The sequence below is a fragment of the Lepidochelys kempii genome, chromosome 4 (genome assembly GCF_965140265.1).
Source record: "Lepidochelys kempii isolate rLepKem1 chromosome 4, rLepKem1.hap2, whole genome shotgun sequence".
Taxonomy (NCBI): domain Eukaryota; kingdom Metazoa; phylum Chordata; order Testudines; family Cheloniidae; genus Lepidochelys; species Lepidochelys kempii.
In genome coordinates this window covers 72207860-72496217 of record NC_133259.1, presented here as the reverse complement: position 1 = coordinate 72496217, position 288358 = coordinate 72207860, and the positions used below count along the sequence as shown (strand labels likewise).

The 288358-nt window shown below is 39.7% G+C and overlaps 3 protein-coding genes across 16 annotated transcripts; 2 read left to right on the top strand and 1 right to left on the bottom strand.

The window, feature by feature from the left end:
• Nucleotides 1-64222: 64222 nt before the first annotated feature.
• HPGD (15-hydroxyprostaglandin dehydrogenase) lies at nt 64223-102140 on the top strand. 4 transcript variants are annotated; one of them, XM_073341662.1, is made up of 7 exons: nt 64223-64821; nt 65209-65332; nt 69542-69648; nt 89165-89252; nt 96423-96499; nt 98648-98811; nt 100126-102139. In XM_073341662.1, the coding sequence occupies exons 1-7, from the start codon at nt 64729-64731 to the stop codon at nt 100262-100264; spliced, it is 792 nt and encodes a 263-aa protein (XP_073197763.1). In that variant the 5' UTR covers nt 64223-64728; the 3' UTR covers nt 100265-102139. The 4 variants fall into 4 exon arrangements, with proteins under 4 accessions (XP_073197763.1, XP_073197764.1, XP_073197765.1 ...); XM_073341665.1 differs by lacking the exons at nt 64223-64821; nt 65209-65332 and adding an exon at nt 85766-85984 and having other exon boundaries at nt 69572-69648; nt 100126-102140; XM_073341663.1 differs by lacking the exons at nt 69542-69648; nt 89165-89252 and having other exon boundaries at nt 100126-102140.
• CEP44 (centrosomal protein 44) lies at nt 78781-234477 on the bottom strand. 8 transcript variants are annotated; one of them, XR_012158635.1, is made up of 13 exons: nt 234358-234477; nt 224473-224623; nt 216683-216833; nt 212753-212899; nt 210880-210987; nt 208074-208205; nt 207372-207581; nt 201010-201085; nt 198624-198751; nt 198324-198361; nt 187458-191535; nt 168426-168569; nt 147241-147577 (listed from the first exon to the last, which is right to left on the bottom strand). XR_012158635.1 is itself a non-coding variant. In XM_073341654.1 (12 exons), the coding sequence occupies exons 2-11, from the start codon at nt 224559-224561 to the stop codon at nt 197399-197401; spliced, it is 1152 nt and encodes a 383-aa protein (XP_073197755.1). In that variant the 5' UTR covers nt 224562-224623; nt 234358-234477; the 3' UTR covers nt 193906-194726; nt 197359-197398. The 8 variants fall into 8 exon arrangements, 5 of the variants coding, with proteins under 5 accessions (XP_073197754.1, XP_073197755.1, XP_073197756.1 ...); XR_012158636.1 differs by lacking the exons at nt 168426-168569; nt 187458-191535 and adding an exon at nt 78781-78886 and having other exon boundaries at nt 147430-147577; nt 212729-212899; XR_012158637.1 differs by lacking the exon at nt 187458-191535 and having other exon boundaries at nt 147268-147577; nt 212729-212899.
• A 124-nt stretch (nt 234478-234601) lies between these two features.
• Nucleotides 234602-267595, top strand: FBXO8 (F-box protein 8). 4 transcript variants are annotated; one of them, XM_073341658.1, is made up of 8 exons: nt 234602-234885; nt 236192-236232; nt 238889-238926; nt 245080-245416; nt 247254-247380; nt 257698-257816; nt 258982-259178; nt 260077-267595. In XM_073341658.1, the coding sequence occupies exons 3-8, from the start codon at nt 238911-238913 to the stop codon at nt 260262-260264; spliced, it is 984 nt and encodes a 327-aa protein (XP_073197759.1). In that variant the 5' UTR covers nt 234602-234885; nt 236192-236232; nt 238889-238910; the 3' UTR covers nt 260265-267595. The 4 variants fall into 4 exon arrangements, with proteins under 4 accessions (XP_073197759.1, XP_073197760.1, XP_073197761.1 ...); XM_073341659.1 differs by lacking the exon at nt 236192-236232; XM_073341660.1 differs by lacking the exon at nt 238889-238926.
• The last annotated feature ends 20763 nt before the right edge of the window (nt 267596-288358 follow it).

The following is a 288358-nucleotide window of genomic DNA, read 5'->3' as shown; positions in this document are numbered from 1 at the left end:
TTTGACCTTTCCCTGGTCCAGTAGCCAAAATTTTTGTTCTTTCACTTTAAGTTACTAAGGCTGCAACTACAAAAAAAACCTGAGGAATATCAAAGCTCACATAGAATACTATATGTCTGCCTGCTTCTTACTCATGCTTTGAAAAGCACTGCAAAAAAAAAAAAATCTGTTCTGCTTCAATGAAGCTGGAAGAAAAAAAAATTAAGCAGACATTAAAAAGATTAATTATTATTCATTCCCTTCATATTTTATTGTAATAATTTGAATCCTGTTAACCTCACTAATACAAATTTAGTTCAAAAAAACTTTCACTGTAAATTCAAGATTATTAATGCCTTCATTGCTGAGGGTAGTTGCAGCTAAAGGCAGATAGCAATCAAATACCTATGTTCAGCTTGGTGTGCCCTTGCCAACCAATATAGCAAGATTTGCCTCTGAAAATATGTAATTTTTAATAATATTTTATTGATCTCTGACTATATAGCTAGACTATTCCATGTAAAATGTACTCACGGGTGCTAAATGATTGGCACTCAAGGCAAGATGACAGGTACCTTATGAATACCTAATATAGAGAAATAATTTACTGCTTTCATAACTTTCATAAGTGACAGCAAAGACTCAAATAGACTTAAGATATAGAACTAACATTGAAAAGAGATAATAGAGGTCTGTAAGTTATAAGAAATACTCAAATGGACAAAATTAGTGGTAGGCTTTCAAAAGGGCAGCATCCATTTCATCATATGATGGGGTGACTTAGCAAGCTCACATCCCATAATAGCAGGAACATGGAATACCCTTCCACCACAGTCATTGGAACTCTTTACCCCATTTTCACTTGTATGTCCATAAACAGAAATGAGAGCAATCTACCTCCTGGTAAGTGTCATTGGACAGAGCTTCTCCCCAGCTTCCAAGCACACACACTGCCATTCCCACTCTCCTTAAAGTTGGCTTATTTTCTTAAGACAGACAAGTAAACAAACAGAGAACAATCTTTACCTTACTCCTTTGTCTCAGACTTCAGGGCCACCTCTCCTAGGGATCTCTAGTACTCCTGGCTCTGGCAGCTTCCCAGTTCTAGCCAGGTCAGCTCCCTTCCTGGAGCTGTTCCCCCACAGGGCTGCTTCTCTGAGCACCTAGCCTCTTGCTTAAGGTACCACCCCCTGGAATGAGCACCATTCCATTGTGGCTTTGTTTCTTTTCCCCAGGCTCAGCCTACATCAACCATCCTCCCACCACCTCTCATTTCCAGTCTTTTGTAGGCTCAGGTATAGACCAGCCTGCTTTAATTGACTTGAATGGGCCCACCTGCTCTGACTCAGCTCTACTCACAGGGACCAGGGACCCTATGACACACCTCCCCTCTTTTTAGGGAGGAAGAGAGAACAAAACCCCGCAAACTTGTTTCTTCTCTATTCTGTTTACAAAGACATTCTTTATAACACACTTCATGATCCCAAAGTTTCCCCAGCCTAACCAAAACATTCCCCTTAATCTTTCACCATATCATGAACACCTCACACAGCATTTCACCTAAATTCCTCTAGGTCACAAAGTGTTCTCCCAGTCCTAGGTGACAGTCACTCCAGCACAAACCCCTACTCTCAGTCACCCAGAGTCTTATACAGTGGGGTCAGAGTCACGTCTCCAGATTCACTGGACACAAGCAACATGAAGTCCAAGTAGTGAAAACTGTAAGGTCTCTGCATGCAGAGGCCTTTCTCTGTCCGAGTGTAGAATTTCTATTTTAGTCTCAAGTTCATGAGCTATGAGAAGTAAATATCCTTTTTCCTGCATAGTGAACAAGAGATCTGTGGCAATTTGTTCTTTCTTGAGTTGGAGGTTCTGTAATTTGCATTCGCTTCCAGTCAAGCTATAAGCTCACCAGTCCTCAGGATAGGAGCCATAACATAGATATCCACTACTTCCTTCCCCCTACCAGAATCCTATTTCTATTCCTGACCCTTCATCTGGGCCTCTGTTTGTTGGGGTGGTTCTGTTTGAGTCCTCATACTAGTTTGCTTAATGCAGAATCCAATCTAGCTCTTGTTAGGACTCTAGGCTTTTACAGTACCCTTTAGAAATCCATTTGGCTCTCCATAGTACCTTGCTGAGTCTGGGACTCTCTCTGGGTCCCCACAGTTCCCTGCTGGGTCTAACACTCTGTTTAGGTCCCTGTAGCAATGGTGACTACCCTGCTCCTAAAATAGAATGGGTTAAAAGCAGCCCTGGAGAAGGCTGTGGCTGTGGCTGTGGCTGGCTGATTGGGGAAGCAGCCACAGCTGGGCCACACCCATCAGGCCCCAGCTGGCCTGTATAAAAAGGCTGTGAGCCAGCAGTATAAGGAGTTTTTCTTCCAGGTTGGGAGAGAGTAGGGCCTGGCTGGGTACTGAGGGTGGTGCAGTGCTGTAGAAGGAGTAGGCTGAGCAGGGGTGCTTGAGGCTGGCATCTCCTTAGGCTGTAGGGCCTGATCTAAGGCCCATAGAGGTACTGGGAGGTAGAGGAAGGCAGCAGGTCTGAACCCCCTTGCCTATGATGGGTAGCCTTTATGCTGCAGTCTGCCCCAGGGAGCAGGGGCTTAGAGATAACTGATAGTAGCCCAGACTGAGGCAAGATGGGGATAGTGGGTTGGGGGTTTCCCTGGAAGGGGAGACCCAGAGGCAGAGTGTGGGGGTACTGGGGTCTGTGAGAGACATGGGGGGCCAGAGCTATGGTGGATCACTGGCCTGCAGAGGGTGCTCTATGCTGGAAAAGAGCTAATTCCCAATGACCAGCAGGAGGTGCTGCAGGGGTGAGTCTGCTCCTTTACAGTCCCCATGGTACACTACTGAGTTTGGGTTCCAATTAGCCTCTATTCATTGATTCTTGTCTGTCTGAGGCCAGCCTAATTTTTTCTGCAGGATAAAGCATTGTTACTACTCTTCTTTAGCCTCTACCTGAACCTGGTCTCATTCCTCTTCTACCACCACTTGCTGGTTAATGTTCTATCCTCACCACCTCATGAGGTGCTTACGTCATCCAACTCTTGTTTACACTTACTAAGCTGCTGATTCAGTCCTTGGGAATGGTCATGCTATCCATCTCAGCCTCGATTTGCCATCTTTACTCTGGTTCCTAATACTCTTATTTCCTTTTCTGGTTGACCTCAGACTCCTTCAGTCCTGGGCTGTTCTAGTCCCAGCTGTATGAGGGCTGAGAAATCTAACCAGTCTCTCCCCAGAAATATTGGCCAAGGGGAAACTCTTCATCACCCTGATACACAGTTGAGCTCTCTGACTGTGAACCTTTGACTTCTGCTGTTGGGTAGACATGAATCTTGCCATGGATATATGAGATGTGTACTGGGAGATGTGGGTCTAGATTATTTACCCCAACTGACTTTTCTGGGCAAAAGTGTACCTACAACCCAAGTCTGCAAGTCCCTTAACAACTGTTCCTCCCAACCTAACTGGTACCATCCATGGCTAGGCCTCCCTGACTTTCTGAATGGAATCCTGCTATCTGGTCTTGCTGTAGAAACAGCCTAGATAATAATATTCCATCACCAGACAGTGCCATTTAGTGTGCCCAGGCTGCCCCTATCTGAAGTATACCACAGGCCCCTACCCCCACAAGTGTTTCTGCTAGATTGTGGGGCTACCCAGCACCCTTATAGGTCCTGTATTTTTCCCCCAGGTTCTGGCCACTCAAAGTCTTTCCCCTGGATCATTCCCTGTTGATCCTGCTCAGTCTGCCATACTGTCCCGACTGCTTGTCGTCTTTGTCATCAAAGAAGCCCTCAGCTCATTCCACAGTCCACTGAGGTCAGCTGGAAGCTACAATGTATTAACATTAGGACAAAAGTTCAGTGTCCACATGTGTGGGTTTTCAAAATTTATTGTACGCTCCTACTGTTAAGGGGAAAACAGTGTAAAAATCACTACTTGTTTGTTTAAATGACTTTCTTCTGGGGGCCTGCCAAATGGATCTGCATGTCAGGGGTTACTGATGATATTTAAGAGGACTATTTCAGAGAGCACATGGAAAAAACCAAGAAGCATTCCAAATTTTTATTGAGGCAAAATAAAACCATGCTTCTTTTGGCACAAACTCAAACATCTTAAAAAGGTTTTTGGCCCGGTATGAGGGGCTCCTCATGTAGCACTGGAGCTAGAAAAAAGACATCCAGCCTGATTCTCCACTGCCTTGCACCCAGTATAGTCACTACACTTGTGCCAGCTGGGTGGTAAAATGCTCCCAAATCAGAATAATGAGGTGTTTAGGCAGTAAAGAATCAGGGCCATTGCCTACAATTTCTTTTAGGCTATGTATATGCCTGACCTAGCGGTTTAATCCTGGTCTGAATGTATCTCAGCCCTCTATTATAATTGATCTGAGCTTCTCCTTTTTTCCTCTTCTTTTTCCATCTTCCAGGGCAATTACAGATTAAGGAAAAACTTGAAGGAAAGCATTAGAGATCATCTTCAGAAGAAATCACAAGAATTAATTGAAGAGGGAGTTAAAACTGTCCCTGTCTGTCCCCTTGTAACCAAACACGCCTGCCCTAACACCTAAGCTATTCTGCAGTTTGAGAGTAGGAAAATCAGGAACAAACTTTGTGCCTCTGGAAAGTAGAATGACTGCGGGAGGAACAGTTTATTAGGAATTCTAAAGGGGGGGGGAAACATTTTTGTTCTTTTCATCTGGATTTCTTTCTTATGAGGCTCAAGACCTGGATTTAAAAGGGGTAAAGGTTTATTGATTGTATAAGGAATTGTATTATTATTTACGTTAATACCTGAATGGTTTATTGGATCCATTGGAATTAGAGCTTAGCATTATTGGATTGGTGTTTTGTGTCTGTAACTGAGAAATAAAATCTTGCTAGCCCTTTGATAACAAAAAGATTAGATGGAATATATTGTAAATCAGGGTACAAAGAGGTGAGCAGAGCTCTCTGAGCCTTATTTCCCCCAGGCCTTGATCCCTTTGTAGTCAGTCACATTTTTCAAAGTGCTTGTAAAATGCTACCATTTTTACACCCCTTTTGCACTGGTGCAAATATCTACACAGGGTGCAAGGCAGCAAAGGAGTAGTCTCTCCAGTGCAGGGCTGGCTGTCCTGGCAACAAGTTTAGAGTGCCACTAGCCAAACAACTGGAAGGGGGAAGAAACTTACCTAGAGACTGGAGAGCAAAAAGCTGCTTGTAAATGTTCTTTAACTTCACCGAGGGTCTGCTTCATGTAATTTGTTTTCCTCTCCTTTGTAAATAAAAGGAGATGAAGTGCGAGGAGACAAAAAAAATCTGCTTGAACCTTTCACAAGACTCTGCAAACCCAATAAAAACCTCTTGTTCTGAACATGGAAACTCACTGGGCAATTCTTTGAGTACTCCATGCCAAAGGGATTAACAAGAACACATAGGCATATGCTGTTAGTAACAAAGATTGTTTCTTATGGCTTGGGCAAAGGGGCTGTTTAATTGCAGTGTAGACATTTGGTCTTAGGCCAGAGCCCAGCCTCTGGGACCCTGCGAAATGGAAGGGTCCAGAGCTCAGACTGCATCCCAAGCCCAGACATCTACATGACAATTAAACAGCCCCTTAGCCTGAGCTGTAAGAACCAATCCTGCAAGCCCAAGTCAGCTGGCACAGGCCAACCATGGGAATCTAATTGAAGTGCAGATATACCCTTAGAAACGGATGCAGCTGATAAATTAGATCTTGCAGTAATAGTGCAGTTGATTTCTTTGACTATTTTAAATTCACACTGCCTGATGTAAACTGGGCATTATCCAATACACAGTCATTTCTATAACTCTCTCTAGCAGTGTTAGGTGTAGTGGCACTTTCTTTTTGTAGTTTGTTGGGGAGAATTACTGTGTGAGTATGTTTGTACTTCAGCAACCAGTTGAACTTTCTCCTAAACAGGCTGAGCCCTTTATCTTGCAATCTGTAAATAGAAGCCACACATCCCTGTTTAGTACTGCACCTTAATGACAAACCGCCACTGTGCTGGTGATAGGGAAGTAAATTTAAATAGATTAGCTGCTCTCTATTTAAAGCTACAGAGGGGAGTAATTCTAGTTAAAAAAAGAAACAGGTTACTTACCTTACAGTAACTGTGGGTATTGTTGATATGCTGTCCATATATGTGCCACTAATGGCATATATGTGCCTTGTGCACTTGAGTTCAGATTCTTTTGGCCAACAGTGTCTGTTGGAGGCCATGCTTGGACCCTGAGTGTCCTCATGGCTCCCACCAGAGGACATCAAGGGCAGGGCAACCCCAGCTGTCCAGCCATTCCTTCTCCAATACAGAATCCAGATGTTACAAGACTCTGTAGCTGTGGAGAAGGCAGATGGATTGTGAAATACGTATGGACAGACATCTCAAAGAACCACAGTAATACCATAAAGTAAGTGTCTGTTTCTTCTTCAAGTGGTTCTCCATGTATATTCCACTGATGGTGTTTCACAAGCAGTGGCCAAATTTGATGGTGGTAGTTGCTAGGAGTTTGTTTAATGGCAGAGTCTCCATAACTGGCTACTTTTGAATCAAGACTTTCTAAAAGATATGCTCCAGTCCAAACAGGAATTATTTGGGGGAAGCTCTATGGCCTGGAATACAGCAGGTCAGATTAGAAAGTTAGTGTTCCCTTCTGGCCTTGGAATCTATGGATCTATTATCCTTATCTCCACTGGAGCACGTGTCTAAATATTTTTTGCTGTTTGGCATTGCAAAAAGATCTACAGTGAGTTGACCATAATTAGTAAATATTTCTTGGCTAAGGAAGGAAAGGGTGAGAAACTGGGTGGAGTATCCCAGTTCTATTATCTCCATAACACAAAGCTTTGTTTTGGTACTCCAACTCTCACTGAATGTGACTTATAGTTGGTACTCAGGTCTGTGAAGCATTGAGCACTGGAGGGGTTACCTAAGTGATAGCTAAGGGTCTGGTACCACGAAGACAGGTCTCCTGGTGCCATTTAAGTTCCTTTACTGAAAATGCTGGTACTGAAGTCTGGTGAATTGACAGCACTGGTAATGGAGTAGTAGTGAAAGTGGCAGTAGCATGTACTTTGGTGCCATGTGGCTGATACTAGGCTACGTTTTTCACTCAGAGGAGATCTGTACTGAGGCTCAGTGATTGGAGTGCGAGTAAGTTGCAGAGGGATCCTTTTTAGGCCTTGCACTATCCTTTTCTGAGGTTAAACAGGAAGATTTGGTGGTGAGGAGCAATTGAGTTAGAGTCCCATGAAGGAGAGCTAGATCTCTTCCCCTGAGGATCTGAAAGCTTTTTCCCCCTGATGTAAGAGCTATTAGCAGCAGAGAAGGATGTCCATCTGAAAACACTTTTAAATAATTGCTCCAGCTATTCAGCCCCAGAGATCGTGGGGTCTGAGGAGCAATGCATGGATTTGTCCATCAGCTGTCTCCCTAGCTTTTTGGATTTTCTTTGAGAACAATTTACAAAGTGAGCACCTGTCATAGAATCATAGAATATCAGGGTTAGGAGGGACCTCAGGAGATCATCTAGTCCAACCACCTGCTCAAGGCAGGACCAATCCCCAACTAAATCATCCTAGCCAGAGGGTTGTCAAGCCTGACCTTAAAAACCTCCTAAGGAAGGAGATTCCACCACCTCCCTAGGTAACCCATTCCAGTGCTTCACCACCCTCCTAGTGAAACTGTTTTTTCCTAATATCCAACCTAAACCTCCCCCACTGCAACTTGAGACCATTACTCCTTGTTCTGTCATCTGCTACCACTGAGAACAGTCTAGATCCATCCTCTCTGGAACCCACTTTCAGGTAGTTGAAAGCAGCTATCAAATCCCCCTTCATTCGTCTCTTCTGCAGACTAAATTATCCCAGTTCCCTCAGCCTCTCCTCGTAGTCATGTGCTCCAGCCCCCTAATCATTTTTGTTGCCCTCTGCTGGACTCTTTCCAACTTTTCCACATCCTTCTTGTAGTGTGGGGCCCAAAACTGGACACAGTACTCCAGATGAGGCCTCACCAGCGCCGAATAGAGGGGAATGATCATGTCCCTCGATCTGCTGGCAATGCTGCCACTTATACAGCCAAAATGCTGTTAGCCTTCTTGGCAACAAGGGCATGCTGACTCATCTCCAGCTTCTTGTCCACTGTAACCCCTAGGTCCTTTTCTGCAGAACTGCTGCCTAGCCACTCGGTCCCTAGTCTGCAGCAGTGCATGGGATTCTTCCATCCTAAGTGCAGGACTCTGCACTTGTCCTTGTTGAACCTCATCAGATTTCTTTTGGCCCAATCCTCTAATTTGTCTAGGTCCCTTTGTATCCTATCCCTATCCTCCTGAGAATCTGACACTACTCTGGGAGGAGTGGTAATCTGCAAACTTGCTGAGGGTACAATCCATGCCATCCTCCAGATCATTAATGAAGATATTGAACAAAACCGGCCCCAGGACCGACCCTTGGGGTACTGAGCTTGATATGGGCTGCCAACTAGACACGGAGATCACTACCTGTTGAGCCCAATGATCTAGCCAGCTTTTTATCTACCTTATAGTCCATTCATCCAGCCCATGCTTCTTTAACTTGCTGGCAAGAATACTGTGGGAAACTGTATCAAAAGCTTTGCTAAAATCGAGGAATAACACATCCACTGCTTTCCCCTCATCCACAGAGCCAGTTATTTCATCATGGAAGGCAAATAGGTTAGTCAGGCATGACTTGCCTTTGTTGAATCTATGCTAACTATTCCTAATCTTTCCTCTCAGTGCTTCAAAATTGATTCCTTGAGGACCTGCTCCATGACTTTTCCAGGGACTGAGGTGAGGCTGACTGACCTGTAGTTCCCCAGATCCTCCTCCTTCCCTTTCTTCCTGTCAATGTCTTTCCCCCTACACAAGGCACCTGGTGGGACCATCATTAAGAGGCATTACTGCCTTGCAACAGGGGCAATTTTCAAACTCTAGAGACTTCTGTTCTGCTAGGGAAGGTAGAACCTGATACCAGGCAGTCTTTGCAGGAAGCGAGTTTCCAAAGTGAGAGACTAAATCAAAATAGGGAGAAGGAAAATGGAAACACTACACTAATCTTATTACTAAACTACCAATTTGCAGAGCAAAGTTAAGCATGCAGATAAGTTGTTTGCAGGATTGCGGCCTTAACTAACTAACTATTTGCAAAGGGTATTATGGCTGCACAGTGAGTGAGTGTCTCTCAGATACTGCAGACAAATCGCAGCCCCAGGTGGTGAGGAGAAACTGAGTGATAGTTAGGGGTCACCTTACCCTTTCTGCTGTCAAGTGGGAGGCACAAGGACTCTCAAGGTGCAGGCATGGTCTCCAGTGGACACTGTAAATCACAGGCCTCAGAAGTCTAATGCCCAGAATACAGATGCACAGTCAGTGAAAAATAGATGGGAAAACACTCAAAGAATCTGGGGCTTCTGAATTAAAATATCTGGAAATGTGTAAGTCAGTTTCTAGGGAATTTGAAACTCTCTGGATAAAAGGTGTAGTACTATTACTACATAAAGTAGCACATAGTTTACACCCCCATGTATGTACATTTATACAACTTCCCTACAACCATATTCTCTGAAAGAAGGGATGTATTTTCTATGGTGACAACAGCTACAATGGAAATGGAAGAGAGGAAACTTGAGGATGTCTGCAACATCTTACCTTGCTAACAGAATTTGGCACAGTGACTATGTGCAACACACAGGAGCAACAATTAATCTCAAAGTAGACGTGTGAAATATTTACAAGAATACTTTAAATAAATATTGTCACATTTCATTGGTGTTTTATTTCCTGTTACTGACAAACAAAAGTAGTATTTTGGGTGTAGAAGGGGTGACCAAAGTCCAATGAAGTAAAAAGGAGTCTTTCAGGCTCTTGTCCTGCAGTAAAAAAATATAACAATTCCCAGAGAGAGTAAGCTGAATGTTTGTCACATCATGGGATCTCAAGTCCATCACAAGTCTGAAACCTACTGTGCAGGCACAAGGACTTTTTATATTTAAGAATAAAAATAAATAAAAATGTACTGAAAACAGCTATTGGTCTTGCAAATGCTTACATGTAACTTCATTGGGTCTAGTCATGAGAGTGAAGTTAAATATGCAAGTAAGAGTTTGCAGTAGGGTTGCTAACTTTCTAACTGAACAAAACCAAACACCCTTGCCCCACCCCTTCCCTGAGGTGCTGCCCCTGTTCTGCCTTTCTCTGAGGTCCTGTCCCTGCTCACTCTCCCTCATCCTCACTCACTTTCATAGGACTAGGGCCAGGGGTTGGGCTCTGGCTGGGGGTGTGGGCTTTGAGGTGGGGGCAGGGATGAGAGGTTTGAGGTGCAGGAGGAGGCTCCAGGCTAGACCAAAGGGCTCTAGGCTGGGGCAGAGGGGTATGGGATGTGGGAGGGGGTTCAGGCTCTAGCTAGGAGTGGGGGTTCTGGGGTGGGGCCAGAGATGAGTTTGGGGTGCTAGAAGGGGCTCAGGGATGGGGCAGAGGGTTGGGGGTGAGCTCTGGGAGGGAGTTAGGGTGCAGGATGGGGTTCCTACATGGGTCAGGGGGTTGAGATGCAGGAGGAGGTTCAGGATGTGGGCTCTGCCCAGACAGCACTTATTTAAGGCGGCTCCCAGAAGTGGTCAGCCTATCTGGCCCCTGAGCAGAGAGGCCACAGGGCTCTGTGGCACTGCCTGCCCTTGCAGGCACCACCCCTGCAGCTCCCATTGGCCACAGTTCCTGGCCAATGGAAGTTGTGGAACTGGCACTCATGGCTGGGGCAGCACACACAGCCACTGTAGCCACCCCTGTACCTAGGAGCCAGACATGCTGACAGCTTATGGAGCCACGCAGAGTCAGGGCATGCAGGGAGCCTGCCTTAGTCCTGCTGTGCTGCCGACCAGACTTTTAACCACCCAGTCAGCAGTGCCTTTAACCAGATGCTTAGCAACTCTAGTTTGCAAGATTAGGGCCTTAAATATAAGATTCACGTAGCTGAAAATTTCCACTTTTCCTAAAGTTTTCCACTCCTAAAACAGAGCTGTTGGGTCAATTAACTTATTTCCAAGTAAAAAAATCTGCCAATTTGAAGAAAGAGATGGAGTAAAAATTCAATACTTTGCATGCTTTTTTGCAAACCGAGTGTTTTGCTTCTGAAGGGCTCATTCTCCTAAAATGGTGAAAAACTCCATGTGACATTTTGCAGAAGAAGTGTTGCCAGTTTTTCAGGCAAGTATTGTTTATGTTTTTAAACAGCTAACAAAATCATCCAAAGCACAGGACTTGGTGGTGATTGGGGACTTCAACTACCCAGATATCTGTTGGGAAAACAACACAGCAGGGCACAGATAATCCAATAAATTCTTGGAATGTATTAGAGACAATTTTTTTATTTCAGAAGGTGGATACAGCTACCACAGGAGAGGCTGTTCTAGATTTGATTTTGACAAATAGGGAGAAACTGGTTGAGAATTTGAAAGTGGAAGACAGTTTGGGTGAAAGTGATCATGAAGTGACGGAGTTCGTGATTCTAAGGAATGGTAGGAGGGAGAACAGCAAAATAAAGACAATAGATTTCAAGAAGGCAGACTTTAGCAAACTCAGGAAGTTGGTTGGTAAAATCCTCTGGGAAGTAAGTCTAAGGTGAAAAACAATAAAAGACAGTTGGCAGTTTTTTCAAAAAGACATTAAGGGCACAAGAGGAAACTATGGTACTGCGTAGGAAAGATAGGAAGTATGGCAAGAGACCACCCTGGCTTAACCAGGAGATCTTCAATTATTTAAAAATCAAAAAAGAGTCCTTCAAAAAGTGGAAACTAGGTCAAATTACAAAGGATGAATATAAACAAATAACACAAGTATGTAGGGAAAAAATTATAAAGACCAAGGCACAAAATGAGATCAAACTAGCCAGAGACATAAAGGGTAAAAAGAAAACATTCTACAAATACATTAGAAGCAAGAAGAAGAACAAGGACAGGGTAGATCTGTTACTCAATGAGAAGCGGGGGAAATAACAGAAAATGTGGAAATGGCAGAGGTGCTTAATGACTTCTTTGTTTCAGTTTTCACCAAGAATGCTGGTGGTGGTTAGACTTCTAACGTACTGAATGCCAGCAAAAATGAGGTAGGAACAGAACAGGCTAAAATAGGGAAAGAACAAGTTAAAAATTACTTGGACAAATTAGATGTCTTCAAGTCACTAGGGCCTCATGAAATGCATCCTAGCATACTTAAGGAGCTGACTGAGGAGATATCTGAGCCATTAGCGATTATCTTTGAGAAGTCATGGAAGACGGGAGACATTCCAGAAGACTGGAAAGGGTAAATATAGTGCCCAGCTATAAAAAGGGAAATAAGGACAACCCAGGGAATTACGGTCCAGTCAGCTTAACTTCTGTACCCAGAAGATAATGGAGCAAATAACTAGGCAATCAATTTGCAAACATCTAGAACATAATAAGGTGATAAGTAACAGTCAGCATGGATTTGTCAAGAACAAATCATGTCAAACCAACCTGATAGCTTTCTTTGACAGGGTAACAAGAATTTGGACTTTACTGAAACTATAGACAAAAGGTGTTTTAGCCTGGACAAACAGATCAGAGGAAAGCTGAGCCCACTCCAATATGGCAGATGGGAATTTGCTGAACAGAACCTGAACATGACCAGATTCAGATCTGCAGGCTTCCTATTTTGTCATGATGTTGAACACTCATCTTGTTAGGATGCAAATGTCATATTGTTGAACACTATGCTGTATGACTTGATGCCTAGAATTCATAGGTGGTAGCTGCTTCCGTGTGAAACCCAGAAAGCCTGAACCCCTACAAAACACCGGTTCATGTGGGATTGTTGAGTAGTGTTTAAATCATATGCATAAACACAATCATGTCAATTTTAGGCATGCTAGTAACCAAACTTCTGGGGGTTTCAATCCCTTTTTCCTCACAACCATTAGAAAAGAGGTGTACAACCTGCGCCTGTCAAGGAGGAGCAGTGTATGCTCAGTGCCAGCCCCTATGGAGCAAACAACAAATAAAACAGAATTAAAGCCAACGGCAGTAAACATTCAACTTTTCAAGGGCACGTTTTAGGGCCACAGCAGCCTGTTAGCATGCATTTGAATAGCTCTGACTTTAATTTAATAGAGTGCCTTCTTTTTGTAATTATTATATTTTAAACCAGTAAGCTTCTCCAGTCCTTATGCCCAATGGATCAACTTTTGTTTTAACTATGATAGAGATAAAGTCTGTACCTCTATACCAGCTGGATACTATTCTGAATTAATTGACTCTGCAAAGTCCAGCTATAGGCACATCATATGTATCATTCTTAAAAAATAACTTTTGAAAACACATCATCTCCCCCCTGCAACCATTAGATCCCAGAGGTCTCCAGAATTTTGCTGTATTTGTGTGTTTAAATGGCTAATTGCAGTCAGAACTCTACTTGAGTATCTTCTGCTGCACTTCCATTCTCCACTAAGCTCTCCGGATCCATATTTCATATTCCTTTTTGCTGAGAGGCCTCTCAAAGTGGATGGAATTAGCCACAAACATTCATTCTACAGCTGATTAGAGGAAGCAGCGTTTTTATCCTACATGAGTTATATTTAGGCTATGGTTCAGATTTGATGGAGTCAAAATTTCACAATTTTTTCTTAAGAGATTTTGGCCCCAAATAGTGAAATATCATTAGTGCATCTGTTTTTTATAGGTGTTGGTTGAAATTTCCCCAACGGTTTAACAACCTTTTAATTGGAATTGGAAAATATTCCTTTGACTCCCCCTCTATGTTTGGGCCTGACCTGTAATCTCAGATCTAGGATTACAAATACTAGAAATATATACATGAAATCTGGAGTAAAATTTCTTAGCATTATCTAAAGTAGCCTGTTGTACTGATTTTGATGGAGGAAATGGGCCCAGGGAGTCAAAAGTGTTAACATAATCCTAAAATTGTCCAATATTAAACAGTTCTAAGCAAGGTTCAGAATACAGAGACCCCATCCTGCTTAATACCATGGCAAACACACTACTAAAAGTCCTTTTTAACATTGTATCATCATCATGTTACCATTATGTCTCTGGTGTTTAGGGCAGTGATGAAGCTCCTCCACTCCTGTCTGCTTCTGGCATTTTATTATAGTTACAGAAAAAGGGGAAAAAAACTAAAACATTTTAAATGTAAAGTATTAAGTAAGGCTTTCATTATAACAATATTCAATATTCTCCCTTCAGCTGGAGAGAGCTTTAAGAAAGAACCCCCCTCATCTGACCGTCTCTTGGATTAGAAATGATAATACCTGTCCTTTTGGATAAAAGAGAAGTTAATTGAGATGTGCTGGAGATTCTGCTGCTGTTAAAGTCTGATCCTAGAAGACAAAACAAGACACACACACAAAAAAGGGGACAGAAAAGGAACAGAAAAATAGAAAATGCCTTTTCTGTTGCTGGTGTTGATGTTCACTTGTAACCTCACTGCTTGAGACACACAGGCATGGTACACGGTCTTGTCAGCCATTCCAACACCTGGAAAACTTGTACCACCATCAGGCTGTATAGACTATTGGTTTTAGTTGCGTCTTTCTGGTCACAAACTTTCTGGTCAATTTTGTAAAATACAGTCTTGGCCAGCTAAGCCGAACTCTTATTAGACAGAAGGCAAAAGGAGAGAGAAAAAGTAATTTGGGGAAGGAAAAGGACACAGTAGATGTGCGGGTAGGGGAGGTAACTGACAAAGTCTCACATCCCAGATGATGGTTGGGATTTAGCAAGCCACTGGATGTGGCAATATCTTCTAGGTCCTACCCTCTGGTCCTATCTGGTCTGGACATCTCTTAGGATCAAAACAAAGAAGGCCCAATAGCATCACAATAGATTCCAGGAGATGGGGGCCGGGGTTGCAGTCATGGTGGTAAAGCTTGCTGCTTCCCTCTCTTAAACAGTTGCAATCACTTCTTGTTGGTTTTGAAGACCAAAATGGGAGTGATGGGTGGAATAGCCCATCCTCCTTTATTTTGTTCACCAATTAGGCCTAATTTCCAACATACCGATTTTGGTTCATTGATTTCTGGTCCCACACTTTTCTTGTTTACCAAGCGTGATCTTAACACAGTCCTTGAATTATATCAGTAGACCTTTTAGTTTGTACTAATTCAGCCTGTCTCCCTTTTCTATCTCCTCCTCCCCCATCAAAATGTATCATTCTATGTCATTGTGACATTTAATTAACTTTCACTTCCCACAGTAAACTCACAGTTAGGGTAAAGTGTAGGCCCAAATTATTGCAACATGCCCTTAGTCAGAATAGCATGCTCTTTTGGTTCCTCTATCACATGTAGTTAGCCAAGAACCTTCTGGCTACATGTGATTTTTAAATATATATATTTACAGATAGAGGAATCAAAAGAACATGCTATTCTGACTATTCTGATTGTAATTAGACATAAGATCCAAATTCTAAATATAGTACATCAACTTCCCTACTTATATAATAAAAGAGAAGCCAGTGACCTTTACTCTCCTTCCATTCTTGCCATGTTCAGTCCTGTTCAGGTCTACTGCTGCCTTCATACACCCGGAACACCCTGATTGCATTAGAGGAGTCATAAAAGGTCATCTCTCTGAAGAGTCTGTTCTGGGTAGAGGTGGACTGTAAACCAACAGGTCAACATAGTGCATTAAAAATAGTTCAACAGCTTACAGGATTTCAGTCTCTTTCTTCAAGGATGGGTTTATTTCTCAAAACTAAAACAGTCCAACATAAATCAAACAGATAAACCAGCTCTTGCTGCTTGGACAATTTCCAGGTCCTTTTCCCCTGAGCCAGGACCTCCCTTGAGGTCTCTCTCCTCCAACTGGGCTGCTTATTTGCCTCTTTACTACGGACTAAATGACCAGCAGGTGATCACCTACTAGGCAGCATATAAGTCATAGGTGGGGGATAAGTCCATCTCTCCCTTAAAGGCTATCCCACCTGTGACAATCACTATGGCAGTGGTGGTCAACCTGAGGCTCATCAGTGTAATCTGCTGGCAGGCTGCGAGACAGTGTTTTCATTGACCGTCCACAGGCATGGCAACCCGCTGCTCCCAGTGGCCACAGTTCACCATTCCCAGCCACTGGGAGCTGCGGGTGGCCATGTCTGCGGACGGTCAATGTAAACACTGTCTTGCGGCCCGGATGAGCCACAGCGGATTACCCTGATGGGCCACAGGTTGCCCATCACTTCACTATGGCCATGCCTCACATATGTGGAGAAGGAGAATTGGGTGAAGAATTCCACCTACATCCTGAAAAACCCATCAGAATGCATCAGTGCGTGACGAAGGATATCAGTGCATACATTTTCAAAAATAGACGTTATTCATATGGACTTCTTTTCAGCTAAAAAATGTAAGCACATCTATCATTTAAAGTTAGAGTTAGTCCCGTTTGATTCAATGCTATATAAATCAATGTCTCTAGTATAAAAGAAAGGATCAGTTTAAGTTCATTTGTTATGATTTTAATATAAATTTGTACTCAATGTTGCCAAAAAAGTGTTTCCAATGGACTTAGAAATATGCTAAATTGTAGCCATAAAAAACAGGATATTAAGACAGTTGCTGATAATTTTGTTTCCTCTGAAACAAAGAAAAATGGAAATTTATCTTGGCCTCTCATATGGTGCTGACCATATGTTTCAAATCACACTTTGTTATCACTGCTAGAAGCACATATGAAATCACTAATATTTTCTACAGATTTTGTCAGCTATGTTCCAGAACTAAAGGTTATACTGCTTGAGCTAATAGCTTCCTCTCCAAGATCTTTTATTTAATGTAAACTGTTTGTTTTCTGAGCTAATCATTGTCAGAAATCCATTACAATAAACAAATATCTTCATATTAATAGGATCCTTAAAAAATATATGATTTCTGGGTGAAGACAAACTCATTTTCAGTTAGGCTCATATGGAAAGCAAAGCAAGGACAGATGTGAAATGAACATATGCAATCTTAATATTATGATGTATACATATTACAGAGGCATCTTCAAGTCCCTATCAGTATTAGGAGCCATTATGTTCAGCACTGTTTATTTTACAGTCCCAGCAGCACTCCCAGTTGAAGTACACAATCGCAATAATGTCTAGTTCCAAAATACTGATATTTATCTATGTGTTTATATACACATGCACATCATACACATTACAAAACAAAACCATACACATTAATTAGAAATTTGTATATAAGGCCCTGAGAGAGGGCTATGTTTTGCCTTTTGGAAATCAGAGCTAAGAAGTCCATTTTGATTGCACAAGATGTGTGCATCTTCATCCACTTGCAGGGCCTAGACTAAACTTCTAGTGTAACTCCAAAGTCAATAAAGTTACATGGAGATTGTTTGGTATAAATGATCATATAAGTTATACATCATTCAGATGCTGAGTGGAGCAGTAAAGTACTGTATCATGAATGCACCATTTTGGTATTCAGTGGGTATGCAAAATGAATGTAACTTTTCCATGTCCTGTGCTCCACCTCATACCTTTCAGTTTGTTGTTTTTTCCCATCCAACTTTCCACTGTGTAAGTAACTCACTCTGAATACCTGTTCAATGCCATTTCACTCAAGCTTCACTCCTTTCAAAGTAGTTGGTGTCCCAATTTTGGAAAAAAATTGTCAAGTTGTATTTTGAGCATTATTAATACAGTTTACAACTACTATGATGCCTATAACCATTTCATCTCTACCTGAAGAGTTGTCCATTTTACATAAATGGAGCGGGTTCCCTTTTCTTGTAAAATTGTATCATTTTATAAAGTAGGGACCCAATTCTCCAACCTGCTCTGAGCAGTTGGACCTCTGCAGCTGGGCCAAGTCCCACTGATATGAACACACACAAAACAAGTCATGAGATCAGGGTGTAAAGCAGCGTGATATTTTTCCATTCAATGTGTCAATAAAACTTATGGAATAAAATTAAAAGTTGGGATGGGAAGGCTAATTAATAGAGCAGTACTGGATCTAAGATTTTAGAAAGGCTGGGAAGGATGATTCAGGGGTTGTGACTAGATATGTGGCATGGGATGTCTCAGACAAGAAATGGCTCCATGTTATTTATTAGCTTTCACATTTGCAGAGTAATAAAACAAAATAAAAGTAAAAACTATATCCTGCAGAAACACATGGGAGTAGTATGGTGTGTTCTGATACGCAACATTTAATTTGATTTCTCTGTACTGCTTCTTTACATTTCTAAAAACTCTAACTGCCAGGGCAGCTGCCATTTTGGGGGCAGAAATGGCACAGAATGGTGTAAGGGAGAAACACTTTTCTCATTGACACTTTATTCTTTCTTATTGTGTTGTTTCCCTTAATTTAAAATGAATCTCTTAGGGAAAGCCATATGGTTGCTCTCTGTATATTGAGAAACATGACCGGTGTAGTGAGGCAGCAATCAGTGAAATGATGTCTTTTCACAAAGATACTTGGATCACCTTCATCTGAACTTTAATAAGCATATGCCAAACTCTAACTTAAGTGTATGTATTCCAAAATATGTATAACTTCATCTCTGGGCTTGATTCAGTAAATATTATCTGTATCATACAAAAATGTAAAAGCCAAGTAAGGTCACAGATACTGGCTTTGCAGCATAACAGAATATGCTAGCATCACAGGCATTTGGGTTTGGGGAGTTTTTTTGTTTTGTTTTTTTTCCATCTATATATTTAGCAAACATCCAAAAAGGGTCTCATGAATCCTTTCTGCAATTCCAAAGATATCATTACGGGAGGAATTTTCTCAAAGTCTTTTATTAAAAACAAATTGAAGCAAATGCAAGCTGTCCAATGACCAAGCAAACCCGCAGAGCCACAAGGGTCTGAAACCTCATACTAATCCTCAGTGCCTCAAAAGTGCTGGGCAGAGCACCAGCACAAGGATCCACTCTGTGTTGGAACTTTACCCAACTCTTTTTATATTTGGTTCCATCTCTTTCCAGTGATCCTATGGCGACTGATTTTAGTGATAACACTTAGCCAATACACAAACTAACCAAAATTACTAGTACGATATCACCTTTTTTTAGGAAATCATTCAGTTCTAGGAAACTTTGAGTTTTAATCCTGGCTATGTCGCTGACTTGATGTGTGACCTTGAACAAGCCACTTAGTCTGCCTTTTTCAACCATGGGTCACTAAAGAAAGCTAAACATAGTAATCCACACAAAAGTGGCTTGAGGCAGAGGTGTTGACCATTGGGAGTTGTGAGTGCTCAGCACTTCTCAGGATCAGGCCCTTACTATAATTTTAGCAAAAATATTTTAAAAACCTCACACTTTTTCATCTTTGCTCTAAAGACTATTCGTCTGCATACTTTTTGTAGGGAATTTGAGCATGGGTCAGAATAAAATTATTTTAAACCTTTGTTTTGTATACATAAACCCCAAAATAAAAGTGAATGCTGGAATCTTTGCTTTGTGAAAGACTAATCTATACCTTTTAGGTATTATAATATCAGAGGGTTTAAACTGAAGTTAGAATGAAGTATTTCCAGCATTAAATGGGAGAAGATGCAGAGCCGGAAACGGTCATCACCTTAATGCCTTTAGCACTGCTTAACTTTTCCTCCATCATTTCTTTTGGGTACACAGATAGACACTGCTTTTGTATAAGCTACAAATTCACAAAACTGGCCTTGCACTTCTTGACCTCAGTAAAAATGCAGTCACATCTGACACTGCATTCAGATATATGAAACTTGCATGCAGCAATCAGGCAATGTTGCTTAATGCAAGGACCCTAGCGAGCATTTGAAAAATGCTTGGACTGGATAAACTCAGAGGACAGTCTTCTAGAATTGCAGTCTTGGCTGCAGCAACTGTCAGTGTTTTGGTTTTTTTTAAGAAAAAAATCACTTTACTCAGTTACATAGATCTACCATTATAGTGTGACCATTGATATATTACATCATTTTTTGCAGCTTTCTGTCACAAGAAGAAATGTGACTAAGGGCCAGATTTTTTTAAAAGAAGTATTTGGGAACCTAACTTCCCTTGACATCAATGGGAATGAGGCACTTACATAGTTTTTAACATCTAGCCCTAAATTCCTGGCTTGTTTTTTTCCCCCCAAGCCTGGTAGAGAAGATCATTTATAGAATTATAATGACAAAGCCAGAGCATGACTCCAGTTCCACAATGACGTTATATGATTCAGCATGTGTTACAATGGGAACATTACATAACATTTCAAATCAAATTTAGACTATATCATGTGCTTTATGGGCCTGATTCTGCTTTGCATCAAAGTGAGTTACACCAGTGTAAAACCAATGTAAGAGAAGATCAGTCCTTATGTGTCTGAACTCTTGTACAAACATTAATTAATCCCTATAAGACAAGAGGCTGGTAAATAAAATAAGATTCAGGGAGCTAAATTTAGATCTCATTTGCAATAGGTGGAACCCCCAGTTAAGTACACATCCAACATCAGAGCAAAGTTTGCCCCAGATTGCCCAAAGCAGTGTGTTTGTGTCACTATCACCAGAACTCAAAAATTCCTGGCTACATACTCATGTCTTGGTATAGTTGTCTACATTAATTTATCAGGAAAAAAGGGATTTAGAACTTGGGTGTCAGGGGTAACAACAGTTGAGTTTCTATAGATTCCTCATAAGTATCAAATACTCTGTGCGGTATTAAACCACTGAACCATGTACTCCAGATGAGCAGAGGAAAAATGATTGCTTCTTTTGAAGTGGGCTATATGTTCTACATTTCTTCTTTTCTTGGACTACTGTTTAAGGCCATCGATGAAGGCACAGACAAACTCCTCAGCCTTCAGAAACTGCAGGCACTCAACAAAGAATTTGATATTGCTCCAATTGAAGTAAATGACAAAACTGTCAAGGACTTTAACAGACACAGAATCTGGCCATAAACAAATAATATGAACCTTATCCGTGATGGATACTGAAATAGTTAAGTAACAGAACTTTCAGAGTATCTACTCCAACACTGTGTATTATTTCTTCATTTAGTAAGTATTGATAGTATATAAATCATTATGACAGACAAACTGCATATTTAAGGTAATTAAACCTCTGATAATTGAGTGGGCCTCTAATGTGAAAGAGAGGCTCCAAAAATATGTTTTTGCCAGAAATTAGATGGCATAGTTAGCTGATAGGATTACATGTAGCATTTCTATAGTCTTTAATTTAACCTGTCTATTCTTGGGCTATCCATTTGTAAACAATAAATCTCTTTTTCAATTTATTGCATTAATGTACATTGGAATATTTTGATTTTTTTAATTAGATGAAGAAAAATTACATGACTTTGTTCCTTGAAATGTTTTTATGATTATTATTATTATTTTGTCCCTTGGAAGTATTTTCTCTCTTATAGGCCTATGAGGCTAATATTTTATTGTTAATTACAGGTTATCACTACATGATAAAAAACAGAAAAGGTGCAACCTGATTGATAGTGCCTACCAAGGCTACCTCCCTTAGCTTCCTGTCTAAAGTACAAAATAAGTATCCTTCCCCATCTATAGTCTATTGCTGTATCCCATACTTGTAAACAAGGAGGATAGTGAGATAAGGTCTCTCCCTATTGCTTGTTTTCTTTCTTTCATAACAAAAAAAAAAAAGAGAACTGTCACCTCATTAGACAGCTATTGTAAAATTAGGCTTGAACTGTTACCTACTGCAAAAATGTTGTTAATTGCTCCTGGCATATGTTCTAGGAACAGCAATTGGAATCTTGCCTGTAGCAGGGGTCAGTCACCTCCTATGTGCTCCTCAACGGCCATAGATGCCTCTACAGTGCTTTGCTAACAATTTCTTCCCTCTTCAGGGCCTTCTCATTACATTCCCACCAAGCAAACAGTTTCACAGGCCCTTCTGGCCAGGCTTTCATTCCTTTTTCATTTTCCCAATACAACAAACCAAAACTGAAAACAAAAACATAACAATTACCCTGCTGGTCTTGAGCAATCAGGGACATCCCTTCCCCCAGCTTACTGACAGACCTCTGACAATTTTTACAACCCAACCCCACCCCTGCAGCTTCCTGATGTTCTTATAGTGGAATCACCTGATCTAATCCAGGTGTGGTTCCTTCGTAATCAGGAGTACATAGCCCTAGGCCCTCCAGCTCTTAAGTGCAAGACATCCTGTAATATTAGCCTTTTTCTGAGCTTTGTTGGCATCTTGAAAATAAAGGATTGATAACACTGGTGAGAGCTGAGGGACCGACTCATGCCACTTTCCTATACTGCTCTAGCAATGCCCCTTTGTCTGACCTGTGACAACATTATGACTTTCTTCATTAGTTTCTAAAAATGTCCACATCAGAACTGTCTCCAGACACATGCATATTTCATAGAATCATAGAATCATAGAATATCAGGGTTGGAAGGGACCCCAGAAGGTCATCTAGTCCAACCCCCTGCTCAAAGCAGGACCAATTCCCAGTTAAATCATCCCAGCCAGGGCTTTGTCAAGCCTGACCTTAAAAACCTCTAAGGAAGGAGATTCTACCACCTCCCTAGGTAACGCATTCCAGTGTTTCACCACCCTCTTAGTGAAAAAGTTTTTCCTAATATCCAATCTAAACCTCCCCCACTGCAACTTGAGACCATTACTCCTCGTTCTGTCATCTGCTACCATTGAGAACAGTCTAGAGCCATCCTCTTTGGAACCCCCTTTCAGGTAGTTGAAAGCAGCTATCAAATCCCCCCTCATTCTTCTCTTCTGCAGGCTAAACAATCCCAGCTCCCTCAGCCTCTCCTCATAACTCATGTGTTCCAGTCCCCTAATCATTTTTGTTGCCCTTCGCTGGACTCTCTCCAATTTATCCACATTCTTCTTGAAGTGTGGGGCCCAAAACTGGACACAGTACTCCAGATGAGGCCTCACCAATGTCGAATAGAGGGGAACGATCACGTCCCTCGATCTGCTCGCTATGCCCCTACTTATACATCCCAAAATGCCATTGGCCTTCTTGGCAACAAGGGCACACTGCTGACTCATATCCAGCTTCTCGTCCACTGTCACCCCTAGGTCCTTTTCCGCAGAACTGCTGCCTAGCCATTCGGTCCCTAGTCTGTAGCTGTGCATTGGGTTCTTCCGTCCTAAGTGCAGGACCCTGCACTTATCCTTATTGAACCTCATCAGATTTCTTTTGGCCCAATCCTCCAATTTGTCTAGGTCCTTCTGTATCCTATCCCTCCCCTCCAGCGTATCTACCACTCCTCCCAGTTTAGTATCATCCGCAAATTTGCTGAGAGTGCAATCCACACCATCCTCCAGATCATTTATGAAGATATTGAACAAAACTGGCCCCAGGACCGACCCTTGGGGCACTCCACTTGATACCGGCTGCCAACTAGATATGGAGCCATTGATCACTACCCGTTGAGCCCGACAATCTAGCCAGCTTTCTACCCACCTTGTAGTGCATTCAACCAGCCCATACTTCCTTAACTTGCTGACAAGAATACTGTGGGAGACCATGTCAAAAGCTTTGCTAAAGTCAAGAAACAATACATCCACTGCTTTCCCTTCATCCACAGAACCAGTAATCTCATCATAAAAGGCGATTAGATTATTCAGGCATGACCTTCCCTTGGTGAATCCATGCTGGCTGTTCCTGATCACTTTCCTCTCATGCAAGTGCTTCAGGATTGATTCTTTGAGGACCTGCTCCATGATTTTTCCAGGGACTGAAGTGAGGCTGACTGGCCTGTAGTTCCCAGGATCCTCCTTCTTCCCTTTTTTAAAGATTGGCACTACATTAGCCTTTTTCCAGTCATCCGGGACTTCCCCGGTTCGCCACGAGTTTTCAAAGATAATGGCCAATGGCTCTGCAATCACAGCCGCCAATTCCTTCAGCATTCTCGGATGCAACTCGTCCGGCCCCATGGACTTGTGCACGTCCAGCTTTTCTAAATAGTCCCTAACCACCTCTATCTCCACAGAGGGCTGGCCATCTCTTCCCCATTTTGTGATGCCCAGCGCAGCAGTCTGGGAGCTGACCTTGTTAGTGAAAACAGAGGCAAAAAAAGCATTGAGTACATTAGCTTTTTCCACATCCTCTGTCACTAGGTTGCCTCCCTCATTCAGTAAGGGGCCCACACATTCCTTGGCTTTCTTCTTGTTGCCAACATACCTGAAGAAACCCTTCTTGTTACTCTTGACATCTCTGGCTAGCTGCAGCTCCAGGTGCGATTTGGCCCTCCTGATAACATTCCTACATGCCCGAGCAATATTTTTATACTCTTCCCTGGTCATATGTCCAACCTTCCACTTCTTGTAAGCTTCTTTTTTATGTTTAAGATCCGCTAGGATTTCACCATTAAGCCAAGCTGGTCGCCTGCCATATTTACTATTCTTTCGACTCATCGGGATGGTTTGTCCCTGTAACCTCAACAGGGATTCCTTGAAATACAGCCAGCTCTCCTGGACTCCTTTCCCCTTCAAGTTAGTCCCCCAGGGGATCCTGGCCATCCGTTCCCTGAGGGAGTCGAAGTCTGCTTTCCTGAAGTCCAGGGTCCGTATCCTGCTGCCTACCTTTCTTCCCTGCGTCAGGATCCTGAACTCAACCAACTCATGGTCACTGCCTCCCAGATTCCCATCCACTTTTGCTTCCCCCACTAATTCTACCCGGTTTGTGAGCAGCAGGTCAAGAAAAGCGCCCCCCCTAGTTGGCTCCTCTAGCACTTGCGCCAGGAAATTGTCCCCTACGCTTTCCAAAAACTTCCTGGATTGTCTATGCACCGCTGTATTGCTCTCCCAGCAGATATCAGGAAAATTAAAGTCACCCATGAGAATCAGGGCATGCGATCTAGTAGCTTCCGTGAGCTGCCGGAAGAAAGCCTCAACAAGAACACCAGAAAACTAACTGGTGTTAAAGGTAAAGAGACAACACACACACACAACAAATCTAAAATTAAACAAAAACATATGTTTTACATCCCTTCGGGCAAAAATCTGAGAAAATGAGCATATTTTACATTGTGTCATCAGATTTGGGCTTTATTAGACCAATGGAGGACACAAATGCCACAATTTAGGCCCTGGTCCTGCAAAGCATTTAGCACTTGCTTAATTTCAAGTGAGTCCAAATGGTGCTGTGCTTGATCTGCACTACTGAAATGAATTTGAGTTTTGCCAGACCTAGGCTATGTCTACACTATAGACTTCTGTCTGTGTAGCTATATTAGTCAAGGATATGAAGAGGTGTGATCTCTGATGGGCAGAATTCCCTCGTGTAGATGCAGCAATATCAGCAAAACTGAGCTTTTACCGGTATAGCTTGTTTCACTCGCGTGGGGTTGTTTTACTATATTGATATCGAGCACAGCTTTGTCTGAGTAGCTGAATCTATACCAGGATCACTTTGCCAGTATACTATACCAGCATTCCTATACTGGTAAAGTGCTCCTATTGTAGACATAGCCACAGAATCAAACTCTTTATAGGATACATCTTCACTGGGAAATAAGGTGTGTTCTCAACTCACGTTAGGTAGCATGTGATAACTAACAAAAGGTAAAATCTTAGTGAAGACAAGGCAGTTTCTAGTTTTTCATATGTTAGCAGCTCAAGGTAAAGAGAATAGAGGAGCCTAGGATTTACCTCAACCTGCTAATTCATTTTAAACCAACAAATTGCCTTGTATTCACAAGGATTTTTACCTTGTGTTAGTTACTATATTACCTATCATGAGTTAAGAACACACCTTTCTTCCCACGTGAAGACGAGGTTTACAAGACTATTCACATGTTTAAAATTAAGTACATGCTTAAATTCTTTTCTGGATTGTGGCCTACACTAGGTCTCTCCACTGAAAACATTCAAATCTAGTGACTGTTATGCTGACCATATCAGTTGATCACTGTAGTCTCAGCCTTACACAGAAAAAGACAATTTCTCATATTAAGACTCGAGCTAGGTGGGAAAAGTTTTTCCCATTACGTTAATATTTTTGAGAGCTTGAGATTTTCTTCCCGTCTCGAGTCAGCACAAAAACTCAAAATCTTGAAAAAGATTCATGAGCCAAAAGGTTTTCATTTGGGGTCAGCTGAAATATTTCATTTTGATAATTTTGAAGGATTTTATTTCAGTGTTGACCTTTGTTGTATGAACGTAACCTTTTTTTTTTTCAGTCCAATTAGCTTAAATTTTCAAATGAAATGTCATGTTTAAATGAACAATCAGAACTTTTCATTTCATTTCAGAAGTGTCAATTCACAATTTCAAAGCATTCTTCCTCTACCTTTTTTTTTTTTTGAAAGAGAGAGAGAGAGAGAGAGATGGGAAATTTGTTGAACCTGAACTTATTTCACAAACAGCTTTGGTTTTGACAAATCAACATTTTTTTAATGAAAAACGTTTTGATGAAAAAACTAGCTCTTCTTACTTTCATTTAAAAATCTAAATCAGATTTCAACTAATTTACCCAAGTGTCCAGAAGAAAAGGACCTGCCCTTTCAGTATATGTTTTTGATGTTCCGGGAGTCCTGCCTTTTCTCTGCAAGGGTAAAGGCCTTACCTTTTCCAAAAAAGAGGTGAGTTGTCTCCTTGGGAAAAATAGTGGACACAAAGTCATAGGTAAAGTAGGTGAGGTCAGTACTGTGTTTTTACCTTGGGATAGTTCATGCATGCTGGTTACCCTGAAGGGGAAAAAAAATACACTTTTCTGAGCAATGAAGGCAAGACCAAGTTTAAGTGATTTCATTTTGTGGGTAAATGGTTGCTTTGAGTCATGGTCATAGGTGTAACAAGTCTGTCCTCTGTTCAGGTTCACATAAGCCATCTGCAGCCAGCATTAGAAATCATATTATTTAGCAGATGCTAGCAAACCAGTTCTCTTTTCCCTAACAATATAAGCCAGAGATTGAACCAAGCTCAATTATCTGTTGCCTACAGACAGTAAGTTCTTTCCCGGTCAGTTCACTCTGATTAGGCGAGATGAAAGCAGCACTTTGCCTTGTCCTGACTGTACCACACACGTTCTGTGGCTCCTGGAGGGAGGAAGCAATGTCTGCACAAACACAAAAGAACTAATTTTACAGAAAATGTCACATGCTAACTAGTCAATATTTATTAAATGGGCTTGTTTGTTTTGTTTTGTTTGTAAGTTTAAGCAGCACTGTTCTGTGGCTTGGTGTGTCCACCCTGTTTCCACATAACGTGTCTCCTAAATTCATGTTCATATCTAGACAAATATTTTTGCTTTGACATTTTTCTTCTTTGCATTCAATTGATTAGACAGTTGTATTGCCTGCTTGGGCCAAACTTGATTCTCAATTGCATTGGTGTTAATTTCAATATAATTGGTCCAGATTTACAAAAGTGTAACTGAATTTGTTTATATACACTAAGATGCTGATCCTGCAAAGAAACGTGTGTAACTTTACTTATCTGAGTAACCCCATTGAACGCTATGAGGCTATTTATCTGGGTGAAGTGACACACGCATAAATGTTTGTAAGACTGGGGTCTAAGCTCTCACCTATACACAGGGACAGATTCTGCTCTCATCTAGACCAATGTAAATCAGTCATAATTTAGTTGAACTGTAGTGGCCAGATGCTCTGGGCTTCTAAGGCCACCCTGTGCTGTGTAAGGGGAGGCAATAGGCATGCTGGGGGAATTCCAGGGGCAGGGCAACAAGGAGCGGAAGGAGGGAGCAGAGGGGAGCTATGTCCTGGTGGAGGACTGGAGCTTACAATGGTGATGTAATATAGAGCTGTTTCAGTGCAGCTCTAACTTTTGACTTTGGCTGGATGGCGCCGAACTGTTGGAACTGCAACTGGCTCCTGGCACCTCCTATCTCTAGTCTACCTAACCAGAGTTTCACTGTTATATAAATGAGCTCAAACCTGCATGGTTTTTCTCTTTTGATACGCTTGACACTTCCAATATTATTTGTACTTTGCATTGGTTTTATTTCTTTTCTGGTTATATAGTTTATTAATTTAATAAAATATTAATTTCACCTAAGTTGGATATTAATTGATCCTGCAAATACTATGAACTGCCCCCAGCTGATAAGTTTTATTTCACTTCCTTTTTCTGGAGATAACCTCTATTTTACATCCACTCAGGAAACAAGCTGTTTCCTTGGCCTTATTGAGATTTGGAAGCTTTCCATGCCAACATAATGCTTTATTTTCTAAAATGAAAATAGTGTTTGGCATTTCAGCATTCAAATCTTAGAAAGTAGCTTTATTCTTCAGTTATGGAGAAACATACACAACTAGCTGGATTTTGAAATGCAATATATTTCATAAAGAACTACCATGTCATAGGAGTGAACACACCTATAATTTTCTTCTTTTTCTTTAATTGAAATAATTCAGACAACTTTCCTGAAATGAGCTCATGAGACAAATGAGCTCATGAGGATTAATATTTGTGCTGTTCTATCATTTTTTTAATACTGCCACCATATCGTTAGACTAAGCAAAACCCATGACAACTTCCCTGCCCCATGTCAAAGTAATTTATGGGATATATTTATTGAAGGAGATTAAGAGGGCTTTTAGCTTATTTGCTGTGAAGTCAGGAGGCTGATAACAGAGGCAAATAATAAAAGATCTGATCCAAACTCTTTCACATATACCATTAAAGAAGAAAAAACACAAGTCGAAAGAATCGTTCAACTACATGGACATGTGACATTTATTAAAACATCCATGTTAGAAAGAGCTTAGCCATTTCAAACGATAGATCCCCTCCTAATTGTTCTGAAATGTGAATCTTACAGTTTGTTTAGTTACAGTTTTCATGACTTGTTCATAAGGAATAGGGTTGTTTTATTTATTCACTCAGATTTACTCTTCATAATTTAATAAAGTAGAACAGACATCTTAACTGCTGGTGAGAACTAAGGCCCCTGTCCTACAATTTATTTCATGCAGAACCCTGTTGGCTTCAACAGGCTCCAAATGGGTTCAGGAGTCTGCCCACATGGAACAACATACCGCATTAGAGCACAATTGATTAACAGAACTGTTTTTTATGGCACCTTGTTTAATACCTAGGTTTGCCAACTTTGGTTGGATGAATTCCTGGAGATTTCATCACAAGACACAATCTTTAATTAATGATTCTTTAATTCCTGGAGATTCCAGAACAAGCCTGGAGGGTTGGCAACTCTAACATCCTTATATTGTAGATTTCGTTGGGGCTTTTTTTCGTGTCAATGTTCATTTGTTTATTTGGCTGGGGGAGGTTGGAGCGGGGGGGAGGGTGTTTCTTTTTTGTAACTTGGCCAATTTACACATAAACACTTTGGATTTACACAGCACGTTTTGTGCGAGTGCTTTGGAAGAGTTACATTTATTTAATGTGTAATCATACTAGTAAATAGCAATGTTCCTGAAACCACTATCAAAAGATGGGAAGTTATAAGGCTCACCACAAATGGAACATTTCACCTCTGAAATACAGTGTACTCCACTTTCCAAGACTTCTCCTCACTGTGACACTTAAAAGAAATCAATCGACCAGTGATGATGAGGCAGATGGCAATAGAAGATAAATATTTATCTAATTGCAAAACTTGTATATCAGATGCATGTGTATGAATAAAATCTGTATATGTGCCTCACTGTTCTCTCACTTTTTATCCCACCCTTCCTCTGTTGCTCATTTTTTAGATTTCAAGCTCTTCAGAGAGACTCCAGGTCTACCTATTTGTTTATACAGCACCTAGCAAACTGGGTCCCTATTCTGATCAGGATCTCTGGGCATTACCACAATATAAATATTTAATAATAATAATAAGAAGAACAAGGACACGTATAAACAAGGCTTTGTACATGCCATAAGAACTGGGTCTCATTCTTTACACAGCTGTTGATTTGCTACCTGACTTTGGTCAAAGTACAGCATCTCTCTATGCCTCCGTTTCTCTAATAAGTATAATGGTATTTAGTCACATTTGTAGAGTGCTTTGTAGATCTATGGAAAGCATTATATAAGTTTAACTATTATAATACTGTTATTCAAGAAGTATTTGTCATAGCTCAGGGCAACTGTACCTGTATTCACCCTCTGTGGTGCAGCAAAGGCACCCACTCTAGGCTTCCAGTTCCCCAGCTGCTGCTTCTCTTGGGAGGAGATATGCATCTCTCTTCTTTCTGACTGGGGTATTTCCAGACTGCTGATTCCCCTGGCTAGACTGTGATGCCTAAGCAGGATTTTTTTTTTTGCCTTCTCTTCTGTCATAAATATAAAGGGAAGGTTAAACACCTTTAAATCCCTCCTGGCCAGAGGAAAACCCCTTTCACCTGTAAAGGGTTAAGAAGCTAAGACAACCTCGCTGGCACCTAACCAAAATGACCAATGAGGAGACAAGATACTTTCAAAGCTGGAGGAGGGGGGGAAAAAAAGGGTTCTCTGTGTCTGTGTTGCTTTTGCCGGGACCAGAGCAGGAATGCAGGTCAGAACTCCTGTAAAGAGTTAATAAGCAATCTAGTTAGATATGCATTACATTCTATTTTGTTTAAATGGCTGACAAAATAAGTTGTGCTGAATGGAATGTATATTCCTGTTTTTATGTCTTTTTGTAACTTAAGGTTTAGCGTAGAGGGATTCTCTATGTTTTGAATCTGATTACCCTGTAACGTATTTACCATCCTGATTTTACAGAGGTGATTCTTTTACTTTTTCTTCTATTAAAATTCTTCTTTTAAGAACCTGATTGCTTTTTCATTGTTCTTAAGATCCAAGGGTTTGGGTCTATGTTCACTTATGCAAATTGGTGAGGATTTTTATCAAGCCTTCCCCAGGAAAGGGGGTGTAGGACTTGGGGGATTTTGGGAGGAAAGACGTTTCCAAGTGGGCTCTTTCCCTGTTATATTTGTTAGATGCTTGGTGGTGGCAGCAATAAGGTCCAGGGGCAAAAGGTAAAATAGTTTGTACCTTGGGGAAGTTTTAACCTAAGCTGGTAAAAATAAGCTTAGGGGGGTTTTCATGCAGATCCCCACATCTGTACCCTAGAGTTCAGAGTGGGGAAGGAAACTTGACATCTTCAGAGACCGTTAAGAGTGTAATTACACAGTTAAGTTACCACACAGTTCTTTCTAGGCAAGGACATTTTATTCTTAAGGTAAAAGCAATACAGAGAAAACATACTAAAACCATAACTGAAGCTACATGCATGCCAGTATGCCTATTAGAAATCACTCCAACACTTTTTAATGGACTCTGGCAGGTGAACAGTTCTTCAAACCCCTGCCAGGGGGTTTCCTAGAGAATCATGTACATCACACCCTTTGCTCACAATAGAACACAGCCTTATGAGGCCTCAGTAGGTCAAAGTCCTTCCAATCTTTCCCTAAGGATTGGGGTCCTCCATTTGCTGGATCAGAAAGAAGACCCTGAATCAGTTTATAACCAGGCTATTTAACCAAAAACCTTTTCATTGTCTGTTGGTCCCTGGAGAATCCAGCTTAAAGCAGTATATGCGAACCTCTCCAGGGGGTGGTGGTTCTTGGGAGATGTTACAACTTGAATGACTTTGACTAATCACCCCCAACTGCTCTCAGTTCTTGGGAGAACTGTATTTACCTTTCCTATGGAAATACATACAATCCCTGGTGCACAAGGATCTATAAATCATTAATTGAATATAATGGACTCCAAACATATCAAGTTTAATTGGATAAAGTTCAGCCAGGATATTACGGAAGATTGCCCTATTTGTCACAATATTATTGTAATAGTGTTAATCAAGAAACTCTTTATTTGGGATGTCTCCCAAGGGATAGATGTAAGATTAATAATACTTAATTGCAATGACTAGTATTTAATGGGATTGCCTACAGGTGATCTATTGCTTCATAAGTATTTCAGTCTTGTGCTCATTTTGTTTGTTTGCTCTACTCGCAGCTTTCAGTCCCTTCTCAGACATACTGTATGCTGAAAGAGCATGGATAGCTTCTCCACTGCCAATTCAATTTAGTAATACTTTGTTGACATGACAAGCTATCCAAGGGAAGTTACTCTAGACACATGGAGTCAATGGAGCTATATTGGACTTAAATTGGTGTGCTGTGATGATGAGCAAAATTGGGTCCAAGGCTATAAAGTGCAAATGAAGTGAGTGTCTTAGTTCTGATATGTACATGCAAGAGGTTTAAAGGGGGGAAATGTTAATTGGGTACACAAGTTAACATACAAATACACAGAGCAGAAGGTATTCTAAATCATATACTTCTCTGGGGTATGGCATCATTATCTAATAACGCAGTACTTGTACAGTAGTTTTCATCCTTAAATTTCAAAGTGCATTACAAGGTGGATAAGCCTCCTTTGTCCTATTTCACTGATAGGGAAACTGAAGTTCAGAGAGGCTAAATGATTTGCCCAAAGTCGCACAGCAAGTCATTCTCAGAGACTTGAACAGAACGCAGATTTCCCAGCTCCCAGCCTATCCTCTTCTTTCTGAACCATTCTGTCTTCCTATACATACTTTGATACGTAGGTGATTAGTGCAAAATTGTTATATCCCAGTAGAAAAATGTATGCTTGTTTCTACATAGATATTCAAGGTGGCATTATCTATGGATTGGATTACAAGCACATTTTCCAGGAATTGTATATGTGGTGGTTGGGTGGGGAGGTATTCTGTAGAGGTGTATATATATGGTGCCTTGATTGTTACATTACCCTTATGGGTCTCATGAGGCCCCAGTCCAACCTGCAGTTCCCTCATCACCTATCCATGGCTGTGGACACAGAAAAGGAAATGTTATGGAGTGAGAAGACATGGTAGCTATGTTTGATAACCAATTAGGTTAGGATGCTAGATATAAAGGATGACAGCCTGGTAGGGGAGACACCAAAGTCTAGTAAGGAGGAAATAGTCACTCATGCTTTGTTTGTCTGTAGTTTGGTTACACTCCAAAAAGAGCAGGGCCTAAGGTTTGGTTTGAGGTGTAGAGCTCACATCACTGAGGAGGAATGTAACAGGTGTGTTTTGCTTCTTCCATACAAAAGTGAGAACACCATTCAATCACTTCGGCTATACATTTCTCCAGAGTAAGGGCACTATTAAGGTAATTATTCCATGTGTCAGAATGAGTACATCTCTTCAAAAATACAAAAGAATAAAGTTCCTGTGCTACATATTAATGGTTGGATATCTCAGATTCTCCACAGTTTTGGGGGCCAGTAGAGACAGTACAGTAGTTCTTCTAATTTGGTTTGCAGTAATTTCCATAAGCCTCCATTTACAAAATGGAAACTAAGGTTTCTGTACTTCATTATCAGTGGTGACTGTGTGTGACCTTTCTAAGAAGGGCCAGAGTTATTAAAACCCTCAGTTAAATGCCTCCTCTTTCACATTTTATAGTTAACCTGAGGCATCTGTACAATCAATTAAAACCGAGTGCTGTGATTTCTTTAGCCAATTTAAGTCAATTAAATCAGGCCCTGCCTGTTCTTTGTGTAGTTTAACACAATGACACATATATCAGCAGCCATGCACTACAACCATATCTTGCCACCAGTGACTGAAAGCATAAAGGAAAAAAATATTATTACTGTATATTAACCCAGAACACCAAAGATAAGTCTAGTCCTTTTTTTACCTGTCTTTTCTTTCTCACCCCACTTCCGTCTTCACTTCTGATACTGCTACAACTAACAATAGAATCGGACTCCTGCTGTCTCCCAGCCAAACACCGGAACACTGACTGCTGGCCTTGTCTCCCTGTATAAAGCCACTTTACTCTCCGCACGAGCACTCGTTTATCTATATATCTGTCTAGAGAGTTAAACTGTACTCAAACTTTTGATGACTTTTCATAAGGCAAGATCAGTTACAGATCCAAACTAGAACGTACTGGTCATGTTTTAAATGCTGTGATCACAAAAATAAGCATAATAGGATGGGAAGAGAAGTAAGATGGAGTCAAAAGATTTCAGTTTACATGAGCACCTGTAGCCATATGACTAGTCCCAATCTGATCAATGGAAACGACTCAAATTCTTCAAGTTAACTATTTAAAGAACTGCAACCTCATGAGGGTTTTTATGCACTTTCCTGTCTTAATTGAGAGTTAGGAGGATTCATTCATTCTTTTCCTGATTGAGGCAGAAAGAGGTTTTTCAAGGTCACAAAACAAGTCAGAGGCAGTTTCCCAATCTGTAAAATGAGAATCTGATAGCAGTGTTGCAAGCTTTAGTTAATGAATAGTGATGAAGTACTTTGAAATCTAAAGATAAAAGACGCCATCATGTCCCTTACTTACTTTACAAAATAGTAAAATGTGAGCATAAAGCTTTAACTTTCAAATTTATTCCACTTATACTGCAACTCTTCACAATTCTACTCTACACAATTATGCTGGAATAGTTTTGTAACTGTAACAGATTAAGTCAAATTCTACTTAGGTAAAGTAGTGTAAATCTGGAGTAACACTATTGAAGTCACTAGATTTATCTCATGTTTAAACTAATGCAAACAACAGCAGAATTTGGCTCCATGTCTTCATCTACTCACATGCATGTAGGGATGAAACCTAAATATAAAGCATCTGATAATTCTGCAGATAATTTTCATCTTTTTTTTCTCTTTAGAAGAAAATATTTAAGGTTGGTTTCATTAAGTTATCAGTTTGAGAAGTGGAGTTGGGGAAAGGATCATTTATTTTTAGTCCTCACAGTATTAGACTGACAGCATTGGACACACAGGAAGAGCATAAGTCTGAGTCATCGTTATTCCTGAGCAGTATGTTGGGCATGTCTGTGACAGGAAATAGATTATCTTTAATCCCATAATTGCTATGACTTTTCTGAATACTTTTTTGGATGACAAATATGAGAGTTTGCGTCAGTAAATGGTGCATGGCATGGGGAAGCAGTTGGATGAACAGTATGGGTGAAACTAGTAGAACTAGCTACTGGAATGAATGTTCAGTACCACAGTAATAGTGGCAAAGGCAAGCTGGCAAATTAAATAAGCATTCTGTCAGAAAAGTACAAGAAAACCTAGATAGGAAAAAGACACCCCCACAACTTCGAAATTATTTTGTGGCATACATGTATTTTACCAAACCTAGATTTATAAGGACTATGTTAAGAGAAAGAAGGCAATGGCCACCCAGCCAAAGAGGTATGAAATGTGCCCCTGGCCTTGTAAAAAAAAAACAACATTTTTAAAATATTTTATTAAAGGAGGTCTGAGTTTAATTTCCCACCTCTTGGTATTTCACTGTTGGAGAACCATAATAATAATAATTTTACCCACTTTTTTCTGGTTTATATGCCAGTTTGTGCAAATTATGAGCCAATTCAGCCAATACTCAATACCAAATTTAGAGTTTATTACTGTACATTCTACTAAAGGCAGTTACAAACACTGTACTTCAGTGAGTAGTACCATGCAAGTGATGTGCAACCACTTGGGCTCCAATCCTGCAAAGATTTATTCATATTCTTCACTTTATGTACTGTGAATAGTCTGATTGAAGTCAGTGGAGCTACTCTCAGTTCATAAAGCTAAATACGCACAATCTTTGCAGTAACGGGAGCTTACTACCTACTGAGTGTAGTGCTAGCTACTGTGACTAGTCCCACTGAAGTCATGGCAATAAGTACTGCATCCAGTAGTAAATGCTTGAAGGATGGAGCTTAAGTCAGACACTTAGATAGCAAATTTTTGTTTGTTTTAGTTTTAATATAGCTCCTGAACTGTCTAATCCATTTTAAATTGAAGAACTAGTTCAATTTTGCAGTTTACAACATTCTGGGGCATTAAATTATTATAATAGTACAGTATTTTGCATGTAATCTCATGGTCTGACCAAGACTGGTCTTTCCTCAAACATTGAGAAGTGCTTGACAAAGCTTGATACACGTCTGAACAATACATTCTTCACTTATTTTTCATCTTACTAAGTGATATATATCACAAGCAGCCCTGTAATATGCAGTAACTGTGAAAATGATATACAGTTTCCTCCAAACTCCTAATTAACACACCAAGTCTTACTTAACAGATGTTTAGTTTGCAATGATGATACACAGCAAACAAAACAGATGGAAGAGTTACAACTTGTTCCTCCAGGTCTCATACAAGAACAAGAAGTTCTTGAAGTTCCTCTTTCTCCCTTATTAGCACAACAGTGTAACTGTACTGTATTCAGTTGTAACAATCAATACACTTTAGCACACACATCCAATAAACAAGATGAATTGCATTATTGATCAAGACTTGCAGGAGAATAATACAGACACAGGGACTGATTTTAAATTAGAGGGCTAACACCCTCCCAACTCCAAATACCAGGCATTTATTTGGGTATAGTGTGGTATTAAATGGCCTCTATGCTAAATACGTAGGCTTGGCAGAATTCAGTTTTGATATTTTTATAATCTGAATGGATGATATCAATGTTTATTTTTAAGAATCTTTTTCTATTTTTATCAATTTAAAATGTTCGCAGTTGTGCAGAATTCTGGGTTTCAAGCTTTTTTTTTCAATTTTTATCAATTCAAATTTTCACAGTTACAGGAATTCATGGGGGGGTTCAGATAATTATTTGATGGAAGTAGACATTTAGACTCAAAATGTTAAATCTTTATAACCATTAAAACACAAGTTTTCAATGCTACATATCAAAATATACAACATGAATATCCTTAAATCAAACTCTAATAAGTTCTCAAGCAGCATTTTTCTTACTTTGCCATCTGCAAATTTCTATTCTTATTGGTGGAAACAGTTTTTCATCAGTTTGAGTGTGTGTGATTGCAATTGGCTTTTACTGACATTTCCCAATAAAAACATAATCCTTCCAAGCTATAAATAAGCAATATTCAGGGTGGCCCCCTCTAGTTTACCCCCTAAGATTTAGCCCACCTCTCCTACAAGAGGGAATCAGGGTACGTGCACATGAAGGGGAATCTCAGTCTGTGAAGACTTAAAAAGTCTTCAATTCTTCCTCCAGGCTAGTAGGGTTCCACAGTTATCTACAAGTCTCATGCAACCTTTAGGAGCTGGCCCTTTGAGTTTCACCCACACTGGGCATTATGGCACAATTTCAAACTCTACTTTTAAAACATTTAGATCCTGTCCTAATTCCTTGTTAACCCTAAACTAGGCCTCTATGATGCTGTGAGGAAGGTGAAAAAAACTACCAAACACCTTTCAGAGTAGCAGCCATGTTAGTCTGTATCTGCAAAAAGAAAAAGAGTACTTGTGGCACCTTAGAGACTAACAAATTTATTTGAGCATATGCTTTCCTGAGTTGCATCCGATGAAGTGAGCTGTAGATCACAAAAGCTTATGCTTAAATAAATTTGTTAGTCTCTAAGGTGCCACAAGTCCTCCTTTTCTTTTCACCAAACACCTTGTCAGTCTTGCCTGGAGGGAAAAATTCCTTCCTGATCCAAAAACCTGGCAATCAGTCACACCCACAGCATCCTGGAAATACAGTTCAAATTATACCTCCATTCTATACGAGGGGCGGTGGCGCATAAACTTCTGCTGCATATCCTTGTGGACTTCACATAGAGGAAGGGGAGCGGGGTAGGGTATGAGCAACAATCAATTCTCCCCTCCCTCACCATAACCCAGCCAATGGAGCAGAGAGGCAGATAATTCTCTCCTCCTCCCCTAGTCTACTCCTGTCAGGATCCTCTGGGTTCTCTTTCCCCGGCTGATCTGATTAAACATCCACCTCAGGCCCCTGAGATCAGGGTGGTCATTTTCAATTAAAATTGCAAATATCCTATGTGGGGATCACTATTAAAGTTATTTAGAAAAATGCATTAACCTTTTTACAGCTTTTTTGTATTAAAAACATTATTGGCCTGATTCTCCCAGGTGTTGGGCAACAAACTGGAAATCAGTAGCAGCTATGGGTGAGCACGTCTGAAAATCAGGTGAGAGGATTTCATAGAAACATAGAATATCAGGGTTGGAAGGGACCTCAGCAGGTCATCTAGTCCAACCACCTGATCAAAGCAGGACCAATCCCCAACTAAATCATCCCAGCCAGGGCTTTGTCAAGCCTGACCTTAAAAACTTCTAAGGAAGGAGATTCCACCACCTCCCCAGGTAACCCATTCCAGTGTTTCACCACCCTTCTAGTGAAAAAGTTTTTCCTAATATCCAACCTAAACCTCCCGCACTGCAACTTGAGACCATTACTCCTCATTCTGTCATCTGCTACCACTGAACAGTCTAGATCCATCCTCTTTGGAACCCCCTTTCAGGTAGTTGAAAGCAGCTATCAAATCCCCCCCTCATTCTTCTCTTCCGCAGACTAAACAATCCCAGTTCCCTCAGCCTCTCCTCATAAGTCATGGGTTCCAGTCCCCTAATCATTTTTGTTGCCCTTCGCTGGACGTTTTCCAATTTTTCCACATCCTTCTTGTAGTGTGGGGCCCAAAACTGGACACAGTACTCCAGATGAGGCCTCACCAATGTTGCATAGAGGGGAACGATCACGTCCCTCAATCTGCTGGCAATGCCCCTACATATACATCCCAAAATGCCATTGGCCTTCTTGGCAACAAGGGCACACTGCTGACTCATATCCAGCTTCTCGTCCACTGTCACCCCTAGGTCCTTTTCCACAGAACTGCTGCCTAGCCATTCGGTCCCTAGTCTGTAGCGGTGCATGGGATTCTTCCGTCCTAAGTGCAGGACTCTGCACTTGTCCTTGTTGAACCTCATCAGATTTCTTTTGGCCCAAGCATCTAATTTGTCTAGGTCGCTCTGTATCCTATCCCTCCCCTCCAGCGTATCTACCACTCCTCCCAGAGTAGTGTCATCCGCAAACTTGCTGAGGGTACAATCCACACCATCCTCCAGATCATTTCATGTGTTTAAAGCAGCTGCTGCTTAAGTGCACTAATAGTTCAAGTGCTAAAAGTCCACAAGATATGCTTCAGAGTAGCAGCCGTGTTAGTCTGTATTCGTAAAAAGGAAAGGAGGACCTGTGGCACCTTAGAGACTAACACATTTATTTGAGCATGAGCTTTTGTGAGCTACAGCTCACTTCATCGGATGCATTCAGTGGAAAATACAGTGGGGAGATTTTATATACACAGAGAACATGAAACAATGGGTGTTACCATACACATTGTAACAAGAGTGATCAGGTAAGGTGAGCTATTACCAGCAGGAGAGAAAAAAAAACCTTTTGTAGTGATAATCAAGATGGGCCATTTCCAGCAGTTGACAAGAATATGTGAGGAACATTGGGGGTGGGGGTGGGGGAAGGAATAAACATGGGGAAATAGTTTTACTTTATTATTCTTGCAATGACTGTTCACTCCTTGGGTAAATCCTGGCCCAATTAAAGTCAGTGGGAGTTTTGCCATTGATGTCAAAGGGGCGATATCACCGACTGTCTGCCTCTGTCATCCCTTTCCTTTCCTCTCCCGCAAATGTCTTCAAGTGACATCACAGCTGATCAAACAATGAGAAGCTGTTGCAAATAAATTGTTCTTGTTTTCATTACAAAATGTTCAAAAATCTTTTTTTGCTTTTCCAGAAAAAATATCTAAAACATTCTCAAAAAGTTATCAACATTCTTCATTTAACAAAAAAAAAAGGTATTTTGAGATAAATATTTTTTTAAAAAATTTAAAATAAAAAGCACACTATTTACAGAATATGAAAAATATTTTTTGCGAACAAGTTTGGTTTTGAAAATAGGCCATTTTCTGATGAAAAAACCTCTTGTTCTGAAAATTTCTATCAGTTCTAATCAGAGTCTAGTTCTATTGTGCTTCTCTTACATTAGGGTTATGCCCAGTTGTAAGTATTTTGCAAGATCAAACACTAGATTGTAAACAGGGTCAGGGACTCCATTTTACTTTTGTAAGGTGCCATGCACATCTGTGGTTTTACAAAGGTAATAAATAAGATCCCAAGAATCATCACTGGCATGTTAGTCCAGGCAAAGCGGGTAAATCACAAGGCTTTTACCTTCCTGTTTGTTAACAGAAAGCATTTTCATGTTCCTTTATTTCACTGTACTCCCCTCAATACAGCTTGTATCTTGGCACTTTTGTTACTTTATTTTTTCATTCAGCAGATAATTCTCCTTGTCAGCAGAACAAAGAGTTTACATATAAGGGCAAGATAATGTCAGCACATGTCACTTGCTATCATATTTAAACTCACATTATCATATTACATAGAAATCTGGTAGTTAACTTCATAACAATAACAATCTTCACATATATCATTTAGCAAGAGGCATAAATCTGTCATCAGTGAGCAGCCAAAAGTAAACCTGCATAATCTATTGTAAAGGATCTAACCTTAAAGAGCTCCCATACCTTCTCTCTGTAAACATCATAGCCATATTCAATGGTAGTTTTCATAACTTAGTGAATTTTGGCAACAGAAATTCTGTGTGTTTATTTTTTTAAAATGTGCCTGCTACATATCAATAGAGGGTTCAGGCCTGATCCAAAGCTCATTGAAGTCAATGGAAAGGTTCCCATTGACTTTGACAGGGACTTTGATTAATAGATTTTTAAGGCCAGAAGGGATCATCTAGTCTGACTTGTTGAACAACACAGGCCATAGAACTTCACCAAGTACTTTTTTCATCAAACCCATAACTCCCGGTTGAGCCAGAGCATATCCATTAGAAAGACATCCAGTCTTGATTTAAACTCTTCACATGGCAGAATTCAGCTTCTATCAGCTACAGCTAATGCTTAAAAATATTCAAAAAATAATCAGAATTTAAGCTATGAAAAAAGATTTCACCACAAACAAGGTAATGGACTCTTACCATTTTGAGGGAAGATTAATTGTACTACTCTCAGAGAAAGGCCCTGATCCTGCAGTCTGATCTATGCAGGTGGACTCGTGCACCCATGAGTCCCAGTGGGGGGCAGACTCCTACCCAGACAGATCCCACAGCAAGATTGGGTGTTCATGTGGAGGGATGATAAAGGTGAGAGAGTAATGCAAGTTTGCTGAATCCTCTGGCCTTAACCACAGTAGCATTATCAGCAATGCTTGATCATACAATAATAAACACTTGGAAGGAAACAAAGACTTGGAGCATCCAAGAACAAGAACATAGTCGTCAAAGTACCCTCTCTTTTTTTAGTGCCATTTAGAAAGATTATGTGCCAATTTTTAAATTTGATTTATTTATTATTATTATTATTACATAAATGCTGAAATATGAAAGAATGTGAGAAGTATAAAGGGGCTACCTCCATACACTGGAAATGGGCAAAGGAGGAGCAGACATAAATTAATCAGGTTCCCAAACACTGTCCAATACATATGCATATATTGCAGTTTTAGATTATTATTGTTTATTGTTAAAAGCAGTCAGCTCAAAGAAAGATGCCTTGACAAGAAAACAGACTAAGCCTATTTCTTCACTTCATGCTAGCTGCAGGGCAAACAACTGAGGGGTTACTAACTCATGGTAGCATAACCCATAAGAGCACAACCACATGTACTATGCCATCACTCCCTACGTCCGCACTGGCACCATATCAGGGTGTGACAAACAATACAACTATCTGGGAGCGTATTCCAAGATGAATAGTGCCACACCTCACTGCGTCACTCCATGCTCACATTTGCAGGGTGTTGTCAGGCAACTTGTCTGCCTGCTCTGAGGATTGTGGGAGGCTGTTTAATGGAGAGAACGCTTGAGTAGGTTCCTTGTGTGGGTATATAGCATATACCATCAAAAGAAGAATTGAAGTGAACTAAAATAACACAAAATAGAAGGATATGATTCAAAGGAAAACAAAAATTAATTATAAAGTATTCTCTTAATGCTCTGTATGGTAAGAAAAGTATGAGGAGAAGAAAATTCTTTTAAAATCTTGCACTTTGCTACATTTACCTACCTTTAAATTTTTGAATGAGTCAGCCTTGAGAACAGGCTAACAAAGGGTCACTGGTTCTCACTAAAAATTCATTTGCACGCACTAATGTAGTGTCGGAGAGGAGGGGAAACGTTTTGGATTGGAAAGTTTTAAAGAAGTAAGAGTTTCACTGTTCCAAGGGCATTGTTCTGCTGTATCAAACAGCAGAGATGGCTGAAGCTGGAGAAAAGCAAGCAGGCAAACTGCAAGCGGGACACTGAACAGAGGTAGATAGATAATCCACTTCTGGTGAAAGCACAAATAGATGGCCAGATAGTACACAGGAATGGTGCCTAGAGGGCTTATGGAAAGGGATTGGAGAACAATCACATCTCAGTCATTGTGATTGCCCATTGCTGCACATTTTTAACAGTTACTTTGGGGTAGCAATACATATTAACAGCCACCATGGGCTGCCGATGGCTCAGGGCATGGTGGCTACCTTGCTGTGTCATACAGACACAAGCAAGTGCATGTGCTAATGCAGCGCCTGTTGAGGGAAAAAAAATGCAGTTGAGGCTGAGGTAAGTCTGCAGCGAAGGTAAAGCCTAAGGACTTCTTTTCACTGCACTGTTAGCTCAAGGTATAACTTGGCGTTTGAGCATATTGCTAGGGTCCCAGGAGGACAAGATTGCCAGTGCCACTGACTGTGCTGCCCCATCAGCGGCTTCACTGCTATTCTTACCTGCACTATTTTTAATATAGCTACATCTAGCTAGCTCAGGTGTGTCTACATGTGCTGCAACCACATTACCCAACTGCAGTGTGGACAAACCCTATTGCCAAAATGTAGTTATGCGCTAAACTCTAAGCACGCGACTAGTGTTTTTCACTAGAGCGGGTTGGAATTGTTGACTAAATGTATTTGTGTCTAAATGTGCTGTTTTTGTCAAAGCGGAAATGTTTCACAGAGACTTACTGGTTTTTATTAAATTTTCAGTGAAAGGTTTCAGGTCATTTCCACTGTGTAAGAACAAGACCTAATCCAAAATCTGCCATTTTTGCTCCAAAACAGATGCTTTCACACAATTCTGTTTCACAAAAAACATTCTAAATATTTTAGTTTTGTTCCAGTGTGGAATGAAAACAAATTTTGAAACCTCAAATGTTGCTGTGAAATGGAACTGTTGTCTTCCAGCTGGCCTCTATGTTTAACATCAGTGCGACTAATCATGTACTTCACTTTAAGCACATACATAAGTGTTTTCAGGATCCTATTCCTGTGTGGTTATGAGTGCCTTTAACAAAACCTGAAGGCAACGGTTAGCTCGGTGTATAGCAGGGGCTACCCAGTAGAGTTTAAGGTATTTCAGTTTTATTATATGAAATCCTAAAGGGACTGGGACCATGCTGAGCGAGAGAGTGGCTCTTTCCTCAAGCAATACTGGAGCAGTTGCGGTGACTGAGATGCAACTCCCTTGGTATAAGCAAGAAGTATCTGCTGGCAAGCATTTTCTGGGAAAGCCTCTGAGCTTAGTATTCACCTTCCCCTGGCTCAACAAAGCCTGGATTTGTTAGCTTTCTAGATACACTGGCAAAGAAAATGCACCTGACATATATATGGGGAGATGACAGATTGAGGCTGGTTGGGCATGAGTGAGGCATTTATATTGTATTAATATTTCTCAGTGTGTGACTAGTTAGGAGATAAGTACGGTTTATTGTATTTTGTTTTATTTGTAAATGTGCCCTAAGTTTTCATTATTGTTAAAGCACTCAGAACAACTGGAATAGCTGTTATTGACTAGCTATTATTAACTGGAATTAAAAATGAAACAAAGCAGTTAGTCATATACAGTTAATCAAAACTATGTAAATTGGAGGTGATTATAAAATGAATGAAGCATATTTTTCTCCATTGCAAACATGTGGGGCAGAGTGGAAGGACTGAAATTAGTTGGTAAATTTAATCCAGTTCCTAGTAGGTAGGTTATAAAGACCAGAAACACCAAATATACACTGTCATTACAAAAATGAAACTGTCAGGCAGTCAGCCAGTCTCATAAGACAAATAGTTCCTTAAAAGGATTTTTGTTAAACTTATCATCACCTTTTGTTCCTTACATGCAATTTCCAAGTGTAGTGATTTGGCATTTACCCTGAATCCTGACCATTGTCCTACAAGTGATACAGTATATTGGAGACAACTTCTTACTACCAAGAATTCTGAACAGCCTGGTATCCTTTAAGTATTCCTATTTTGTTACTTCTTGTTTCAGTATGTCTACACATACAGCAGTGTGCCGAGCACAGACTCTGCATGCCCAGCTATCATAGATATAAATCAGACATGCCAAACCCACAAAAAAAGTGCAGAAATTGGGCTTGTTTTTGGCTTAATTGGCTTGTGAATTGCTTGTTGGCTATTTTTGCTTGTAGCTTTTTGCTTGTTGCTTTTTTTTTTTTTTTTGATTGGCTCCTGGCAAGCAGAGGCAAGGGGAAAGCAAGGGCAAGTAGGGGAGAGAGTCAGGGGTGCACAGTAGGTCCACCACAGTCCCAGACTGCACGCCGGGGGGACATAGTCACATAGAGTGTTGGGGTTCTTAGGAATTGGCTTGTTTTGAAATGGGATTAGCTTGATTTTTGGCTTATTGTGAAAGTCGGTGTGCTTATTTACTGCACGAAAGTTGACAACTGTGATATAAATAGCGGTGTAGATGGTGAGGCACTGCTTAGGCAAGTAGAGTAGAGCTGGAGTGCCCTACATAGCTGAACCCTAGGGTATGCACGCTTTATGGGCTCCCTACACACCCAAACAGTGCATCCCACATCTACACTGTTATTTTCAACAGCAAAGTGTCCCACTGCCATCCCCCTGCTGGTGCCTTTCCCTGCTGTGTCCCTCCTGCCAGAACCTTTCAGTGTCCCAGGTAGCTACACACCACAGTGAGTGCGGATGCAGCCTGACTTTCACTGTGGCGTGTAGCTACATGTTCCCTGCACACCGCCACAAATGTAGACAAGTTCTTAGAGGTTGAAGGTAGCTTGACCTCTCCCAGTTGGTCTGCATGAAATTCACAAACAAGTGTAATTAGAAATAATAGTCTAGCTTCTCTGTTGCCTTATGTCATTTATACCAGTGCAAAGTGAATACAATGTGGGTATAAAATTTTATCTGATCAGAATGACAGCATTTGTCAATTTAAACCAGCTGAGGATCTGCCCTATGGTTTGCCTAACAGCTCTAATCTTCTGCTCGCAAAATCTATACTAAATAGGCACAACTCGTGTCATTACACTTTCAAAACGAAATGTTATGACTTTCCATTTTGAAACTATATTTTGTTTTGAATGAAACATTTTGTTTTCAGTCAAACACAACATTTCATTCAACCCAAATCTTTTTTTTTTTTGGTTCAGCCACCAAATCAAAAAACCAATATTCACCCAGCTCCAATTTACATGTATAAAGAATGCATCCTCTGGGCTGCACATCTCTTTCTCCCTGACGTTTTTTGGCAAGCAGCTTGTCAGTCACTGTCTTTGATTTCTTGGATAGATAGTATAGCCCCCTTTTTCCCATATCCACCAGTTATAGTCTGTGCTCCATATGGTCTTAAAAATGTGAGACTGGATATTCTAACATTAGGCATCCTACAGATAACCCCCTCAGAGCTGACATGGCCATCTTATGAAGTGTCCCTTGCATACGTCTTCCCCCAATTCAGAGCCGTGTTCCTTATTTTTGACAGCTTCCTTCCTGTTTTTTCTCAACAGCTTTACAAATTCAAAAGGTCATCTGCTCTTTGTGCTATCTTAATGAATGTGCTTTTGCAAGCTAATGGTCTTGACTGGAGCTGTCACCCTGAAGTCAGTTCAGTCTGTTTTTTAAGGATACAGAGTGTATATAATTCTTTTTCATTCTCAGCATTAAATCTACTCTATATCAAGCATGAATTCTGGACAGATTAATGCCAACCAGTAACAATTGTGATTGACCTTGCTTTACACAGGCAAGTTTGAATACTCAAATCTAATTTGTTCCACATGATTGACCTTTTCCAACCCCAATCTTTTTTGTATCTGTTTTGTGTGATGGATTAGTGCAGAGTTATTTTTAATCATAGACATCATTTTAAAGTTGTTTTTGAAGGACGTTTTGGTTTATTTGGATTTTTTTCTTTTAAAATAGTTTTTTTTAAAGGTCTCTTCTTCTTGTTCTCTCAAGCTGAGGTGGTGTGAGGATATGAATTCTGACTTGGCAGGATGGAATTTTATGTGATGCCAAGGAGACAATACAAATATGTCAGTACTAAAATAAGAAGCACAAGATATATATAAACCGAGAGAGGGGGATATCTTTGCAAATTATTCTCCCAATACCCAACCTCATTAGCCTAGAAAAAGGGCAGATTTATTGTAGCATTGTTTTCCTTACATCCAATATCTATCATTTTCCAGCCTGGGGTCACAAGCAGAAATAACAACTAATTCTGAGAATAACTGAACATTTCTTTCAAGGTTCTGAATGTATTTAATACACATGGAAACTCAACACCTTGCTGGATTGGGCCTTTAGAATATTCTGTGCAGAACTGTTCAGTTACTGAGAACACATTGATAAAGGCTGGAACACACTGATAAAGGCTCTCCTCACAGGAATATAAAATTTAGGAGTTGTATTTGATAAACAAAAATAAGTGAGTAATCAGATCATTTTAAATGTAGTGCAATAAAAGGATCTGAATAGCAACTGTTGGCATACAGAGTGAGCACAGCTAAGCGAGCTGCTAGTAATGAACCAATTCAATAAACTGAGATGAATAATAAACTAAAATGTGTCAGAAGCAACAAAGACTTTTTTTTGTAAACCTTCCAAGTCCAAATGGAATATCTTGTTGGATTCATCCTGAGCTAATCATTTATCTCGGCCTGTGTAGCTGTAAACAACCTGGTATATTAGGGAACATATTTAAATTCTACTATTTTAGATTAATCATATTGTATTACAATGTCAGGATGACTATTAGGTTTAATCTCAAACTATTTTGCAACAGATTCACCATGACCTTAACATGGTCTCATGCATTTTATACCATCATGCCCTAAATGATTCTTAAGTATCAACCTATGTTAGGTATATGTATTTTAAAAAGCTGGTTTACTCAGTTGTCCTAATCCAAATGATGCGCCTGATTAACAAGGGTGCCTGAAGGAGGGGAGAATAAGTGGTTCCCCCCCACTTGGTGTTTGTGGGCAATTTGGCCCCCAACACAAATTAGAATAGCTTCAAAGCTGCTATAACTTTCATCAGCTAAACCATCCCTTCACGCATGTTCAACTAGCCCAGAATAGCCACAGTGTTATACAATCTGATCCATGCCCCCTGTTGACACTGGCATGCTTATAATGCCTAGAAACCAGACACAGATGGAGTAGAGTAGGTACAAACATCTGTCACAGGGTGGCTGGCCTCTGTAAATCAAGTGGATCCAGTGCCCCGTGCCAGGATCTTCTGAGGTCCCTTCCAACCCTGATATTCTATGAAAAGTTTGAAGGACAGGTGAGCCCATTTGGCCAATTAAGAGGGCAGAGCAGCTGCTAGGGGCTATAAAAGATCAGGGAGTCAGCTAATTGAATGATAGAGACCTGGTGAATCAGTCAGAAAGAGCCATCTGGGAAAAGCTGTGGAAAGTAGAAAGTTCTCTATAGGCCATGGCTGGGAAGAAGAAGAAAGGGGTTAAGGGCATGTTTGGAATGTGGGAGAAGGTGGAAGGCAGGAGAACAGCAAGAGGGGTTTGCTGGCTGGCATCCCCAAGCCCAAGAGTCAGGTCTGGAGAGGGCTGAAGGGCCAGGGCAGCAGCAGACTGCGGTGTCTGCTGGCTATAAGCCTGAGAATTGGAACCAAGGACCAGAGAGGGCTGAAGACCGGGAAGCATCAAAGGAGCTTTGCCACTGACGTCTCAGGGGAAAACCAGGGGCACTGTGAGAGGGGCAAAAGGAGTGAGGGATTTTCCCCTTGTGAGTTTAGCCTCTAGCAGAGGCTGTGGGGGGTCCTTCAGGGAAGAGTGGGGTTACACCTAGATGAAAGGGCTAGAGTAACTGTCCTGGCAGAGGGACAGAAGAGGACTGGCAGAGTGTCTGGGACACTGGAATGTAGTATGTGTTGCATCAATGGCTGAGAGAATATGTAACTTTTTTAAGGATAGTTGCAGCAGTGTAATAAATGGTCTGTTTTGGGATTTATGTTTGGCACTATCTATGCTATGGTTTTGATAACAAACTGGCCGAAGGAAGGGTATTATTCCATCAAGAGAGCCTGAAGTAGAGTCCTTATGTTGCCTGAGGGGGAACTGAGGCAGGCACGCCTGTCATGTTGTGTCTTGTTGCAAGAGGGTGCACCAGTCAAGGTGGCTTTATGGACACCATCTTTATGCCATGAAATATTCACTTGCTCATGGGGAATTCCCAGTTGCTCCACTAGAGCACCTGTCTGCCCCATTTTGCCATTGGACTGGAATGCAAAGTGGATGGACTGAGGGCCAATAACTGGTCCAGTAGCTTGTACTCTGAACAGTGATTGTTTTAGAGGGGAATTTTTGAGGCATACAGCTCCCCTAGAAACTTTCACCATTTAAAAACAAAATTAGTGTTCAGAATTCAAGGTATTCGGCCATTCTAATGGGTCAGCAGACACGGGCCACATTAACAAAATGAGAGTGTCATATTTTCTATTGTCTGACAACTAAAGAAAAAATAAAAATAGAACTTGGAGTGAACACTTTTACTGACTAGTGCTCATTTGTTGGTGAAGACATACAGAATGCTAAATGAATAAAGGCAAATAACTCATCCTGCCCTAAATGTGAGGTTGTTTTATTTTCTGAGTTAACTTAGATAGTCCTGTTTTTAGCTATATTGTTTCCCAAACATCTGGGAATGGGATGAAAGTTCTTTTATTTTCCTTTGGAAATGTAGAAAAAAACAATGAGCCACCTGTACCTTTCCCATCATCCAGTGGTCCTTCTGGATTTTGCCTTTATAACTTTCTAAACTATGGTTATCACACACTGTGTTTCCTCTGCCCATCTTTAATGCCTGTCTCTTTGAGCTCTAGAACATGTATTGGCTCTTTTTATTCTACATTGTTCTTGGCTATGTCCACCTTTCATAATTATAGGACTGAAAGTTCAACTGAGTTCAGTAACAAGCAAGTTATCCCATGCCAGATAAATGGAATACAGACAGAAGTTGTCTCAAAGTAGGCTGCTGATAATCTTGCTTTATTTAATTCAATATTTTTAAAGGGGTTCATAAACAAATTATGACCATATTGTATCTTCCCTGTCTTGTTGACATAGTTCCTAGGTGAAGTGAACAACAAGCCAAAACAGTTTTCTGCTATTTTCACAGTCACGGAGCTCTTTCGTCTACCCATGGTCTACTTCAAAGGACAACTTCTGCAATTTTTCCCATTACTTCCTTTTATGTGGTTTAGAATGTATGATTACCAACCTCTTCCTGAAAATACTTAACCCTCAGTTATCACAAATTGTGTTTCCTAACTAGTCCCATTTGAAAATTCCAGGAATTTCTATGTTGTTTACTTAATGTGCCATACAGTGGGGAAGCAATACCTAAAGTAGGATTTAAAGCTGTGATGTTAGCCTGTTATCTAACATGCTAACTGGCATGTTTGGAAAAAACTAGTGTAAACTTGAAGTCAGTGGACTTTGCATCAGTCCTCTAATCCTGTTTCCACTGAAGTCAATAGTCAAAGAGAAGAAGGATGGCTGCTGATGCTTAGCCCACCAAATTGCTTAGATCCGCTCTGAGACAGAGCGGTTAAAATGCCAGCTGTTGATCTACATGAGTGCTCCTCTTGTGGATACTACTAAGCAAAATTTAGGGAAAAAAGGCTAGATAGAAATATGATTATCAGGTTTGTTACATAACTGTAAGTAAGAACAATGTAATAAACCGATATATTACAAGATTAAATTACCAGTTCTTTCCCAATCATCACTTTCCTCCCATTTTGCTGAGTTCTCTATAATTTGTTAAAGCTTTAGTTTTGCTTAATTAGCCAAATGCTAAAATAACAACAGAATCAGCATGAATTAATTCATATCCACCTGAATTTCACATAACTATGATTCATCATGAAATGGTTGATTTGTCTTAATTCCTAGGATACTATTTTAAATTTACACATTGTTGTTTTTTCCCTCTGAATTTTTGGAAATCTTAGTTGGCTGTTGAGATATTCTGTCTTGAACTTTCTGTTCTCCGGATGTTGTTAGTATCGCTGAGCCAGAGGCCAGGAGACATAAGACAGCCAGAAGAAACCTAGAAAAGGAACTCTGTGTTTTAGCCTGGGGGTGGTACTCAAAATGTGTAATGGGGATCCTGAAAACAACATCTGTGGGACAAAAGTTCCAAAGAAAATGACCCTAGAATAATTGTCAAAAAGGAAACTGAAAGCTCCATCTTAGCTGCACTTTTTGTACGCATTAGCTGTCTTTGCTAAAGGCTGTGATTCAACTCTTTTGGAAACCCCCACAATTTACTTAATGAGAATGGACTTCTGCTATGTGGAAACTGGGATTTAAATTTAATTTAATCTGAAAAACAGAGAAGTAACTGAAGTCCACGTGGCTAGGCCAGAACTCTAGTATGGAATGAATAAACATGATCAGGACAGGATTATTCCATTTGAACAAGTAGAATCATAGAATATCAGGTTTGGGAGGGACCTCAGGAGATCATCTAGTCCAACCCCCTGATCAAAGCAGGACCTAATCCACAACTAAATCATCCCAGCCAGGGCTTTGTCAAGCCTGACCTTACAAACCTCTAAGGAAGGAGATTCCACCACCTCCCTAGGTAACCCATTCCCGTGCTTCACCACCCTCCTAGCGAAAAAGCTTTTCCTAATATCCAATCTAAACCTCCCCCACTGTAACTTGAGACCATTACTCCTCGTTCTGTCATCTGCTACCACTGAGAACAGCCTAGATCCATCCTCTTTGGAACCCCCTTTCAGGTAGTTGAAAGCAGCTATCAAATCCCCCCTCATTCTTCTCTTCTGCAGACTAAATAATCCCAGTACCCTCAGCCTCTCTTCATAAATCATGTGCTCCAGCCCCCTAATCATTTTTGTTGCACTCTGCTGGACGTTTTCCAATTTTTCCACATCCTCCTTGTAGTGTGGGACCCAAAACTGGACATAGTACTCCAGATGAGGCCTCACCAATATAGAATAGAGGGGAATGATCACATCCCTCAATCTGCTGGCAATGCTTCTACTTATTTATACAGCTCAAAATGCTGTTAGCCTTCTTGTGACGCAGTGCTCTTTTCCCCTATTTTCAAATAATTCACTTTGGGTTTTTTTGTTTTGTTTTTTTGACTGATGATACTAGACCAGGCAGGAATATTGAGGAGCCTAATGTATATTGCTTATTATTATATTTTAAAGGATTTATAACCAGTTCATTGTATATATAGTTAGTGTATGAAACCATGTCTTCGTGTCACTGATATTTTTATCCTCACTTCCAATTGTATGTTGAATCATAGAATATCAGGGTTGGAAGGGACCCCAGAAGGTCATCTAGTCCAACCCCCTGCTCAAAGCAGGACCAATTCCCAGTTAAATCATCCCAGCAAGGGCTTTGTCAAGCCTGACCTTAAAAACCTCTAAGGAAGGAGATTCTACCACCTCCCTAGGTAACGCATTCCAGTGTTTCACCACCCTCTTAGTGAAAAAGTTTTTCCTAATATCCAATCTAAACCTCCCCCACTGCAACTTGAGACCATTACTCCTCGTTCTGTCATCTGCTACCATTGAGAACAGTCTAGAGCCATCCTCTTTGGAACCCCCTTTCAGGTAGTTGAAAGCAGCTATCAAATCCCCCCTCATTCTTCTCTTCTGCAGGCTAAACAATCCCAGCTCCCTCAGCCTCTCCTCATAACTCATGTGTTCCAGTCCCCTAATCATTTTTGTTGCCCTTCGCTGGACTCTCTCCAATTTATCCACATCCTTCTTGAAGTGTGGGGCCCAAAACTGGACACAGTACTCCAGATGAGGCCTCACCAATGTCGAATAGGGACATTACTTAAACTAGACTGTAAGTCCTTCAGGGCAGGGACTGTCTCTTTCTGTGTGGTTGTACTGTCACCGAATCCTTAGTGAAGTTTCTGAGTGCTACTGTAATACGAATGATAACAATAATCTTTAGCTGCATTGAATACCTGCAGCTGGTATTAAAATAACTGAAAGTTGCAGTTATTCAGCCTTTGTTGACCTGATGCTGCCCTCATTGAAATTAATTCCCATTTATTTAAATAAGAGTAGGACTGAGTTCTTTGTTAGCAAATACTCACTACCTGTTGACAATCACAGACAGGAATGTCTTCCTTGTTTAAATGGATTTGAGTGATTTTTCAGTTATATAATCAGATCAGATAACTAAAAACACAAGTGAGAAATGCATATTCTTCTCCGGCACTAAACTCCACCCCACCCACAGTTACTTAAAGTAAAGAAACACATAATCTCATTCTGTAAATATTGTTGCCCTTGTGGGAGTCTGTAATGGGTCAACTTGTCTCTGAAATATAAGTTAGTGACAGAGGGTTATGTTCACAAACAGACTTGGGGACCTAACTGCCACTTCTGCGCCTAACTGTTGGAGTTAGGGACCTATTAAGATCCTCAGCTACCACTTAACCCTGGTAAGTGGTGTCAGCCAATAGGTTTGCACAAATAAACCTAAGTCCTGCCTTCACTGAGGTGATTGGCATCTAGTCAGTGGTGCAAGTAGATTTTAACTCTTACATGTATGGTACCGATCCCCAGATTCTGCCCCCCGCCCACCACCCATAAAAAATGTTCCATGACTAGAGCCCTGCACGGATACAAATTTATACCCACGGGTGCAAATATTCACAAAAAGAAACTGGTATCTGCTGAACCGCAGGGCTCTCCCAGGAACCAGAGCAGTGAAAGGACCAGAACGTTGGGCTGCCACTCCCAGGAGCCAGCACACCAAACCGGCAGCTTCTCTGGCATAGCTGTACCAGCCTCACCCCCCAGCCCTTTCATGCAGCTGCATCTCCTCCAGGGATCTCTACAGCCCTGCCAGAGGACAGGGTTGGGGGCGTGGCTGGGGGTAGTACATTCATGCCAGAGGAGCTGCCAGTAAGGAGCGCTGGCTCCTGGGAACGGCGGCCCCACATTCTGCTCCTTTCGCCGCTGCGGTTCCCTGGAGAGCCCTGCAGCTCAGCAGATACCGATTTCTATCCACGGATATCCATGGTATAAATTTTTATCCGCGCATGACTCTACAATTTATTCGTGAAAATGTGTCTTTCCGTTAATGGCACACCAGCAAAAATGCCTTAATGGTACGGCGTACCTGACTGTACCAGCTTACTTGCACCACTGCATCTAGTCAAGCCCAGCCCCCAGACAGCATTCACAAACTAGACATTCTCCCACCTATTGCCCCAGCAGGGCTCGATCCTGTAGGCATACTTACAGCATGTCTAGCCCACACAAAAGACAGCAAATTAGTGATGGTTCATGGCTCTGAATTGTAACTAAAGGAAGATACATCCCTCCAAACCGGAGTTAGGCACAAGCTCCCTGAGAGACATCACAAAGACTCAGGATATTTCCTCATTTTATTTGTTTTCCTTTCTATACACACATACTAGAAGGGAAAAAAAAAGAACTAATAGTTTAGTTGCTGAAAATGCACTTTTGGTTGATCTAAATGTATTTGTAAATTTGTGTCAAGTTCAGAGTGTAGTTTTGATTGAACTGAAAAATCAGAATGTTTCAGTAATGTCATGCCAATTTACAGTCATTCACATGGATGGGGGATGCCAAGGTGCTGATCCGCAATTTGCCATTAGCGGATAAACTGCTACCCAGGGCTTGTAATAACCTCTGCATTGGTTTATAAAACTGAAATCCCTCCATAGCTACATTAATAAACACAGAAATGGATCCAGAAACTTACTCAACTCCAAGGTGACTTCTGCTTCTTCAGTTTCTGATGCCAATTTTGCAGAAGGCCACTCTTCCATGGGTGGGGGAGGGCAACCATAAAGCTCCTCTAAGTATGGCCCCAGGATGTGCTACAGCTGCTCCTGCAGCAAAACCTTTTGGGGGACTGGTTTCATCACCAGAATCATTGGCTCCCATCTATTTCCAGGATAGACTCTGGGGTCACCATCCTGGCTGACCAAGTCATTGTGCACAGCTGTTGGCTCCATGGTAGGTGCAGTACCCAGTACCAGTCAAAGTCCTCGTAAAATAGGCATGTTGATGGCAAATTCCCAGTGATGCAGTTCTAGTCCCTGGTCTTTGCCACTTAATCTACTCACTGCATTGGTTACCAGCCCAGTAAATTTCCAGTGCTACCAGCTTCTTTGCTATTTGCTATCTGGTGTAGTCATTCCCAGTACTCTTACTAAAATCCAATGTTTTACTTGCCTCTCACCAGAGATTCACCAAAAATTGGCTGTGTTCCTGCAACCAGAAAGCAGCACACTTAGGAAAGGACTTCTTTAGGTGAGTGGCCACTGCAAACACAGGAGAAGATTCACTGTGTCTTCGCTGAGTCCAGCATGACTGCGTCCACAATGCGAAATACTAGGGCTTGAACACTAGGTCCCTGCTAGATTCAAACTTCAGACCCTCAGCCTCCATGGGATCCTAGGACACTGAGTCTGAGTTTGAGAGATATGTATATAGACAAAAGGAGGGAAGTTAGGGTTTGAATCTGAGTCTGGGTTTACACTGCAGTGTAGAGATACTCAGAGATTAAGTGATTTGTCTAAGGTCACGCAGGAAGTCTGTGGATGAGCTAAGGATAGAACAGGGAATAGATGATTTTTAAAAATCCATGGATTAAGTTAATAATAAAAGTAATAATTTTAAAAATTACCTTTGCCTAGAGAAATACTTTAAAAAGCTAAAACATCAAAGAAATTGTCTTAATTTACCAAACCTGGCTCCCAGCACAAGGATAACTTTAACACACCCAACTGTGTGTAGCAATGTGTGTGCCTGTTTGAGTGTGTTTATCTTCCTCAGTGCAATCACTGCCTCAGTCAGGATGTTGGCTGATTCCTTACTCCAACTCACCAGTGAGCCAGATGCTGTTGAGCCATACATTGAGTCTCACTATCTTAAACGGTACTTCTACAATTCCTTCCACCTCACTGAGTTTATGAAAACTTAGTGTCCTCATCTCCCTATCTATGTGTTAATCTTTGGTATTTGTATATTTTCTTGACCAATGTTCCAAAGCAAGCCTACATCAGCATTTTTCTGAATGTAATTGCTCAACGCACTAATTTGATATAATGGAGCACAAAACATCACTTTTTAAAATTCTGCTTACATCACACAATTTTCTTCCAAAAGCAGTGTTTGCTGATAGAGATGGTATTTTTAAATGAGAAAGACAGTCTTCAAAATACAAGTTGAAAATTTGAATTTAGCAATATTGGTGAAATAAAATGGAAACATTCAGACAGGTTCTTATTGGTTCTGGGGACTGAATCCAGATTTCAGAGTTCTGATTAAAGTAGAATCAGTTATAACTTATTCAGATTTCTCCATCTTATAATGAAATAATAGAACAATGTAAAAAATAAAAATGGAAAGAGAATATGCAATACCCCACATTAGAGAATAAAATGCTTTTATGATAAGACTAAATAGAAATTGCAAACTTTTAAGATTAACTGTCATGAAGAGTACCATGGTATTATAAAACAATAGTCTGAGGCATTATAAAATGTTGCCTTAGGGCTCTTCTCCTTACATCTTACCTGGATAAGCAGAATTGCAAGTGAAGCTTTTGAGAAAGGCAACTATTTCAAGGGCCTCCCTCCAAGAATATTATTTCTCTATTAGCTTTTATCCTATTATATACACAAATCTAAATTAAAATAATATTAAAGTTGCAAAGTAAGCCTGTGCAACTTTAATTTGGTCCCCTTGTGCATATTATGATAGTCTTTAATTATGTGGTCACATGCTACTTTTTCCAACAATCCCTGCACTGACTATAGAATGTGTTGTATTTTCTCAATGGATAGTGTATGGTATTCATTACTGCAGCAGCTGAATGCTTCATAAACATGATAAATATATATTTGCAACACCTGTGAGGTAAGGTGGTGTTACTATCCTCATTTTACACATGGGAAATGGAGACCAGTTTGACTGCATTAGCTGCTCCTTGACTTGCCTCAGAATGGACTCATACAATAATAAGCCTGTGTTCATATTTTTAATTTGAATTCAAGACAATAATATTGATGGAAAAAACTTATACATATTAAAAAAATTATAGGTCAGGTCCTTAGGGTATAAATTGGCAAAGCTTAGCTGACTTCCATGGAGTTATGCTGACAAACAAGCTGAATATCTGACCTAATATCTTTATAGTGAGATAAGGCAACATTTTAATGGTTACATGGAAAATTCATATAATCCAGCGAACGTTGTTGGTTTTCTTACTAATATGTTTTTTTTAATAGAAGTTTTATTACTTTTCTAGTTTTTATAACGGGTTGCCTCACTGGACATTTTATAATTCTAAATTGCCTGGATACATAATTCAGAATTTTCATTGCTAACCTGTACTTACACCAACAAAAATAATTTCCCAAAAGAACCAGAAAACTGCTCTGCCTTTTTTGTTTGTTTCCGCAATGTGGTCTAAGGCTGCCCTGCAAAGGTAAGTGCATAACATAACATAATATAATCTCAGTCAATTAGTTTTCTCCAGAGAGAAGTTATTCCTTTCATGTATGAACATATTCATTACTTCAGCTTCAGGTTCGTGTGAAGGCAATAAAGAAAAATTATGTTCCTCATTGTGGATGGTTTCTGTGTCCTGCTTTGCAGAGGGAGGCTGAAAGGCTTAATCTGATAAGAATATCTAAAAACGTTCTTTGAGTATTGCTAATTATAAATATATTTGAAAGAAAGGTGCAAATTAACTAGAAAGAATTATGTGCCTCTCAAAACATCCTGCCAAAATGTTTAATTATCAAAACAGTATAGGAATATCTTAATACCTTTCCATACTTGTGATTTTTGAAAATAGTTCTTTGTGGTAGTTGCATGTTTAACTGACACATAATATTGGCATGTACAAATGGTGGTGTACATGCCAATAGAGATAAAGGTATGTGTGTGTCTGTATACATCCTTTGTTCATGCCAACTTTACCATTAAACTAAGGAACGTGACTAACTTACACTAACACATTTCTTTTTGAAAAGTAAATGTTTGAGCTCCTTTCCCACAACAAATAAAATGAGGAATATAAAAGCTCATGCTTTAGGGCATAACTGGTGGGGTTTAGGAAAAAGAGTCTGTTACAATTCATAATTGTCCCTAATGGAGTTTTTTCCACGTTTACGGTCTATTGTCAGGATACAGATGGACCACTACCTGATTGGATATGACAACTCCTAAGTTCTTTTATTAAAACTGAATGCTGTATTCATAAAAGTTGCCATTTTAAGAGTCCTGGGAAAAAGGAAGTTTTGTGTCTATCTGCTAGAGCTCCAGTAAAAACATTAAATGCTGCAAAAACCCAAGCAGATGATAGCCTGAGTAACCTTTAATGATAAATTGTTTATAAATAGTGTTTCCAACATAAAATGCAGCTTTAGGGCAATATTTTGTCTTTTGTATCATTGGCCACATTGTGGTGAAGGAAGACCAAGCTGTAACAAGGGCCCCAGGAATAATTCTAGCTAGCAAGTTCTGCTGCAGCAATTCCACCACCTTTTGCATGAGTGCAGCAAGTACATTCCTCGGTACTCAGTCAGCTCTGCCAGCCAGTGCAATGAGTCACAGTTTTACCACTACATGCACCTTTTGGAGACTAACACCTCCTGTTGTTCTGACCAGACACAGTGTCTCCAGACTCAAATGTATTGTGCCCATACCCTGTGCAACAATGCGTGGGGGGAGGGGGGGAAGCTTCCTTACATCATCTCTTCCCTCCCTATACACCCCACAGAGGGGGAAAAGTATAGCTCACTGGACTCTGCATTATCATCCATACCACAGTTTAGCATCTTTGGGTTAGTTTACTAAATTACTTTTCAACAGCCTCCACCCACCGTGTCCACAGCATTGTGCAGTGAGATGATACTTTGGGACACTCTTATGTAAGAAGTGTGTGTAGTGGAATCTTAAACCACTTCAACTGTCCCAGAAACAGAGGGACTTCAGCCACGGTTCTTACAGAACCCAAAGGCCAGCTTTGGCTGGTTTCTTGGAGTACTGTGAATCATGACCTTTGGGAAAATTAATGAAAACTTTCCAACCTAGAAGATTAATTATTCTAGTTCACATTTTCAAGAACAAGGGTTACAATAACATGACCATTTGGCTATTCAAGCAATGTAGCAGCCTGGATTAGTCTTTCAGGGTATTTTGTTTGTTTGTATTTTATGGTAATCAAAAACTTTTTTTCCAGGTAACATGAAAGAAGTGGGGTTAAAGAGGGTACTACGTGCATAGCAGAAGGGACATAGCTGTGAATGCAAGGACGAAACCAAGAAGGCATGGAGGCTTGTGTCACTGGAGTAGTGGCGGACCAAGGAAAAACTGTGACAAGAGTTGTTAGAGATGGAAGCTGGGCTAGTGCCATGAAAGCAAGAGCAAAAAGATTAAACTTAATACACAGGGCAATAGGGAGCAAAAAGAGGGATTCAAAAAGGGGGCGATGGTGGTTATGGCCCCAGATGACTGACAAAGAAGATTATTTTAGCAACAGCATATTGGATTGGGTTTGACACACACCTCTTATGTCCTACTTCAGAGTGGTGGACCACCTGGTTCTCGATGTGACAGTGGACTGTAGTAAGTGTATAATGACCAACGCAAATTAGTTCTGTCTTTTTGGTCACAGAGACTGATTTTATTTATATTATGGAGATCCAGGACATATTGGTTGTTCCATCAAGTGTATGCAGTGGCATGCAACAGCAATGTTGAAGTGTCTTCTTTGCTTTATCTTTGTCATTGAGCTTGTATGTTACCTGAAAACTCCAAAATAAAGTAAAAGAAAACAAGTGTGTAACTGTAGGCAGCAAAGGCCAAAGTTTAAGCGGTATGTTTCAGATCAAGTGCCAGTTGTGGTATTACTGTACCTTCTTTAATAGGGGCGTTTATTGATTTACAAATGCAATAAAGAATGGGCTGAGTCTTGAAATTCCAAAGTTCAGTGACAGTATGGACTCTGAATGGTATCTCTATTACACAGTGACTTAGAAAGTCACCAGTTATCACACCACAGTATTTAAATATTTCATCTAAGTTTTATTTCAGATATCATAATTAACTGATGTTTGCAACCCTAGTAATAATCTCTGAAAGAATCTTATTTGTTGTGGGGCTGTCAGAGATGTCAGAACCACTACAGTCTAATTCACTAGACCAGCAACTGAAATTAAAACCAGGAACAGGGATCTGCCAAAAGACATGTTACCATACACCATTGCCTCAGCCATAAGAATCAGAGGTAAACAGCTCTACCAGTAATCTGAACAATGTCACTGGGGACAAAGAACTGAGAACTCAAGGGGAGGCCAGGAATATTAGGGTCATTTAGTTATGGCTGGCAGTGTGTCCATGTGGTCTAAAGTGCTAGACTCAGTTTAAAGAGGAAAGATTGTCCAGTGCTTAGGGCCTTAGTCTGGGATTTGGGTAGACCTGAGTTCCATTGCCTGCTCTGCCAGACTTCCTGTGTGATGTTGGTCAAGTCACTTAGTCTCTGTGCCTCAGTTCCCCAGCAATAAAATGGAAATAATTGTACTTTCCTATCTCACAGGGTTGTTGAGGAGATAAATGTTAACATTGTGGGGTGCTCAAATATTACAGTAATGGGGGTCACCTAAGTACAGTACCTAAAATAGATACAAAACCAAATTCTTATTAAGAAACCATCAAACTATCTTGGTATTTGTGGTACTGCATAGAAGCTGCACTTGCTTCCTTGGGCATGTAATTTTAGAAGTACCTCTCCAAACTTCTCCTTAGTAAGTAAACACTTTACTATGTGTGAGTATGTAATATGGTCCATTTTTCAGAGTTTCCAATCTACGTATAGAATGAGAGACAAGAATTGGATACAACACAGAGACAGGGGAGCATAAAGTAACAATGTAACAGTTCTGAACAGCATGATTAGAAATCATCACAGCACATCAGATTCAATTTGTTGTCAAGATTTTTGTAGACATCATGGCAGAGGAAAGTTTAAGGAGGGATCTGAAGAAAGATAATGAAGTGGTGCTGAGGCTATTTACAGTAAGCTCCTTTTATGCATAAGAGATAGCATGGAAGAACATGCAAAGTCTCTTGAAAAATTTGATAAATGAGCAATCAAAATTATTGGCAGAGCGGAGACAGAAGTCAACATCTAGATAGTGGATACAAGACGAAAGGCTGAGGATAAACAATGCCTTAAAATAAAGACAGTCATTTCTGTTCTACATGGTGGGAAAAGCAAAGCCAGTGGAAGGATGCCAAGAGAGGGATGACATGGTTAAAATGATGAGCCAGGAAAATGATCTTTGCAGCAAAGTGGGGCAATATGGCATTTTTCAAGGTCAGAGAGGGGGAACTGCAGGAACTGAGACATAAGGTGAAGGTCTGGATGAGTTTTAACTATGTTGATGAAGAAGAAAGGCTGGACCTTGGAGATACAGTGCAGCAAGAAATGACAAGCTATAACCTGGAGCTATGGGTCTAAAGAGAGATGTCTACATTATGTCACTGAGGCAGGGGGAAGACAGTGGTAATGTCCATCATAACTGAGAAAGGAGGTCTTGGAGGCAGGAGGGGAAATTAGGAGGAAGTTAGGAACTCTGTTTTGGCATATTGAAGTTAAACTGACAGCTGGATACCTACAAGTCAGAAAGAAAGGCAAAGATTTTAGCTTGACAGTAGACAGACCTAGAGTAGAGGGGTAGATCTGTGAGCTGTCATCTTAAAGAAGATATTTCAACTCATCTTTGTGAATGAGGTCAACTATAAAGAGAGTGTAGAGGGAGAAGAGGAGGGGATCCAGCATGTAGCCTTATAACCTTCTTGATCATTCATTATTTTTTGCATATTTATTTCCTCCTCATAGCCAAACAATAAGTTTTCTTTATGCTCTTCTTTTTTAAACCAGAGAAGGTTGAGACATCATTTAAAAACACAGAAATCACCCAAAACTTTCCTTCCAATGGATCACAGGACTTTAATAAGGGGCTTCTGAGAGCCCTCTCTACCATAACAAATACGGATAACCCAGATCTTGCATTCATGTTGTCAAGGTTCCTCCCCCACTCTGAACTCTAGGGTACAGATGTGGGGACCTGCATGAAAAACCTCCTAAGCTTATCTTTACCAGCTTAGGTCAAAACTTCCCCAAGGTACAAAATATTCCTCCCGTTGTCCTTGGACTGGCCGCTACCACCACCAAACTAATACTGGTTACTGGGGAAGAGCTGTTTGGACGCATCCTTCCCCCCAAAATACTTCCCAAAACCTTGCACCCCACCTTTCCTGGGAAATGTTAGATAAAAAGTCACCAATTTGCCTAGGTGACTACAGACTCAGACTCTTGGATCTTAAGAACAATGAACAATCCTCCCAACACTTGCAACCCCCCTTTCCTGGGAAATGTTGGATAAAAAGCCTCACCAATTCGCATAGGTGACCACGGACCCAAACCCTTGGATCTGAGAACAATGAAAAAGCATTCAGTTTTCTTACAAGAAGACTTTTAATAAAAATAGAAGTAAATAGAAATTAAGAAATCCCCCCTGTAAAATCAGGATGGTAGATACCTTACAGGGTAATTAGATTCAAAAACAGAGAACCCCTCTAGGCAAAACCTTAAGTTACAAAAAAGATACACAGACAGAAATAGTTATTCTATTCAGCACAATTCTTTTCTCAGCCATTTAAAGAAATCATAATCCAACACATACCTAGCTAGATTACTTACTAAAAGTTCTAAGACTCCATTCCTGGTCTATCCCCGGCAGAAACCAGCATATAGACAGACACAGACCCTTTGTTTCTCTCCCTCCTCCCAGCTTTTGAAAGTATCTTGTCTCCTCATTGGTCATTTTGGTCAGGTGCCAGCGAGGTTACCTTTAGCTTCTTAACCCTTTACAGGTGAGAGGAGCTTTCCCCTGGCCAGGAGGGATTTCAAAGGGGTTTACCCTTCCCTTTATATTCATGACACATGTAAATACCAAAAAGTGTGGGTCTGAACCATTTGTGAGTTTCCCTTTAATGAGACTGACAGAATATTATAAATTACAATTACACTAAAATCCTTATAACCCTAACAGAAATGAGTTATTCTTGTAGGCTGATCTCCTAATTTTAATCAAACATCCCAGCTTGTTAAATAGCTTTCTCACAGTCCTGATATACTCCGTGCCTTAGAACACAACATACATACATTAAAAACACAGTCTAAATTCATTGCTGTACGATCTGATAGTCAAGTGAATAGAACAGAGAGCTCCTTATAGTGTGTGTTGCCAAAATTGAAAGAGGTGAGGCATGGGAGGGGTTCACATGTGTTTGTTTTGCTTTTATTCCCAGCTGCCATACTACTATACTGTTTAAAGATTATGCCAACTGTTGGGGGTTTAATGGTTTTTCTGTAATTACATCAGGCAAAGAGAGGGCAGGGATGATTCAAAACCGATACTCAACTGTTATCGAAAATTCTTCTTTACTCATTCAGGGCCTGAGCCCAGGATTGAGGGCGTTCAGTACCTTGCGGGATTAGCCCTTGCCAGAACCAATGTGCAGTGGTACTCACATACAATGATTTTTTTTTAAATATGCAATGAGGTTTTTAAAATATACTATTGAATTTACTGCATGGAACCAGAATAGTGACTTTTAAAATTAATTTAGGTAAAGACACCCATCATTCTCATTTACGAGACTGGTACTAAGATAATTTAATAGTTTGGCTTTTAAAAAAATTACATTTACATTCTAATAGAATATATCTTCTCAAATATTTGGCCAACCAAAATGAGGCCCTACCTTCAACTCCATGGCATTTCCCTGTCTGTAGTGCTATAGCTTCTGTTTATCACCAAAACCACCACTTGGTCACTCCAGATATGGTGGTGAGACAGAGACCTCAGGGTTTAGTGTGAGGCTTATGTTAGAAAGTAGGGCACCAGAGATCTTCCTCTGCCTGCAGCACCAAGCGGGCACTCTGTGGGCCAGATTTTAATGGAAAACTCTGGGGGCCCTCACTTCACCACTCTGGCCAACTACTACCATGCAGACTCCTCACCCCCACACCAGCAGCATGCTCCCCCAGATGGGTCCCTTGTCCCCAATCCAGCCAATCCTAACTAGAGTCCTCACTCCACCCCACACCCACATTGATGTTGGATTGAAAATGGGAAAACTGGAGCCTGCTTTTTTGACTTTCACCAAAATCATAGAGTTCTGACCATGGGCAGGAGTGGGGGAGAGGGCCAAGGGGCTCAGCTAGGTGTACAACTCAGCCTACATAAACAACAAAGTACAAGACCCTCTCTCTATATAAGAAATGTATGTGGCATCTACAAAATTATTCTGGTTTTGCATATATCTATATATTTTAAAAGCATAAAATATATTGGATTTAATCCTTAATGCCTGTATACCCAAACCTCCCATTGGCATCAATGGGACTACAGGAATGCAAGAAATTCTCTCCTGGTGTAAATTCTTTGATTTACATGGAGTTACACCAAGCACAAATTTGCCTCAATGCTTCCCTCTTCTTACTGAAATTACTTTGGCTGGCTTTGGAGCAATTTATTTATTTAGAGGTAATTTATTTCAGGTTTGTTGTTAATTTTATATTTTTAACTCTTCGGACATCTGTGTCTCCTGTGGAGAGGCAGACAGTACTTTATTTATAAAGTCCTTTAATAAAACCTAGCTCCATATTTTGTGATGGATAGATTATGGCAGATTTAATTACATTTTTAAAAAAGTATCTTATTATTTACCTTAGTAACCTGATAGCTGGAACATTTTTAGAAAGCAATGGCAGAGACATGATGACCCTGGGGGAAGTATGAACACACAGGAGATTCCCCCAGCTGTTATAAAAGGGGGTGGGGGGAACTGATGGGGCCCAGCAATGCATTTAGGAGTCTGAGGAGGGACTCCACGCTTGTTATTGTTTCGGGCTCTGAAACTTGTTCCAATTATTTAGCCTGCTGCTGATACGAATTGGGCCAAGCAAAACGGATAAAACCTGAGCAGTTGCCAACAGCCCTTATCAAAAGTCCCCTAACTTGTTCTCACGCCATTTGTCCGGACGCAAAGGGGAAGAAAAGAGGCAGGACCTGTCCCCAGAGTCTGCAGCTCGGGCTTTTGTTCGTTTGGAAAAAAAAAAGAAAAACATACCAGCGAGAGGGGGAAGCTGAGCGTGCAAAGCGCCCCTGCTGGCCCCCGTCAAACCTGGGGCTCCCGGGGACGCTCTGCCCGGGAATGCCCGGCGCCACTCCGCAGACACGCACTGGGCGGGTGTCAGCGCTGTCCCAGGAGAAGGGAAAGAAAGGAGAGAAGGAGCCGCAGCAGCGACGGCAGGAGGAGGAAGAGGAGGGGGAGGGAGGAAGTGAACTTACAGGGCAGGTGACACCGAGATAGGATCCCCATCCCCAGTGTGCTTGGCAACTTCCCTCTCGCCTGCTGCCCGCGGAGGCACGGCTGTGAGGGAAGATAAAGGAGACAGGGACTCTATAAATACCAAGTGCGAGCGCGCGCGCCCCAGAGCCCTGGCGAGGGACAGAGACCGGCGCGGCGCTCAGCCTTCAGCAAGCAGCGAGCATGCACGTGAATGGCAAGGTGGCTCTGGTGACTGGCGCGGCGCAGGGCATAGGCAGAGCCTTTGTCCAAGCGCTGCTGGAGGAGGGCGCGAAGGTAAGCGCGCGTGTCCCTGGCGCACCACCCAGGGGCTGCCGCCATCCCGGAGCCACTCTCGCCTTCTTAGGAGGTCGCTTCCCCAGGGGCTGCTGCTGCTTTCTAGGAAGCCAAGAGCCTCTCCCCCAGTTTTCGTGCACGCTGTAGGTACCTGCTGCTGTTCTTCTCCCGGCTTCGTGCCCCTCCCCAGGGCCAGTTTTCCTTCCCGCTGGGGTGTGCAGGTTGGAGCAAGAGGGGCCTTAGACACGTCACCTCCCCGGCTGGGAAAAGGCTGTGTGGTATTTGGCGGGGGGAGGGGGTCCGCTCGTCCCTCTTGAATTTCCCTTGCCTTATAAATGCTGTGATCATTCCTCTCACGTGCATCGCCCCGACCTCCTCCTGGCACAGGTGGCTCTCGTGGATCGGAACCTCGAAGCCGGTGAGGAGAGCAAAGCTGCCCTGGATGAGCAGTTTGAAGCTCAGAGGACTCTTTTCATTCAGTGCGATGTTACAGATCAGGAGCAACTGCAAGGTAAGGAGGGAAATCTGTCAGCATTATACACTATCATAACATGCAACAACCTGAACAAAGCTGGGCTACTGAACCTATAACTGTGCAATTAAGGTTTCTGGAGGGCAGCCTATTTCTGATCCCTTACAAGCGTGACTCAAGTAGGATCTGTTTCTCACTCTGCAAATGTGAAATATTACTACCAGTGTGTGCCTTTGGCTTTAGGACTTGGCACATAGTAAAGAAAGGATAAAGACGTCACTGAATGTTTTGTGATACTTTTGTATGAAAGCCTCTGCATAAGATAAGGATTATTTAATGAGTAATGTATTAAAAACTTTAAAATCCAGTGTTTAATAAAGTAGAGTATTTACTTAATAAAATATTTAAAGTGTTTAATAAAGCTTCCTGGCAGACTAAAAAATGCATCTTCTCACCATGAAAGTGACAAGTTTCTGCTGGGAGTGATCTGCAATACAGATACTTAGCAGTACAATGGAACTAGTCTGAATTTAGGTTGCTATTGTTCAGATCAGAATCTGGCCATAAATGCCAAGAATGAAATGTTGCTCTTTAAGCTAAGAAATAACTTATAATACAGCTTTTTAAATTTTAACTTAAACCATTGCAGATAAAAAGCAATCAACTCCTGTGATTTTTGATTTTGTGCATGTCCTCATTCAGGAATAAACTGCTCTACTGAGCTCTGGATAATAATATTTACTTTTTTATGCAGCATTTCACAACAGACATCTCACAAACATTTCATGATAACCACAACATCCCATGACTGCAGATTCATTAAGAGATCCTTAGTTAGGTTAAAAAAAACCTTGGGTCACTTATGTGAATGCTCTTTCCATGGAAAAAGATGTTAGACTTGATATAAACACATAGTTTCTTTCTTCTGCCTCATAAATTCTATGATTGCACCTTTGTCACATGATAATCTTCACAGAAGCAATGTGTGATTATTTTAATTCTTTCTTCACAAAACTTCAGCAATTTGCAGCTTGTCCAGAATGCAGCAATCTGATTGTTCACTTGTATAAACAAGCATAACTACACTACACCTATCCCCAACTCTTTTATACTGGTTGTCTATAAAGTAGATCAATTAATTTAAATTGGCTCTGTTAGTTTTAAATTCCTTAGTGGCTACCTACTCTGTAAGCTTTTTTACGGACAGTGGTCCTCATACTACAATTTGTTCAGTGTGGGCAAATCCCTCTGTTGCTTCACTGGAGTTCCATATGGACATGTGACTGCCCCTGTGAAACAAGTTGCAGGATCAGGAACACAGTCTGCAGCCACACGGTGCACACTGTTCAGGGTCCCACTATCACATCTGCAGTCAGGTCATGGTCATGCTTTTTGCTGTGCATGGCCCAACAGTGTGGAGCTCTCTCTGCACAGACATTGGTTTTATTTTCTCCCAACCTACTTTTGAAAAATCACCTTAAAACCATTTTTCTCTGCAAAGCAGTTTTGGACTGATCAGCCTTGATCCATATTTATACCTCCCTTCCATTCCTTTTCATATCCCCTTTAAGTTGGAGCCTCTCATTTATTTTAAGGTGCTTATATTTTCAGAGGGTGGTATTTTATATTTTGTACAGTGCCAAGAACACTGGTGAGATGGATGTATATGCAAAATAAATACAATAATTATAAATTACTAATTATCATAATACTAACAAGATTCTTTTGTTTCATATGGATATGTAACAAGGCAGGCCTTCTCCCCACCTCTCAAAGACAGTCTCTCTTCAGCAGTTTTATTGTCCAAACAAACAAAAACAGTTCTTCAACTCACCCTGGCTTTTACTCACAGGAGACTTTAACCCCTTTACCTCTCAGGCTCTCACTGCCTCCTCTCACAGGTGTATCTGTCAGTTTTGCTGTTCCTGGTCCTGTTCCCTGAGCATAGCCACCCAGGGCTTTTCTCTCTGGAGGACCTTTTTCTAAACAGTTCCTTTCAGGTTCTCCCTGTCTTCCCTTAGGGGAGTCTACCAGCCCTAATTCACCAGGTCTCTTCCTTTCCCAAGCCCAGGTACCCTCTTTTAAAGCCTAATCTTGGTCATCTGACCAGACACAAGGTACACTGACCCTGCTCCCTCTTAAAGAGGTAGTGCCACCCTGTGAACAGACCCTAAACAGATGTGATCACTGTGGACTGACAAACCTGTTGCCAGCAGTAGACTACATAAACTAATCAACATTTTTTTCAACACATCAATATGACCAGTTGAAAAGTATTTGCTTTTTTTTTCCTAGTGTGGTCAAGATTATTTGTATAGGCCTAGGAATGATACACACATCATTAAGAATAAGCCAAAAGTTTTTTGTTTTTGTTATTTTAAGACAGAAGACTTTGAATGCTATGTGTCAAGGACAGTGTTATTGAAGAGCTTCTGTAGAGAGCAGGATGAAAAACAAGTGAAGCATAAAGCCAAATTCTGAAATTGAGATCAAATTAAGGGCCTGATCCTGCATCCCCAAAACTGCATTGATTCCCTGAATGACCAGTTCTGCTCCCACTGAAGTCAAAGAATTTCAATTAACTTTGATAGTGCAGGATTGGGCCACTAAGGAAGTAAGGAAAACATGGTTAGAGAATGTTAGGTTCAGAGACTGAAGAACAAAATAGGCAATAAACTTAACACAAAACAGAAAAGACAGGAAACTAAAAATAGAGCCCTTTAAATATCAAAGCATTATAGTGGAGGATAATATCATCATTAACTCTGAAAGGCAAGGGAGGTTAGATGAATGCATTCTTTGCTTTTAGCTGTTTTTAACATGATACAATGCTCTTGTGTTTAAAAACGACTATTGTACCATATTCTGACCCCTTCTAAAATTGCTCTGGCAGCCTTAGCCAAATACCTGGTGATTCCCCTAACTAGGGTAATCCTGAATGACACAAACACCTGATGCTGTTGGTGCTATACCCATTCTAGTGTAAGGGTGTGGCCAGAGAAAAGGAGATATGGCAACAGTGCTGTTGTAATTTTGTAATTTGTTGTAACTTTTCTGTTGGCCACAATGGCCTGGTGTCTCAAGAATACCTTTCAGGGAATCTGACGTGGTCTGGATTTTCATTTCATCAAGTTATTTATTTTCATTCAACATATATTTGTTATGTAGTATTTGTTTGATGTTTGCCACAGACAAACAGTTCAATGGAACAAGTGTTCCGTGTGATGAACAATGCTTGGAGGAAAGAAAAAGTAAAATGCGCAGAGACACGACTCAAAACTGTTCTTTTGTTCACAGAAAATGTTAATGACACTTGTTCAGTGTTTTATGATAAAGCTCTTAAGAACTCTAAATTGCTGGGAAATATGCACACATTGCTGTTGAGTCAGATTCTGGCAGTACAGACATCTCTGCACTTTCTTTTTTAAATGTATTTTTGTCTTTGAGTATTTTTGCAACCCTGAAAAAAACAGGCACCACAAAAGTGTTGTAAGCTTTTTATTCTGAAAACATTGCCATCTTTAGGGTCCCACAAAAGGTGTCTATAAGCCACTTTGGGAATTCCCTACCTGCACAGGTTGTGCTGAGCATAGAGGTCCTGAGGATCTGGCCCATTAATTTTAATTCTGTCTGATGTATAGAAACTCTGTGGAGGTAATTTGTCAACAATAGAAGGAATGAGATTGAATCTGAGAGGCTATAAATCAGTAACTGTATATATAGGGTGTACATCAATTACTCATAAATAGGTACAATTCATCAAGGAATATGGTGAAGAATTGATAGTTTAAAGATTTAAAATATTTATTAATTACATCATTGAGTAAGGATAGACTCATTCTTAAAATAATTTGAATTCAAACCCAAACATGAGTTTTTCAGACTGTGTAAAGTTTTTCTTTAAAAGATACATGGGATCAGATCCTGAATTTCTTGAATACCCAAACTAATGCAAGATCAAGCAATAAAGACTTGATTTCAGAAGATGCTGAGTGAAAAGGTTGTACTATTCTACTTCCATTAACAGTCTTAAATAGAGTTACTGTTAATACTTGTTGAATAGTTAGACAAGTGTTGTATTTGTTAAACATTAACAAAGTATGTGTTTAACATTAACTGTTTTAAAAAAATGATGAATTAACATACTTTGGTAGGGTAACAAATATCGTGCCTTGCATTCCATGTGTAACATTTAAAAATATGGAAAACAAGACAGCTAAGGAATTTTTCCCTTGGATTTTACTGTAGGTGCTTTTAAAAAAACAATTGAACATTTTGGAAGGCTGGATGTTGTGGTTAATAATGCTGGAGTGAATAATGAAAAGGACTGGGAAAACACTATACAAATTAATTTGGTAAGCATTATCTGTTTTAAAATGTTCATACTGTATTACCTAAAGGTGAGATTTTCAAAGAGGCCTAAGGGAGTTAGGCACTCAACTCTAATTTAATTTTCCTCTTTGAAAATCCCAGCCTATAGTGCTTGATTATGCCTGAAGTAAAGTTTAGGAGGAAATTATGTGCTGTGGATTTGTGAGAGAGTGTTTTTGGTTCATTGGTTTTTGTTTACACTCAACGTGTATGTCCTCCTGGAGAACATCTAAAGAAACAAATTTACCATTTGAAAAGAGTGTTTCAAACAATTTTTATTTAAATCATGTTTAGATGCACTAATGCTCTACAGTGAAGTCTCTTTCATGGATCATCATGTTCCTTCACATTAAAAATCCTATATTGCCCGCAACCCACTCATGCACATATATATACACACTCAAGCCCCCCTACCTTCCAGTGACATGAGAGCCATTAATGGTCAGTGTATGGCGCGGCCCTACCTATATATACATGAGTCACTACAGATAATTATACTAGCACCTAAGCAAGTACTATAATTGTAACACTAATCTCAAATACTGATATATCTTAACAGTTAAGAATAAAATGAATCATTAATGCTATGATAACTCATTCATTGTCCTGTATCTGTACATTATTAATGTTAATGATGGCGAAATATTTACTGGTTATGGTCTTTAGTTCCTTTTCTTTTCTCTACTTTTTACACGTTGTACATGCAGAGAAATAGTCTTCCCTTAGACCCACATACCAGATCTTAAATCTAGTCTTTTGCTATTTGTACATAAACATTTCCCCCTGATTGTTCCACATATAGATGGAAAGCAGACTGCTGGAACTGGTAATCAGACAGACAACTCTGAAAAGAGAATAAATTCAAATATTATTGGTAATAACCATGTTTTATAATAACAGTATTGTTAAATTATTTTTATCAGCGTATACTACATTACACTACTAGATTCTAGTGACTAACATAATGGCATGCAAGGCCTGATCCCGCAGACTATATGGTACCTGCAGCATACTGAGCTGTGAAAAGTGTGAAAAGCCATGGCTGCTGCCTCTGGTAGACAAGCCTATCCAAGGTAGCAGTTGTCTTGTAGCAGAGAGAAATAAATATTTACAAATAAACTCTGTAGAAGTAAGTTTCTCAAGGAATGGAAAGTTCATGAGCTCTCCGCCTCTCATACTTCACAACTTATTTCTCACATTCTTCACTCCAGTTGAATCTTTGCAGCTTGTAAACATGGCTTCAAATATAGATATGGGAATATAGAGAATAAAAACACTCCTGGTGGTTGAGGATCTTTGATACCTGAAAAGCCATTATTTCAGGCTGAAAGCAACCACAATAAAAGTTATGTTGGTCTACATTACCGACAGTCCACGAATGTCATTAATTGTTTATTCTTTGGCTCTCTGTATTAGATGTATGGGGAAAATGTGTTATGTGTTTAAACCCTCCGAATGCTAATCAGTCAGAAGGTAACCTGGAATAAAAAGATAGTTAGAAATAGTAGTGAGCCTCTAAAAATTCCAAGTGAACGAACATGTATGAAAATAGGAATATTGTGCATAAAAATTAGAGAATGAATCACTTATAAAAAGTGATGAATCACTTATAAACAACATAAAATAACTTCTTATTGGCCCATATTTAAAACTGGAATATACACAATAACATTAAGATACACCTACTTTAGTCTCAGTCTTCACTGGAGTCCATTTCTATGTAAATGATTAAGACACATCAACTGTTATTGAGGCTCAGCTGGCATACACATGAGAAATAAGTTGCCCACTATTAAAAGATTTGTTTAATCTAGGGCTACATATTTCATTTTCTTAAGGCATACAAATATGTTCCAAGTTCTTCACATATGAAATATTTTCACCATTCCCCATTTGTTGGAGCACATTCTTTCAGCTTAAGAGCAGCTGTCCAGCTGAACCCATGTAAATTCAGTGAATTTTTGCAAAAGAGATCTTTCAAACATGCATTCCTGGTTTCTCACATGACATGATGTCACAACTTGTTTGCTAATACATGGAATATCAGGGTTAGAAGGGACCTCAGGAGGTCATCTAGTCCAAACCCCCTACTCAAAGCAGGACCAATACCCAATTGCCCCAGATCCCTAAATGGCCCCTTCAAGGATTGAACTCACAACCAACATGACTACCATTCCAATGCCATCCCAACTTCCCATTGCCAAAGAATGTTGTACGTGGGGGTTCACTTCTCAGTCACCATTTCTGGGTGGTTCCATCTTCAAGCCACATAGCTTGGAGATCTGAACTCCAAAAAAGCTGTCAGTCAGGAAGGACTTACTTTATGCCCTGACCTTTCAAATTCTGACTGTCATTCCAATATTTAGGAAAGACCTGCTTCCATGTTAGGATTCAGTGTATCTCTATACATCACTCCCATGAATCCGAATGCCAAACATAGTAATTTGCACCTGCAAACAGGGCAGCAAGGGATTAATATAGAGTTTGCATGGGATTACAACCATGAAAGATATTTTTATGTCAGTCTTCCAATGAAGGATATATATGCAAAAAATAATTTCAATTATCATTTCGTAGCATAATGACTTTTTATACATGAAGATGTTTTAAATTTGATCAAAACACATACAGTACGAAAAAAATCACATGGGCACTCTGTTGGAATTTGACAACTAACTAATAGAGCAAGATAAGAGATCTAAAAGTACAGGGCTAGGTTATGGATTTTATAGCCAGAGGTGCACTGTAAAGGGTGAAGAGTGGCCATGCTAAAGCAGAAGTCGCAGAAGGATGGCTAGCTGGAAATATCTTCTGGGAGCCTGAAGGAGCGCATGCTGCTGGGCAGCTCTAGTGGCTAGTATAGGTGGAGAGCAAGCTCATTGCCCAACCTCACCACCTCCTTTCTTTTCTCATTTCATATAGTCAGTGTTGGCACTGGGACTGTTCAATGGATTGTATCTAACTTCTATATTGGGGAACTAGACGTTGATGGAGGAGACTCCTTGAGCCCTTTTTACTGATATGTTAATATCAAAAACAGATTCATCCACAGACATTTTGGTAGAAGTGTCAGCAGAAGTTATTTTGCATAATTTGAGTATGCTGATTCTGAAACAAATTTGCTGAAGTGATCTTTTAAATCGTTGTGTCTTTCAAAAGAGAAAACGAAAAAGTGTCCTAAATGAAGTATTTCCTCAGTTAGTCTTCTAGGCTCAGATTCACAAAGGGACTTAGACATTGCAAAACCTGCCTTTTAGGCACCTAGTCCCCACCCCCCACACCACTGGAATCTACAAAGCCTGAGTTAGGTGCCTAGGCTCCCTGTACAATGCATGGGGAGAGAAAGGTGCCTAAGAATGGGATCCACAAAAGCTAGCCTGCTAAGTGGGGAGCTGCTTAAGCTAGCCAATGGCAGATGCCAATGAGAGGGATGTGTCCTAAGCCCCGCCCCACTCAGGGAGTTAGGTGCACATGCCCGGGTTGGAGAAAGGTGTGTATTCTCTGGCCAGAATCTACAGCTGGGAACCCTCTGCTGGAGTCAGGCACCTAGGACATTTTTTGCAAAAGTGGTAATGATACACAGGCTGAACTCCACACAAAGCAGTTGTGCAGGGAGGGAGCAAGGAGGAGATGCGTGCTCCTTATAACTTTTGACCCAAAATGCAGGAGACCCTGGTTCAATTCCCTCTTTGCCTAAGGGGAAGGGATTTGAACAGGTGAGTGCCCTAACTATCAGACTAAAGTGTCATTCTCACGCTCTCTGGCTTAATGCATAAATAATTAAAAATGCAAAGTGGAACAGTTTAAACAGGAGAGATAGGGAGACTCACATCAGAAAATCCCATAGTCCAGTGGCCCTCAGCTGAGATGTGGGGAAACTCTGGTTCAGTTCTTATCCCCTAATCTGGCAAGGGGAAGAACTGAACCTGTGAGTGCCCTAATCCATGTAACTTCAGATCTAAAGGAGGCTGCCTCCTTTCCCCACTCCCTCCCATTTTGTGTGGAGTTAGGCATACTCTAAGCCTAACTACTGGATCAGGACCCACATACAATATAGGTGAGGCAACACCTATCTTCACCTGGTTTGAGGATCACACTTGGTCTTAAGCATAAGAAGTGTCTGGCCACCTAGCTGAGTCAGCAGTGCACATGCCCAGAGGCAGAAATTTAGGCCCCTAAGGGGACTTCTAGAGTGGAAATTAGGTGCCTACCAAGCAGGCGTTGTACGGATTTCAGTGGTACTTAAATCTAGGGGCCTTAATGACCTTTTTACTTTATGTAGTAAAGTATAGTCAGTATCAATTAAGACTGTGCCCTGCAGAAGCTTTCAAGCTCTTCAGGGTGGATGCCACTGAATTCCAATGTGTTCCTGACAAAAACATCAGGGAAAGTAGACTTAAGTGACATGGACTGTACTATGGCAAGTTATAGAAAGCTCATACTATAGGTGCAGAATCAATTATGTTTTTTTAAAAAGACAGAAAAAATAGATCAGCATGAAAAACAGACTGACAGCACCTCTACAGTTTAAATTACATTCTTGTTCTCCTTGATTCCTACAAGTCTATCCACACTTGTGTTTGCACCAGACTGGTCTGTCTCAGTACAGGCTCAGCTGAGATCCCACGATAGGGCCCCCAGCTTAAATCTTATTTAAGAAACTTTCTTTCTTTTCCATGGCACTGTAATCAAATACCATTTTTAACATACTGAACTATATATATTACTTCATCCACCCCTGTTTCAAGCTCTTATGAATCATGCTAGGAGATTAACCTCCAGGATATTTTGCATTGAGAACTGATGACGGTGTCTCACAAGAAGAAATGAGTGACACCAACAGATTGGTGCAGAGTCAGTATAGATAGACACAAATGGTCCAAGTTTAAAAAATAGGCTGTAATTATGCCATCACACAATTGACTGTGCCTTTATTTGTATGCTAGCAGTTAACTCAGGGTATATATGGTTGTAACTGGCCATCTAACTACTGGTCACTTTTAGGTCTGTAATCGAGTGACCAAAGAGATTGAAGTGTTCTCCGACTGTTTTTTGAATGTTATAATTCTTGACGTCTGATTTGTGTCCATTTATTCTTTTACGTAGAGACTGTCCAGTTTGGCCAATGTACATGGCAGAGGGGCATTGCTGGCACATGATGGCATATATCACATTGGTAGATGTGCAGGTGAACGAGCCTCTGATAGTGTGGCTGATGTGATTAGGCCTTATGATGGTGTCCTCTGAATAGATATGTGGACACAGTTGGCAACGGGCTTTGTTGCAAGGTTAGGTTCCTTGGTTAGTGGTTCTGTTGTGTGGTGTGTGACCCAGTATGGCCATTTTTACGTTCTTATTATGCCTAGATCTAACTAACGTATCACTCTCAAAAGCATTAGACTCATCCACAAAACCATATTTTAAAATGGAAAAGAACTATTTAAAATAAGCAGGATACACTAACTATGATTATTTGTTAAAACTGGAATCGTGTACTTTATTTTCTTTCTTCGACATCATTAACAGTTTAAGCAGCCAGCATTTTATTTAACAAAAATCATATTTTTTTAATAAAAGCACAAAACAATACTGAGCAAATAGAAACACTGGAACTGCCACCCTGCATCAAACCATTGGCTGTCATAGCAAGTACTCAAATGGTAGCCAGCATCCAGTACTTAACAGGAAGTGGAATGAAACTCTATAATACACTCAGGCAATTGTGGCATGCTGTACATAAGATGAACAGGGATGAGTAAGAGTGTTGACTTATGGTTTGATCAAGAATTTGGAGCTGGGAATCCCTGCTTATCTTTTCAATTTCGATATTCATTTGCTATAAAGAAAAGGAGTACTTGTGGCACCTTAGAGACTAACCCATTTATTTGAGCATAAGCTTTTGTGAGCTACAGCTCACTTCATCAGATGCATCCGATGAAGTGAGCTGTAGCTCACGAAAGCTTATGCTCAAATAAATGGGTTAGTCTCTAAGGTGCCAAAAGTACTCCTTTTCTTTTTGCGAATACAGACTAACACGACTGTTACTCTGAAACCATTCATTTGGTATGTGACTTTGGGCATGACACTTATCTAATTTCTTTCTGTAAGGTGTTTCTAGAGTAAGAAGCCTGATCTAGATGTAGAAAGAGTGGCAGCCAATGAAAAGATTCCCGTGGCAGTGAATTCCATAGATTAACTCTACTCAGTGCAACTGTTTCCCTTTTAATAGTTCTACAAAGACTTTGTACTTTCACTGAAAAAAAAAAACACACTTAGGGTTAAATTATTTTCCTCTGAAGTCAACAAAAATAGCTATGCTGATTTCAATTACAGTTGTATTGAGCTTCATTCATCTTGACAGAAAAAATGCTTTGTTTTGGAGTATTGAGTTAGGGAATCTAATAATGATTCAACTCTCAACATACATGATATGTGAGTAGGGAATGCCAAATTAAGCTTGCCACTGTACAGTTTTTGGATTTTTATTCACCTCTAGACACAATGTCAGCTTCCCTTTGAAGACATACACAGTCATAGCCACAAATACATTATGCATGTAAAGCTGTACATTGTCTTGGGCTAGAAAAGACCCATAAAATATCATAAAAAGTGATTACCTGGGTTAACCTCAAATTTATGAATCATTCTGGTAGGAAAATGTTTGTTCATTACGTTAAATTATGGATAGTAGACTCTTAATATTTTTATTTACCACGCATATTAAACCTTAATTTGCTTTTCTGACTTGTGAGAACAAGAATTATGAGCAGTATTATATAATGCTACTTTATAATAATTAGACAAGAGCATAAACAAATAAGATAAAGAGGCCAGGGCTGTAATAAAATGTTCAGCTGAAATATTTGTCATTAAAAATAAAAATTTAAAATTAATTTATCACCACTTTTAATTTTTAATGTTTTAGAATATATAGTTATCCTTTTCTAAACATTTCTAAACTTGATTAATTAAGAAAAAGTGTGTGTATGTTTGAGAGCAGAAGGGGTCTAAGAGGGGAAGGAAGAAACCTGATGCCTTACTCCACTAAAGTTTTGGAAACTAATTTAGTCAGATTTCTTGAATAAAATATATTTAGGAATTCTTGTTCTCATATTTCTCTGAGTGTTTTACATATATTTCACTGGCAGCATTAGAAAGCTCAAATATTGCAGTTGTGTAACAACAGTTATTAGAGGCAAAATTCAAATACATGCATAGAATTTGTTCAGGCATGCAAGGGTCTCATTATTACTGGGCAGAACTTGAGGAAGTCTAGCAGACATCATTAAATCAGTCATTTTTCGTTTTTGTTGGTCTCATTTATATAAACTAATTTATACAAACAAAGGTAAAAATTGTCTGATAATTGAGATTGGTGAAGTTTTCTCCATTTCTAAATTGAAGCCTGCCTCGTGTCACAGTCACTCAGGGCTTGATCCTACGAAGAACTTAAATAGCTTGGTCCTGCAGATAGAAGAACGGAAGAGTGCTTATCTAACTCCTGATCATCTGAGCTACAAAAAAAAAACAATCCACTTTGCTCAGCAACTTTGTGGATCTGAAGTTTAAAGAGGTGTAATTGATAGCATTGACAGGACATTTGATTCAGTCTCTAGTTCTGGGGTTTCCCTTAACCTGTTTACACCCTGGTGCAGAATGTATTTAATAATAAATACAGTCCCTTGAAGGCAACTGGGTTAATATTTTCAAGGAAAATCAAAATTTACTGGTCATTTAAATGCCTTTAACTCCTCAAGTTACAGGCTACACTGCATCGAATGACATTTATGGGGCAGGAGAGGGAGCTCCCCTCACTTTGGCATTCATATGTTTACTGTCTTATCGGTCAGGGTTTTGCTGTGTGTATTTCAATGAGGCATGTCACAGCTTTGTCCATTCATCAGTCCTGTCAGATTCTATCTACTTAAGATACTTATTTGGCCCCATTACTGTCGTAGCTAAACACCTCACACTCTAACATATTTATCCTAACAACACCCTTGTGAGCTAGGAAAGTGCTATTATTCCCCAGATGGAGAACTGAGGCACAGAGAGACTAAGTGACTTTCTCAATGCCACCATCTAGCGTGGAGCAGGGAACTGAACTCCTGTTTCCCAAGACCCAGGCTACCACCCTAACCACTGGCTCTCTCTTTGTGGGGGTATTTTAGACCCACTGCCCAGCTCTGTAGGAGCTGGAATCATGGAGGCCATTTCGAGGCTCAGCTCTGCCATTGTTGCTGGCCCTGCTGTTGCTTCTCTTCCCAAAGCCTCAGCTCTACTCAAAAATCCCAGCTTCACACCGATAGCATGAGGTACTCTATCACCTCCTCAGCTACCCACACATTCATCCTATAAACTCTATGCTCTGAGGTCTTCTGACTGGAAATGAGGATGAGATGTTCTACTGGCACACACCCCTTGCTGCTATGATCTCTCCCACTTCCTGTTAAGTCTTCCAGTTCCCCAGGAGATTCAAGCATGCAGGAAAAACAGGAGACTACGCAGGTCAGCCATTCCCTACTTACTGCTAAAGATTATGAGTTTAGAATGCCACCCATGGCCCAGCATTCAAACCAATGCATAAATAAAAACTCCAGTGGGATCACTTCAGCGATCTCTCCCCTCTCTGAAAGCTAGAATAGCGTCAAGTGTTTGGAACCTTTATTTATAAAAAATATTTTTAAGAACTACATATCATACTGGGGATTGTGTAAGGAATCTTGAATTAATACTCTCATCAATTCAATATCCTAGCCAAATGCAAGACAAAGATTATCTTACAGACTTAGTTGAGCTCCTTAGTGTACAGTCACCAGTCTGTTGTAACAGGACCCAACCACACTTTCAGGTGCTTACCTCCTGTCTAGCACCTCTCCTTGTGATGTGGGACTCCACAGCACAAACTGCCTTAGGTCCTGAAACCAGTGCTGAACCCACCCGAGCTTCCCCAGTCACTTATGTGTACTCCCACAGATTCCATTGCACTGGATTATAGTTTAACTCTTTGATAAAGTAAGGAATGGTCTTTGCACAGGGGTTTCTAAGAGACAATAAGTTTTACTTTCAAAGCATACAAGAATTTCAGATCTTTAGGAAAAAAAAGCCTATATAATCTTTCCATGCTCACCCTTTCTTATAAGCCCTTTGGCCCACTTCATCTGTCAGACAAGTAGGCCGCTTCTGCTTCCAGCAGTCCTTCAGTTTTTGGTCTATGATCAGCTAGTAAAAGTAAGAGTAAGAGAAAGAGATTGGAGAGATCCTGTCCTTAAATATGGTTTCCAATCCTTTGTCATGCAACTCCCAGACCAGCTTCAAAGCTGCAGTCAGGTGGTTAAAGTCCCACCTTCCCCTGGATACAAAGTGGGAAACCAAATCTTTTATCCAATCAATTGTTCTGACAAACACAATTGATAACTCATGTTGGTTGCTTCAAGAAGGTGCAAGGCATGCAATAAGTTGCCTTATTCTGTCCTGGACATCTCCAGCTAGTCACATCTATACATTCAAAATGCAAGTTACAATCTTCAATCTTGTTAGTCTCTAAGGTGCCATAAGTACTCCACAATGTTCAAAATGGTGATTACATCAAAGGAAAGTCACAATTTCATATCCTTGTACTTGACTGATTAAATGAACCCTTTTTTTTTTTTTTTTTTAGAATGGTGTTCTCTGAAAAAAATTAAATTGCACAGGCAAAGATTTAAGTCCTTTCTGGAATCAAACCAACAGCCTACTAGTTAATAAGAGAGAAATCACCCTTGCAATTCAGTAGCTCACTAGTACTCTCCCATACTAAGTCAGTGCTCCAGATATGATCATGCCCATGAAGAGAAAACTATTTCTATTAAAGTGATTAGAATTGCCCCCACTGAAATCAATTGCAGCAGATCAGACCATATGTATAAAAAGAAATCTGCAAGCTCTGAAAATAATCATATCTGTGACTCACATGCCATTGTGGATCATGGAAGAACACATTAGAAAAAGGCATGCAGATTTACCTCAGTAATTGTACATTAAGCATGTGATCTTACTGGTTTATGGACTCTCAGTTTATGCTAACAGTGACTAATGTTGAGGCAAATGCTGCACTGAGAGGCAAATTGTTTATAGTGTAATGAGAAACTGTTTAAACCCAGCTTCCTAGAATGTAGTATTAAAGCCCAAACCCTGACAGGATCAACCCTTCCCCCAAACACACCCCACCCTGGAGAACAGCAACATGCTGTTTTACCCCCTGCAGTGCAAATCTTACCAGCAGCATTTAGTTTCAAGCCTCATAGGTACCTCATATATTATTCATTTATTTTATGTATAGCTCATGAAGTATGATGTTAATCAAGCAACAAAGAAAATATGAAAGTCAAACAATCAAGGTTCAAATTCCACCTGTTCAGTAACTTGCTTTATGAACTTGCCCAAATCAATTGTTTTCTATTAACATAGAGTAAATTGTTTTTAACACCTATATAAAAAGTGTCAGCAGAGGTAAGGAGATAAAGGGGTCTACAAGTTTTCCCAAACACACCAGTTGCCTTTTCATCTTTGTACCAATGCAATAGTCATCTCCAATCTTACAGGAATGCAGGAAATCATTTCTCTGCAGGAAATACTAGCTTTTCTAGGTAAGAAGGTGTGGTGTTTTACTGCTACAAGAAGCTAGCGCAATAAGATGGAATCCCTGGATTATTAGAAATACCTCATATATTGAGTTAACAGTAAACATTTGTCAAATGTAATGGCTGATAATGAGGTTTGAAGTAGTCAGTGAAGATGGACACATTTTTGCACTGGTGCTTATAGATCATGCTAGGAAGTTCATAACGATGTAGAAATAGCATGTGAATTTGAATTAAAGGTGATAAGTATGTCAACATATCTAAGTGTTACATAACGTAGAATAGGCATGTTGCTAAAGCCAGGAGAAATGTGTTAGGCTTTGCTTAGATACAGCATGTCACCATATTTTCTGTTTAGAGTAATATAGCTGAAACTATAAAGCCATTGTGGGGGAAGAAGATTACAAGAGGAGGCTAAAAGTTTGTAACTTTTGTTTTTGAGCTTGTCATTTACACATAAAAGACCAGTCAGCCTGTTAACTAGGGTCATTAGTCATAATATATGGTAGGGATTTGAGTTCTCCAACAGCTACACTGAGGTGTTTTGCCTCAGTGTCCAATTATTTACTTTGCAAAATAATGGCATGCTGTCAGGGATTTTACTTTTGTCTTTATTAGCATTTGGTGCATTGGCATGCATGAACTACTCTCATCCAATTCTGTAATTGGGATTGCAGAAGTAAACTAATATTACATTAAGACAAGTTTCTACACTCATGATTATTACTTTGCTGGACAGTAGCATGGTAAATACACTTTTTATTGGCAGCTGTCAGAGTGCAACTGCTTTTATTGGTAGTATACTCAGACCTGTAACAGTGTAATGATGAGTGTCCTCATTATTTATTATAAATCAATGTGTATATTTAAGTAAGAAAACTATCATCAACAGTATGGAGATGGTGGGTTTTGTTGGCAAGCAGTGAGGTTACTTTCACAGCTGCTACCAATAGTGGGTTTTGGTAGCTAGGGGACAAGTGCTGGTGTTTCAGCTTTGTTAATTTTCACTTTACCTGCATTTAGTAACTGTTCAGTTTCTAATTTGAACAGTTTGCTGTTCTTTGTTCTTGAAATTTTTATGGAGAACATCCAAGCTGCTGAATACAATGGTAAATGGATTATTTATCACAAGTCACTTCTTCAAAGGCAACATGCTTTATGTTTTGACATGATTTCTGCTGGATGTAGTGGATTAGCAGATATACATTAAAACAATGCAGGGGGGAAACAGATTTTTAGTGACTTTTTATTTTCAAATACAAAAAAAGAAAATACAGATGAATGCACTGATTTAAGAATGATCAGTGATTAAGAGTAAGGGTCAACATTTCTTTCTCAAAGAATGTAATAAGAATTACCAAACCAGAAGGCACTTCTCTCCTCACATGTTCCTGTTAGTCCTACATCAGTGCACTGAAGGCCATATTACAGAAAAATATTTATACTTGGCTGGCTTGGAGGTAATTTCAGAGATTTCCTTTTGCCTTATTATCCAAAACTGGAAGCAAGGGTGTACAGAAACATGAAGGTTGTTCTTTGGCTGTTTGGCTTTCCATCAGCCATATTTTATAGTAGCTTGAAGTAATATCTGGGAGACTTTCCTCCAAAACACTCCAGCTGAAGTGTTTCTGGCTGATTCCAAAAGTGGGAGTTCAAAGTTGCATTTCATAAGGGATAAAGTATGAGGGGAGCATTAAACTGTAGAGTGACATACCAGCAGTAGTAGAGAGTACAACACAAAGGAGAAACAAATACTATCTCTATTTAAAGCATATGCTTTTCTGCAAGGAGCTTCTTTTTCTGGCCTGCTTATAGGGTATGTCTTCATTGCAGCGTTAACTTGAGTAATAAGCACCTGGGTGTGAGCCCCTGGGTTGGCTTATCCCAGGTGTGAGCAGCCACAATGCAAAGCCATACTCCAGTGTTTTCACTCAGCTGCATCCACTCTGGTGCTGCACTCACTTGTGTGCATCACTAGGACTTGTGAGGGCAGTATCCCATGGTTCTTTGTGTTACAGTCAGCTGAGACACTCTATGATTCTTTCCCAGTGAATTGTGGTCATTCTAGTCACATGCAGGGAATTGTGGGAAGGCATTGGAGGACCATCAGCACTCGAGCAGCTTAGCCTTTGTCCATATTTCAAAATGAGTGGGCTACCAACCCAAATGTGGACAGCATTCTGGCTTTAGCTTCTACCACCAAACGGGGCATCTAGCTCAGGTGTAAAGCTCTGTTACACATGGGGGAGGAGTTGTTTGTGGATGTGAATCAGGTTAGTGACAACACTCAAGACAGAGCCCAAGTTATCTCTGCAGTGAAGACAAACCCCCACATTTAGGATCAGGATTCTCCTCAGTTTGGTATAAAGGCAAGAGTCACTTCCAAACACTTGCTGGTTTGCTTCAGCCAAGAGAAATATTAATAGCATTAATTTAGTCTAGGAAAATTTGCAATCCTGTGATGTTGATAAAGCAGTCAACTATCTAGGTTCTCCCTGCCATGTGGTTGGGACTTGGTCTGGGAATCATCTGGCTCTATTACTTCCTTGAAGTAGGGAAGGAAGCGATGTGGGGGGGGAAGAGCACTTCCTCAAAAAGTTCCAAGCTATTTCCCTTTCCTATTCATTTATTTCATTTAATTATCCCAGGTGGGATTCTTCCTTTCCACCCTGCAGGCTGAGCAGCTTCTCTAGGACAGGATAGGTCCTCTATCTGATTCCCTATGGGTAGGACCCTACCAAATTCATGGCTGTGAAAAAAGCGTCACAGACTGTGAAATCTGGTCTCTGCCCTGAAATTTGTATAGTATAAGGTAAAAGCGCACAAAAGACCAGATTTCACAGGGGAGTGAAAGAACCCCCAGTTTGAGAAACGCTAGGCTCCCCCGTGAAATCTGGTCTTTTGTGTACTTTTACCCTATACTATACAGATTTCATGGGGGAGACTTCTGCAGTGCAGAAGTAAAGGTGGCAGTAACGCAACCCCCCTACAATAATCTTGCAACCCCCCCACAGCCCCATTTTGGGTCAGGACCTCTACAGGACTACTAAGCTGGATGCATTTCATCACAAATGTCTGAGAAGAATACTGGGAATAACATATAGAGATATATGAAGACAAATGAAGTCAGAAAAATTACTGGACAAGGCACCCTCTCACAAATAACCTACAAAAGAAGACAGCAGTGGCTGGGATATGTGCTGAAAATGTAAAAAGAACACTTACCAAATACCGCCCTTGAATGGAAGCCAGAAAACGCAAGAAGAAAGAGGAAGACCACAAATAACATGGAATGAACAGTTCTGAACTACAGCAAGCACCTCAACATGAAATGGGAAGATTTGGAGAGAAGAGCAGTTGACAGGCAAGGATGTAAATGTGGGTAGCCCAATGTGCAGCAAAGCATGGGGCAGACTAAGGTCTAAGAACTCCTACAGTTACAACACCATAAAATTTCAGATTTAAATAATTGAAAACTTAGGATTTTAAAAACCATAAATTTCATGACCATAAAATGGACCATGAATTTAGTAGGGACCTACCTATGGGGCTTAGTGTGGACTCTGTGCAACCTATAACATATATAGAACATTCTTCATCACCAGTCTCAACTAATGGATCTATTAACAGTTCAGCTGCTTTCACCTTATATATTATAGCTACTGTTTATCACCAGAATAATTATACCTTAGGGCAGCACCATCAGGCATAAATGCACATAGCTTTAATAATTCCTTTGATGGTTATATAGTACAATTAACATTAAACAGCCCTACACAATACATTTATTAACAGACATATCTCTGAAGACATGTATCAAATACTGTTCCTTTAAGGAGTACAAGAGAGAGTACATAAGCCTGGCTCCTATAAGGCACCCTCAATTCCCATTGACAGCAGTAGGAGTTGAAGTTGCTAAACACATCATAAGATTGGGCCCAGATAGAAAAGTGCATGAGCATAATGATCCTGTGAACAGAAAGTAGAATGAGGAGGTCAGCAATTTTCACAAATATTAGGGAAGATATTTATAAAATGTATTAGCATTTGCAAACCTAAAGATTGACAAGTGTGCAGTTTACAACTCGTCTAGGGTCAAAATCAAAGGTTACCGACCTTTATGGGTAGTGGGTGCTGTGGCCTGAAAAGGCTTTCAGTTTACTTCCAACATCTCAGCTGACACTTTGGCAATGCCCAGTCTCTTACGTATTGCGCGGGGAAATCAGTTTCCCATATTGCTATCTGTTGCTATCAGGTTGCTATCAAGTTTTGACCTATTGTATAACTGGGCATTGTATATTGTCTTTAGGACACACTGACGATAGTAGGGGCTAGTCTCCACTACAGGGAGATCGATGCTGCTACAATCGAAGCAGTCGGGATCGATTTAGCGGGTCTAGTGAAGACCCACTGAATCAATGGCAGAGCACTCTCTGGTTGACCCCAGTGTTCCAGCTCTCCAAGAGTAGTTAGGGAAGTCAATTGGAGAGCATCTCCCGTCAACTCAGCACCATGAAGACACCGGGGTAAGTGGACCGAAGCTACAGTCGACTCCAGCTATGTTATTCACGTAGCTGGAGTAGTGTAACTTAGGTCGACTTACCCCCATAGTGAAGACAAGCCCTAGATCTGTTAGTTTCCACATACATATTCATTTAAAATAAAAATAAGTCCAAACCAAAGCCTTGGATCAGAACTTTTACGTTGAAAATCCAAATCCAAACTTTCCCTACATTTGGGAGCACTTAGATTTGGTATCTATATTCATCCCATTATTAAGATATAGTTGAGCTATGGAACTTTCATCTAAATCTGGTTTAGATCATTTTTAATTTTAAAAAAGAAAAGGAGTACTTGTGGCACCTTAGAGACTAACAAATTTATTTGAGCATAAGCTTTTGTGAGCTACAGCTCACTTCATTGGATGCATGCAGTGGAAAATACAGTGGGGAGATTTTATATACGCTGATAACATGAAACAATGGGTGTTACCATACACCTGTAACGAGAGTGATCAGGTAAAGTGAGCTATTACCAGCAGGAGAGGGAAAAAAAACAAAAAATCTTTTGCAGTGATAATGAAGATGGGCCATTTCCAGCAGTTGACAAGAATGTGTGAGGAAAAGTAGGGGGGGGGGAAATAAACATGGGGAAATAGTTTTACTTTGTGTAATGACACATCCACTCCCAGTCTTTATTCAAGCCTAATTTAGTGGTGTCCAGTTTGCAAATTAATTCCAATTCAGCAGTCTCTTGGAGCAAAATTGGAATTAATTTGCAAACTGGACACCATTAAATTAGGCTTGAATAAAGACTAGGAGTGGATGTGTCATTACACAAAGTAAAACTATTTTCTCATGTTTATTTTTCCCCCTGTACTGTTCCTCACACGTTCTTGTACTCCTTTTCTTTTTGCAGATATAGACTAACACGGCTGCTACTCTGAAACCTTTTAATTTTAAGTATACTGTAACACCAGGTGCAGTGGCGTGTGCCTGTAATCCCAGCTACTTGGGACGCTGAGGTTGGTGGATTGCTTGAGCTCAGGGGTTCTGGGCCGTGGTGCACTTTGCTGATCGGGTGTCCAGTGCCATTGACAGCCTGGCCAGCGGGTGGCTGAAGAACTGGCTAGACCAACACAAACAACATGTTGTGATCGGCTCTCTCTCTGTGAGGGCTGATGGACCAATCAACCAAGGTGACACATGCAGTAGATTTAATCAAAGCCCTTTCCTTGAAACTTGTGGCAATATTCATCTGCAGACTTTTTGTGTATTTTGAGATTAAAATCAACAATATGCCAATATTTCCTACAGATTCCAATTTTTCCATCAGTAAAAGAAATTAGAAACACAAGGATGTATTTTACCATTGTGCATGGGCTAAACCTTGCTGTAGTAATTGTCGCTTTTCATTCTGGACGAATGTAAAGACGACAGAAAGAGACAGCCTGGACAAATATGGAGTGTGGCCCTGAGAAAAAGCCTAGAACTTTTGGGTGTGGTGCTGACTAAAGAGGCTTGGGCCTGTAAGCAAAGAAAATATTTCCTCTTTGGTTCCTCCTGTGTTTAGGGAAAACGGGCTTGGTACATATTTTGTAAATAAACAAGATTGCATCTGTCAAGATTCCTTTCCCACTCTGAACTCTAGGGTACAGATGTGGGGACCTGCATGAAAACCCCCTAAGCTTACTTTTACCAGCTTAGGTTAAAACTTCCCCAAGGTACAAACTATTTTACCTTTTGCCCTTGGACTTTCGCTGCCACCACCAAACGTCTAACAGGGATATAATTTGGAAAGAGCCCGTTTAGAAACTTCTTTCCCCCAAAAATCCTCCCAAATCTTACACCTCCCTTCCTCGGGAAGGTTTGATAAAAATCCTCACCAATTTGCATAGGTGAACACAGACCCAAACCCTTGGATCTTAAGAACAATGAAAAAAGCATTCAGATTCTTAAAAGAAGAATTTTAATAGAAGTAAAAATAATCACCTCTGTAAAATCAGGATGGTAAATACCTTACAGGGTAAACAGATTCAAAACATAGAGAATCCCTCTAGGCAAAACCTTAAGTTACAAAAAGACACAAAAACAGGAATCTACATTCCATTCAGCACAGATTATTTTCTCAGCCATTTAAAGGAATCAGAATCTAACGCATATCTAGCTAGATTACTTACTAAGTTCTAAGACTCCATTCCTGTTCTGTCCCCGGCAGAAGCATCACACAGACAGAGAGAGCCTTTGTTTCTCCCCCCGTCCAGCTTTTGAAAGTATCTTGTCTCCTCATTGGTCATTTTGGTCAGGTGCCAGCGAGATTATCCTAGCGTCTTAACCCTTTACAGGTGAAAGGGTTTTTTCTCTGGCCAGGAGGGATTTTAAAGGTGTTTACCCTTCCCTTTATATTTATGACAGCATCAAAGAAAACATCAGACTATCATCAATTTCTCCTCCTAACTGGAACAACCCTCAACCCCAAATTTAGCTAACTGCTCATTTTGAAAGGGATGATAATAATTTAACATCAGTCACATACAATGTAGACATATGATCCCATCAATATTGAAGAAAAATGAAATATCTGTGTTCTGTTTAAAAAAAAATAAAGCAAACTTTCCCATAGTTTTCCATTGTCCCTACTTACTTACCAGTAATATACTCCTTGGAATTTCTTGTTATGAGCGACGGGGAAAAATATCTATTATTTTATACTTGAGTGCCTCACATGCTCCTGAGCACTGTAAAAAGTACGTATGATAGAATACAAGACTTGATTGTGCAATCTTCTCACATGGCAAAACTCCTATTAAAGCGAACCAGAGTTTTTCCTGTATAAGTACAGCAAGATCTGGATCATGGTTTCTACATGAAATTTTATGGTGTGCTGCTAACTATATCTACTGCATTTACTATTAAAATAGTTTATAGATGAAAAATAAAAACATATAAAAAGACCTCACCTTTAAAATCCTTCCAGTTTGGTATTTGCTATTTAGATAACATTACTGAACTAGTACAAAGTAGTTAATGTTCTCATATTTTAAGAGGTTGGGTTTTTTCCAATTTAACTGGCCACTCCTTACAACTGGGCTTTAGTCATAGGCTGACTGGTTTTGACTTTATATTGCTATTATTTTGGGAGCTTTCCATCCTCCCCATTTACAGATAATCTTGCAAACCTTCCCTGCTCAGAACTCTCAATGAATTCACTAGGAGTACATGTGTAGAGGGCTTGCAGGACTAGCTGCTTCATCATTTGAACTTCTTAATTTAAAGTCGGGTCCTGTAAAGAGTGCTAGACACAAATAATACTTATAAAACATCTCATTTAAAAAGTGAAATAATCTTCCTGGCTATAAGGCATCCTTTTTGTTTGACTAACTAAATAGAATTGGAAATATGAAAAATCACCTAAGTTAGGGTTCAATTTTAGGAAAAATTGAAGGTCAAAGGGAGATCTAGGCAAAAAGCAGCATTTTTATTATATTTAATTAAAAGGAAATAGTTTTAAAACTTATCACTAAAGCAGTAATGGTGAAATTCTGCACAGGCATGGGCAGTTCTTCAACTGGGACCTTATTCTGGAACTCTTGTATAAGATTAAGTAAGTTCTGACTGCAAGAGGAGTGCAGTAGTGGATCTCAGTAAGACAAAATTAGGCAAGGCCTGAGTATCAGTTTTCCTTCCCTCCAATCCCTCTGGAAAAAGCAAACACTCTCCCATGTAGCCTGTAACTAGCCCATATAAAACATTATACCATCACCATCCTTTTGTTTATATATTTGTATGTTTTACCTTATAGATCTTCTTTGGGTCTCCCAGTATGCCTTGTTATTTGATCCTTGTATAGTCTTTTGGGACTGATCTTGCTCCTGTCGAAGCCAATGGTAAAACTTCCATTGACTTTAATGGAAGAGAATGAGGACTTTAAACTCTAAATTCTTCGGGACAGGGACTATGTCACTGAGCCAAATCCTGGAAGGTGCTAAATATATGAAACTCCTATTGGAACCCTGAGAGTTACAGGGTTCAGCACCTCTCGAGGATTCAGTCAGCTACTTGTATATTCTTCAGTGCAAAATACACCATCTGGGCATAATAAATAATAATAATGAATCCCAAGTCCAAAGAAAAGTTTAATTGATTGGTCACTTTCATTTGCAAGGGAAACACTTGTATAGCGTGTCAATAAGTAAGCAAACAGTATTTGTTTCAGGCTGTTATTGTTACGTCAACTGCAGCAGCACTTCTTTAATGCTACCTGCCGTGGGTTATCTATGTCATATCTCGACATTATAAAGAAAAGCCTCACTTTTCAAGAAGAAGAAGAAAAAAGGACAAATTTAGAATTTATTTCCCCTTTATATTTCATAAATCAGACTTCTGTGATCAGAGGAACATACATTGGACTGGAATACATGAGAAAAGGAAATGGAGGGGTAATTATTAATATCTCATCTCTGGCAGGTAAGAAAATCTTATTTCTAAATCCTTGCCAGTACTTTTTAAAATAAGTTAATTCATATTTATTCCTTATTCTTTTCTTTCTTTTTTTATGATCTTTTTGTTGTTTCTTCAGACCTGTACAACATCTACTTGTCTTGCAGTGACCTCCAAAATGTATAGAGAAGGGCTACTATTTTTCCCAACCCAGCTGGGCTATGTAATTATACACTCAGTAATTTCCTGCACGATTAGTCTCAGGTCCCACAAATATGAGTATGGTATAAATATCTATTTTTTTAATCTTCCCTCCAAGGTTACCAATATTGTAGATTAAGTGAACATCAGCTAGGCTTAATTCATTATACTTCACTAATATTTTATCTTGGAAAGCCAAAAACAGCATTTGAAGCATACTGTATGTACGAAAGGATAGTCTTCAATATTTATAGACCCAAAGAGGAAACATTTACATTCTGAGTTTATTTTTTAAACTGTTTAATTTTTGTAGCATAAATAGATCAACAGGAATTAAATTTAGAGGGCAGGAAAGTACCAGAAAATCCTCTATAATGGGCCAAAAATCCATGAGAAAGAGGGAAGCTGAGCAAAAGCAGCTGTCTCTCTCCTTCCTCTAACCCTTTGGAAGCCCCCTTGTGTGAACATTATGTTGTACTAACTCTGTTGATACTAGAGAGAGTAGCTGGACAAGAAGTGGTCCTCCTGGCATCATCCCTTAGCAGACATGTAGGGAATACTTGCAGGAATTAATAGCGACCCTGTCAGCATTGATTCCAGCCCAGTCCCTCTTCATATTTTCAAACCATGTGGGGAGAACCTGAGGGTAAGAAAATAATCTTGTCTTTTATATATATAGATTGTAAACTCTTTTGGACAGGGACTGTCTTTTTGTTGTGAATGTACAGCATCTAGTACAATGGGGTCCTGGTCCGTAACAAGGGGTCCTAGGACCTACTGATAATTAAATGAGGAGGGACTGAATATAGAGTAGAGGAGGAGGAGGAGGCGGCACTGAGTATAGGGATTATTGTGGATTGGATGCCCAGAGTTCCCTTGCATATCAGGACATCTGCAAGCTGAGAAAACCAAGTCACCCCAATTATATTATGCATTGGAGCTATGTGAGTTTAAACTCAGTTTTATACACACGCACACGAGTTTTTCCATTAAATGTCTTCATTTAGCCCTAACTCAGCATTGATAATATAGCCTGATCCAATGCCTATTGAAGTCAATGAGATTTTTTCCATCAACTGCAATAAGTGTTGGATCAGGCCCAAACTATCAGCCCTAGTGAAAGATTAAACAGTTTCACACAGCATATAAACATATAAAAAGAGGGAAACTGTAGAGTACTGCACTATGGGGCCTGAGTCAGTAGTACTGATATGAGTCTTGCTTCCAGGCTTGCAGGACCTGAACTTTTCCTAGTGCATTACAGCATGATTTGACTTTTAAGATCTAGTAACCCAGCCCTCTCTGGTTTTGATAAGCTTTTACAAATGTCTTTTTAATTAATCAATTAAAGTTTTATTTATTTACTTGAACATTTTTTTTAAATGTGATCATCATGCTCTAAAGGTTACGACTATCTCTTTAAAAAACAAAGTATACTTTGCTTTCTTTACTTTTACATAGCGTGAGTTTAGCAATTGTTTCCAAGGTCATCAGAAAAAGCAGATTATAAAAAGTTGACACAGGCTTTATTTTATTCCTGTTTGTGTATTGTGATTATACTCTCTTTTGCTATCTAAGTCTCTAGTCCTGCAGTGATTGCACACATAAAACTCCCCATTGAGTAGCTGTTTAACACTCACTAGAGTGAGTTACCTTTTTTCAGCAGACTTAGCTTCTGTTGACCATTAACAAACACGTTTCTCTATCACTTCTGGTTTTCAATTTTCTGTAAGTATGTTTTCATGAGACAGGCTCTATGCATAGCAAACATCTTTATCTTGCATTGCGTGCAAGAAGAATAGTTGTTTAATGCTTATATAACGCTCTATGTTCAAAGTCCAGTACATACACTAACTGATTAGGCTTCAGTTCTATCGGAATTTTGCCACTGATTTTAATTAGAGAAGGTTCAAGCCCTAGAGCTCAGTCCTGCAAGGTGAAGTCAATGGTACTACTCACCTTCTTTACGAGTAAGTGCTTTGCTGGATTGGGGCTAGAGTACCCAGATTCTTACACGATCAAGGCCTTGTTCCTTACCACACCTCTGCGAGGTAGGTATAAGTCAGGAAATAGAGGCAGCAAAAGACTGATTTGCCTAAGGCCACACAGCAAGTTTTTGGCACAAGAGGGATTAGAACTGAAAAGTACCTGACTACTAACCAAAAAAAATCCAACCCTCTGCTTATCCCTGTAGAGCATGCTGCCTCTCAAGGCTATAAAACTTCTGATAACTTTCAAAGGAGTTATGCATTCATATAAAAAGAGGAAGTTATACCACTAAGTCTCTCAGACAATGGGAGTTTTGTGTGTGTAGCTGCGGAACTGGTCCCATAGAAGAGAGCTTGCCACAGGTTTCTAAATGAATGCATTATCATAAATATCACTTGACATTTAAGGAGAGTAAGACATGTTAACCCCTCTTGTAAAATACTGTTAGAATATAGTTTTGAGGGTTGTGATTTCTGTATAAATTGGTTTTACACCTACTCAGAGAAAATGCATACAATGTTAAATGTAACTGCTAAGGTTGAAAACAAAAATTGAAGAGGATGGTTGGGTTAGCTGGGTTTCTGTTGTTGGCTGGGTTTTTGTTGTTTGGTAATTTTGGCAGATTTTATGCTTTCAGGAAGCTATGGTATAAACTAGGGCCTTTGAGCCAACTGGATTCTGAAAAGAAAAAGCAAAATATATGTACAGAGGACTTAAAAGTAGGTACAATAGTTAGTGTAAAAACATACTGACTTGTTAGAGTCATAGAATATAATGTTAGAAGGGACCACCAGATCATCCAATCTAACCTCCTGTATATCACAAGACACCAACACCACCCAGCAGCACCTACATGCTAAACCCAACAACCAAAATGAGACCAATGTATTGAAGCAAACAGGAGACTAGACTATTATGTGCCACAGGCAGTGAATAGGAGAAATCAAGGTGCACCCGGGCCCGAGGCTCTTGCAATAGCAGGGAAATGATTAAGTGAGGTATATGCAGATGATCCCTGCAAGTGACCCACACTCCAGGGTGCAGGGTCCACAAGTTGCCAATATAGTGCTTTTTCCATAGGATGTTTCTCCAGAAGACAATGCGTTGGGTATTTCAGAAAGCACACTAATTTAGGCCCCGATCCTGCAAACATTTACATATGCTGAACTTTGCTATTATAAAGTGATTTCAATGGAAGATTCGTGGAAGTAAAGTTAAACACGTATGTGCGTGGTTGCAGGATTTAGATTTTGGGCTCAATACCTTAAAAAGAATTGTGATACTCTCAGACAAGAAAAGAAAAATAGGGTTGTGCTGACCATAAATCAGGGTAGTAGCTCTGGGAAACAGAAGGGACTTTGATTTTGCTACTTGTAAAATGTCCTAAAAGGAATGCAGCAAGTGACTTCTGCAAAGCAGAACCCCTACAATAAAGTCTACATAGGGAGAGTGAACTGTATTCAAACCAGAGCCTCTGGTAAACCCTCTCTCTCATCATTCAGCCCATAGCACAGCTACAGGTTCATCAACTCTTTAATTTGTTTCCTTTGTTAGACCTTTGTTGGTCCAAAAGAGATTTTGACCTTCAGATCATACTGCAAGGTCATTCTGTTTTTCAGCTTTTTGTCTGAGGAGGAGGAGGGCCATTCAGTTTTGTTTTGAGGCTTGGAAATTCTACTTTTTAAGTTGGCATTATAACAATTATTCACTTTTTAAAAATAATGGTTATACATGTTCCTATAGGCTTTGATAAGCATCTTTTATAAAATAGACACAAACCAACATGGCAAAAAGTCTGTTATACTGGAAAAATAATTTTATCTCAGGATAGCTAGCAATGCAGCCCTGGGGAAAAAGGGGGATGAAAGACCAACTACATGCTAATAAATAGTATTTAAAAAGAGATGCTTGTTCAAATCCTAGTGGGTAATCCCTGTCCATTGGGGAAATATACCTAGGAGGAAATGCTTAATTGTGTGTTCACCAAACCTGTTCAATAGTCTGAAAGAAAGTGTAATATCAACAAATGCAACTCTGACATACAGCCTTCATCACCAATGCTAATTTCCCAGTTTGTGGATCATGAAATTTAATTAAAACTATTGACCATCACAAATGAACAAACAGATTTAGTTAGAAGTCTCACTTCACGTCTAAAATGGTAACGAGTGATCTGGACACCTTAACAACAAAGTGACTAGAGTATAAACCAAGGAGAGGAGCTGTCTTTTTGTCAGCTTGCCAAGAAATCAGGAAGAGAGAAAATGAAAGGAAGAATTGCTCTGACTTGTAGGGTTAGTGAAACTGTCTTTTGATATCTAAGTGAGGTGTTGTACTATCTTCCACTTCATTCTCAGCTAGGTATGCTTTTTAAATTTATTTTCTGATTTTTATCTATTCTCTCTCTCTCTCTCAAATAAACAGTAGCTTGCTTAAATAACCTCTAAGCCCTTCTTCTGGATGCATCCTGTCTTCTACCTGCCTTTTCAATTGTAAATTCATTAGGATTGTCTTTATATTTATGTTATTTACAGCACGTTGTGGTATTAAACAAACAACAGCTTAGGTGTGATGGATAATATTGATAACTAGTGCTAACTCTACATTGCAGGAAGTAAGAAATGCTCTACTCTTGGAGGACAAACCCAAATAGGAGTAAACTCATTGATAGCTCTCCAGAGTCATAAAAAAGCATGGTTTAGAAAGGCCTATGGCTCCTGCCTACAGAGATGTCACAGATGGAGGTTCAGAAACAGAGCAATCGCTCTTTCTTTAGAGGTGCCAGGGTACAGTGATCCATTGTAATAACTTTCAAAAGCATCCAAAGGCTGGATCTTTGAATCTGAGATGGGAATTTGCACCACCATTAAAAGTCACCACCATTCGTTGTAACACACTATTCATCCCCCCAAGGTGAACAGCGCTAATAAAGTTGCTGTTTTAACTGGATCAGTGTAACATTTAAATAAAGAAATAAAGATATCTTAAACACTGAAATATTGTTTTTCATGTCAGTGTTATAATTATAATGCTGTGCCTTAACAGAAAATTATTTCATTTGGCTGAAATTGACTCCAGAGCAGAGAGCCCACACCACCCCCTATGCACCACTTAATCTCTATTCAAATCCCACATTAAGGACTTGAGTAGTACATAGATCCTTGCATGTGTCCTCTCCACTGTGATGAATCACACCCTTTGTTGGTGATATTACTTATAAAAAACAAAAGGGAATAAACAGATTTTTTTTTAAATTGGGGTGATTTCCATTAGTCAGAGCTAAACAACAAACATTAGTATCCAAGTTTTATGACATCTCCTTTCAGGAATGTATTTGAGTTTTATATCTCTAATTTAGGACAGGCTGTGCTTTGCTGCTTAAAGTTATATAATTTCCAGCTGGAGTTTGCAGTCCCTTTGCATTATAAATTTAGTCATTATGCCTGCTAGCACCCTTGTGACTGAAATCCCTATAATATAGTGGAAGTTACTAGTATAAGTACATAGATTCATGGTCTGTCTGTCATCTCTTGATTATCCTACTGCCAGTGTAAACTCAATTGGGCAAAAACTGAACTCCTAATCTTTCTTCCCAAGCCCTCTTCCACTTCCTTCCTTCTCTATTGCAACTGATAATACCATACCCACCCTACTCCCATCACACAGAGAGACAACCTAGGCATCATCTTCATTTTGCTTCTCTTCTTTTCCAAATATAGATAAATCATGTTGGTTCTTTTCCCCCTCAATATCTGAAAAATCCAACTCTTCCTCTCCTTACAACTAAACCGTTTGTCCATGCCTTGGCTATTACATCCCATCACTCTTTGGCTTCCCTAAAACACCTCTTGCTCCATTTCCACATACACAGAATGTCACAATGAAAATCATCTATCTAGTCTGCTGCCCAGAACATCATTCCCTTTCTGAATCTGTCCACTGATGTATTATTTTACCAGAGAGGCCAACTGAGAATGGGGCCCATTAATACTAAGCATAATACAAATGGATGCCTTCTACATCTTATTTAATCTTGTCTTCCTTCCAAGGTGCTTCAGAACTCTGCCCTGTCTGCTTCTCTGCTCTCATTTCCTCCTACTCCCCATCTTGAGCCCTTTACTCCACTGTTCCTTGTCTTTTCTCACTCTCATCTTCATGCCTTCTTCACTTAGATATCTTATGTGTTTCTCAGTGCCACTCCTTCGATCATTAACTCAGAGGTGTGGTGCCTAGAATAGGACACAGTACTCCAGTTGAGCCGTATCAATGTGGAGTAGAGCGGAGGAATTACTTCTCGTGTCTTGTTTGCAATACTGCTGCTAATACATCCCAAAATGATGTTCACTTTTTTTGCAGTGGTATTACATCGTTGACTCAGATTTAGTTTGTGATCCACTATAACCCCCATATCCTGTGCTGCAGTACTCCTTCCTAGGCAGTCAGTTCCCATTTTGTATTTGTGCAAGTGATCGTTCCTGCCTAGGTGGAGTACTTTGTGTTTGTCCTCATTGAATTTCATCCTATTTATTTCAGACCATTTTTCCAGTTTGTCAAGATCATTTTAAATTCTAATCCTGTCCTCCAAAGCATTTGCAAACCCCCTCTCCCCAGCTTGATATCATCCAAAAACTTTATAAGTGCCCTCTCAAAACCATTATTCAAATAATTTATGAAGCTATTGAATAGAACCAGACCCAGGCCAGATCCCTGCAGTACCCCACTCGACATGCCCTTCCAGCTAGACTGTGAACAATACTCTTCTCTTCCTATGCTTCCATTCCTGTCTCCTTACTCTCTCTTGCCTTTTTGTTCTTTTCTGGAGGGTTTTATTTATTTTTTTTTTGGCTGGTCTTTTACTCCCTGTCCTTTTCCCAGTTTGACCTCATAATTACAGCTAGAACTAAGACATTTTACTAGTAATGACTGCTACATTTGATTGTGCATTTGTTATAATCTCAACATGTGTTGATTATTAATGTGTATATTCAACTCTTTTCATTTTTCAAGGACTCATGCCCGCTGCACACCAACCAGTATACTGTGCTACAAAGCATGGAATAATTGGATTCACACGGTCTATAGCTGTGAGTATATGTAGCCAAAAATACTATCAGCAGTTCCTTGAGAACATGCTTACTTTCTCAGGTTCCCTCTCTATAGCGATGCAAGTCAAACCAGTGCCTACAGAAGTACTGTGTGGGGTTTGGTTTTGTTTTAACAAAAGCTTTTAAGGTGGTAGCTGGAGACTCCTTCATTTCACAGGGGTGTCCGAGGAGGTAACAGTGGAGTTGTATGTGGGGTTTGTGATCAATACAAGGTTTGGGCAATCTTCTTCTTAGTGTATGGGCAATGAGGGTGATATAGAGAGAGGATAAAGACAATCAATCAAATAGACAACCTCGGATAAATCATTTCAGTTTCTCCATCTGTAAATTAGGGATGATATTTATGTAATAAGTGGGTGCTGCAATACAAATTAGTAAATGTGGGGGAATGATTTGAATATGAAAAGTGCTCCCCATTATTAAGGCTGATTCAGGTATTCTGATTACTTAACATTGGTGTGGTAGTAACAATGAAAGGCTCCAATTCAGGATGGGGCCTATGCTGGGTGTTGTACAAACATATAGGAAGAAGCAGTCCCTGTCACAAGAAACTTCTTGTCTAATTTATGGAAAGATACCAGTAGAGGGAAAGAGCTTGAAGGAAGTATGAGGATAACAAGATCATGTATTTTCATGGACCAGTTATGTGCACAATTTGAGGATAGCCTCTTCACATGAGATTTCTAGTCAAATTTCCAGCCCAAAGAAGCTGAGATATATTTGGATAAGCATCCAGACTTTTAAAATGTTTTCCCAAACCTCCGAATCTTCTAAGGTTAACTAATCCAGATCAGTTTGGGAATAGGAATCATATATCACACCTTGGCCATAGTCTGCACATGACTGTATATAATTTACATTTTTTGCATGATTTAAAAAATATATTATAATATCATTCCAACAACAAAGAAACTGGGTAAAATGAGAGCATGCGCCACCTCCTAATGAACACAAGAAACTAAAACACTGGAGAAACACAATAGGACTTAAAATACTTACCAGATAATGGAGAAGAAGGTGCAGCCTGACACAGGCGGGTGAAAATTAGAACTTTTAGGACTCTAGTTGATTCTGCCAGATTTAGGAGGCCAGCTCCTAAAGAGGATTCTGGATAAGGCTCCAATAAAAATGGTAAACCTCAGATTAAACAATTTAGTGGTGAACAGGCAGCCAAAAAGAAAGTCATTCCAGGGCAAGGGACAGAATCCCGATTTTCTGTGGTGAGGGAGGTGAGTGGAAAATATTCAAAAGTTTAGGGCTGGAATTTGGTGTGATTTGAGATAGTCATGTTATTTTGTTTTCTTATGAAAAAGTTTTTTATATATTAGAAAAAAACAAGGTTTGCTGGGGTTATTTTTAGGATGTCAGTTGCTTCTTCTGTGTAAGGTAATATCATTATACCAACCATAATGCTGATGGTTGTAGCTGACATTGCTGATGAGAAAAACTAAAAAAAACCAAACCTGTTTTAAGGAAATAAAATGTTAAGATTTCTGTCACAATAATCCTCAGCAAAATATGGGGTGTATGCAAGGTCTTGACTTGCTAAAGAATATATTGTTCAAACTTTTCCTGAAACATTCAAACATCAATACCACCACCATTTATTTAGCTAGTAATGATACCAAGGCTACAGAAAGCTTGGAGTACATGGTGAATTTTTGCTTGTAGCCTGAGGTAGTCTTGTCCAGAAGCTGTCAGCATAATTGTTCACCTGACTTTATAGATTAAGGAATAAAATCTAGAATGTAATCAAGACTTGTATGCATTGATGTGAGTGACACTCCTTTTTATGGCCTTCATCCTCTTCATGTCGACCTCTCCCAACCACGTACCAAATTAATTTCTGCTTTGAGCACCAATTTTGTGTAAAACAGAAATTATATAAAATAATCAGACACACACACACACACCTATCATAAAAGGCCATAAATAAGACCAGGATCAATACCCAGTCTGCCACCCTCACAGCCCTCTTATGCTATTTGCCAACATCAACCACTGATAAATAAAGGGCTAATATGCTACTGTTAGTTTTGCTGATTGTGTCAAGCAACATGTTTACTAGTCTTTGTAAAGGTTCACAAAATGCAGAAAATGAACACAATGTGTCTGACACTTTTGTAGATGGCGGCTCAAATGGGAAATTATGGCGTGCGACTAAATACAATTTGTCCAGGTTTTGTTAACACACCAATTCTTCAGTCTATTGATAAAGAAGAGAATATGGGACAATATTATGAATACAAGGATGAGATCAAAGACATGATGAAGTTCTATGGTGTTATGGAGTAAGTGAAGCTACCCATAATATTCTTTTGTCTTCTCTAGCTGAAGGGAAAGTAAGTAGTAGCACCACAGGCAACTGATCCACAGAAGGCAGTGTAACCAATGTCTGTACTGTATTTCTGCACAAACTACACGAGAGACAAAAGAGAAGGCAACTGAACCATTTTATTTCTGTTGTCTCTTTTCAACCCAAGCAGCTAATCAAATGTCAGGGCCCTGGGGATGTTCCAGTTGGAAGTAGAAATTGATTGAGTCTTTCTTTGAGTCTTTATTTTCTTTGATGAAATCTTATTTATTTACAAAGAATGTACAAAGTCCTGTGTCTTTGAACACAAAAGGAATCAAATAGCAGGAAACAGCTTCTTTTCCTCACAGCAGCAGGAGCACTCTTCTCAGCCTGCACCTCTAACTCAAAAATCTCTTCCCAGGTCTCTTCCAGGGTCAAACACCATGCTTTCATCTGCTCCTTCAGGCTGTCTGTCACTCTGAGTATGCCAGTCTTCTGCCTTCTCAATTGCTATGTGCACTTCCTTCCCACCTAATCACAGCCAGACCCCTCAAGCCCACTCAGTCCAAACTCCTGGGAGGATTCACCATCCTCTTTTGCCTTAGGTGGGGCAAAGGTTGTGGTTAACTCATCCTGACACTTTAACTGAATGATAAGTTCACACCCAGTCTCAGAGATGATTGTGATTCATGCAGTCACTAGTACCTCAAAGCATAACACCATGTTGGTTTGCCTCTGCTTTTTCAGATGTCACTTGCTCTCACTGAGTAGCACTGAAGTTTTACAGTCACTATTGCAAATTACAGAGGGCAAATTCTCCCCTAATTTGCACTGCTCTCCAGTTAATGTCAGTGGAAACAAATACAGAATACATAACAGAGGAGATCTGCAGTGTAGTGAAGAGAAGCATTTTCCTATAGCATTTATCACACTCAGGGAACTTTGATAGTAAACTAAGTGGCAACCAAACACCAAACATCTGAAGTATTTACCAATGACTAGACCTAGAAGGGCTCATTTGCAAAGTTGCAGTTGTATATTTTTTGCATGTCCAAATTATGATGACCCCATATCCTTCCAGAAATGCTCTTGCTACTTCTGTAATAGTTCCAAAAGACTTGGAAGTAGATCTATGCAAATTGTAGATGGTTCATTTTGCAAGTGTTTATGCAAACCTTTATTTATACTTAGTTTAGTACATACTTTTTCCACAATCTCCAGTGCATTATGCTATCAGACTAAGATAACCAAGAAGGTATTATGTGCCATGTCTGATTTTCAAAATGGAAAAACATTTATTTTTCTGTAGCCCGTCGCTAATTGCCAAAGGACTGTTAATGATCCTTGAAGATGATGCTTTAAATGGAGAGGTTATGAAGATTACAGCATCCAAGGGGATTCATTTTCAAGAATATAGTCCACTTCCTTTTCAATCAGGAAGGATATAAATATTATTCTGTTATCTTGTCTCTAAATTAATGTAAAAATGTCTTTTAAACAATTTTTTGAAAAAAGACAAATGTTGTTTGTGTCCAAAGAGTTACATGATTTGAACTCTTTAATGAAATAATGTACAGTTGTGTAGTAATATGATTTCTTACTCTGATTTTAAAAGCTGCTGTTAATATTCTTTATTTGATAGAATAAGCATATTGCTCAAAAGATATTCAATGATGCAGTAATAAGGGTCAGATTCTGCCCATTGGTAATTATATGCTTGTGGCAGGCTGTTCCACTCCTGACCTAGTCTAGCACTGCAGGCACTCCTTGCTTCACTTGCCCTTCTGTCAGGACTCTTAGGAACATCACACAGCTCAAAAGGGGATAAGACAAAATTCCCTTACTGGGATTCTACTTTATTAAATACAAATAAACTTGAAATAGAAAATCTCCCTTTGGCTTCAGAAGTCACACAGCCCTCCTCCTTGGGGCTTTTTCCTCTCAGTCCTGGCCTCTCTGGCCTGTAGTCTCTCCCGCTGAGTTCAGGGTTGCACAGCCCTCCTCCTTGGGGCCTGTGTTTCTCTGGGAGCTTCTCCCCTCTCCACAAGACACCTTCTCTCTTTGTGGGCACCACTCTGCAATTGAGCCATGGTGACCTTTATAGGGCCCAAGCGCTGGTTATTCAATTAACTGCCTAGACAGGCAGTTACATATTGATGTAAAAACAGTTACCAAAAATATATGCTCACTTTGACTTCCAATTCTTTTAAAACTTAAAAGAATCAATGAATGAACAGTAAATGGCTAAATATTTGGCAGCAAGAGGTGACTACAGGACATCTGATGAGAATAATGGTGCACTGCTGGCTCACATGGTTACCCCAGAATGCCAAAAGAACAGTACTTGCACATCTTCCAGACATTTTGCACCTTCACAGCTTTTGATGTTGCACCTTTACTTGGGCAAAATGGCCCTTAACTTCACTGTAAGTTTGGACAAATTGAGAGCATGATCGGACCTTTTTTATATATTTATCTAATTTGTGTAATAAATTGTGGACGAAGATAATACCGTTAACTCTGATGAGAACAATTCATTAAGATACTGTGTGACAATGGAACAGATGGTTTTAGGCATGCTGGACAAATTTACGAATAGTGTTAACTAGCAACCACTCCATTCTCTTTAATGAGTTGCGCCTGTTTACAAATTGGGCTCACAATCCTCAAATTTGATTGTACTTTGCTATTAGCTGGTAGCCAGAGATGTCTTGTAGGTCTATTTACAATAGTTTTTGGTTCTTTTATGGGATCAAGTAGACAGAATAATCTATGTCTATTTTCCATGTGTAAAAATGTGTTGCATCTTTTTTCTGTGCTGCCTGTAGAAATATTACAATAGTACTAGCACCTTCCCATCTCCTTTTGGTTATACAGTAACACAAGTCATGCCAGACATAAAAAACAGTTATAGGATAGTGCAAAGTTAAAGTGGGAGTATCAGTGAAAAAATATAAACTATTTTAAAATGAAAAGTGACCTATTGCAAATAATCACCAAAGTCTGTACTTTCTATGGAATAATTGGGGGAAGGAAGAGGAAATCACTCAGTAATTAGGGAGGAAAAGATCTTTGTTTTTGGAGGGGTTTCTGAGCACATCTGCTTCTTTATTGCACTCAAAGACTAAAAACGAAGTATAACCAATAAAAATTCCAGTCACTTATTTACAAATTAGAAAAATGGATTTTAAAGACTAGGAGCAACTACAGGGATCTGTTAAATGAACTTGTCTTTTTGATATAGCATTGTCCTATATTTGTTTTGCCCGTAATTATATTTTGTGAGTTTGGAACTTTCTAAAAAAAATGTACTTTTAAATGAAATAAAAATAATTTAAAGTTCTATTCGAGTATTTTTTCTGTTGAAAGGCAACAAATTTAAAGCTAATTAAAACTGATGGGTTACAGTGCATAAGCCTGGGGAACTCACTGCCACAAGATAGTTTTGAGGCCACGATTTTAGTAAGATTGTCTAATATTTTGTTCATTTATACAGATAATATCCTCAATTAGACTCATAGATATTATAAAAAGAGATTTGAAAGAAGAGCTAAGAATGAAGGAATGAAGAGCTGAGAAAAGGGGGGAGAAAAAGATCAAGCATGTCCCCACTTCCTCTCCTCTCTTTTCTTCCTTTTCCCTTCTGGCTATGTCAAAACTGGCAATTCAGCATTTTTGAAGCCTATTTCAAATCCTTAATTGGGCCCCCACCAGTAACATCAGCATCTTCCAGACACCTTTACAGGAGCCCTAAAATAGCCTCTGACCTCTATATGTGTAGCATAAAAATCCAAGAACTAATATCTCAATGCAGTTATTTAAATTCCTGGATAAATTTCACTGCTACCAGAGGGTATTTTAAACATTGCCTATAAGATATTAGGAGACTTGGTTTTTACCAGCACTTGCCTGGGTAAAGCAAAAACCTGCTGTAAAACTTAAAACAGTCAACATGCGTCATTAGGTAGGTAGGCAACTCTAATATCCTTTGCTCCTTTTCTTGTCTAGAAATATTTCATTTTAAGTAGTTTATAAACAAAGCAAATTATATTAATAGCCATATGTTCAACCTATCTAACTAGTAGCAACCACAGGAATTTAGACAAATGGCCAGATTTTGAAAAGAATGCAGCTATTAGCAGCTACCATTGAAAACATATTTAGTTCAAAAAATACTTGGAACACTAATTAGTTTCATATTATATATTTCTGACATAATCACCTTGATTACTATGCTCACATCTGGTAACTACATTTCAAAAAAGAAATATTGAAAAGATTGGGGTGGTTTAGTCTGGAGAAGTGACCAGTAAAGGGGGATATGATTGAGGACTGTAAATAATAAATGAGATTGACCTATTCTATCAGGCACTCTTGTTTACCTTTTATATAAAACAAAACCAAGGTGAAACTGAAAGGCAACAAATTTAAAGCTAATTAAAACTGATGTGTTGCAGTGCATAAGCCTGTGGAACTCACTGCCACAAGATAGTTTTGAGGCCACAATTTTAGTAAGATTGTCTAATATTTTGTTCATTTATACAGATAATATCCTCAATTGGACTCATAGATATTAAGATCAGAAGGGACCATTATGATCATCTAGTCTGACCTCCTGCACAATGCAGGCCACAGAATCTCACCCACCCACTCCTTCAATAAACCTCTCACCTATGTCTGAGCTATTGAAGTCCTCAAATCATGGTTTAAAGACTTCAAGGTGCAGAGAATCCTCCAGCAAGTGACCCGTGCCCCATGCTACAGAGGAAGGCGAAAAACCGCCGAGGACACTTCCAATCTGCCCTGGAGGAAAATTCCTTCCCAACCCCAAATATGGCGATCAGCTAAACCCTGAGCATGTGGGCAAGATTCACCAGCCAGATACCCAGGAAAGAATTCTCTGTAATAACTCAGATCCCACCCCATCAAACATCCCATCACAGGCCATTGGGCCTATTTACCATGAATAGTTAAAGATCAATTAATTGCCAAAATCATGTTATCCCATCATACCGTCTCCTCCATAAATTTATCGAGTTTAATCTTGAAGCCAGATAGGTCTTTTGCCCCCACTGTTTCCCTTGGAAGGCTTCACTCCTCTGATGGTTAGAAACCTTCATCTAATTTCAAGTCTGAACTTCCCGATGACCAGTTTATATCCATTTGTTCTTGTGTCCACATTGGTACTGAGCTTAAATAATTCCTCTCCCTCTCCAGTATTTATCCCTCTGATATATTTAGAGAGAGCAATCATATCTCCCCTCAGCCTTCTTTTAGTTAAGCTAAACAAGCCAAGCTCCTTGAGTTTCCTTTCCTAAGACATTCCTCGGATCATCCTAGTAGCCCTTCTCTGTACCTGTTTCAGTTTGAATTCATCCTCCTTAAACATGGGAGACCAGAACTGCACACAGTATTCCAGGTGAGGTCTCACCAGTGCCTTGTATAGTGGTACTAACACCTCCTTATCTCTACTGGAAATACCTCGCCTGCATCCCAAGACTGCATTAGCTTTTTTCACGGCCGTATCACATTGGCGGCTCATAGTCATCCTGTGGTCAACCAATACTCCAAGGTCCTTCTCCTCCTCCCTTACTTCTAATTGATGCGTCCCCAGCTTATAACTAAAATTCTTGTTATTAATCCCTAAATGCATGACCTTACACTTCTCACTATTAAATTTCATCCTATTACTATTACTACAGTTTACAAGGTCATCCAGATCCTCCTGTATGATATCCCGGTCCTTCTCTACATTGGCAGTACCTCCCAGCTTTGTATCATCCGCAAACTTTATTAGCACACTCCCACTTCTTGTGCCGAGGTCAGTAATAAAAAGCTTAACTGAGATTGGTCCCAAAACCAATCCCTGAGGAACTCCACTGGTAACCTCCCTCCAGCCTGACAGTTCACCTTTCAGTATGACCCACCTGTAGTCTCCCCTTTAACGAATTTAAAGGTGCCACCTTTCAATTTTCATATTGATCCCCATCTTTTCCAATTTAACTAATAATTCCCCAAGTGGTACCGTATCAAACGCCTTACTGAAATCTAGGTAAATTAGATCCACTGCATTTCCTTTGTCTAAAAAATCTGTTACTTTCTCAAAGAAGGAGATCAGGTTGGTTTAGCACGATCTACCTTTTGTAAAACCGTGTTGTATTTTGTCCCATTTACCATTGACCTCAATGTCCTTAACTACTTTCTCCTTCAAATTTTTTTCCAAGACCTTGCGTACTACAGATGTCAAACTAACAGGCCTGTAGTTACCAAGATCACATTTTTTCCCTTTCTTAAAAATAGGAACTATGTTAGCAATTCTCCAGTCATAGGGTACAACCCCTGAGTTTACAGATTCATTAAACATTCTTGCTAATGGGCTTGCAATTTCATGTGCCAATTCCTTTAATATTCTTGAATGAAGATTATCTGGGCCCCCTGATTTAGTCCCATTAAGCAGTTCGAGTTTCGCTTCTATCTCAGATATGGTAATATCTACCTCCATATCCTCATTCCCATTTGTCATACTACCATTATCCCTAAGATCCTCATTAGCCTCATTAAAGACTGAGGCAAAGTATTTGTTTAGATATTGGGCCATGCCTAGATTATCCTTAATCTCCACTCCGTCCTCAGTGTTTAGCGGTCCCACTTCTTCTTTCGGAGGCAGAGCTAAAATGTATAACTCCTCATGTTTCAGGATTTAAGCCAACCTAATCTTAATTGGCCTGTGGTTATGCATTATAACTATAAGCAATTTATTCTAGAATTGTTTATAATGAGGTTTATTGCACTTCTCTCTGAAGCAGCCAGAACTGGTCACCACCAAAGACAAAATGTTGAGTTAGGTGACCACTAGACTGATCTGCTAGGATGTTTCTAACGTGCCTATCTTTAACTAATTAATTTATTAAACAGTTACTGTTTTCCAACTCAGCTCGGGAGTAACTCATTTGTTTCAGCTGATCAGTATAATACACCAAACTTTTGATATGTGTCTGTTAACAGACAATATACATTGATACCAATTCAACAGATGTCAAAATCTCAATTTCCCACACAGCATATGATGACGCTGTTAGAACATGCCCCTTAAAGAAAAAAGAAGTTAGATGGGTTGTATAAATATCGGTGTTTCACTTTCTGCTAGAGATCAAGAGACCAAACCTGAAGCACACAGTGATTTAGGAGGCAAGTTTTCAGAAACTGAGAACTGAGATCCATTATCAGTTGCATGCCTAAATGTGTGTGCAACTATTGCAATTGTGAACACATCAAATATATTTGTATATAAAAACAAGCATTTAGATTCCTAACCAACTAGTGTACAAATATGTATGCACAATTGTTTATGCAAGTGGACTCAGGGCACTCCGAAAAAATCTGGTCCTAAAGGTAGGGAAGGATTAAAAATGTATGTTACTTATATGTACATGTCTTTCTAAGCCGGGAATCAGCGAATTCAACAAGTTTTTCTGGACTATGTTTTTTAACTTAAAAGAGACAGCTTTTGGAATATAAGGTATATAAAGTAAATTTTTTATTACACACACACACACACACTGTATAACTGGGCGTTCCAATAAATGGAAGTGCTATTAAGTAACATAGGGCTACATGGAACAGACTTTGGATTCAAATAACTAGAGTTTTCAGAATATAGGAATTAGAGTAATTGGAATTATACTGTATATACATATATATATATATATACTATATATACATATATATACTGTATATATATATATACACACACAGTATATACAACTGACGTCTGACAATCAGATATGAAGGTTGACAAGGCAATATCTAATCATTTGGTAAAAATCACATTTACAATAAGAAAACTATTAAAGCATTATCACAAGTTGGAACTTATTGAAGGCACTCAGAAGATGAGAATGAGGTAGCAAATTTGAGCAAACTCAAAGCAAATTTTCATGAGAAAAATAACCAGCTAGCCTCCAAGACATAACTAAAAAGACATGCTTAAAATCAAATATTACATCTATAGCAGTTTAGTTCCTTGTGAAAATAGTAAAATATATATGAGAGTTTTATCTCTCAGGAAGAGAAAGTCCTAAATATCTTTAGGAAAGATTTCCTGTAAAGCTTCCCCACGTTTGGAAGTCTCCCAAAGAGCAAGAAAACTGTTTGATCTACAGAGGTACAGTAGGCACAAAGATGAATGGAAAAAAGAAATGGTGAACTTAATTTCCATGCAATGATCTTAAACCATTTTAAAAGATCTTAAACGTCTTAAATTAAAAGTCTTGACATCATTCCAAATCTTAATGTGTTTTGCAAAAGAGCTCATTATTTTTAAGAAAACTATTCAGTCAAAAGAAAAAAGAAATCTTCGAACAAAAGATATTAATCGCCAAGAACCTAAAATGAAGGGTTAAGAGTGAACTTGAATCAGATATTGAAAATTATTTGCAATGACTTCTCAGTATTACGGTGCAATAATCAGACCTAATATATATTTCTTTCTGAGCGAGTTCCTAGAGCTTTTGGATGGGAGCATTTTTAATGAATAAAACGATAACTGATACCACCCATTCTTTCCTCATGGTGGCATTCAGGCTATTTTAGGCTTTCATACAGTGCCTATTGCTATGGTAAAGAAACACAATGTCCAAAACAAAAGGTGTTTTTCTCTTTCGATATGAGAAAGTAATGTTACTATATGGTGTCAAGATTCCTTTCCCACTCTGAACTCTAGGGTACAGATGTGGGGACCTGCATGAAAACCCCCTAAGCTTACTTTTACCAGCTTAGGTTAAAACTTCCCCAAGGTACAAACTATTTTACCTTTTGCCCTTGGACTTTCGCTGCCACCACCAAACGTCTAACAGGGATATAATTTGGAAAGAGCCCGTTTAGAAACTTCTTTCCCCCAAAAATCCTCCCAAATCTTACACCTCCCTTCCTCGGGAAGGTTTGATAAAAATCCTCACCAATTTGCATAGGTGAACACAGACCCAAACCCTTGGATCTTAAGAACAATGAAAAAAGCATTCAGATTCTTAAAAGAAGAATTTTAATAGAAGTAAAAATAATCACCTCTGTAAAATCAGGATGGTAGATACCTTACAGGGTAATTAGATTCAAAACATAGAGAATCCCTCTAGGCAAAACCTTAAGTTACAAAAAAGACACACAGACAGGAATATACATTCTATTCAGCACAGCTATTTTCTCAGCCATTTAAAGAAATCATAATCTAACACATAGCTAGCTAGATTACTTACTAAATTCTAAGACTCCATTCCTGTTCTGTCCCCGGCCAAAGCATTATACAGACAGACAGAGAACCTTTGTTTTTCTCCCTCCTCCCAGCTTTTGAAATTATCTTGTCTCCTCATTGGTCATTTTGATCAGGTGCCACCGAGGTTACCTTTAGCTTCTTAACCCTTTACATGTAAGAGGATTTTTCCTCTGGCCAGGAGGGATTTTAAAGGGGTTTACCCTTCCCTTTATATTTATGACATATGGACATAATTTTTCTTACAACATTGATTAAGATTAAATCTTTTTGGAAAACATATGTTATTATTAGGGCTCTATGTCTGTCACGGAGGTCACAGAAGTCACAGACTTTCCATGACCTCCGTGACTTCTGCAGGGGCCAGTGTGGCCGACCCCAGTGCTGCCCAAGCAGCTGGCTCTGGGGCCAGCTGCTCAGGTGACCCCAGAACAGCCAGCTGCTGCTCCGGGTGGCCCCAGGAAGCAGTCCCTGGCTGGCTGGCTGGCTGGAGCAGCCACTGCTCCTGCAGCTCCAGGCATCTGGTGCTGCTGCCACCCCCTGCCTCCCGATTTAATCACCAGTATTTTTAGAATAAGTCATGGACAGGTCATGAGCTGTGAATTTTTGTTTATTGCCCGTGACCTGTTCATGACTTTTACCAAAAATACCCATGAGTAAATTGTAGCCTTAGTTATTATTTATTTTTTTAATATTACCATACCACCTAGGAGCCCCTGTCACACACCAGGGCTCCATCATTCTAGACGGAACAGAAAGGCAGTCCCTCTTCCAAAGAGCTTACAATAAGTGTAAAATAAAACCAATGAATAGAGAGACAGACAGGGGAGTTCAAGGAAACCATGAGAAAATGTTGGACACCATAATATGCCATGGTCTCAGCACACCAGCAGCCTAACTATTTTTGTAGGTATCACAGAAAAGGAGAGTTTTAAGGAGTCTGAAGAAAGATGAAGTAGCTTTGTGGATCGTTTACAGGGAACTCTTCCCAAGCGTGAAAGGCAGCATGGAAGAAAGCACAAAAGGACTTGTTTATAAATGTAATAAGTAGGTGGCAATGAAGGTCACGTTTATAAACAAGCCTTTTTGTGCTTTCTTCCACACTGCCTTTCACACTTGGGAAGAGTTCAGTTGTCCGATTGGAGATGGGAGATGACATCTTGATTGTGAATGAGAGATGGATGGGGGGAAGCCAGGAAGGGCCTTAAAAGTGAAGACAAGTTGCTTAGATTTGATGCAGTAGAAAAGGGGGAGCCAGTGGAAGGAGTTAGAGAGGTGACATGGTCAAAGCAACAAGTTAGAAAAATGATCTTTGCAGCAGCATTCTGAATCCATGTGAGTGGGGAAGTCTGTATTTGTCAAGGCCAGAAAAACAGATGTTTTGGTAATCAGAACACAAGATGATGAAAGCTTGCGGCCTGCTCTATACCTTGATCTGAATATAGTCAATATGAGGGCTCAGCCTGATCTCTTGCAGTGTGTCCCACAGCCTGTGTCCTGCTGCCAAGAATGCTGTCTTCCAAGTGCTGCTTAGAACCTGGTTCTAGCCATCTGCATCTTCGCCTTTAGGGATCATGAAGGCTAAGATCGTTTTGTGGTTGCTAGCAAGCACTCCCGAGCAAAGTACTGTCAGCTAGCTCCAAACCATATAGAAAAAGGAAATAAAGCCACTGCCTCATAATAAGTCGTCATTCAGAAAAGAAGAGACTGAATCGGGACATTTGTCACTTGGGAAGTGCATGCATGTTGTTGGCAGGTGTGGGGATTAGATTGGTAACACTTGTCAAGATGCGTACAAGGGAAGAGTTCTTTGACTGTATTTTCTGATGTTATTCTCAAAAGCTACTTTATTATATATAATAAATGGGCTGGGCAAAGCCTTTAACTCAAATTCCAGGGAAGGGAAGATTAGGTAGATGCATGTGGCCAAAAATCAACTTCATATGGACCTATTTGGGAAGTAATCAACCTCTTGGCATATGGAGCTATGTAACCTACATAGCAAATCATGGAAGCAGTTTTAGCTTGGTATACTCCATGGACCCAAAATTCTGTAGCAAGATTCCTACATTCAATTCAGGTAAACTGTAATAAGGAGGTTTAGATTAATATATTAAATATTAAAATGAACACCACGATCAGTATGGCAGCCCCTATGTTATTTATTTTTATATTAAATGTATTTTATGCGGTTCCACATTTTCAGTATGCCATCTTTAGGTCATCTTTATATTTCAGATTCAACAATGCAGTTGACACGTCTAAGAGGTGTTGGCTTAGAATACCTACTCACATCACATGCACTCAGATCACATTTTCAAGTTTTTCTTACCAATCATGACATCTAGAAACAAATCTGTTTCAAAATGAAAGCTGAAGGAGCACAATTCTGTGGCAAAAAGTGAATTAGGTTGCCATAGAATATATAGAACCCTAGTAATAACCTTAATAACAGCAGCCATGTGGACTGCAGTGCTGAATTTATCACAGGGTTCGTCCTGAACGAAAGAACTTTGATAAGTAAGTTTTAAGATGACACAGGCTATTTAAAAGTTGGGCAACTTTTTTTTAAAAAGTTGGATTTTATGGTTTTTGTCATTAAGAAAGATTATTTTGTTCTTTTTTTAAAAAAATGCTGAAGACCATCACACCGTAATATGTTTCTGAATATACGATATGTGGGAGTATCTTGAAACACAAGATCAGTCAGTTGGATAATATTCAGGTTTTGGTTTGGTTTGCAACTCAGAATAATAAATACCTCACATGTTCCTTTAAACAATGGAGTGAAATGTTTGTTTTAATAAATCTGTTTGGTATTAGCTTATTTGGACCTTATGCTTTGTTGTCGTTTTTTTTACCTGCCTGTTTTGTACTTTGTAATCATACCTTTTTATTTATTTATTGTCCCCTTCAGCTTCTGAGTTACAAAGTTGATCTGACATTAAGCTGTTCCTTTTTTGTATCAGAGAAGTAACAAAAAAGGTAAATCATATTATATTATCCTTCACTTTCTTTGAACCATCTGGCCTGCTGGATCAGAGCCCAATACTGTCAAGATTTCATGATGAAAAACAAATACACTTAGCTAAGAGGGGAAGTTAAAGTAGGAGTGTCGCCCCATGAAAAGTTTGCAGCAATTCAGAGGTGTCCCTGTGAGTTATGTTGAGCAGTGGAGGAAGGAAGTCATTGTCCTCAAAAACAGAGCGCTATCCTGGCAGTAGGGCCTTTAGTGCTTCCTCACATATCTAGGACCATTCTCTTCAGCATGAGGCTTGTGTTCAGGGCTGCAGAATATAACAAAAAACATAGCTGCTGAGTTTTTCTAGCTTGTCCTGGCTTCACTGCATTTGATACAGAAGAAGGAAAGACAAGCCTCTGTATCAGTGCTTTCTGTAATATAAGGAATTTGAAAGGAGGAACAATGGTGTATTGTATACTCAGCAATTTGTTGACGTTTGCTGTATTGAACAACCATATAAATAATATAGGGCCGATTCTGGATCTCACAGAAGTTAATGGGAGTTTGGCAATTGCCTTTATATAGAGACAAGATTTAACCCAGTGTTTAAGATCCAAACTGGATAAATGGTTAGTAGGACTGAGCCAGCCGTAAGGGGAAAAAAGGCAGATCAATCAGGTATTTCTAGGACAACCTTCAGCTGAGTACTTAATACAATAATTAAGGTTTGCCTATAACTGTCCATGATGTATTCTGCTCTTCACCGCCACTAGGTTTTACAGCTTTGTTTATTGTTTTCCTCCTTACTCTCACTTTCTTCTTGTTGTTTTATTTTCTTTTATGTCACTTTTCCTGGTGAGGGTCACAGTGGCAGCATGGAGAGTAGGGAGGACCAGACCTCTCTTTCCTCCACAATAGGTTCCAGCACTTCCTGGGGTTCCCCAGCATTCCCAGGCCAGCCAGGAGATACAATCTCTCCAGCATGTCCTTGGTTGGCCTCAAGGCCTCCTCCCAGTGGGACATGCCCAATAAACTTCCAAAGGAAGCCTCCAGGGGAATCCTTATCAGGAGCCCAAACCACCTCAGCTGGCTCCTTTTGATCCGGAAGAGTAGCAGCTATACTACTAGGCTCTTCCAAATAGCCAAGCCCCTCACCCTATCTCGAAGAGTAAGCCCAGCAACCCTGCAAAGAAACTTCATTTCCACTGCTTGTACCCGTGATCTCGTCCTTTCTGACATTACCCAAAAAGTGCATGACCATAAGTGAGGATGGGGATGTAAAGTGACCTCTAAATCAAGAGCTTCATCCAAGAACTCAGCTCTCACTTCACCATCACAGATCGGTACAGCACCCACATCACTGTTGCCACTGCACCAATCTTCCGATCTCTCACTTTCTTTGGTGTTTTAATTGCTTATCATTGATCACTGTGGAAAGGCTTTTGCAAAAAACAAAAAAAAAGCTGAGTCTTGTAATATGCTGTGGTAACCATTAGGCTGGGACAAAACTCTCTCTTTAGTCAATAGTTCCATAAGAGCTTGATTGAAAGCACCTTAAATTCAGTCTTTCAAGATTCATCATATGTTCCTTAGCTGCATTGTCCAAGAGAAATGCAGCTCACTCAGAGGCGTCCTGAATGGAGAAGCAGTCTCAAACACTTGTCACAGAGGCTGGGATCCAATAGAGGATGCAGGCCACTAATCTGATGCATTTCTGGTAGCGTTTCCTGCTAAGCAGTTGGGGTGACTCATTCTTCACAATTTGGCATTTCTACATTCAGTCCATCTTTATCAATAGATACAGAAAGTTATAATGATCCAAATCAGAGATGACAAGCGCATGGATCGCTGTGGCCTGATCTTCATCAGAGAGACAGAGAGAGAGGGGTGCAGTTTCTTTGCAAGCTGGAGATAAAAACCATGCATTTCTTGCCATTGTTGCTACTTGGGCATCCAGGGATAGTGATAAATCCAGGGACAGTGATAGCTGCAAGGCTTCGTACTACCGTGAACAAATGGAAAAAAGATAACGTGATGGAAGGAGAGGTGAGTGTCTGCACTATCTCTTCTAAGTGTTTCCTCCTTCCTACCAGCATCATCACTTCATTTTTGCCTGGGTTCACCCAGGTGCTGCTTTTCATCCAGGTGCTGATCCCCACAGGCATTGTGAATCTGTGTGACATCATTGGAACCTCTGCCAAAAAGACAGTCTCTCTTCTCTTGTCATAGTTCAGTTTCAAAATGTTTAAATACAGCACAAACAGAAACTGCTTTGATCTAGAAAAGATAAGATCTTTCAATCATTAGCACCTGCCTTTTATGATCTAAAAAATAACATTAAAAATTAAAAAATAAGATATTACAACTGTTGTCATATTGTGCACTGACACTGCTGTCATGTCATGAAACAATGTAAAACTAATATTAAAATAACAAATCTTATAAAACAAAATTCAAAACTTCAAAATATTTTCCCCAAATTGCCAGTTGTTCTGATTTAAATTATATATTTGTTTTTGTTCCAAATCAGAACAAAAATACATTTTTAAACATCACACACTGGAAAGGGAGAACTACTAAGGTATTTTTCACCATCTCTTAAATCAATTTCTCACTGTCTGAGCCTGTCCTGAAACTCTTACTCAAGCAGTAACCTAACTGATTCCAATATGACTATTCATGTTAGTGAAGTTTGCTTAGGCCCTTTATAATGTGGTGTACAAACTAAACAATAAAATCTGAATTCTTCCCAATTTTTCCAGCACACAGTTATGGCTTTTTGCTGTAAGGTAAGTTACGGAGGAGTTCTGAGCTTCTGACATTACATTTTTTTAATTTTATTTATGTGAAAAAACCTTGAAGCATTTGTACTTTTAAAAACTAGACATTTAGCCAATGACAATGAGATTCCAAACAGAAGAGGGCATATCATGTCTTAGAAAAAATCCCAGAACTGTCCACTGATATCAGTGGGAAGTTCTGCTTAAAAACTGGCACAATATGATCAACACAAAGTAAAACGTAGGTCAAAATTGGAACCTTTGGCACCAGCACTGAGAGAGTGTGTTCTTAAAAAGGAATCAAATACACCAAGTCACTATTATTTGGCCTCTTGATGTCTTCTGAAATGTCAAGAGTTTAAAAAGAGCAGATAAGAACAAACATACTATAAAAATTTTTGCAAATTCTTTGGTAAACAGTAAAATAAGTATTATTTAGGCAGGGGATTTTGGGAGAAGAAAAAACATCTCTCTTCCATTATACATCTATTCCATGGCACAGTTTTGTGGTTGGAAGCATAATGCATGTCTTTAACAACAAAATAACACTGCCTGCATACATACATGGATAACTACTGAAGTTGTTTTTGCTACTGCTAATTTTTCTTCAGCTTGGTGTCATGTATCTTAGCTTAGAAACATATCTTAGAGACAGATAGTTCAGAAAATGCTCAGTGTTCTCTGACAAAACAGACAGAGATTCTAACTTAATTTCCAAGGATGAATCTCAGAGGGCCAAATTTAATAATATATTTTATGGGTAAGTTAAAATGCTTCAGGATGAAATACAAGATCTATCTGTTCAGTGAGGTCTTTGATTTTTAATTCATTATAACAGAATGGGGTCTGTACTCAACTCTTATTTTGAAGAATTTAACTTTGATGGCTGTTTTAATTGCTGCAAGTCAGTGTGGGCACCATTATTAGTATCCAAATAAACAAATCATATTTTACTTTATTTACATTTAAAACTTTAATTAATTAATTCACAATAAAACACTTATATTTACAAATTAACTCATGCTTGGCCATTAAGACCTAACATCCCTATTCAGGGAAGCAATCTGATTCAGGACAGCACTTCAATGCATGCTTAATTTTAGGCATGTTTTTAAATCCAACTGGTTTTAATGGGGCTTAATCCTGTGTTTAAGTGGTTGCCTGAGTCAGGGCCTAATTTAGCATTAACCCACATACCAAAGTAATGAGACAATGTACACAACTCTAGGGTTTTGATTTTGCCTATCCTCACAGTAGTATGCAAATAGAGAAAAGGGCAAGGAGCTTTCCTCATTCCTCAAACCCCTGTGCAAGAGCCAAGCACCCTCACATTCAGGGAAGACGAGGACTATACAAGTTCGGACATCCTGAAGGGAATGAGTTAAGACTTTCTCTCCTCTGAAGAAGGGGGGGAGACACTATACTTCAACCTTGACTCCTGCAGGCACTGGGTGTTAGTTACTCTTCAATTCCACTTTTCAGCTCAAACTCCTCTTATTTCTGACTCATCATAGCAACATTAATGTATATATTAGTTCTTAAAGTGTCCTGGGCAAGTAAAATCCATTTCTCAACTTCAATAAGTTCAGTCTAGTGGCTGTAGAATTTACATATTACATTGCACATTTTCTCCTGAATGCAAAGTTCAGCCATGCTATGAAACTGTGGTATAGTTACCACCGTTTCACAGTATGACTGTACTCTAGTGTATGACTGTACACTGCATGAGATAATGCAGTTAGAAGAAACTGCTGAGCTTTGTGGACTTCAACTCCAGCTAAAACTGTTCACTGCTCAGGAATGTTCACGATAGGTTCAAGACCTCCGATAAACCAGATCCTCAATCAAGTAAAAACTTCCACAGAAATTCCAGTGTCAGAGTTAGCCAGCCATAAAGACCTCTGGTTTGTAGGCACCTCACTGCCAAGAAGAGAGAACCTGTTACCCCAAAACAAGGAGCCAAGATCATTGCAGTAGGTGATCAGTGAAAGACAAAAGTTGTGACATTGCAAAAGCCTGTAGCTACAAAGTGGTCACTGCTGCAGATCAACTAAAAAGCCTACAACAGAACTGCAAGTAAACTCACTAGCATTATGGCAAAAGTCATCTGAACTTTAAATAATGTTTAGGGCATTAGCTGAGGAGGTGTGTTATCAATTAAATAGGCAGTTGCTTAAGGTCATCAATGTATATTAAAGCAAAGGTAGCTTTAGAATTCCCTTTCTAGCTAACCAGGAAAAATTCTCCTATGAATTTATAAAAGCATTCAATAATGCCATAGTGAATCCTTCTCTCAAGGTTGAGTTACCTTACAGTATTACAGCTTCCATCAAAGCAAAGAGGGGTGATTTGAATACTGGGTTATTACTTAATAGTTACTAATTGCTAGGTTCTTTTTATTTATTTTTGTTTTTTTCTCTTTTCTTGTTTAATTTCAAATCAGTCAAGATGTCTGAAAAGATATTCTCAGCATCAAATATGTAACATACCATATTGGTCCTACAATATTGGATACTGATCATTAAAATTGGTCTACATATAACAAGTGTGCAACCAATTGATATATTTGATCAGTGGCTCTGACAGTGTTTTATAACACAGGAAATGGATATATCCATCTTAAAACAGAAACACAAATTATAATATAGATAAATAGTTTTTGATTTTCAAATCTTGATTTTGGATTTAGGATACATCAGTGACTGGTTTGTGATGCGCAACTTTGAACTGCAATCATTACAACTGCATTTCTAAAGCCTAACTGAATTTGATAAGTCATAACTAATTTATAAATCTTGATACATTTTTCACTCTCTCGTAATTCTCTAAATCCATCCTTAGAAATGAGCTACATAAAAAGTTCTGATTTGCCTGCTGTAATCAGATTCAGTAGCTTTGTTTATACGACAGCTGCCAAGACTTTTGAATCACTAAGTCAGACTGTGACATGCCCGCTTGTATAACTTGTATTTGTTGGCAGGGTGTGAAGGTTTTGTAAACCTGTTGTTGGATGTATAAATCTAGTCACATGTCCAAAATTGAAACAAAATAATAGATTTGTACAAAATTAGTTTTAAAACCGTGGAGGCAGATTCACTCAATCTGATGCAGGTAAGTGTAATTTACACCTTCCTGCCCCCCTAATTCTCAGAGGCAAAGAGAAGATTCACCACAGGGGTAGCAGACAGTGACCAAACACCTCAGAGTTTCTGCCTAGAGGGAGGAACTTTAAAATCCACCAGGACTCCACACATTCCCTGCGAGTAGGGAATGAGCTGAATCAGTGCATCTCAGGCTGCAAGGGCCATTTCAGATATGTCTACACAGCATTTTGGAGCAGGCCTCCCTGCCTGGGTTGACAGACTCAAGCTAGCAGAGCTCACACTAGAGCTCAATAAATAGCTGTGCAGACAGTGCTTTGAAGTTGCAGCTCTGAAGCCTGCCTGCCCCTCTCCCTTCCCACCACCACTTAGTTTGGAGGATGGGCTGGCTCTCTACAAGCCCCATTCCCAAAAGGAAGAAAGCTGTGGCTGCTTACCTCAGCTGTTGGTCTTTCCATCACTTGAGGATCCCTATAGTCCCTAATTTCATGATCTATCCTTTAGTTATGAAGTTAATAGAACAGACGCTAGGACAAAAGAGAAAGAAATAACTTCTCTAGGTATCATTCACCATTGCTTCCAACTATTGCTTAAAAAGCCCCCCACCCCAATTCACTGAACACTCTCTCCCCACCAATTAGTTATGTGTTATCAAATTATGGTAGAGTTGAGGTATCCTAATATAGTCTAAATCCAAAATCAAGATATCTAAATTAAAGAACATTTATCTATATTACAATTGTAAGATCAAGTTCTTAATTAGCAAAATCTAGTGGAACCTCCAATTTCCTTTAATCCTTATTTCTCTTAAGATAGGGGTCCTGTTTCCTGTATTACTATCATTGTCAAAACACTTTTTCCAAAGACTTAACAAAATAAATGTAAGAGACATAGTATTTCCATTTCAGAAAGGGAAAAGAAAACAAAGAAATAATGAAAAAACTTCAAACTGAAGATTTAGCAAAACGTCACTTCATTAATGTAGTCCTGATTTTTGTAGACCCAGTCTATTTGAGGCTAAGAACATTTGATGCACTTTGTGCTTTTTCTTAGCAGGTAGGATACCAAGTGTGACAGTACTCCCCATAAGGCTTTATGGAGATATTCTTATGAATGTATATATAACATAACTAGAATGTGTTTTATGCTACATATGCCATGTAAGATATCTCTGTAAAAGGTTATGATCTACTGAATCTATTAATCCTATTTGTATGCATGTATCATTTTTGTATTCAAAGTTATGAATATTGGCTGCATAGTTGTTTGATTCTGTGTACGTTTTAGTGGAGCAGTTGGTCAGCTTCCTGAGAAAAGACTATTCTCAGTAAGTGCCCAATCAAGAAGCTCTTAAGCCAACAATGAACTTGGAGATGCCAGTCCACATCTGGGCTTTCCCAGGAATGTGGCTTGGCTGGTGAGGAACTCAGTCATGCGTGGTCATGTGACTTGCCCAGGTGACTCCAAAACTCCATTTTGCCGCTGGACTTTGCTAGGAGAGGAGAGGGGGTTTCCACCCACAAGAGAAAGTCTACTGAAACCCTGGGGAGACTCCTCCATTTTTGTCTTCAGCTGGCTAAAGAGAGAGCCTCTCCACCCCCAAAGATACCTGAAAGAAACTGGAACAAAGGACAGTAACTACAAGGGGTGTGATTGATTGCTGGACCCAGACTAGAAGAAAACTATCCTGTAAAAGAAAGCTTACTGGAACTGGTGAGATTTTATCTGTATTCAGTTTTATTATTATACTAGACTTAGACTTGCGTGTTTTATTTCATTTTGCTTGGTAATTCACTTTGTTCTATCTGTTACTACTTGGAACCACTTAAATCCTACTTTCTGTATTTAATAAAATCACTTTTTACTTATTAATTAACCCAGAGTATGTATTAATACCTGGGGAAGGGGGGAACAGCTGTGCATCTCTCTCTCTCTATCAGTGTTATAGAAGGCGAACAATTTATGAGTTTACCCTGTATAAAGCTTATACAGATTTATATAATGGATTTATTTAGGGTTTGGACCCCATTGGGAGTTGGGCATCTGAGTGTCAAGGACAGGAACACTTCCTAAGTTGCTTTCAATTAACCTACAGCGGTTAGAGGACGTGGTTCAGACCTGGGTCTGACTCAAACCAGGCAGGGCACTGAAGTCTTAAGCTGACAGGGCAGGAAAGCAGGAGCAGAAGTGCCAAGATTACATCAGGTGGCAAGCCCCAGGTGGTTTCTGTGATCCAAACCGTCACACCGAGTGCCAAATAAAATGTTCTGTAGTACATGCACTTTCTGTCTTACAAGTAGTAGCTTCATGTCCCTTGCAGAAAGTATTTTCAGCATTACCTCTGACCTGGACTTACGTAGCTTAGTCTCCACAACCCACGAACTATTAAGCACTGCAACTGACTTTGGTACTGTTTCAAGATGATGTGAATGGCATATTCTGCCATCATGAACAGATTGTATTTTGCTGTCACTGAACCTTGGAGGGAGCAAATATTTTTTTTAAATTACTTCCCCCAATAATTCAGACATTTATGCTAATGCATCATTACCAATCATGTTTCAATATGGAACATATTTAGGAACAAAGGAAATCATTGAGAGAGAACTAGGTTCACTTATTATTGCTATTCAAGAATCCATAAATACATAAGTATACTGATATTTTTCTACCTTTCATTTGTCTCAAGAGAGAAGTATTTCAAGTGTTCAGTAAATAAGGTTCTCAGTTTTTTCCACCACTGTGAAATACCGTTGTGTTTAAGCCTCTCTTTTAAAACCACTGCAATGTTCTTTGTTTGAATACTCAAATGATGATTAGTTACATCTGCTTTCACACGACTAAAGTGTTTGGAAGACAAACAGTAGCTAAAAAAAGATAAACAAAAATATTAAATATTAACTTAAGGAAAACTACAAGGGCCTGTTCTTCCACAAGGCTCTTAATTTAGCCTACAGTTTTCTGCCCCCATACTGCATGATAGCCATAATTTAGAAATCTGATATATACACATCTAAACTCTATTGTTTGTGTCCTCTTTTGCTTTGTGGGGGGCAGGGTATGCAAATTCACAGGTGCAAAATTAGAAGTCATTTTTGTACCTTAATCTACAAAATACATTATTAACAAGTTATGTTAATGACTATTTGGGAGCTTCAGTCTGTACCTAAAATTTCCATGCTTGTGGGTTTACTAGCAGTTAAATGCGCTGCACCATTAATGTTATATTGAAGTGCAATTCCACTTTGAAAAGTGATAGTAAAAATAGTAATGGCCTGTGTTATATGGAAGGTCAGATTAGATGATGTAATAGTCCCTTTTGGTTTTAAACTCTGAACCAAGTTTAACTGCTAGTCCTGCAAATGCAGGTATTATCTGAAAGCCAAGCTTCATCCTGAGTTTGACCTCACCAATAACAAAGATTAAGTACCTCTTATATATCACTTTTCATCAGTATATCAGTTAGCAAAGAAGGTCAGCATTATTATCTTCATTTTACAGATGGGGAAACTGAGGCACAGAGCAGTCAAGCGTCACCCAACAAGCCAGTGGCAGGGCTGGGAATAGAACCCTGGTGCACTAATCCTAGTTTAGTGCCCTAGACACTGGGCTCCACTTATCTGCCCTGCATAAGGACTCTGCAATCTAGTGGTGATGTGCAAACTGGAATCCAGCTAACTTTCCTATCATTCCAAAGCATTTCTGCTGATGCTCCTACCACTGCTGCTCTACACCCTTCCAAAAATACGCAGTCCGCTGGACTCAGCTTTGCTTCTCCTTTCCCTCCTGAAAAAGAATAGGTTGTTCAGCAATCATTCAACCTGTTCCTTCTCTTTCCATTCCTTGCCAGAACCCATTCTCCTTCCCCTACACTCCCAAATTCTCCCACCAGGACCTCCTGTGCCTAGTCATCTTATCTCAGTCTTCCTATCCCACCAAACCATAATCTCTTGCCCTCCTTCTCCTCCGGCAGATTGTACTGCAGGACCCTGTGAATGTAAATAGCATCCAGTGGTCTCCGCCAGTTCAGAAAAACATGGGGATTGAAACACGTGATGCACCAGCTAAACATTTACATAAGTAATAGTAGTTCTGGAAAAAAGCAGAGAATTTTTTTAAGTCTATTTACTGAGAACTCATATCTCAGAATTTCTCACAAGTTTCACTAAGCAGCCGTCTGGTGGTCACTACTCTGCTGTAAAAACAGTCTGTAGGAAAAAAAGATATCCTTTCATGACAACAGTGATAGACCCTGCAGTGACTACTTTGCAGTCCTCTGCTAACTCTTCTACAAGCTAGTCACACCATTAGAAAGACGGTCACTGTATTTAAAGTATGTAGTGTATTTCCACTGCCACCAAATTTTAATTACTATGATCCTGCATGGGACATGAAGATCACAAATTACACTGTAGTGTTGGTATTTTCTTTCCCAGGGTGTCTACTACATCCTCCACAGAACTCTGAGGAGTCTATAAGTTTTTCTGCTTTTCCCTCATCATCCTTGGTGTCCCAGACTGAGAGATGACAAGACAGGCCCTAAAACAATTCCTAAGAGCCCAGTCTTGAAGCCACTCTTCATCCAGCCCTCTGTTGTCTATCTAAGGTACTTATATGACTCCCATTACCATATCTGAGCACTTCAAAATTTTTAATGCGTTTCTCCTCACATTTGCCCTTTTGAAGTAGGGAAGCACTATCATCCCCCATTTTATAGGTTGGGAATGGCAGCACAGAGACACCAAGGAGGAAATCCTGGCTCCACTGAAGTCAATGGGAGTTTTGCCACTGATTTCAATGGGATCAAGATTTCATCTTAAGTGACTTGCCCAAGATCACATAGGAAATCTGTGCCGAACGGGGAATTGAACCGGGTCTCAGGCTAGTTCCGTCACCACTTGACAATCCTTCCTCTCCCCACAAATGTCCCTGGTTATTCTGTGTATGCAATAGCTGCAGCAGCAGGCCTTGATCAGATGGCATCACAATGCAACAAGCAATACTCCTGTGAAAGCTCTCCAAAACTTGAGTATCAACATCCTGTAGATACCATGATGAGAGATGGGACATATATAGTTAGTAAATAAGTGCCTTTTTTTCCTATTGAGTACTGAAATATTATACTTCTAAAAACTCTAGTTATCAGTTTACTTTCTAGAGAGCGTTGCGGAAGCATGTAACAAAGACAAACACCCCATGCTCACCTAATGTGACTTTACATTCATTCTTTCTTGCAGTTGTTCCTCTTCATCTAAAATAATAGTGATTTCAGAACAAAAGTACGTTTTGGCCTTTGTGTTTGGAAACAACAATTGGAAAGATCTAGCAGACGATTGATGCACACTGATGAACAGCATAAAATTATAGAGACAATAAGTGATGAAACAAGAATATTAATAATGTACAGCTTAATTCTTCACAATGGTTAGGAGAAATGTGTAAGGCACCAGGAACTGCACAAAAATTAAAATGAAAACTGGCGGTGATTCAATAAGCTCAGCTAAAAATAAGATCATATGATACCCGCTCAAGTCAGCAACAACAAGCTGTGAAATGCAAGTTTGCACATGAAAAATTAGTGAATTTAAGTTAATAGTAAAATACAGCAGGAAGCTGGGCACTTCATAACAACAAGAAATCACTTTTAAATACAGACAATGTAGATATAAACAGGCTAATGGCCACGTGTAAAACAGCGTGTCACTACTGGAACCACAATTCAAAAGCATGTAGGAGGGAAGTTACCTGAGACAGCAACATTAGGAAAACCACAAATAAAAGTGAAATTTCACGTATTATTCAAGGATGATACAATTTGTGGAGAAAGGCAGAGAGATTATACCAGAGGGTTTTGTGGGAATGTTGAAAGTAAATTTCTGGTGATGAAAATGGCTTTTGTGTTGGCTTGGTTTAGTCGTTTGGCTGAGTTAATTTGTTTCATATGTATGATTTTTGTAATGAGTCTGGACAGTCAACCAATACATTGTTAGGGTGCCTAAAGCTTTCATGGGGGCTTTTTGTTGCTGCTGAAATATAAAGGGATTAGAAATAAATTAAAAATGAACAATTCAAGTGAATAAACAGAGAGTTGAGTGTACAGAAAGATATTAACCTTCAACTGCTGTAGTTATGGGTAAGAAAAATGCACTAGTATTATTATTCAGAAAACATAAAATGGATTTCCTATGGCATAAAGGATGCTGTCTCTGAGCTGATTATGCCACGGAGATGACATTTTATTTTATAGGCTTGTGTTGAAAAAAGTGCTTAACAATGAAAAATTATTCATTTTTATGAATTCAATCAAAAGCCTTTCATCATCTCATCGCAATTGGTTGATCCTAAAGCTGTGGATATCTGAATTCCTATCACATTTAGCTTGGTAAATGTCATTCTGCTCCTTTTAGGTATCTCCTACGTGTAGTATATACACAATACCTGCAAACAGGATGAGAAAATACTGAATAGTAGACTCTTTCACCCTGTTCCCCCACTGAAATGTTCTGGAACATAAACGACTTTGAGTGTTCTGTGGTCAGAAGAAAAAAAATCAGATTATAATCACTTGACTCCACATGTAATGAGAGCCCCGAGCTATGTTTATAATGAAATTTCTTCTCTCTCTCTTTATTTGCCAGCACATTTTTGGGGGAACATTTTGTATAATAATTATTCTAATCTGTTTTTTCCTAAAATGCTTTCATGCAAAAACAGGTTGTGATTTGGACATACAGTTGAACTAACTAGAAATAAATTCAGTAAAACCAGGAATAACTATTAAAGTCAATGCATTACTCGTACACCAGATTTATAAAGGTGTAACAGAGTAGACCTTGGCCCCTAGAATTGTCTATATTTAGACATAAAAAAAATGTGAATATTAACTACTTGCATTGGAGTATTAAAAAAAGGATCCATATGCCATAGGCAGTTCCTGGGCTTGGAGACACTAGCATCTTCATTCCTTCCTCTTGAGGGGGAGAAAGAAAAGGATGTGCTGGTGGTATATGTACAATATACTTGATTGTATTTTATATGTGGCACACACTTTTAAATCTAAGACACCTGCTTGCCAGATGAGGAGATTCAAGATAGAAAATCTTACAGGGGGGAGACCTTCTCTCACCTTTCTTGCACAGAAACTTTGCATTAGGCTTTTTTGTTTTGTTTTCCTTAGTTAAATTTTTTTTTTAGCTAGACTGTAAGTAAGTTTATCTCTTCTATATGTATGGAAAACATAACAGGGGGAATATAGGAATTACCATGGTGGACCAGACCAGTAGTCCATTTAGTCCAGTATCCTGTCTCTGATAGAGGCCAATGTCAGATGCTCAGAGGAAGATGGAAGAAATCTTGCAGTAGGCATCTAGAGGATATCTTATCACTATGCCCTGCAGAAGGCATATATCTCATGCTGGGGGACAAGGAAGGGATTCAGATAATGCGGAGGTTCAGATAATAGAGCAAAGGCCCCTAGCTAGGACAGCAAGGAAGAAGACAAGCCCCTTGCTGTGGAGGGAGGCCACCCTACTGCTGAATGGTTCCCGGCACAGAAAGCCCTTTGCAGCCCACTGTCACAGGAGTGAGCGAGCAGGGCCACCTCAGAACAGCTGCAGGGGGCTCCCCGTGCTGTCGCAGGGCCAGTGACACATGATCCATGCAGGTGCAAGGCAAAGGGATGGCTGCAGTCCTGACAGGGCAGAGCAGAAACCCTCCATCCAGGACTGCAAAGAGGAGGAGCCCTCAACCATAGCCCACTCCATTGCTAAATGACTCTTGCCCTCTCAATTATCCAGAATCCCAATTATCTGAATAAAATCCATGTCCCCCATGCTATTCAGATAATCAGAAGTACACTGAATATACTAGAACAATGGTGAACATTCTTATTATCCACACTGATGGCCAATCTTTCTTTAAATTCTAATAAGCTTTTGGCCTCAATGGTAGATGAAGAGCTCTGCCTACATAAAGGGTACTTCTTATTTCCCCTTCATTATACAGCAGGAGTCCTCCTCTCCCTCAGTTCTCTTACCTAATGGTAGGAGGCTGTGCTCAGCCCATGCTAGGGGCATCTATTCTCCTAGTTCAGGGCTGCTGTCACTAGCAGACAGAAACTAACAACCTCAAGAAGTTCATTTTTCCTCTCGTCCCATGCCATCACAGTGAGCTGGAAGTAGAGCAATGTGTGTTTGACAATCATAAAAAAACAATTCCTAAAATAGAAAGATTTTAAAATCTTTATTTTTTCACATCAACTGATATGTACCTTTTTCTACAGACTGCTTAATGAAATAGCAGCACCATTCCAGATACCTTGCACCTTGTCAGTCACAAAGTAAATGACCTTCCTGGACACAGTGCTGCTTCTTAGCAACTGACAATGTAAGAAGCCAAAGTCCTTCTGACCTTCTTAAACATGCACATATTTAGGAACAAATGCATGATATGAAACAAACAGGAAAAACTACTTCCAGGTTTTTCCTGTGCAATCTGTATTCTGTTTACCTACAGGAGATCACTCCTTCTTCAAACTAATATTTCGGGTGAACTACAAAGCAAAACTGAAAATTGAGTTAAACCTAGATTTGTGTGTTGAATGATCCCCCTTGCCCAGCTACAGGGAGCATTCAGCATGAAATAAGTTTTAACTAACCTGTATCCTAAGAGCATACTAATGCCAGAGGGCAAAGGCGTCCCTGATATCTGGCAGAATTTCAGCTGGCCTAACTAGGTCAGTGTATCCCACTTCATTAATGTCATAAACTGTATCTGATGTGTGTCATGTAAGATATAATTGGAAAACTAATGACACATTCTTGCATGGTGTATGCAGGGTAAACATGCTCAAGGGACTATACAAATAGTGAAGGAAATGTGGGACTAAATTGTGTTTAACCAGACAAGTGTGGGGAGTGGATAAGCAGGTTTCTTCCAACAACACACAAGCCAACACCTCCAGCCAGGTGTCAGGCAACTGGCAATCACACGTCAAGTGGCCATTCATTTGCATGGGAGAAGGCAGGAACATATCAATTTGAATAATAGCTAACAGTGGGGGAAGAAACCAGCATGGAACTTCCTTCCCACCATACACTATGTCTTCTTCCTCACAGCTTGAATGACCTTTATTTGGGGGGTGGGGGAACCTTCAGAAGAATCCATTTCTAAGGTTCACTGGACTATAAAAGAGAAAGGCAAAGAACCCCTAGCTATCTTTTCATCTGAGAAGACAAAGAGCACTTTGTCTTTGGGGAGAGATCCTGAGCAGTGTGATGGTCAGCCATTTTGCTGGAATAAGTGTGTGAGAAGAATCCTACCCAATACCTAGAAAAACTCTTAGCATTAAAAAGCATTTTTCATCTTTATTTGTTTGTAATTATTTCAATCTTTACACTTGATCTCACATAAAATTTCTCCCAGCAATTACATAAACTTGTTTTACTTATAATCCAAGACACCCCAGTGCTGTATTTGAACTGAAGTGATTGTTAAATCCAGTTAAAGTGATAAGCTGTGCATTTTGTCTCTTCAGACCAGCAAATGAACCTTATTATTCCTTTGAATGATCCAGGAAATGACCAGACATTGCAGAGCACATGGTTTGGGGAAAATTGGAGACTTGGGCATCATCTTGCCAGGGGTAACCAAAGCTGGTGGAAACTAGGGAGTAATTGTGTTGCTGCAGGAGGCAAAATGCTGATGTCAGAGTACTGTAACAGAGTTTCAATGCAGAGTGCATATTTGTTACTGACTGTGAGCATCCCAGGCAGGGAACTGCAGCATTTAAAAAACTTAGGATTAAAGGGCATGTGGGGACAATCCCTCACTGGGGTGAACTGCATCCCAGAACAAGATATAACCTTTATGATTCTATGATAGAGAGGAATTTTGTTTAGAAGATTAGGGTTGGAAGAGACCTCAGGAGGTCATCTAGTCCAATCCCCCTGGTCAAAGCAGGACAAATCCCAACTAAATCATCCCAGCCAGGGGTTTGTCAAGCCAGGCCTTAAAAACCTCTAAAGGATGGAAATTACACCACCTCCCAAGTAACCCATTCCAGGGCTTCCCCACTCTCCTAGTGAAATAGTTTTTCCTAATATCCAACCTAGACCTCCCGCACTGCAACTTGAGACCATTACTCCTTGTTCTGTCATCTGCCACCACTGAGGACAGCCTAGCTCCATCCTCTTTGGACCTCCCATTCAGGTAGTTGAAGGCTGCTATCAAACCCCCATTACTCTCCTCTTCTGCAGACTAAATAAGCCCAGTTCCACCAGACTCTCCTCATAAGTCATGTGCCCCAGCCCCCCAATCATTTTTGTTGCCTTCCACTGGACTCTCTCCAATTGGTCCACATCCTTTCTGTAGTGGGGGGCCCAAAACTGGACACAATACTCCAGATGTGGCTTCATCAGTGCCAAATAGAGGGGAATAATCACTTCCCTCAATCTGCTGGCAATGCTCCTACTAATGCAGTCCAATATACTGTTAGCCTTCTTGGCAACAAGGGCACACTGTTGACTCATATCCAGCTTCTTGTCCACTGTGATCCCCAGGTCCTTTTCTGCAGGACTCTGCACTTGTCCTTGTTGAACCTCATCAGATTTTTTTGGCCCAATCGTCCAATTTGTCTAGATCACTCAAGACGCTATCCCTACCGGCCAGCATATCTACCTCTCCCCACAGCGTCATCTGCAAACTTGCTGAGAGTGCAATCCACCCATCATCCAGATCATTAATGAAGATGTTTAACAAAACTGGTCCAAGGACATACCCCTGGGGCACTCCGCTTGATACTGGCTGCCAACTAGACATCGAGCCATTGATCATTATCCATTGAGCCCGACGATCTAGCCAGCTTTCTATCCACCTTATAGTCCATTCATCCAATCCATACTTTTTTAACCTGCTGTCAAGAATACTGTGGGAGACTGTATCAAAAGTTTTTCTAAAGTCAAGATATATCACATCCACCATTTCCCCCATACCCACAGAGCCAGTTATCTCATCATAGAAGGCAATCAGGTTGTCCAGGCATGACTTGCCCTTGGTGAATCCATGCTGACTTTCCTGATCACCTTCCTCTCCTCCAAGTGCTTCAAAATGGATTCCTTGAGGACCTGCTCCATGATTTTTCCAGGGACTGAGGTGAGGCTGACTGGTCTGTAGTTCCCTGGATTCTTCCTTCTTCCCTTTTTTAAAGATGGCACTATATTTGCCTTTTCCCAATCATCTGGGACCTCCCCCAGTCGCCATGAGTTTTCAAAGATAATGGCCAATGGCTCTGCAATCACATCAGCCAACGCCCTCAGCACCCTCGGATGCATTAGATTCAGACCCATGGAGTTGTGCATGCCCAGCTTTTCTAAATAGTCCTTAACCTGTTCTTTCACCACTGAAGGCTGCTCACCTACTCCCCGTACTGTGCTTGCCCAGTGCAGCGATCTGGGAGCTGACCTTGTCTGTGAAGACTGAGGCAAAAAAAGCATTGAGTACTTCAGCTTTTTCCACATCATCTGTCACTGGGTTGCCTCCCCCATTCAGTAAGGGACCGACACTTTCCCTGACCACCTTCTTGTTGCTAACATACCTGTAGAAACCCTTCTTGTTACCCATCACATCCCTTGCTAGCTGCAACTCCAATTTTGCTTTGGCCTTCCTGATTACACCCCTGCATGCTCAAACAATATTTTTACACTCCTCCCTAGTCATCTGTCCAAGTTTCCACTACTTGTAAGCTTCCTTTTTGTGTTTAAGCTCATTGAAGATTTCTCTGTTAAGCCAGGCTGGTCACCTGCCATATTTGCTATTCTTTCTGCACATTGGGATGGTTTGCTACTGAGCCCTCAATAAGGCTTCTTTAAAATACACCCAGCTTTCCTGGACTCCTTTCCCACTTCTATTAGCCTCCCAGGGGATCCTGCCCATCAGTTAACGGAGGGAGTCAAAGTCTGCTTTTCTGAAGTCCAGGGTCCACATTCTGCTGCTCTCCTTTCTTCCTGAATTTGACCATCTCCTGATCACTGCTGCCCAGGTTGCCACCCACTTCTACTTCCCCTGCCAATTCTTCCCTGTTTGTGAGCACCAGGTCAAGAGGCGCACAGTCCCTAGTTGGTTCCTCCAGCACTAGTACCAGAAAGTTGTCCCCAACACTCTCCAAAAACTTCCTGGATTGTCTGCACACTGCTCTATTGCTCTCCCAGCAGATGTCAGGGTGATTGAAGTCCCCCATGAGAACCAGGGCCTGTGATCTGAAAACTTCTGTTAGTTGTAAGAAGAAAGCCTCATCTACCTCATCCTTCTGGTCTGGAGGTCTATAGCAGACACCCACCATGACATCACACTTGTTGCTCTTGCCTCTAAACTTAACCCAAAGACTCTCAATGGGGTTTTCTCCAGTTTCATATTAGAGCTCTGAGCAACCATACTGCTCCCTTACATACAGTGAAACTGCTCCACCTTTTCTCCCCTGCCTGTCCTTCATGAACAGTTTAGACCCATCCATGACAGTGCTCCAGTCATGTGAGATACCCCACCAAGACTCTATTGTTCTAATCACATCATAGTTCCTTGCCTGTGTCAGGACTTCCAATTCTTCCTGCTTGTTTCCTAGGCTTCTTGTGTTCATGTGCAGGCACCTAAGATAACTATCATTTCTTCCTATCTGGCCCTTTGTGATTCCCTGAAGACACATCATATTTCTGTGACTAAAGGTCCTGGCTAGGGGTCTTTGCTCTATTATCCAAACCTCTGCATTATTCAAATCCCCTCCTTGTCTCGCAGCGTGAGATACATACCCTCTGAAGGGCATGGTGATAAGGTAGACTTCTGTTACATGTGTTGTCACAGAAATAGGATAATTTCTTCCAAGCCTTGGTCCCAATGCTATCAGAGAAGATTATCCTTTTGAGGCTGGATGATATCACTTCAAGAAAATGCCATCAGAATGTCACTATATGATTTCAAGTGTTTAAACAATCTTGTTTGTAGCCCAGTGCTTGGGTACCAGTCTATCATAGAATCAGAGATCTACAATGCAAGGTTGCTCCCTGTATCTAGTATTTTGTTCAGTCTGTTTAGAACAGTTGAAAGTGATGTGGTTTACACCTCTTCCTACCACATTTTACTCTTAGGTCGTTCCAGTCAAGATTCTGGAACAGAAAAACTCTGCTGAGGTGGTCAGCTAACTGATTCTGAGCACCAGGTAAGTGCACAGCTGAAGGGATAACGTCCTTCTTGATGCAAAAGTGCCAACATTTTATTGCTTACTGGCAAAGCTGGTTGGAGCAAGCTCTTCCCGGCTTGTTCACATAATACATTACAGTGATATTGTCAGTAAGTATGTGAAGTGCTGTGCCCTTAATCTAAAATCGAATGGCCTGGCACACATTGTAAATGGCTTGAAACTCCAGAACATTGAAATGAAAAGAAGTTTCCTGTTCTGTCCACAAACTCTGAACTTTCAATGTTCCTAGATGTGCTCCCCAGCCCAGTGCAGAGGCATCAGTAACTATAGCTGTGGCTAGAGAAGGGCAGGCAAATATGTGCCCCACTGTAGAGAGTCCAGGATTTTTGTTGGTACACGTACCATGCTGTCCTTTGACTGACGATTCTGGAGATAGAATAATTTCAAGCAGCCTTGAAGAGAACAAAGACTCAATTTCATGTGCTAGACTGCATACGTGCATGCGACCACATGCCCTAGCAATATCCAACATACGTGCATTGTAGTTGACAGATGATACTGGAGGGGCAGATATAGGTGACAAATTGCCTGAAGCCTCTTGATCAGCAGGAAAGCCCTCAGACTCATAGCATCCTGTGGGGACCCAATGAACTCTATTTCTGGAGTTGGTATTAAGGTGGACTTCCCTTCATTCAAAATCAGATCCAACTGATCAAAAGGACAAAGAGTAAATAGGATGTGGCAGGGAAGCTGGTCTTTTGACTTGCCCCTTCATAATCAATTCCCATTTTCCTGAGACAGGCCACCGCGACACTCATGCATTTGGTAATCATGTGGGGCTGTGGACAAATCACCAGGGAGCATTGTAAATTGATAATGATGACCTGCCATGACAAATCTCAGAAACTTCCTGATGTTTGGGAAAAATCATCATACGGAAGCAAACATCCTGAAGACCGACAGCAGCAAACCAGTTGTAGTGAGCCAATGAAGAAAGGACTGTAGGTAGGATTACCATGAGGAATCCAATATACTTGATATACTTACTGAGACCTCAAAGGTTGAGAACAGGTCTCAACCTTCCCTTGACCTGGAGATATAGGAAGTAATGTGAGCTGAATCCCTTTTCCCACTGCTGAAGAGGAACCCTCTCTATAGCTCTCAGAGCACATAAGTCTAGAGTTCCTGAAAAAGCAGCGACTCAGAGGGCTTCCCCGAAGAGGACTATTTGTCCACTGTTTTTATTTCCCAAGCTAGCCACTGTACAAAGAGAACAAAAAGGCAGCATTCTTTCTGCTGTGGTAATCAGAGGTGTAACAACAAAAGTATGTTTGTTTGTTAAAAATATATTCTCTTAGCCCAGCAGTGTCTTTAAATACCTTTTTAAACACTGAAGTGCTTTAATAAAACTAGCAAACTCGTGTACCAAAAGTTTAACATCTCAAAGAACTGAATGATATATCCTATTTAGTCCTCGCAGACCATAGTTCCGTTCAGTTATCTGCATCCTCTTCTGCATCACCTGGCTTAATTTTCTCCACTAACGTTTGATTAACTCAGTATATTCCGCCCCCCTCCCCAAAAAAAGAGAATCTTGTTTTGAATTACCTCCATTTTAGCTGACTATAACAAGGCCATAGGTATGTTCCTACTTTGAAATCTGTATTTATTTAGAAGGAATTCCCCAACTGTTCTGCCCTGGGAGGAGGGGGGACCAGAACGGGGGAGGAAGGACCCTTCTGTAAATTATCTGTTCTTTATCCCGTCTCCCTCTTTCAGAATTCTGTAATTCTCAAGATAACCCATTAGTGGGACAAGTGGCTTGCAGTTTTCAGATCATTTCTCCAGATTGGCCCAAACCTGCAATATTTTTCCTGCATGGAGATAATCATATAAATACTGGGATCCCACAAAACTCTGCAGCTCAGCTCCCTCCCCAGACAATGATGTGAAGTTTCTTGTATACATGGATGTTTCAAACTACTAGCTGAGGAATGTTTATCCAGGAAGCCCCAAATGGGCAAGATCTACTCCATTAATTATACACGTTGTCAACCTCCCACAGAAGGAGGCTTTTGCCATTCTGTGAAACGTGCACCTGATCACAACAGATACAATGCATGAAAGGGGTAAGCTTAAATATAATACAATACTACAAAATTATCCAGCAACGGAAGGGAAATATGGCATCGCAACACAGGTATCTGACCATCTGGTACAACAGTCACAATCACATCAATGCTAACTAAACAGCTGACATAATCTTTGAAAGGAGACATGGAGAATTGTCTCATCTTGGGGAGACCTATCGCTTTCTTGCTAAATTCGCTTTTTTTGTGAAAATGTATCAATGTTAAAGGGATTGGCTGTGTCCCCCACAATATTATCACTACTTCTAGCTGAGTATTTTACACGTGAACAATAGACCCTCAAACCTGAAAGGAAAAACAAGTCAGGATCCTCAAAGAGCTGCACAGTCATATTTTGCAAGGGGCAAACAAAATACTTGTATCTGAGAAGCAGCTGATTTCAGCTCACAATACAAAATCCTGATTGCACTGAAGTAAAATGGGAAAACTCTCGTTGGCTTCAGCGGGGACAAGATTCCAGCCACCGTATCAGTATAAGCAGGCAAAGCAGAAAGATCAAACTCCAATTCATTGGTCCAGGAAAGTGGGATAGATGACTGGTAAGACAGCTGTGAGACAGATTTTCCAGCAGGATTACACTAACAGAGGGAATGGTCTTCTTCAGCTATTGAACCAATGGTACGAGTGAATTTGCTTGAGGCAGATGCCACGGTTATGTGAGCTCCTTTTAAGTTTATTTATTTCTCTTGTACTATATGAATGTTTGTCCTTTGGAATAACAAAAAGTTATTTCAAATGTGCTCCCTGGTTGAGAAGTGTGGTTCAATTAAAGCCTGGCTGCTTATCCATCCCTGGGTGGGTAAAACAGTGAGATCACAAAGGATCTTACGCTTACAACACAGCACTCTTGCACTGATAAATAGAGGCTGAATGACATGGACAGCATAAAAGCTGAATACTTAGGAAGAACAGGCTCAGCCAGATTGTGAATCTGAACATGCTGGCTGTTGCTTTGTAATAGAAACCTACTGCATTTAGTTAGCTTTAAGCCAAATGGAATCTTTGTATTAATCATTACTATCCAATAGGTAGGTTTTTCTTTAAGCATTAAAGTTTATTTTAATCTAGAAACTGTAGGACTTTTAAATATTTTGTACATACCACAAGGCTTTTTGCTTAATGCTTATTTAGCTTAATAAAACATGCAGCCTGGACTAAAGCGTAGGTGGGATCTGACAATCAATGCAATCAGTAGTGTTAATATTTAGACATGTAAGAGCAGCTTGGAACAGGACAGAGCTCAGTTAAGGAAGAAAGCTGACAGAATGAAATACTTTAAAATTAACCAGCCCATGGGCCAGATCCTCAGTTGGTATACATGTAAGAAGCCAGTTTACATGAGCGGAGGCTCTGGCTCCTCTCTGTGTAATGTGTCAGCTGCTTTCTTGCATTTCCGCGGCAGAATTGGAAATAAAATGAGCGAAAGTGAGCCAAATGGTGCTGCATTTGTGAAAAATAACACGGAAAGTGAAAAAGTAGGAACAGGAGAAAAAAAACACAATGGGATGAGGGAAAGTGCTTTCTGCCTAGGCAGAGTAAAATGCACACTCAGATGTTAAGATAGATTCAATAGAAACAGGGGCAGCGGTTGTAGTGGAAACAGGGTTTTTTTATGTAGAGTCTGTTGCTGTAATATTAGCAGTCGGTAAGATGATGCTATGACAGCCATAGTTGGTGGCATCTCATTACATACCTACTAAAAATCCACTTGTGTCATTGCTTGGACAGTAATCTACCAACACCGCCTTTGCCTCTTCCTCTCCTCCCACCTCCCCTCCCCCTCATTCTACAGCATGTCTTGTTACGCTGAAAGCAGAACTAAAGAGGTGCATCAACATAATGTTTATTAGACATTTATTTGAGAAAGTGAGTCATCTTTTGGCTCCCAGTCAGTCTTAGCCACTCCTGCACTGACTCATGCTTCACGATTACTTATTACTTATTTTATTATTATTATTATTATTAAGGGGACAATAGTGAAATAACCAACCCATATAACCAATGCTGTAGTACTGCCAGACTTGATTTATCCTAATCAATTTATACACCAATGGACAGTTCATACTTCATACCAGGATCTCATTTGTGCTTTTGAATTTATATCTCAGTGAGTTTCTCTCTCTACTGGAAATAGAAATATCTATAGAAATAGTTTCTCTCTCTACTGGAAATAGAAAATTAGAAAAATCTGAAATACTACTGTTGAAAACTGAAATTAAAAATTGATAGTGCTGTTGATAGCTGTCAAACATGCTTTAAAACTAATTAAATCGGTCAGATACCTAGACATCTGTATAACCAAGCAAAATATACCACCTCTGGCTATATATCTCGAGCATCATACTTGCAGCTAATATATGGGAGGCAAATTAATAAGACATGGATAGAGGCGAGAGTTGTTTTGCAAAACCAACTTGGTTGGGTTTTTAGGGCTAGTCTGGATCCAACAGAGCAGAATTTCCATTTTGCAGGAAAATTTGACATTCTATAATTTGGAATGAAAACAAATGTTCTCAGAATTTCCATTTCAGGGCATTCCAAAATTTCCATTTCACTACAGAATATTAGAGGCGGCCAGAAATAAAGATGAAAGTGTCCCTAAGCATGATGGTTTTAAGCTACAACAAAAAGCTAAAAACAACAATTACCAACCCAGTGGGTTCCTTTCAATGAGACTTCTGACCATATGAATGACCTAGGAAGTGCACTATATTGTGGTAGGAATGCACCATGGCAGCATCCTACTGGGGAGAATGGGAAAACTGTAAAAAATACTACATTGTTGGTCTCTTTGTCCTTTTGTTTGCCATCTGTATCTTTCAAGGGTGGCTGGTATTAGTGGCCCCTTACTTTTTTGTAGGTAGGGGAGCAAAAGTGGCAAAAGAAATTTAAAGCCTCGCCTACATGATTAAGGAAATAATTGGGGAGAAAAGCCATCATGGAAAGGTAGGGATGGCAGAATAACCAAAACCAAAACAAGAGGAGCCATGGAACCATAAAAATGGGCTCCAGGCTGCAGGGAAATCAGTTTGGTTAAGACAGGAGCTCAGGGCCTTTAAAATTGGGCCTTGGAAGGGATAATAATCTGACTGACTATTTCCTGAACTTTGATGAACCAAAGTCTGCATTGCCAACTCTGACAATTTCTTTGTGAGTGATTGATTTCAACCACAGCTGGAGCCAGTCTGCTGAGTCTTTAAGGGCTGGATTAAGAAGATCGGAGGCCAGGAGCTAATGTTTTTTTCGGAGGCCTCCTATTTGTGAACGTGGTATTAATGAAAGCAAAAAAATATCCAGCTTCTGACAATCAGCAAGTCATGTATATTACTGAATAAATACAAAAAGAAAATTGAAGACAATTAACAGGTTATATGCTGCCTGAATAAACATCAAAACATAAGCGTAAAGTGAAATGTTGCATGTTTAAACTGGCATCTTGTGAGCTTTAGGTGCCGCAAATTCACTTATTGTATCCTCAAAGTAGATTGTGAAGTAAATCCTGTTCAACTGACAGGATAGCAAGAGCATTAAGCTTTGCTTCTACCACAGTTGAGCAAAGATGATTTTTTATTAAGGTAGTCTTAGCCCTGGTCTACACTACGAGTTTAGGTCGAATTTAGCAGCGTTAGATCAATTTAACCCGGCACCCGTCCACACAATGAAGCCATTTTTGTCGACTTAATGGGCTCTTAAAATCGATTTCTGTACTCCTCCCCGACGAGGGGATTAGCGCTGAAACCGACATCACCAGGTCAAATTTGGGTTAGTGTGGATGCAATTCGAAGGTATTGGCCTCTGGGAGCTATCCCAGAGTGCTCCATTGTGACCGCTCTGGACAGCACTTTCAACACAGATGCACTAGCCACGTACACAGGAAAAGCACCCCAAACTTTTGAATTTCATTTCCTGTTTGGCCAGTGTGGTGAGCTCATCAGCAGAGGTCACCATGCAGTCCCAGAATTGCAAAAGAGTTCCAGCATGGACCGAACGGGAGGTACGGGATCTGATCGCTGTGTGGAGAGATGAATCCGAGCTACCACAGCTCCGTTCCAAAAGACGAAATGCCAAAATATTTGAAAAAATCTCCAAGGGCATTAAGGACAGAGGCTATCACAGGGACCCACAGCAGTGCCGCGTGAAACTTAAGGAGCTGAAGCAAGCCTACCAAAAAACCAAAGAGTCAAAAGCCCGCTCGGGGTCAGAGCCCCAAACATGCCGCTTCTATGATGAGCTGCATGCAATTTAGGGGGTGCTGCTACAACTACCCCACACCTGTACACCTGGGTCTCCAAGGATAACTATAGGCATTTCAACATCCCCAGTGGTTATTTTCTGGTCTGGAAAGTAAGTCACTTGCAGCAGATGTTCATACAGACCAGAGTTCCTGAAGATGCAAGCGTCATGTACCTTTCCCAGCTATTCCACGCTGATGTCGGTGAAACGTCCCTGGTGATCCACCAATGCTTCCAGCACCATTGAAAAGTACCCCTTTCGGTTTATGTACTGGCTGCCCTGGTGGTCCGGTGCCAAGATAGGGATATGGGTTCCGTCTATAGCCCCACCACAGTTAGGGAATCCCATTGCAGCAAAGCCATCCACTATGACCTGCACATTTCCCAGGGTCACTACGCTTGATAGCAGCAGCTCAATGATTGCATTGGCTACTTGCATCTCAGCAACCCCCACAGTAGATTTGCCCACTCCAAATTGATTCCCGACTGACCGGTAGCTGTCTGGCGTTGCAAGCTTCCACAGGGCTATTGCCACTCGCTTGTGAACTGGGAGGGTTGCTCTCACCTTGGTATTCTTGCGCTTCAGGGCAGGGGAAAGTGTTGGATCACATTAAAGAAGTTCTGTATTAAAGTCACAGAGTTTGATTCCCCATAGTTTAAATTCCAGGATATTACTAATTAAGAGGTCTCTTGGTTTTTGGTACTGTTTCTCTCCCTCTATGTGTGAAACTTGCAAGCTGCTAATTGCGTTGGTACATTCTAAGACAGAGTCTGTTCTCAAAGCAATTCACGCAGAGAGAGACTCAAAGCAATACTCTGTAACAACAGAAACAGCACCCAGAGACTCCCCGCCCTTTTATTTTATTAACAATTGTGATTAAAATAGAGATAGAGGATGTATGTGGATGGAGGCTTGGTGTGGATAATAACTGAATGATCAAGGAGGTGCCAGCCTAAGAGTCCAGTGTCCATTGGCTGAAGAAGGTGTCAAGTGGAAATAACCAGAGGACCCCCGGAGGGCAGACTGGAATCCACCCAACAGCCTCAAGAATGGGAGAACCAAAGACCAAGATAACATCTGGCAGCACGGAGCCGTCAGGAATGTGCTATCTGCTGATTGATTCAGCAACAGCATGATGAAGCAATTCCCATAGACTGTCATAGGAAGAAATTCCTATAAAAATGGACTCTAGAAAGTGAGAACTTTGCGGTCTGATTCTGCAAACCAACTTCCAGGAGCATCAGATGAGCATCTGACAAGGCCCTGCTCCCTCCTCATGTCCAGGCCACCTGGCCAGTGGTTTGGCATGAGCAACTCTAAGGCTGGTAACTATGATAACAACCTTGCAGAACCTGTGTGTGTGTATGCATGAATGAATGTGTGAATAAATATGAGATTGAATGGAATATTATAGCTATAACTAACTGCTTACTATGATTCTTTCTGTATTCACAATAAATGTGGTATTTTGCCTTTTCCCCTTTAATAAGATCCTGCTGGTTTTTATTTTATTGGTATAACATTTTGGTGGAGAATTGTGAAAGGGGGAATATTGGTAAAAAACCTCAGTTATTGTAAATATTGGTGTGCACACCGCCAGCTCTATTGAGCTAGGCATTTCCATTAGGTTAACCAGACCTGCTGGCCTCCGGGAAGGTAGCAGGGGACCTGCTGGCCTCTGAGAAGGTAGCAGGGAAAACAGATTAAACCAGACCTGCTGGCCTCCGGCAAGGAAGCAGGGAAAAACAGGTTAACCGGACCTGCTGGCCTCCAAGAAGGTAGCAGGGAGAAATAGGTTAACTGGACCTGCTGGCCTCTGAGAAGGTAGCAGGGAGAAATAGGTTAACCAGACCTGCTGGCCTCCGAGAAGGTAGCAGGGGAAAAACACATAGATTAAGCTATGAATCTAGGCTGTGTCACTTGCTAAGTAATACCAGGAGTGAGAAAGAGATTGAAATATCCATGTTAAGATGTTTAAAAGAAAACAGGGTAAGCCAGAGGGAGGAATGGAGTCAGAAGGAACTCCAACCTCACCTTTTGTTAAAGAAATTACACCTTTTAAACAAATCCTTCAAAAATTTTGGCAGTCCTTGGACTAAACAAGCCATAGCTGATGTCTGCACTATTTCGGACCTAGAGGATAGATTGGCTCAATACATCCTCATATACAAACCTTCTCGTGCTGCCAAAAGAGATGCAGCAGCAATTTGGTTGTTGTGGGAGGCATGTAAGGGTTCTTCCCTCCACTTGTCTTCATGTAAAGAGAAAAAGGCACAAACGGAAAAGGGAGTAGACAATTGGAAGGTGCTGGCTACAAATACCCAAAGCCAGCTGAAAATAGTGAAAGAGGCACTCCAGGAATACAAAAAGAGTGAAAAAGTTAACTCTGCAGAGGCTGGAGGAACGCAGGTAAAGGGGGAGAAGGTCCTATGTATGGCACCCCCGGGCATAATTACAAAGAGAAAAGAGAGTAAAAAAGTTAACTGCAGAGGCTGGAGGGAATTAAGCAGCTAAACTCTGTGAAAATGTTAAAAAGGAAAAGTGTTAGAGAAAGAGCATTCTTGGTTTCTTTGCAGCCATTCTGAAGGAAAAATGGGCCCTTTTCCAAAGGAATGTCTGTAAATTAGCCAGGCAAAAATAAACTATCTGATTAAAATTATTTGACTGGACAATTTAGTCAAATTTGCTAAAAGAACATAAGAGGGTTCTATTGGAACTTAACTGCCTCAAATGTATAAAGGGAATGTAAGATGTAAAAAAAAAAACCAGAGCAGTGTGGAAGGGATGTTAAGGAAAAGAAAATATGTATGTATCTATCTCTGTGTGTGTAAATATGTAAAATTCTAAGGACCAATTGGTTTTGTTTTTGTTTTAAATAATGCCACTAAAAATCCATTTGACTCTTTAATTCAAAGTTGCAAAACTGGCAAACCTTTTTGCTAGACACAGGTAATTAGTGTTGTTTGGCTTTGGGATTTGGCATTTAACCCTTAAAAGGTAACTCAGTGCTTTACAAAATTTAAAAGGTTATTAAGTTGTGGCTGCAGCAGGGCAGTCAAAATCAGAAAAAAAAAAATTCTGGTTTCCTTTTTGTTTGTTTGTTTGGTTTTCGTTTGCTTTTGTAACAAAATAGCAGATGAGAGCTGTAGAAAAAAAAATTAAAAAAGACAGTGCCCCTCTGAAGCAACAGCAGGGGTGAGGAGCACAAAACAAAAAGAAGCAATGTTAGAAACACTGAGTCAATGTAAACATTGAGGATGCATCAAACAACATCATCTTCCCCTCCTTCAGCTCAGGTATTCACATCTCCCCATAGCATCTGTGTGGGCAGATTTTGTCCATCCAAAATCCCAGTTCCAAAATCTCTGTTTTCAGTAACTTTGCATATCTTCTTCCTCACACCCCTGCCCCAATTTTTCTCCTGAATTCAGGTCCCATTTCCCTTATTATTTGATACGTCCTTTGTCATCCTGATATACAGCAATTTACAAAAGACGGTGGAATAAAAATAAAATTAAATAAACCAAAACAAACAAGTTAAAACAAAAAAATTAAAATTCAATCCAAATCCAGACAATTCCTGAAGTACTATAGTATCAGTGCTCTTCTGAAGGAAAATGGAGAGCCAAATTCACAGTTGGAGTAAATAAGTACAGCTGTAAATCTGGCCCATAATCTCGACTGGGGGTGATGGGGGAAAATTGGATTACATAGACAGATCAGGATTAGTGTGTTTTAACCATTCTAAGATCCATTTTGCTGTTTTAGAAGAAATCTAGTCTGGAATTAAAAGAACATAAATTGTAGCTCTTGGTCTTTTCTGTGGCTCATTAGCAGAGAAGTACCAGTTGAATAAAACTGACAGATTATAAGAATTTGGAGACAAATCTATAGTGGCTATTTTATCTACATATGTACGTTTTACATTAGTAGAGCACTACTGCTCAAAGCTGAATGCACTGGACATATGTGCCCACATCACTGCCAAAGCTCTGCACATTTGATACAGTATATGCAAATTATTTGCCTGGTCACTGCTGTCTGAGATTCCAAGAAGAAGATATTAGGAGTAGCCAAGCAAAGAAACCATGCCTCTAAATCTGATTAAAATACAAGGACTTAATATAGCTTATAAAAATGTGGGACTTACACAGACACTTTATGCAATGACTTAATTAAGAAATAAATGTTTTGGGATATACAGTTTGCCCATAGAATACACTGGCACTGACCTGATTGAGGAACTAATACTTTGGGATTGACACAGGATGCAAATAGAATAGGCTGGCATTGGTCCAATTAAATAACTGGAATAAATTTGAGTTACACTGACTGGCTACAGTTTGGATTGTTTCAACCCCTCTGTTCAATAACTCTCAAAAAAAAAAAAAAAAGCTCACAGTTATAACAGTCTCCCAACACACCCTCTCTCAAAATTCAAATACTGACTATGGGCCTAATCCTACTATTCCCATTGTCTTCAACAGGAGAAACTGAAGCTCAACCCACTTCTCCGGATCAACCCCAATATGAATGGTCTTCTTGCTTAGCACCGTAGTTCTTTCAGTGGCTTACACTGGAGTCTCCTCTCCAAAACCTCACTAATTCTAAAGCCTTCACAGAGCAACACTGACTGCATGACTGACTCCTCCCCATACCTGTGATTCCACTTCCATTAAGACCAAGCCCACTTGTGTGTAAACTAAACATTGTGTGGCTGTTTAATCCTTAACATCCTGAACCTGGAAGGAGCAGAATGCCATGAGTTCCCATTACAAACAATAGGAGTTACAGGTGCTCAGTACCTTGCAAGATCAGGCCTTTACAAAGGATGTTAGTTTGGAAAGGAAGGAATGTTGTTTCCTTCTGACAGGTGCTAACAGCTTTCTCCGTCAGTCTCATCTCCTGCCACTGCTCACACCATTTCAGGCTTTGACTAGCTTGTCAGTACTGAAATCTAAGGCCAGCAGTGCCCCTATGAAGTCTACTAGATCATCTTTCCATTTGGATCAGGAAGCTAATTTCAGTTAGCTACAGATTCACAGGGAGTTATTATCCATGAGTAGTTTAGATGGTAAATTCTTCAGGACAGGAACAGTCTGGGGTCTCCAGTCACTACTGTAATACTAATAAACATAAACATTAGTAGCTAGATTGAGAGGTGAACGTACAGGTGCCAGCAATAGCTGTCCACCATACTATTCCTGGACTAAGCCACAGTTTCAGAAGCCAATACATTGGCACAGCCAGCATAATAAAACAGTTACAACAGTCAGTATAGTGTGACCAGGATCCAAATGACAACTCCAACAGCCAATCAATGTATTTGTGCTAAGCATTCTCACTGGTTGCTGGGATTACAGAATAGACAATGTCTGATGAATTCTTTGTTTGTTTGGGCCAGATTTCAAACCCTAGCTAGGTTGCTTTTCTGTCATAACTGACTACACTTCCCTCCATAAAACAATTGTACTACTCATGGGTATCTTGCCTGTGTAAATGCCTTGGAGGGCTCAATCCACCCCTGAAGTCCAGGTAGCTTCAGCTGTGCAAAGCAGGTAAGAGGCCAGCAGCACGAATGTGATTAAATTTACCAGGACTTCAAAGATGCAATGTAATTTTTTGTGCAACACTACGTTTCCAAGTCTCAGTGCAAACAAGCAGTTTAACATTTGAACAAACACAGTAACACTATGAAATTACTCAGCCTTTTCACTTAAACAGAAACTGGTCAGGCAATGATAGGAGTGTGGGGGGATTCAAGTGAAACTGAAGGAGGTCAATGTCTCCAAATTCTGGTTTTCCATGAGCATTGCACCATGAGTACCTAATCAAAGGAATTAGTTATCTACAGTTAAGAGTGCATGTTTAAAAGGCCTCTCCTGTATATATTTTATTTACGATATTTATTCATACCTCCTCTCTCCAATTTGTCTATCACAGTGTATTTTCTAGCAGTCATCCCATCTCCTCCCTCGCCCACCACAAACGTGTACAATTTTATAATTTCCTAGTTGATTCTAATAACGGAGACAAATAAGAATAATAATAGAAACAATGCACAGCCACAGCGTGTTCAGAGTCCTACTTGGGCAAGGCCTCTGCTACCACTGACCAGGAGTTGACCTTTATTCTTTTCCAACTGTGTGTTTACCTTTTTGGGTGCTTGGAACATTTGAATGGGGAACATTTTTTATCCAAGTCAGGAAAATGAAGTAATATTTTACAAACAGGAAAACCACTTATCTTAATTGAAAGCTCTCGAGTACTTTGGGTGTAAAAGTCAGCAGGTACACAGATTAAATGAACTAATTTTGTTTCCCATTAGAATGAAATAGCTGTGGTCTGTGTGTATGCAGCATTGGATGCCGCAAGAGCTTTTTACTATAATTGCAACAACCACTTAAAAAAAAAAAAAAAAGAATTGCAGCAAACTGAATTTTAGAAACTTTGTTTTCTCATTAATTGTTCTTTGATCTACGCCACAGGATATTTTACAGAACTACTCCTGGAACACTTTCACATTTCCCCTTGCTATTTGTTAAGAGATGTGCATCATTTTCTCAAAAAGTACAGAGAGTACATTACAGGCAGAGACGGGAGGGTAAGAATACAATGTACACTTCCACCAGAACACTGACTAAGAAACCTGTCTCTCATATTATCCTTTTCATGCTGGCTGATTTTAAAAACTGATAAAGGCATGGGAGAGAGAATTAATGAATAAAGGGTAGTTACTATATTCTTATGACAATGAAGAACAGCTATTAAGAACTTCTTAATCAGTCAAATAATATAACTGCATGCACATGTTCGGCTGGAAAATTTTACTTATCTCAGCACTCTGGAAGTGGCACAATATTGTGAATTACTAGATATTTGCTAAGGTTCCAGATGAAATGCACAAAATTAGAATGTGATTGGTAAGGTGCAGCCTTTGCATACATCTGAGAATGATTTAAAAGAAATAGATGCTAAAAGAAAAAGGTCACAGCTTGATATTTCCTCTAGCTGTATTGTAATCATTTAGGTGATTTTATTTTGTGTATCGAAATTATTTCCAGTGAGACTTCCCACTAGAGACTAATTATCACACCAATAGCCTGTCAGAGTAGTTAGTGAAAAAAGGGCTACTCTTATGACTTAATCACGCTGAATAATTTCTAGAAAACTTTTGGGGAGCTAGAAAGGTAAGAAAAATTACACCGTGTAAAATTAAGACCATTATACATAATGTGATGCTGTGGGTGCTATAAAGTTTTTATTGCCACCTGTTTGCCATATTACGCATGGCAGGGCCCAAAGTGAGTCATCTAGGGTTTTCCTAAACCTTGTCCAAAGATTTATAGCACCTCACACCATCATATATACTGTTTGACATGTGTAGTTTTGTTTCACCTTTATTCCTTTCTAGTCTCTCTTTTCCCCCTCTGCCCCACGAAGTACTTTAATTACAACAGAAACATTGATGCCATTACAGAATGGTATGGGCAGAGCGAAACAAAAATCACAAGTGAAATATAAAGTCCATTTATAAAATGATTATTAATCATGGTTTCTGAAGCATAAGGACCTGATCGTGCATTGCTTTTGACCCCACAACTGATAGTTTTCAGTATGTACAGAATGGGATGCATTATTAGGTCCCAAGAATTCACACAATGATTACAAGCAATATATAAACAGAGGGTGAAATTCACACAAGCATGCACAAAGCCCCAGCAAACAGACTTTGTACGCACAGCAAAGCAGAGCCCTGCCCAACTCAAGTCTTTCTGTACCCATTATTCCAACCAATGGCCTATAATAGCAACAGTTTCCTCTCTGCACCCCTGGCTGGTAGTTTAAGCCTACTGGTTCCAAGTAAGCATAGATCATATGGCCCCTTCCTTGGCCAATGTTTCCCTTTGCGCCAGACTAGTTAAGACTGCATGAACCCTAACTCTCAGCTAAATAGGTATAAGTACACCCCTGCAGGGGGCTCTGCTCAGGGACACTGTTGGACTTCTATGGCATAAAATCAAGTGAATTTCACCCAGAAAACCAAGCCTACTGACCGTGCTCAGTCCATAAATGCTTTTATTTATATCGTACTCACCCAGAGATACAGGTAACTAAGCACACAATGATACACACACATAAAGGAGCTCTGATTGCTTCAGGGGAAGCATAGGTCCATTTTCAAGTGGCTGTTAAATCAGACATCACACGTTTATATAACGTTATTCACAGTTCACCTATTTCATGGATCTCAAAATAATGTAACAAAAATATTTCTAAAAATGAAATTCATAAGCAAATTGCCCCATTTCCTACTCAATAGGACATAACAGAACTCCAGAACATCTGTGAGCATAAGAAACTGCCTGCCACTTTGCACAGGACTAAGGTATAATATATACCCCCATTTCTAGGCTAAATTTTAACTCAAATTATTAACTTCTGACTACCTAAAATCGTCCTTTCACCTGGAGAAATCATTTCTCACTTCCTCTCCTAAAAATGTCACGTACTGTTTTAATAAAGAATGGATGGTGCTGTTATTATTTATTATCTGGATGGTACCTCCACCAACTGTGTGCCAGGAGATGTACAGATCATTATGAAGACAAATAGGGTTGCCAACCCTCCAGGATTGGCCTGGAGTCTCCTGGAATTGGCATCAATCTCCCAATGACTAGTGAAAGCAATCCAGGAGATTTTAATAGGATATTTTAAGAAAACAACATTATGTCATGTTGGGGGAAAAAAATCTCCCAGAATAGCTTCAGTCAGAGTTGGCAACCCTAAAGAAAAGGTGTCCTCACTGAAGAGCTTACAGACCAACTCTGCAAGGCTAACCCAAGGGATCCCTTTCACGTCAACGTTATGGATTATTCATCAAAGCAAGTTTGGCAGGTATGGGGCCTAAACGGATAACCACACACAAAGAGGGATAGAGGCTGGGAAACATAGTGTGGCTGAGCACTGAAGCAGAGCATGAATATTGGTAGTTCTACTACTGTTTGTTATCTATCATGTTATGAAGACTGATTTTTGGAATAGCTAACATCTCTTGGCCTGAGGGTGCAAGGAGAGAAGACTGATGTTTATGAAGGCCTTTTGAAAGATTACTTACTTATTTTTTTAAAAAATCTCTTCATGATCAGTTCCTCCCCCTTTGCCTCATGTCTTACAGTTCTTGTCTTTTTGTAAACTACAATGGCGAACAGAATAATGGATATAGATAATACAACTTTACTCTGCTTCCCCTCATTTTCATTTTTAAGGTGGACTGTACATTTTTGTCCAACTGGATTCCTTCTTTCAAATCGTCACTTTTTATTCCTCTCCATCTGTAGACTTCCCTCTTGTTACAAACCAACAAAGAGTATTGGATGGACCTGTAAGCTACGCAAAGGCTGACTTCCAGGTGAGATAAATAACAATGCTGGCAGGACTTGTGCTGCAACCCGATACTATCAGTGTCATTTCCATGATGGCCAGAGGGATTCACCACAGAGAAAAATGAAATGCTGCCTCCTCTACTTCCTCAAATCTCTTTCACATTTTAGAAATCATACCATTAGGGTGGGGGTCTCTCTTTTTCACATTGTGATAGAAGGGATTCCAAAACCCTTCAGCTTCCTTGACAAGTGGAGCTGCTCGGGTGACACACAAACAAAAGTCACGTAAGTTATGAAATACTGAAGATGACCCTACTCTCTAGATGCAACCTAGGCCACAAAGAGAATGAACGATACAAAAACACACAAGACAATGAAAAACATTTGTGCTATATTGATATCAACTCAAAAGTGGCCTCAGTGAAAGGCCCCATAAGAAGGGCCCCCACCCAATAACCTTGATAGAATGATGCGTACTACAGGAGAATAAAACTGTACAGTTGTTAAATGATTTACTGGCTCACCACTGACAAATGATGAATCAATAGAGAAACTGGCTGACTTTTTCACAGCCCAGCCACACCCAAAGGGGAAACGCTCATGGGTTCAAGTTGTAGGACACCAGCACATGAGCAGTTAGGCCCAGTGGTTGGAGGAGGAGACAGTACTAAGCAGTGTTCCCTCTAATTTTTCCCACCCATGTGCAGAATGAATTTTGTTATGTGCACCACTATGGAGGTGATGTGTGACACATCACCTCCATATTAGTGCACATAACAAAATTCATGTGGTGAGGTAGGGCGGAGGGGTTTGGAGTCTGGGAGGGGGCTCAGGGCTGGGAATAGTGTTGGGGTGTGGGGAGGGGTGAGGGCTCCATCTGGGAGTGCAGGCTCTGTGGTAGGGTTGGGGATGAGGGAATTGGGGTGTGGAGGGGGCTCAGGACTAGGACAGAGGGTTGGAGTGTGTGGGGGTGAGGGCTCTGGCTGGGGGTGCAGGCTCTAGGGTCGGGCTAGGGATGAAGGGTTTGGGGTGCAGGCTCTCCCCAGGGCTACAGCGGGGAGAGAGAACTCCCCCCAGCTCTCTCTCCCCACAGCAGCACCTGAGCTGGGGATGGGGAGAATGCACGTGCCTCTCCCCACTGCAGCAGCTCTGGTGGGGCTGGGCCAGTGGAAGGGCTCCTCTCCCCAGCCATGGCAGCTCCAGTGGGGCTGCACCGGACCGGACTGTGGGAGGGACTTCCCACCAGTCATGCGCTATAGCCAGTCAGGCAGCCTACTAGAAGCTATCTGTGCTTATTAGGTTGCCCAGAGACTAGCTCTGCTGCAAGACTGGATTCCTGACACAAGCAGGCCATCATACAATAGATCTGCTATTCCTAAGCACTAGGCTGGAATGAGATTTTGGGTCTGTGAATTCCCCACCAGAAGGAGATTTAATGTAGGACTAGGTTAGATAGCTTGCTGCTCACAAAGACATCTGGGTTGATAAATTATATGTACCAACACATGGCCTGTGCTTTTATTTATAAATTCAGAACAGATACTTACTGTGTAATCCTTTGGAGTCTGAATATGCTTCCTTTATGTTACCATATTGAACTCTTTTGTGCCATTGTTTGGTAGGTTTATGTAATATCACTGTTTTGCATCTCTCTGCATAATTGTGTTTGAAAGCCATGGTTTTCTTCTGTTGTTCCTGTAAGTCAGAAAAGGTTTCTCTTTATTCAAATATGCAAATAGATTAGTCACAAAGGTACCTCTTAATTAGCCAGTGGAAGCCAATTTTTGTTTGTTTTCAGTCTGAAGATTCAGGATGCTGATCAAGGAGGGACATGTTATATTTGTTCAGGTGCTGTATGTGGCTCAGGTTTCTAAGTTAGAAACTGAATCTGACAGCACGGCAGATTCACAAGCCCTTAATATTCACTTTATATAATGTAGACATACACATGCATACTATACTACACCACATGGAAGCTGTGAGCAGAAAGAACCTTTTGGGGACTGATGGTAGGTTAATGAAGCCATCAGACATTCCACCAAGCCCTGAGAACAAAGCAAAAGGTTTGGGCATGCTCATGGGTGCATGGAGAAACCACTTCCTACAGGAAGGGAAAAGGCATCCTCTCCAAATTATTACTACTACTATTTATTTGTATTGTAACAGCACCTAAGAACTTTGGTTCTGAAGCAAGGCCCCATTGTGCTAGGTGCTGTACAAACACAGAACAAAAACATGATCTCTGCCCCAGAGAGCTTACAATGAAAACTAGTGGGAACACGCCATCATTTTTTAAACAGAGAGGGGCATATATCCACATTTTGGAAATCCTTTTGTCCCGGTTTATTTACAATTTGAGCACTCACTAGGGAAGGAATTCAGGAGCAGAACAGTATAGAGTTTCTTCCTCTCCCCATGTCATTTTCCTTATTAACTGGTGCATTACCTGTGTAAAATTCCTCAAGCTGTATGTTATAGTGTTATTTTCTGCCTCAATTGTGACTGTTTCTGAAAAGGCAAAACAGGCTGTACTAACAGCTCTCTTCTAAAAGTCCCCGAAATATGTTTTAGAAATCCTCTGTAGATGTAACAGTTGGTCAGATAAGAAATGTTATGCTCTCAAGGGACATCTGCTGGGTAGCACATAGTACACTAAGCATATGTTACACAGCTGGGGAAAAACAGAGTTTTGTGAAAGCACAACTTTGTGGTTTTAGTATTCTCCAAGTTAGGCTATTATATAAAGTAGGTGATTTTTGAAATTTCCACGAGACTGGGAAATCATCAAGTGCAGATAAAATTTAACTAGCCCGCCAGAGCTGAGACTTGCATAGTTTTCCACCAATTTTTTTTTAAATGATGTGCAGCATTGTGAAAAATTAGGGTGAACAAATCTGTTAAAAACATAAATTTTCATTCCTATTGCCAGCAGCACTGTAATTCCCTTCTTCCCACCCCTCTTTTCCCAACCAAATTGATTCTTCTTATGGAAGCTTCTACTCTGAACATTGATAGTGAGGTACATTAGCACTGATTTTATCTTTGAATGGACCTGCAGTTTTTTTTTTACACTGCTTGTGCTCTCCTCTTACTTTACCATACTTCTCAACAATTCAAATGGCTAAAGCATGACACAGTGCCACTCAGGTTTGGCCTGGCCACCCCTCTATAGATGGGGCTAGCGGGGCTGCCAGGCCAGACCTGAGGGTCACTGCAACCCTGTCCACCAGATCACAACTCCAGTTGGTTGGACGGCCTGTCAAACCAGGGACTCAGGGCACACTGCCTACCTCCCACTGGCAGCCCTGAATGTAGGGAAAGGTCCACTACAACTGGGACTGGGAAAATTGGGGGGTCAAAGTGGGACCATCCCACCCCACCTGGGACTTTTGGAAGGTCTGCCTGACTGTTTCATGAGAGATAATTGCCTGCCCAAAGAACTTACAGCCCAGACTGACAAAAAGGGAAGACAGAGAGAAGCAACAGAAGATTTTCTTTTACATTTAAAAATGAAAGATATAATGAACCAAAGCCAGTTTTAGAGAGAATGGCAGAGACTGGAGTAAAAACCATTCCTGCACTGCCACCTTGTGGTGGATGTGAATTTATGTAGATTTATTATTTACTTTTGCTGTGTAAGAGCATGAGCCAATTTCAAGAGGAATGATTTCCTTTTCTTTTAAGAAGAAGCTTTAGGGATTTTTTTTTCCTGTGTGAAAGAGTATATTGGGAAAAGAGCACCCCTTTAAGTGACAGGCTGGACCCTACAGCCAACATCATCAAGAAGATAATTAAGGGGGTTGGGGAAGGGAAAAAAATGGAAGCCGGGAAGGCTACAGATACTGTGGGTGGCAGTTACTCTCGCAGGTGAAGGAGTACTTGTGGCACCTTGGAAACTAACACATTTATTTGAGCATAAGCTTTCGTGAGCTACAGCTCACTTCATCGGAAAGCTAAATAAATTGGTTAGTCTCTAAAGTGCCACAAGTACTCCTGTTCTTTTTGCGGATACAGACTAACATGGCTGCTACTCTGAAACATCTTGCAGGAGACAAATGTAAACTTACTCAGAGACTTGGGTGTGGACTGTATGTTTGGAAGCCATGAATCAGGGTCCCGATTAACTCTTTGTCACAATGGTTCCTGTCCTGGAAATCTGATTAAAAGGGGCCATGGAATTTTGTTAAAAAATCTTTGGCTTTCCCTTGCACTGGGTAGTTAAAGTGAATCGATTGCAGCTCTACTTGGGGAAGTTAAGGTGGGATACACCTACAGCACCCACACCAGATTGCAAGGAGGCTCCCAGGGATTGCCTGCACTTTTACAGTCCATTTGAGTTACTAAATAAAAATATTAAGTTTTCAAGGTGTAAAATTTAAAATGAGAATTTTAGAAATGTTAGTTTAATAATAAATCATTTTATTAATAATGATAATATTTTTAAGAGCTGACCAGTATAAATCTGCACTAAAGAAAGACATAGGCCCTGGCCTGAAAAACCTGTTGTGACTAGGGGCTGGGGAAGCACAATAGGGTTCCACATTCATTATGTCTCAGTCATTGCAAATTCAGCTTACGGTCTGAGTGCAATTGGATTTTTCTTCATATGAACTGTCACCAGTAATAAAAGTTTTGCAGATTAAATTAGGCCATATGTGGCATCAGTATAACTTAAATTGTCTTCAGTGGGAGCTATACAAGTGTTACTTATCTGAACTTCGAGCCAGATTGTGTTTATCCTCATTTGTGGGCAGAAGAGGGAGTGGGAAACGACTGAGCAAGGAGCTTTCATCCCCTACTTGCATATGTCCTGTATAAAAGCTTGTAACAATACAATCCCTCACTCAGAGGAGCGTAATGACTGCTTCTTCCATTCAACCCCAAAGGTGCATATTGCCCCAGAGTGGGAAAGATAGAGACTCCATGTATTAGTCCATACAATGTGCCCTGCACATCAAGGAGAGCTCTGAAGGGTATTTTTTCCAAAGCAGAATGCCTCTCAAAGCTCCCCACAGGGTGGTGTGGCTTCACGTTGCTGCCAACCCAGGACTGTCTGTAAATGGCACAACCAAGGCTTAGTAAACTATTCTGCTGATGATGCAAAAGCAGGAAGAGAATCCACCTCAATCTCCCTCAGCTGTAATGACTGCAGGGCTACACTTATCTTTCAAGTCAGCAGATATGGTCCTGAAGGTGTCCCAGGACCAAATCTGTGGAAGAGGAAGACGGCATTTCCACAGTGATCTGTATCAGTAGAACTGTATTTTTATAAAGATTTGTTTATCCCAATATACTGGGAGACAGAAGATGGTGCTAATTTAGAGTGTCTTTTTTTACTGCCATTTTAATAATGAATTGGTGTCAGAGAATTATTACTGCCCAGGGCTAGTATTTGTGAACTCAAGGAAATAAGGGAATATTAAGGTGGATCTGGAAGAAGACAAAAGAGGTGCCTGGTTCAGAACCCTGACTCAAGGACAATTAAAGGAACAAAACAAGGATCTTACCATACTCTAGAGAACGATAGGTATGACTACACATTCTCATGCAAATGCTCTATGAATGAGCTGAGAGTAAATCATGTGTAAAATTTATACCTAGTAATTCAGTCTTATAGTAGCCTATATTGTCCAGGAATGATGCATCTGCTAAGACCTATGTATCCCAGAAATGAAAAGCTTTACAATTTTTTTAAATTATGTGATCATCTTTCACATTTCTCTGATATTCAAAGCTCTGCTGGCTGGTTCAGGCACTGATCAAGCTAATTAGTGGGCAAGTTGTGCTGGAGCTGCAAATCAAATGAAAAAATGAGAGAGAAAGAGGAAACAAGTTTTCATTATTTTGTTGCAGAAAGCATAAATTGGCCAAGCCCTGTTCAAAGAATTTATGAATGTTAGCAACCTTTGACATGTAGCTTCATGTTTCTTTTCAGAACATGTATTTCATGCAGCTCTACGTTTTATAATCAACATTTTGCACAGCTACAGCAATTTTGCAAAAGCTAAGATGTGGGTCCAAATTCTGCTCTCATTTAGCTACCACAACATAAAACTGGAGTAACTCCATTGAAATAAATGGTGCTACATTTATATCTATTATAAGTGAGGCGGATTTGTGTCCTCAGATTCCAAGTACTAAAACACACAAAAATGATAAATAGAAAACAGTTGTTTGCAAACAATTATATTTTCACTTGAGGATGAAGTGCTACTCCTGATACCCTATCAATCACAGTGTGCTCTGACATAATAGTTACAGTTCTCAACAAAGTAAGACAAGAGCAGGGAACAAATTATGCAATTTTGCAAACTTACATCTATGCTTGTTTTATTGGCTGTCGGTCTAAGATATTTAATAAAACAGCTGTTTTCAGAGTCTCACACAGTAACCTGGAATTACTCCATCATTTGACTCCAAAAAATCAGTCTGGTATAAGTATGATTGTGTCCTGAACTACAGTACATCCCCCATAATAGCCCTCTGAGAGCACAACCTACCACTCTTGAGATGTCGAAGAGCATGGAACATTTTATTGAGACATCATCACATTATTGCCCACAGCAGAAAAACTACTCATCTTTCTAAGACCCAGAGTGCTGCAAAGGGGGCCATTTTGGAATGGTTCCCCAAAAAAACCCCAACAACACCTCTGTCAAATATGGGGCCCGAGAGACTATCAGAAAAAGAGTTAACAGTGAGATAGAGTTTGAGTTACTTGAGAAAGAAGACAGTGATGGTTAAGTGGGGCTTCCTCACTGATGATGAATTAACTAAAAGAAAAAAGAAAAGTGAAACATTGTCCCTTGATAGGCAAATCCCAGTTATCATGAGAGGAAACAGAAACCAGATACATTGTATCTCTGAGAATATGATAAAGATGTAACTGAGTTAATAAAATACACTTTAAAATGTTGTAGTATACTATATGTTTACAGAAGTTAATGGCAGGAGAGAACAATCTTTGAAAAGTCTGTATATACACCATACAGCAGGATGGGCAGACTCCATAAATGGACATATAGAGAAGCAGATATTCTGATTTCATGAAGCACGACCACAAGTTGCCAAGTATTGTACATGCCAGGTTGCCACGTGGCATTAGCAATAAGAACGGTTACATTCATCTTTACAACATATAGGGCCATATATTTGAAGGGAAGATGTCAATGTCCAAGGACCTAACAACATCTGTTTTTACCGCAATCACATGTGAAAGTGGGGTAAACGCCTAACACAGATGGCAGGTAACACATGCAGTTGAAGTGTACTATTATTTGTTTTCACAGCACTAAAAAGTTTTTCTAGGGACTTGTACTAGTATACAGCATATTTTGTCCACAGCACATTTTGTGCTGTCCTTTCAGACTGTAAAAAAATGGCTCATAACAGTGTTTAATAAGATATACTAGACAATTCTATTCTAGTGTAGATTTGTATGAACAAGAAGGTTCATACAAATCATCCATTTCGTGAGCACATGAAAGTGCAGGTGCTCTCCAATAGTGATTCTTCTCGTGCATGTGAAATTTCAAATAGAGTGAACAAGGCTGCATACCTGCTCCAGTGCTGTTCAATTTGTTCTTTTCCTGTGTCTTCCACCATGCCACAAGGGACTTGGATCAGGGGATATATATTTCCTACCGAGTCGATGATTCTCTCTTTGATCTTTGAAGATAATGCTAAGATCAAGACACTGGAGAGACTTCTCATTGAGGCACTTTTCGCAGATGACTATGCCCTGATGGCCTGTAGACATGACATAACCTTCAGGCCATTGTTGATGGATTTTCTGAAGCATCCCAGCTCCTTGGCCTTATCAGTCTCAGCTAGATGGAAGTCTTATTCCACCCAGTACCTTATTCCAGTACCCCAGTGCCACCATCTCTATCCAAGGTACACAGCTGAAAAATGTGGATCAGTCCAAGTGTTTGGGCAGTACCCTCTCTAGTGATGGTTCGCTTGCTAAGGAAATTGCCTCCAGAATCAGTAAAGCCAACCAGGCCCTTGGCCAGCTCCGAACAAAAGTCCTTAACCAATACAACTTTCGTCACTCCACCAAATGGAAGATTTATAGTGCAGTGGTCCTAACATCTCTCCCGTATGGTTCTGAGACATGGACTCTTTATAGATGGGACATTAAACAGCATGAGCAATTTCCCAAGTGCTCCCCCTGCACAATAATGAGCATTTGCTGGCAGGACAGAATGGCCAATATTAAAGGTCCTTGAGAGAGAAAACACAACCAATATTGAGGAAATGCTACTGCGAGCACAACTTGGGTGGACCGGACATGTCATCAGAATGGAAGACCACTGCCTCCCAAAACAGATGGGGAGCTGATAGCTGAGGCAGGGCAAAAGAAAGGAGGTCATCCATTTAAGCGCTTGAAAGATTGCTCTTCAAGTTATCTCCAGTGGGGCACTTTCAGTCTCAAAAGAACTCAAGAATAGAGATCAGAACAGTTTAGTTTAGTGGGCAAGTTGGACTCACTGGTGGTCTCTGACAAGATTAGCAAGCAACAGATTTGAGCAGGGTCAGCTAAATTATCTACAGTCTGCACATGAAAGGTGCTACAGAGATGCATCGTCAAACATCATGCATATGGACTTCTCATGTCATCAGTGCAGCTGATTTTGTGCATAAGGGTTTGGACTTCAGAGGCATATACGTAGCCACAGATAAGAATTGCAACACTATCGTCATCATCATTAGTGATGGACTACTACTACTATTTTCTAGTATATTACAGGCTATAAACAGCATATCTGGGCTTTTCAAATGATCAAAGTGACAAAGTGAAATGTCTACTTCCACAGAAATGGACAATATTACTCTATTTAACTACTTACAAAGTTTGAGATTATATACATATTTTTATGATTACAGAAATATTTCTAAACATTTTCCCATGTACTAGGATGTGGATTAAGAGTATAGAAATAATTACCAATATGACAACATTGCCCCACCTCAAACACATCATGAAGCTGCAGAGATATAACTGTACTGGCAACTTTTACCAACAGTCCCCAGATGATCAGAATATTTCTAACCCTCTTGAAAATCATTTGAAAATCCTGTAACCTTGCTTAGCTTAATTTTTTCCTTGACTCACTTAAAAAAAAAAAAAAGTAACATGACATATTTAATGAACTAGTTATAGTCAACAATAGCTAAATTATTGACTATCTAGCACATCAGCATCTTTTATAACATGTTTCTTTTCTTTAAATATTTATATTAAATATCTATTTTCCAAAATACATTAAATATACCTTATAAAAATGCATATATACACAAAAGTATTCATACTTAGATCAATCAAATGAAGGAAAACTTTACATAGAATAAGACTATACTGAAAACAATACAACACTGGCAAATTAAATTATACCAAATTTAAAGTAAAGTATGTGTCCCTTAGCTTAAATATCTCTGGACTGTCTCAGAATAAGCCACCCTCTTGCAGGTTACACCAACCTAACCACTGGCGTGGACAGCACTGTGTACTGGGACAGGAGCTGCCACTGCAGGGTGAGTTTGGTTGGAACGGGTGGGAATGGCTCCCGCTCCAACCACCTCCTCCCCTGTGGCCTCCTCTCTCTGTTTTTACACACTTGGTTTCTTTGGAAGGTTGTGGGGGGGGCCTCAGTTTCACATTTTGCCCTGTACAATGCAGAAACCTCTGTGCAGCCCTGGGACCATGAAAAGTCATTCTGGAGTTTCTCTAAGTTCTTCAAATTTAGGTTACATTAGGATGGAAGAATACATGTGACTAGTTTCCAGATATATTCCTGTATCCAGTCTGATCAGAGAAACATTGCTGTCTCATACTGACTAACAGGAAAAAAAATTCAGGGCTTACATACAAATTCTCCATCATTTTCTTCATGCAACTGAATGTTTGTAATCATCTCAGATATCTGATTCAGCTACAAGTTGGAAATTCCACACGCACTGCAGAGTTTAGTTGGTGTGGTAGTATGAATTCATTTACCTTTCCAGGTACCATAATATTGGCATATGAGGGGGATGGGAGGAGAGAGAGAGAGAGTATACACAATTATACATAGAGAGAGGGTCATGTTATAATATACTGCTATTGCAAATCAGGCATTGATCATCAGAATTACTGGATAACTGTAGGTTTCAGAGTAACAGCCGTGTTAGTCTGTATTCGCAAAAAGAAAAGGAGTACTTGTGGCACCTTAGAGACTAACCAATTTATTTGAGCATGAGCTTTCGTGAGCTACAGCTCACTTCATCGGATAACTGTACATTCAGCTATGGTGATATTCTCCCATAGCTGCTGGCCTTTGACTCTGGCTCCAGCTCTTACCATTGGCTCAGTTCCCAGCTCTGACTGGCTCTGACCACTGGGTCTGACTGCCCAAAGCCCAGTCATGGCACCAGCTACCTATAAGAAAGTAAATTTATAAAGGAATTCTAGAATGCCCCTTTTCTCCAGGAGTTCCCTCAAGTCCTATGGATTTGGGTGAGAAAGAGGAGGAGAGGGAGAGAGAAAACAAACATACCTTGTCTCTTAGGCTATGTCTATACTACAGACCTTACAGTAGCACAGGTGTATTGCTACAGCTGTGCCACTGTATGGTCGCTCGTGTAGCCATTCTTTGCCAGCAGGAGAGAGCTCTCCTTCCAGCATAATTAAACTATCCCCAGCAAGTGGTGTTAGCTAAGTCTGCAGGAGAGCGCCTCCTGCCAACATAGCGCTGTCCACACCAGCACTTTTGTCGGTCATGAGGGTGTTTTTTCACACCTCTGATTGACAAAAGTTTTGGCGACAAAAGTGCTAGTGTAGACAAAGCCTTCAACAGGTAGTGATGCTGTTCCTCTTCCCTGACAGAAAAATTCCTTGGGGACTTACGAAGATCCCATTTTCCTAGCAGCTTGTACTTGTCTTGGGGAACATCAGCCACTGAAATCAACAGATTTTATTCAGATTTATACTGATGTAAGTGAGGGTAGAATCTGCCATAACTTATTATTTGTATTATCAGCACCTAGAAGCTCAATCATGGACCAGGACTTCTTTGTGCCAGGCACTGTACAACCACAGAACTGAAAAACAATCCTTCCCCCAAAGAGAGTCCAATCTAATTATAAAAAAGAGAACAGATGGAGACAGACAGACCAACAGGTAAGTACGAGGAAACAATGAGACAATATTGTTCAGCAGGGTAGACTGTGGTCTCAGTGCGCCAGCAGCTTCCTACTTCTCCACAGCTACCAAAAGGCTGCTCCTCCCAATTCCAACTGCTTCCCCAAATCCCAACTGTTCCCCCAGGATGCTCCTATGCATAGATCTGCAAGGCAGGAGAGGCAGGGGGAGGTGCAAGGCCTACATTATCCCTGTGCGGCTTTTGCACTGGGGGTATTCTCAAGGGAAAGGGAGAGTTCTGCTGCCTGTAATACTCCTCTATGCCTCCAGAGCAACGTAAAGCCTTAGTGGAGGACAGAATCTGCCACTCAACCTCTGTTCCGAAAGAGGATTAAAAATGGAGAAAACACCACATTGTGTGAAGAAGGTCTTGTAGATATAAATGTATTCATCAACTACATTACATATTATAGCAGAACAAACAGCCAGAGCATGATAGAGTGCCATTTTGAAATAACCGTATGAAATTTCCTTGGTAATAAAATATATAATAATATCAATTACCATATATTATAGCATCAAGAGCAATGCATACGGATATCTAATCACCATAATAAATTATGCTTGAGTCTCTAATGAATACTATCCTGTTCCACATGGTTTTTGAATATACTGTAATATTTCTAAAGAGTTTGGACTGCTGATAGTAAACACTCTACAGTAAAATCATCAACTCCAGCACATTGACAGCAGACAAAATACTAAGGATACCTCAGTGATAAAGCTGAAATTAAATTAAAACCAACAGCAAGAACACCATGAATGTAACTCACAGACATGCAAACGCTACCTCTGAGGAAGTGGCCTATTATGGGAGGTTTCAGAGTAACAGCCGTGTTAGTCTGTATTCGCAAAAAGAAAAGGAGTACTTGTGGCACCTTAGAGACTAACCAATTTATTTGAGCATGAGCTTTCGTGAGCTACAGCTCACTTCATCGGATGCATAACCACGGTATGCATCCGATGAAGTGAGCTGTAGCTCACGAAAGCTCATGCTCAAATAAATTGGTTAGTCTCTAAGGTGCCACAAGTACTCCTTTTCTTATTATGGGAGGGTGGTTAAACCCAAAGAAATTCTGGTTTGGATTCAAGCCTTTATAAACCTGAATCTATGGAGTTCATCAAATATCCTAAATAAAAATGAGAATCTTGCTGCTCCCATATGCTGAAAGAAAATATAGGACTTGGATCTTGCAGGCTTCAAGTACAGATTTAGACGTAAATAAATTCATATAAAAAGGCATCCGGGATGCCAACTCTGGGTAGTGTTCCACCACCTTCTAGCATCTGAGCTATAGACAACAGCCTCTATGTGAAGACAGAGATATTTGGGGAGGGAAATCCTAAGTTTTCCATTCTTTCCACCAAACCAGTCACCTATTTATACCGTTAGCTCTCTCTTTCTGCAGTGGGCACATTTAGTTCCAAAATGTATCCCAGAATCTTTTGCAGTGGCTGCAGTAGTGTTTTAAAGATGATGCTGTAGCAGCCATTGCAAAGGATCCTTGGGTCTCTCTGAGATGTTAAACCTACTCACTGCATGCAACTCAGCAGAAAGGCATACAACTCACCTGAGTAAGACAACCAGTGTTTGGTCCTACTAACAGAATATGCTCTCCATTACACACAAGTATGAATGCACCTATTTCCTAGAAGTTAAATTAGTACACAAATTCAACCGCATCTGCAAATATTCTACTCCTACTTAACTTAATCCCTTATTGCCTCCCATTTGCTATTATAAATCTATTTGTTTCTCAATTTGCAGAATATGTCTCTAAAAATTGTTCTGCACTCTATCATACCGGTGAAGGAAGATCCCGCGGGTGCCATGATTTGAAACCTCCAGGAATGACAAATGTCATCAGCTACTTAGGAAACCAGAAACACAAGACCAAATTCTCTGTTGGTGTTATTCCATTAACAATTGGTATTTTTCAGGTGCTTTATATTGAACTACTATGTGGAGGTAGGGCTGAGCACTGCTGTCCTGTGGTACGTTGCTTCAGTTCAGACGGATTGATGGTGGGATTGATTGTATAGAACCCTACTCTTCTAAAGAAGCATTTTAAAAAGGCACTTGAAATCCCTGATTGCAGCAATACTTCTTAGGCATTCAAATACCATGGTGGTGATGAGTGTAGTACGAGAAACTATGTGGATTAGACTAGTATAGAATTAAACCATTGAGAGACCAGAATACTAAAAAACAGGCCTGTTTTTTTCCAGAACATCTGTATTGTCCACTTCCAGGTTTAAATAGATTCTGTCAGAATCTACCTATTATTCTACTAAACCATCTTATTTAGCTTTAGGGGCCAGTTAGTGTTCTATCTTCCAATAATTGTTCTCTTCTATAATTGCCTGAATAAAAGTGAGTTAAATCAAAAGAACATAACATAAGATAACCTACTTAGTGTTCCTACTTTTATGTCTACATCTGTTCTTACGTGCATTATAAACTGCAGTGTTACAATACAGTAATGAGAGCTGATGGAAACTTTCAGGTTTTTCAATCAAAAATTCCATTGAAAATTGAGTTTTCAACACAAAATTGTCAAAAAATTGAAATTTGGAATATTTTCTGCATCTTTAATATTAATACTTTTATCTTTTTATTCACCATCCTCTTGTAATCTATAAGGGATAGTAACAGGTCAGGATTTGTTAGAATAGAGACCCTCCCCTAAATATGTGTTCTATATATCTAGATTCTTATATTGCACTCATTCCCATGGTGTCTGAAATCAAGAATACCAGACCAATAAATATCTACAGATCACAGTACTCCCTAGTTTTTTTATTTACTTTTGGGAACCTGTTCAGAACCTCTCAAGTATTTGTTTGTTTGAATGAAGAGCATTATGTTTTAGTATTGTATAGTGCTTTAAGAGTTAATTGCCAAAACTATTTTGTAGGGCCTGCTATACACACAGCAGGGAGGCAGATTACCCAGCGGCTGCAAGAACAAGGACTTTTGTTATACAGCCTCAGAGGTCCCATAACTGCAGATTGAGACATATGGGTAGCATATCAACACTGCAAATGACTGGTCTGCAACAGGCAATATCCTCCTGATGGTCATTAAGTCCCTAAAACCCAGTTTTATAGAAGATCTAATTTTATTACCACAGAACTGAACATCAGAAATCATTTTAATTTCTCAGAGCTATCAATTATTTGTGCCTGGAAGAGCTACAGGTCTATGTTCTCTTCAATAAGGAATTGATATTAGTCCACAATGTTTCTCCATATCACTTGAGCATGAAATTGTAAGGGCTTTTGGGCCTGTTTTCCCCACAGTACAAGTATATAACTTCCACAGATTCACTGACACTCATGAAAGTTTTATATGCACATATCAGGGGTGAAAATAACCACCTTTAACGCTGATAAAAATGGATCGTGTTGTGAATAGCCATATAAACCAGGTAGGCTAAATACTTCAGGTTACATTAGGCCCTCGATTTTTGCCCTGGGATATGCCGATGTAAGTTGATATACACACAGACATGTCCATATTTATATGAGACAGACAGACAGACAGACACACACACACACAATAAGTGACTCTGCATTCGCAACAAGCTTTGCAGCCAATTTCACAAGTAACACGATGTCATGCACTCATGTTTTGGAGGGAAGTATCAATCTCTGACTCAGTAGAAATAAAAGACATTCTTTAAATATATTTTTTAAGTTATTAACAGAACAGAGTTGGGTGCTATGGCGTCTGAGCTTGCATCATTAACCTTAATGGGAATTTTGCTATTTACTTCAATGGTGCAGGATCAGACTTCAGGTGAGAACATTCATTCCTATATATAAAGAAGATGGCGTCATTTGAAAATGTTTGTTTAACTGAAGTGATTGTTTTAATTCTAAATTGTGTTCCTGGTAAATTTTCCCTATACGTATTTGTCTTCCATTTTTATATAAATTATTTCTAGGTATTATTCAAACCATTTGGCATTTGTAATTTGCTGAAGCAAAATTAGTCATATACTATAGTAATCTTCTCCTAAGCAATGACATAAGCTACAAACCTAGTTTACTTTAAAGCACATTTATGTAGAAACCATTAAAAGACAGATGGAGAACTAAGTGTAGTGCCTTTAGTTCCCAAGAAATATTTAATTATTAAACATATTTATTACAGTAGTGCCTAAAGGCTAAACAAGAATGGAGAGTCCATTGTGCTAGGCACTATACAGAGTAATAGACTGAACTTCATTAAACCAAGAGCTATTTATTTAACTAATGGTATGGCTAAAATTAAGGTATAGATTATTGTTAAGGGTACAGTTGTACTGAGGCACCCTAAATTTAAGTGAATGTGTTTTTATGAACTGAAGCATCTGCTCCTTTGTAGTTAGATCCTGGATAGATATACAGACATGTGCGCACAATGTGACACAAAGAGTTGGGGTAGAAAGCATAGATCAACTAGTTATCTGTTCTATTGATTTTTTGTAGCAAATGGGTTATAATTTCTGCAAATGGTCAGAATGTGTACAGAATTCAACATCTTTATCTCTGAAAGAAATTACAAACACGGTCTCTACCACCATTCTTTTGAGCTAAGAATTCTCAGGCTATACTGGTACAGAGATCAGAAACAGAAAGGTTATTTTTAAAAAAAAAAAACTTCAATTAAATTAAGGCTCAGAATAAGATTTTTTTTTTTTTGCCTTTAAAGATAACCTAAGAGGCCATTCTAATGAAAAAAAAATTAGTATGCCCTTAGATGTTGTTTTCTTCATTAATTATAACACCCTTAATTATGTGCAAGGTAGTAGTGACCTGTTTTATATATTAGGTTAGGGTTAGTAATTATAATTTCATTAGAAATGTACAACTATTAATACAGGTTTCAGAGTAACAGCCGTGTTAGTCTGTATTCGCAAAAAGAAAAGGAGGACTTGTGGCACCTTAGAGACTAACCAATTTATTAGAGCATAAGCTTTCGTGAGCTACAGCTCACTTCTTCAGATGCATATCGTGGAAACTGCAGCAGGCTTTATATATACACAGAGAATATGAAACAATACCTATTCCCACCCCACTGTCCTGCTGGTAAATACAGTAAATTGAGAACCAGGATGGAATTGGTACTTATTCAAAAGAATGCCTTATGAACCTGTGTAAAATCTAATGTGTGTTAGGAAGCTGTTAATCCTCAATATATGGATCACATTTGATGTCAGTGACACTTGTGTAAATCCAGTCAATACAGTTGCTCTCCAGATTAAGCATGGTGTAAGAGATCAGAACTTGACCCAACAGCTTTTAATAATAAATGAATATTTTCATGTATATTTAAAGCTTTAATAGAACAAAGCAGCACTAAAGACCACTGGTTCAATATTTCACAAAGGTCTCTTCAGTCCTTACTTTGCCTGCATGGTGCACCTTATTATTTGTATCACAGTAGTACCTAGGAGCCAGCGAAGAACGATGCCCCTTGTGTTATTATTGGGTATTTCTTTGTCTCTAAATATATGCAGCACCCAGAGAACAACTAAAATAAGTTTAGTGTAGCCAAGGATCACTCTAGGAGTCACCATGTGACTGGCTTTCATAGATGAACATCATTCACTATATAGTCCAGTCAGAATGTGATAGCACTTGTTTGATTCCATTGGCAAAACATCTCCACTTTACCTTATCCATAGTAAAAGGAATGGTATGATTTCATCCACCTTGTTGAACATTCTGAGTAGTGTCAAGAGCTCATACACTCAGAAATCAAAAGGGGCAAATATAGTATAGTACTCTGTTAAACATAAACTATCAAAAACTAGAGAGAAAGTTAAAATAAAAGATCTGACAAGGTAAGAAACTGTTTCTGTGCTTGTTTCATTTAAATTAAGATGGTTAAAAGCAGCATTTTTCTTCCTCCTAGTAAAATTTCAAAGCTGTATTAAGTCAATGTTCAGTTGTAAACTTTTCAAAGAACAGCCACAATGTTTTGTTAAGCATTACCAACACTTCAAAGTTACAAACAACCTCCATTCCAGAGGTGTTCATAACTCTGAGGTTCTACCGTATTATTTCAAAAGAGGATATTCAAACTTCATTAGGAGATATTTTTTGCCTACGAAATAAAGTAATCTCAAGCTGACATACAACCCCCTAAACTGTGACTGCCAAATTAAAGGCAACATTTGCCCATTGCTAGCACAATGTAGGATCAAAAATCCTGCCTTTCCCTCCCAATTTTTCCTGTTAGAACATGAAGTATCTCACACATCACTCTGTGGCAATTGCAGGAAAACATCATGATACCATAGCAGGAACAGAGGCAGGAAAGGGGTTGTTACATGAAGGGGAAGATGGAAAGAAATTATACTGTTACTTTTAATTATTATTACTGGAGAGCTGCAAACTATGTTGCTTCTGTGGGTCAAGCTGTAGATCCAATGAGAGAGCAGCATATGAAGCTGCTGCCTGTGATGTGTGTCACAGCAGCAGGGGTACAGGTCCTCTACTTGCTGAAATTTGGTGGTGAGAAAGGGATGTGTACGGAGTGGGAGAGGGGTAATACGGATGGGGGGCAGAGATAGGGATCCTGGGGGTTTACAGATACTTCCCAGCCCCTACACTCAGAGAGCTGCTTTGTCCTTTACCTTCCTGTTTCTCATTAACCTTCTCCCATCCCCTTCCCACCTGACCCCACACATTCACACCCCTCCCTCACCAGAATCCTCCTCCCCTTCTTTCCCAAAGCCCTGGCTGGGAATGGCTCCCCCTCACACACACACATTCCACAGGGCCTTTCTACTTCCAGAGTCAATATTTGTGGAAGTTGAGCTGATAAACACAAGGTTCATCCTCCACCCATTCCTCCCCTTGTCCTCTTACTCTGGATCCCTGTCCCCCACTCCACCCTCTGGGTCCCTGCTGGTTCCCCTATAATTTCCCTCCCAGTGTCCTCTGGGTCCCAGCTCCCCATCATCACTACATCTCTCTGGGCCCTATTCTTCCTCCCACCCTCAGTCTTCCCCATTTTCTCCTTCATGTCACTCCACTCTCCTCCCTGGCTGGTTGCCACTTCCAAACCCTCCCTGTAAGGGTCTTATTTCTGTTTGTCTTTAAGCTGGAGTCTATCTCCCAACACAGAAAGTTAAGCTGGTGCCTCCAACAGAGAGATTCTCTGTGGACCTTATTTTCCTCTAAATGAGGCTTTCCTGGTTTTCCAAATTTCACCATTTCAAAAGGATTCTTCTCACTGATGCCTAGAACATTTCCTGAAATTTTGGCATTGATCAGATACTGTGTTCAAAAGTTAATGTACTACAAATAGACAGAGAGCAATGCCATGAAATTCAGTGTAGATGCCTCACTTTCCTTGGCCAACAAGGACTCCTTCAAAAGCTGCCCCCTTCCACGTCCCCCCACCTCCTAGTGGAGGGCTGCGGGGCTGGGATCCCATCAATTTGTTTTCCTATTTAAGCAAAAATTCTTTATACTGCAGTAATGCTTAGAGATGGTCCATACCCTGAAGAGTTTACAATCCATGTATAAAACTATAGACAAGTGGCTAGACATACAGGAAGCATGACGAACTATGAAACAAAAAAGTTCTGTCCTTTTGGCATGTTGCTACTTGTCTACATCAGTCTTGTCTTTTAGATGTAAATCTTTTGGGGCAGGAACCACCTTCTATTTTGGGTTTGTCTAGCGCCTAGAATAATGGCCCCCCAACATGCTACTGAAATAAAATTACAGAGTTCCTTGCTAAAATTTTGCTACCAAACTGAAGAGATGGGCAGGGGCAATTTTCCATGCCTTCAACTGAATAACCCCTTCTCCCCATACTGCTAAATCACTCCTGCCAGAGATTTCTTGGAACACAAACTCTGCAAACACATACTTTGCCTTTGTGATGGGATCAGACTGCACTAAGCATCAGATATTTTCAAAAACATTTCCTGGGGGAGGATACTCCTATAATCCACTACAGTATCTTTTCTGTTGCCCTCAGATGCACATACTTTTCTATGTCAAATGAGATATGTTCAGTGTATGTATACCATCATAGAATATTTTTTCAGAAACAAGGTCAATGAAGTGCAGCTTAATATGAATCAGGTTGCAGAGTGGTAGCCATGTTAGTCTGTATCAGCAAAAAGAACAAGGAGTAACTGTGGCACCTTAGAGATGAACAAATTTGTTTGAGCATAATCTTTCGAGGGCTAAAACCCACTTCATCAGATGCGTGCAGTGGAAAATACAGTAGGAAGATGTGTATGTACACACACACACACACATACAGAGAACATGAAAAATTGGGGGTTGTCATACCAACTCTAATGAGAGTAATTGATTAAGGTGGGCTATCATCAGCAGGAGAAAAAAAAACTTTTGTAGTGATAATCAGGATGGCCCATTTCAAACAGTTGACAAGAAGACCAGCAATGCCCCTCTGCCATGTACACTGCCAAACCGGACAGTCTCTATGCAAAAGAATAAATGGACACAAATCAGACGTCAAGAATTATAACATTCAAAAACCAGTCGGAGAACACTTCAGTCTCCCCGGACACTCAATTACAGACCTAAAAGTCACAATTATTCAACAAAAAACCTTCAAAAACAGACTCCAACGAGAAACTGCAGAACTGGAATTAATTTGCAAACTGGACACAATTAAATTAGGCTTGAATAAAGACTGGGAGTTGATGAGTCATTACACAAACTAAAAACTATTTCCGCATGCTAATTTCCCCCCTACTGTTACTCACACCTTCTTGTCAACTGTTTGAAATGGGCCATCCTGATCATCACTACAAAAGTTTTTTTTCTCCTACTTATAATAGCCCACCTTAATCGATTACTCTCATTAGAGTTGGTATGGCAACCCCCATTTTTTCATATTCTCTGTATGTATATCTTCCTACTGTATTTTCCACTGCATGCATCTGATGAAGTGAGCTTTAGCCGACGAAAGCTTATGCTCAAATAAATTTTTAGTCTCTAAGGTGCCATAAGTACTTGTTCTTTTTGCTTAATATGAATGTTTGCCAAGTGGCATTGCTTTCCTTAAAGAATCATTTTAAATTTACAGAATCCCAGTCCCTCAGCCCTCCACTCTGTAAGCCCACATGCACATAATCCTTACACATAGGATTTATTCATCAGTTTGGAAAAATTCCAGAGGATAGCTCAGAGAGAACTTTTGAAAGAGCTCCTCCTTATTGGCAGCACATAAATGTTGACTTTTTAATGGTGACCACTTTACATTGCTTAGTACATTTAACAGGACTTAGACTAATAAAGTTGCAAGCTCTCAGGGAAAGCACATAAAGATGGTAGGAAAACAACTAGTGAGAGATGAAGTATATTGTCACTGCCAGCAGATGAAGGGCAAGCACCACATGAGCAGGTGAAAAAAAAAATCTAGTGATTGTGAAGGGTCTGATGACAGCTCTGGGTCTACTTCATTTATTCATCTGTTTCCATTTGTATTCACTTATCTCTCTTATATATTTAGGGTTTTTTATTAGTATTTTGGATGTATTTAAGCAGGTACTTATGCTCATGAACATTTGTTTAAGATAAACAAAAAAGTTAATGGGGCACATTAAATGACACAAGAAGGTTGGTGAGCAAGGCATACTCATTACAAGTAAAATCAATCACTGGTGAACATGGTTATTGGTTCTTTAACATTTAAATAGTTAAAGTTTTTTTCTTTGTTTTATTCATCTTAATAAGGCAAGATTGCCTGGGAAAGATTATAACAAATGCACATATGTACCATACAGGAGGACCTTCACATTCTAAGGTTTCTTTACTGGTCCATCCCATCTCCTCCCATCCCCATATTATAGGATGTTATTTTATAACCCACTTTATGATCTCATCTGCCTTCCTCTGTATTTATCTTGTGACAGAGGCACTGATTCAGGAAAGCACTTACACATGTTTCTCATCTACGACTGCCAGTAGCAAACATCCCCAATGGCCCACCAAGAGACACTAGATGGGGAGAGCGCTGATGGGGAGAGACATTAGATGGGGAAAGCCCAGGTGTCTGGCTGGTGGGTTTTACCCACATACTCATACTTGGGGTCGGGAAGGAATTTTTCTCTAGATCAGATTGGCAGAGATTCTGGGGAGGTTTTGCCTTCCTCTGCAGCATGGGGTATGCATCACTTGCCAGTTTAAACTAGAGGAAATGGTGAATTCTCTGTAACTTGAAGTCTTTAAACCATGATCTGAAGGTTTCAGTAACTCAGACAGAGGTTCGGGCTCTATTTTAGGAATGGGCTGGGTGGGGTTCTCTGACCTGCAATGTGTAGGAGGTTAGACTAGATGATCATGGTGGTCCCTTCTGACCTTAAAGTCTATGAGCTTGAGTCCCATAGACTTCAAGTTAGTCAAATTAGTCACATGCTTAAGTGCCTTTCCTGAATATAGATGCTATACTGAATTGTGGTCTAAGAGCATTCAGAATCATTGCTGATCTGGGGTCATTCTCAAAAAGTGCTCACAAGTGCTCTCCTACTGCCTTCTTGCCGCTTGAGGAACAAAATACTGTTGACAGAGTGCAGTGTAAGTTTCTAGCTCTATGTAAATGTAGTAAACTATATTAACAGATGATAGTTTCCTGAAAAGCTTTAGAAACATGTATTACAGAGAATTAGCTTAAAAACAGGATTAAGTCACAAAATGTGGATCTGAGTTTCAACTTCCCTGATTCTTTAGGGGCATAAGGAGTTCTGATGCAGGGCATTATAGACTGCCCAAGCCTTAAAGTTTAGCTCCCCATCTGGAGGTGTAGTTGCCCAAAGTTCAGATCTGGGGATCAAGTTTAGTCCAATGCATCTTAAGCCCATTCCTTATTCTGCACCTGAAGTTACAGTCTTCTCTTTGTGATATCATGATCATCACAGCAAGTAATTGTGATGTCACTCAAAAAAAACTAGGACGTCTAAAAAACATAAGTAACAGGGGAAGATGAACTGAGCGAAAAACATGATTTTGTCTCTTAAAACATCCCTGAATAATAAAATTACAAAGAGAAGCAGAGAAAATATAGAAACGATTATTTCTAAACTGTATTTTTCCAAGAGATAGCAGCAGATCCTTACAATTGAACATGTTTTATAAAAACTCCAAGCTTGTAATTTCCTGCAGTGCAGAAAGTCCAAAAGTTCTCTCCAAACCAGTCTTTTAGCTTCTTACTTATCTCATGGCTTTAAATATCATGTTAATGTATACATATACAGATCAATTGCCTCAAACTCTGCGATGCTTATGAAGGGAGTTGGCATTTGGCATGGAAAAATGAAGACAACAGGAATGGCACAAGCACATTCAAAGCAAGGTGACATTGAAACTCAAAGGACTTACCTTCTCTTATTACAACACGGATACATTTTCTCAATTACATACTTCTGTCTTTATACCACAAAAATCTCCTCCTGCATGCAGGACTCACTTCCTTAGTAGAACTGGTTGAAACAGCTGCATTTGTCTTACCAATAGCTTTTTACCCTAGAAAAAGAACACGCTTGTACAATTTATACAATAAGTAGCAATACATTACATTTTGTATATGACATCATTTTTGTGGCATCCTGCTGCCATTTTGCAAAGTTTACAACAAGACCTGTAAATATGAAGTTAGTGAAACCCCATATGAAGCACTGGTTTGCAAAAGGTGCAGTGGGGGCATGACGGTTCATGAGACTTAGTACTGTTGTGATAAGGCTCAGAGATTTTATAAAAAAAAAAGATATATTCAAAAGTGTATGTTGTTGACTAGGCTGTAGTCCCAAAGTGGAAATCAGGATACACATCTTATGAACACACATGAACACATATGTACATACATACATGTATGTACAGAAAAAGAGAGGGAATATATAATGGTGTTGTGTATGAAGATTTATTGGCATGAATTTAGGACAGCTCTCATTCACAAACCTCAAAGCTATGAATGAGTTACACAGGTCATCCCAAACCCTTTATACTACCCCATATGGCCATGTCCCGTGTTTTACCAAATGGTTTTTAAAAAACTTTTTTAAAAGTTTCTAAAATGTTTTTTCTCTGTCTGCATATACCAGCAGGATTCTTTGGTACCATACACAACACTGTATAGCCCTTGTAGGGAGAAGATTTTTTTTAAATTCTAAGAAATTCCCTAAAATGACAATATTCTGGAAGTGAGTGATGATTTTAAGCTCGAATATGTAAATTAATGGCCGGGGCCCCACCTATCTTAGGAATTGCCTCTTTCAATGCTACACTGCCTCAGCTGTGCTTGAGCTAGATTCCCCTTGTTACAAAAGGAGCAGGGGGAGAGGGAAGAGGTGGCTGCCAAGCCATTTTCTGGGAGGGCTCCAGAATTTATTCCCCACTTTGTCCAAACTACACCAAAACCAATGACCTTCTAGGCACTCTGCAAAAGACAGCTGTTTGATAAGGTTTTGCGATAGGGCTGAGAGGTGTGCTCCTAGAACAATGAATGGGTGGAAAGGAGTTTCTGTAGGTGTCTGATTGGCTGAGTTCCTGTTAAAATGATTAATATAATGAAATCTCAGCAGCATGAATAATGGGTTAAGGTGCCTGGAGCCTTGGATAGGCATCTTTTAAGGTATTATTTGAAGTCCGAACTCCTGGAGTTAGGTTATGTAAAGGTATGTCTACACTGCACGCTGAACACTCGTTCGGCAGCATTGACAGTACGTACACTACAGTATATACGCTACATGTCCCTCCCAGGACTGATATAAATAGTAGATGGTGAGGCACTGCTTAGGTGAGTAAAGACACGTCTGAACCCTGTGGCTCTCTACCTTCCGTGGCTCTCTACACACTTAAGAAGTGTCTCCACCCATCCACACTGCTACTTTTAGCAGCGTAGTGTCCTCTTGCCTCCCTGTCTCCCCTGCCACAGGGAAAGGCTCCAGCAGCAGGTCAAGGCTCTGGCAGGTGAGAGGCAGTGAGGAAAGGTTCTGGCAGCTCCCTGACGCCTTCCCCCTGCCAGAACCTTTCACTCACATGTGTAGCTACACAGTGCATTATGGACACAGCCTGCTTTGCACGATGGCATTTAACTATGCATCCCCTTCTTTTCTTGATCTTACACTCCTGGCCAACTCTTGCTGTGGATTCCACTACTAGCGCAACTGTCGAGGCAAGAGCTCGTATTCAAGCGATAGGTTGCATGATGGAATGGCAATGAATTAACCTTCAATAGAAGGGTTAAATATTTATACAAGTTGAATGTGTAATTCTGCATAGTCACGGCAACAAATCTTCAATTGGTGTTATAGTTTGGGAGCTGTATGGCTATGAAAAAAAAAGTGATTGAGAATGGAAAAAACAGACTTGTCTGGATTGTGACCAAATGAAATATTTCAAAAGTTTTTGAATCTATGCCCTGAAAGAAAAAAAAAACACCACTGAGGTTTTTTAAACATATCAGCACCTGAAATATCACACCTTATGAAAAATATAAAAAAAGTTTTTCCAGTGACAAAATAAGTTTTAAACTAGTACTAATTCTTTAAGCTGGAAACAAAGTTGATGTTGTGTTGGCTGTAGAAGACAAGTTATTCTTAGCACAGTCAAACCAGACTTGAATCGGGGGAGAGGAATGTATAAATTAATCATGGGGATTTTCAGGCAGTAAAAAAAAAAAAAAACCACCACCACAGACTAGTTAGAGGAGACTTGTCCTCAATCTTTGTCTGTTCCCTAATAAGAAGTTGTAGGAGGGAAATATTTCTAGGGTTTGCACCATAAAATAGCTGGGGAAGTGGGCAGGAACAAACTTTGTAAAAGTTTTCCAAGCATGAAACAATGGCCATAAAATTTGTCATTTTTCATTTAATATTGCAGTCTTTTTGTGGTTGTTTTACACAAAAAGTTATTTTCCCCCAAACCAGTAAAACCTGGTTTTCACTGAAAGTATGGTTAGAACTTGTGAAAGTGGATTTTTGTCATTCTCTTCTGAAAATAGTAGAATTGACCACTTTATGTGCAAACATTTCAAACAACTGTAGAAATACTTATTACTTTTAAGTTCCTGTATATAATTTAAACAAACAATTTTTGTTCTATTTTATATAGAAAATTGCTTGGATAGAAGAGATTCTTCCAATGCATATTTATATATCACTCAGGAAGTGAATCATCTTTCTTAGCCTGAATATCTAAACGCCTTAGTGGACACCTCTAAATGGTTTCTGTTCTCATTAAATCTTCTGTGTTCTGCTGCTTAGAAAGAACAGCATTATATTCTTAACAGCTGTACTGGTGGAATGATTTTATGCTCTTTTGAGAAATGACAGTATGATTTATGACTAACAAAAGTGTAACTATTTTGGCTGGAGTGCTGTCAGTAGTGAATGACAATTGTGACTGATTGGAATTTGCTGGGGAAAAAAAGAGCACAAGTTGGTATTATTATAATGTGGTAAAGCTCCAATAAATTTGAGCGAAGTCAGCTTGCCATGTTTTTCACATGCAGTGGCCATCTTCAATCTAGTCAAAGTATGGTTTGTAGAGTCTTTAAACTGAGACATTCTTTGAAACATTCATGGTGCAACTTTTCAACACATCTGAGGTCCAAGTCTGAAAAGGCTTAAGCACATGGAGAAATCCCAATGATTTTGACTACTCGGGTAGAGTTACATACATGCTGAGGTTTTTGCAGACTAAGGTCTAGATCTAAGTTTGCAACAAGTTGGCTTGACTCTATTTCTGCTAAAGTCAATGGCAAAACTCCTGTTAAACTCTGATGTGAACAGGATGATGCTCCTGATAATTGTAAGTGGAGAAAAATCTATTAAGTACATATTTTGAAAGGACTTAGAATTTAAAGTCCATACATTATTTCAGTATTAAGCCAAAATAAAGTATTTTATTTAAATTAACGTAAAGTATCAAAAAATGCCTTTTCGTTCACTGAACTTTTCAAACATGTAAGACAATGTATAACTCCAATTTTTTTAAACAAAACACACCCCTATTTTCTTCTCCTTTTTATATTTGACATAATCTTAAGCTTTTTTGAAGTTGTAGTCAGCAATGCATTAGCTGTTACACTAACAAGTGTTAATGCAGTTCCTGCCTTTCCTCTAAAGAGCTATAAAACCAGAGTACTTCAGGATTTAGGCATGATATAAATCTTGGATCCAGGTGTTTCTAAATCACTTTCCATAATCTGAAATGATTCTAGTCTTGCCCAACTCTGGCTACATTTCTTGAGTGTGGTACATGTTTGTATTAAGTTAAACTATCTTAAGAATGAGTATATAAAATAAAACAAAACTTACTGACATATTTACTTTTGGGAAAGCATATCAAGTGAACCTTAAAATCAGATTAGAAAGTCCAGCTGTGAAAAGGTATGCAAGAATGATAAATGAGAGCTAAACACCATCCAGATCACAAACTGAGCTAGATGAAACACAGAAGGTGAGTCAAAATTCGGCTTAATTTAGAATCTGCGATTAGTCTTCTAATTTATGTCAATATTGATGCTGCAGTTCATTATATAACAAAAATCATGTATTTTTAGCAAGTGCAAGCCACTTTTAGTATAACAAATGTAAGCAGTGAAGGTTTCAAGCACTGCTCCTGAAAGCAGAGTGGAAAACTTCTAAGCTGCCAAACCCAACACAAATTCCCTCAAACCTGTGCCCACTAATCATGTTTCCATTTTCAATTTGGTCCAAGCCTGCTGCCCCTGGATTAGAAATCCTTCTCTCATTAGCTTGACTGATTGCTTCAAATAGCAAATGAGTTAATCACTAGCACAACATTCTAGGCATCAACTCCACAAAGGTACAGGGTTCACTGACATGCTTTGGGTCCATCTACTTGGGAGGAAAATTAATGTTAATGGCCTAAAAACACGATGTTAAAACAGACTGTATGTGCTCGATTGAATAATCTCCATATACTGTCTGTCCAGCACAAAACCTTCAGTGATTACAGCTTTGTTTACGTAGCATATTTATTCCAGAACAATCAAAGGTTATAATCAGTAGAACTTTCTATTGGGGAAATTGGGAATGTTTAGATGTGTAGCTGGCAAAATATTCACAATGGATTAAGAAATTATAGAATTACTAACACTAAAATTAAATGTTTTACTATAGGGATATTTTCTGAGAATTGTGGTGTATGTTTGACAGTCAAAAAATAGGTCAGTTTTGTTGGTAAAATACAATATTGCCCCACATTGACTTGTCAGGACTTTGAAACTGAGGAACAATCTAGACCAGCTTCTTTCTTGTTAAATTGTCAAACTATCTAATTCATATTTTGTTTTGTGATATTCCTATTTGCTCACCTCCTTTTGACTCCAGACTATACCTCTTACCGTCATATTGCAAGCTCTGTGTTGAAGTTAATCTCATTTCAGATTTTCTAATTGCAGTCAGTTTTTTGTTGTTAGTTTAGGTTTTTCGGGTCTTACCACTGATTGGATTACTACTTAGATAAGCACAGCTATGCTATATATAATCTTTACTAAACAATCTTTTGTTCAACTCTGTGAAAAGTAGTTAGGCGTATTTGGGGACCTATTGTAAATTTGGCACCTGTTATCCATATGATTCAGTTCTAGTCAAGCAGAATAATGACGCTAACCACATATGTGAATAATAATAATGACTTCCCCATCTGTGGTAATATACTGTCAAGCTTATTCACTGAGGAGATAGGAAAGCACTCTGCTAAACATGGTATAGAAGAGTATAGGCTTGACTCTTGTACTGTGCATCAGCAACTTGACTGACTTGGTTGCTGACTGCTTTTATGTGATTATAAAATGGGGGAACCCAAAAATGAAATACAAAACAGACTTTATTAATTTAAAACTAATTCCTTAAAGTCAGCTTTGAACAATGGAATAAAATGTTTGACATCCATTCTAATTTATCATAGACAGTTTTAGCTCTTATCAATATTTAACCTTATACCTGTGTGTTAAATATAGATTCTCACAAAAACATTACTTATGCTCCCAACATATCTCTCCTGAGTAGATACAGAAAACATTCCACTTCCCACTCATCCCTCCTCCAAAAAAAGCAGTCATAACTATATTATCAAAAATCATTCCACTGTTGTCATCTCATAGAATCATAGAATATCAGGATTGGAAAGGACCTCAGGAGGTCATCTAGTCCAACCCCCTGCTCAAAGCAGGACCAATCCCCAATTTTTGCCTGAGATCCCAAACGGTCCCCGCAAGGATTGAACTCACAACCTTGGGTTTAGCAGGCCAATGCTCAAACCACTGAGCTATCCCTCCCCCCACCATAAATATCACTGCTAATATAGTTTTATTGGGGGAGGAGGGAGCAACTAATTTTTACAGCATTTTCACCAAAAGGATTGTAATATGCAAATAAACTACATTTGACAATACTTTATCACCAAAGACATAATTGTACCACCTACACACAGTGCCATTCAAAAATGCAAGATTTGCCAGACACCTTATAGTTACCAAAAACTCAGGGTGCCAATGCCTGAGATGATGGGGCATCCAGGATTTCCAGGTTTATGGATCTTGGGTAGCAGATAGAATACCCCTGGTCGGGGTTCTAGGGGTGTGTCTGTGCAAATTTGTTCCTGTGCTTTTTCAGGGATTTTTCATCTCAGGCATTGGCAACCTGACAGCAGGATTATCTGAATATGTAGACTCTCTCCTCAGGCCCTACGCTACCAGCACTCCTAGCTATCTTCGAGACACCACTGACTTCCTGAGGAAACTACAATCCATTGATGATCTTCCAGAAAACACCATCCTGGCCACCATAGATGTAGAAGCCCTCTACACCAACATTCCACACAAAGATGGACTAAAAGCCATCAGGAACAGTATCCCCAATAATGTCACGATAAACATGGTGGCTGACCTTTGTGCCTTTGTCCTCACCCACAACTATTTCACATTTGTGGACAATCTATACCTTCAAGTCAGCGGCACTGCTATGGGTACCCGCATGGCCCCACGGTATGGCAACATTTTTATGGCTGACTGAGAACAACACTTCCTCACCTCTCGTCCCCTAATGCCCCTACTCTACTTGCACTACATTGATGACATCTTCATCATCTGGACCCATGGAAAAGAAGCTCTTGAGGAATTCCACCAGGATTTCAACAATTTCCATCCCACCATCAACCTCAGCCTGGACCAGTCCACACAAGAGATCCACTTCCTGGACACTACGGTGCTAATAAGCGATGGTCACATAAACACCACCCTATACCAGAAACCTACTGACCGCTATGCTTACCTATATGCCTCCAGCTTTCATCCAGACCACATCACACGATCCATTGTCTACAGCCAAGCTCTAAAATACAACTGCATTTGCTCCAATCCCTCAGACAGAAACAAACACCTACAAGATCTCTATCAAGCGTTCTTAAAACTACAATACCCACCTGCTGAAGTGAAGAAACAGATTGACAGAGCCAGAAAACCCAGAAGTCACCTACTACAGGACAGGCCCAACAAAGAAAGTAACAGAACGCTACTAGCCGTCACCTTCAGCCCTCAACTAAAACCTCTCCAGAGCATCATCAAGGATCTACAACCTATCCTGAAGGACAATCCCTCACTCTCACAGATCTTGGGAGACAGGCCAGTCCTCGCTTACAGACAGCCCGCTAGCCTGAAGCAAATACTCACCAGCAACCAAACACCACACAACAAAGCATCTGATGAAGTGGGCTTTAGCCCATAAAAGCTTATGCCCAAATAAATTTGTTAGTCTCTAAGGTGCCACAAGGACTCCTTGTTGTTTTTGCTGATACAGACTAACATGGCTACCACTCTGAAACCTGTCACCATGCCAGGTTATAGTTACTCATTATTTCATATATAGAGCGTAAGGAAAATCTGTGGTATCTAGGTTGCTGTATGGTAAAAGTTGGCAAATGCTTACATTTTTAATAGTAATGACTGTATGCAGGGGGTCATAACTAAGTTTATTAAGGCTACTATTTAGTCCATGGGGCCGCCTGAGCGGCTGGCTGCAAAGCCACACCAGCAACAGCCGGTGTGGCTGTCCACACGCCCACCTGAGCGGCTAGCCCCGGAGCCAGTCGCTCGGGCGACCCTGGGGTCAGCCATGCTGGCTGCTGAAGAAGTCATGAAGGTCAGGGAATCCATAACTTCCGTGACCTCCGTGACAAACACGGAGCCCTAGTCATAACCACAGATAACTAAAATGAAGGGTTGTAACAGTGAAGTAAGTGTTTTTGCTGGTTGTGGGTTTTTTGTTTTAATATATTTGAGTGAACAATGTTGCAGATATACTAGACAGTTAATTTTTTTAAAAATCTTCACAGCTGTCAAACACAATGGAAAACTAGTTAAAAGTATTGTACATCCAAAGATTTGGATGACAGCCACACAAGTTTTGCATTGAGAGCTATTGAAACCTCTAATGTGTCATACATTGTAACTCATGGGTGTTGACCACCGTTACATTCACACACAAAGAAAGGGGGCAAAGTAACTGTGAACAAAAAAGCTATGCCATACCTAATACACTACCTGAGGACGAGCAAAGCTTAGGGTTGGGTGGGAGCCTTTAAAATCAACTGCCTCCCTGAGGCCATGTCTCCATCATGGCTCCAGCACCCAGGGTTTGGTCTTGCCGTAGCCCCTTCACAGTAACTGAGTGTAGGAGCATAGAATCATAGAATATCAGGGTTGGAAGGGACCCCTGAAGGTCATCTAGTCCAACCCCCTGCTCGAAGCAGGACCAATTCCCAGTTAAATCATCCCAGCCAGGGCTTTGTCAAGCCTGACCTTAAAAACCTCTAAGGAAGGAGATTCTACCACCTCCCTAGGTAACGCATTCCAGTGTTTCACCACCCTCCCAGTGAAAAAGTTTTTCCTAATATCCAATCTAAACCTCCCCCACTGCAACTTGACACCATTACTCCTCGTTCTGTCATCTGCTACCATTGAGAACAGTCTAGAGCCATCCTCTTTGGAACCCCCTTTCAGGTAGTTGAAAGCAGCTATCAAATCCCCCCTCATTCTTCTCTTCTGCAGGCTAAACAATCCCAGCTCCCTCAGCCTCTCCTCATAAGTCATGTGTTCTAGACCCCTAATCATTTTTTTTGCTCTTCGCTGGACTCTCTCCAATTTATCCACATCCTTCTTGTAGTGTGGGGCCCAAAACTGGACACAGTACTCCAGATGAGGCCTCACCAATGTTGAATAGACGGGAACGATCACGTCCCTCGATCTGCTCGCTATGCCCCTACTTATACATCCCAAAATGCCATTGGCCTTCTTGGCAACAAGGGCACACTGCTGACTCATATCCAGCTTCTCGTCCACTGTCACCCCTAGGTCCTTTTCCGCAGAACTGCTGCCTAGCCATTCGGTCCCTAGTCTGTAGCGGTGCATTGGATTCTTCCATCCTAAGTGCAGGACCCTGCACTTATCCTTATTGAACCTCATCAGATTTCTTTTGGCCCAATCCTCCAATTTGTCTAGGTCCTTCTGTATCCTATCCCTTCATGGGAGGATTTATGCTAAAATTCTTTTCCAGCAGGAGTGAGACATGCTGGACTGGATTTAGGAACAGTGCATAAGATGAAACCCCTGGCAGGGACAGGATTTAGGAAGCATTATAAAAGGAGTTCCAGAGGTTGTTTTCAGGGCCATCCTTAGGATTAACAGGGCCGTATGCAGTATTATTAAACTGGTGCCCCTATGCCCAATGGCAGCCTGGGCTTGCAGCCTGTGCAGGGAGGGACGAGGCAGCAAAGCATACCGAGCCGCCTGGCCCACCTCACGGCCGTGGAGAATCACAGTTCCCTGCAGAGACCCCCGTACCCTCTGCCTCATGCAGAATGCGCGGCACCAGCGCATTCGGCTCTGTGAATACAGCCCCTGCCTAAGGAGGCTGCAGTGCGTGCTGGGTGTGCGGGAGCCAACCCGCTCTTACCTGCTGTCATGAGCAGTGGGTGAAGCTGCCGCTTGGGGAGACTAGCTCCCCAGCCCACCTCTTTTGCCTGTGGCCCCACCCATACTCCTCCCAGGCCCCGCCCTCTCCCCACTGTCTCCCTTCCCCTCTCTGCTCAACTCCTTCCAGACAAATCCCTGAACCCAAATGAAGCAAATGACATTTGAAAAAAACACTCTTCTCCATTTTCTTTAGAAAGAAATTCAGCATATTTTCCACTGCATGCCAGATGGTGAAGACTGGACATGCATAAGGTACCTAATTAAGAGACATTAAAAAATGTCAGTCACGGGTTTGTTTGTTTTTTTAAATATACCCTGAAGTTTGTCAGAGATTTATTTGCAAAAACTTTGTAGTAAGGGCAAGTCAGCTGCTGAATACAACATTAAATATTATGGAATACATGATGCAGCTCTTCTCTGTTTTACATTTTCTTCATCAGTATTTCTAAGGTGATTTTATATTTTAAGTGTTCTCTTAAGCCTTCATAAAGCAATCGTTCCAGATTACTACATATTTAACTCACTGAAACAACATTATTTTAAATTAATCAGTCACAGAAGTTTAATGTGTTCATAACAATGTTCATTGCCTTTAGGAAAAGGGAACACTAATTTACTTTGTGTGATCTCCATAACAATATACATGTTATGAAATTTCACCAACTTTAAAAAATGTTTCCAAAGATTTTAGGCATAACAAAGGATTTTATATCTTACTAAGGTACTGATTTTGCTGGAGGGATTCTCTTAAAACTAGTTAATCAAATAATAAGTAGTAAAGAAAGGGAAACTCCTTTGTCCAGCTATCTGGAAGGAAAGGGATGTTGTCCTGTTAAGAGCTCTCTTCAACTAGGTGTGGGTGGGAGATGAAGAGAGAAAGGAATGGACAGAAAGGACAGGAAGACTTTGGAAGCAAGTTTTTTGTACTATATTAATTAAAATGTGTATTTTAGATAAGGTTGGGTTTTTTGAAGGATTTATTTAAAAGTCTGAAGTTCCAAGCATTTAAGGATAAAGATGAATACTCAGATTGTGCATCTAAAAATCTATGCAAGAACTTTTTAGAGATGTGATTTTATAATCTTCAACAACACACTAATGAAATATTTTTAAAGCAAATTTTAAACTAAGGTCCTGGAGACTAACATGTTCTGAGTGAATATTACAGTAATGCACAACTATTTTTGTCAGTAAATTCAGAAACTGACAGTCTATACATGGGGGTTGGCAAATGCCTATTAAATGGCTTCATTAGCACTTTAATGGCTCTTTAACAGTTTCAATATTGTGCTAATAGGTCCGGCAGGCTGGAAGGCTTTTTCACTTTTAAGAACTAGATCAGGGATAGGAAGATGCTGTTGGGTGGACACTAAGACCCAGGGGTGCCCCAAATTTTCAGGTGTCCTACGCAGCCACATATACCTAAGGATGGCCCTGGTTCTTTTGCATCTACCAATGACCTTTTATTTTCTTGGGCATAGTAGGAGGTTTGTATAAAGATCCTGGTTTTGACTAGGATTTCTAATTGTACTATAGGGTGATTCAGGAGTTTGGTTACGGTTACTCATGGTGCTGGAAATATTTTAATGGGGAGGAGCCAATACAGATGGTTTATATGCTCTGCCCTTAAGGTTCCTTACTTGGACATTTGCTATCTCATGCCAGTTGCACCACTTCAATAGCCACTAGAAGGTGGCTGTCCAAGTAGAGCTATGCTGACATATAGCTACCCCAGGGAGGGAGTGGAGGTATGTTCTTAGACTCTTGGTTCTGTGGCGATGGATATTTGGCTTTTAAGGAAAGGCTTAAGTGAATCATTTATTCCCAGCCTCACAGGTCTTGTCTGAGGCCTCACCTGAAAAGGAGAAGACATCAGATGACAGGCACGCTACTTTTGGCTGTTCTCTGGCTGAAACTCAGCCTGTTTTGTTCTAGATGTTCTAGAAAAAACATCTAGATGTTCTAGAAAAAATTTAAGCTGCCATCTGCAAATTGAATTCCAACACAACCTGGACAGTTAGAGCAAACGACCAAGGTAATAATGGGTCCATGGTTAAATTCTTTGTGCCTTCCTTAGGGAGCAAAGGGTCACAGCTCCATTCAAACAAACAATAGTAGTTAACCCCTTGCTGATGAAACATCATCATTATATTGAAGACCTTACTACCCACCATCCTGTCAGTAACACACTTTTGGGGGGGCGTGGGGGGGGAAAGGAGAAGAGACAAGACCACTGAGATTGTGATGGAAAGTCCGCACTAGCATCCTATGAAATCCTTGGATTTCCTTGATCCTCAGCATTTAGATTGCCATAGGTTTGGAAAAGCCTCCAGGAGCCATTCAAAGGCTGAAAAGAAGGAAGACATACAGGAAATAGTCTAGCACTTTGAGAAGAGGCTGGAACAGCAGCCTACAGAATATAAACTTTTCTAAAAGTAAAGCAGAGGAAGCACTCACAGGAAGTTTGTTGTGTGAAAAGACGACTATCTATTCAAAATGGAGGGTTTTACATTGACCAGTTGAAGGAGACAGATCTAAAGTGGGCCTGAACCTTCCAGGTTACTGACGAAGTTAGAAAATAAATACTTGGAGTAATTGATTTAGAAGCGATTGGAAGTAAGAATTGGGATGGTTAGCATGAATAGAAAGTTTCATCTGTTTGTAAATACACCGCCTTCTTCTCAGAATGTGAGGTAAGACTACTTGATTATGTAAGGAAAGAAATCAGATGAATCCTGTGGAATATGCTATTTCCCAAGAGACTTTTTGTCATTAATGTAACTAGTCTACACATAGAGGAAGTGTGGAGCCTACTGCATATAGAAGCTTGGAGCAGCTGCCCTTCATTATGGGTTCCTAGTTAAGTTGAGGGTTAGGCCATCTGGTCTCTGCTGACAATGTTGTGACGTTGCACTCCATATGATTTTATGAAAATATGCTAATGACTGTGAATATAATGTAACTGGAATATACGTCATGCAAAAGGTCTCTTGTAAGGTATAATTACAAAGTTTATAATCTACTGAGTGTGGTCATCCAATTTATATAACTGTATCATTCTTGTATCTAAAACTAGAAATATGAAATATAACTCTGAGGTGCTATTGTAATTATGCCAAGTGTGGGCCATTAATGATGGCTTGGAATCTTGATGGCTCCCATTAACTGGGACAATTGGTTGTAAATGGCTCTGTTTACTTGTAAGACTTCCTGTACACCTGTGTGCTGGCAAGTGAGTAATGAAGTCTTACAGTGACTTGTGATGTCACCTGAACTGGAATCCATTTTTTAACCTGGTGCTATTCCATTTAAAAGGAGGGGTGGGAACCCAGAGAGGGACAAAGGATTCCCACCTTGTGCAAAAAAAAAAAAAAAGGGGGGGGGTGGAACAGAACAAAGGGGGCTGGAGTCATGAGAAATCCCCTACTACCTGAGCTGGAACAAGGACTGTACCACGGGAAAGGATTGGGCCCACACTAGGAAGGAGTCTAGTCTGTGAAAGAAGCTTATTGGAACATCTGAGGGTGAGATTTATCTGCATTTAGTTTCCTACTGTATTAGGCTTAGACTTGCATGTTTTTGTTTTATTTTGCTTGGTAATTTACTTTTTTCTGTCTGTTATTACTTGGAACCACTTAAATCCTACTTTTTATATTTAATAAAATCACTTTTTACTTATTAATTAACCCAGAGCAAGAATTAATTCCTGGGGGAGCAAACATCTCTCTCTATCAGTGTTATAGAGGATGGACAATTTATGAGCTTACCCTGTATAAGCTTTATAGAGAATAAAACAGATTTATTTGGGGTTCGGATTCCATTGGGAACTGGGTATCTGGGCGTTGGAAACAGAAGCATTTCTTAAGCTGTTTTCAGTTAAGCCTGCAGCTTTTGTGGGGCGTGGTTCAGACCTGGGTCTGTGTTTGTAGCAGGCTAATATGTCTGGCACAACCAGACAAGGTACTAAAGTCCCAAGGTGCCAGGGAAAATGGGCTCAGAGGTAGTCTCAGCACATCAGGTGGCAGTCCCAAGCGGGTTTCTGTGACCCAACCTGCCACAAACATCTGAATAATATTTTATTTGGTTAGTTCCATAAGAAAGGACTGAAATAATTGCCTCTATTGACAGAAACTTTAATAATTCAAATTTGCAATGGTACCTTTTCTCCTAGCTCTTCTCAGGCAATGTTAACTACATAAGTTGGTGGAATCCTTGATGATCTCATCAAAAGAGATTTTTGAACAGCCTCAGTGTTCTAAGTGAGGCAAGTTTCTGAGTCCATTGCCATAAACTTAGCCCGATGCTCAGTCTAGCTGCTGTGGAACAAATCACAGAACAATAAGGAATATGAAACAGCTAATGCAACATCAAGAATAAGGGCTGGTCTCCAGTACGGGGAGATTGCTGCTGCTGCAACTGATGCAGCAGGGATGGACTTAGCGGGTCTAGTGAAGACCCACTAAATCAGTGGCAGAGCGCTCTCCGGTCAACCCTGGAACTCCAGCTCTCTGAGAAGAGTAAGGGAAGTCGACTGAAGAGCGTCTCCCATCTACACAAAGCAGTGAAGACACCGGGGTAAGTTGATCTAACCTACATCAACTCCAGCTACATTATTCACATAGCTGGAGTAGCGTAACTTAGGTTGACTTACACCCGTAGTGATTACAAGCCTTAAGAGAACTGGAGCCTTTTGAGTTGTGTGTTTTTTTGTTTCAACATGTTTGATTTCAAACTAAGATGTGCATAAGCAAGAAAGGTGCTAACCACAGCTTAAAGATACTTTAAAGAAACAAATTACCCAAGTCTGTAAGAGCTACCACTGAGGTTCGAGCCATGTGAAGTATATGTACCATGACTGATCACAGCAGCACTCTGGGGAAGTCACTATTTTCCTAAGGGCGTGGCTACACTTGCAGATGTAGAGTGCTTTGGGTTAAACAAGCCTTCGTACAGCGCAGTAGGGAAAGTGCTGCAGTTTGTCCACATTTGCAGCGGCATTGGGAGTGGTGCATTATGGGCAGCTATCCCAACGTTCAAGTGGCTGCAACGTGCTTTTCAAATGGGGAGGGGGTGGGGTGGGGTGTGTTGTGTGTATGTGGGGGGAGAGAGAGTGGGTTTTTGGGGTGCTGAGAGTGTGTCAGCACACTGTCTTGTAAGTACAGACTCCACCTCCCTCCCCCGCCTCTGTCTCACTCACTCAAACATTAGCTATTTGTTTTTTTCCTTGGAGCTGATTAGCGGCCGACACTCCAAAATGGAGCTTTGAAAGGGCCACTTCTTCATTCCTGCCGGAGTTCACAACAAAGACAAGAGAGACCACTTCAGTTAATGGGATTAAGGGATATTTCCGGAGGGCAATCAGAGCACTGTAATGTAACTCCTCGTTCACACTGACGCTGTAGCGTCTCACCCAGCAAACCTTATCCCTCTTGGGGAGGTGGAGTACCAGCAGCGCTTTAACCAGGGAGTCAGAGCTCTCTACATGCCTTGCCAGTGTGGAGGGGGAGTGAGTTAGAGTGCTCTGGGCAGCTTTATTGCAGTATAACGTGTAAGTGTAGCCAAGGCTTAAAAAACTGACAGACAAAACAGGAGTAACCACTTGAGAGAATACAACAAAATTTATCATCCTTGTCCTTCTGTACTGTTTGTGACACATGGCTGATGAGTGTTTTTTCTTCTCAGAGTCCATCCCATCCTCAAGGGACTAGGAAAGGGAAAACAACAGTCTTCATTTTAAGGGGATCTAAACAATTTCTATTTAATATCTATGTTCTGAATAATATTTGCCATTAGTTGATGAAGTTTGTATCGAACTAACATGCTAAAAATCCAACTCTGACCCAGCAAAGGAAAAGGGAAAAATGGGGGGTGATATCAAGACAATTTATTTTCCATGGAAAAGGCTCTACTTTTCATGGCAGCCTTCTTGGAAAACTTCTTGGGAATTTTTGTTTTACCTTACTACTTAGAATTCTTAAGTGCTTAAGCAACTTCCTAAGAGTGCTTAAAGTCTTAGTTTCTCATATATTTTGATTAAGAGAGGAATCCAGCTAGCCCACATAACACGGACTCTTCCATCACTAGGAATTGTAGTATTCTGGACATAAGATATGATCCAGTTAGAGTAGGAAAAAGATCAGGCCAATGATGAGGAAAAAAAAGTGTTTCTTGGGAAGCTGAAGACTGGAGATCCCTGTGCCTGTTTCCTGAATGTTACTAGTACAAGAAGATACTTCTTGAGAGGAAATAGTATCATCCCTGAGGAAAATAGAAGGGCCTGTCACATGTGAAGCAAGCACATCCACGCTGGGCCAAAGGTGGGCGGTCTCTGAATAAAGCATAATGGAAAATTTTGAATATGGAGCAAATTCTTTTAACAAAGAGAATCTACAAAAAGTACAGTGGCACCTTAAAGATTAACAGATTTATTTGAGCATAAGCTTTTGTGGGTAAAAAAACCCACTTCTTCAGATGCACAGAGTGAAAATTACAGATACAGGCATAAATATACTGACACATGAAGAGAAGGGAGTTACCTTACAAGTGGAGAATTAGTGTTGACAAGGCCAATTCAGCCAGGTGGGTGTGGTCCACTCCCAATAATTGATGAGGTGTCAATACCAAGAGAGGGAAAATTGCTTTTGTAGTAAGCCAGCCAGTCCCAGTCTCTATTCAAGCCCAAATTAATGGTGTTAAGTTTGCAAATGAATTGTAGCTCTGCAGTTTCTCTTTGAAGTCTGCTTTTGAAGTTTTTTTGTTGAAGGATGGCTACTTTCAAATCTGTTATTGAATGTCCAGCGAGACTGAAGTGTTCTCCTACTGGCTTTTGTATGTTACTGTTCCTGATGTCTGATTTGTGTCCATTTATTTTTATGTACAGACTGTCCAGTTTGGCCTATGTACATGGCAGAGGGGCATTGCTGGCACATGATGGCATATCTCATTAGTAGATGTGCAGGTGAATGAGCCCCTGATGGTGTGGCAGATATGGTTGGGTCCTCTGATGGTGTCACTAGAGTAGATATGGGGATAGAATAGGCAATGGGGTTTGTTACAGACATTGGTTCTTGGGTTAGTGTTTCTGTGCTGTGGAGTGTAGTTGCTGGTGAGCGTTTGCTTCAGGTTGGGGAGCTGTCTCTAAGCGAGGAGTGGACCACATCCACCCTGACTGAATTGGCCTTGTCAACACTGGTTCTCCACTTGTAAGGTAAGTCTCTTCTCTTCATGTGTCAGTATATTTATGCCTGTATCTGTAATTTTCACTCCATGCATCTGAAGAAGTGAGGTTTTTTACTCATGAAAGCTTATGCCCAAATAAATCTGTTAGTCTTTAAGGTGCCACCAGACTCCTCATTGTTTTTTGTGGCTACAGACTAACACAGCTACCCCTCTGATACAAGAGGTAGTTTCTAAAATGAGCTGAAATTGTAACATTTTCTATCTTTAGGGGTTTATCCTTCTGCCACCGTCTCAGAAACAGATGGAAGATACAGTCACATCATCATAAAATGATGTAATATCCATCATTTTCCAGAAAAACCGTCCTAGCAAGCACAGATAGAAATAAAAAAGTTAGTAAGAAGAAATAAAATGTGGTCCAGATGAAACAGTATAGAATGAAAGCTTAGAGATAGGAAGGTGCTGTCAATTTCGTTGTATGGCAGCAGTTAACTTGACCCATGTGCTGTGCTACCTTTCTTATTACAATGTTCTTGCACCAAACTTTGACTGAGCAGCCTTTATGTTGCTGAGAGGGCGGATCAAGGCTGATCTCACCTGCAGACTTGTAGATGCAGTGCAGAGGAAAATTTCAGTTTTCCAAGGAAAGGAGCACCACCAGCAGCAACGGTCAATGACAAAAAGTGGAATTAAAAGATTTTCAATTACAACACGTATTGAAACTGAGAAGTCAGAGTCTTCCCTGTTTCCATATCAACTTCTATTAGGATGGGGATTTTCAAATGCACTCAGCACTGACCTAAACTCTGCTCCCATTTAAGCCACTGGTAAAATTCCCATTGAGATCAATGGAAGCAGAGTTAGGCCAATGAGAAGTGCTTCTGAAAATCCCACCCTTAGCTTTAACTGTTGCTAAAGAGAATTCTGACACTTGATGAAACTAAGAGGTTACACTACAATTACTTGCCACCAGAATAGAAAGGAGAAATGCAAACACATTGATGACATCATGCACATTTATAAGATTTCCTATGCAAATAACCCTTCAAATAGATCAGTTTCTAGTTGACATGAAAGTATACTGCATTTGTCAGTCAGAATCATTTTCAGATTCGTGGGTTCACTGTTTAAGAGTTTATTCCCCAGTGTCTTCCTCAAGGCTGATTTATAAACCTCTCTAGTTAAGATTTTGCTAATGTACTGGATTATAGCTTTCCTGGTATTCTTCCCAACAATACCTTTTCCAGATTGCAATCTTATTCATGAAATATGATCAAAATACTTCAACTTCATGTGCTGGATACATCAACAGAAAACCCTTTCGTGCCTCCCTTTTACCAAAGAATTCCCCAAATGGTTTTATATTCTCTACAATATACGTGGAGCAGATGTCAATAGAATCACTTAAGTGATGTCAGTTGACTGATCCTATTTATTTCCTCTCCATGTCTCATAGGAATTACATAAAGCACTGAAACACTCTCAGCCAATCATACAAACAGTATTATACTCCTGCCAAAAGCACTAGTTATGAAGCAAAAAATAATCTTAAGGAAAGAAACAACATTGTATTCACCTGAAAGAGTAAGATGTTGCATTATAAATTTTCCCTTCAGTAAAACGGGTGGGGAGGGGGGCATGAAATTGAACTACTTAGTTTAATTAATATTCAGAAAACGACTGAGGACTTAGAGGAATTTCTTTGCTTATTTACATATTAGGACAATACAGCTGTAGGAAGGTTAAAGGATTAATCTAACTATTTTTGATCTGCCAACCAATCTTTCTAGCGTACTATCCTGTACACGGACTCTACCTAAACAAATCTGATATTTTTGCTGAATGTGCACCTAGAGTAGATCATGATCCTATGACCTCAAGAACATTGGCAAGGACAATCTGTTTTTCTCCTTCTCCCCTGCAACAGCACTTTCAGACCTAAAGGAGCTGTGGGGACAATACCAATCAGCAGGAGTAGCTGTAGTATTAGAAGAAACAATACCAGTGACAGCTGAAACGCCTAATCCCCAAACATATATTCCAGATAGAATCCAATGGAGGAGATTTGGGGAAAAGAATGCACAGCTGCATTTCTAAAAAGGAAGGAAATATCAGGAGGAAAAGATGTATACTGTATGGGTGATCTCTCTTACACCTGTCATAAAACAAAGTTATTTGACACAGAAAGAGTTTCACCTCAATGTCGCCAATACATTGAAGACTATTTGAGGTACCTGCTAAATAGCGGCAACAGCAGAAGGCCTGTGAAATGTGTTGACCCATTCAGTGCATCAGACGTGATAAATTTCAGTCTTATCAATCTCCCTTTTCTACTGTGGGGAGAAGAAGTTTGAGACACAAGAAATTAGAGTGGGTGTTAATTTGTAGGCATTGGGTGTTGTAAGGGAAGGTGAAAAGACAAGTGTGCTTCTATTCTGCAGTGGTTGTCCCACTGAGAGGACATAGTTGTCAGTGGTAGTAAGGCCTAAGTATTATAATTAAAGGTCAAAGTTCTATCCTCTAACAATCATGACTATTGAATACATGAGGTGGAATACTATCTGTGTCTACCTAACTCCAGCTTAAACAGCTGACATGATCTGTATTGTCCATTAGTGACACTAGGTCAAAAGAAAGGAAAAGGAGTAGTATTTGACTAAAGCACCATAGCTAATGTTGAAGAGATGTATAAGTGGGTATTTAACACACATTCTCTTTTGCTTTAAAAAAAAAAAAAAAGATGATTACTCAGGAAGCCTTGCTCTCCCGGTATATAATATAAAGTGTTCACATGTAAGGTATTAGTATTTGTGCAACGGCTTATCTTACCAGCATATATACAGAACTAATAAAGACCAGAACTTGTGATAACAATATACTGTAAATACATTACATACCCCGCCCCTCCACCCCCGCCAAAAAAAACCCCAAGTCTTTAGTAGCTCTTTCTCCTCCTAAGTGATTCCTGGTAATGTAACTGAAATAAATTCCATCTTATTATATATAGAACACTAAATTTTTTGTTAATTAACAAGATTGCTTGCTCCCCCCATTACCCAATGACAAATTTGTCATGCTTAAAGTTATATTTAGCCTAATCTCTACCTGAAACACTTATAATGCTATTTAATTTTTCTGGAGTTCTCAAACAACCTTGCTAGCTATATGTCTATAAAAAAAATCATTTGTGGAAGAAATCATTTCAATTGAAAACTCAATTTCCCCCCAATTATAGCTGCTTGGTTAGGGCATCTATAGCTATATCTCAGAAGAAACAATAATTTGGCCAAAACTCAATGCCAGAAATATACATAAAAATTATTAAAAATATGGACTATCCCCTGAGTTAGAGTTTTGTTTAATTTGCACTTCATTTTAGGTGTTTATCAGCAGTTCATTTTTCCTATAAGCTACATGGTGATTTTCCTGGACACAAGAACCAGTTGGTCAGGCTGCTGAGAAATATGTCTGTGTTTAGGAAAAGATTAAAAACTAAGGCCCAACTGCAGACCATTTATGCATACAATGACTGCAGCCAATCTTCTCCCTGAGAAGAGTGTTGGCTACTGTTATCTGGAAAAAGCCGCAAATGTCAATCTTGTATGAAAAAAATGTAACTTAAAGACTAAACTGTTTACATTATGGTAGACACTTCTGTCTAAGCTAGCCAATAAACTACACTGAAACAGGAAACTCAAATTATAATTTATATGCTTCATTTAGATGAACAACCTACACTTCCAGAGCCTTACTTGTGGTAAGAGTCAACCTTATTTATTTTCTACAATGACTATTACTGGGGCAATAACAAAGAATGATCCTTTAGTAAATTCTGTGACTTGAAAAGTTCAGGTTCAAACATTATTTTTGAACAGGTTTAGTTTACTCAGTACAGGATGTTTATTTTTAGTAAAAGGTTTTGAGGGTTTTTCTGGTTCCCATGGGAGTGGGAGAAGATGCACAAATGCACATTGTCAAGAACCAAAAAGGACTAAAATGTCTTCTTTGTTTCTGATGTAAAACTACTATATTGTTGGAATAACTAAATCTTTACTGTGAGGATTTGTTACGTGACTAAACAAACAAACCAACCTTACACTCTTACTATGCCACACCCGTAGTATTGACAGCTTATTTGTGAGGGAAGTTCTGATTAAGAACTGATGGTGTGCTACAGCCCTATATTATCCACATTACACAGCTGCAATAAGAGTAGAATCTCATTCACCTTAGGTTCTGTCAAGAGTCATGTTCTAAAAGTTTTGGAACTAATTTCAGATTTGCTTTGCCCACCAGTGAAGAAACCATGTTTTAATCAGTTTAAGAACTATATTCCAGACTGATTTTTGAAAACATGGAACCAGATCCTTGGTCCTGGCCACTTTGCATTGCTTCAGGAGCAGCAGAAAGCAATAAAAAAAAATCTACCCTGAAGGGGCAGTTGAGAATTCCCCTTCTACCCATAATGGGAATGCCAAAATGTAGGTTATGGTGCTCTGCCTGATCTTTAGCCAGTGCAACAGTCCCTACAGAACCACTACCCCTTGCTGACTTAGAAAAGCCCTGTGGCTTCTTTAAGGTATGCCAGGCCATTTCAGTTGACCAGTGGTAAACTCAGCGCACGGAGGATTGAACTCTTGGTTTCTGAGAATCATTTTCAAATGTTGTTTGACATCGGCCATGCTGGCAACTCATGCACTTTCAAAACCTGATTTAAGGCGAGCAATGTTCGTACTGTATTGTGAAATGGTAATTTGAACACAATTGCCCTCTTCTATTGTAGACTGTGCCTTAGAGGAGTTGTTGAAATTTCTTAAGTTATTCTCCATCTCTTGAGTTCTACTTATCTACTAAGCAAAATTAAAAAGGATGAGAGTCAGATTCTATGGACTATTTGAGTGATTGGTTTGTTTAAAATTAAGTGGGGCTTATTGTTGAGGATTCTACTGAAAGGCCACTTTTCAAGGTCCTGAGAACCACAGTCCCATCTATTGAGAGCTGCAATGCTAAATAAATTGGAAAAGCAAGTCATATCTATCAGATTTCAACTACTCCATGTCTTAAGCAAGGTTATTCAAGGAGTTTATTGTCAGATTATGAAATATCCACTATAAATCTATTGGTCCTCACTAGCTGGGGCAACCAGAAAAATATGAGAGTTGCTCTCCTACTGCCCATTGAATCTGTTTCACATTTGAACAAGGCAGTTTGCACAGTAGTATAACCTTGGGCATCCATTAAAGGGTTCATAAAGTATAACAACAAGCCTTCGGAGGATACAGAAGTTAGGCAACAGGGACAAGAAACCTGTAAAAGTCTTCAAGGACTTGCACCAATGACGGTCTTAATACAAAATAATTGAGGTTAAGACAAAATGAAACTAGAGTGAATGAAAAGTGTGCATATGCTGCAAATTGACAAGGGACAGTTTCACAGTAAAACTAAATGGGGGAACCTGTAATGGTTACAGTGAAATAAAAGTGTTCGAATAATTCACTCAGTGCACTACTTATTATTTCAGTAGATAGTTTTTACTAACCAAAGATGTTTAGATTTGTTTGATGACTCTTTATGGTCATACATTCCAATTACAGAACAATGGCTCAGTAAATTTTAATAGAGCATTCAGTTTGAAAATGATGGCTGAATTTTGGGAGTTATGAAAATGGCTGATGTTAAAGAAGAGGTTTTGTTTGTTTGTTTGTTTTTTAAACCAAACATTTAGGTCTATTTATATCAAGGGGCAAAAAATCAGACTGGAAGGGAACATGCCATCCTTGTTGGCCAGTAATATATGAAGAACAAGGCTTTACTAGAGAATAATGCATGTGTGGATATTTAATAGTGGGGACAATTAATGATCAGTGGATCAAAGCAGTATCATAACAGCAAAAGTTGAAATCACTTTAAAATTCATTAAACCTTTTCTTAATCTCATTCTGATACTTAACCACAAGCTGTTAACTTGTTAACACTGACTGCTAGAACATCTTCATGAAAAAAGGAACACAAAAATCATCAAGGACAGATCAGAAATAAAGAAAGAATTGGCTGTTACTTAAGACCACAAAACAATGTATAAAGATTGCACAATTGCCATTTAAACTTTTTTTTTTTTTTTTTAAGTCTTCCAATTTTTATACATTTGCAAAATTCTGAACTGGGGGTAAAGGTAAAGGTGCTCTTGTTTGAGGATTTTCTTGTTAGAAAGAACAACCTGTTCAAGGCATCTGTGTACCTTGGCACTGAGAAGCACTTAGCACAACTCTGGCTGCGGAGCATGATTTTTTCCAGGAACTTTGACAGATGGACCTACGGAATAGTGAAAAAGAGTACATTGCTAGAAATAGGATGCATGGCAGAAAAAAAATCACAACTCTTAACATCAACATCACTTTGAACTATATAGCATGAAGTGGACACAGAAATGCAGGATTTAACAGTAGTGTGAGAGACAAAAGAAAGGAGCAAAATTTAAGTCGATAGTCTTGCAAGGTCTCGGTGTCACTGTATGAATATTACAGGATGAATATTAGTTTGATGAAGAAATTCAAACAAAGAAGCCCATCCAGCACCAGCTTCCATATTTTGTTACAGTACTGATAAAACTTTGAAGTACTTTGAGAGAGGAGGATTTCAAAAAGAGTTAAACATTTAAGACTAGAATAAAATGGAGCCTAAATAAATGAATAAGGAAAGGAATTGATTGGCTTAAAATTAAAGAACTCCGAAAATTATACCTACAATGTTAGAGAAATTATTAGTACTCCACATTTGCAAAGCATAAGGCAAACAACTGATCAATCCTCAAAATGCTCCCATGAGGCAAACAGTCAGGCATCACTCTTCTTTTTACAGATGGTGAAAACTGAGGTACAGATGTTACTGTATATTAATTAGCCAAGGCCATACATCTGAAAACTATGTAATTCTGAATCTTAACTTGGCATAATATGGAAATGGAAACATTACTCTGTAAAATCAAGCCCATCCATACTATACCGGTTATCAAAATAAAATGCACCACTATAATCTATTCACATGCAAATCAGAACTCCACCTATACTCCTCGATATGTTGATAATACTCAAATTACTGCAAATTTGGCATAAAACAAACTGCTGGATTTAGTTTACATCTACCTCCCTATATATCTAAGGTTGGGATAATCCTATTTCATACTGTCTTCCAAGCAAACATTTGCTCTCATTTGATCAGTTCGAATATAAAGTTTCTATACAATAAAGAACTATACAATACATACTATACATACAACTATACAATACAAACTATACAATAAAGAACAGTTTACCACCTTACAGTAACTGATTCTTCAAGATGTTCTGTGTACCTGGATCCCACTCAGATGCAGCAGGTGTATATACACCATGGGCGGGAGCCACATTCGCAGAGACTCAACAAAGAAATACATTTTCTTGTATAAGCCAAGTTCAGGACTTTGCACGAAAAGCTTTTTCCAGCTTTTCTCTCCCTGAAATCAATACTCAAGGCTCACATATAATCCCAAACATATTATCTCTAAATTCTATTCAATTTTCTGACCTACACTAGAACAGAAATATACAGATTAAAATTCATGGACAGTCTTGGAACATATCTGTTAAGAATATACCTTCAGTGACTTATTGCAGGTCAGTGATTAAACACCATATTATGTCTTGTATAAATCATTACAAACACAATACGGCCACAGTTGTCTTTCTGATGGCTCAAGGGTGTGTCACCAAAAGCTATATTCTTTTACTGCATTTGAGACTGCCCAATTACCATCAATTTTTGGTCCTAATTTCAACATGTATCCCCTCAAGATCGCAGGCAAAAACAGCTCTACTGCACCAGAATTTTAGCTTTGTCAGTGATGTCACTTTAGTTATGGGAAAAACTCCAGTGGGAAAATAAAGTGCCTTTTTTCTCGGACTGAAAACAATGATAAATTAAAATTTATTTGTTACAATTCCAATGTATACAATTCCAATGTAACAAATACACCTGCCAGGGAGACAGGTTTCAGATGTGCTTAAGATGCAGAGAGCATTTGTATACTGGAGTGTTTTTTTCAAAGCTGCACCAGTACCTCATGTTAATAGGTTAAAAGAGCGGCATAACACCCACTTCTTAGAATTCACAACATGAGCTCTACACATCATCTATGGAGTGCTACAGAAACAAACAACACTCCAGAAGATTACACCATGGGGAAATCAAACACTAGCAGATGAAATATATAAAAAGGATCTCTCCCCTCAGTAGAGCCACCTGGAGACAATAATTCCATTTCATGGCACTTTCTAGGGTTCAGAATGTTTTCATTCCACATTGGAACAAAACAGAAACCTTTCCAATGTTTTTGAAAAACAGAATTCTGTCAAAATATCCACTGTGGGTTCAAAACCTGAGCAGAGGATGAGTGTACTCTCACCTTCTACAGAATGGTGGTTAGGGCTCTGGCTGAGAATGTAGGAAAACCAGGTTCAAGTCCCTGCTCTGCCTGATTCGGAGTGATCTTGGATGAAAAAACTCTAGAATCAGCCAGAGCAAGGACTCAAACCTGCATGTCCCACATCCCATGCCAGTAGCCTAAACGTCACCATGCTACGGAGTGTGTTAGTCTCTTTCTGGTTAAAAGTGACCAAAGAACCCTGGACCCTAAAAACTTTCCCCGTGAAAACTTCTTCAAAATTTATGGGTGTTCATGAAACATTTCAGCTTTGAAAAGCCCAGCATATTTCTGACCAGCTGGTGAGCTACTCAATAATATAAGGAAGAAATATATTTCTCCCCAAGGACCAGTGTAAAGTTATGAAATGTAATTCATAGAAACAGCATAAAAACAAGAAAGTGGGACATACTTAGTAATAATGGTGACTAAACCCCCCCCCCACATATGCACAGATCACAGCTACTATAGAGAATTAAGAATTAAATCCTGCCCCCCAAAAAGCATTACTGTATTGAGACCATTTAGGTCTAGGGGAGTTAGGTCAGGACCTGAGTGAGATACTATTTCTGGCATCTCTATTAGAATAACTAAGCCAATATGATAAAGCCTAAAGTGCATTCTAAGGCCATATACTGCAATGGTTTCCTTACTAGCTATGCTTCACAGCATTCCAATATTAAAACCCAAGAAGCCCTCTACAGCAACCCCAAGTAAGATTAACAAAAGGGCTGTAACTCAGATTACATTTCAATAACTATCAGATTTTTATGGTTATTACACAAGCTAAGCATATTCTAAATAATTTTTAAAAAATACTGGATGACTGCTATGGTTTTGGGGTTTTTTGTTAAACTGACTCTTCAAACAAGCATGCATGTTTCAGTTCACATTTACTAGAAGATTTAGAACCCAGTCCAAGATCAACTGCAATTTTAGGAAGAGCTCCTGCTTCAGTGTTCCAGTTTAATACAATTATGCTTCATTATCCCTTGCATGATCATGAATGTCATAAGAATTGAAAGGTGGGATTCTTTTGTATGATCTATGAGGGGAGAGAGAGAGAGAGAGAGAGAGAGAGAGACTTCAATTAATTTCTTTAAATTATATAAATTAAAAGAAAGGTATTCAGGAAAGGAGTGCCTGTTCTACAGTGGACTGATTTTTCTTCTCTTTTAAAGAAGCATCTCTAATAACTTTAAAGCGTGAATAGCAGCACAGTAAATAGATAAAAACAGCAGTCATGTAAAACATCCACATTTTGAAACCCCGGAATTTTTGTTAGGCAAGTTGAAAGAAACTAGTTGTGATAAAAGCTGTTAGGAAGAACATTCTCTAATGTCTAACTCGTGGGGGGGAGGAGAATCGCCAACTGTTTCATTACCAGTCATGGAGATCTACCAGTGTGTTAGTATACATGGGATACTAGAATTTTTACCTTTAGTCACCACAATGATAAAAGTGGCATTGCTCATCTATGCTAGTGTTCCTGTTGTTGCTGCTAACAGTGGAGCTGCACTTTTGGGAGCATGCCACTGGTATATTTACACCCCCCCCCCCCCGCCATCGAATAATAAAAATGCCAGTGCTCCATCTCTGAAATTTCCACAGATGGATTTCTACCAAAAAATTCTAGTGCAGACACATGTAAAGACTGTTAAAAGATGAACATTCTCTATCATGTATAGTTTCTTCTGACTCAGAAAAAAAGTCCTAAGGTTTCAAAATAAGGAATAATATGAGGCACTTCTCAACACCTGGAATCCAAGAATCGCAAAGCACTTTACAAAACTCAGGTGTGTTACGGGAAAAAAAAGTCATCCCACGATAATGGCATCAGGCGAAAACTAAGGAAGTAGTAAAGGAAAGTCTAAATATGCTAAGTTTGAAAATTGGAAAGTGTTGGACAATTGTGTATTTTGAAATGTGCAGTACTATTTTGAGGAATATTTTAGATTGCATGTTACTTTGTCAGAGACACAAAGTTTCTTTTAATATTAATATTAAGCTGCATCAAGTATGCATCAACTTCTTAAATCCTGAACACAAATGTTTGTTTAAAATTGTTCTCCTCTTTCTTCACACTACAGCACAAAACATTAGGGTTTTTTGGTACTGAACTATGGAAACCACACACAATGGACTTTGTTTGCACCCTAATTTCCATGCTAAATTACCAGTTAGAAGCCTATTTCAATACAATATATTAAACAACGAAAAGTCGATACTCAAAACATTGTCATTACTGTTTCAAAGCCAAACTGACTGTCGGTACTCTGTATCAAAACAATTTTATTCTAAATTGCGAAAATACTTTGAATAAATATGCACCACAAGATGGTGCTATAATTTCTATTTACTGCACACGACACACAATCTCAGATCAGTAGGAAATTTTTCTTCTCTCTAGAAGAAACAATTTAAAGAATTATTCTTTAGGATAGTGGAGTAGTGGGTTGTGAACAAGGGGTATTTCCAAATAAACTTTAAAGTAAGTTGCCATCATGAGTGTAAAGCTTGCTTTCCAGGGAATCTGCAATTTAAGTATACTGGAAAAAATGGGAGTTTATTACAAGTGCATTCATGTCCTTAAGCTTTTCACTGAGTTTATGGAGCAACAGATTATTGTATGTTACTCAATTTGGATATGTAAAATGAAATTAATCACATATTTATGGAGGAACATATTCAAAATTATTATTATCATCAAATAAATCATTTTTAAAAAGGAAGAGCAAACAGATGCTCCATCTGAAAATTATACCATTTAAATCTTGATATCTTCAGCAGTTGCAATGTCATTTTTTGATCTTTTCATGTGAATCCAAGTAATATGGATAGCTACAGCATGTTGTAAAAAGGTTCCTTACATAACACGTTAAATAACCAGTAATTTAGAAAAGAAGGATGAAATACCATCTCTCTATCCAGCCCACACTGACACTTTTGATTTGACTATATCAAGTTTATGGAAGTCTTACATCTACTTATGTCTCAAAAGAGAAATTTTATATAGTTTCAAATCATAAAAATGTTGTACGTCTTTGTACACTGGATGGTCTCCATCTGTGCTGCCGGTCTTAAAATGTGTTGGGTAATAGAGCACTAAAACACTCACCACATCTCGCATAGTCAAAGTCTGTGGACTTACTTACACATTTTAGTGTTTAGGATCCAAATGACCTTCACTTTGTCAGTGTTAATGGAAGCCATAATGTGTTGGGGTGCTTTCTGACTAACCATGAAAATTTATAATTAAAAAAACAAAACAAAAAAGGTACACATTTACAATATGTGCATTTAAGTTTTCATTAAGTCTTATTGAACAGTACAGATGGCAAGATGGTATGTATGAAAGTCTCTTGGGTGCAATATGCAAGTCCCAGCTGGAGTGTTTCCAACAGGATGTAAACCATGGTCCTCAAGCCTGCACTTTAAAAAACATATTACTTAGCACGTTGCCAACAAATGTCAACACAAAAACACACTTCTGTAATGACTTCTTCAACTCCACAAAAAATGCAATTTTCTATAGCAAAAAGTTAAAATTAATGTAATCATGACAAAGGTATGAGAAAACATTTATTCTTCAAGTAAAAATAAAAACATTTTAAAACAATTATAGTCCTTAAAATGGATAATATATTCAAAATAACTTTAAAATTGTACAAATTTACATAATAGTTTTGAGATCCAGAAGTCTAGACAGAAAATGGTCTACGATGTGTTACTTGAATTTTTCAGCAATTCTGAAGTTTCTTCAATCCTAAAAATATTTTTAAAATTGGTTAAAACAAAGACTAAAACAAACATTTACTACTAATTAATAAAGCTAAAGTAACAAAGCAGCATTCCTGACTTTTTGTTTGTTTGTTTTTACATTGGTCAGGCTATTAGATTTGCTGTTATTTGAGAGACATTTAAAAAAAATATACATAGAGAAGGCACAAAATTCACAAAAATAAAGTTAATGGAGGAGATAATTGACACTTTGTAGATCTCAAATTAGCTTTAAAAAGGCTGTCACCATCAGAGAGCTTAGGTTTTTGCGAAGTGGCAGACAAGATTAATGACTTCAGCTTCCTGAAGTAATTCATTTGTATGATACAGAAATCTTGTTGAATAACAGTTGCACTGTGATGATGCATTTTATTTTACTTCAGCAAGTGTAATGAGTTATTTCTACCTGCAAATTTTCATTATAAATCTCAGAACCAGCAGTAGATTCTGCTTATTATTCTGAGGTATCTTTATGTGATGCCTGGCCTGAAACTGGCCTACCTCTTTTCATTTAATATTTCACCTCAAAGTTTGAACACAAATGTTATGTAATTCCAGTAAACTCTTATCAAAAGACAGATAATACTCCTATTAGTTGTCAACCAAATTCTAAACACTCTTTAATCCCTAGTTAATACCATTAAGAATGCATTATATTGCTTGTTAAAAACCAAAACAGTGACTCATCCCACAAACACAGAACTGTAAGTGGATTTATTATCCAGTGGAGTCATAAGGAAATGCCACACCTGATGTAGAGACCTTTGAGGTTTGGAACACATATGCACATTCTATATATGCCTTAGTCCAGTACAATTCCCTACTGGGAAATGAATTCCTGCTGCCCTTTTCTATTACTTACATTTTACTTATCCTTTCCATTCTTTGTCTTGTTGTCTCCTGCAATTGAAAAGCAACATATTTAGGCAATTCTTCAAAGCCAACAATCTTCAGAAATGGACTTTTAACCTGGAGAATTCATGCAAAAAAATTACTTTAAGCACTGTTTACATATCAAAAGGATTTTTATGAGACAGACCTAGATGAAGTTTTGCATAGTTCTGCTGTTTTTTGCCAGTAGTATATACAACGAAAACTAATGCTTACTTGTTCTCTTGACCTTAGAAAGGAAATCAACTAAGCATTTGCCAGTTTTACTTACCTTTGAAATCTCTGTCAAACCATGATAATTAATGGTTGCGGCTTTGGGAGATGGGTCTGTGGATAATAGTGAACTGTATCCAGACGACTGATGAAGACTCTCTGGCATCTCCTCCTTCCTCTCAATATCTGTGGAGAAATATTCATTTTTAGGTTTTGCCTTTTTGCTCTCTTGCAGCAGGGTCAGCTATCGAACAGTTTGATTTACAGTATGTAATAACAGAAGAGAATGCATTGTTTAGAAAGAAAAAGGCTACTGGTAAAGGTCCAAGATGGGTTTCTCATATTCTTTTAAAATAACATGAACAGAGTATGCTCAGTATGATGCAGACAAAAAAGAAATTCTAACAAAGATTATCCAGGAATGTTGCATTTGTCATGATTATGGTCAATTGAAACACTTAGGCAAGTACAATTACTAGGCAAAACATTCAATAATAATTTCAGACAGCTCACATTTGTTTTCTTACTATAAACCACTTGTCTCATACAGCTGTGGGATCTTTTAAACTTAAAAAAAAAGTTTAAGCAATATAGTAATTATCTTTGTAAACATATTTTACTATAACATGAAAAGCTTTTCCAAACATGTTTTTAATTCTTCTGTTCAGTAAGTGATTTACAGTATAAACAACTGAAATACAAACAAAAATGTAGTCAGTTTCCAATAATCTAGGGCTAGTATTCATTCAGCAGAGCCAGGCTTTAAATGTTTGTACAGCAGTAAGTGCCAGTTTCAATAGGAGCAGAGCTAGGGCAACATATCAAACACATTAGAAAATCCCTACCCTTTGTATCAGGAAAAGCCTGATGCTATCCTAGCATTTTAAAAAAAAATGTAACTATTTTAAAAACCTGTGTTCCTGAGGAAAGCAAAAATTCCCATTTAAAAAAAGGTGGGGTTTGTTTTTTTGGCTTTGGTTTTTTAATTAAAGCTACAGTCTATGGATTCAGGTTACAAGTCCTGAGTCCTGCATTCAGAAAACAACATTGTAAACGGCACTATTTAGCAGTGGATCTCAAAAGCTCCAGATGGCAGCTGATCTATATCATGTGATAAGGTAAATAAATTCAAACTTATATAGCCCACTAACACAAATTTACATATTCTGACAAAACAATTGTGGGTATTAGAGCAAGCTTGATATGTAGGACAATCTAGAAAAATACTACAGAGGTAAATGGTGTATAAGATTTAGTTTGCCACTTCACTTACCAGGCATCACAGTCAGAGACAATCTTATCTTTACTCTGCTGTCTACAAAAATTATGTAAATTAATTAAGGCTATGACTCATTAAAAATATGATTTTGACTTGAGAAAGATTTTAAACTACAGACAAAGGAGTACTTGTGGCACCTTAGAGACTAACAAATTTATTAGAGCATAAGCTTTTGTGAGCGATGAAGTGAGCTGTAGCTCACGAAAGCTTATGCTCTTAATAAATTTGTTAGTCTCTAAGGTGCCACAAGTACTCCTTTTCTTTTTACGGATACAGACTAACACGGCTGCTACTATGGAACTACAGACAGTACCATAAACATGCTGGGTAATATATATTCCTGCACAGAACACTTTAAGGGGAAGTTTAAGTTGTAGGCGCATCTCAGTGCTTTAAGTGTATATTACCAGATAAGACTAAGTGGGAGAATTAGGAAACTAAGGATGGATCAGACTTGGGTGAGTGGCAAGGCAAACCACAGTTTGAGAGGCAATATGGATGAAGTCTAAGTAGGAGAGTGAGTGAAAAATTCGATTCAGTTTTCCACATTTGTACCACTACTTCCCTGGCCTCAGTGATGGGGCTGCCCAGAGGGGGGTATTTACCTGAGAAGATACTTAGTGTTACTTTCTTCTGGGTCCCTTTGTATTTAGGAATTAGTTAACTTCAAAAGCTTGCCGTGTACACTTTCAGAAATTTACTTGGCCACTACCCACTACTTTTACTAGTATTCTACAGTTTGTTAAAGGGAAAAAAAGGATAATCTGGGTCTCTGAATATCAACTAAAAAAAAAAAAAAAATCACGTGTGTCCCAGGACTTTTTTTGAGCTTACTATAAACAAAAAGAAAGAAATATTTTTCTCTAATAATTGATTATCTTTGTGAGGATAGACACAGCAACACAGGAGAGGGGAGAAAACACATCACATTTTATCAAATAGGAAATGTACATAAAAGCCCCAAAACTAACAAGGTGATTTCAGGGGCTGACTCGTACCTGAAACAGCTGAACTTAAACAAACAAACAAAAAAACTAACTATATTTCAAGTTGACAGTATCCATTTAAACAACTTAAAATCCTAACTGTGACACAGTTTTATGCAAGGTTAGCAAAAGCTACTTAAAAGAAAACCATTTCAGTAAAGAGCATTGCAAACACTCACCAGGAGAAACTGGAGTCATATTCCTACTAGAGGTATGGTCTTCACTCATATTGTTAAATTCTGTAGATAAGTCACTCTGAAACAATAATTGTTTTTGCCATTTACAAAAAAAATTGATTATAATTGAGAATTATAATCAAATAGTGAACATATGCATATCTATGTACAGTACTGACCACACTTTTCTAGCATTTGGAAGTAGCTTTATGTGATTACTCCTATGAGTAAAGCATGCAAAATTTACCCTTTATATTAGTATACCCATTTATGTCATAAAAAATGGTCATTTCATTAAAGCATTTTGTCTTTTGAAATACCAACTTTGCTGTAAAATCTGAGCCCAAAAGTTTCACAGTGGAATGCCTAACAATCCAGGTGTGATTGATCAGGCAGAGTGGTGTTTATTAAAACACTGTGCATCAACAGCTCTGAATGACTGATTACAGGTGGCAGCAAGTGCTCTGCTCCTCTGACTCTCTGGTAGCTGATTGGAGGTCTATTGCTGGATTTGATTGTCTAATTTTAGATAATCAAGTTTGAAAATTTTAGCTAAAATACCCACATGGCTCATGATACAAATGATGAGAAAAACAAATTTTATACATTGTCAATATTAATCCTATATTTTCTTCTTCAGGATTAATTTGCTAAGAAAATAAAAAGTTAGTTTTAGAGTTTTTCCTTGACCATCAAAAGTTACTGTTTTTCCTTTCAGAAACATGAACTTATGTTTGTCTATTTTAGACCCGGATCTTGCAAGCTAATCGATGCAGATGGATGCCCCCACCCTTGTGAAAACCCTCTGGGACTAGAACTGTTTTCATTTCAATAATGCACCATATGAATTTATGGAGTAGGGTGTGTGCACATGTAAAATGTACATTCTAAGAGCCACATATATTCTAATACGAAAACTTCATTAAACAACATTATTTTGGTTACAAGTCAAGAACTCAAAAGTTAGCAAGTGCCAGATTTACTGCTGTCAATGCAACCTTAATTCTGCCTGCTAGCATCCATCTTGTACACTAAAGATGTAGGGGTCCTGTAGAAAAATAGCATATGATCATGTAATTGAAGTCTGTATCATAAAGTGAACGTACAAGGAGCAGAATTAAGGTTGCAGTGCCAACTTTTAATCTAGATTTTTGTATGTAATTTCCTAGTTTGATTTAAAGGAAAAGTATAACCCCACCCCCAAGAAAAACATGCCCCCCACCATTGTGAGTGATCAGCAAGGTTTGAACTCTGAACATTCAGTACTACAACACAGAAATCTACCACTTGAGCTACTGGGCTAACTACATTAACTAGCAGCAGAAGGCTATTACCCTGAGGGGGCGGGGTGAGGGTCCCAAGTTCTGCATGGGCTGTCTTTCCTACCCCCTCCCAGGGCATTTGGGGGTGGGCAAACAGTAATTACTGCCCTCAAAGTTGGGAGAAGTTTGGACTGGCTTCCTCTCCCCAATCCCTTCCATTGCAGCTGCCTTGAGAGCTTACAGGTATTCTCAGTGCAATGTGTGTTGCCGCTGATTTGACGATGGCATGGGCCTGATCTTAAAAATGTTCACATTATTTTGAGATTTCAAAGCTTCTCAAAAGACAGTTTCAAGAACCAGATCCTACTGTACTGAAAAATAAGCAACCATGGTGCACACAAACGAAAATCAAACTTGTTTTTGTGTACTCCTGCTCTTACAACAATAGTTTAGGCTAAAAAGAAACAATCTGGTTAGAAGTTTTCAAAAACGGTACTACTGTTAAAATATTTAAGTGGCAAATAAATATCAGGCTAGTCTAATCCACAGTACAGTGCAAAATAATGAATATTTATCTATATTTATCTATTGTTTTAACTGGGTTTAGTGGTATTGAAAAGTTCCAGATTAGAAGGCATTTATCAAGCCACAGAACGGATACAGCTGGGCTAGTTGAGGGCCAGCTTTTTCACACTGTTTCCACCACAATGTGCCTCAACAAGTGACCTGTGAAAGACAGGGCAATTCTCTTTATGCTCATCCAATCCTTGGCTTCCTGAGAGCGCTAGCAAGGGTAACAAACTGTTAACAATGGCTGTGCAATTTGGACAGACACTGAGAAATAAGACCAAATTCATCCACAATGACTGATTAATAGACATCGGATGGTATCACATTTCAGTCACTACTGACCTGAGACAAATTCAGACATGATCTAGAATTGAAAAGCTCCATATTCATCCTTTGAGCCATTGAATTTTCTTTTACATTTTATTAAGTGAGCATCTTGAAACACCATGGAGAGATGGCAGTTTTCCTCATTTATCCCCCACCCAATCTCTTTTAGATAAACAATGCGTTTTCAATAAATGTATAATGAGAACCATATTATATGTTTATAACACCAAGGACATCTACAACTTTCTACAACCAAACAAAATAGTGTGACTGACAACATTCTAACACTTCTGCAAGACACTGCATCATCAGTTAAGTATTTTTTTGCAAAGATTTTCAACTTTTGGACAGCTTTTCACAATAACTGAAGTATTTTGAGGACTGTAATTTACAGCATTACAGGAAGATCCTGAACACATATTCACAAATATACTGTGCTGTGAAAACTAGCATTAGATGTATATAAACTTTTTCAATATGTTTATTTTTATAAACACACCCACACACCCTACCTCTCAAAAGCTTTTAAAGTTAAAAAAAAAAATACATTCCTTTGAGGAAAAATGCTGATTTGCTGTGGCATGTTAAACATACCCAGTATAGTGACGTCACTAAATCTCATGTGCATTTAGAAAGTTTACCTGATGTCACCAACAAGGAGTGAAAGAATTGGAGAAATGCCAACCACTAAATCAGAAATCAATAAGATGATGATCAATTAGAAACTTGCCCAATGAATGAAGCAAGTTTCCCACAGTACTGAGTAAACCATCTGCTGAATTCTCATTCTTAATTTTGCATCTAGTTTCTAGATGCTGTGCCTGAAGATATGAAATAGTGCATTTTTCTACAATCAGAAATGAAGATGTCTAGTGTGAAACCAGATAATGCTAAACAGAATGAAAGTCTAACCTTTTCAAGAAGTTCTTGTAAAAAGATTCTCTATTTTCAAAATATGATATACCTTGCCTTGGGAAATTAAATAGTATCCAGCTTCATCAATGGTACTTTGGCTGTCTCATATAAATTATTACAGTAACAGGGAGAAAATCCAACTGGGTATGATGAGACAGAGTAAGAGAAAAACCACGTGCCACTAAGCAGGCTGATTTTTTTCATAACACAATAGCAACCACTCAAACTGTAATTGCATTCCTTCAGTAAATGTATTAGTACCACATACTCACACAGTGGCTATCATTGATAAACTGCAGAGCTATTTCTGTAGTTCCCTCAGGGTCTGCAGGCTCCTTCTGGGAAACTCCATTACAATGCACAGTGCTGTTCCACAAGTCCTGAAGAAATAGCTGTGCACTTTTCAGTAATAAGCCACTAACTTTTTTTTGGATGAGAGGGAAACGGGGGGCCCCGGAAGGGGGAGAGAGCGCAATTGGGAAAGAGGAGGAATAGCGGGCTCATGAGGAAATTGAGGTTTCTGCCTTGTTTAAAATTTTGTCATGTGATCATGGCAACACATCACCTTACAAATAGTAGATATTCTAATTGCTAAATATTAGTATAGATCAGAGTAGACAAAATGTTTTTTTAATCAAAACCATTTTAAAATTTAAATTAAATACATTTTTCTTTTTAAAAATAAACCTATTGACAATGAAATTTGAAATTACGAAAACCTACATCAGGCTTAACCTTACTAAAGTCTATTTAAATCATTTAAATTGAATGAAAAGGTAGTATTTAAGCAGCATGTGTTTGTTGCTGAAGTTGTCAAGAAAGTCAAGCCACTGAAGTGGTGCGAGTCACCAGGAACCATTTAATATGTTGAAATGCTAACCTAGCTTTTGACAGCAGTAATCTCTTCTGTAAGTACAGAAAGAACACTCTTTCCATTTCAATTTATTCAACAATTTCAGTTTAATCACTAGGTCATTAGAAGTAAGTTGAAGAAGAAGAAACTCTTTGCTTTTCTCTTCCAATGTACAAATAAAAACAAGGTGTGAGGATGAGATCTACTAGCTCTAAAATCTTGAAGGACACAGTGACCAGAATCTCTGGATATGTCTATACACAATTAAACACCTATGGCTGGGCCGGGTCAGCTGACTCAACCTCGCAGGGCTCAGACTACGGGACTATAAAACTGCTGCATAGACACTGGGGGTCAGGCTGGGGGCCGAGTGGTAAGATCCTTGCCCCAGACCCAGCCTCCAGCCCGAGCCCGGACATCTATGCAGCAATTCTACAGGCCCATAAACCAAGTCCCGCAAGCCCAAGTAAACAGACCCTGCCCTGCAGCTGTGGCATGGGTCTTTTATTACAGTGTAGACGTACTCTACGAGTCTATGAAACAATCAGATATACCATAGATAATAGATATAGATAACTATAGATAATACGTCTGCTAAATCCCCACTCTGTCACTTTGAGTGCAGAAGGTAGGAACCTGCAAGGATTCTAAAAATTAATACATGCGACTCCAGGCTTGCATTAAACTCCCACGGTTACAGCTTTTCTCTGACCTTGGCTCGGTAAAAGCTGCCACCACCCAAATGCAAAAAAAAACAACTACCAAAAAACAACCCTATGAACCCAGGAAGGAGCACTTGGGAATTCCTCCCTGTGGGATACCCTCAAGCCCTTCCTCTCCCCCAAAAGAGCTGAGAAAGAAAACAAAGGAAATTAGCTGTGGCTACCAGCTAATCAAACAACATGCACAAACCTCTTAGGACACCAAAAATCCAATCCTGATTCTTAAAAAAAGGTAAATTTTATTTAAAACAAAAAGGAAAAAAAATACATCTGGAACTTAGGCTTTTTGCTAGATCTTAAAAGAAACAATTACAAAAATTAAGCACCCAAAATAGTTTTCTTGGGGGTTCAGCTTAAAGGGTACAAGCAAACAAAAGCATCTGGGGTTAGCACAGAGGAAATCCACAAGCCAAAAAACAAAACAACCCTAATTGCATCTATTTAAACATGCTCTGTTCAATAATTTCTTCTAGGTATGGAAGATGAATTTTTATGTCTGGTTCAAGCCTTACACAGCATTCCTGCTGCCCTCTGTTCCCCTCTTTCCCGGAGGGGCACAACACACAAAGAAAGGGAAGGTCAGGTCCGTCCCGTCCCGTCCCGTCCCACCCCCCCCCCTTTTAAAAAGTTCTAGCCCTCCCATTGACTCTTTTGGTCAGGTGCCCACTCCTTTTCCTTTACCTGAGGAACTCTGTTAACCCTTTACAGGTAAAGTAAGTTGAGAACAGCCATCAAGAGGGATCTTATAGCTAACTGGCTGGCTGGGTGTCCATAAAAGCAAACTACCCCCACCCTTCATTTATCACAATGTCCTTTGTTTCACAATTCAGTTTTAAATGCAAAACAGGTTTTGATAAAAAAAAATTTACTTTTTTTCTGAAGTACTTTTTTTCTAGCAAACAAATTTTGAATGCTGTTTTAGTATATTTTGAATTGCATTACAATTTTCATCTACATGTATCTTGATGCAAATCACAAGTAAAAATATTAATCTAGTAGAAAAGAATTGCCTCATTCACCGTTTTCGAACAAAGTAGTAAAAATTAAGAATTTGAATAAATGTATGTCAAGCTTTATAATTGCTTAAATGTGCATAGATACAGTGTATTTCCCTGTTTAGCAAAAGTACTACTAGGCTACATAGTGTAAAGGCTACACAGTAGAACATCAGAGTTACGAACCCCCTCGAGAAATGTTCACAACTCTGAACAAAACATTACGGTTGTTCTTTCAAAAGTTTACAACTGAATATTGACTTAATACAGCTTTGAAACCTTACTATGCAGAAGAAAAATGCTGCTTTTAACCATCTTAATTTAAATGAAACAAGCACAGAAATAATTTCCTTACCTTGTCAATATTTTTTTAAACTGTCCTTTTTTTTGTTGTTTACGTTTAGCACATTACTGTACTGTATTTGCTTTTTTGTGGGGTGGGGTGTCTCTGCTGCTGCCTGATTGTGTACTTCTGGTTCCAAGTGAGGGGTGTGGTTGACTGGTCAGTTCGTAACTCTGATGTTCGTAACTCTAAGGTTCTACATACTTAGGTACAAAACAACATATTTTGATGGTTATACCAACCAATAAGAATCATCCTTTCTTTAGGCAAATAGCATACAAATGCTAAATATGATTAAAACCTCCAATTTAAAATCAATCCACCCTGCTACAGATTCTACCTCCCTAATAAAATAGAAGCTTTATGGTAAAAATATACCTTTTTTGACTGCAACATCAGTTCTGTTTCAAGGAGCAAGACCCGGCTTAGGAGATTATTCCAGTCCTTCTCATCTATAATCACCTTCCCTTGAAGTCTCTCTTCTAAAATATGTAGTTTATCTTCCATCCAACTTAGCTTATGAAGTTTTTCTTGGCAATCAGCAAGCTGGCTCTTTAGCAGCTCCATTTGACTATGATCTTCTGTGGCCTTGAAATAAGGACAATAATAGATTTTACTTTCTCTAATTTTAGGCATAAATACAATTGGACAGACGTGATATAGACTTGTGCAGAAGTGTTGACCTAGCGGGGAAGAAAAACTGTTCATGTCAACCATTGTGATGAGTCACAGTATGAATGCTTTTACCTTCAGAAATTGCTGTGAACTGCTTTATGCAAAAAGTTTGCATATTAGAGACACTTGCCAGAAACCAGCCAGCTGACTCTGAAGTTGTGGGGCAACTGGGGGTGCTTTATACTGAAATAATAATCAAGACAAGACCAACCAATATGACTATTCCCACAGGTTTGTTGTACCTCTTCTCCTCTTAACAAGTAGTACAATTGTACTACCAATGTTCTTTACACATGTATTATATGCTTATAGATCAAGTTTAATTTTGAGAAAAATCGAAAAAGATGTTTGGAAGCCACTTAGGCTATCATACCAAACTCTACATTTTAAAATTCAAATTCTTACTTGTTCACACACAACTTCCAAAACATCATCAGATACACAGGATTCTTCTTCGCTATCTCCATCTACTGGAATGGCGGTCTCATAGACATGCACATTAACTTCATTATCTGGGTGACGTTCCACTTGAGGTTTCTTTGTATGTAAAAACAATAATCCACATGTACGATTTATTACAACAAAAACATTCTTGACAACTAAATGTACAATGTTCTGCATTTAATTATTTTGCTTTTATCGATACACCCAAGTGGCCAGCACATCCCTTGGCCTGCACCATTTCCCGCAGCCCCCATTGGCCTGGAACTGCGATCGGCCGAACCTGTGGACGCTGCAGGTAAACAAACCTGACGGGCTGTGACAAAGGTTGCCGATCCCTATTTTAAACTGTTAAAACAAAAACAAAGTGATCCTTGATAATCTTTTCAGAATCATATGGCTCATCACTGCTATTGCCTCCCACATATTTAAAGTCAGAAACATCTCTCCTTTTCCTCTAGAAAAATAGCTTGATTAGGTGGTTTTGTTTATTTTTTTTTCCCCTAGGTAGACTTACTGAGGAAAAGCCAAGTCAAAAGATGAGTTTTACATTTCTTTCTGAGCACAGCAAGGTCTCTTACTTCTCACAAGAGTTCCATTGTGTAAGCCCTACTCCTCTGAATGTTCTGACTTCAAAGGCTCACAAGTCTCTCACTCTACTGCTTAAGAATTTTATTGTTCCAACGGAACTTAGAAGTCATGGGAAGTCACAGTTGTGGAGGGAAGGGCACGCTCACTGGTAGCTAGGTCCAGGCTCATGAAGGGGACACAGACCTTGAACTGTACTCTAATCAGTGGGAAGCCAGTGGAAAAAGCAGAACACCAAAGTGACGTGCTCATGGTAATGTGCACTGCTAAGCAAATGAACTTTTGCATTTTATATCAGTTGAACTTTTTCAGGCTGCGTGGCTTCATTACAAGGTACAAGTTACAATAATCAAGTGTGGAAGTCACATACATATCATAAAAAGAAAAGGAGTACTTGTGGCACCTTGTGGCATTTGTTAGTCTCTAAGGTGCCACAAGTACTCCTTTTCTTTTTGCGAATACAGACTAACACGGCTGCTACTCTGAAACCTGTCATTATACATATCATAGAAACATATGGCTGGAAGGGAACTTGAGGTGTCATTCATGTACTACCTGCACTTCAGCCTGTTTTAAGAATCTCTCAGGGTATGTCTATAGCACAATTTAAAGCCAGGTGGTACGAGCAGCTGGCTCATACCACCTGGCTCAGGTTTGCAGGGATTGGGCCAAGGGGCTGTTTAGTTGCAGTGTAGATATTTGGGCTCAGGCTGGAACCCAGGCTCTAGAATCCTACAAGGTGGGAGAGTCCCAGAGCTCAGTCTGCTGCCCAAGCCCAAATGTCTACACCATAATTAAACAGTCCATTGGCCAGAGACCCAGTCAGCTACAGGTGTCTAATTGCAGTGTACACATTCCCTTGATGGCTTCCTATTGGTGACAGGATAATAAAGGGAAGAATCATGTGCACTGTGGGACTCCAGAGGTGATGGCTTTGGAAGTGGAAGAGCAGGTGTCCATGATGACCTTCTGATTTCAGCACAATAAGAATCTGAGCCATTTTAGAGTACTTCCATTTTCCCCTGAAATCTCTTGGAGACTGGACAGGTGTACTGGGTGATCAATAGTATCAAGTGTCACAAGAAATTTAGCAAAATGAATAGGAATCAATTTCTCTTGTCTATGATAGAAGACCTACTCCTGTCCATAGCAATAAGCTCTTTTCCTGTATTATGCACTGGCCAAAAGCTGAAATGAAAAGGACCCAGAACACTGGCAGCTGAAAGGTAGATCTGGAGACTTCTCTGCTAGCTTCTCAATTAGCATGCTTTAAAAAGGGAGGTAACTAATGGTCAACGGTTTGCAGAGTTGCAATCATCAATCAATGGTTTCTTCAATGCTAGTTGATTAATGCATATTTTAGTGCGGCTGATAGATTCCTCTCTTCAAAGCAGATGTGGATTATCTGTCCATAGGAGTCCCACATGTTCCCCATTCTACTTTATCATCCAGAAAGGGTATGGCCAGGTGGTAAATCACACCAGAAGCAGGTAATCTTTGTGACAGGGACAGATTTTAACAGCTAGTGGTGCTATGTTCTGGCATTGAGCAGAGACTGTCTGGATTTACTAAGCAATTACAGTTCTGTAAAGTTCTGCAGGGTGTAACTTTGCTGCCTCTATGGCAAAGAATAAGAGTAAAAGCTCTTTGCCTCCCTCAGTAGCAGAGGCTAGTAGATCAAACATACAGTACTGAGAAATGAGAAATGTGTTATGAAGAGACATTTTCAGATTTTGGCAGAATATCAAAAAGTATTTCTGATGACAGATTATTGTAGCATTACCTACGGTCAGATTGGAAAGAGTTCAGACTACATTCACAGCCCAAGTTCTTCCCACCATCAATAGATTATGTTTATGCCTCTCCTTTCTTGCAATTTGATCACCAATAGAACAGTTAAATTATAATGATACTTTAAATACCATCATTAGACTTCAGTGTGAACTGAAGCAGAGCACATTTCTCAGAGCCACTCTTTACATCTGTTTCCATCTTGTTTTTACACTTATCTTCACAACTGAAGTTTTTGTTTTTGTTTATTTTAAGTGAAAGCTTACATTCTAGGAAGGTACTGGCTTGCTGAACAACTGCAGATCAGTCCTAATCTGATTTGTTAATATCACCAGTGTCAAAGAACTTTAAACTGTATACATAAAAAAGCAAACAATTTTCTATTTCATACCTGCTGAGAAATCGCAGTCCTGCAAACAGGAACAGCAAGAAGTTTCTCACAATTTGCCTGTGACTCAGATTTTAAAGACCTGTTTTTTTTTCTTGTTTGAGATTTGGCCTTCAAAATAAACAAAAAACCCACATTAGCAGTCATTTTCCCCCTGAAATAAACTGTTAAAAATTATCACTATATGATCCGATTGTATATCATACATATGAAACACATTTAGATTTTTTCATGATAAAATGTTGACCAAAAATAGAAAAAAATATAAAATTAAGAATGCTAATAGTGGATAAATCAAACACCTGAAAATGAATCTAATGTACAAACCACATTTTGCACATATGAAGCTGGGTCTAGCCTGATCATGGATATAAAAGAAAAAAATATTTGTTAGGTATTTAACACTGAATTTTTTTAAAAAAAAAATGTAGAAAAATATATCCTTATAGCAATAAGGGTCACAAGTTACAAATGCATAGAATAGAACTTCTTAACGCTAGTGTTACATGCAATGATTATCTATATCAGGAGTGGCCAAACTTACTGATCCTCCAAGCCACATGTGATAATCTTCAGAAGTTCAAGAGCCGGGCGTGCCTGCCAGGGTTCAGAGCTTCAGCCCTACAGGGCTCCTGCTCTGCAGCAGTGTGGTGGGGCTAAGGAATTCTGCTCTGTGGGAGGCAGGTGCCTCCTGTGGGGCTGAAGCCCCGAGACCCTTCCTTCCCCATTGGGCAGAAGCCCCGAGCTCTTCCTGTCCCCCCTAGTCTGGTAGGCAGAGAGTGGGACCGGGGGGCAATGGAGGGCTCCGCGAGCTGCACTTTGGCCACCACTATCTATATCCTACAAATTCGTAGGAGAGAGGAGCAAGTTTCAAATTTCTTTTCTGAAAGGAACTTGCCCATACACCCAGTATCAAATGATATGTTAGATTTCTTACTTGCCCTAATACTAAATCAATATATATTAAGATCTATATATAAATAAGACCCAAAATGTGTATTGTGAAATCCAACTAAAACTCACATACAAGCAGTAAGAATATATAGCCACACAATTTGTTGCAAATGCTTGGACTTAAAAGTTTGTTTTCGAACACTGTACTGTTAGTGTCACATTTTTCAGAAAATTAAAAAAAAAAAAAAAAAAAAATCCCCACTCCAAACGAGCAAATGTTCAATTTTTGTTCCTATCTACCTTAACAGTTGTTCCAGAAGTACAATGAACTGTTTTGCAATGGTATTCTCACTACATCCAGAAGCGTAACAGAGTACATGAAACTTATTGTTAATAGGCATGAATTTGTTTATCTTTGCTTGAAATTTTCTATGTTCACTACAAAATGTTAATATGTCTATGTCAGTGGTTCTGAAACTGGATCGCAACCCCATTTTAATGGGTTGCCAAGGCTGGCGTTAGACTTGCTGGAGCCCGAGTCCCACTATGTGGGGCTGAAGCCAAAATCTGAGGGCTTCAACCCTGGGTGATGGGGCTCAGGTTACAGGGCTCCTGCCACCCTTTGGCTGAAGCCCTTTGGCTATGTTCCCCCCTACACACACACAGGATGGCGGGGTTTGAGCGGGCTCAGACTTTGGTCCCCCCTCCTGGGGTCGTATAGTAATTTTTCTTGTCAGAAGGGGGTCGCAGTGCAATGAAGTTTGAGAATCCATATTGGGAGAGTACATACTGAATTTGTAAGGGGATGGACTCCGATTTACAGTTTTCCTCCCTATTCTAACTTCAGTGATCATTATCATAGTTCTTTTTCTAGTTAAAGCAACATTTGAACTGAAATATGTTACAAAATATAGTTAATCTTTTTCTCAAAAACTGTAAATCATATCTGAAGTATCACCTGCTCAGTCACCCTGCTCAGTACCTTATTCATATTACTTAATTCCTTATGCTTTTTCATCACAGCACTGATAATGTCACAAACAATCTGTATTTTCCTTTCTGCAAAGCCACACTGGAGAAACTGCTGTTTTGTTAAAACTGGTTTGTATTGAAACTGATCTCGAAGTAGCTGCAAGAGAGTAAAACTTAATTAGTTTCCCAAACCTCTGTATATTCTCTGTTCTGTAGAAACTATATTTTTGCACAATTGCCCCTTTTGCCCCCTTTGCTTTTACCAGTGAATCTTTTCACATGTTGGTCTTTGTATATTCTAAGCTGCCCCCATAATTGGAACTCCCATCATATGCCAATCTAACAGGCACTCTTAAATCAAATCACTCCTTAAAAAACAAAAGCAAATACAAATACCAAACATAATACATGTCTAAATAACTAAGCAAGTTTGGAAGAAAGTTTTGGAGAGTTCCAGAAATAAGAATGCACAGTAAAAACAGTTTTATTTGTTTCAGCTCTAGAGAGAGAGAATCATAAAATCATAGAAGTGAAGGCCTGGAAGGGACCTCAATTAGTCACCAAATCCAGCCCCCTGCACTGAGGCAGAACCAAGTAAACCTAGACCATCCATGACAGGTGTTTGTCTGGCTTGTTTTAAAAAATTTCCAATTACGGGGATTCTACAACCTCCCATACAAACCTATTATAGCGCTTAAATCCCCTTATAATTAGAAAATGTACAGAATCATAGATACGAAGTGTAGTGTTATGTAGTGAAGTGCATTGCTATAACAAAAAAGCAGAATTTCACAAAACACCTTAAAAAATCTGACAAAAGGATTTATGTGAACCTCTTTGGATTAAATATAAAGCTCTGCAAAAGTCAAATATTTTTATTCTTAATCTATTGATATCAGTATGATGTTTATTTCAACAATAACTGACACTTACAGGAATATGAGAATTGAAACCATATTTTTACTTAATGTTAAAATGGGCAGCACATCTCTACCCAGCTAAAAACCTACATTTGAGTATTTTCCCCTCACAACAAAAGACCCCCAGCCCCCCACCCCCCAAAAAAGCAAAAATACCCAACAACAAAAAAACAACCCACACCTTTGTAAAGTGTCTTAACTAAGATGGCACCACACACCTACTTTTAACCCAGGTATACGACATATTTATAGGGTAATTTAAGGATAATTACACTCTGTACCAGTGAAAAACCTATACTGCAGTCTGTATATAACAAGCAGAAATCCCTGTAAATTTTCATATTTATGTTTAAAACATGATGACTTAAAATTTGGAAGGTTTAAAACTATAAAGAAATTTTCAAAAAAATAACTTGACAAATTAGTCTATTCAATTCCATGAGGGGGAAAAAAAACTCTTGTAAAAACAGCTGATAGTTTGATTCAGTTTGAATCAAGATCTAAAGGTTAGAAATCTTGGATATTCATTAATAGAACATTATGAACACAAACTTGATGGGAAGATTTTTGTGTACAATCTTTAGATTAAACTGAAACACACATTAACAAACCAGCTAGCAACAAATTACATTACAATATTTATTACCTAACCATATAAGACAAAGTTAAAATTAATAACTGCTGTTCAGATTTTATTTCAATTTTAAAAGAATAAAAATATAAAAAGAGGATGCATTTACAGGCTTAACAGCCTAGCTCTCAGGGTACATGTACACTGCAGCTGAAAGCATGTTTTCAGGTAGACCGATACTTGCTAGCTCTGCTCAAGCAAGCATCCTAAAAATAGCAGTGTGGCTGCAGCAGCAGCATGGGCAGCAATAGGGCTAGCCACCCAAGTACTGATACTTTTAGTGTGCTAACCTACTGTCTACCTGAAGAAGGAAGTACGGTCCCAGCTGCAGTGAAGAGACACCCTCAGTTAGTAACACCAGAAGCATTAAGCAGTCAATCAGAAAAGAACTGGCCAGGCACCTATAAAAAAGCTCCTTTTCATCCCTTCATAATGTAAGGAGTATACCCTCAACACACTCCAAAAGCCAGAGGAAAGCCCATAGGATTACCCAAAATCAAGCTATTTTGGACCAAGGTGAGGGAGCAACTTCCAGAGCCATGGAGCCCACACACAACGTCTCACACACAACCCCCCATCTTTTTATAAGTTGAAATCCCACTTGTGCACCACAGCTGACTGCAACCGTGGCAGTATGCCACTGGGAAAAAAGGGATCCCCAAGATATGCAGATTGCAGGCCATTTAGGACTTTAGAGATCATAGCCAACACCTTAAACTAACTGGAGACCAGACAGACAGCACAGATCTCAATGAACTGGTGTCACATGCTCCTAATGAGATGTTCTGCTCAATAATGACCCACTATTGTGTTCTGCACCAGTTTCAGCCTACAAACTCTTTTAAGGTGTAGCACCAAGTACAGTCTATTGCAAAAGTCTAATCTTACAGTAACAGATGTGGGTAACAGTGGCAAGGTCTGTCTTCAAAAGGAGAATTCATAACCTCTTAGTCAGAACCAGATTGTAATAAATTGACTGGTTTAGTACTATAGAATCACCTCACTGCAACCATGGGGAGGGAGGGTGTCCAAAATCATCCATAGTTGCAAACCAAGTTAGCTCATGGCAGACACTCTTTCAAGCAAGGAAACCAATATTACATCCATCCTCTCCTCCAATTGCTTCCTGCAGCCAACATCATCTTCTCATTCTTGTCTGTGCTGAGCTTTAGCCAGCTCACTTTCATTTAATTAGCATGTAAGAGTGAAATGTGTTTTTATATATGAAATAGCAACTCTTAAATATTCCTTATGTTATTGTAACCTATGGTGCACATTTTTTCCTACACAATGTATTCTCTAACCCATACTTCCCTCCAGCCACAGAGTTTGGCATTATTCCCTCTACTCAATACTCACCATGAGGATTGATATAAAACAACTTTAAGTAGCAAATTGTAATTTCTCCAATTATTATAAACTAGATCAACAGTAAAATAATCGGGATATGATGCAAGTAATTCTTAGATTTTTAAATCTAATGTATCTTTAATATTAAGATTGTACAGAATTTCTAATACTCTTGATGAGATTACTGGGGAAGTATCAAAAAGATCAAATTTTCATGTAGCTTAGTTATAGACACCAGTGTGAAAGGTACATCATAAGAACAACTCAAGAACAGTTGTTTGCAAAATGAACACTTAGAATTGGTTTTAATTTCCTCAGTGGCAATAAGACACACACTCAGTCAACTTTAGGCAGCATAATACATTGCACAATGAATGTTTCAGGTAAGCTTACATATCTACAGTCTGTTGATTTAAGATGTCATTTAATAGAAAAATATTTCACAGTATTTGCTAATAACTTGACACTGGCTAGGCTTCTGATATGTTGATACCACAGCTTCTCATTCTGACCACTACTGTCTCATTTTTTCCCCTGTATTCTATCAATCTGCCTGTACCTATTTGTTGTCGCTTGTCTTACACTTTGGTGTAAGCTCTTTGGGGCAGGGATTGTCTTTTTGTTCTCTGTCTGTACAGGATCCAGCACAATGAGTCCTAGTCCATGACTGGCGGGCTTAGCAACTACAATAATACAAACAATAATAGTATCAGCCAAAGAGTAAAGTTGAGCTAATATCAACCTTCACTGTTTTCATTAAGTTATAAATCAAAATTTGGACCTGCCACATACAGGTCATGGCTCTTCTGAAATCTTGACTCTAGACACCAAGCAAAAGACACATTGAATATGCTTTACAAATCAACACAGCTAAGTTTAGACAAACCTCTTGTGCAGGAGTTACCAAATGATTGTGTCACCAATATTTCCAAAATTATTCTATTAGCCAGCAGAGACGCATATTAAATGTTTGGCCATGTAAGTATCAGGTCATACTTAAAAACTGCTTTTCTTGTTCAATGAACATAAAGTTAGATACCTTATAGATAGCTTCAATAAAACGCAAATCGCTTTTAGCCGTGAGCTCTACATCAGATTCCACCAAAAGTTCTGCTATGTAAGTTGAGAAGGATGTGAAGGAATAACTGATGATGGGTAAAAACGCAGCTGCATCACCCTTTACAAAACTGCTGGGGAAAAAAAGGAGAAGTATTTTGCACAGTAAATGGAAGTAAATACTCAACAATCAGTATAAACCAGTGGTGTCAAACATACAACCTGTAAGGTATATCTGTGTGGCCCACAAGATGTATCTAAACTGTGTCGAAGCTCAGCTTCCTTCCCCCACCCCACCCTTTTTTTTTTTTTCTTTTTTTCTTTTTAAGTAAGTTTCTAGCTCTCTTGGCTTCAGAGATAAAAACATGGTTCATGTTTAGAAGGTCACCTGATTCAGTGAAGTTTGCCTGAGTCTGAAGACAGCCTGAAATTGACTCTCACTCCTCTCTCCCTATGAATCATACTGGAGTTTCAACTCTAAAATGATACAATGATACTTCACTGTCAACATTAAAGTATTTTATATTGAGCATTTTAGCAGATGAAATGCAGAAATAGGAGGGAGTGAAGCACACTGGGTCTGAAACTGGAAGTTGCTGAACAGAAGGAAATGCAGAGAAAACCGAGGGCTCACAAAGACGGAGAAGAGGAAGGATGGGAAAGAAAAGAAACAAAGGGCAGAAATAACAGTGGCCCAAATGGGAGCAGATCTTGTCACTGGGAAGTAAATGTGATAATAATGCACTGAACAAAATAGCCAAACGTTTAGTTACAAACTAATGGCCACATCATTGTCTTGATTCCTCTACAAACTTCCTAGGGAATCAGCAGGCATTTTACTATGCACTGTGGGGAGCATATAATCCTAAATTTATATCCCATAAGTAATTGAATATGAAGTTTAATGCGCTCCTCTATATGAAATAGAGCCCTGGTATAAACAAAATTTTAATAGAGAGAGTGAGATTTTTACTACTTCTGGAAAAGACAATTCCTGAAAAGAATAGATCTAAAAAACTCTCAAAGTTATAAAATGGACATTCAAGGCACATATTATGCAATTTATTTCATAAGCCACACTAATTCCTCATAGAAAAAGACACTCATATATGGTGTTCGAAGACCAGTGTTTAGTAGAGTGTAAATTACCACTTTTACCTGACCTTGAATACGGACACTTTTACCCAATTTAATTGCTTTTTCAGTACCTATTCCCATTTTCCACCAAACCAATCCAAATATGCAACACACACACAAAGAACTGGTGTTGAGCTTGTTGGGACAAAGTATAGATTTTAAATTAAACAAAACTATTCTGAGCTATGGTCCATGATTTTACTGCCACACTTTATAAACTGACACAATGAACAGTGAAAACCTCTTGTGCAAACAGATTTTGTGTAGAAATCTAGACCTACCATTTAAATACTGGAAAAGAAAAGAAAGACGGTACTCAGAAACTGAAATATAGTCCTTCACCTTTACCTAAATTCAGCCTTTGTATCTGTGATTATTATTGTAATAAGTATTTTATAGTGTCTCTGAATATTTTTATTTTTGTTTTGTGTCTTTATATCATTCCAGTTCTTTGGTGCTAATCCAATGAAGCCAGATTTCCACCCAGACTGAAAACACTTTGCCCTGATTCTCACTGATGTGTATCCTTTGCTGTTACCTTCTATCTGGATTACACTTCAGATAATAGGGGTCTGGTAAATTTTTCAAGCTCTGCTTAACACCCGTAATTAAACTGCATTTTGTTATTCAGTTCTTATATTTTTTGCAGCTTCAGCAAACCACAAAGACTAGAGGCAGATACACAGACATCTTATAGTCTCTCTCGCTCTCGTTTGAGTCCTTTTGTGGATGAGCAGGAGGCCAAAGGCAATGAATTAATGAAGCCCTATTATCAGCATTGTGTAACTGGAATACCCTCCTACCTGAAATTAAAGAAAGTTACTATTGCAGCGACAAAGACAAAAGCAGAATGCAATAATGGAATATCATAGTGAGACTAACATGAATTGCCTTCAGTTTCATTAAAGAATTACTGTAATCAAGAATTCTACTACTTGCAATACCCAAAACACGGTTATGTGGGCAACAAAAGTGTTTCAAAAAGGACTATTCCTTCATCAATACATTAAAGGCCAGTCTTATTGAAGTCATATGCACTCAGCCTGAAAACTGATGGAATTTAAGACTTTTCAGAAGGGATTATGGCCACAAAGAGGCATAAACACTTGCAAATACTCACCTATTTATTAAAACAAGCCTAAATTCTCTATTACTTTCCATTTGCTTATTTAATCCATTGACCAATCTTGAGGTCTAGTAATAATTCAAAGAACCCATCTAGCTACAATACCTTTGTTACAATTTTTGGGCTTCTATTAAAAAATGGTTACTTACCTTAGATAAACTGTGTCTTTTGAAGATTTGTTGCCCACAGACTCTACTGTTGGTGCACATGAACACCATACACATGAGATTGGATTCTTTTGATCAGCATCAATTGAGGCCACATATATGCCCTAGAAGTGTGCTTCCATCCATTCAAGGGCATAAAAGGCAATTAGCCCAACCATCCCTCAGATTCCTTCACCAATGCACAAACCTGGAGGAGCAGGGATTCTGTAATAGCCCGAAAGGAAGGTAGGTCATGGAATCCAGGTGGACAATGCATCTCGGAGAATGTGTCTTGAAGGTACAGTAACCTTTCTTCAAGTGATTGTCCACTTTTGGTGACTAACAAGCAGTTGTCCATTTGCTTAGAAGTAGGTAGAAGGAGTCCTACTTAAACAATGGTTATGGGACAGCCCTATCTAAGTAGGCATATGAAGAGACTTTGTTCCTTCTGTCTGAACACTTGAGTGTGGCTGGAGTCTGCCAAAGGTCTTCTGCAGGCTACAACAACTCCTCATTTGTCAGCATTGCTTGCCTGCCAGGTATGGAAGAGTGCAAGCTCTCCAGAAGCTTGTCATATTTCTCTTGTACCACTTCCAGAAATATCTCCAGAGTCTTTTCCATATGCTTGATGAAGTCCTGGAACACCCTGAAGCTATCCAATGAGTTCTTACTGCCTCCTAGGGGAAGGATGAGGAAATTAAAGCAGGGAAAAGTTGTTCCTTCCCTTGTAGATGTTGTTCCATATAATTTTCCTCCTCCTCCTGTCTCTGTATCTGAGGCTGCAATAGCTGGCCTGCTTAAGTTGGTCTATACTGCCTCTTTGGGAAGGGCAGTCTAACTTTAGAAAGGGAAGAAATTACAGGCTTATGAGAATATGACTGCATATGCAGAGGTATCCAGCAGGGCCAAGGCTGATAAGGGTATAGGTTCGGGGATGGGTGTACCAAGACAGATGTTCCCTGTGACTCCCAGGTTGCTTCCTGATGATATTGTGCTACCCAAGTGGGAGAGAGTAGCTATACAGGAAAGGATTCCCGACTGAGTCTCAATGAGGATCAAGAGAAGGAGTATACTTCTTTCAAAAAGGGGCGAGAAGGCCATCCTTTAAGGAGTGCTCTGGCTCTGCTGTATTTTCCCTATTTGGGCAGGGGATGATGTTGGTACTGGAGATACCTCCTTCATTTGCTGTACTGATGACTCATTAACTGGTGGCTTAGCTATCAGCATCCTCACTGACACTGTTACTAATCCTACAGTTAGATCACTCTGTAAAATATATGCTTTAAGTGCCAGTACAGATGGTACCTGCACACCAGGTACCAAGGGGCCAATGATGCAGCAAGGGCAGTCCACATGTTTTGTCGGTACTACATATACATGCTAAACACTCAGTAACGAGGCACCAGATGTACTTATGTCAGGCCACTGGACTATGCTTTAACTGTTGAGCCCAAGACAAGTCAGATGCCTGCTCGTTCGTGTCCTGACTTGGTAGGCACTGGAGAGAATAATTTATGCCTCAGCTCATATCTGATGCTAGAACGGAGGTAGACAACTGAGGCCTCTTAGTCAACATAGTGTGCAAATTCAGGGTGAAATCTTAGCCCACTGGAGTACTCATGGAGCGGGACTGATTGGAGAACTGAGGTCTCACTTCAGCCTTCCTTTTGGCATCTGTGGAGGCGGACATAGAGTGTTACATGAGGAACTATTTTAAGAATGCTTCTCTAGCTTTCTGAATCCACTTTGAGAAGTGATATATGAAATACTAGAGTGACAATGTGGGTGAGGTAATATCTTTTATTGAACCAGCTTCAATGGAACATATCTCTCACCTAGGTAAACAAAAGCATCTAGAGTACCTATTAAGTGGTGTTGAAATTTCTCTTGAGAGAGTCAAGTTTTAAATGCCAGGGATTTCACTTCTTCCATATTGCTAGAGCTCCTGTATTTTCTTTTTTTTGCTGGAGGGGGTGAAGCAGGCCCTAAAACCTAAACATCTGACTAAACACATTTATTTTTTCCAACAGGAAAAAGACTAAAACTAACTAACTAACACTAAATACAGAGAAGTAACTGGACACTGCAGGGTTTCTGTCTTGCTGCCATCGTTAGTAAGAAAGAAACAAGGGATGGTTGGGCTTGCTCTGCTCTTTATACCCTGTTTTTTGGGGCATGGAAGAGGAGAACAGGCAAGGAAATATAGAACACAGGTGCAGACCCAAACATACACTGCAGGCCATAAGAACCTGATCTCACGTGCATGGGCCAGATGCACAGCAAGAGTGGAATCCATGAAGACAACAACTCAAAGAAGAACATTGACATACACCATGTTTTCTGCACTAACATTGTTTTCAATCTTCCTGCATAGCCATATAAATCTTTTTATTACTCCTCCACCTCTACCAATAGGCCTTATGTATATTAAAATGTATATCTTCTAATAGACATGTTAACTGACATTTACTCCCCATTTTTGAAGAAATAAAACTTCAAAGGGATTAAACAACATTTTTGCTTTATTCAGCCACTTAAGTTTAAGGAACTGGTTAATGTACTAAGATTATTTATAAAGCCAGTCCTCTGTTTCCAGAAAAATGTACTGCTTTTTCCTCTTGTACAAAATTCATAAACATGATTATAAATGAAAGAATTGCATTAGCTTTAAGATCAATTTAAATGAAAAACTCCAGCTGAACTTTCCTTAAGCCAAATGTGAAGTATTCGCTATAAACAACTTTAGTGACATGCTATTGGTTCCACAGCACAGTGGAAGAAGTGTATTTTTTGCAAAGATCCAACTTTAATCAAGGCATTACAGGAAAAACTAGTAAACAGTAGATCAAATTATAATCACCAAATATGCCAAAAATCTCCCTCTCTCTTGCATTTGTGCATGCACCATTGGGAATTTTTGGATAATATTTAAGTTTTGCATGTTACACTTTTCATAATAGCCCTACTGTTACCCTGGGCCTCTAGAATTCTGTTGCACTTAAGTGCCTAGCTCTGCAGCAAGCATAAGGAAACTCTGGCTTATTTTTTTTTTTAGCTTTTGCAATAGTGTTGTGTCATTTAGTCAACCAAGTATATAGCACATCTGCAGTCCAGTAGCTTAGGATCCACCTTCCCTTGTAACAAGCTGTTTTTTCCATTTACTGACTCCTGTGGAGATACTGTGCCCAGGAGTCACACAGACACTAATACTATACTCTTGAGCACAAGTACTTTCCCAAGTGAAACTGAAAAGGAACATATATGAAATGTGCCTGTTCAGTTTCACACTGCAGGGGTTGTTGCTCGGGAAATGCTTGTATACAGAAGCTCTGAGCTAACCAAATGCCTGTTCTGAGGCTGGCAAGACACCAAATAGGGTGGGAGAAGAGAAAAAGACAGCTTTGGGAGGTAGGAAAGAGAATAAAAATCAGGCCCCAAGAACTTTTTCCCAAGCTTTCTTACCTCATACAATAGCTCAGAGAGCCATCATAAAAGTTAGTTAAAATGCTCCTCCTCCCTGTTCCACAAGTTATAGAATACTGAAAAGGGGATATCAAAGTCCAATTACATTAGTGAAGTAACTTCAAATCCAGAGCCAAATATGGATTTTGACAACATATATTGCAGAATTCTTACACCCTCACTGCGAAGCTGGTATTTAATGGTTACAAAATTATAGTGTTTATGCCTGCTGTTTACATGGACCCTGTCATGAGTCCTAAACTGGATATGGCTCCCATTTCCAAGTCACCTGTGATGTTAAAGCATTGCTAAAGAGAAAAAAGGACAAATACACTTCACTCAATTTGTTACTGAGCAAGTCATCTTCATTTGAAATTACTTACACCAATGACTGGTGATACCAAGGAAAACTGAACGTGCAAGAACTGTTGTATTAAATACTGAATATTTTCATTGTGACATTGTACATTCAACAGATTATTAAAATACTGAATCCATTAAATAGGGAGAAGAGTAACTTCTTTGTGTAAACAAGGCAAATCATCTCAGATTTATAACCTTTTCTGTGAAATCTCTCAGCACTTCAGCTGCACTTGGGGTAGTGATACAGTAGAAAATGCACAAGCATTTCATCACTGTGTCATCTGACTCTGCTCAGGTCTAGATGACAGTGAGGGAAGAACTGCAGGGCTTTCTCTCAGTACTGAACTACTACCAATGAGTGCGCTAGTATAGAGAGCAGTGCCACTTCTTATCACTACCTCTCTAGACCTGCACCAAGAAGAGGGCAGTAGTAAAAATACCAGTGTCTTTCTATCCTAGTGCTCTCACTGTTACCAACACTGGTGAAGCTGCACTATTAATAGATTTCCCATAAGAGATATGTAAATAATACCTAGTGCTAGTCATAAAGTATCCTGCTTCCAACATAGGACCCTACCCTAATGCTTCAGAGAAAAGTGAAACCCAGAGAAGTGTCCCAACTCAATTGTGAAATGCTGAACAGCTGCAAAAGGTGATATTAGTATCTATACATATGTCTACTGTTCATTAAAATACCTGCAGTTGAACCAGGTCACAGACTTTAAGGTCAGAAGGGATTCTCATGCTCATCTAGTCTGACCTCCTGCACATTGTAGGCCACAGCACCTCACCCACCCATTCCTGTAAGCAGGTCTGTAACCTCTGGCTGAGTTACTGAAGTCCTCAAATCTTCATTCAAAGATTTCAAATTACACAGAATCCATCACTTATTCCAGTTTAAACCAGCAAGTGGCCTGTTCCTCATGATGCAGAGAAAGGCAAAAAAAAAAACCCCAAGGGTCTCAAGTCTGCCAATCTGACCTGGGGGGGGAATTCTTTCCCAAACCCAAATATGGCAGCCAGTTATACCCTGAGCATATGGGCAAGACCCACCAGCCAGACACCTGAGAAAGAATTCTCAGTAGTAACTCTGCTTATAGCTTTGCCAAGCAGGTGCATCGTAACTTTAATAAGAATCTGGTCAGTTTCAGATTATTTCAGATTATCCTGCCCCTTCAACGTCCCATCTCTGGCTGTTGAAGATACTTGCTAATAGAAGTCATTACTGCCTACAATGGCAAATGGCCCAATCTCAACCCAGAAACATCAGTATTCTATCAGCTTTGTCAACAGGAATAACCTATTTCTTAGTGCGCACACTCAAAATTTGACACGATATAATTAAATGCTTTGAAATGTGTATTCAATCTGCCTACGTATCTACCATACCCTGCCATTAGCACACGCATGCACAGATCATAATTTCCATATTAACTCTGTGGTGGAATTTCTATTAACAATTACCAGAACTGTTTACATTCTTGTGGTCATCATGATGTATAAACACAAATTCATTCAAAATATCTAATTGCCTCTTACCCTGTGTAATCCACTTCCCTAGGATAGTTTAACAAGCGAAGTCCTTGTTCTAGCTTGCGTAAACTTCCTTTTAAGTCTCCGGTTGCCATTATTTCACACACTATTCTTCTTTTAGATTTTTGGGACAAGTTTAATACAGGATATTCTCTTTCTTAAAAAGAAAAAAACAAACATGACAATTATAAACTGCAATAGGATTACCAGTGAAGTCCAGTTTTTCTTCCCGAGACAACGTCCTATTTCTGACATTCTATAACATTTCCCAATATGCTATTAAGCCAAGGTACCACACAAATTAATGTCTATGTACTTCCTCATTCAAACTAAAAGCATGGAATATACAGGTCAGTCAGTAAACTAGAATTATTACTGTTAGAAAGGGAAATCAGAGTTCAAATTTTATAGTTGGGTTACTGCTTCCTAAATAGCTTGCTCAGGTGGAACAAAGACCTCTGTTTTACTCAGTGTCAGGTAGTCGTATCATTATAGTCTGAAGACAGCTCTATACAACCAGCTTATGGGATCTGGATGAATCTTTATTTCAAGGAAACAAAAGTTTTTTAGCAAAGACGAGAGTATTATAAGGGGAAGTGTGTAAAGCAAAAAACCTTATATAAAAGCTTATATAAATGCTGCATAAGCCCTGAAAAAGCATACTTAACTGTAATAAAAATACAAAAAGGTGTTGCAGACAGCAGTTCTGTGGCATTAGGGGATGGAGTTTAAACTCAGTTTGGGGAAATATGTAGAAAGGCAGAGAAAGAAACTAGGTGAACAAAAAACAAAAAAAATCTTTTGCATGAATGTCTCAAGTCTTATTTTAAACTTAGAGATTTTTTTTCCTTTAAGGTTTAAAGAAAATCCAACCATTTAAGTTAGGAATGTGTCTAAAAAAAACCCAAAAACAAAACAAAAAAACAAAAAGCCTTCAGTGTTTTCAGTGCTCTGTGAAAACTATTCTGATGTCTCTTCAGTGTCTGATAAATTCAGAACAATTCAGACTGAAATCTTCAAACTTGACATGTCTGTGGTATTAAGTGAGGAATGTGCACTTTACTATCATAAATTTTGGTGAAAAGAGTAAAATTAGCTGTAAACCATCCCTACTGGGGGAAAATATCTTTCCCACTAAGACCAGTGTAGGTATTAAACAGACCATAATCAATTCCGTAGCAACTCAAGACCAAATACTTAAAAAAATCTAAAAAATTACTGACCGGTGTAACAAGCAGTTCATCCACAAAATAAATTGCTATTCATACAGCACTTCAACCTTTCTAGCATATTGTGGATACTGGTATATATCAATCAGCCATATACAGGAGAGTCCAACTGTGACAGAACACACATGCATGGTAACAAAAAGTCTACACAGCAGTTAAAAACCCGTGGTTGGACCATACCAGATAACATGGGCTCAGGCTAAGGAGCTTTTTAATTACCATGTAAATGTTCAGGCTCGGGCTGGAGTCCAGGCTCTGGGACCCTGTGAGGTCAGACCCTTGAGACAATTGTTGATCTATCTCTATTGCCCTAGTGGAGACATGAAGGGCATCCCGAGGAGAAACACATGAATGCTGCTGACAGATATTCCATAGAAATATGCTTCAGCCATGAGATTTGCTTTTTAAACATTCAGAGGTGCCCATTCTAGGAGAGGGCCATATCCACTTTGGATCAATTCACTAGTCCTGACCTATTGTGTAGCATTTTACAGAATATTTTAGCAAGTTTTCCCAGATACTTGTTTTTGCAAAAGTTTCCCATTCAGGTCCAATAAGATCCTTTAGTAATCCATACATAGAAATTCTGATAATTCCAATTTGTATTCCAAAGGGAAAAAATTCCTACTAATCTCATTCTCTTTCTTGACCCCACCCATACCCTCTTCCCTTTTTTTCCCCTTTTTCTTTTGGGGGATTGTCCCAGAGGAAGAACTAGGCTTGTGACAACTGAAAGCGTCTCAAATATCCTGGGGTTAATATCCTGTCTTTTCCTACTGGTCCTTGGGTTCCAGCACCAACAGCTAACCCTCATTCCAGGTACAGGAGCAGAAGTTTTCCAGTCTTTTTCTTTCCAGCCTATAGATGTCCTAAGTTTCAAGACATTATGCTCCAGTAATTCTGATGAAGAGACAGAAGTTCCTATGGCAAGATTTAGGTTTGTGTTTTCTGGCCACCCGAGCCTTGGCCAGTTTCTCATTGCCAGAAACTCCAACACAGAGATTTGGAACACCAAGAAAGATATGTTTCAGAGTAGCAGCCGTGTTAGTCTGTATTCGCAAAAAGAAAAGGTTTCAGAGTAGCAGCCGTGTTAGTCTGTATTCGCAAAAAGAAAAGGAGTACTTGTGGCACCTTAGAGACTAACAAATTTATCTGAGCATAAGCTTTCGTGATTCGATGAAGTGAGCTGTAGCTCACGAAAGCTTATGCTCAAATAAATTTGTTAGTCTCTAAGGTGCCACAAGTACTCCTTTTCTTTTCAAGAAAGATATGACAGCTTCTTCCTGATTTTGAAGGAAAAGTGGCGAATCTCTCTCCTTTCTGAGGGGCTACCTGTTCTTCTTTCCTTCCAATTATGTGGGTATTCAGGAAACGGAAGAAAAATCTGTGGGTCTCATCAGAAGAGCTACCTGAAAAAGGTGAACACTCTTCTCCTTTTTGATTTAGTCTCTATTTCCCCGAAAGGGTCACTCCACAACACCATGGAGAGGTTCGGAGTAGGTGTTTTTCACTTTTGTGTTGGGGGAACAGGACTGCCCTGGCCCCTGAAAGTAAATCCTATGGATTGGTAACCTCCAATCAAGGAGGACTTTGAAAAATTCCAATAAGGAGGGCCTTCTTCGAAATTAGGGCTGGCCAAACTACTGGAAAAGAGGAAGAAAGAATAGGCTAAATGAATAAAGAGACGGGCCCTTTAATGCCATCCTATTGCTTTTGCTGGGTCCAAACTGTTTCTAAATCCATCCCTTCACAGTTTAGATTTGGAAAGCCCGGGGTGGGGGGACACGACATGAGGGATTATAGTCAGCAGCAGCAACTTGCTGATGTGAGCATGGCGGGTTCTGCAACATTCCAAACTGGCACAACTGTTTTGTGCACCTCTCAGCAATTCTCCACCTTAGAAGGCTGCTCTGAGTGCACTTGGCTCCACTGCAGCCTGATCAAAAGGGGGCTTGGGCAATATCTAGATAGATGAGCCTCAGAAGACAGACCTAGCTTATCCCACTTTCTGTGGTAAGTATCTCCATCTACACATTCCATAAAGGAAGAATGGGCAATAAAGATCTTTCCTTTTTGTTTGTCCACCACATTTGCACTCTCAGCAGTGCTGCAGGGGCACTAATCGCTGCAAAGCCACAACAAGAGCAAGACTAGGAGCCAAAAACAAAACAAAAAAGCTTTCTTTCAAACCTGGAACCAGACCATACAGTTCTGAAAGGATCAAATGTATTGAATTAAATACTTTTCTTGGTTTCAGTTTCTGATTTGCATTGTCTGAAAAAGCCTGTTTACACCTGAGAAGGCAAAGCAAAATTGCTGGGCATTTCAGGGTCACTCCCACCCTGCATGTGACAGGTCTGGCTCTGATGCCCAAGCTGTAAGCAAACTGACAACTTACTGTTTAAGATCTGTGGGCCTTCCTTCGCAGAAGAAACTAAGGCTTGTATTAGTTTCACTCAGTCTGATCTGCAGCAGAGATTCCTACAGAGGAAAATGCCTGTCTTGCCGAGAAGTTTCAAAATTGTGCACAAGGAAGAGGGGACAAACACAGAAAAGACCAAGATTTAAAATTCCTGTAATCCCACAATTTAACTCTTCCAGTAGAACATATGGAGACTGGAAAAAGCTGTGTTATATACATTCTTCCGAACAGAAAAACAGAGGAAATTCTTACATGGAGAGGGGAGGAGAATGTTGTGAAGATTAGTTGCCAAAAGAGATCTGAGGCTGTTGACAGTGTTGGATCATATTAAAGAAGTTCTGTATTAAAATCACAAATGAGTTTGATCCCCCATAGTTTAAATTCCAGGGTATTACTAATTAAGAGGTCTCTTGGTTTTTGATACTGTTTCTCTCCCTCTCTGTGTAAAACCTGCAAGCTGCTAATTGTGTTAGTACATTCTAAGACAGAGTCTGTTCTCAAAGCAGTTCTTTGTAACAACAACTATTCACACAGAGAGAGACTCAAAGCAATACTCTGTAACAACAGAAACAGCACCCAGAGACTCCTTGCCCTTTTGTTGTATTCATCTCGCTTTGTTAACAATTGTGATTAAAATAGAGATAGAGGATGTATGCGGATGGATGCTTGGTGTGGATAATAACTGAATAATCAGGGAGGTGCCAGCCTAAGAATCTAGTGTCCATCGGCTGAAGGCGGCGTCAAGTGGAAATAACCAGAGGACCCCCGGAGGGCAGACTGGAATCCACCCAACAGCCTCAAGAATGGGAGGGCTGAGGGACTACCTGTTCTTCTTTCCTTCCAATTATGTGGGTATTCAGGAAACGGAAGAAAAATCTGGGGGTCTCATCAGAAGAGCTACCTGAAAAAGAACTAGATAACATCTGGCAGCACGGAGCTGTCAGGAATGTGCCATCTGCTGATTGATTCAGCAACAGCATGATGAAGCAATTCCCATAGACTGTCATAGGAAGAAATTCCTCTAAAAATGGACTCTAGAAAGTGAGGACTTTGGGGTCTGATTCTGCAAACCAACCTCCAGGAGCATCAGATGAGCATTTGACAAGGCCCTGCTCCCTCCTCATGTCCAGGCCACCTGGCCAGTGGCTTGGCATGAGCAACTCTAAGGCTGGTAACTATGATAACAACCTTGCAGAACCTGTGTGTGTGTGTATGAATGAATGTGTGAATAAATATGAAATTGAATGGAATGTTATAGCTATAACTAACTGCTTACTATGATTCTTTCTGTATTCACAATAAATGTGACATTTTGCCTTTTCCCCTTTCATAAGATCCTGCTGGTTTTTATTTTATTGGTATTACAGCAGCTATGCCTGATTGACATGTCTTGAAAAGAAATTAATCTTGAATGGTGGCTTTGGATCACAGAATCTGAATTATCACATACTAATTTCCTTTTTTATAAAAAATTCATATTGCTTCATATTTTTAAATGTTAGATTTCTATTTAGAAAGGCTTTGTGAAGAGCTTTTGCAGCATCCTACAAGTACGTGTTTGGAAGTTACATGCAACCAAACTTGGTGGCTTTCCAGAATGGTTAGACTTTGAAAGTACAAACTGGCTGACAGCCCAACTTTTACAAGTCCCAACTGAAAACAAATGGTCAGTGTTTCAGAATTCTGCATAAACTATTTGAACACAAGAAGATCCATTAGCAAACTGCCAAGATTCCTCTATCAGTGCTTTGTGAAAAGATTTAATTAGTGAAAGAGTGAGGCAGGTTTCCAAGAGATAATTAGTTCAAAGAAAAATTCTGAAAAATATGCAGTGCCGAATTATAGAAGATGGCATTTTCCCCATTATGCTTGTTTACTACTGTATATGTTTCAATCGGCGTGGCAAGCTCTACACAAAACTGTATGCAACTTCCCCAGGAACTATAAATACAACAGAATCTCGCTAATTCATGTAATGAGAGGGAGATTATTTGCAATTTAGAAAGTAAGCAAATCAATGAAAGGGGTTTTTTGGGGGAGGGAAGTCATTTGAAAAGAGTAATTTTAACTAGTTACAATAATAAATATTCTGCAGTACATTTGTTAAAGCAGGATTTGAAAAATCCACTAGTTGAGACCTCAGTGAGTGAAAAGATCTATATCATAAATTTCTGCAGAATCTAAGCTTTAATTAGAAGAATATGTTTCTAGTCCTTTTAGAAGGTTTTCAGCATACCAAACATGGACTCAGTGTAGAATGATATAGTGCTGTAGCCCTGAATCTGGAAACAGGCAGTCTCAGTGCCTCTTCATGTGCTTATAGCTTTGCCAAGCAGGTGCACGGTAACTTGAATAAGAATCTGATCAGTTTCACAACTATTCGGAACCTCATGCACAACAGTGACACTTTTAAGAACCATGTGCAACTTGGGCAAACTGTAGGTAACACTACAGGCAGGATCTGGAGTTATGACTCAGAGGACCATCCGCTCCTTCCCCCTGAAAAGAATAGGCTGGGAGTTTGGGGAAGCAGTCCTCTTTCCACCAGCCAGAAAATTCTGGGAGAGGACAAAAGTAACAAGGACCTCTGTCCGACCACAATGGCCAGGAAGGTGAGTTAGGGTAAAGTAGTTAAAATCCTCCCCTCATGGCCTGCCTTGTAGTTTCCTATAGCCCCTGGAGGTAATGGAAAAGGAGATGCAGATTCAAGTTTCAGACCTACCAATAACCAGAGGCTGATGAGAGAGATGGAGGTCCCCTTAAGTAAGGTCTAGAGGCAGCACACTAACAAAAATTCTAGAAGCTGGTGGGGCAGAAAAGCTGAGATTCCTAGCAAAGGTGGTGCTGCTTCAACACATTCTTCTGGTTTTTTGGTTGTGTTTTTTTAACTCCAGCAGCTAGTATGTTTGGTCTTTTTTTTTCAAAACCTGGGTAATTTAGTGAAATTTGTGCAATAAGACTTTACACTACAGCCACCTATTAAATTCTTGCTAAAAATTGGGGAGAGTGCCCTGGCTGAGTTTCCCCATTGTGATCAGAAAAGAGACTGCTGTACCGCACCCAACCTCTGGATACGGCCTACTATGTCTGAGCAACATCCACGCAGTCTCTAAATCCAGCCTCTCTGGCACAGTCCTGGGGTACAGACCCCTCTCTAGTAGTCCTCCTAGGATATGGGACCCCAGTCTAGCTGCTCTAGGTCCAAAGACCAGTACAAAAGCCCCAAGCCCCCCGATAGCTTTATTATGCCATCCCCAGAGCTCTACCCTCGTGGGTATCTGGTTTACAATTGAACTCCTCAGGGACAACAAGCCAGTTAAAGCAAGTAAAAGACTTTGCAGAGGAACTTAAGTAAAGTGAATAGTTACAGGCAAGCACACGAGTTACAGATCTAAGCAAAAACAACAAACAGCTACACTCATGACCCTCCCTCAGTTTCCTCACCTTTCCTATTCGTCTTTTGAGTCTCAGTGAATGTCCCTCTGAGAATTCAGGATCCTCCTGACCCATCTCCTACTGCTCAATCTTCTCTTCTTTGCAATAGTCTCCCTTTTGCACGCAAGCCTTCATGTATATAAGTAGTTTTGATCAGGAGTCCTGCTCTGAAGCCCTAATGTCCCAGCCATGCTGAACTCACATCAACAATCCCCTTTGCTTCAGAAGAGGGATGGAGCCAATTGAGTAAGGAGCAAGTCAGACCTTGGGTGCAAGCGGGATGTCTCATTAAGTGTTTTCTCATCTTGGGGAGTGCTTCAACTCCTTCTTCTCTTGTTATACATTACAACCAGGCTATATGTACACTAGTTTAAACTAGCTCTTACATGACACAAAGTAGAGTCCTATAAAAAATGGAGGTTCTAATCTACAATGCGGGGTACAATCATAATTTTGTTTTGAGAGTATCATTTAAATTAACAAGATGACAGTTTCCCACTGCCATTTTCACATTGGAACGACAGAATGTGAAAAAAAAAAGCGTTGAAAACAAGTTACACTACCAGAGTTTTAGACATTTATCAGAAGCAGAAGAGCCCATTAAAATAACTGAATAGGTAGTCAAAAGATCCCTTAAACATATGACACCCCTACATTTTAATGGAAATTCCTTGTGTTTACATAGGGGCCAGGGGTCCATTTTACATGGAATACCAATAAGAGCCATTTTTTGTACAAATAGGCAGTAAGATCAAAAAGACAAAAGGAAAGACCTATTCAATATGACTAACAGAGTTGCCATTGAAGAATTACACTTCCAACAGAAGAGGAAGCCAACTGCTGTTTTTACACTTAGGCAATGTCTTAACTGTAAAAAAAGATGGTGTTTTTACTGTGGGATAACTAATGCACATTAGCTATCCTACTGTAAAATTGTACGGGAAACAAGGCACCTGTAGTTTTTACCACAAAGTAGCTAGGTGACATCAATATAATAACCCCACCCATTGAAGAAATATGTAAACTTCCTTCTAATGCCTGTAACAGAAAAATAGCAGTGGCATTCAGTTAGTGTGGCTCTTTCTAAAAAAGCTACAATTTAGCCCTTCCATTTTTCTCACCCTACTTCCCATTTTTGCACGATTTAAATACTGAGGGCATTAGCTTCCAATAAAACATTTCCTTTTGCAGTGATGGAAAGAAGGAAAAAGGATCATTCTCTGCCACAGACTATATATGCTGCAATAGATCCATAAAGTTTTGAACTTGAGATCGACACAAAGTTGTGCATTATACAGTGTTACATATTGTTATTGTAAAAGATAAGAAGTTACTAACTATGAACAGTAATAAACTGCCAATGATTGTTTCAAACTGCATGGGATGAGACAATCACTTAAGTGATGAAGCAGCAATGGGAACAGTTCTACTGGTTTATACCAATGGCAAGAAGCAGCATTAAATCACTATCCTTAGCTTTGAGGTACAGGTAGGAGGATTACAACTAGAGCCTAATCAAATCCACAGCCATGAAAAAAGCATCATAGACTGTGAAATCTGGTCTTTTGTGTGCTTTTACCCTATACTGTACAGATTTTACAGGGGAGATCAGCATTTCTTAAATTGGGGGTCCTGACCCAAAAGGGAGTTGTGGGGGGTCACATGATTATTTGAGGGGGATCGCAGTATTGCCACCCTTACTTCTGCCCTGCCTTCAGATCTGGACGGCTGGAGAGCAGTGTCAGCTGTTAGCTGGGCGCCCAGATCTAAAGCCAGTGCCCTGCCAGCAGCAGCACAGAAGTAAAGGTGGCAACACTACACGAGGCCATCCTTCCTTCTGCACTGCTGCTGGCGGTGGCGCTGCCTTCAGAGCTGGGCTCCCAGCCAGCAACCGTTGCTCCCCAGCTGCCTAGCTCTGAAGGCAGCACCACAGCAGCACAGAGGTAATGGTACGAGTACCACAACTCCCACCCCACAAAACCTTGTAAAACCCCCCACACACACACACACAACTCCTTTATTGGTTGGGACCCCTGAAATTACCACACTGTGACATTTTGGATTTAAACAGCTGAAATCATTACATTTATGATTTTTTAAATCCTATGACTGTGAAATTGACCAAAACGGACCCTGAATTTGGTAGGACCCTAATTATGGCACTCTCCTATTTCACTACCTGGCAGAAGGATCCTGGCGGTTGTGACCAGGGACCTCCCAAAATGGTCAGCAGCCTAGGAGTCTGTTTTCCCAACAGGAGTCTCAGCAAAGCAAAGGCGGGCAGGGTGCACGTTTTGCCCTTTTTCTGCCTTGCAAGTCCTCAGGAAGCTGCAATGACCCCAGACTCAGGTACTGTCCCGCTCCGGAGATGCTGATGTAAGACCGGGAAAAGCAGGGCCTCTAACCCGGTGCTTTGCAGCTGGAGAGAAGCACAAGGGAAGCCCCTCTCAGCCCCTCTCTCGCCCAGAGCCACTTTGCACGGGAGGGAGCAGACTGCAGCCCCTACAGAGAAAACAGAGGCCGGGGCCCAAGAGACTCGGCGGCCCCGCGGAACAGAGCCGAGAGGCGCCGGGACCGTGTCCCACCCCAGGGAAGACGCACAGAAAACTTCGCCCCACCCTCCATGAGGCTCGGTTCCCCCGGTATGCGGGGGGAGGGGCAAAGACTGAAACAGACACGGACCAGCGGGTCGGGCTGGATCAGGAAGCCGGGGCCGAGAGGGTCGCACACAGATAAAGCCCCCACCCTTCCTCCGACTCCCTCACAGCGATTCCCCGCTCTCCTGTACTCAGCGCCCACACCCACCTAGGGCTCCCGGCGGCGGCGGCGGCGGTTTGTATTTTACCGGCGATTCAAGCCCAGCAGCGGGAACCGCCCCCACGTCATCTCCCAATTCGCATTGGCAGATTCATCGCTCGCTCTCCACCGCCTACCTGCCTCAGCGCGCCCGCGTCACCTCCACAGCGAGCCCTGTTGCCAGGCGACTCCCACTTGCGGGCGGGGCGGGAAGGGGCGGGACAGGGAAGATTACTTAACTCTGGGCACTGAGCAAAGTCGGTTTGTGCAGAATCTGCGGACACAAATCTGACAGTAGTTTCCACTTCTGTGAACTCTCGCGGCGCCGACATCACTTCCAGCAACAACAGCAAACGTCAAAACTCAGGCGCGAGAAGGGGGCGGTGGCAGCGACGGCGGCGCAAGGGCTCACTTCTCCTCTCCCTCCCCCTTTCCCCCCTCCCCGTGCCCGGTGCTTCCTGAGTCTGTTCCCAGCCGGCGAGGCTCACGCACCGACTCGGCTCGTCGCGGCGGCGGTTGGGATCGGAGCTTGGAGAGGTATGAGAGACCCCCCCGAGCTTGGTCCGTGGGGTCGGTACGGAGTGATGGGCGCCGCGGCCAATCAGAGGTCGGCGCTAGGGTGGGGCTGTCTGAAAGGGCCAATCTGGCTCAGGGGCGGAACTTTCCCGGCCCGGTTGTGTCTGGGTGAGAGGCAGAGGCTGGCGCTGGGAGCAATGTTACCGTAAAGCTGCTCGGTGACCGCTGAGCCTCTGCTCGGCCGGCTCCTGCCTGCTCCGCGCCGCGCCCTCCCTCCCTCCCTCCCTCCCTCCCAGCACCACACAAGGCACCCCCTGCCAGCACACACGCACGCCCCTTCACTGCCTATGGGCGAGTGATCCCTCCACCTTCTCCCTTAGAGCGCTGCGGGGGGGGAGGGGTTTGATGGCTTTTATTCCTTTGTTGTCCATGGGTGGGAGCTTTATTGGTTTGAAGGCGGGGGCAGATAGGTGACGATACAACAGGTTGATCGTGATTCCGAGTTGCTCGGAGCAGCGTGTGTGAGTAACGTGTAACCTAGAGTGGGGGCTGCCTGGAGTCCCCAGCAAGGGAAAGGGGCTGTTGGCTCCTTTGGATTTCCCAAGGAGATAGTGACAATTCTGACAATCGTGGACATGAGGAAACTAAATAATCTTTTAAGTAACTAAAATAGTCATTTGAAAAACTTTTAAAAAACTCTGTAATAAATGCACCTTTGGCTTCCAAACATCCATGTTCAGTAGTAATATTAATGATGCTTCATGACCTGCATACCTGACTAGAGGGGAAGGTGCACAGTGCTCTAGCCCTTGTGCTCACGAAGTGGTGGGATTTTCAAATTTGCTCTAAGGAACTGGGATTTATCTTGAACCAAAACAGTCACTGATGTAAGCACAGGCCAGTAGCATTATAGGGTACATCACTGCAGTTTCACACAGTTCAGACAATATGGTATTTCAGTGAGACCACGGTTTGACTTTTAGTATTCTGCAGCACACACCAGCAATGTAATACTTACTATAAAGTAGCACACAGAAGCTGTGTCCAGGATTGGGGCCTACTTGTGATAGTCTGTACAGAAAAAAGGTAGATAGGATAGTGAATATATAAACAAGTGTTATTGGCTTTCCTCTACTCACAAGGGCAGGCCAATCCATCAGAGTCTCAATAGGTAGGGAACAATGTACAATTTTGAGGTCTTGGAAATACGCCTAAATGATTTATTTTGGTATAAACATTAAAGATGGAGACTTTCAAGTAGAAAATTAAACTGGCTACTATTTTATATAATACAACTACATTTACTCTTATTTACTCCTTCTCTCAGATGTTTTTATGCCCAGAAATGGATTTACCCATCACGTAATAGTGAGTTTCTAAAGTGTTCATCTTGATTACTGCAAAACTGAAAATAATTGCTTGATGGGGGGAAATAAGACACCAGATCTAACAAATGGCAGATAAGCTCTTAGCTACAAATGTATTACATCTTATGCCTTTATGATGATCAGTGAGTGCTTAGGTAGTTAAAATGTGTCTCAATCTGTCGTATCTGTGAAATCTGCTCATTTGGTATTTAACTTAAAATACCTATTGTTCTTTGTTTTATCATTCCTATAATGAGTAAGATTTTAGTGAAGGATTTTGATTTTTTTAAACAGATTTTGATATCTTTCCATAAAAGTATGGGAGTATTTCACAAAGAACGTGCTTTTTTAAATATTCTGCCATACTTCTTGCATTTGTATCCTTGGATATCAGCCATAATTACTCTCTAATGTGAAATTGATTAGAAGTGATTGTGGTCTGACTTCTGAGGTGAAAAGATTATCAGGAGCACGAAGAACATGTTTATTTTCTTTCATTATAAATGAGTGTTGACTGGTTTTTGTGTATAAAAACCCTGTGTAGCTGCTTTTTCCATGCTTTACTTACAGCTAAAGGGAAGGCTTTAATCCCCTGCAACCATTATGAACACAAGTACTACCTTTAGACAGATAATCCATTTTGCAGAGGATCAGAAGCTAGTATAAAAAAAAACTTGAGTGTTTACCTGGCGGTGTTAAAGTCCATTAGATAATTCAGAAGGCGTGATCATTCAATGCCCTATTTCTGATAATGCTCTTTATTTCTCACTTGTAAACCTCTCTTGAATACTCAGACTTGGGGAAAAAAATGGTCTTTCAACATCTTGTAATACTGGAAAAAGTGACAGCTTGAGTTAGCAATCTTAATTTGTGGGATTCTCCTCACACTTTTCATAGCCCAGAGGATTCTTCTCCCATACCCTACATTCTCCTTTTTCACACCTCAGTAGTGTTGATCTCCTGCTATCTAATTATTATTTTATCATTTATTTAGTTCCAACAATATCCTCAGCACTGTACAATGTGCAAAAATAAAGATCATCACTGCTTCAAAGAACTACAGGTCAGAAGATATTCTCAGAGGACAGGGTCACTAGATATATACACTGGTGGGGATATATTAGACTCTACAAGAGGCTATTAGACTTTGATGGGCTTAAGACGTAAGCTTAACATTACTGTTTATCTGTTAGTATAGTAATCTATTCACTCAAAAAGACATCAGAAGTTCTGAACATAAAGAGCCTCTAACATTTACATCTACAGTTTTTGCAAGTTTAATTACTTGCTGCCAATGCTCAAATTACATGCAGGGCTGGGGATGGCTGAAGTCTCCCACAGGTCCAGCAACACACCAATTTTCGAAGACCTGTACATGTACAGTGCCTAGCACAAGGGGACCCCTAATCTCAGTTGGCATATCTAGGGACTGCTATAAGACAAACTGCAGCAGTAATGCCGGATAGAGATTAATGGAAACAGTAAAAGCCTCTTAGAGTCAATCCTTCCCTGTCCTTTGTGGCCACAAAACAAATGGAGTTCCACTAGACTGTGCAGTAGCAGGAGAGGGGGCAGGGTTCTGATAGCCTACAAGGCACCACAGAGCTCAACTCCAGAGCCTCTGTGAATTAAATATTAATCACAGGACAGGAAGCAGCAGAGTTGGTGAATCTGCCACTGTACAGAACCACCAGTTATTCTTCACCATGTGGAAGAGATAAATAGCCACTGAGCAACTCAACCCTTCAGGATGATCTCCATCCCAAAGGAGCTCCATAACACAACTGCCCAGGTTGTGTGCTGGGACCAGGGTTTAGGCCTTAAGCAGTTGCTACCTCTTGTTTCAATCTGCCTCCAGAGTGAGGAAGACACATTTACATTTATATTCTCTCCATGTTCAGAAGGTTCTCATTACAAGGTTAAGGGCTAAAAACTTGCTTTTTCTAAATGAAACTTAAATTTTCCAGAAACTCCTGCATAAGCCCCTTCCCACCAACCCTGGTCACTTTAAAATATTGACTTGCACTAAATTGGGAACATTTTTTTCATGGTTACAATTATATTTGCGTTACATACATTAAGAAGGAAAAATTCAAAAGTATACCTTCCTAATTTGATCATTACTTGCTATTGAATTAGATTGAAGCTGCTAACAACCTTGAGGGTTTTTTGGTTTTAAGCTTAGGTGTTCCTCTCAAAGAAAGGCAGAAATAAATTGCTTGTTTTCTCATATGTATGTGATTGATTGTGTCACTTTATACATGCTGTGATTAAGCAGTTTTAAAATAGGTGCTTAATATTTTACAATAGGATTAGTTGATCATGTGCTGGTTTAATCTGTTGTCCAGTCTAGTAAAACTCAGTAAGCCATGTTGTAGATTTGAGAGAGTAATAGTAGATCAAGGAAGGGAAAACTTTTCATATTATTGAATTGAGAAATATACATCGTGCTGTTCTAGTTATGTGAGGAAACAAATTAGATTTACCTGGTTAAGAAGCTTTTATGTGGAAATATTGAACTGCTTAGAATTTTTCAAAATCAAGAAATTTAAAATCTAGCTGTTTTCTGAATTTTACTTCTGGAATTAGTTTTATTAAAAATCTTCACTTTCTAACTTGCAAACAGCAATTACCTATGACTGTCTTTTATCATTAAGGTTTTTAAGAAGAAGAAAACTGATGAAGGGATGGGAAGGCAAGTATTTAATACAGCTGAAAAACAAATCTCATTCAGTTTTTAGTTACGTTTAAAACCTGTCTAGGAAAAGGGAAGCTGTGTCTTCAAATCCATGAGACCTCTCACTAGCTGCTATTTGTGCATTTGTCTTTGAATTAGTTATGTGACCCAAAACCTGGTGGAGCCCTTCCTGTAAATGTTGATGACCCTGTCACTTTTAGAAGAACAAATCTGTGTTGAATGTTCATATCATCAACTTCAGGTCTTTCCTAGATTGGTCCTTTTGCTAGAGGACTTTTTTTTTTTTTAAATGGATATAGTGATATTTATAGTTCATAGAAACAGCTTGTTAAAATAGTGGAGAGAAAAATTGGATTAATTGTAGTGGCTGTATATTAATTATATTTCAGTTTAAATATGCATTTGAAAACACATTACTGTTACACTTGATTTTTGTGTACAGTGATGGAAATGGTACTCAACTAATGAGCAGCTGTTCAACAGATTTTATCTTTATTGTTCAATGTGTGACCCCATGCCTTATTGAATTCAAAACCTGCTCTGAAGACAGAATTATTGATATTTTTTTCATGGTCTTTTCTATGGTGCTAATCGCTATGGTATATAAGTGCTTCACACGCAATTAATTTATATTCACCCCATGATGTGAGGGGATGTTATTATTCTCATTTTACAAGTGGGGAACTGATGCACTGAGAGATTAAAATCAAAAGTAGCCACTTATGTTGGGCACCTAATTTGAGACAGATAGGACCTGAGTTTTCAGTGTACTTATAGCATTATATAATACTTCATATTTTCATCCACAGTTCCCAGTGATTGAATTAAAGGGGACAAATTCATGTAGCACAGGCATCTTATAATATTTGCGTGTTTGACTTTGCAACCTTAATAATATTGTTTTACTGCAGGGGATCTTTTATATAATTTCCTAGATTTTTAAAAAGGTAAATTGAAGATACAGAAATGTAATTAGGTGCTGTCATATTGACATCCACATAGTCATCATTATGGCTAGAACCTTTAGATGTTCTGCAGTGACCTCAGCCACTTAAATTAATGGAGTAACTCATAGCAATAGTAGGTTGTGATCCCCTGTATGGACCAGTACTAGAGGGGGATGAGATGCACTTTGCCAATGGATTTCCCATATATTTACTGACACGACTAAAATGTGGACTCAGGAATCTTGGTTCCATTTCATGCTCTACAAGAGAGAGTGTTCTAGTAGGCTTATTTCCTCCCATGCTTGACCCATTCTACCCAGCCTCTTCACCCTTCCCCTGTCTGGTCTCTTTCCCACTCTTGGCTCCTGTCACAGTTCCAGCCACCTTGCCCAGTCAGTCCTAGTTACCCCACCCCAATCTTGCTCTCCAAGTCCTAATCTTCATGCCTTTCTTTACTCCCAGCCTCTTCCCCTCACCGCACCCAGTACCCTTGCCCAACCTGTCCAATTCAAAGTTCCCTCCCACACTCCCTCCCACTCTTCCTCCCCAGGCTCCATATTCCATCACAGTCTTCTCTCCCACACACACACATCTTCCCCTCCTCCCCAGCATCTTGCCACAGTCTTAGCCCCAGCCAGTCCCAGTTATCCCCTTATGTCAGATCCTTTTCAGATCTTTCTTTTTCTCCACACTGTTTTCTAGTCCCAGTCTCTCTCCACTCCCCCAGCTTTGTCCAATCTCAGTGTTACCCCGCAGCCAACGTCTCTAGTCCCTGCCTCCATTTCCCTCACCAGCTCCGAGACCCAGTCTTCCCTCTGCAGGTCCCAGTCTCCTTGCCCAGCTAGTCCTAGTCCTCTTCCCTCCAGCTCCCAGTCTCTCTTCCCTCCTCTTCCAGTCCCTATCTCACCAGATTTCTTGTCTCAATCTACTCCTTTTCCTCACTCTCAACTGGCTTTTGTCGCATGTGCATTTGAGACATATGGGGTGCCAGCAGGGGGTTAAGAGTGCAGGAGAGACAGGCTTCAGTTCTGATGCTCATCTCAGGCCCAGAGCAGCCATTACAGGAAGAATCCTTCTAATCCCCATTGCCCTGTGCTGGAGCATGCTCAGCCACTCTGTGGGAATGGCACACACAGCATCTGGTCAGCACTAGCAGTTGTGAAAGGAGAATGGATTCTTTTGAGAGGTTCAGTGAGGATTCTTTTGAGATTTTAGCTATTAAGCTCTAGCAAGTCTCTACTGAACATGTGCAAACTGTGATTTTTTTCAGATGCTTGTAACTTGGCCAGATTTGGGTGGCTTTTTTTTGCAGGTCACAAAATACACATCCCTACCCCATTCAAGTCCCTGATCCAAAGTGTAGAGGTGCTACAGCAAAGTAAAGGTTGCCAATTTTTTTTACATGGGGGAACATGTTTTTCCTAGCCTTGATTAGAAATGGTTGAACCAGTTGGTTGAAATTATCCCCCCAAAAATTCAGCCTGAGGTGGATACCTGCATTTCAACCCAAATGGTTATAGTTTGACAAAATTATTAGCAACTGAAAATCATGGTTTTATAGTGGAAAGCATCAAGCGCCTTTAATAAGTTAGTGCAACCAGCCCCTCCTTTCATTTTAAGCTTTGCTGCTGCTCACAAACACCTTCTCACAAAGCCTGGGGAAGTGATGTAATGTTTGCATTGATAGCTTTGGTGTTGTCATGACAGGTCATCACATTCTGATGCAGTGTCTTGACATTGTGACAGGATCCTCCCACTCAAATACAATTTTGGAATTGTTAAGCCTGCCAGCTAATCTTGCAGGCTGTTGACAGATCTGAGGCAATTTGATCTGTCCTTCAAAATTCAGCCTAAATGAAGGCACAAGATACCAGATTCTGGCAAGTGTCTTCCACTATACAGCCCACCCCACTCCCATAATCTCACAGCTGTAAAGATCACATTTCCTCATGACCCCAGCCTCAGCAAGAGCAGAACCAAGGGAGGAAGGCACCATTATCCACACCTGACATAGAAACTAAATTTTCTTGAATTTGTTACTTTGACCTTAGATTCCTTCAGCTGCAGTTAATGGACTTTTCAATGGACGTTTAATGGTAGTTACTTGGTTGCCTCACCAGAACTTTCACCCTCTTCCTCACCTACTCCCTCTTCTCCATGCCTACGCTTTTTCTTCCCATCCATTTCTTCTTCTTCATTTTTCGCTCCCTCCTTCAGTGTTTTTTAGCCTCCTAAAAGCACCCACTCCCCACTAAGATGTATGTGTGTATGTATATAGATATATAATGAGAGAAGTATTTATGTAAAAATAAGAGGTTTAAACAGGAAAAAAAAAAAAAGACAGACGTTCCAGTAGAAATAGAAACCATTCAAGAGTTCAAAAAGTAGAAATGGGCAGAAATAAAAAACAAAATAGCTTGAATATCCCACTTTTGCAAGCTTCTGTAACAATTTAATGTTTTAGTTTTGTGACCATTAACCTCATTCTCCCGCCACCTTCTCTTATTGTTAGTTTCCTACTGGTTACCTTTTTAAGCTCTTTTGGGATCATTTAATCATATGTCTGCCCTTAATATAATAGATCCCTGATTCTGATTTCCAGGTGCTACCCGAATATGAATAATAGCATGCATGTGAGCTCCTACCAGACCAGTGTCCAAATGCACAAGTCAGATCAGATGTGTTGTGTGTGTGTGGGAGAGGGAGGGAGAGAGAGAGAGAGCGCGCACACCAGCAACAGGAGACTGCAGAGCTCTGGAATGAGTGCTTATTAATTTATGTTCTGCCATCATAGCGGGGGTATAAAAATAAGACTTTTTCACTGTGTAGTTCTAAAACATACTAGCATTCAAAGAACGTTCCTGATGTGGGTCGTGAGTTCAAGTGTGGCCTACTTTGTGAGCTAACTACTTTCCTTGTCCCTTTGATTAAATACAAGTTATTACTGAAATATTTGTCATTGAGATTTAATTGTCTAGTTCAGAAGGTTGCTGACTTAGATTTCAGAATCTGCTGCATTTACTACTCTACAGCATAACTAACTAGCAATAAGTAAGAAAAGAAGTCACAAACACAGCTGCTGCACATCCAAGATGCTGGTAAAAAGAGGGCTAAGCCAAGTACAACGTTGGTTGTGATGAAAAGAAAGGCCTGGATGCCTTTTGACCAATGCCTTGTGTTGTGATGAAGATTCTCTTTATTACTGAAACATAAATTCCACATTTAAAAAAATAGAGTCCTCAACCCACCCTTTCTAAATCTCATGATATTTAAAACTTGCCGTAGAAGAATATATTGCAATCTTTAATAAAAAAAAAAGGAAAGAAAGAGGGGAAGAAGAAGAAAATAACTTGTGTTAGCTGAGAGAGTGAAGGAAAACAGAAAATGACATTTTTTCCTAGTGTTTCAACCTAATCTGATTTTTAAGTTTTCTAAGCAAAGGGGCTTCTATCACTTTCTTGGAAAACTGTTCCACATCATAACAGATCTTACTGTCAGGATGTTTCTGAAAATTCAGCCTACATTTTTCTTAGTTTCATCCTATTACTTCTAACTATACCCCCTTTCATCATAATCATCAAATAATTTCACTAGCAATGATGAATACATCCTTCAGATATTTGTAGACCTTTATCATGTTTCTTGTCTTAATCATTCCTTAGTTCTTCAAAAGTTTTTTTTTTTTCACATTGATTAGCTCTTCTAGGTTTCTTCGGACTCTCCAGCCTAGCCATCTGATTTTGTTTTTTAACATCTTAATTGTTTTTCTGTGAACTCACTCCCATTCAATATGTTTTAAGTAAAATGCCCAGAATCAAACATACTAATCCAGGTGCAGTCACACCTGAGCTACACTGAGAAGAACTATACCTCCCTAATTTGTGTTACAATGTTTCTTTAAATGCAGCTCGAGATTGGTCTTTTTATAGCCATATCACATTACAAATGTATGTTGCAGAGTTGTCAGCACTTGATTTTATTACAAATCTGACAGTATTTTGTATATCTGTAAAACGGTGGTTCCCAAACTTGTTCTGTTGATTGTGCAGGGAAAGCCTCTGCCAGGCCAGGCCGGTTTGTTTACCTGCCGCATCCGCAGGTTCTGCCGATTACGGCTCCCACTGGCCGCGGTTCGCTGCTCCAGGCCAATGGGAGCTGCTGGAAGCGGCACGGGCCAAGGGACGTACTGGCTGCTGCTTCCAACAGCTCCCATTGGCCTGCAGCAGCGAACTGCGGCCAATGGGAGCCGCGGTTAGCCGAACCTGTGGACGCAGCAGGTAAACAAACCGGCCCAGCAGGGGCTTTCCCTGCACAAGCGATGTACCAAGTTTGGGAACCACTGCTATAAAAAGCCCAGTTCTTGGACTCAGTTGAATACATAGGAATCTGATTTTGTTTGCAACACACACATAAAATTAAGTTTTTGTGTCTGTAACCATGAGAGCTAAAGATGAATCCACCTTCTCTTTTTGGAGCATTTTGAAGACAAAGAAACAATGCATTGTTTGTGTCTAAATAAATGAATAATAGTAGTCGATCTTAGTATTATTTCTTTGTCTTCACCAATAATTGCAGATCTTCCTAAATTAGAATAGATTCCAAAGTTGTTAGATTTTACCTTAATACCAATCCCTGCCTTTACTACACACTACCCCACATGACAGTGCACTACCATTTATCATTACCTCTTGAGTATAGTCTCAGTCTGCATTACATTGTTTCCAGACAGGCCATTTGAGTTAATTTGCAAATAGTTCTGAAAACACTAGTTCCAAACATGGTGCTTCCTCTTGCAAGTCCTGTTGAGTTGAATGGAGCATTATTAGTAGGCATTGTGCTCAGTAGTATTTACAGAATCAGGCCCTGAATTTTGTAATTCTGTCCAGAGCTGCAATAATGTTTGGCAAATTTTATTTTCTAAGTTTCATTGACTTTTTTGGTTCTCTGTAGCTGTTCATTTTACTGGGGACAGAGATAAACTTATGGCATAATAATTGACAAGGTTACTCTTTTCTTACTATTTGAAAGTCAGTTCTACCTTTGCTTTTATTCAGCTTTTCAATATCTACTAGATATTTCCCAAAACTTTTCATAAATTGCCAATGCAACTGTAAATGTATAAGCTAATTTCCTTAACAGCCATTAAAATGCCCGCTGAGGTTTTTTTCTAAATAACCTTTCTTTTGGATTTTATGACTCACAGGCTCGCAGATGGGTCAGGGGCTGTGGAGAGTGGCTAGGAACCAGCAGCTGCAACACCAAGGATACAGTGGGCAAGGCTATCTCACCAGAGAGAATGGTAGAAGATTAGCTACTAACAGCATTTCAAACACAAGCCACCGTAAACAAGCCCAAGGAGGAATTGACATCTATCATCTCTTGAAAACAAGAAAATCTAAAGAACAAGAAGGATTCATTAACCTGGAAATGCTGCCCCCTGAGCTTAGTTTTACCATTTTGTCATATCTGAATGCAACTGACCTCTGCCTGGCTTCTTGTGTCTGGCAGGATCTTGCTAATGATGAGCTTCTCTGGCAAGGGTAAGTTAATGTGGGGTCATCTGCATGGGATAAAGAGGATTACTAGATTGATTGTTGGTTGTCACACTGTTTACCCTTTTAAACAAGGTTTCAAATGTGAAAAGTTACTGTTTAACTCATGCTAATTAACTGTTTTATATATTTTTAAGGATTTCCTATTTGTCTTTTTCCAAACAAATACTACCCAGATCAATTCAGACTTGACAGGGGAAAATCTGAACCCAGTGCAAATAGAGATCCATGTGAAAATTATAATCATTCTGTTGTTTGTGGCATCACTTCTAGAAAGAAGACTAATGGCTTGTCTTCACTGCAGTGTAATTCAAGGTTTGCCCCTAATCCAGGTCCCCCCATGCACACACAAAATATTATAGTTCAGATTCAGTGGTACTTTAAATTTGAGCTAGCTGGCCCATCAACAGATGTGGGTTGAAGCTCAAGTGATTGCGATGCTGGAGTTGATAATGTAGAGGTAACTCAGCTAGTCTGTGCTGCTCAAGTGTTGTCTGCAGTGTTGTCATTCTCACTCAAGCTAGAAAGGCATTAGCTTGAGTTATCTATGCTCACTTTAGCACTGAAATGAAGACAAGCCCTCTAGCACACTGGTGTCTCTACAGGTGCTTTTCATTGCCCACTGTGTGCCTGACAACAAAAATGTTAACCTTTGTTGTGCAGAGTGGGTCTAAGTTCAGCATATAGAATCTAAACGGAAAAGCATCAACAAAGAGAAAGGATTGATGCAGTAAAGCGGAATTGTCATATTGCAGTGGCAGTAAGTCTACATTCCACATCACCTTTATGTAGTCAGTAATGAAGAAAAGTCAGGAATCCATTGTCTCCGTCAAAAATAGAGAACTTAAATTTAAATATAAAAATTGATTTTACAAAGTTCAGATAAGAGTCATCCTTTCGTAAGACCCAGTTTCAAATTAAATGAACATGTAGTTGAAACTGCAAGCAGACTCTGGCCAGCACTGAGTCCTGACCTGGACTGAGCTTCTAGAGGCTGAGGATCAGGTTTATAGTGCCATGGTCAATTCTACTTTGCTTCAGCCAGTGGGCTCCTTCTGCCTTTCCTTTCCATTCTGGGTTGGTTGGTTGTTTCATATTGTGTGTGATTTTAAAACTTGTTTTAGCTGTTAAAAACAGTTTGCCATCTTATCTTCCTCTGGTCAGGAAGAAGTAAGGAACCAACAACTACCACCACGCCTGGGCACAAGAATTAAACATCTGGCAATTTCACACTTTACAGTGGAAAGGTGCAGTGATGCACTTCTTGCACCCAATGATGCTGTGTAAATGTATAAATACCAAAACTTGCAAGCCCTCTCACATGACCTAACATGAGTCCATTTGTGACTGGGTATTACTGTTGTTTTGTCCTGGTTCCATAGAAATCTTAGACTAGGCACAGATATTCCCGTTAAAATAAAAGTGTATACATAAAGCATAAAGACTAAAGGAAGAAGAAAAGAAATCAGCTCTTCAGTCTATACTGTATAGTTGAATCTTCTTCTGTTTTTTCCTTTGAGGTATATTATACATTTACATGGGAAAAAAATGTAAGAATGTTGTTTAGGTTACATAGTCAAGCACTCAAATGTTAGGAAATGTCAGAATTAACACCATCTGTGCAGTCTTTGTTCAGCTCCCTTGTGCATATGGATTATAATACTGTCATTAATTACATGATCCCATATAACTTTTCACAGGGCCTTGCCTCATTTAGTGCATAGGATGACTGGTTATCAATTAATGAGCAACTATTCAATATTTTTTATCCCCATTGTTCAATATGCCAAGTATTTTCATACTAGATTTATTCCTATTTTGGTAGGTTGTGCAAATCCACTTGGGGACACTGCTCTATATACAATAAGAATCCACCTCTAGGGTTTTCTTTTAGAAGATTGTATATGCAGCTGGATGAGGGCAGTCTTACCTTTAATGCCAACCCTGATGAGGTAAGTGGAGTATTGCTAACATCAATAACAGTTGCAGTAATTTTAATACAGTTTAAAAAAAACTGTACATGAGACCATTGAACTTGTAGCAACATTAGAAGTTAATTTTTAATGGCTACTGTGTTGTACTATGTGAATCCTGAATACTAAGTTATGGCCCTATACTGATCTTTTATGCTTACAATTCCCAGGCATATCATTTACTTGCTTGACTCATAAGTACTCTGCCCAGCAGTCTAACAGATGTCAGAAATTCATAACCACATCCTGACATGGGGGTGGGATCCTGGTAAATAAGACCATGGGCAGTTTCAAAAATGGTTGTGATATGCCCACAGAAATAAATGTTTAAAAAATCTTATTATGTAATATGGCCTTTATCCAGCTTTCATTGAAGTCAATGCCGAAACTCTCATTAACTTCAGTGGAGCAGGATCAAGCCCTAAATGCAGATGAAACCTGCCATAGAGCGGAACACCAATTGAATCTAGGATGGTGGGGACACTGTTCATAAGTCCTCTAATTTCAAGGTGCAAATGTTGAAATAATATCTGTTAACTTACCCTGCCTATAACATATACTATAAAATTACACTAATGGAACAAAACTGTTAAAGGCTGAACTTTTGTAAATAGAACTGATTTTTATTTTTCTGAATGCTTCCTTTTTAATAAACGTAACTCATTCTGTTACGTTAAATATGTACATTTATTTTAAATAAATCTCAGAACTAAACAAAAGTTATCTATTAGTTTGGTTTTGATTAGTTATATGAATTAACTTCTGCTTTTTCCCAATCTAGCCACATCTTTGCTTGTGTAAGGAGAAATTTGAGAGTTGAACCAGGTTTAACCTAGGATATACGTGGTAAAAACCCCACCAGCATTTTGAAAATATTCCCTTGTGTATAAAATTAGACTCCTCATGCATCACATTTCCTGCAAAGAGATGGTAAATCACCCTGAACAAAACTGAGTTTTCACTTTCTAAGTATATTTATATAATAAAGACACACAAGTGGTAATTGGATAAATCAGTTTTGCGTTTAGAAACAAATGATTCACTATGCCAGTATCATACAGATAATGTTAACATACAATTTCTGGACAAAATGATAAAGCAGTCATATAAGCCAATACAGCAAAGTGATTTGGTTTAAATTCTTTGAGTCTCATTTGCCCTGGCACACATTTTTTTTTTTCTTGGACTGCTGAAAGCCATGCCCTTTTTTATAGATGACAAAATATAATACTCAGTTCTTTTGATACTGTACAAGAAGAGGGCAGAATACTCTAGACTCCCATTGAAGTTATCGGTATCTTGCAGCTCAGGTTAAGAATGATTCATATATTAATTTCCAAAATAATCTAGGTGGAGATACTACTAGAGAAGAAGTTTTACAAATGAAACTTTACACTGAGATATTTAAGATTTGTTTACAAGAGTACAAGTGCTAACCCTAGGCCAAGGCCAGGCCAAGTCCTAAATCTGGTAACAGCTCTGCCTACATACAGTTCCCCCTGCAGTTTTAATTGGATATAATATTATTCTTCACTTCCTGTCCTAAACTGCAATGTGCAGTTACACTCCAATTTAGCGGTAAAGTAATTTTTGTATAGTGTAAAGCACTTTGGGATTCTTTAGAATAAAATGTACTATATACAAATAAGTAATTTTTATATTAAATGAAAATTAAAAATTTGTAAATATTCTATAAAATAGGCTAATTTATATATTAATTTTTTTATAATACATTTGCTACTTCAGAATTCATGATGGTCCATTTGTCAACTGAAATATGAACAGTCAGCTTCAGGTCCCTTGAGAGCCTGGAATTTCATAGTATCTCCTAGGCACTTCTGGTCTTCTCTCCTTGTGGAGCACCATAGCCTGGCAGGAAGTGTTCTGGGTCTGAAAGTTCCAAGAGCATTCACTTGTTTGTTTTGTTTACAACTGTGATATTGGCAGAATTATTACTATAAGGACACTGTGACTGATATGATATGATATAAAATGACATTCCATTATTACAAATCCTGTGTCTAAAAACTTCCTGCCCAACTCTGCTTTACATTTAGTAACAGACCTGATTAAAATATTGTAAAAATAAGAATACTTACGGCCACAGGAGCAAGATTCTCCAAAGGACACCGCCCATGTCATGAAAATGGGTAACCAAGCTCCACAGCATCAGCTCCAGAGCTAGCAGTGGCTCACGGGGTGGGGGAGAGCGTCTGCACACTTTGTGGTAGGATTATCTGGTTCGCCATTGTTGTATGCATGGCGTTGTGAAATCTGCTGTATATGCTGTATTGAATGTGTGCATGAGCTTGCATAATTCATGGCAGGTGACCACATTCTACTGAAAGATGTGCCTGACCACCGTGTTTACACATAACATAACCTCCTTATGCATGTGCAAGACTTATTTTTAATTTTTATTCCATTGGCAATATCCTCATAGCTAAAATCTATTTTGTTTTTTACTTCCAAGTGTATCAAGAATTTTAAGAGTTTGAGAATTATTTTTTATAATAGGCCAACTTAATTTCTGCCAATATATTATTCTAAATAATGTACAGTGTGTGAAACTTTCCCGCACAATACTCATTTCATATCATGCAGTTATTACTCAAAGTTTGGAGGTGTCATGGGTAGATTTAACTTTCTCTCTAAAATAATCATAATCATAAAGTATGCTTCCAAAATTATGAGGCACAGTTATGCACTTAAACGATAAGTGGAGGTGGGAGGGAGAACACTTGCCTCAGAAAAGATGCCCAATTTCTGTTTTACTCCTAACATTAATAGTCTTTACTGAATTCCTGGTTTTATTAATGTTTTCCTTCGTGGATAAAAGGTGAAATTTTGGCCTCACTGAAGTCTATGGTAAAACTGTTATTGACTTCAGTGGGCCCAGGATTTCACCCATACAATATAATAATGTCCTAAATTGTAGTGAGTATAGTGTGTCTATACTTAAGTTGGACATTCGGCTTACTTTCTCATCCTCCTCCTTTTTTTTCTTCAATTGCTCCTAATTTTGTCGGACTAATTCATGATTTGGTTGGTGAGGGGGATTTTGAATGCTTTCCAGTTTAGAAGTGATTTTTTTCAGAAGTTTTGAGCAAAATTGATTAGTCTGGTTTGTTTGTTTGTTGTAGAGTTAAGCTTATGTGCAGAAAATACTCCCTTTCCCATTTGTTTCTGTCCAAATTCTTGTGCAAGGTTAATTTAACAGCTCATGGTAAAAACATCAAATTGGTTTGTTTTATACATCTTTAAGGAATAAACTAGAGGGAAATGTTCAGCTGCCTTAAAGTTATGAGAATTGGAAGTGGAATATCATATGTATGTAGTTTATAATTTTTTTAATTGACCTGAACGTCACATTTCAGGGCAACTGCATCTGTATTACCCCTCTGTGGTCCCACAAGGGCACCCACGCTAGGCTCTAGGCCACTCAGATGACTCCTTTCTTGAGTGGAGACATGCATCTCTGTCCCTCCTGACCAGGGCATTTCCAGGCTGCACAGTCCCCATACTATATTGTGCAGCAAAAGACAGATTTCCTAAGCATGTCTGAATCACTTCTCTAATCAGAGGCAGCACACAGTGTAATTGCCAAAGTTCAGTTACAAAACTTAGTTCTTTCTAAGCAAGCATATTTATTCTTCAGGTAAAAGCATTACAGAAAAAAATTAAAAACAGGAAAACCCCTACATGCATGCTAATAAGCTGACCAGAGATGACTCCCTAACTCCAACAAAAGCTTTGGATGGTGATTAGTCCTTCAAACCCCACCCGGGTATTTCCCGTGGTCATAAATTCATCGCCGTTTCAGCTCAAAAATAGCATCCACGTCTTATGGGGTCTCAGTGGGCCAAAGATCTTTCAACCCTTCCCTTAGGGTTAGGCTCCCCATTGGGCCAAAGGTCCTGTCCACTTGCTGTATAAGAAGGAGGACTTGGAGTCAGTTTTAAATCAGCCTACGTAGTAAAAAATCCGTTGTGGTTTTTTTTTTTTTGGTTTTTTTTGTCTGTTTTTGGTCTGTTGGTGCCTGGAGAATCCAGTTTGAACCAGTATGTGCCAGTATCTCTCCAGGTGGTGAAGTTCTTTGGAGGTGTTACAACCTGAGTGAATTTGCCTAACCACCCTCACTGTTCTTAGTTCAAAGGGTTGTAATTTTCTTTCTCTGTGGATTTATATACAATCCCTTAATATTACATTAAAAATTGCATTTTCAATACAAAGAACTCCTAAAATACTTAAGCTTAACTCAGTTAGGTTTGTGGAGGATACTGCAGGATAATGTCATACGTCACACTGAAAAGCAGAGTCGTCTAGAGTGCTGAACCACATTAGAAAGTCTATATTCAGGAGATGTCAAGTCAAAAAGCTCTGATTCTAAGAAATGGCAAGTTCTGGAAGCTGGGTAACTTTTAATTTTTTAGGCTAAAAATAATCCATAACGTACATATATTGACCTACTTTGTAAAATGCTTTGCGATTCACAGATCTATATATCACTTTTTATCTGTAGATCTCAAAGCATTTTACAAAGTAGGTCAATATTAATCCCATTTTACAAATGGGCAGACTGAGTCACAGAGAGGGGATGTGACTGGCCCAAGGTCACTCAGCAAGCCAGTGACAGAGCTGGGAATAGAACCCAGGTCTTATGAATCCCACTTTAGTACCCTATCTCCTCTGCATCCCATGTTGAAAGACAGTGTTTTAAAGGCATATGCACCAGGAGGTAGAGTTCAAATTGAATGTTCAACATTATATCTGCATTTCTTGACTCCTGAATGATTGGTTTCTGAACCTTAATATGCTCATATAAATAATCTATAGTAATGTTGACACATTATGCCTTTTAATATGTTTAATGGAATACGTTTTAGTACATAAACAGTCATGTATTAAGCTTAACATTTAACCAGAAGAACAGAATAGTGCTTGGAAATTCCAGTCAGGGAGAGACCCCACTGTGCTAGGCACTGTACACAAGGCCCTAGAAGAGCTTACAATCTAAGCAGTTGAGTTTACATTACTGTTGAAGCTTTAACCTCTCTATTTTCTAACTTTTAAAAAATGTTAACTGCACCTTAAAGTTTTAAGATGGTGTTGCTTTTGAAATCTTTTTCTTTTAAAAAAAAAAAAAAAAAAAAAGTGGAAAAAAGGAAAATACCTGGATTTACTATTTCCATTTTGCCAGTTAGGCTTTCAATTATACAGCATACTGAGGTGAATTGTATGGGGGTGGCATGAGTGCCCCCATTGGACCTCAGTGAGAATTGAGAATGCTTGGCACTGTGAAGGAGGCATGCTGAGTTAAGTAGAATCAGGCCTATCGTTTAGCTGAAGATAACTCCTTCTTGCAGAAACCGAAGAGAGCAGTCACACTGCAACTGTTTATTTTATACTGGCCGTATCTTTGTTATAGTGCAGTAGAATAATACTTAATATGTATATAGTATTCAGCCATAGATCCCAAAGTGCTTTACAAAGGCAGATAAAACATCATTATCCCCTTTTGGCAGAGGAAGCACACAGAGAGGAGGCAATTTGCCTAGCTTCACATAGTGAGCCAATGGCAGAACTGGGACTAGACTTCCAGTCTGGTATTCTTAGAGTCTTTGTAAAGCAAAAGATTACAATCTGCAGAAAATTGTAGAGTGCAGTAAAACTTGTGGAGAGAACATACTTCGTAGTTTTTGTTATGTGTATCAATGATGCATTTACAATCTATACTAATTCATACTAATAGTGTTAGCAGCAGACTGAGAACAGCAGCCCCTGCTTCTACGTGAACTCTCTAATGAGTTCCAGCAGAGAGAATGTCCCATGCTGTCACATACGGGAATAGTTAATGAAAATGTGCTAAAAATCTTAGCAGATGGTCACTGACCTGCTCAGTAGTGATTCTTTATTTCAATCATCTTTTTGTATTTTAAACGTATTTTAAAAGCTAAGCAAATGCACAAAACTCAGAACTATGTATGCCAAATGTTAAACTTTATCCAATTTTTGCATTAACCTTGATCAGAAAAGTATAGTTAGGGTGGGTTTTTTAGGGGAGGGGAGGGTGATTAATGCCATTGGCAAAAATGTGCTTCACTGTCCTATAACTCAGAACTGTCAATTAATTTTATTCAAACTTTTTTTAAAAAAACAAATCATCATCAGGCATAAGCATAGAAAACTTCAGCCTAAAAGGTGAATAGTTGCAGAAAGTTATAGGCATATGAAAACAGAGCTTTTATAATGTAAACCATTTGCAACCTTAATTATCTGTAATAGCTGCTACAAGATACCTACCATAATATATCTACAAGCAATATAGCTGTAAACAAATGATAAAAATAAAAGCTGTCCAACACTGGCCCCTTTCCAGTAACCAGATTCTCTACAATTCTGAGTGGCATCTCGAATAAATTCCTCCAATTTGATCTTCCCTCTTTCAAGACATCCTTGGCAATCCAGTCTGCTAATCATCCAGATATGTTTCAAAGAGCATCTCAGCCCCCTCACGCATGTCAATTGTCCACTCTCCTGCTGTGCATCTATTACTTTTAATCCATTTCCATGTGCTACAAGAAATAGTATGCCAAGAAATCTTGAATAGTCTAGCTTTGGCATGTTGAGTACATCTGAAACTAAATTTGAGGAAAAGACAGCATTCAAAGGTTAACCAGCATGGAATTTGCATCTTTGTATACGTGTGACGGATGCTGGACCCCTAAGGCAGAGGATGAAAAGTAGCTAAAAAGGTCTAACATGCATATTGAAAATATTATGGGTAGAGAAGAAAACAACCACAGGAGTACTGCAGTAATGTGGAGTGAAGTGAATGCTGATGAAGAAAAATTAAATCGATATTGCACAATTTCAGACATCCATTTAGGAAAGATGGAGGTATTCTAAAGACAAAGGGGAAAGATCAGAGGGAATGCAAATGAGAACTGGTGAACTGCATCAAAATTAATTGGTAACACGAGAAAGGGGTGACATGAACAACTAGTGACCATAAACTAGAACCTGTTGTGATAGTTACTTGCCTCCCTAGTCAAGCATGATGACTGTTAGTTGCATATACTTTAAATTGCCCTTCTTAAATTTAGGATTGCATCCTGGGCTTTGTTGAGCTCATAAACAGCACAATGGGGAAGGAAGACATGGATAGTTCTAAATCACCTTTTCTAAGCCCCCAGTCCTGAGGATAGCCAAAGGACAAAGCTGGCCACAAACACAATTTAGAGCAGCCATGAAACTGCTGTAAATCATGGCTGCTGGAAAGGTCTTCTAAGGACCATTTCACTAGACCATGATTGCCAGAGTATATTGTCCTTGTTCCACCCCACCCAGTGTGCCCCCACCAGCCTTAAACCACTCTTACCCAAAAATTGGTGAGAAACAGGTGACATAAAGCTCAATAGACTGGCTTTACTCCAGCCAAGGATTCCCCTTTGCTGGGGAAATCCTCAGATGCCAGTTTAAGATGGATCAGTGCAATGGGACTTTAAAGCGGATTATCTGACATTTAGTTTTCGCTTCCTTGTAGAATTATGCCCTTTGAATAGTGTCCATTCATAGCTAAACATGCTTATCTAACAAAGGTGATTTATTTTGTTGGGGAGGAAGGTGATGGAGATGCCATAAACATACAACAGTTTACACACTTAGCGAGCAGATTGTCCAGTGTCCTTACAAATAACCTTCACTCAATGTGAGCAAACAAAAAAATGGGGAAAATCTTTTAAAAGAAACCATTTCAGTTTGGTTCAAATTATTTGTTATTTGAGGCGAAATAACAGTAACTCCAAAATGTCACTGTTACTGTGTTGGAATGAATATGCAATCACACCGTGTGTGTGTGTGTGAAAAAGAGGAAAAGGAAATGAGTGAGGAGATGGCAGTGGCATAAGAAGTTACAATAAAAGAAGGAAGCAGAGCTAGGGTGGGTTTGAGGATGTCAAATGAGGAGCTGGTCGCTTGTATAATGAGTACCAACAACACACTGCTGGTTCTGAAGAGCCTTATATAGCACAGAAATATTTCCCAGCATCTCCCAGTTCTGGGAGAACAAGTTCAGATTGTCTGTGTAGAACAGGTGACTTTTTTCATTGTGAAGGTAGATGGTAAATCCATATCTGTTCCGATTGTCCAATGTCTCCCTCTTTTAGTAACACCCTGTAGTAAGAAGAGTAAGTGCTGTGAGGACACAGCTTGTTTAAAAATAGGATATTCCGCAAGGCACCAGTTCATCTGAACACTTTTAAGCACGTGCTTATAGGTAAGCACCTACTTTAATGTTTTGCTGAATCAGAGTGCAAGATTAAGGAGGCAGAGTTAAACAGAAGATGTAATGAGATATTGTAGTGTTGATGTTTTGCTTTTTGTCATATTTAAGCAATTGTCAAAATACTTGAGGCATCAGTGAGCAATTGTTTAATCATTTTGATAATCCATTTTAGTTTTCCATTTAAGCCTCGATTCAGAAAAGCACTTAAGCATGTGTTTAAGGCCATTCCTATTTGGAAAAGCCTAGATAAATCCCAATTAGGTCAATGGGTATTAAGCACACACTCAAGTGCATGCTTTAATTTAAACACATGCTTAAATGCTGCCCTGAATAGGGATGCTTACCTGAATCAGGCCCTAAAGTTGCCTAGATTCCTTGTTCCTAATAGAAAATTGTTTGCATATATTTAATTTTTTGCATATATTTAAAACATTGTTTCGATTATAACTAAAGAACTATGTTACTTCAGGTAACATTTTCCACAAATATAAAAACAAATTACGAACCAGTTTAAAAAAAAAGAAGACTAAGTAGCATATTATGTGTGTTGTGTATGTGTGTGCTAGTCTTTCAGGTCTCTTAAGTGAAGTCCCTGATCATCATCTCAAGGTGTAGTTTCTAGAATCATGTTTGCTTGACATGGTTCAGCTTTTCTGTCTTACTTAACTGTTTCACTTTTTATAAAATAACTTTCCAGATTAAAAGCTCAGTCCTGCTCTCCTTATTTATGTAGAACTTCAATTGACATCACTGGGAAGGTTGCTTATAAACAAAGTGTTAGGTTGCCCCCACTGTGTCTTTATAGATATAATTTAATCCAAAAGGGGAAATTTGGAATATATTGTAAAGTACCTGGAATCAGAAGATTTATAATGAAAAAAAATTGTAAGGATTATCTTATTTGGTGATTTAGGGAGTTGCACTGATACACTGATGTCTAAATCAAATTAAGATAATGCATTAGATTGCACATTGGTACATATTTCAGCATTATATTATCACTGTTGTGTTGCCATATTTACTGCGGAAGACGCAATTTGAGTTTAAGCCCCTTCCCAAAAAAGTTTTATGCTCTGCTTTTAAATAGGTCACGGTTTTTCTCCCTCTACCCACCCCTCCCCAAAATTTTTGGTTAAAATGCAGTAAACTGCTTTTGAATTATAAGACCATGACAAAAGTAGTTTTTCATGCTTTAAGATACTTGAATTCAAGAAAAGCATCCAAAAAGATTTTAAATATTGTATTTACATGTTCAAATTTGGCATGTACATACTTCTTAGTGAAAAGTGTGTGCTTGGCAAAGTGTGAAAAAATGGTTGTAATGTAGAAGTAATAAATAATTGAATAGATAGCATATGATATATGTTCATTCTGTCACTTTCTAAACTAGTTTTTTTTATTAGGGAGAGGCAGAGTGCTGTTGGATTTTTTTATACATATATACTATATGTATATGTGTGTGTATCTTGATCTGCACTTTGAATAAACACACTTGCATTATTTGAGTTATTATACATTTAATTAAATGTATATAGTGCATTTATTTGAATGTGATTCCATACACATGGAAGAACATTGATATCAATGCTTTAGATAAAAATAAAGGCAAAAAGCCAAGATTTTTATATGCACCATAATTAGGAAATTATAAATTATGGTCCCTACAACAAACATAATTTAATCACCATGTACATACATATGACAGAAAAATAGTAAGAGAAAATACAACAGAATCAAATTATGCTTGCTGTGGGCTGTGTAATTTTGAATTTCCTACTGTTAGTACATGTAAAATCTCAACCATAATGTTGCATTAATTTTATTTGCATTTGATTTATATTAATTTTAGATTGTGTTGTGCATGTTGAAATGCTGTTTAGAGGATGAAGGAGGTATTATGCTAAAACGTTAGCAGGCTTATGTTCCAATATTACTCATTACAATATTTGCCCATAAAAGAATTGTTAAGACCAATTTTATTTATATAAAAATGTCCTTTTTTGTCTCAGGGAGTTAACTACTTTATGTCCAAGGGTATACTGGATGATTCACCAAAGGAAATAGCTAAGTTTATCTTTTGTACAAGAACACTAAATTGGAAGAAACTGAGGATCTATCTTGATGAAAGGTAATTTGAATCTGTAATGAGGAAAAAATGCTATATTCCTTTTTTTCAGTCTGTAGCACCTTTCTGTAATCACTCTTCTTACATGTACTAATCTAATGAAAAATAATCTTTAATTAGAAAAATTTGAATTAAGAGCTCAAACAGAGATTCAGCTAAAATATATTATTCCTAAAGCAGAACATTTACTCCGTTCTAGCATGTGTGTGCATACACCACTATATGTATATAAGCATACTGTGTTTATCTAGTAAAGGTCAGATAGTGTACTTATTTCCATGTTTTCAGTTCCAAGCTTAATTGGAATGTCACCTTACATAGGAGATCTTTGCACTCTCTAGCATTGGAATGTTGTTCTTAATATTTTGCTATGTATATTTTCTCTTGTTTCTTAAGAATGAAATTCACCTTTCCTCCCGAAAGAATGAGTAACCAGGCTTTAAGCAAGACACTGTGTTTAGACTGGGGCGTGGAAATTGTAGATGTGCAAAAGAATAGACCATAGGCTGGAATTCTGGATGCTGATGCTCCACAACCCCTAGTTGGGACGTTTTCAGCCACTGGATCAGTACATTTGTGGCTCTCTTGCCGCTCCCCTGGCTTGCTTCCAAGTTTCCCTTGCACACCAAGCCATTTTGATATTCAGGGAATAGACTGAGCATGCATTCCCACTGAAGCTGAGCGTTGCGGAGGGCCTCTATGCCAGCCCTATGCACCATCAGTGAATATCACCTTAGCTGAGCCTGGTTTTAAGAGAGTACTGCCTTAACTGCTTGTTAATGTACATAGGCCCTGAAAGACATATTGTATATTTATTCCTTTGACTATGGTTTCCTTAGTTTTCTCAGGTATTGTTGCAGCCTCAATTTCCTCTGTACTCTGTGTGTGTATGTGTACAAATTTAGAATACTGCTTTTATTATAATTTCTCTAAAGTATTAGGCTGAACTGTACGCTGCTGTGGTAGGAGTCTGAGGAACGTGTGTTTCCTATTCTTGCTTTATCATTGTTGGATTTTTTTCTTCATTTTCTCATGACAGAAAATACCTATAATTAAGACTCTTTAAGAAATCTTCATTTTAATCTGTGAAACCTTGTTTCATGTTTAAACAGTAGAAAGGAAATTTCTCTAAATGTTTTTTGTATTTCCCCCCTGCCCCCACAACCAGGAGAGATGTTTTGGATGACCTTGTGACACTGCACAACTTCAGAAATCAGTTCTTGCCAAATGCACTGAGAGAGTTTTTCAGGCACATTCATGCCCCTGAGGAGCGTGGGGAGTATCTTGAGACTCTTATAACAAAGTTCTCACACAGATTCTGTGCTTGTAATCCTGATTTGATGAGAGAACTTGGCCTTAGCCCTGGTAAGAAGAGAGGACTTCTGTGCATTGAATCAGTCTATATTTATCTACATATACTTTGAAAAATGTTACTTTTCATAGTGGGTTTAAATCAGGGTCCAATTAAAAATTTTCTAAAAGTAGAAAGATTAGTCTTGGGAGAGGGTCAGGTCTGCGTATATTGTATACAGTAAGCAAACAGACACCTGTCAGGAGCTACGGTAATACAGACAAGTAATAGTAATTTAAAAAAAAAAAAACTTTTGACTTACTGATTTTCCTCTTGTACATACCTGACAGGCAAACAACTTTCATGTACAAAAAGTGATTTTAAAAAATGGTTGTGTTACATCTTTTCCCTTCACCCTTGTTTGCCCTTTATCTCTGTGGTCTCTATAGGTTCTGATCCTGTAAAGACTTACACATAAGCTTAACTTTACACCCTGTGAATAATCCCACTGAAGCAAATAGGGTGAATTCCTGGCCTCATTGAAGTCAATGGGTGTTTTGCCATTGACTTCAGTGGGGCCAGGATTTTACCCAGTGAGACTGCTCACATACTTAGTCTTTAGAATGTGCCTCGCAGTTGTGGGATCAGGGCCTTAAAGTGAAATCTCTTCAGGGAAGGGATCAGTCTACCTTCATGTTTGTAAAGAATTTTGCACACTTTAGATACTCTATATATATAAATAAATTCATTGGTGTTTATTTAGCACTGCATTATTATAACTTTTCAATAATAATAAATTGTTTTCAATGGACTACTCATGTGAGTAAAGTTACTCATGTGCATATCTATTCATGCAAGCCCTTAAGATTATAAGATCCTTGAGCAGGGACTGGTAATTTTAGTTGCCTGTAAAGTGCCATCCATACTTACGGTTCTGTAAACAATAACTTCATAATGTTCTCTTTTCTTTAGATGCAGTTTATGTACTATGCTACTCTTTGATTCTGCTTTCCATTGATCTTACCAGCCCTCATGTGAAGAACAAAATGTCAAAGAGAGAATTTATCCGAAACACACGACGTGCTGCTCAGAACATTAGTGAAGATTTTGTAGGGCACCTTTATGACAACATCTACCTTATTGGCCACGTGGCTGCCTAAAAGCACAATTTGCTAGGACTAAGAATTAGTAGTTTACAAAAACTAAAGCTACCCAAGGAGTTAATTATTTTGTAGATATGGGGGTTATATTAGTGCTGGTCATTCTAACCTCTGTATACAATCACAATGTGTGTTGTATGTACTACCTTTTTTAGAAATTTACCATGGGAACGGAAAGATTTTGGTGAATTTTTTCTTAATTTTGTTTATGTTTTGCACAAAGCAGTGCCATTAGTCTGACACAGCCATTTATGAATGTTAAACTGACATTACAATCTAAAGCTGACAAGATGGTGGATTTGTGCATTAGATTTGCTTGAAAACTTTAACCAGTTCCATTATTTTTTAAAATACCATGTAATGTGTACATATTTAACTAAAGAGATTTATAATCATTATTTTATTGTAAAATATTTTAACTAAAGTTTTTCCTTTTTCTCTCTTAAAAATAGTCTTGTATTTCTTCACTTTACATTGCAAACTTTGCTCTTGTTTTCATGATGTTGGTTTTCTCAGATACCTGAGTTAGAGAAATGCTGGCCATGACATTCCATCAATGTTTGTTCCAGGACACACCGAACATTTGTGGAGTGTTTAAACTAGCGTTTACTATTGCATTAGCTAACTTAAATTAATTGGCAGTCAGTTATTAATGCAAGTTAAAATGGGACCACAAACTGTAGTTAGACAAATCCTGAGGACCTATCTACATGATGAATAGACTAGAAACACTGATTTTTTAAAAATTCAAGTTTGAAAGCAGCCTTGACACATAGCAGAGATGAAGTTACAATTGTGTTAGCTCATTGTGTGATAAGGCGGAGCATGTCAAGACTAGCTCACGATGGAGGTTAATTAACATGTTGTTCCTAACCTTAACCTTACCTCGACCAGTTTTCCAATCTAGATATTCCATTGATGGAGAATTTGGGATAAACACAGCCAATGAACACAATTCTGAAGTTGTTAAACTGTGCCAACATGAGGTGATATATTAGCTAACACAGTTTTTAAAAGCACCTTTTTCCTCGTCTAGTGGTCATGTAGGCAGGTTCTAGACTCAGGAACATAGTTTCAGTTATGTACTAACTTACAATTAAAAGGGTACTTTTAGCTTTGCAGCTTCTATTACAATGAATGGGGAGCTGTGTGGCTGTTAGCCAAGTAACTCTCAATACGCATTTCTCTATATTATGCACGAGGTTTACTTATTCCTTAATTTTCTTTCCTGATGATGTGGCTGTACATGCATCTAAATACACATCACTGCAGTATCTGTGTTAGTCATTTAATGATTTTATCCTGGGGTCCACTGTGAGATTTGTAAGTATTTTTATTTCCATTTTACATATGAGGTCACACAGGAAGCCCATGATAGAGCTAGGAATTGAACTCAGATCTCCTGAGGTCTAGTCAACTGCCTTAACCACAGTGCCACTTTCTTTAGGTGCTATCAAGCTGCATACGGGCTATTTAAACTGAAGTAAAGAGAGTTCTGCTATTGGTAAATGCAGTATTTAGTGCCTATAGTATTTCTAATATATCTCTCATCCACATACAAAAATGTACCCAGATATTGCAGGTGTGGTTCAAGTACAGTACCTCAAAACAAGTCCTCACTCCAGTTGTACTTGTGCAGCCTACACCAGAGAGGACAAGAACCACTGGTATTGCAGATGGTCTTTCGACCTGAGTTCCACAGTACTGCTCTGTTCTACCACATGACTACTTTTGTCTGTATGCCAGGTCTATTAGCACATCCTCTTTCAGAAAACCTAAGAGCAGACGCAGCAATGACAGGTTAATCCTAACTCTACTAAGAAACCTCAAGTTACAGTGGCCTGGATGCAAAAAAACGAAATTAGGCACCTAGAAAATCACCAGAACAACACTGCAATCCACAAAATCAGCACACAAGCACAGTGCCACCTAAGCTAGCCTCTGGGAGATGCTGGTGAGAAGGGAGTGTCTTACGCCCTTCTCCTCTCTGGGATGTAGGTGTCTAAGTCTGGGCTGCAGGGAGATGCCTATTGCTGCTAGTGATCCACGAACTGGGGAAAGATAGGTGTTCCACTGTCTGAGCCATGGAGGCCTGATCTGGTAGGTGAGCTCAGAGGCTGCCTAACTTCATAAAACTGGGGACGTGGAGGACTTATAACCTTTACCCCAGTGGCTAGGGTACTCACACCAGATGTGAGAGCTCCCTGGGTCAAGTCCCCCTTCTGCCTAATGAAGCAAAGGGCTTTGAACAGAGATCTGCTACCTCTCAGGTGAGTGCCCTAACCCCTGGGCTAGAGAGTTATTTTAATTCTCAGGTCAAATTAATAATCACTCAGTTATTTAAAAAGTGTAACAACTTCAACAGGAGAAACTGAAGGAGTCCCACATCAGAATATCCCATTGCCCAAGGGGTAGCACACTCATCTGAGAGCTGGCAGGCCTAGAATCAGATGGCTAGTGGTAGGAACATAGGTGCTTTGGGAACTTTTACTACAGAAACTTAAGCACTGAGTTTAAGCACCTACAGAGTTAGGTGGCAGCTGAATATGAGTTTTGTGGAACCCACCCTGTGTCTTCCCTGGTCCTGTGACTCCACCATGAGTAGCACTAGGATTTCTGGGGGCATCTCCAATGGTTCTTTGTGATGCAGTAAGTCACTCTATAGTTCTTTTCCCCATGAATTGTAGGAGAACTTGTCTGTCTTTCAGGGTATACAGGAGGAATTGTGGGAGGGATTGGAGGACTAGCAGCACCAGATTTAGTCTTCATCTTCACTGCAAATAACCCAGGCTGCTTCTTCGAGTGATGTCTCTATGGGTGCTCCACTGGAGGTTGGCAACACCCCCTGTGCCTGGAATTGGAGATCTTCACCAGCAGTGCTTGTCGGACCATGTATGCACACCTTCTCTCTCGCAGGTTGCACGCAGTATGTATATAGCATTGTGTGGTCTAACCGCTCCCAATTCCTTCTCTAGTGCCTTTCATCTGGGACGGAATCCGCTAGCAGAGCCTGCTTCTCCTATTCCCTCATAGACAGTGCCTTACCTGATAGTGTAGTTAGTTTTTTTTCCCCCCCTTTTCTTCTCCTTCTATTTAAAACCAATGTTTTTGTTTTAACTTTGCAGTTCTTCTCATAGCTTAGGTTTCCATTTTTCCCACTTCCTGTCCTTCCCAACTGGGAAGCCTTTTCCCTTCGCCCTTATGCCTGGCTCTCCTGGGTTTAAGAGGTGCGTTTCATGCAGGTCCACCTTCTCAATAACAGATGGCCACCTGCAGTGTATATCTGGGAGAGGCACACATTTCACAAAAGTGTTCTCACTGCCTCAGCCTGAAACCTAGAGCCAGAAATGACAGGGCATTAGACTGAAACTTCTCCTCATGGAGAAAATGCTACGTCCAGCATCAGGCTCGGGCCCAGATTCTTTCCCAAAGATACGCTCACTTTCTGCCAGGTCGTCTGCTGCCTCCCCCACATGCCCTGTGAAGAGAGAGTCATCTTGTGATCGTGCAAATGACAAGAAATGGGCTTCCTCCTCCTCACACTCTGAGGCGCAGCCCACCAGAACATCCCTGGCTAGGTCAGTGGCTTCAACCTCATCCAACAGGGGACATAGTTCTGGGGTTCATTTAAGTATACTGGCTCAAATAAATAGTCTCAAGATCCTATCTGCACAAACCTTCAGCTCTCAGCACCGTTCCCCAGCTCTGGGCACCAAGGCAGCCCATTTGCAGGAGTTACGGCACCGATGAAGCCGTTGACTGAGAGTAAGACCTCAGCACCATCAAAATCATCGGCACTGACCAAGTCACCAGCAATGACCGACTCATTGACATAGAAATCTTCGGCACCAGCCAAGTCTTCAGCACCATCTTCTGAAATTTCAGGGACATAAACTCTTCCCTCCCCACTGTGTGTTACAACGGCATCAGTGATGCTCCTTCCACTTCTACGAGACTTCAGATACCCTAAAGACCTGCTGGTATGTGACACTCCAGAGTCTCTGCTTCTTCAATCGGAGGTCCCTGCACTTCTACCCACCTCTCCAGACTCATGACATTTCTCCCTCTCTCCACTGAGGATGGCATCTCCCTTCCCCAGTGAGGAGGAGGACAGAGTTCCATTGTTCCCTACTGGACAAATTGCACCATCTTATCCTCACTATATGGAGACTACCTGTGGGCCCCCAATCCTGGCAGGGACCACCATGGATGCAGCCACATGTGCCACTCCCACCAAACTGGCCATAGGGGGACCCTTGGGCCAAGTACAGGGCACAATTCAGGATCCTCCCAGAAAGCAAAGCCAGAGACCTACACCTCTCCCTTCTCCATTAGTGTCTCACCCTCAGGAAGTCGAACTGCCACCAGTGCCAACTGAGAAGAAAGAACAGGAGGAAGAGGAGGCTCCCGCAACTTTACATTTTTCCTCCTCACCTGCCAACAGGTCTGGTATACTTATCTTCTATGCATGATGGTATGCTGACTGATCTCTCTCCACCTAACGCTGACTCCTCTCACAGGACATAGGATGCATTCTCCGTCCCAATCCACAGATGCTTCATCTCAAAGCTTCGCTCCTCCATGGTTCTAGGGCCCGGAAATAACCTGCTCAGACACAGTCAAAAAGATACTTTACAATAACAGGAGTGACTCGACCAAAGGCACTTACATTCACATGGACTAGATTTCACTGCTGATGCACCTCCCACCAGGTTGATGCAGTGGCCCTTTTGCCACTTATTTTTGACTACATTCTACACCTCAAACAGTCAGGATTGGCCAATAGCTCTAATTAGGGTACACTTGGTGACAATCACTACTTTTCACTCACCCATTGATAGTCACTCCATCTTCACACACCCATTCATGAAGCACTTCTTGAGGGGTATTCAAAATCTCTATCCCCATATACAAGACCTGACCCAAGCCTGGTCCTACATTCTCTGACTAGGCCCCCTTTGAACCAATGGCAACCTGTTCTTACATCTACCTATCAATGAAAACGGCCTTTCTTGTCACTATCACTTCTGCTCGATGAGTGGGCGAAATCATGGCCCTCCTGGTATATCCACCATACACAGTGTATTATAAAGGCAAAGTTACACTACCATGCCCAAGATTCTTATCTAAGGTCCCAACATCTTTTCATCTCAACCAACCAACACACCTCCTTTTGCTTCTTTCTGAAGCCACACAGTAATCAACAGGAGGCAGCTCTACACACCCTAGACATGAGGGGCGCATTACCCTTCTACTTGGACAGGACTAAACCCTTCTGGAAATTGCCACACTTATTCCTCTCCACCACCGAAAGATCCAGAGGCACTACTATATTGAAACAATGCCTCTCTAAATGAATCTCACAGTGTATATGTTTATCTTACGAACTCCATGATAGACAACCTTCTATCTCAGTCAGAACGCATTCCACATGATCGTTGCCTACCTCAATTGCCTTTCTTAATAATGTCCCCATTTATGACCTTTGTAAGGCTGCCACGTGGGCATCGACAGACACTTTCACCCAGCACTACACTATTATGCACACTCTCCTTGGACATGCTGTCCTATCGTTGGCAGTACATGTCATTCCAAAGCCCATCCTTCCAACTAGGAGCACTGCTTTATAGCCACCTACAGTGGAGCACCCACAGCGACATCACTCAAAGAAGAGAGAGTAACTCACCCTGTGCAGGTTTCAGAGTAACAGCCGTGAAGTGAGATGTAGCTCATGAAAGCTCATGCACAAATAAATTGGTTAGTCTCTAAGGTGCCACAAGTACTCCTTTTCTTTTCACCCTGTGCAGTAACTGAGGTTTTTCAAGATGTGTCCCGCTATGGGTGCTCCGCTCTCCACCCTCTTCCCCTCTGCTTTGAAGCCAAAAACATAAGCTCTGCGGCAGAGAAGGAACTGGGGGCAGTCGGATTATACAGTGCTATATACACATCCCGCACACAGCGCGGGAGATGGGAGGTGCGCATGTGAAGTCCATCAGGCACAGTTGGTGAAGATCTCTGTTCCCAGGTGCAGGGGGTGCCGCAGCACCTAGAGTGGAGCGCCCATAGGGACACACATCTTAAAGAACCTCAGTTACCGCACAGGGTGAGTAACCCTCTCTTTAATTCATATGCCCAGCTCTGCCAGCTAGACCAGGTTGAAAGCACCACTAAATTTGAGTGACAGTTCTAGTGTATGGGCTGGGGGGAGGGGATTCAGAGCAACACCCAGGTCAAAGCCCTATAAAACATACTCTGAGAGACCACATTTTAAATCTTTCACCATGGTGGCTTCAGCCATACTCAAGTGTGACACAAGCACAACTGTTCTGCATACATCCAGATGAAACTAGTGTGTGTGTGTCAGTGTGGAATGTTGTGTACTTATTTCATTAAAGAATCTGATGTACTGCACATGCTCAGTATGTCATCTTCAATTTCTTCTAATGTCTAAGGTTTTTTTTTTCCAAAACCACTTGTTACTAACTTGCATAGCTACTATCCATCACTGAAGATCACAGATTTATGCCAAATTTGACATTCTAAAATAAAATGAAGCTGTCTGAGATATAATGACACAAAAAAACAAACATATTTTAAGTATAAAATAGGTCTGTTTATTTTAAGGTTGGGAATAGAAGTTGCCAGTCAAAACCAGTTCAATTTTCTTGAAACTTTAAAATAAAAATCACCTTTCAGATGAGACCAATTATAAAACCATATTGGCCCACACTGAAAATCATTGAGAAAATTGTAAACAATTTGAGAATAAGTATTTAGAAGCATGAAATGCCCAAATCAGCATCACTAGCTCCATTCTCTAATGTATGCACAATAGATTTATATACACTATTTATTTAATTTGTCAGCAAGAATTGTTCTTTTCATAATGGTGGGGTTTTTTTGTGTCCAAGCTTGTCACTGTGGAATCCACTCCGTTTTGTAAAGTGAACTACATTATAAGAAGCAAATCTGAAACCATTTTCAATCCTTGGCAACACTGATGCGCTATTTTCATTTAGAAAAGGCACACAATTACACAGCTGTAAGTATTTTAAAAAATCAGATTTACTTCCCTTCTATTGAATTACTGTTGAAAATCAAAGTAAAGGTTTTTATTTTTTTTTCTTTTAACATATTTCAAATAAGTATCAAAACTAATAAGCATTAAGGTTGACGACTAGCTTTCTGCCGTTGTAAAATCTTTCGCTCTAATCTCAAAAGCACTATTAAAATGGACAAAGGACAGACTTGAAGGATTTCCTGCATCTCCCATAGGCATGCTATGGTTTCATTTTGGTTTAAAGAGCAATAATATACAAAACTGTATGATCTACCTACAATCCTACAATAGCGATTTTAGCAACTAAAATAAATCTAAATCTTTTGATATATTTAAGATATATTTTATTAGTATAAAATATGCATGAGTAAAAGCATAATAGATTTCAGCTAACATTAGTTGTGGAAAAAATGTCTTTACTGTATTTGAAATGTACACATTTCTGTTACTACATCATTTTACAGAGTTTGCCAGCACTGTTAATTGGTTTGCAATTTTCCTTTCTTACTCCTTCAAACTAAAAAGAATAGATGGGATATAAAACCATTACAAAGAAAATTTCCTATCCTCATGTGGAAGTTTTTCCATTTTTTTAAAAAAAGTAAATTTCTGTATTTGCTTAACAGGTTTTTTCAAAGTTTTTATTCCTGAGATTCTGGGGAAATAGTAACTAAACAAACAGGGTCTGCTTTTCAGATGGGATGCTGCACACTCATAGCTCCATTTAAAATCAGCAGGACCTGAAGGAGCTCAGCATGTCTGACAATCAGCCCCAAAGTTGTTTTTTTAAGGTTAGAAATAATATTAGTTCGTGTGTGTGTGAAATATATTTATTTAGAGAGCAATAAGGACAGGATATCAAATCTTTTCAGAGGGAATGTTCATTTGTAAAAGTTTAGCTTTCTTCTTGGCAGTGTTGGAGCGGAATGTTGGATTTAATTTAAAATGATTAATGAGATTTTGTCAGACTCCGTGCCTTTACCACCGCTGCAGTTTGTCAGCACAACAACCTGGGAAACCCGGACGCCACTCTGTCGCCCCAAACAGCTTTCCAGGAAAAAATAAACCTGAGTAACTAGTGCCAGGTACATGTCAATGGTATTGTCTTTCAGCTGTTGACAGTTTAACTCTAAGTTAGGACGTTTACACATTCTGAGGAAGTGAACATCATTCATTATTTAAATAGTCCGGTTTTGAAAATGGATACAACTATACTCTTTTTTTAAAATGTTTTCATAGCAGACGTTTAACTTACCTTTAAATATATATAAAAAAATCAGATCCCCAGAAATTAGATTTTAATTAAAAGGAAGGGTGAACAAGCTAATATGGTTCAAAAACTTGTTCAAATAAGTTTTTCTGGAGCAACCTGTTTCATTTCTGATTATAAATCTGAGAGTTTGATCCTTACAACCCCTAATGCATGCGAGTAGATTATTGCAGCCAAAAGAACTACTGACCATAAGTCAAGTTTTGCCATATAAGACCCTAAGTCAGGCAAATGTATACATGCCCACACATTGTGGTCAGAATTTATTTCATAATCCTGTAAAGATCACTTATGCAATAACCACATTAAAGAAAATAAGTAATTCATTGGGAGGTGCTTTTTTGTTTGTTCATTCTGTTGTTTAAGAAAATTCTTTTTCTCACCTTCTGTGATTTGCATTTTATTCTGTTGTGCAGAAATTTTACGTTGCCCACACAAAGCTTGCGTGTTTGGACTCTTTATGAATGCGGTGTGAGGAGGCTAGGGAGGTAAAATTCATTCCATAGCCAGGGTTAGGGGCACCCACACAGCAGCCCCTTTTGGCCAGTTGTATGGGGCACTGAAACCATTAGATCTTTATGTGTATGCATCAACAGTTCCCCACCTCCAAGCCATCACAAAATGGACCTTTCCTTTCTGACCTTGCAGAGACCAGTTCTCCCAGCCACTCAGCTGGCCAGTCTCCCCGTGCAGCCCCATGTGAGCCAAGCACGATAGAGGGCTTTGTGCTGGCCTTTTATACCATGGGTTAATCTGGCCCTTCTATAATCAGAGAATGTCCTAAACAACACAGTTATTGCAAAAACACTTTTCATTGCAAGACTTACATTTGCATTCTACAGCTTGGATCATCTGTGTGACAAAGCTAAAACAAGGAAACTATCCAACTGCAAAACTGTTTCTCCTTTCATATATTCCTTGATGATGACTAAGACTTTCCATATGGTAAAATGACATGTAAGCTCTTATTAATGGACTCCACTTAATTAAGTGCATCTGTCATATTTGTAACTGGCAGGTACCTTCCCTTTCTCATGTGATGTGTCAATGAAAGACTTGTGTATAGGAAAAGTACTCCAAGCTAAAACTGTCTTATTAGAAATATGATCAGAATTGACTAATTTCACCTTTACTAATAATGTCTAAACAATTACTAAAATAGAGAACTTATAGTTAGTAATCTAACTCTTTTGGCAACTTCCGTTTCAACCATCATTTTTATAAACCCATTAATATTATTTCCTTTTCTTGGTATTTATCATTATTGTTATTATTTAAGTGTTGACAATTTACTCAGTGCTATATAAGCCACAGTGTAATATTCACAGTATTTAAGACTTAATTTGAGGATTTAAATACCAAACAGGCCTTCTACTAGCCCTCTAGATAGTAGTGAATTTCACCCAAAATAACCTGAAATGCTTACAGTATAAAAGCTTGATCCTCTGAAGTGAGTCATATTTAATGTTACTGAGGAGAATAAACATGGATCCTAAGAGACAAAATGGAGAAGAAGGATGTCCTGGACTCCTGGAAAGCCTAGAAGAAGGATTAGCTTTGAGTTACAAGATTGTTGTGTTTGTTCACTTTTTATGGGCATCATGAAAGTAGTGAGCTTGAATACGGAGAGGGTAATGGCCTAGAATACACAACACATCTATAACATCAACAATCTTGCTCCTTTTAAAATACAAACTGTATTCTATGTATTTTGTTTTTCAGAGTACAGTGCAACAAACATAAGAAATTAGAAATGTGAAATTATTTTACAATGAGTATTGGAAAGTTAAATTACAGATATAAGCTGTATATAAGCTCCATACCAAAATCATACAAATAAATGTTGCAACCAGTGCATCTTTATGTCTAATAAATTTAATAACCATAAAATGTACATAATGGTTGTTTTATACCAGGAATATCTAATTAAAGTCATCCATGCAAGATTGTTAATTTTATGTTTTAAAGGATTGTCCATTACTTTGTAAAATACAGCAACATGAAGCATCTCGTGTACAATTTGTGCTACTTTAGAGGATGAGTATGCTAAGAACTAGGAACTAAACTCAATAAAACCATGTTGTTTTTATGCTGCATAAAAAACCTACTCAAGTGAAATCCTGGCCCCACTGAAGTCAATTGCAAAACTACCATTGTCTGCAATGGGTTGGGATTATACACTCTGTGTTTGGAATGAGTAAAAACTGATTAGTAATTTAAGAATTTGTCCCCCTGACAGCATTCCTTTCATAGTTTGAAGATTGTTTCTTTTTTGCATACCATATAAGTAGATGAACATTGCCATAATCCCAGTAACTATAGAACTAGACTTCTCGCACCCTCTGAAAAAACTCTTTTAACAGTGAGGGTGATTAACTCCTGGAACAAACTACCAAGGGAAGGGTGGATTCTCCATCTCTTGATGTCTTCAGATCAATATTGAATGTTCTTCTGGAAGATCTGCAAAACCCAAGATATGCTTTAATCACACATAGAAGTTATTGGGCTCAATACAATGGTCATTGGGTGATATCTGTAATGGCCTATGCTATGCAGGTCAAACTAGATCTAATGGCTCCTTCTGGTCTTAAACTATGTGAAACTATACAGACAGAACAGTGTATTGGCTGTGACCTTGTGTGAGTGGGGCAGCGCTCATTGAAAATACCAAGGTCAGGGCAGGCTGCAAAAGGGAGAGCAGATAACGATTAGTTTTGTGAGTAACACTGAAGTTAAACTCACCAACGAGTCACAAACTGTGCTTCTGATCCCCCTACACTGGTTACTGAGACAATGAAAAAAGAAATCATACAGCCCCCTTTATTGCATTCCAATTCTCTGGCTCCCAAGCAGCATATGGGTCCAGTACAGTGAGAAGTTATTTAAAAACTCTGCTTACTATTCAAAATGTTCTTCTGACCCCAAAGGGTCAGCCATGTTACCAGGTCAATATTAGTTTGGATCTTACCCAAAATACCATGCTGACAGCCAATCCTGTAGTGTCTAAAACTAAAGCTTTATAATAAAGAAAAAAGAAAGAACTAGAAGAGAGTTGTTAAATGATAAAGAACTCAGATACATACAGAGACTTCAAAGTCCATAAAACAGGTTCTTAGCAATATTGGTGAGTTTGCTGGCTTGAAAGTCTCTCTGGAATACATCCACAGCTTGGATGGGTCATTCACTCCTTTGTTCAGACCCTTGTTTGTATAAAAGTCACTACAGAGGTAAGAAGCAGGAACGAATACAAAATGGAAATGATGCAGCTGCCCTTTATATTCCTTTTGCCATCTGGTTTGTACTTCCTGTGTGCAAGCTTCACAGCACATGGCATGGAAATACCTTGGAGTCCCCTGTCCAGAGGCATGCCCCTACAAGTCCTGATGACTCAAAGTGTAACCCCTAGCTTCTTTCAATGGGTTCTTTGTACAGCTGATAACTCTGGATGGGCCATCCAGCAGGCTCAGTGCTGATGCCAATCTGTCTGAGGGTATCACCAAGAAACACAGCACAAGTTTGGAAATACAGATATATCATACATATCTATAATTCATAATACAAAAGTGATACAAACATATAAACAAGATTAGCATACTTGGTCAATTATAACATTTTCACAGATACCTTGCATGGCATATCTGGCATGATTGACTGCAATTTTATAATATTGATATTAATAATATTATAAAGCACTTACATATTCCGTACAGTGTCACATTGGCCAATGTGAAAGAAAAAGTGAGTGATATCACACTTAGTAAGAGCATCCAGCTTTGATCGGCGCGCTCAGTTGATAACCCAATATCAAAAGCCAAAAGAACCCATATCTCACACACACATTTTGGAGTTCCAGACTATAAGACTGACCCTTCTTCTGATCAAAAGAAAGTTGACGCACATTCTCACAGGCAACACAGTGGTGCTCTTTTGCATAAATTACCAGGCTTCCATACTGTATTCAGTAACAAGTCACCTGTAGGAATGTTGTGGAAATGTTGTGGCTCAAACAGAGCACTCCAACCAGCAGTATATCTGACCAGTATGATGCACACTCTGGCTGACAATCTGACTACCGGGTGGCCTCTGAATGGATCTTTACAAAATAGAAATAGAATCTTTGTCACCAGCCACATCATAAAGTGTTAGAGCTTCTGCTTGAGAGCTTAAGTGGGGTAAAAATATGATTCCCCCTCTTATGCTGTGGGATATGTCTAATATTCACCTTTCACCCATTTTTTTTTTTTTTACTCCCAAAAGTCCCATAGAAAATTTGACAGGACAAGGCATAAATAATGATATATTCAGCATGGGCTTGAACAGTTAGTTTTAAAATCTCCTAGTCTTTCTGAAAAAGCCTCTGTTCTTGTTGCTAAAGGAAAGTCAGACCATGCATCTGGGTCTTAAATCTCTTCATAGCAGGTTTGGACTAGGTTTGTTAGCAAACTGTACACATTATCAGTACATGTTAATAACATACTGAAATCATGAAAGCCATCCACCATACGTTTCCATGCTGTCAGATAGAAGCATTTTAAAGTTTGGGGAAATACCAGGGGAAATAACTTCAAGATCTTGCCCTATTTTTATCATTCTTGTCTATCTTTTATCTTTAATGAAGGAAGATCTCCCTCTCTCTCCCCAATGGTGAAAGATACATGGCTTGCTACTATGTTCCCACAATATATTAAAATTCCATTCCTGCGAATTGTCACAAAGATACTTATGGATAAGGACTATGTACTTCATTTTAGACACAAATTTATCTCCATTCTACTCACATGCAGACTAAAGCCTTTTTATTCTCAACAACCGACAATTAGAATGCTGAATAGTGATGTGCTTATATAAAGCATCTCTTATGTCAAAGCTATTAATTATTTCAAGAGTCTTCATCTACTATTTTAATTGCATCCTTCAATATGAATTTTCATCCTACATTATGTCCCACAGCTGGGCCTCAGCAGAGTGAGACAAAGGAGTTATTTTTATAGCAAAAGCTATGAAGATGCCATATAATCCATTGCTATGGTAAATATTAAAGCAATCATTAACCAAGTTTACAACAATCAAGACTGGTAAATAATACATTGAACTCTGTCACACTACCTTATGTGATGCTGAGTGGTAAAAAGAGTCTCAGATATACATTTTTGTCAGAAAAACAAAATGTACATAGCCTCAATTCAGCATACTTTATTCATAGGAAAATATGCTTAACTTTGAGCATGTGAGTAATCCTAACTTTATTCAGTAAAATCCTTAAGTATGTGTTCAGATTTAAGCATGTCAATAATCCCATCCCTATTCAGTAAAGCACATACTTAGCTTTCAGCACCTGGTTAAGGCCCATTGAAGTCAATAAGACTTAAGTGCGATGTTGAACTCCATATGATTTTATGAAAATATGCAAATGAATGTCAATATAATGTAACTGGAATATGCTTCATGAAAAAGGTCTCTTGTAAGGTATCATTACAAAGCTTATCATCTACTGAGTGTGGTCATCCTATTTGTATAAATGTATCATTCTTGTATCTGAAACTAGACATATGAAATATAACTCTGAGGTCCTATTGTAATTATACAAATTGTGGGCCATTAATGGTGGTTTGGAATCTTGATGACTCCCATTAACTAGGATAACTGGTTGTAAATGGCTCCGTTTACTTGCAAGCCTTCCTGTGAGTCAGGCCAGGAAGAATGTAGGCTTGGGGGTCTCATAGGACATGTGACCATGTCACCTGGTGCTGGAATCCATCTTAAATGTGGTGCTTTTCCATTTAGAAGGAGGGGTCGTGACCCAGAGAGACAAAAGATTCCCACCTTGTGTCAAAGCTATATAAGGGGGTGGAAAAGAACAAAGAGGGTTCCAGTCATGAGAAATCCCCTAGTTACCACCTGAGCTGGAGCTAACAAGAATTGTACCAGGGGAAAGGATTGGGCCAGACTAGGAAGGAGTCCAGTCCGTAAAGGAAGCTTATTGGAACATCTCTGAGGGTGACATTTTATCTTTAATCGGTTTCTTAAATGTATTAGGCTTAGACTTGTGTGTTTTGTTTTATTTCGCTTAGTAACTTACTTTGTTCTGTCTCTTACTTAAATCCTACTTTTTATACTTAATAAAATCACTTTTGCTTATATATTAGCCCAGAGTAAGTAATTAATACCTGGGGGAGCAAACAGCTGTGCATCGCTCTATCAGTGTTACAGATGGCAGACAATTTATGAGTTTACCCTGTATAAGCTTTATACAGAGTAAAACGGATTCATTTGGGGTTTAGATGCCATTGGGAGCTTGGTGTCTGGGAGCTGGAGACAGGAGCACTTCTTAAGCTGTTTTCAATTAAGCCTGCAGCTTTGGGGAGCATGGTTCAGACCCTGAGTCTATGTTGCAGCAGGCTAGCATGTCTGGCTCAACAAGGCAGGGTTCTGGAGGTACAAACTGGCAGAGAAAACAGGCTCAGAGGTAGTCTTAGCACATCAGGTGACAGTCCCAAGGGGGTTTCTGTGATCTAACCCGGCACATCAAGCAAATGCTTAAGTGCTTTGCTGCAGCTGGGTTTATAGTGCCTATGCAGATCCCACTGAAGTCAATGGAAGCTGAATCAGGCCCTCTATGATTTGTATTACAAAAGGTGACCACAGTATGCAAATGAGAGTGATAGAAATGCCCATAAAATGAATTAAATAAAAAAGAAATGAGAACAAATCGGCCAAAGCTTATATACAGGGAATACGATCACAAAGAAATAGAGTTTGTACCAATCTATGGCCAGTAGCCTGAGTCCTTCTGGAGCTAGACCAAATTAACTGCTTTTAGAACCAAAGTTGTAGATGTAGATCATGATCCTGCAAGTAGTTCCATTTGGGTGAGTGCAAGAGTTCTTCTAGAACGTGGAACAGCTTGCAGGATGGGACCATACTTCTCATTGTACTTTCCTCAAAGCTCTTTATCACCATTCCCATTTTACAAAAGGAGAAAGCTGCAGCTCAGAGCAGTGACTGTATATTGTAATTTCTTCTAATTAATTCACTAGTCAAAAGTACATGACTAATTTTTTTGTAAGTTGTGTTATGGGAGTTTTTTCCTGGTATTTTTGTTTTGTTGTTTTACTTTTAGAGAATGATGGTAAAGAGTTTATTGGGAGTATTTGATACTCAATGGGCCAGGTACTTGGGTACAGCCAGAATGCATAGAACACAAATCAGAATGTAGTGTGCAATAGTAGCTTAAATCTTTCCTTTGCATAGCCCTAATATTGGTACTGCTCTGTGCATGCTATTCCTCCTGGGTTGGGTTACAGCAGCCTGAGGGCTCCTCTAATTTATGCCAGCCTTTAATGGCTAGTGAATGTCAAAACAACAACCTAAGATCACTTCGGTGGGCCTATCCCTCATTTCTGCAACATCCCCTTTCCCCTGCTAGGCTGGGAATGGGGAGAACATGTGGCATACCAGCCCATAAACTAGCTTTACACAACCACAGGATCTCCCTTGCACTGGTGTGATCCTTCCTGGGGGATACATGGGGGAATGATAGTGGCAGCATGGCATAAGAGTAGCCATAATGCACTGGAGGTAAGGCCTTTTGTTTTTTATTTTATTTAACATTTCCTGGGAATGTATTGGTGTTTATAAAAAAATTAAAAACGGATGAAAATCAGCAAAAACTGAAAATGAAGGAGCAACAGGCAGGGAATTGATAGGTGTCTTCCATTCCCCGTTGGTCTGTTGCTTAAGTGGTCAGATCGTCTTGGCTACTGCAATCTGGCTATTTGCCTATCTCATTCCCTGCTACACAGAAGAAATAGATGGGGCTGAGCTGAAGGGCTGGGGTCAGGAAGGGGCTCTGTCCAGCAGGGAAAGCAGTTGGGAACTATCACCCACTTCCCTCAACCACTGTGAGACAGGCAGGGAGCCTCTCTCAGCTGCCAGGACCCAGCCCACTGTTTGGCTTGCTCCCCCTCTGCACAGCAGCCAACATCAAGCAGAAGTTACTCGACACAATGCCATTCGGTGAGGACTCTGCAAGGGAGGAGATAGGTGCAGGGAGTTCCAAACAAGTACTTGCAAAATTTGGGTTAAAAGTGGGTAAAACCCAAATACTTTCTTTTTAAAAACTGGGGAAATTTTCATATAAATATGGTAGAGCTGAAAACAAAGGGCCTAAGGCTATACCCAGTCTGTCTTTGTTAGTCATGACTGGTTATGTAAGTCACATGGTATTGTTTTTGTTCCTCAACTAGATACCCAGAAGGAGCCAAGAGGGTTTGAAGCCAGTGTGAATTTGAGATAGTGAATAAACACAACTAGAGAGACATCGTTAAACCTTTTCCTTCCTGGCCCACGCAGGCCTTCCCCAAGGCATCATTCCTATAAATATGAAACCACGGTAAGAGCAATTATCTGGATGCAGAATTTAACTTTCTGTCATCATATTCACACAAAGTAATTGTGTGAGGGGGTGTTCTCCAGAGCAAATACTAATGTGAGTTTAAAACGTCCTATGCCAAAGAGCTCAGGCATACGTGTATAAAATTTGCTCTCTACAAGCATTCATGCAAGTAAAATTCAATTGCTCAGATATTGCAAAACTGAACACAAAAAGAATGAACAAGACACAACAAATTAATTTCTACATTTGAGTTCACAGTTTCAATTTTTGCTATTGATTACTCAATTTATTCCTTGTCCTATGCATGCCTCAGTGCACAGAAATTACAATGATGCACCCTATCTGTCCTCTATAAATATCTAAAAATAGAAATGCCTCAGCTCTTATTTCCTCTCCCTCACCACTCAGTGCTGTGTGCCTTTTTAGGTGCTATGCCTTGCGCCTGAAACAGCACCCCCTTTTCATTAATGCCAAGTAACTTGCTCCCCTTCAAGTCCCTCTTCAAATCCGTACTAATCTAATTCTAACCTTTCCAGTGGCACTGTCCACTCCTTCTGAGGCACCCGATATGCAACAAAACAGCTATCTATCTATCTGTCTATATATGCTACAACACACAAGAAATCTTCAAAGAGGAACAACTTATGTAAACTGCTTTCCTGGTAAGATCATGCTTTCCCAAAAGTCCTATTCCCTTTGACATATTCTCTATTTTTTCTTCCTACTCACCATAGTCGGCCTTCATTATTTGTTTGTGATCTCTGTCTAAATTATGCAGTAAGCTTCTGGAGAATGGAACTGGTGAATTTTGGGGCTTGTAGTTGTCATATCTTACTTAATGACCCTGGAAGCAGAAAATGGGATTCCTGTGATTTGAAAACTGGCATATTTAACTGGGGTGCGTATGAGAAAAATATACATGACCATGATCACACTGTAACAGGGAGCTAAAATTTATAAGGGATATAAAGGAACTATTATAGGACATGCTGTCTTTAAATAATTATGTGATGTGTCGAAGGGGTAACCATTTAGGTCTTAGATCTTCAGATGTAGAAAGAGACTGAGGAAACTGGTTGATAATGCAGATGAGATTAAAAAAAAATTGACGTGCATGTTGACACTGTTTTGGGGATTAGTTGTGATGAATATAATGGGAGTTAAGCAATTACTTTTTGAAGTAGTGTGTGACTTTTATGCAGTTTACAAGAGCAGATATCCCATTCTGACAGTGTATGGGATTGGTGCTTTTTATTTGTGAATTGTACCTGTAGAGTCAAGGGGACAGATTCAGAAATGGTGGAACAGTGTGCAGTTTCATTGGCTTTAACGGAGTGGCAGACATTTATACCAGATCTGAATTTAACCAAAGAACCCATTTCTCTTCACATTTTCATTTTTGTGTGATAGCAATATACTGTATAGAGTACAATATTATTGGCTGGATTTTATGATGCTAACATTACAACCATTAAACATTACCCGGTGGTGATGTCACAACCATGAAATCTGTAGTTATTCCTGCTAGCTCACATTGGGTGTGCCACTCGTTCTCTCTCTTGCTCATATTGCAGTGCAATTACCGAGGATCTTCAGAGTATATACAACTGGGAAACCAAGTAAAGAAAGTTTTAGTTACTTCAGATAAGAGAAAACCAACTCATCAATAGCACCTCCTCATGTATTTCTATTATTTAGCTCATACTGGGAGTAATATACATATAGGCTGGATCCTAAAATGGTTTATACTAACAGGTCTGTTGACATCAGTGGAACTATGCTGATTTTCACTAGCTGAAAATCTGGCCCTCTACTCTAACCCAAATCAAAGTCAATTATTTTCATATTTGGAGGGGGAAAAATATTATCCCAGTGCTCTTGTGATTTCACACCATAAAAAACGTAACAGGTTTGTGACTTCTGTTTGGTAAACCAAGTCCTGATGCTGAAGTCCTCCCACAGACAAAACCACCCATCGACTCCAAGAAGTGCACAAGTTTTCTTTAAGGCTCATATATTTCTTTGCCATTGAACCTTCTCAATGGAAAAAACAGAGCATTATATTTAGCAAGAACTGTAGCCTTCAATTACAAATATGTTTCAAATTAAAGTAAAATTTACCAATGACTGAAATACAAAGACTCCTTTTGTGACTGGAATCTCCAGTAAACTTTGATCAGTTCTAGTGATATTATAAAGCATTTCACAATTCCCAGATTTAACGTTTTTCAGCAGTTTATTCCTGAATTCCAGTCTTCTCCAATACAAATATCACTGAGAATTAAAAGGCAAAACCTGCTCAAATGTGTGTGTGTATACCTTAGCAGAGGGAAAACTTTTAAGGAAGACTGACTTCATAAATAAATAAATAAAAATCCTTTATTATTTGTACATCTTGCTCGTCTCTGGCTCTTTCTATGTAGTGTTTCTTCTAGAAAGGTGTATAATTTTAGAGGGGAAAATGTTAATATTGTTAGAACTTTTAAATGGGTGGGCAGAATAACACTTATGCCCCAAATATATTTTAGGCTCTCCGGACAGGATATTTTAGGGTTTTTTTTTTTTAATTTAATGTACTAATTTACAAGTAAGTTACCTGTAGATATCTGAACTCCCAAAGAGAATCAAAAGGAGAGTTACAATATTGTGGATCATATTCCTCTGTAGGGTTTAGACAGAACAAATCCAGCATCTTGGCAGGGGGGTTAGACTTGATGACCCTTGCAGTCTTGTCTAACCCTATTATTCTATGAAGACACACAGAATATTGCTGAAATGGTGTGAATTTTGCCTCCCTATCAAACAATACTATACCTTTAAGAGGAGAGGGTCTGTGCCAGTTATCTGCTGTAGCATCAGAGACATGAGAAGTTGCCATAAGTAAAGAGTTAAGCAAAGCAACCTTTGGAGATTTAAAGGGTGACCCAGGAAAAATTAATCATCCTGTCCTTGCTCAAACTCTAAACTTCGGCAGGGCATTTCCCGGAGAATAAAGAAGGGGGAACCCCTAATTGAAGGGGGAAGGGTGCGCGACTTCTCGCTTTATATTTCACTCTTTTGGAGGTCTTATGATCTTCCTAGGTGGTGAGAGCTGGGGCACTTTTTAAGCCATGTAAACTGGAATAAATGCATTAACAATGAAGGATTTCCAGTGCGCTTCCCATCGGCAGCGCATCCATGTAGTTACACGTGCACGACGGTCGTCCTGATCCCCAGTTCAGATGAAATCACAATTTGCAACTGCACCTCCCTATCGCTGCTTCTCCTGTGCAGGGGAATCATTCTTCTTAAGCGAAGTGAGCTCCCTTGCCGCCTCCTCTCCAGCTCCGCCTGTTCACTCCCTACTGCGGCAAAAAAAAACCCATTTCCCATGCAAATCGGCGGGATCTGTACACTTTTCTCCCCGCGGAGAGAGTCAGGGCATGATGGAATCCTTTCCTGGGTTCTTGTCCTTGACAAGTGCAGTAGCAGCAACTCAAGTCTCAGCAGATCTTCAACTGACCTAAAGCGTCCATTGAAGTAAAGGGTGCCATGGCAGTTTACCCCGGCTGAGGATCTGCCCTGAAAATAATTAAAAGGAATCTAGTTGCGAAAAGACACCCAAGAACTGGATCAGGTGGACTATTCGGTTGCCCAAGGTATGCCATGCAGGCTGTCACCGCTCATAGAAAGAGAACGCACTCTTTCTATACAAGACACTGCATGAGAAAAGAGCCACCCTTCTTCATCTGAAAGGCACTAATATAGGAAGAGGAAGAGAGAGAGAGAGAGAGAGAGATCTTGTCACCCCTTGGGGCACAGAACCTTTGGACTGAAACTGTTCAGTCAAATTAGGAGAAAATTGAAAAACAGCAACAATAAAAATAAAAACGAATGCGACTTGTGTGCAATGCTAGGGATGGTGAAAGGGCATTTCAGTCATTGAGGAGAGTCAGACAAGCTAAATTGAGATTTACCGATCCCACTGAAGGCATCGGTCAAAATTGGTCTGAGATGCAAATCTGTTGGTTTCCTTCTCAGTGAAAGTGAAATTTAGTAATAATGAATTACTGGAACCATCTTCCTTTTCCAAGCAGACAGCACACATTTATCTTTTCACTGCGATTAGGGGAGAGCCCTAGGAGCTGCTGTTTGATCTCAGATGTAAGCCACAAAAGAATCCGAACAGCATAGTTGAGTAGTAAAAGATATTTTATCCCCGAAGATTATTCGGTAGATAAATTTCACATGTAAAGCCAATTTATTCTGTCTTTATCGCAGAACAAATGTAAGGCCTCAACTAGTACCATTTAAGTGGCTGTACATAGGGTAAATTATATTGCAATTATTGTCCCTCACAGGTGATATTGATGATAACTTTTTGAAAACTCTCCCCTAAACTCCCTTGTGTTTTACCATTATTTTGCTCTGCAGATTCAGTGTAAGACATGAAATAACTTGCACGCCTCGGGAAAATAATTGACCTACTAGGCACCAGCGATGTAGATTTCACAGTTTATTTGATTTGTGAAGGTACAAATGCAGATTGGATTAAAGAAAAACCAAGTCCTCCATGTGATCTAAGAGCCTGCTTAGATCCTTTGCAGGTCTAACTATTGTAAAACAACATCAGGTTTACGGTCATTTCGCCTGTGTCACCAGCACATAAATCACCGTCTGGGTTCCCGCCGCAGGATGGAGAGACAGCAGGGCAAACCGCTTCGGCACGGTGGGGGTTGGAGTTAACCTGGGCTACTACCACTAGGTTATTTGCCGCGCAGCTTTTTGCAAGCTGCCCCTTTGCGATCCTGTTGTCCTACAGGACAGCCAAAAAGGGCACGTGTATCTTGTAACAGAAACAAGACGCGAAAGCATCCAGTGCATTCTAGCGTCACTTCTGGTGCAGTTATCAGAGCCAATTACATCTCCTCTTTGTTTTCCTTGTGTAAATGAACGGGGGAATCTGGCGATGTCTCGAGTATTTATCAGTTTATTTGAAATGAGAATATACAAAATAAACCTGTATTTTTCTTGCATTCGGGTGGGTTGTTTGAAGTCTCCAGGTTAGGAATTTAGATAAGAGGAATCGCAGGCAAGCATAGCCAGATATCAGGGTGCCAGACACCAGATAACCTTACAAGTGCCTCCCTCTCCGCCCCAGGGGCTGCCTTCACAGACAGGGGGAGAAGAGAAGAGAAGGACAAGCTAGGGTCTCCAAATCGGGACAATCAGGAGTTAAATCTCCACTACCAGATCGGGGGGAGACCCTCGTGATAAAAAAAGGACCCCAAATACTGAGGTCTTCAAGATGCAGTTTTGATTATTACAGTTTCCCAGCAATCCCATACAAAAAGCAGGAAGGGCACATCTGGGGTTCTGAGGCAGAAACATGTTATATATTGGGCTTTTTCCATACAAAGGACCAGAGCCTGTGATCTTTACTAAAGCAAAGCTTTCACTGGGACAACTAGGAACTTTGAGTAAGGACCAAGTAAAGACGGCAGGATTTCATTCTTAGCTTACTATAAGGGGCCCAATAAGGTGAAGCCCTTGCGCGCCCTAAAAAAGTCCTATTAGAAGTGCACTGTCCTTTATCCTGCTTAGTGCTGAGCACCAGATGAGAGTAGGGACTACGGAGCAATACGCTGGGTCCGGCTGTCTGAGAGTGTTAAATGCGCAAGAAATATAGGATCTTTTCACGCGGACTTTGTTCAGATAATTTGTTCCCACTAGGAGGAGGATTTGCGATTAGAGTAGAAATGGAAAGAACAAACAACTCTTTTTATGCTCACACTGATTGCAAGAGGAAAGCAGGGTGGGATTTTATTTTATATTTTTAAGAGGGGGAACCTTATTTATTTTTTTAAAAAAGACCAATGGGGGGGGGAGGCTAAACTGTCAGCTGTTTTCCAAACATCACATTAATGCTGCCCAGAGCTTTGTCGTAATGTGACTTTACTGTTTTCAAATGTGTTTTCCAACCTGTAATCGTTTGTTTGTTACGTCTCGGCAGAGAACAATGAAAGCAAAATAGGAAGGGGGTGCACTGGGATTTGTTATTTATGTGTGTATTTATTTTTGCAAAGCAAAGCCACATTTTTCATTTTGAGCAAAGCAATAATCCCAAAGGGCAGGGGGGGCATTTAAAAGCTGCAGATAGTTTTTCCCTGTATTTGATTACAGACCATTTCGTTGACACTCTTTCGTCCCCCTGTACTTCAAATAAAGGGTTTTAAACAAGTGTAAAATACACGGCCACGTTTGAATCGGAGACTCAAGAGCGTTAGTATTTGCATTTGCCTCTGTAATGCAGAACAACGGCCGAGAAATATTTACACTTCAAAAGTTTAACAAACACACGCAGGAAACTTTTAACTTGATGAGCATATTAACAGCGACCTTCAATACTCTATTTCAATCCTATGTAGGCCATCAGAAAGAAAAGTGGCATTTGACAACTATATGGCATAGTTTTGACCACAAGACCAGTGCTCTCTTGTTTAACCTACTGGCTCGAAAATACTGGAAGGTGTTTATATTTACTGCCCGAAATTATTTTCTAAACACAAGTCCTCCAAACAGTTAGAGCTTTCAAAATAGGAATAATTATTAATTATTATTATTATTAGTAGTAATGGTACTAGGTCTCCAGGAACATTGCAAAATTAACTGTTATGTCTCCAAGTATTTTACAGAATAAAACTGACCGATTAACTTTAACGGCCACGAACTAAATTCTTTCAACGATGCAAAATACATGTAAAATAATGTTCAAATTTTAAATTGGCGAATGTGTGTGTGGCAGGAACCTGCGAAAAACAGCTGGTCCACATTGTTATTAGTCTAATATTTTCAGGCAGAAATTAGATGTGAATAAATTTTTAATCGGTGCTCACTTTGTTTGACTGCGAATAAATAGAATAGCAATTATTTTCTTGTTCCAAAAGCCGCAGGATCACTACAGAAGAGTAATATCTCTGGTTTCAGAGTAGCAGCGGTGTTAGTCTGTATTCACAAAAAGAAAAAGAGGACTTGTGGCACCTTAGAGACTAACCCATTTATTTGAGCATAAGCTTTAGTGAGCTACAGCTCACTTCATCGGATGCATTCAGTGGAAAATACAGTGGGGAGATTTATATACATAGAGAACATGCAACATGCACTCTCTGCAGCTGACAAGGATAATAAGAACATTACAGATGTTCTGCTTGAAATAGCTACACGTTGCTTAGATTTCTGTCCTGACACTTTTTAAAGGGCGTTTTTTAAATAGCCTCAATTGATCTGGTTGTTGTTATTAAAATAGTAGCTTTCTTAGGGTGAAATTCTATTTCAAAGCACAGAAGCGTCTTGATTCAAAAGGGAAGAGTGCGTTTGGGGAGAGGTGAGGAGGGGAATCCCAATTTGGTCAGGAGTTATTTTTCGGCTACTAGAGAGGTTACTGACTTTAAATATTTTTCCCCTCAATAACAATTATTGGACTAAAGATTTTACTCTACAAACCAAATCCTCCATCCTTGCGCTCCTTTACGAGCAGCCAGTTTACTAAACAGGTTTTATTGCTGACCAATGCCCTTTACCCAGTGAGTCTCGTCCATAAGCTAGAGCTAGACAGTATATTTTCCATCCACTGACTGGCTCATTAATGCCAAATACGTGGGTGCTAGTTGCTTCTCATTTACTAATAAAACGTTACTACAGCTAGATTAAAAGTGTATTTGGAGTACACACTGTATCTGAACGGTACTTTCATGCTATTTTTCTCAATGCCTCCTTTCCTGATCTTATTATTACTTGCTCCCGTTTGAATGTTTATAGGTAATAAAGAACTAATTCCATTCTTGGTAATGATTTGCTCAAGGCGCGCATCAATCACTGGCATCAGGACCCATCACAGCCACTAGGGTCCAGTGTCTTACGTATACAGCTGCTGAGAACGAAGCTCCATGAAAACAAAGGAGGAAATAACAATGTGTATGTATTTCAAGCATTTTGTTTACTGAAGTCTAATTGTAGTGTGGTGAGTACAGAGAATATTCTGTTGTTCAGGAAGGAAAATATTTGAACACAGCGTTGAAGGAGCAGGTGAATATTCTGCATTTGGACGGGGTTTGTAGCATTTCGGATCTTTGAAGCCTCCGTGTTTGCTGAATATAGGTTCTGTGTCCCATCCTACTCCTATTGAATAGCAAAGCTTTAATAGTGCAGGACCAATCCCTCAGAAATCAATATCAGGACCGAGTATTCTTCTCGCCCGCCTGCCAAACCGGAGATCAAGAAAGCTAACGTGTGCAAAATATCATGGCCCGGGTTTTGTTATTTCCCCCCTCTCAAATCCTACATTAATTCCCAGGGAAAGGGCGGGGTGGGTGGGGGGAAAGAGTTTTCTACACTGGGGCTTTTGAGCAGAAAGATTGTGTTCTCTGATTCCACCAGTTTTATTTATATGGTTTAGGGTAATATATATTGGACAAGAGCAACATGGAATCCGAAAAACCCCAAAGTCTGGCAATAATTCCTCCTTCAAAGGATCAGATGTTACAGATAAGTGACATCATGTAGAATCTGAATGCCTTCCCCATTATTCACTTAGAGCAGGTTTTAAGGTTATGTTCCAATTTGAAAATGAGAGTTGGTCTTGCTGCTCCATATTATATTACCCGTCCCTTATGCAATGGATCATCACATTAAATGTCAGACAGAAGAAGAAAATGGAAAACAAGCTCAAATAGAGAGTAGATAATATTTCCATGAAGGAACATTTCGCTCTTTAACAAGTTCCCTGCATGCTACAATTATGCTATAAACTCGTTTTGATTATGCACCAGATTGTAGACTGCAAACCATGGAGCTACTTTTAAAAACTATTTCTGGAGCAAACTTTTTCCATGGCAGTCAATTAACTGAACAGTGAAGTGTCTATCTTTGCAGAAGGAGTTAATTTCTCATTTCGATCACTGATGCTGGGGACACACACCCAACCAGGGCTCTGGTTGTCAGGCACAAATGCAACATTTATAACTTTGTAAGCTTTTTTCCTTTAGTTAGTGCTTCTTTTGGATGGGGTGAAAGGAGGGAAAGTTTTGTTCTAAGTATTAAAGCTGTCTAGCACTAGACGAAATCACCATGTACACTGGCAAACTCATTTTCGCGCTAGCTCTTTTATACCGAAAATTCTGAGTGAGACCGTGGACGAGAGAAATCACTTTTACCTTTATTCTTTGGAACCACTGTCACTATTCTCCTCTCTTGCGACATCGGCTGTCTTTGGAGATCTCCTCTGTCCTCTAGAGTGTCCCTCCGCCACCTAGAATGACACACAATTAAATTAAATGTTTAACAGCTTCTCCCACTACACACATACTTACATTTTTGTTCTTTGCATTTTGACAGTACACAAAAGCCCCCCTCCCTTTCCCATATATGGCACTCCTGGAAAACAATCTGCACCTACTCTGGGAACCCATCAGTTGTTTAAACAGCCAAGTCTATGCCAAACGCTGTCACAAAGTTCCTTTCTGTTTAAGATATTCTAAATGCACTTAAATCCCGGTACTCTGCTAACAATATTTTATTATTATTTTTTCCACTGGCTGATGCTCCCTCCTTTTGTAGGAGACCCTGTCCAGCTGCAGCAGCCCAGAGAAAATCCATTCGTCTGACTCTGAATCGACTCCAAAGTGCTAAGAAGCAACAGCAGACCAAAACAGAGCCCAGCATACATTAGTACCTTCAAGATTGTTTAAACAATTGTATAGACTGGTTCACTCTGATTCAAGGATGGTTCTGCTCCCTTTTATTATACCTGTCTCAGAGATCTGAAGACACTTGCCACAGGCAATTAACTCGATGTCCATCTCTTTGCCACTCCCGGCATTTTAGCAGCTCTGCTCTGGAGGGGGTTCTCTATTTTAATGATAAGAGATTGCTACACTGGATCTGAGACTTTTGTTATTTTGCAGCGGGATCCAACCTTTCGCTCTTCTGACGGCTGTCATGACCCCCTGCTGCGTAAAGGCATTTGGTTTTTTGTTTGTTTAATGTTAATGTCCACCTATCAAGATGAGCTTCAAACTCTTATTAAAACAGCCTCCAGCCCCCGCACGTTACGCAGGGCAAAATCAATCAAATATTGAGAGGTCTGGTTATTTGATGACGTTAGCAGGGCAGCCGACTCCTTGACACGGACATTTGAGTGAAAGCTGCCTCGTCAGAAATAAAAACAAATAACTCAGAAAATAAACCTGACAAGAGCTACAACTCCAAATACGTGTATGGGCGGTAGAACAGAAAAGTAAATAAATCTGGGTTACCTAATTGAAAGGAAGAAGAAAGCCGGTTGCATAAACAGTGCTTCACAAAGAGGAAAACCAGAACACGAGTGACACGAGACAACTGGCAGCGCATACGCATGCGCGGCGATACGGAGCGTCCGCGCGCAGCTGGGATGGAAGCAGCTCCTTCAAAGCCTCACGGCGCTTCCCCATTTGCAGAACGACTGCAATGAAGAGCTGTTTGGCAGCTGAAATCTGCTTTGTGCAATTACTGCTGAGGGATTAGACTCTTGCCTTTTCATAGAGGAATTTGAATTCACTGGGAGCTTTCCCTCCACCCTCTATTTCTGCTCTAGCCACCTCAGAGAAAGATGCAGGAGGAATGGGGGTGGGGAGGATTCAGTGACAAGGGGGGAAAGGATTAGAGACATGGAAAATTTACATAGGAAGAGAGGTTGGAAAAACGGAGAGTGATTGCTTTAAGAAGGGGTAGGAATAAGAAGGGACAAGAGAAGGGTATAGAGAAATTAGACTGGCACCTCTATTCACCCTGTCTCATTATACAATAAGGAAACATCCAGGGAAAACAAAAAACCAACCAACCCACCCTGATAAAAGGAAATACTTTCTCCCCCAATTAGTCTGTTGTACTCAAGATGACAACGAACAAAGGAGCTTCAGAAAAGGACTAGACAGCTCTGTACATAAGGAGAATACACAGAGATGCTATAGTAAGGGTTACAAAAATAGACAAATGTTTTGGAAAGGATACAAATTCTCATGCCTTGCTCAGGGCATAAGCCAAACGAACTACCAAGTGTTAGGGGAAAATATGTCTGGGGACTGTTATTCCGTAACTACCTCCTGCAGGATTTTATCCATCTTCCTGTGATGCAGCTGGTACTGCATTGTAAGATACTGGACTATAGGGACCATTGGTTCTGCTCCAATATGGCAATTCCTTGTTTCCTATGAATCAGGATTACAGGATCTCGCCTGGAGAGGCAAATATATATATATTTCTCTCTCTCTTACCCAACCCCCTTTTTACCCCTATATAATTATGACAATTCTGTACATTAAGACCTCAAACCTGTAAAAATGTATGTGCGTGAA

What these genes read in the sequence shown, in the direction of transcription:
- HPGD (XM_073341662.1), top strand. Translation starts at nt 64,729, where the DNA reads ATGCACGTGAATGGCAAGGTGGCTCTGGTGACTGGCGCGGCGCAGGGC. An exon ending in TGCTGGAGGAGGGCGCGAAG is followed by an intron (nt 64,822 to 65,208) that starts GTAAGCGCGCGT and finishes CTCCTGGCACAG; the next exon opens with GTGGCTCTCGTGGATCGGAA. An exon ending in AGATCAGGAGCAACTGCAAG is followed by an intron (nt 65,333 to 69,541) that starts GTAAGGAGGGAA and finishes ATTTTACTGTAG; the next exon opens with GTGCTTTTAAAAAAACAATT.
- CEP44 (XM_073341652.1), bottom strand. Translation starts at nt 224,561, where the DNA reads ATGGCAACCGGAGACTTAAAAGGAAGTTTACGCAAGCTAGAACAAGGA. An exon ending in TTATTGAAGCTATCTATAAG is followed by an intron (nt 212,900 to 216,682) that starts GTATCTAACTTT and finishes ACTCTCTTGCAG; the next exon opens with CTACTTCGAGATCAGTTTCA. An exon ending in TATGACTCCAGTTTCTCCTG is followed by an intron (nt 198,752 to 201,009) that starts GTGAGTGTTTGC and finishes ATTTCTCCACAG; the next exon opens with ATATTGAGAGGAAGGAGGAG.
- FBXO8 (XM_073341659.1), top strand. An exon ending in GATGAGCTTCTCTGGCAAGG is followed by an intron (nt 245,417 to 247,253) that starts GTAAGTTAATGT and finishes CTATTTTGGTAG; the next exon opens with GTTGTGCAAATCCACTTGGG. An exon ending in AGAACTTGGCCTTAGCCCTG is followed by an intron (nt 259,179 to 260,076) that starts GTAAGAAGAGAG and finishes TCTTTTCTTTAG; the next exon opens with ATGCAGTTTATGTACTATGC.